This window comes from Ahaetulla prasina, chromosome 1 (assembly GCF_028640845.1).
Source record: "Ahaetulla prasina isolate Xishuangbanna chromosome 1, ASM2864084v1, whole genome shotgun sequence".
Taxonomy (NCBI): domain Eukaryota; kingdom Metazoa; phylum Chordata; class Lepidosauria; order Squamata; family Colubridae; genus Ahaetulla; species Ahaetulla prasina.
In genome coordinates, this window is record NC_080539.1 from 200,621,121 (window position 1) to 200,864,913 (window position 243,793).

Here is a 243,793-nt window from a genome sequence, read left to right on the forward strand (position 1 = left end):
GACCAATAAAAAATTATATTCTATTCTATTCAATGTATTAATCTCCCATGTCGACTAATCCGTCTTCCAAAGAGCAGCATCTGCTGGCAGTGTACAAGGTTGTATTATATCTGAGATTAGAGCTGCATCCAAGCAGTGATGGAGACTTTTTGTGCAGTCCAGGTAAGAAACAGCAACTGGCAGGTCTAAAGAGAAAGCTAGAGAAGGGCAGGAAATTGATAGATATAAGCACCAGAAGATGCAGGACCAACATTTTTCCAGTGATCTGATTTGGGATGGTAGATGTGGTTCCCATTTGTCCATTATTTTATTTATTTATTTATTTGATTTGATTTGATTTGATTTGATTTGTATAACGCCCTTCTCCTGAAGGACTCAGGGTGGTTCACAGCCGATAAAAATATATATAATACAAGATTAAAAACAATATAAAAAGATGATTCAGTTCATGGCCTAAAAACTAAAATAAGAATAAAAACCCCATTTAAAAACTGCATTTAAGCTAGCCCTGCACGATGGAACAAAAGCGTCTTCCGCTCGCGGCGAAAGGTCCGGAGGTCGGGGAGTTGACGAAGCCCCGGAGGCAGCTCATTCCAGAGGGCAGGAGCCCCCACTGAGAAGGCCCTCCCCCTGGGGGTCGCCAGCCGACATTGTTTGACTGAAGGCACCCGGAGGAGGCCCTCCCTGTGGGAGCCATTATGACGGTGATGACTACATAGACCACATAGATTTTTCTCCATGCTTTCTATTTTATACTAATATTCCCTATGTTGTTATCTTGAGCTGCAAGTCAAAGTTTCAGAGTGTGATTTTACAAGTACCTGCAGTCATGAAAGCACCTGGTAAGTGGTAAAAGAGGGCTTCTTTCATCACCTGGTGCCCTCCCAAAGGCCACAATTGTCTGCCCAAACTAGTCAAGAATCACTTCCAGAGGTAGAGGTTTTCTACTCCATTCCTCTGCCCAGCACAAGATCAAGCCAGACTAATGGCTTTCTACCCTTTGCTTCAAAACCTCCTGTGACCTTCTGTTGTACAGGATGCTGTATTGTCCAATAGCAATATAATCCTGGCATGTTCCCAATCACTTTTAGCATTTCAAAAAGGGATGTTCCTTGGAAGCAACCTTGGATGTGAGCTCAACACAGCAACATAGGGAATACTAATTTAATGTAATTTAAGCGGAATTGCAATTCAGCTGCACTTTCCAAGAGAAAAAGTTTCAAGAAAAACATACACTCTTAATGCAATTTCATTATCCTGGGATGTATCAATAGAAATATGTCAAGATCAAATTCAAACCTTTATTGTTAGTGCACAACATATGTACAGTGAGATTGGTTGAGCTCCCTGAGTGCACCCCCCCAACTCACAGTGAAGACAGAAAATCCCTACCGCAATAAATCATATTAACCAATAAATCATATTAACGAACACCCAGTCCTATTGCACCAGTGTGAACATGTTACATGCCCTGCAAGTCCATCATACTACGTAGTTATATGTTATTTCACATTAAGGAGTCTGACAGCCCACAGATAAAAACTGTTCTTCAGCCTGTTTATGCGGTTGGCTATGCTTCTATATCTCCTTCCCGATTGTAGGAGGGTAAAGAAGTGCTGACCAGGGGGTGAGTCGTCCCTGAGGATTTTCCTCACTCTTCTAGCGATCTCATTTAGTGGTATCAGGGGACAGCCCACGATGTTTCATGCTGTGCTCACACCCTCTGTAATGTTTTTCTATCCGTGGCTGTCAAACGGCTGTCACTCTGATGCAATAAGTGAGGACACTTTCTATTGTGGTAAAAGGAGGTCATCAGTTGTTGTTCCACTCTGTTTTTACGCAAGACCCTAAGAAAATGGAGTCTCTGTTGGGCCTTCCTGGACACCTGGATTGTGTTGTTTTTCCAGGTGAAGTCTTCACTGAGATGGACTCCAAGAAATTAAGAGATCTGTTAGCCAGCTCACACCAATATTATGCCCCGTTTGGGCTACTAATGTTTAACGATAGCAATAGCACTTAGATTTATATACTGCTTCATAGTGCTTTACAGCTCTCTCTAAGCAGTTTACAGAATCAGCATATTGCCCCCAACAATCTGGGTCCTCATTTTATCGACCTCGGAAGGATGGACGGCTGAGTCAACCTTGAGCTGGTGAGATTTGAACTGCCAAACGACTGGCACCAACAATCCACCAACAAATTAGAGCATGTCCACAGGAGAGCAACTAAAATGATAAGAGCTAGGAAAGAAAAAACTTATAAGAAAAAATTATTAATGTTGTTGGTGATGGATATTTTTAACCACCTGGAGACTGCAGAATACATGATAGCTGTTTTCAAGTAGCTGAAGGGTTGTCATGCAGAAGATAAGGTAGATTTGTTCTTAGTTACTCCAGGAGAAACAGTTGATTTAAATTACAAAGAGATTGTTTTCAGTGGGACATCGGGAAAAAATTTCTGATAGTAAAAGCTATTCAACAGTAAATCAACAGTGTCAGGAAGTAATGGATTTTCCTTCACCAGAAGTCTTTAAATAAAGGCTGGATATTCACCTGTCAGCGATACTGTAGTAGTCAGAGTACATTGGGCAAGAGGTTTGGGCTGGAATATGTTTTCTACGGTCACATCCAAACATTATATTCTGTAAATCCATTTTCTTTCATTGAATTCCCAAAGCTTCCTATCAGCCAGCATTCACCAAGGCATTTTATACAGTTTGAACCTGCTGCCTTCAATTTTGCAAAGCGATTGATTTAACATGATTCTGCTTAATAATATCTATGGGATAAATCAAAACTGTTGGCCCTCATTTATAATTCTGTAATTTGTATTCAGAAGTTGGAGAAAAATACTATCTCTTTTAAAAAAGAATTATGTAATGGAAAAGCTATATATCTTATAAATTAATGGTTCAGTGACAATTTGCCATCCTTTGAATACACCAGGAGTCAAGAAAGTGTCACCAAGAGGTCTTTGAATAGGACAGAAGCCTTCTAAATTATTCACTAGCTACCCCAGGCTTTGGATTTTCAGAAACCTATGCAGTAAATTAACTGTGCTGATCAGCAAATATGATGTTATCAGTCTTAGTTTCTAATGTTCCTCTTGCACATTGAAAATAGAAGATGCTTCCTTTATGTTATCGTTAACTATCAAGGTCCTTATTGTAATATTGGAATTTCCAATATGAGCACCAGTGTACCTCCAATCATTTCCCTCTGCATGTGCCCAGCTGAGTTATTTTTTGCTGAGATTATTTTTATCCACTTAAGGACCTAAGGCACCAAATTCTAGCCCTATTTTTATGTGCAAGATAGCCCTGGAGCCCTCTAAGGCATTTTTAAAAAATAAAATCAATGGGTGGCAGCATTTCAGTGTTTTGTTTAGAAATATGCCATCTCTACAAGAAAAAGAGATAAACTGAAAATGGTATAGAGCTTCCCATTTGCCTCAGTAAATGGAAGAGAATGAGAAATAAGCTCCTAAATTTGTTTTTAGGGTTTGTTTTGTCTGTTTGTTGATAAATGGATGTTTTACAACTAGCAACAATAAAAAATGGCAGCCATTTTGAGAAAGTAAGCCTTCTCTGCCCCCACTCATCATATTGGGAAAGTTTCTTCCAAATTTAAAATATGCCCAGGGGCCTCCAAAATTGAGATACTTGATTGGTTTTGTTAGGGGCACAGTTAACGGTCATGGCCATGAACCACCATATACACTGTGGAGGGCACGGTGAATGTTTCCTAGGCAAGGTCCTTGTTTCCTCATTTTTGGAATATGCACTTAAAACTTTGCTTGGGCAATCTGCATATTCATTAACTAATGTACATAATCTCCCAGAAACACAGTTCATAATGTAAAGTAAAGGGCTCACTGTATTTCTTTTGCCTTGTGTGAAGAGCGTATGGTATTGTCCCTTTTTTGCTGTTACTCAGCTAAATTAATATAACTGCAGCTAAATTAATATAGCGTGCAGATGGAGATGAATCACAAATGGGAGAAAGCATAACTTTTTCTTATCCTCTCATGGAAATATCAAAGGCCTATTGGCAGTGAACATTACTGCTCAGCAAAATGTTCAAAACACAGTCAAGAAATCCCATATTCTAAAGCCTGCTGGTAACCAATCTTGGAAAATGTACCAAACGTTAGCATGTATGAACATCTTTAAAACTGTTTTGGAAAATCTAGGAACTGATAAAGAGATATGTACATTTCTCTTTTCAATGCCAGATTATAATGCATATCCTGAATGGCCTTATGTTGAATCTATTAGTTCTTCAGTTGACATAATTCCTAAACTGAATCTGTAGATAAATTCATTCACTACTCACACACATAAACACATTCATAAAATTTCTACTACACAGTTTATGCAAAGTGGTATGTTTATATTGTATATAGAGCTAGGCCATTCTGAACATACAATCACAGTTGGAGGCAGAACTTCCATTGCTATGCGATGCAGGTGTAAAGTGAATCATAAGTGATTTTTGGACCTTTTCCTGTGGTCATTAAGCAAATCACATAGTTAAGTGAATCTATCTTCTCCCGTTGACTTTGCTTGTTAGAAGTCCTCTCGGAAGATTGCAAATGGTGACCATGTAATCTTGAGATGATGCATAAATACACACTGGTTGTCAAGCACATGACTGTGGAGATGGCTGTGACAGTACCAAGTGTGAAGATTGGTCATAAGTCACTGTTTTCAATATCCCTATAACTCTGAATATGATGGGTCCTTGGTGGTCTCTGAGCTTGGTTATTTTCTTGCAGATATTTCCTCACTCAAACTAGGTAACATCATCAGTACAAATATTATCCTTTATTGATAACTTTGAACAGTTGCTAAATGATTGGTTCTAAGTCAAGGACCTGCTATATTGTTTCATTTGATAGTGAAGGCTTAATTCTAAATGAATGTTATATCAGTGGACAGTAACCTTTTACTGTTTTTTAAACAATTTTTATTGTCTTGAAAACTGGCCAGAGTTGTGGTTACAGTATGGGTGGTTATATAAAGTCTTTGAAATAAAAATAATAATAAATAAACTCAGTTTTAAACATTGGTCATCCCCCCCCCCGCCAATCTTTACTGTTTCAGAAATGTGCAACATGAACATGTAGTGTTGTTAAGAAATAAAAAAAATAACTTAATGTATGTAATAGTTTTAGACAAACTTCCAACAATTGGCCTTTTGTTATATTGAGAAAAGTCAGCACATTTGCTAATCAAATTAATTAAAAGGCAGCTTTTCAAAATAAAAGCAATGCTTCAAATAAATACAGTGTCTTATATTCATAGAACTCTTGCTTCTAACTGAGGAAATGCAAATATATATTGAAGCTTTGAGAAATCTGAAATACACAACCATTGCTAAAGTATTTGAGCCAGGCCCTGTGAAGGATGATAACATGGAGGCATTTTCACTTGTCTTCCAGCTTAACGGGGAACAAAACAACAGCAGAACCCGGATGTCTTCTTCTCAACACTGAAATAATTTTTTTAATGGAACATGCTGAGAATTTATAACAATCATTGAATTTTTTAAACTCTTTGTTCTCCATGTTGCTTCACATTTCCAGCCTATCAAATCTGTGGTAAAATTCACACAATGAAATTGATGTGACAAAAGTAAGATTTGGGCAAACAGGAAAGAACAATGGGAATCATCACCATGTGCCTGACTCACTAGAAGCACAGCTAGCAATTCACTCCACTATGCCAGGGGTCTCCAACCAGCAAAGCTGGCTGAGGAATTCTGGGAGCTGAAGTCCACAAGTCTTAAAGTTATCAAGGTTGGAGATTCCTGCTCTATGCTGCATCACCCATGTGATTTATTTTTCGCTTTGTAATATAAATGTTAAATATTGTATAACAACATCAATGCACCTGGTGCTCTGCTTAGAAACAGGATAGATATGATCACGCAGTCAAATGGCAGCTTCAATTCACCTACTCGGTTTGAATCTGCTGATCCCATGTTAATCAGTTCGGTTTGGTTGCATTAATTTCTGCTGGAGTTGATAAAAGAAGACTATCACGTGCCTATCATAGCATTGTCTCTCATGATATATACTTCAAAGATGTGAAAGTATTCTCACAATAATGTAACCAAGGAAACATGGCGAATGTTGAAAAAACTACATACACCTAAGCATAAAGGCTCAACAACTGCATGATGGTGCTTAGAAAATCTGCAAGGTCTTGTAATTCACATGTCGTGCCTCACAAAGTGAACCAAGAGGCTGCCATTCCATATGCTCTACCTGGTATGCAAAGCTGGAGGAGGAACTTCTGTTAAATAAGTGGATGCTTTGGCATCAATCATGAGATGGACCTTTGCTTATGTGACCTGTGCAGATTTGTCTATATGAATGAAAAAAATCATAATTAAGGTATCTTTTACAAACATGAATTTTTTATATTACCTTTGTTCAGCTAATGGCAGTGAGAAATATTTCAGGATTACTAAGTTATCTTTGTATTTTCTGTTCCATTCTATAAACCTGCAATTCATAACCAAAGTCTGGAATCGTTTTGTCCAGACCTACAGCATGTTTTGTAGAGCTCAGCTACCTTTCCGACATAAAAAGTGACCAATTTCTTCCATTAATAGGTATTAGATTAATGCATTTCAAACCGTGATTAGCAAAAGTCAATGAAATGTACATCGGAAATCCTACTGACTTCCATTAAAAAAAGAGAAAATGTTTAATAATTTATTAACTTAATTTAATGAAAAAGTTAATAATTTATTCTTCTGTGTTAAGGAATCCATTATTAATTCACACTAATAAAAGACTGAGTTCTTTTTCTGTCCTTTGTTTGTTTTGCTGGTAAAACCTATATTACAGACTTGAAAAAGCACACAGCCAAAAGCTGGTAGAGCAAAGTATAAACTCAAAGCATGAGGTATTGCCTTTCCCTCTCCACATAGCTCTTCAGCATTACAAAATAATAAATAAGGAAAAGGGCAATAATGTAATTCATGGAAAAAAATGTTAAAGGATCTCCCCACACAAAGCTGGAAATTATTAGAATGTCACTACCAGAGAATTTAAATTTAGGCGGATGACAGCAGTAAAACACTGGCACTATGAGAATTTTAATACTTCTGATGCCCTGTAGAGGGTGCTACTGTGATCTTTCTCTTTTTTTTTAATGTGTTAAAAAAATAATTTTGGACTATTGAAATATATGACACCATTGCCTTTGTTCAGAGCCTGGCATTCTCACTGCTTGTCTCTTTTTTTTCGATTGGCTCAGGACCTCGCTTAGCCTTGGCATCCGAGTTCCCACTTCCACTTTTGCTCAGTCCACATGATAAACAAGCCAGCTGGATCTGCTTCATATTTTCTATGGCTTCATTTTTGGCGTTCCTCAGTAGATCCCGTTGTCCCTGAGAATACACAAGAAATACAGGGAAACAAAATAAAATACAAAGCCGTAAACAATGAAGGTTTCGTATCTGGCTTTCCTTCCCTTGTAGTGACAGTGTTTTGGACAGAGAACAAAGTGGCTCTGTAAGGCATCTGATCTGAGGCCTGCTTTGAGAGGCAGCTGCTTCATGATAGCAGTTCCTGCTGAACTGACACCAGGGTCTTCCCAGGCCAGGATGAATCTGGGCTGGCAATCTGATTTAGCACGTCAGTCACCCAGAACTTCTGGGAACCACTACTACAGGGATGACAACGGATCTCTACAGTCTTTGGAAACAGCACCACTACAGCCAGGATAACTTGGTTTAAGTGGAAAATCCTGCTGACAGCAGATTTTTTTATAAAATGTCTTGAACTAATCAAGAAATAGTTCAAGGTAGAGAATGGTTAATCATGGACCCATTGAGCTAGCAGCCCTGTTCTAGAAATGTTTTCACAGGTCAGTTAGAGAGATATCTGAACTGAAGCTGTTGACAGAAAAACAGCTTTGGTTTGCATTCCTTTTCTATTTATTTCGGCTCTAAGCTGCTGAATTTTTAAAATTAACTTGGGGAGACTGGCACATATACACCGTAGTTTGTTCTGATGGCATATACTGATGGATAGGTATCATGGCCTATGCTTGTCTAGTAAATCATAGTACAGAAAAGAAATCATGGTGCAATCGTACAATCACATGGGGAGCCTGGCAATATCCCTCCTTATTGCAAGGACACCAAGAGGTACAACGTTCATGAGGAAAACCTAAGTAGGACAGGGTTTCCACCATGTAGAGGCCCTTTGTGCATACCAATACACATGAAACCCATTGTCCATATAAGGCCTTGGGAAGGAGCAGAAATGTGGCATGTGCTTGGTATGGATATGCAGCCAACTGAGGGAACTCGACAAACACTTTAGGTAAGCTTGGACTGTTTGAGGGAAACCAGATACATCCTTTCATCCATATTCCTTTCTGTGCTATGATTTATTTAGAAGACGTACTCACTGGAGTACCAGTTAGAAAAAATAAATACTGAAAATAATGGTGAATCTTTACAGGTAGTCCTCAATTGGGTTAACCCTAACCCTAACCCTACAATTGGGTTGACACCCCTGCCTTACAGGCTCAGAAGATGAAACTAAAAAGGACTTTTAATAAGCCTTATTGAAGTGTAAAATGACGATTTTTTTAACATGAAATATTCACAAATATATATGTAAAATGACCGTTGGACATAAAATCTAAAACATTTCCCTCTACAAAACATTCCTCATATTCATAATGTGTGAACTGATAAATGTTTAAACACCTTAAAAATAAATGAAACATAATGTTGATATTTCCTCCAGTGCAAATTTCTGTTTTCTACTTTCCATTCATCCTCAATTGCCTCCCAATGCAATTTGACATGGGAAGATAACCTAAGATTTAATCTACTGACACATGGCAAGTAATTTTGCATTCACTATAGTATTGCACCCATCCTGGTAAACAATTTTAGAGAGACAATGGTAGCTGGCAAGGTGCAGCACCAGTCAACAATGTTTGGGAACAAAGCATCTGGGAACATCAGTGTCAATGAGAATTGCATCACAAATTGACAACATCTGGGATAATTCAACCATTCTGCTGGATGATTTAATGACACAATAGAGCCTTTGTTCAACTTGAGGTCTTGGTAGGATCACTACGTCAACTTTTTGCATCTGACTCTTAGAGTAGTTTTGCAATGTGAATGTCAAAATTGCTTCGTAAGTCCTATAGAAATAGGAGTACAGAAATGACACAAAACCTGCAAATACTTTCCAGATGGGTAATTGGATCAATCTCTTGCACTAAAAACAAGAGTACTGTGGAACACTGAAGATTAATCCATTTATCATTACATTGACTTTTGTGAATTTTATGCATTCAATAAACTAGGTTATGGTCTATGAAAGCTTATGCCAAGATAAACACTAATCTTTAAGAAACCATAAAACTAATTTCTTTAGTTATATTTTTTTTTAAAAAAAGCAACATAATCCTTAGATAATAGATGGAACATCATATAAAAAGTCATTACACATATGAACAATTGATTATAATAAGGTTTCTCTTCTTGTCAGAGTGACTCTCTAGAACAGGGGTGTCAAACTGGATTTCTTCAAGGGCCGGATCAGCATTGTAGTTGTCCTCCACTGGTCAGCAAAGGGGCGAGACGGGGCAGACGCCCCCTGCAGCACCCTGCTGGCCAAAATGGGGCACCGCGGACTGCTCCTTTGCTGTTTCCAGGCTGGCTTCACAGGCCAGGTTTAAGCACCCTGCAGGCCAGATCCGTCCTACGGGCCTTGAGTTTGATACCCCTGTTCTAGCATATCATCCTTGTCCAGTGTTGCCAACCACAGAGTGTGTCATAAAATAATCTGAGAAACATACATGAAACTAACTGACAACTATGTTTGCCAATCTTTCATACTTCCTGTTATGTATCTTTAAATGTTTTGGCGGGAAACAAGCACGTTGCTGATTGGTTGAAGCCGCCGGTTAAACAGTATATAAGGAGAGGTTTTTCCCCAGCCAGGTTGCTGGGTTCACCCTATATTAAAGAGCTGTTGTCACTACCCTGGTCTCCAGCCTCGTTACTTCCCGAACTTAACACTGGCGACGAGGATGGGATCTCGAGGCTAAGGAGCACCAGAACCGAGCTGAAGCACGGAAGAACCGAACCCAGCAAACCCAGGGCAGAAACGCGGAGATGGCCAGTTACACTCCGCCCGCGCCGTTTGACCCAGCCAGAGAGAAATGGGGAACGTACATGACCCGTTTCGAAAGCTTCCTAGAAGCAAACGAACTGCAAGGAGTTCCAGACAACCGCAAAAGGGCATATTTCTTGAGCCACTGCGGTCCCGAGGTCATTGACATCGCGGAAGCCCTGGCAGAGCCAACGCCGGTACAATCGGTATCGTGGCAAACTCTGCAAACCCTGCTAAAAAACCATTTCGCGCCAACGCCGTCCAAATACGTGCGGCGTTTTGAATTTGGAGAGCGCCGACAGCTAGAGGGCGAATCCATCAGCGACTACATGGCCGCCCTGCGGAAAGCCTCCAAAGACTGTGGGTACCGAGACCTGGACGAGGCGCTGCTAGAGCAACTCATCCGTGGGGTCAGAGACATGCGTTTGCGGAGGCGGCTGCTATCAAAAAGCAATCTAACGCTGGCAAACGCTCTGGACGAAGCCAGAGCGCATGAAATGTCCACCCAAGCGGCGGAGACCCTGCAAAAGCCACTCACACCGAAGGCGAGCACAAAATCAACCCCGGTGCACCAAGAAGAGATCCAGACCGAATCAGACGGCGAGGATGAGGAAGGGGTTTGTCGTACCGAGAAACGTGGCAAAGAAGACCGGGAGGAATGCGGAAGTTGCGGAGGACAACACCCGCGTCAACAATGCAAATTCAAGGACGCTACATGTCGGCGGTGCGAGAAGAAGGGGCACCTGGCTCAAGTCTGTCGAGCACCCCAACCTTCCCGCCGAAAATTCAAACCGACCAATCAGAGCGCGGGATCGGCCAGGCGACCCGTGATTGGCTCAAACAAAAAAGGCGCGAACTTGAATCGAACGACCGTGATCATAGGCCGCGCCGCAACCAAGGTGGAGAAGAAAATCTTCACCAAACCCAAAATAGAAGGAGTGCCGTGCCGACTAGAAGTGGACACCGGGTCAGCGATCACAATCATGTCCTGGGACACTCTTGCGAAAGCTTTGCCAACAGTAGCAAAACGACACCTGCAAACACAACGGCTACGAGTCCACGACTATCAAGGGAATCGCATCCCTGTTCGAGGGACCACCTCCGTCCGAGTCGAGTACGGACCACACAAGAAGACCCTGCCCATCACGATCGTCGAAGGGACCCTGCCAAGTTTGTTGGGACTAGACTGGTTCCGTGCATTGGGCATGGGAGTGACTGGCATCTACCGAAGTGACGTTAACCTTAAAGATGCACTCATGAGTGAATTCGAAGATGTGTTCAAGGACTGCCTGGGCAAGTACAAGGGGACCCCTATTTCTTTTAATCTAGACCCCCAGGTAGCCCCTATCCGGATAAAAGCAAGGAGGGTACCTTTTGCCCTTAAGCCCAAGATTGATAAGGAAATAGACAAGCTAATAAGGCAAGGGATACTGGTACCAGTCGACCATGCCAAATGGGAGACGCCAATCGTCACCCCGGTGAAACCAGATGGGTCAGTTAGAATCTGCGCTGATTACAAGGCAACGTTAAACAAAGCCTTGCAAAAGAGCGCTTACCCAGTTCCCGTAGTGCAACACTTGCTGCACTCATTGGGACAAGGGCAGATTTTTGCTAAATTAGATTTAGCACAAGCCTATCAACAACTACCCGTAGACGCAACCACCGCCGAAGCCCAAACGATCGTGACTCATAGGGGGGCTTTCAAGTGTACCCGGTTACAGTTTGGGGTGAGTGTGGCACCAGGTCTATTTCAAATCTTAATGGAGCGACTTTTGCAAGGGCTCCCCGGAGTAGTCCCCTACTTCGATGATGTTTTGGTATCGGCAGAAAATTTAGAGGAATTGGGGGAGCGATTGAGAAAAGTTTTGGGCATTTTCCGGTCAGCCGGTCTAAAGCTTAAAGTGAACAAATGCCAAATCGGGGTAGAATCCGTAGAATTCTTGGGCTACAGAATTGACAAAGAGGGAATTCACCCCACCGAGAGCAAGGTCAAGGCAATAAGAAAGGCTCCAGCGCCCAAAAACAAAACAGAGCTACAGGCTTTCCTGGGTTTAGTGAACTTTTATGCGGTTTTTTAAAAAAATAAGGCAACGATTGCCGAGCCGCTACATAAATTGTTGGGAAAGAATGCTGCATGGTCTTGGGGGAAGGCGGAAGCAAAGGCTTTCGAAGCAGTAAAAAACCTACTCTCGAGCAATAGCTTGCTAATCCAGTATCACAGCAATTTGCCATTGGTTCTAGTTTGTGACGCTTCCCCTTACGGAGTGGGGGCAGTGCTCAGCCACAGACTTCCAAATGGCACAGAAGCCCCAATAGCATTCTATTCAAGAACGATGTCCTCAACCGAGAGGAACTATAGCCAGTTGGACAAAGAAGCCCTAGCTATAGTGTCAGGGGTCAAGAAGTTTCACGAATACGTTTTTGGCAGAAACTTTGAAATTGTCACAGACCATAGACCCCTGTTAGGGTTATTGGCTGGCGACCGCCCAACGCCGGTGGCACTCTCACCCCGATTGACCAGATGGACCATCTTTATGGCCGCCTACTCCTACAAACTGCAGCATCGACCAGGAAAGGAGTTGGGGCATGCAGACGCATTAAGCAGATGCCCACTGCCAGGGGCAATCGAGGACCCCACTCCGGGGACGCCCGTACTATTAATTGACTCTCTGGACTCTGGCCCAGTCACATCTCAGGAAGTGGCTCGGGCATCTTACCGGGACGTTATCTTGAGAACTGTACTTGGTTGGGTACAAAGAGGGTGGCCCGCTGCGCCGGGCGAGCGTTTTAAGGAGTTTGTGAAGAAGCGTGGGGAACTATCGGCTCAAGGGGGGTGCCTGTTGTGGGGGGATCGAGTGGTGATCCCGGAGAAATTGAGGGCAAAGGTATTAGACCTTTTCCACGAGCGTCACCCAGGGATCGTAAGGATGAAGGGGTTAGCAAGAAGCTATGTGTGGTGGCCCCTAATGGACTCAGAAATTGCTGAGAAGGTAGGGAAATGCCTGGCCTGTCAGGAATCCAGACCACTACCCCCAACGGCCCCAGTCAGGGAATGGGAAAAGCCCCAAGGGCCCTGGTCGAGAATCCACATTGATTTTGCTGGCCCCTTCCACGGCCAAACCTTCCTAGTGGTAGTCGACGCCTTCTCTAAATGGCTGGAAATCATTCTCATGAGATCCATGACAGCCGAGGCTGTAATCGCAGCCCTACGGCACCTGTTTGCAACCCACGGGCTGCCCGACACGCTAGTATCCGATAACGGCCCGCAATTCACGGCAACACAGTTTGAGGAGTACCTGGCAGATGCGGGCATCCGGCATGCCCTCTCTGCGCCTTTCCACCCTGCGTCGAATGGCCTTGCAGAGCGTTCCGTCCGGAGCGCAAAAGAGGCATTGTCAAGACTCAAGCCAGGCGACTGGCAAACAAAGATAGATTTCTTCCTAGCGGTCCAGCATAGAACCCCCAGCACCGCAACAGGCAGAAGCCCAGCCGAATTATTGATGGGACGGAAGCTCCGGTGCCCACTAGACCGTTTAAATCCCCAGTACACACCAGAGGGTTACCAGGGGGAACTTGGAAAAACTAGGGGAATGGACATAGGCGATCGAGTGTGGGCACGCAACTATGGGGACGGCCCAAGTTGGCTGGCAGGGCAAATCATAAAAGCAACCGGTCCAAAATCATACTTAGTTGAGTTAAAAGACAACCGAGTATGGAGACGCCACATAGATCAAATAAGAAAACGAATAGCCGAACAATCCGAGCTAAATGAAACAGACCATGACCACACATTATTTGAACCCACAGCTGACTTTAACCCGGGAGAGGCGCAAGACTTAGCTGAGTCCCCGGAGGTCCAGCGACGCCATCAGGTTCCCTTTGGAAACAGCAGGGACGACTCTGCAAGTAATCCAAGGCCGGATGGCCTAGAAAAAGAGCCTGCAAGTAATCCAGGGCCGGATGGCCTAGAGAAAGAGCTGGGAGGAGCAAACAGCCCCTCCGACCAGCTCAACCCACTCCCAAGGACTGAACCGCGCAGGTCCGAAAGAATCAGGAGACGCCCAGGTTATTTGCGTGACTACGTCGAAAAATAACATGTAAATAATATGTAAATATAGGTAAAGTGTTTTCTGGGAGGGGAGGAGTGTTATGTATCTTTAAATGTTTTGGCGGGAAACAAGCACGTTGCTGATTGGTTGAAGCCGCCGGTTAAACAGTATATAAGGAGAGGTTTTTCCCCAGCCAGGTTGCTGGGTTCACCCTATATTAAAGAGCTGTTGTCACTACCCTGGTCTCCAGCCTCGTTACTTCCCGAACTTAACACTTCCCTATGTGGAACAAAGCAAAATAGCATGGCTAACAGATGGAATGGATTACATATGAAATATACTATTTATTTGTTTGTCTGTCTGTCTGTCAAGGACAACACTAACAAGAGGGAATGTTCCATCTTTGCTTTGAACACTATAAAATTAGTAGAGCTATACTTTTTGCAACAAATTTAAAATGTAGTACAATTTTTTACACTGGGACAAAAGGCATTTATTTTTCTGTAATCTGTAGTACTTAGAGTGATGTTTATAGTCAGGATCTGCGTCGGAGTCTGCTGAAACGTAAAACATTATGTAGAGCAGGGTAATACAGATTAATTTTTAATTTATTCTGTGCAAGGCAGACACATCTGAACTCTGTTCTAATTTTGTGTTTCCATGAAACTCTATTCCTGACTTCTTTTTTCAGAACTGCACTGCATTGCAAAGGGATATAGCAGTTGTTTTCATACAGAGAGAGAAAAGAGGAAAGAGCAAGCTCAGATAATGTGAAAAAAGGTGAGTATAGGATTCAGTAATATACAGATCTATCCTCAAGTCCTTACATTTGAGCCACCGTTGGTTGCATCAATCACAGCATTCTGGGGATTGAGGGATATCTTTTATTTAATGGTTCCCTTAAGCACACTGTTTTTCAGTTTCTACTCTTGAATAGTTGTGCAACAATATTTTGTAAGGTAGTTAACCCAGCCTAGTAACTAGTAACATCAACTTTTATATGCCTACCTCAACTTCCAACAATCAACTGCATTTAGGAACGACCAACATCATGTTTACAATCATCCTTTCCTTTGAATAAAATCTTCTCCAGATAATGGTTTGAACTTTTGTTAAGAATGCTCCCAGATCTAGGTTTATCATCCCATTTTGATTTATGAATACTTTTTTAAAAAAGCCAGTTTCTAAAGGATCACAATTTCCCCTACCTGCCCCATTTCTAAGAAATTAGGCATGCTTTTCCATAAGATAAAGCTCTGACCTGGGTATATACAATAGCATAATGGGATATTCTGGTGAAGAACAAAAGAAGGAACAGCTATTTCTGGACTTTTCGTCATACTATGTTATAGGAAAATTGAGTTCTATTTTTCTGACTCGTGTTCTAGTTCCAGACATCAAGACAAATTGGCCTATATCTTTTGAGTACTTCATACTTTACTGAGTCTCCCAATGAGATCAGATAGTGTGAGATTAGGCTGAAGCTGAAGCAGGCACATAAGTAGGGTGGACAAAGGCCAGGAAAGGGACCCTTAGGGGAAGTAGTTAAGAAGAAACCAACTCATTAAGGAAACAAAGAAAAAAAATGTCACCAAAACCAGACAAAAGTAATTGGGCCTGAGGGCATAGGAAATCCCTCGCTCAGTCCCATCAACAACTTTCAGACACAAGAATCAACAAAGGAAGGACTTTTGGGGGGAAAGGGAGTCCTGAAGCTTGCCCGCTCTTTGAATCATCCTTGGATCCAGACTTGGTGGCTTCTGTCCTTCTGACTAGTTCCTGCCAGCCTAGTTGAGAAGGATGTGGGCAAGTGTGTGTTTGTGTGTGTATCCATGTGTGCATATGAGAAAAAACAATAGATATGATGCAACCACTAAAGTTTTGCTGTTATGTTAAATGCAATGGATCTCTGTGTATTCTAATGCAAGGGTATCCAACCTTGGCAACTTTAAGATTTATGGACTTCAACTCCCAGAATTCCTCAGCCAGCTTTGCTGAGGAATTCTGGAAGTTGAAGTCCACAAGTCTTAAAGGTGCCAAGGTTGGACACCCCTGTTCTAAAGAATTGGTTGTGCTTCAGTGTTTGGTTGAAAATAATTTGTGTGTGGCTATTTTCCAGGACTGTGTGGGTGTGAATAAGTGACCATAAGCCGAACTTGGGAGCATGTGTAACAATAGTCTCAACACACTAATTTTTGAAGGGAATATTAGATAATATTCTAATTCTCAGATAAACCTTATTTTGGAATATGTATGTGCTTTATTATAGATTTGGCAGATAGTCACCCTGCCTTATGAAACTCTCCTGAGCGTCCTTTCCCCACAAATCACAAATACAAAAAAAAAATGTTCCTCAAACTCATGAAGGAAAGTCAAAAGGTTTGCAATGTTACCAGTCTCTCTTCACTGCCCTTGCCCATAAACAAGCAGTTCTAGGCACAAGTTAAGCCCTCAAACATTCCCATTCTCCTTTCCCTCTTTTTAGTAACAGTATGAGACCAACAAAAGAAACAGGGAAAAGATTCCCCTTTGCCTCTGTCTCCCTCTCCCACCTGCCCCAAATATGTAACAAGCCATGGTATCCTATGGTGAGGAGATAATGATGCAGGATATTCCTTCCCACGGGAAACTATGACTTGTTACCTTGTTAACGTCAATTTATTTATATTGTAGCTCATGTGCAAACTTTACCTTTTCCTTACTGTGCATTGGCTTTTAAAAAAAGAAAGAAAAAGAAACTCTCGCGGTTGCTTCATATGAACAAGATGAGACTGCAAAGAGAAGCACCACCCAGGAGAACGAATGGCAAACTAGGTCCCTTGTGACAAGACTGTCAGATTGCTAGAAAGAACCAGCAAGTAAACATTTCTGTGCCCATGCGGTTGTTCAGAAGCCATCTGCTGGCAATAAAAAAATAGGTTCTGAACAAAATCCACTTAAAAGAAAAATGCTGATGGAATTATATCGATGCCTTACACAAAAATAAACCTAGAAATAACGCACTGCCAAATCATTCTTGGAAAACCAGTCGGTTGCTGCAATAAGCTGAGAGCACAGAATCATTTTCCTGACCCACATGAACGAATAGGCTTTGGAACAAAGCTGGGGGGTGGGAAGCACATTTCTATCTTTTTGTCTTCTAACATTGCTGCTTATTTCCTTCTGTTACTACTGTTATCACTGACTCTAGAAATAAAATATCAAATCAACACAGGAAAGGTCAGGTCAGCTTTTGGTGGGAGGCCATGTAAGCCTGAAAGCTATTAATCAAGCCTTCCAGTAGAATATCAAAGAGCTTATCTGAAAGCAGAGCATATTCCATAAGCATCTTCACAAAATGCAAACTCTCTTACTTTCACAGGACTTTCTCTGGAACACACTGAGATAAAGGTACCTAGTAATGTAGAAAACCTTTGCACCATTTTTGTTGAGTAAATATGGGGTTTTTTATCTGACTACATGAAGGCTGTGCCAAGGTCTTAATTTGTAAGTACGATCAACATGTAGGAAAAAAAATAAAAGTGGGATGGGGAATCCTGCCATCTTGGAGCACACTCTATCAAAACTAAATATGGGTGTAGATGTGATTATTTCATTTCATCCATCCATCCATCCACCCATCCACCCACCCACCCATCCATCCATCCATCCATCCATCCATCCAATTTGTATAGCTGCCCATCTCAAACTAGTGACTCTGGATAGCAAACTAGTATAAAAACAATTGAAACAGTTAAGCAATACACAAAAATTAATTAAATATAATTAACAATCAAAAGCTATTATAATCCATTTGGAATTGACATAACTAAGAACACCCCAGACCTAAACACCTAGGCAGGTCTAAAAAGCCAGCAGGGTTGGGGTCACTTTAATCTCTGGAGAGAAAATGGTCCAGACTCCAGAGCAGAGAAGACACATCTCCTGGCTGGTGGATTGGATGGGTAAAAGCAACTGGAAGAAAAATGGTCTCTTAGGTAATTGAGTCCCAAACCATGAAGGGCTTTAAAGATGACAATCAACACCTTGACTTGTACATGGAAACACACTGGCAACCAAGGCAGCCTCTGAAGCAATATTGTTTCATGTGCCAAATACCTGATATCATTTACAGTTTGTACTGCTGCATTTTGTACCAGCTGAAGCTTCCAGATGTTCAAGGGCAGCCCATGTAGAGAGTATTGCAGTAGTCCAAATGGGAAGTCACAAATATTACATGACAACACCAACACAGAAAACTGATATTACTGGTCTTTCCAATTTTTGCAATATTGTTATTGTAATATTATCTCATATTGCAAAGGCTGCGATGTCAATAAAACATGGCTTATCCTGGCTGAAGTAAATATTGAAAGCAGCAGAACCAGGGAGGAGCACCAAGCACTGTACAACTTTTTCGGATGGTTGCACTTGAATCATAGTACATAGTACATATTTGATATTTTCTGCTGCCTGAGTTTTCTGCTACCTGCAGGCAATCTGGAAGATACACATGGGGAGAAGGAGAGAAATTACAATTCTGAAATTGGAAAAAGAAGATAATTGCTTACAATTCTAGGTTCATCTGTGTCATAAAAACCATCCCATCCAGAGATGCTGCTGAAACTCATGATCCCAAGTGTGCAGGGAGGGTGGGTGTTTACACTGCCCACCTTCAAACAAGGGGTGAACACTGAACTCTGGATTCTTTTCAATTTCAGAGCAAAATTTGTGGTAGAGAAAATTTATTGGCTCAATCGTCTCTCATTAATAAGGAAGCTTGCCAAATATCCTCAAGGGCATATTTTAATGACAAAAGACTACAAACAAACAGCACAGTAGGAGAACAAGTCAGGGAGTTCCTTTACCAACTTAAAAATTGGGTTCTCAACGTCATAACTCTGTATAACCTTCTTCTCCACTGGAAAACAATTCTAACCAGTTTTCAGACAAGTATTAGTAAGTCACTGCAATAAATACAAAGCTATAGGAAATTCAATGGCTAATGAGATGAATAAAGTTAGGAATGTTTCTCCTTCTACATACATATGAATTTACATGTCAGATATTATTTCCTCTGCACCGTATCTTAGAGCATATTTGGAACTGCACCGTGAACAGTGCTATCACACAATCACCCACTTGAAAGGTTGCTGCCTCAAAAATACACATCTCTTCATCTTTATATTGTTAAAAGTACTTTTCACTTATTTATGTAGGATTCATGATAAATGATGGCAGTAAGCTATTACTCTGCTCTGCAATCTTTAACATTATTTAATGTGTAAATCAGGATCTAGAACAAAAGAATTCCCTATTATTTCATTATAAGCCTTTATGCTTTTCTCAAATTTCTCAAAAACTCAGGAAAATAGTTTATGAATAAAAATGTCTGAGATTGGTTTAGCTAATTTTGTTACTAGCAAAACTTGTACTGCTGTCTGGATATTTTAAAAGGTGAGCAACTGAAGAGAAAGAAAAGTCCAGCTTCCTTGCTTGCTGTAGCACCTCTAGTTAGATCTAGGACAACTTGCCACAGCCATCTCGCCATGGCCATCTCACCACGGCCATCTTGCCGTGGCTAACCTGGCGTGGCCATCTCGCTGCAGCCAACTCTCCATGAGACAAGTCGCTGCAGGACAATCCACACGGGATAACTCGATGTGATAAATGTTATCCGCCACTGTTTGTTCTATGTTACCATTTTTGTTAATGGAAATAATGTTGAAGAAATAGTGGCATATAATATTTATCACATTAAATAATCCTGCATGGAGTTGTCCTGTGTGAAGTTGTCTGCAGCAAGTTGTCACATGGTGAGTTGGCTGCAGCGAGATGGCCATGGCAAAATGGCTATGATGAGTTGTCCCAATCTGCCTCCAGTTAAATAAAACATGGCATCCCATGGCTCCTCTTCCAGATTTTGTAAAAAGCCAAATCTAAAACCATCTGGATTAGACAGAGGAGCATGACCACTTCTAATATGGATAATCCCAATAGCACTTTAGAACTCATAAAGTAAACAGTAAAGATCTTTATCTTTATTTGAATGCATACAGTCAACATTTTCCATCGGTTTATTTATTCATTAGATTTATATCCTATCTCTCCTGCATGAGCTCAAGAAGTATGTGTAACATTCATCCTTCATATTTTCCCCCACAACACAACTCTATGAGATAAGCAGGGCTGAGAGGGAGTTGCCCAAAGCAGAGGTCTCCAACCTTGGTCCCTTTAAGACTTATGGACTTCAACTCCCAGAGTTCCTCAGCCAGCTTTGCTTTGTTGGCTGAGGGACTCTGGGAGTTGAAGTCCACAAGTCTTAAAGAGACCAAGGTTGGAGACCCCTGGCCCAAAGGCACCTAGTGAGAAGGCACCCAATGAGTTTAAACCTTAAAATAAACAAACAAAAATACAAGATTTTTTTTTAACTCTCCCTGGAAACATGTCCTACCAATATCCTTTCAAAGAGCTCCTCTGATGTTAAAGGACAGCTATGTAGAGCAACATTTTCTAATCTTCAGATATTCTGTACAGAATCCATTGGAACACATAGTAGCCATTTAAATTCTTTCATATCTTGTACCAGAAGAATAAGCAATAGCATTTTACTTTATCACCTGGCACTTTTTCTCAAGGTAATGTGTCAAATCTTAGATTGTAGGACTTGGCATTTAAAAGTCTGAGTATATTCTGTATACATAGTTATGTTATCAATCGGAAGCAGACTGAAAAGTTGGTTCTGGCTTTCTTTAAAATAAGACTGAATAAGCATGACAATTTCTATGCACCTGGATTACAGGCAGGAAATTCATCTTTTAAAATAAAGGATAGCCTTTCAAACTTTGTTATGTTTTTGACAACATGGAATGACTTTGATTCACAGATTCTTTTCAAGTATTCAAATCAAATCATATAAATCAACAGGTGTTAGATAGAAATTTTAAAAATGGAAAGTCTTCTTGACTTTGATGATTTCGGAGACGTATCTCGGTACTTTTCCTGACAACAGTATCGGGCTTCCGGTGGCGCTACCTTCTTCGCTGAGTGCCTAATTAATGCGCTCCTTACTGAACATCATAAAAGCCAGGAAAAAGCCGGCTTTAATTTCTCTCCCTGGATGAAAGGGAGAGATAAGAGCAGCGGGGGAGTGGTAGATCTCCCCAGGGGCTTTGTTTTCTTAAGCAGAGCCCTGGAGGGTCGAGTCCCATAAATAATCCTGCCAAGCTCCGATTTTCAGCGCGCTCCTGCAAAAGCAGGAAAAGAAGAAAGTGTCCACCTCTGCTAATTGCTTTTTCTTTGTGGATTTCTATAAGCAGATGGAACAAGCATGAGTGAACAACTACTGGATTGCAAGTATTTTTGATTTCCTGACTTCTACCTTTTAAAAAGAGAAACTTTTTTTTCTTTGTTTTAACTGACTGTTTAAGATGGCGTCTGAAAGGAAGTGAAAGTGAAGAAATGGAACTGTAAACAGGCTGTGTAACTAAGAAGCTAAGAAACGTTACTTGTATCAGACTAAGAGTTATCAGACTGCTTTTGAATGATTATGATGTATTATTCTTTATTGTTTTTGGGGGAAGTTAGGAACTGATGAGAATTGTAGGAGTATAATTAAGTTGGGACGAATTTTTTTTAGCATATGTTTGTTTTATTTTTAACTATACCTTGTGCTCGTTCCGGGAAGTCGGGAGTGGTGGGGGGTTGTGAAGGGAAGGGGGAGTGGAGGTGGGGGGAAAGAGGGGGAAAATTTTCTGTAAAACTTTTTGAATTAAAAAAAAACAGTATCAAAGTGGTTTGTCACTACCTTCTTTTTTTCCAATTTCTAACCCAGGAATCCCCAACCCTGGTCCATGGACTGGCACCGGGCTTCAGCATATCAGAAACCGTGCCACACAAAAAAGAAAAGCCCTATCCACGGGATGTAGGCAACATGCAAAACCACCTCCCCCCGGTCTGTGGAAAAAACTCTCTCCATGGAACTGGACTCTGGGGCCCAAAAGGTTGGGGGCCATTGTTATAGTCTATGGTCTTGGTACCTCCTGGGAATCTTCCATTCAACTGCTCACCAGAACCGATAGTGCTTAGCTTTGAAGGCAGGACATCAGCTGAGGTTTCTCTCTCATTCCTTAATTATTTATTTATGCATTTATTTAATCACATTTGTATAGCCACCCATCTCACATAGTGACTCTCTTCTTATATTTCTGTGTACGAACCTTCAAATCAAACTGGATTGTCAGTGACTCAGGAATATTTCTGTATGTAGAACCGTCTCCAAAATATTAGGAAAGCCTCAAAGAATTTAAACCTCATAATAAACTTTTTAACATAATTCTACCCTACCCCCTCTTTTGTATTACCACTATACAGAAACACTTATATTACTTATAATTAATACTTATTATTTATAAGATGAAGCAGTTAGAAAACTTAAATTAACATATCTTTTTAATCCGGTATATGCCACTCCTCCCTACCCCTCCCTGGCATATAAAGATAGCAATAATTTATAGTAGGAGTAGGAGTAAAATACATAACACTATAAATACCCACTTTTTCACAAAGACACCCTCCAGATGGATAACTACAACTGCCATCTTCCCCTTATTATCTGGATGACATCAAGCTGGGAAAATACAATCCCATTCCGATAGATTACAGTTTTCTCCTGTGGCAGGTTAAGGTTGGCATTTAGTTTTTATGTGAAACAAGTAGAAATTAAGTGAAATCCAGAGAGATTTTCTTCAATCTGATCATTTTGGAGAAAATAACATTGACTAAAAGCATCCATTATTCTGTTTCTGTGCTTTCTGGCTGCTACCTATCCATGGCTATCTTCTATTAAACGACAACATGGTGAACCTCAACATGAGAGGAAACTAGTGAGTAGGTTAGATCAGTCCTTCCTGAGAGCAAGGTTTCTAGGCCTGTTTTGTTTGATGTAAATGGTGTCAGCTTTACCTACCAAGAAACACCAATTAGAAAAGGGAATGAAGAGAGATTTCACTGCTCTGCACTCCTCCCTGTCTTCTCCATTGCACTTGGCCTAATTTAAAGGTAGCTTTAAGTTGTCAAGGATACAAGCTCAGTTCATTGGAGATTCATGCATTGTTTTTATTGCAAAGTCTAATTCATGTTGAGAGCGCTGTAATCCTTTGAGCAGTTCAGCTCTTCCGACAGCTCTGGTACAAATCCTCTTCAACACCTTAAGAGCTCAGTAAAGCAGCCTGCCTAGCTGTGCCTGTAGAAATAGCAGCTGCAAAACAAACAGCTCTTCTGTCTTGAGCCGCTTTGGTTTCACAATTCCTACCTACAGAAATAATTTGCTCTGCCCATTTTCAAATGGGGAATCCACAGCCATGGTCAGTCCCATAAGCCACAACAGTTGAACATCTCCGAGGGTCTGGTAATGATAATAAGCAATCTAAAATGAAGGGTTTATCCAGGATCAGAGATTAAAAATGAAAAATGTGGCAGGCTCTGGTTTAATTAAATCCAGTGATGATAGGTAGTATCTAGACAGGTTCCCTCGAGGAATGACTGATGAGATCTTGAGAGCGAGAGCAACGTAAAGCTAACAGAATTTGTCAATATCAGGAAAGGTAAATAAGGAGGGGACACTAACCCAAAACATTTTGCTGCATGAAACAAAATACACATCAAACCAAGAGTAATGTGTACAAAATCAGCCAAAGGATTTGAAATGTGAGGCTAAAAACCTTGTTACCAAAAAAAAAAAAAAAAGAGGACATGCTTCCCTTTAGAAGAGTGGGAAGCATGGTTACCATTGTAAAAAGTAAAATCTGCTTCTAATAAAGCATAGGTTATAGTGGATATAGTACACAGACACATCTTTGCAGTTTTCTTGGCAACAGGAAATCAGGAATTGCCATGGCCTTCTTTGGGGCCATATAGCCATATAGCCCTGAGATTTCTGGTGGCCCTCCATCTAAGCCAGAGGTATCAAACTCATAGTGTCACGTTGTCGTCACGTGACTTACCGTGACTTTTTCCCCTTCACTAAAATGGGGGTGGGCGTGGCCAGCACGTGATGCATCTGGCTCACAGGTCCAAGTTTGACACACCTGATCTAAGTACTTATCAACCCAACTCTGCTTAACTTCAAAACTCATACAAGGGTCAACAGGGGCTATCTGCAAAGGCTACATTTGTTGGCACATAAGAAAAAAAAGTAGCAGCTCTATAACACCCTTAAAATAGCAAAATAAATTTTTAAAAGAATAAATACAAAATTTGAAAGAAAAAAGTACGGAAAGTTAAAGAGAAGTAATAAGTGAAAAAAAAGTGAAACAGAGAAAGAGAAAGATAAACCAAGACAAAGCAGGACAAAAAAAATTAAAAATTGCATTCTTCAGCAAATGCAATCCACACTCTGATACTTAGCATATTCACTAGGAAATTATATCCTATTGATTTCAACATCTATTGCTTCCAGGCTCTCACATAGTACATCTTTCATTATGGTGGTTTACACATAATCAATCTATGGAAGGGGAGTAATAGAAGATACATATCATCCCAGAAATAAGATAAATCAGCAACAAATTTGAGGAAAAAAGGAGGAAAAAAGTCCACTACATCTCTCTGTCACTCAGCTCATTCCTCTCAGAGTTGATGTTGTGGGAAAAATAGGAGGAAAAACGTTTGCTTGATAAGTTTGCCACCTTCAGCTGTTATTAAAAATAATAAAGGTGGGATACAAATATATAAATACATTTCTAGCAGCAAATAATTTTATTTAATTATGAGAACAGAAGAAATGTCGCTGTTTCTTAAGCTTAAAATTTTTTAGTTTTAGCTGTAGGGAACCAAGGAATCTCCTTAATTTGGTTTCTTTAGTCCCCATAAAAACACAATCTCTATTCTTTTCCATCAGAGCTGTGCCAAAGCTTGTTTCTGATGTAATTTTTAGTGTGCCAGAAGTAGCAAATTGTTTAACGTGGAGTGAAGAAATATTTTAATATATACTTGGGTTGATTTAGTTTTAATGAAAATGAAATTATATTTATTTTTGCTGACCCCTCTTATAATTTATATGGTAGCCCCTGACAAAATTCTTGAAGGCAAAAAGGCTACAGACTCATGATATAATTTATCTGAAAATATACAACTGAGAAATTAAAAGATTTATTATTTTGAGGCATTAAAAGATTTATTATTTTGAGGAATTAAAAGATTTATTATTTTTCTTTTTCTGCCTTGTTTTACTTCAATGTTCAACTCAGGACGGCAGGTCTGTATGGATCAATCTCAATCCCATCTTTTGCAAAGTAATTGTGGATTCAAGGCTGCTCTGTCTATTGCAGCATGGATCTCTTCTCCTCCTCTTTCAGACGTTTGTTTTTCTCCAGACACCTTTCTGAGGCTAGATTCTTTTTAATTTCCTGTTTATTCTTAGACTCTTTTTCCTACACTTTCGCTCAAAAGAAAAAAATTCCCATAGTGGCTTATTCTCAGGCTTATAATCTAAAAGGAATGAGACAAGATAAAAATGATAGGAAGGGAAAAGAAAAACTGTTTATTTTTACTAAAACATTGACTTGACAAATTATCCTTTTAAAAGTTTTGAGGTCAAAGTTCTTTAAAAATTGTTGCAGCTAACAAGGTTGGTATAATCGCTTATAAAGACACATGCTGCTTCTTAAAGTATAGAACTCAATGTGACCTTTGATGTTGTGTGAGATAACGTAAGGTTATTTGCTACTATTGGTTTGCCTCTCTAAAATATGTAAAATGGAATTTATTGATGAAAAAAGAGATCAGCTCTAGCTAGAATAAAGTGTCTGAACATTTTTTTCTTTTCAAAACAATGGGAAAATAATAAGCAGCTGATGCAACTTCCTTTATTTTCTTCCTTGAGAGCAGAAAGGATTTGTTTTAGATCTGGCACACAGATAAAGGCTACATGCTGAATGAAGTAGATGAGCACAAAATTCACAAACTATAACATTAGACGAGCCTTGCTTGATTTATGACCATTCATTCAGTGACCATTTGATAGTAAAACAGCACCGAAAAAACAGACTTACAACCCATGACCAAAGTTAGGGCCATTGCAATACTCCCATAGTCCTCCCTATTCAAAAATAGGGCATTTGTCAGCCTACCAGTATTTATGACTACAAAGCTGCTGTAACTCTCCCCACCATGTTGTTTTGCCACCCTGCACATGAGTATGCGGTAGCGGCAGTGCCAGGGCTGGAGCTAAAGTAGGCGACTCAGGTTTCCAGCTGGCTGTCACTTCCCCCAGGCCTCTGCTTTAGCCCCTGTGCCACTTCTATCATTGAGAAACACTGCTTCCAATGGCAAAAAGTTCAGAAGGAGTTGATTGTTTGGAAAAAATTGCAATTATCTTTCCTGGGGAGAATTGCTGCTATTAAAATGAATGTTTTACCTAGATTTTTATTCCTCTTTCAGATGATACCAATAATTAAGAAAGATAAGAATCTTGAGGAATGGCAGAAGGGAATTAACAAATTCATATGGGAAGGTAAAAAAGCTAGGGTTAAAATGAAAATAATTCAAGATTCTCGGGAAAGGGGAGGTTTAAAAATGTCTAATTTTAAATTATATTATGAAGCAGCTGCTCTCTCTGCAATAAGTGATTGGTTTAATTTAACAGAGGACAGAATTTTGAATATAGAAGGTTATGATTTGCTATATGGATGGCATGCATATTTAATTTATGACAAAAAAGTGGATAAGGCCTTTAAAAATCATGTGCTAAGAAATGCCCTTCTGCGTGTTTGGAAAAAATACTCTTATAAACTAAATTATAAGGTTCCTATATGGGCAAGTCCTAGACATACAATAGAAAATATAAACATAGAACAGAATCAGGAAATGATTACATATAAAGATCTTTTGTATACTGAAAGAGGTAATTTGCAGTTAAAATCTCTGCAAGTATTAAGAGAGGAAGGAAAAATTATACTTGGTTTCAATATGAGCAACTACGTGCTAGATGGAAGGAGATCAGAAAATTGGTATAGAGCAGAACGAGGAAATTTGGTAAAGCAAATTAGAAATCAGTCTCAGGAGCATATAAAGAGATTTTATAATGTGTTACTTGAAATAGATTCTGAAAGGGACTTGGTAAAGGACTGTATGATAAAGTGGGCACAAAATTTTCAGGAGCCAATATTATTGGAAACTTGGGAAAAATTTGGGTTAGAAATGTTAAATTCACGCAGGCACAGAATCTGAGGAAAATTTTTATAAAATGTTTTATAGATGGCATCTAGATCCTAAAAATTATCGTGTATGTATCCAGATATGCAAGCAAAATGTTGGAGATGTAATTGTGATGACGCTACATATTTTCACATTTGGTGGACTTGTAAGGACATAAAGGCCTTTTGGATAAAAATTTGGTGGATTTTACAAAATGTTTTGAAAAGAAGATAAAGTTCCTGCAATTTTTCTTGTTGGGAATTATTACGGATTGTACAGTAATTGAGACTAAATTGATTTTAAATCTAATAACAGCAAGATTACTAATAGGACAATATTGGAAGAAAAAGAAGTACCTACAATAGAAGAATGGATATTGAAAGTTGCCAATTTGGCTGAGATGGCGAAGATATCAGCCTTTTGAAAGACAATACGCAAGAAAGATACTTAAAGGAATGGAAAAATGGATTGACTATATTCAACGTATATATCAGACTAAGAGTTATCAGACTGTTTTTGAATGATTATGATGTATTATTCTTGATTGTTTTGGGGGGAAGTTAGGAATTGATGATTGTAGGCGTATAATTAAGTTGGGATGAAAATTTTTTAGCATATGTTTGTTTTATTTTAACTATACCTTGTGCCGTTCCGGGAAGTCGGGGGAGGGGGTTGTGAAGGGAGGGGAGAGGATGGGGGGAAAGGGGGGAAAAATTTTGTAAAACTTTTTGAATAAAAAAAAAAAAAAAAGAGAAACACTGCTTCCAGCCTCATACCATGGCCAGCAATGCCACACCATTCTGCAAAGCCCCCAAATTGCCTCAACACCCTGAGCTTCACACGCTCTGCTCTGCCCTGCTCATCTTCACTGCCTAGCGCCATTCTCTAACCTAGTATCCCCATTCTTTCTGCAATCTGGTACCCCATTCTCACAATCCTTTGGAAACCTGGTCTTCCCTAGGTCTCGCAAGAATGGGATGTTGGCTTAGGGGTGGCAAAAATCCCATTCTTGTGATGCTTCAGAATCCGCATTATCCAAATCGTGCATGCCATTCCTTCTCCAAATTCAACTGTGATGGTGTGGCTGGCTAAGGTGTGAGCTTCAGGTGCCATTTTTCAGCAGCAGCAGTAGTGCTGGAACTGAAGTAGAGGCTTGGGGCTACTGGCTGAGGCTGCTAATGACCCTGGGCCTCTATTTTAGCCCAAGTGCCATTGTGCAGGGCTGCTGAAATGTCACAGAGCAGGCGGGAGATAGGCAGTGGCAGAGTTGTTGTGTTGTTCCTACAGGGGGACTTATCTGTTAGGGCAGATAAGTGACTGAGGCTTCTTGGGGCATGGCAGCTTTAAGAAGAACTGCTGGATCTACCTGGGGCTTCCAGCAGCAGTTGTGGCTTTGCATTGCAGTGCAGTAACCCCCAACTCACACAGGGCCTGTGCCAGGCCTCCCGGGGATGCCCCCATTCCCCTGTAGTACTCTCACAGTCCTTACTTGGGATTCAATCTGCTTAATGATCCATAATTCTACTTACAATGGCAACTGGGAGAGCTGTCACTAAACAAATCAGTCACATGACATCTTGCTTAACTATTGCTTTGCTTAGTGATCAAGATATCTGTCCCAATTGTGATCCTAAGTCAAGGACTACCCTTAAAGGCTTATCTGCTTTGCCATTCTTTTCCTATATTAGACAATCCCTGCCAATGGGAATCTTACAAGACATTATAAATTCAAATATGCTTAACTATAGACTAGAATATTCTTTTATTGGCCAAGTGTAATTGGACACACTAGGAATTTGTCTCCAGTGCATAAGCTCTCAGTGCACATACAAACAACGAAGGGTTAAATCATAAGATACAACAACAAAGTGATAAATGATAATATACCAATAGGAGAAGATAATAGGAAAGATGAGAAGGATATTTATTTTGAACCTAAGCAGCATCATGCAAAAAGTGAGCTGATATTATATGTTAGTAAATATGAAGGGGGCTATATTTTGATTTGTTGTTGTTAGTTACGAAGTCCTGTCCAACCCATTGTGACCCCATGGACAACGTTCCTCCATTTCTTCTGAGGGATTCTTGCCCACAGTAGTATACCTGATGGTCATCTGAATTAAATTCACACATTCCTGTCCATTTTAATTCGCTGATTCCTAAGATGTCAATGTTATGTCTTGTTTGACCATGTCCAGCTTGCCTTGATTCATGGATCTTACATTCCAGGTTCCTATGGAGAAAACATCTTTACAGCATCGGACTTTCCTTTTACCACCAGATGCATCCACAGGTGAGCGTCCTTTCGGCTTTGACCCAGTCGCTTCACTCTTTCTGGCGCTACTAGTACTAGCCCTCTGCTCTTCCCCAGTAGCATATTGAACACCTTCCGACATGAGGGGCTCATCTTCCGGCATCATATCTTTTTTCCCTTTTGGTACTTTCCATGGGGTTTTCATAGCAAATGGGGCTTATGTCCCTGGTTTTGAAGTTCTGATGTTCAGCCCTCCCCTGCTGCAGTCACATGACTACATTTGGGCGCTTGGCAACTGGCCTGTATTTAATGACCATTTGCAGTGTCCTGCGGTCATAACCATGATTTATGATTTTTTGCAGGAAAGCAATGTTTGTTTCCAGTTTCCAACAAAGACTGCCCTATAGTGAATATTGGGTTTGATCTCCATCCTCTGTTCATGTCAGAGGCACAGTTGAAGGAACTTCCAAGTTGAAACTATTAGCGGGTGATATCACCATTGCCCGGGGGATGCCCAGGGGGGGCTCCTTTCATGTCCCTGCCAAGGAGTTCGAGAGAATGAGGGGCGCTCACCCCACCATGCAGCAGCACTCATGTCTCAAATGCAGGCTTGCAAACCTTCAACCCAGCATTTTAACCATGTCAGCCACTGAGCTCCTCAATGACTTTGATTAATGACTGTGGATTCACATTACAATCACTGGATTTGCTTAACACAAAAAAATTCCAAAAATCCTTTCTAGTCATGTGATGACCTGCTTTACGATCGTCATGATTTATGACTGAAATTGTGGTCTCAATTACAGTCAGAATTGAAGAAATCTAATAATTTATTATCAGTGTTGCTGAAGAGCAAAAACCATCAAAAATCCTCTCCTGAAATACTTTGTCCGTGCTAGGATGGGAACACTGAATAATGGGATCCTTTCCTTTTGTACCAAGACGTGATCTACCTAACACCTTTAGCTCATTTGTAGTTTGGATAGAATTCCATATGCAACTTCTTTAGGCAGATAAAGATCCCAAGATAAATGTTGCAGTTGTACAGTCTGTATCTGTAGCTTCTAGAATCTGTACACTGTTGACAGCAAAATAGGCTGTGCACCACTACAGGACTTTTTCATTATGCAAGTTGCATTGTAATTTCTACTATGTTCATAAGTTTCTTTTGAAGCCTGGGTCAGTGATATGCAATAAAATTTGATGGACTGATGTTATTTGAAGCAGAAGTGACACCTGCTTTCTAATATAATAACGGGCACTGGCAGCCTGGATATTGTAGGGGGAGGGGAAGGGGGAATGACTCAGGTTTATTAACTACCGCCTTGAGGAAACCGATACTACCTTGAAATTATAGTGAGGAATTAATCCACAATTTCCCGCAGCTAGAAAATAATCAACTCAAAGACTGTTGAGAACACTGTCTTGCACATTAATAAAACCATGCAGGCATATGCTTATTTTTAGCCTTGTAAATGATAGTCTGGTGCTGTGAACAAATAAAATGAAGCACTCATGAAGATGTTTGTAAATCTGTCAACAAAAATGCCATGTAATATAATGTATTAACTATCTATGTTTGCAGCTTTTTAAAAGGTGCATGTCTAGGGCCATAGTTAAAATCTGTTCCACTGCAGGAATAGATTCTTTTGCTTTTTAACCCCTCGTGAAAAATGCCCCATTCTGGGGAGCTGCAGAGACATCGTGGCCACCACTTCAACATGCAAAATAAAACTAACATTTTAGCTTAATTTCCTGTAGCCTGCTCTGGAAGCCACCAAAAAGGTGATAGGATATAGCTTTGGATCATGGGATGGGGAATGGATGCTTGACAGCCTGTCTTTCCAACTCTATCCAATGGGGACAAACTGCTTGAATTCTGATCGTTCCTTTATAGTATAATAAGATTAAATCAGTTTACCTTTTAAACCAGTTTATTAAACAGTTTATTACTCTTGGACTCATCCCAGCTTTCCAAATTGAAGTAATATTTCTGTAAACAGTTGTAAATCAGCTCTTAGTGCAGTAGGGGGATCATCAACCCCCCCCCTTTTTTTGTACATATGCAATCAACTGTTTGTTAAGATGAACCTGGTTATTTTAAATAATTCAAAGTTCATTATCAGATGTGACCTTTTATTCTCGCAAGAAAAACTCTGCTAGAGGTTTGTGTTGAATATAAAATAAATGAAGTCAATGATTGTCTGAGGGTTTGAATTTTTTCTTTCTGAAGCAAAGAAAACGAATAGGTTTTACTTTATCTCCCCAAGGTAGATACATTATCTCAGCCAGCCTTCTTTATCATAAACAACATGGAAAATCAATATTAAGTTTGTAAATCTAAGGGAATATTCTGTTAGGTATACTTATGCTTACAATAAAACACAGTGTACTACTTTACACAGTGATAGCAACTGACTTGCTAATTCTTATATTAGGCAGTTGAAATCCAAGATACTTTTTTTTCCTGTGCCCAGTAAAAAGTTATCTCATGAATTATTGTGATTCACTAAAGGTCTATGTTACTAGTGTCCCCCACTCCTGTACCCCATTAATATCGTATGTGCTGGTTTTTTGCAAGGGTCAAGCCAAATGGGGAATTGAACCCTCTTCAATTTTTGGTGGTGGTTGCTGTTGGCATCAAAGCACAATGAGCTCCTTTTCTTTGAGACAAAATGTATCTGGATAGATATCTGAAAATGGATATTCTTCTCCTCCATGATAAGGGGGAAATGTGTTTCCTCTCTTATATTTGAGGTCTCTGAAATGAGGGAGCCCACTCTATCTCTTCATTAATTTAAAACTAGAAGGTTTTTTTTTTTCATGTATTGCCCTAGTTTATAATAAGAAAAGGAAGGACATATTCCATAATTTTTTATTTACAGACAGCTTGGACCCTATTTTTTGTTGAAGGCAACGTTCTGTCCAGGGAGCTAAAGTAACCATTAGCAAAAACTTGCTTTCTCTCACCTCTTACACTTTCCAGATCCCATTCTCTCTTTTTCTTACTCCTTCTCTCCATTCTCATTCTCATTCACCAGAGGAAGGGTTATTCTTAGCTTGGTCTGATCTTGAATATTTGCAGAATAGATTTGAACTTAGCCTCAGGACAGGATAAAACAAACCTCAGGCACAAGTTGGACCTTGTTCAAAGGGACACTATTAGACAATGTTGTTCAGGTGTGGCTTGAAATAGACCTCTGCCATTTTTTAAGAATAGATGTCTATTACAATAAATAAGCAGTTTGTTCTTTGCTGTGTCAATGATTCCCAGTGCTCAGTTGTAATCACAACTGAGATTCTGACATTTCTTATTGCTGAAAAGTTGTCAGGCTAATGAATACTTTACTAAACTGGATTTAAATTTGAATGAGAAGATATTGTCCACCAAATGCATATCATGACAACTGCCACATTAGGACTACTTCATTAGCTTCAGGGCTGCACTACAGATACTCCTTGATGTACAACTGTTCATTTAATGACCGCTCGAAGCTACAACAGCACTGAAAAATGTGGCTGGTGACCATTTTTCACACTTATGACTAACGCAGCATCCCCGTGGTCACGTGATTTACATTCAGATGCTTGGCAATTGGCTCATATTTATGACGGTTGCAGTGTCTTGGGGTCATGTGATCCCCTTTTGTGACCTTCTGACAAGCAAAGTCAATGGGGAAACCAGATTCACTTAACAACCGTGTTACTCACTTAACAACTGCAGTGATTCACTTACCACCTTTAAAGCGCTCCATGGCTTAGGACCCGGGTACTTACGAGACCGCCTGCTGCTACCCTATGCCTCCCACCGACCCGTACGCTCTCATAGAGAGGGTCTCCTCAGGGTGCCGTCCGCCAAACAATGTCGGCTGGCGGCCCCCAGGAGTAGGGCCTTCTCTGTGGGAGCATCAACGCTCTGGAATGAACTCCCCCCTGGTCTACGTCAAGTGCCTGATCTTCGGACCTTCCGTCGTGAGCTAAAAACATATTTATTCATCCAAGCGGGACTGGCATAAATGGATTGATTTTAAATTGGGTTTTAGTAGTATTTTAAATTTTAAATTCATTTTAATTCTGAGCCATTTAGTAATTTTATATTTTAAATCCGTTTTAATTGTATATATTTTGTATTTTACTCTGGCTGTACACCGCCCTGAGTCCTTCGGGAGAAGGGCGGTATAAAAATTTAATAAATAAAATAAACAAATGTGGCAAAAAAAGCCGTAAAATGGGGCAAAGCTCACTTACTAAATTTCTCACTTAGCAACATAAATTCTGGACTCAATTGTGGTTGTAACTCGAGGACCACCTGTACTGAAGTTTTATACACTGGTTCAAAAATATCTAGTAATTTGAAAATGAATAGCGTGGCAGGCCATGAAGTGTAAAGGCACTGAATGAAACAGCTACATGCAAAACACAGTTGTGAAAGAGCATTTTACTTTGATGTCTCAAGTGGAAGCATTTTTCATTAACATTTTCATTTCATTTCATTTCATCAATATTTGGTTTTATTACGGAGCTGATATGTAATATTTTTTCAAGATCATATCTAAGAGGATATAATCTAGGAATTTCAACCTATTGAGAGCTATGAAAATCTTGCTTTTCTATTTCTTATTTTTCTCAGCTGAGTAGAGAGATTTTTCTTTGTGTCTTTTTTGGCTTTCCTCTTTCTGCCTGGCACAATCTTTCTTGCCTTCACTCAGAAGAGATTTAACTTGCTCTCTTGTTGCCTTTGTCATCGAGAGACCCTTGCTTAGGCTGGCTACAGGTAGCCCTTCTATTAGTAAACCTGTTTTTCCCTGAGGCTGTACAACCTCCTGGACTGCCTTTCCTAGTAAGTCTCACCTTATGCCCAGAAAACTATGGAATATTCTTCTGTCCTGTTACTGGAAATGCGCAGTTTGAGCTGACACGAGTTTCAGTGCTGCTTCCACCATGATGCTTCTCTTCCCAGAACACCTTCTATGCCCTAAACCAGGGGTAGTCAACCTTTTTATACCTAATGCCCACTTTTGTATCTCTGTTAGTAGTAAAATTTTCTAATTGCCCACCAGTTCCACAGTAATGCGCCGTGTATCATCTCTGCGCATGCCTCTCGCGCATCGTGGATTGGGTTTGGGGGGGGCGCCGGCTACCAGCTCTGCTTGTCTGTTACAGCTGGGTGGTGTAGGGGGAGATGTGTGAGCTATTCTGGGATGAGGCTCTTTTGTTTGCAGTCACACTATAGCGCCATTTAGTTTCACTCACGTAACGTGAACTAAACTTATGCGCGGGAGATACAAATAGTATATTTTCAGAAATTTAAACTGTCACAGGGAATTTTATGAAAACCTAATGAAAATGTTTTTAAATAATGCTATGAATTTTTTTTAAAAAGTCAATTAAATTAAAAAAAAGGAAAGTGCTTCGGTATCGGACAAAACCCCTACTGCCCACCATGAAAGCTGGAACGCCCACTAGCGGGCAGTAGGGACCAGGTTGACTACCAGTGCCCTAAACTAAGGGTGTCAAACTTGTGGCCCACAGGCCGGATGCATCACATGCTGGCTACACCGACCCCTGGTTTAGCAAAGGGGAAAAAGTCACGATACGTCACGTGACGACAACATGACACTGTGAGTTTGACGCCTCTGCCCTAAACTGTTTGCCTATATGGGGCTTAGCAGCCTGGCCTTTTTACTCAGGGTGCTCAGCATCTACAAAGTATTTGTGGTAAGCCACAGAAAATGATTTGGAAGGCCACACTCAGCTCTGCTTAATCTGTTTTCATTGTGACACACAAATCCCTTTTGGTGGCATTTTTGCAGGGCAACCTAGACACTTCTTCTTCGACCCCCTGTAAGACTAGCATTTTATTACACATTTCTGGAAATAAAATGCCACTTTGTCACTGTTGCTTTTTTTAAAGGGAATGTTTCAAAGTCTTGACTCAATTCTTTTAACATGCTACAGAAATATTCTACTAAACATGTCATTCTACTTAGAGTGAGTAGGTTCATTGAATCATCTCTAAATATTTATTCTGATTCTGAGGAACCTCTGCCCAGTGTCTCCCAGATCACACTGCATCCTCCCACCCATCCGCACCTTCATCTCTTCAAAATCTACTTCACTGTTTTCGTCTTCATATTTGAAATCTATGTCCAAGAAATTAGGTTCTTCCTTTTTTTCAGGGATGAGAATATGGAGGCTATGTGGATGTGAAAAGATATTTATGAATAGGAAAACTATGGAGTATACAAGAGGAAAACTATGGAGTACACAGATGTACACAAGTGTGAAAGTGTGAATAGGACAATGGTGGAAAAGTGCACTGGCAGATACAATTGTGTTTGCAGAAATAATGAGGGAAAATATTGTATGATATTAAGAGATACATGCATGCATTTATCCCTCTTTTCCCAGTACAGGGCATCCCCAGAAGCTATCAAGATGAGCAAGTGGTTCTTTGAAAACAATTTCCCATCTGGAAGCATTCATACTGACTGTTGCATTCCCAAGAAAAGTCATTTCCTAATCTTTTTTTCCCTAGAAACTGTTTTGAATCCAGAAGATGAATGGGGAAAACAATAACTAATTATGGTGTAATCCTATGCATACTTACTCTGAAACAAATCTGATAATTTTTTTTCTCCTCAAAAAGCATATCACTCCACTGAGGTAACTGGACATTTAAAGGAGACAGTCTGTATACCATATGATCAAAAACAGAAATGTGTTTTCCTCATAAAATCTGACTCTCGCTTGGATATTAGAAAAACATATTACAATTTGGGGCTCCATTCTCTCTAATGAATGCTAGACAAAGCACACAAATCATCTACAATAGCAGATTTTTTTCCAACTTAATAGAGAGTAAAAACCACAAAACTGGTTAAATTTTAAAAACTGGATACTTTGACCTGTAATGAGTTACAGACTTGGGCAATAATAACTTACAGTCCAATCAAGTAATTTTGTCCACATTCAGCAAATTAATAATAGTAAGAACCAAATAGAAAAAGTGAGCTGTATAAACATTTTTGTCTTATCTGAAAGTGCTCCTCCCCTCCCTGGAGGGGAGTTCAGAAACATATGACAGGAATGTATTCCTTTTTCTACAGATAGTGGAGTGATGCAGAATGCAATTGCCTTGGCAATAAAGTTTCTTTTTCTCTCTCGCAATATTTTAGATTTGGTGAGTCCATCTGCATTCAGTGCTGTGATAATACTGTTACATCTGAAGGCTACATGGGTTTAAATAATATTTTTGCTGTGGTTCCCTATTGGTTGCACACCAAATGGAGGAGCCAAAATAAAAGGCTTCAAAGAGGCACGCTCTCCGTTATTTTCTAAGAGCAAAACTTTAGCAGGTTTTGTCACGTTACGTGTCCTAATAGTCCCAATCAAGCTTTCTTTTCTGGAAAGAACACCAAAGAGCAATGCTCACTCAGAAGCGCCTGACAGAAATAGAAAGGCAAAGCAAGAGAGAAACACACTGAATAACACATTCCTCAAAGAAGCTGCTTTCAACAATTACAAACAAGCAGTTTTTGTCTGCTTGTGTGAGCCATAGATAGATTGCTAGTGGTGGCATGAAAGCAGAGGCGCTATTTAGCCGGTTCGTACCGGTTCAGACGAAGCGGTAGCAGTGACTGTGGGACCCACCCTCCTGCCCCGGTGTAATGCCGTCCTATTTAGCCACATTTTCAAGGCCAGGTGCATGCGCAGAAGGTGAAAGAGAGAGCAAAGCACATGCACAGGGGGCTGGCTGTATGCACGGAAGACATGTGCGCACGAGGCAAACCGGTGGTAAGAATATTGGAAACCTACCGCTGCATGAAAGCACTATGGATGTCTTTAGCAACAAAGAAGTTCACTTCCTAGGTATTGCATGGTAGACCTCGGAGAGGAAGAGAGTCTCTCAAGTAATTTTGTTGCACAAAAAACAGAAGCCTATTCTTTGGTATTCATAGAAGCAAAACAACTGATTCTAGTCTGAACTGTACTATACCCAAGCCAATAAATTTTTATTTGGCTAAAAATTACTTTAGTAGGTTGTTATCTGTAAACATGTTCTTGTTATCCGCTCAATACTCCTGATTTATTTGCGGGGAGAAAAAAAATACTGTGTCAGTATCTCACATAGCCAAAACAGACTTTTTACAGAAGGAAAACAGTGCAGTTTACATTTACCTTCAGCACAGTGATATTCCACGCGAAACTCTCAATTGCTTTGCTGAGTTTTCTTCCTTTCAAGCCTTCCTTTGTTCCTAAGTTGTGTAGTTCTTCATGGAGCTCCATTCCTAACAACATATGGGGCACAGTAATTACAGGCAGTTATTGAAGGAAAGTAAATTTTTGAAAAATTGTAACTGTTTATTATGATCCAGATGTTTTACAGACAATAGGTAATCAATCTGGTGCTGACAAAACCTACATGCCTTCAAACGTCGCTGTTGATGATCAGCAGTTTTCCTGCATAAAAGCATGTTTTAATAAAACAATAATTAACTTATAACCACTATGCTACAAAATATCAAAAGAGTAGCACCATTTATTTGCAGCAATACTTTAGGTCACTGGTGAAATCTAAAAAATTTTGCTACCGGTTCTGTGGGCGTGGCTTAGTGAGCATGTGACCAGGTAGGCATGGCCAACTTGACGTCACTCACTGTTAGAGTCAGGAGCTGCACATTCTGAAGCACATTCTGCCCTTCTGAAGCCCCCAATGCTTGACTGCCCAAGCGAACCTCAGAGCCTTCTCTTGCCCTGCTCTCCATCCCAGAGGGCCACGCATCCCCCCCGCCAATCCTCCATACAAACCACCCACCCATTTCTGCAAAAGCAGAGCACCCCCCCCCTTGCAGGGTGATCCAAAGAGGGGAGGGGGATGCTGCAGAAAAAGCCGCCTTCCACCCAGGCCTCCTTCTGCAGCCAAACGCGCCCAGCCATGCGTGCTCTTTCCTCAAATGGGCTGTGCATGGGGCGCTTGGAGAGTGAGTGAGCAAGAGAGCTCTCCAACCTCTATTTTTGTGTGTGTGTGAGGGAGGGAGGGAGCAATCTGAAGCCAAGGCACCCAAACCTCTGGCAGCAGCAGGGGTGGCTTCTGAGTAGCCCTGAGTCAGCCAGCTCCACCTGACCTACTCCCTGTTCTCCTCGCCTCCCGCCCCCAAGCAGCGGCAAGCTCTGCGGGACAACAGGGCCTCTCATTTTTCTCACAGCATGGCACATGCTTGCTACCGCTGCTTGTCTGCTTGCAAGTGAGGATCTTCTCTGCTTCTCTTGAGACGCTGGTGCGGGCACCATGGATGCATTGCTTGTTGGGGATAAGCAGGGAAGTCGCTGTCACACCACTCCCCCTCGCTTCCCCGAGTGCAAAGCCAAGGCTTCCTCACCGGGCTGGTCACCAGCAAAGAGCCAATGGCCAACAGCCACTCAATGCCCTGTGCGCAACATCGCCCAGCCACCAGTGGGGACGGGGCAGCCAGTCCAGAGGCAGGAATGATTCCCGCAGACCCCGCCACTGCTTGAGCAGGGAGGATGATGCTGAGGAGGAGAAAAACCGTGTGGTTTTGCGCCAGGCAGCTGGCCCTGCACTGGCAGCTTGAATGGCCTAACTAAAGTTATGCATGCCGGGGAATGTTGGTGCGGGGGCCTTGGCTGCAGCACTGCTCCAGCCAGCCAGCCCAAGGCCAAGCTGGGCTGGCTGCTCCGTCCCCACCAGTGGCTGGGCGATGCTGCGCACAGTGCATTGAGCGGCTGACGGCCGTTTGACTCTTTGTCGGTAGCCAGCCTGGTGAGGAAGCACACAGCCTCAACTCTGCGCTCGGGGAAGTGACGTGACAGCAGCTTCCCTGCTCAACCGCTCAATGCCCCGCTCAATGCCCCTTCTAAGCGCAGCGCAGAGTCAGCAGGCAAGGTGACCCCAGCGTGCCTGTTGGGTGGGCAATTGGGCGGGAGGGGCGGCGCCACCAGGGTTGATTGCTACTTGCTTGTTTGGCAAACTGAGGGCAATTATCGCTACCAGTTCGGCCGAACCAATCCGAACTGATCACATTTCACCCCTACTTTAGGTCCTACAACCTTGTAAGTAAGCAAGCAACCTACAAAGGTTGAATGAAAAGTAATGGCTCTAGTTCCATAACTTTAGTTTAAATGGGAATACTTGAATAAATGAAACAAGAAAATAATACTTGGAACGAGCTTTTTTGTTGCCAGTATTTACAGTACTTCTCCACATAATCATCACCATTCTCTACGCGATTCTGCCAACAATGAACAATGTTCATAAAACCATAACAAAATAACTTTCTTCAACTAAGTCCTAATGGTCTTTTCCACCTCTTCATTTAAATCCAGCTGATGTTTGCAAAGGTATTCCTTCAATTTTGGGGAATGTAGAAGTTGTATAATGCCAAGTCTGAGCTATTTGGGGGATGGGATAACACAATGAGATCAACTTGGAAATTGAAATGGACTTTGGGTGATTTGTTAAAGTATGAGACCTAGCATTATCATATTGCAAAAGATTTTCCTCCTTATACTTCCAAATGTGAGTTCTTTTCAATCATACCAAAGTTTTATGTGTTGCAGTACAGCATTGAGTTAATAAGTGGTGCTAGGTTCAAGGAAATCCATGTGAATTATATATCTGTATCTCCAAAAGACTATGACCATGAATTTTCCTGGGTTTTAATTTTGCCACCTTCACCTCCAGGTAAAGCTTTGTGATTATATTCCATGGGTTGAAGCTTCATTTCTGGGTCATAATAATGAGCCTGTGTTATATGGCTGTCAGAATACTTTGAAGCAATTCTTCACCTTCCTTATCACAGCATGACAGTAATTGCTGGCAAATTTCAATTTTTGAAACTTTTATCTGTACTGTTGGCATACAAAGAACATATCTTGTTACTAACTTTCTACCACTGAAACACATCAATTTTGTGACCTCCACTTTCTTTTGAAATGTCAAGCTGGACTGTAATTTGCCTTCAAGTGATATCTTGAATATCCTTAATCAGACTTAGTTATATGAAATTTAATGGTTAATATCACAGGTTGGTTCCTTTTTTCTTAATCACATGAAACTGATCTTTTTTGGTTTACCTTCTTGCATTTTTTAGACCAGCAATACACAGTACAGTCAATGCAGTCATCATTATAAACAACATGCATTCAGTGACAAATTTCAGTTGGAGGAACTTTTTCAGCAGCCCTAAATTTAATTATGGAGTACTAAAGGTTCATTTCATGAATCGTGACCTTTTTTTAACAGTAGTTTCCCACCAACTGAAGCAAAGAAGCAGATTCTAAAGAACATGTCAGAGCTTTTAGTAGGGCCATGTGTTGGCAACTTAAAACACTGGAAACATTCCTTTCAATTCAAGCCACATATAGGTAGTTTGTTTTCTGTTAATGTGACTGATCATGCTTTCTGAATTGGAAGGGAAAAGGCTGATTTGAGGTTTGTATCTGTCATACCTTAAAGCAACAGCACTGATGTCTCTGGTTTAAAGATATTTCTAAGAAGTGCTATGCACATGTCTGCCATGCCTCAAATCATCTCGTTCCCTTCAACTGTTGATCCTTCTGCATCCCTAACTTCTATTTGGCTTATTGTTTTATCCTAATCAAACACTGAGTTTCACAAAAGACATGAGGATTATCCCAAAGCTTCATGAAGAGTCATAGTCTCCATTTGCAGGTCTGCCAGTCTCCCACATAATTATTGGTTCTTGTTTATTTCCTTCTGAAAAAAATTAAAAGCTTAATTGCTGAGAACAAAATGAAAACAAACAGTAGTTTTATCCAGTGTATGCAGGGGTATGCTAAATACTGGATTCACTAAAACCAATTCAAGCCATAGTTATACTGCATGACCTGGGTCTTTTTAAATTGTTACAGTGATATTAATCTGGTTGATAAAATGTAATTAAGTCCATTTAAGCATGTTTCTAACAAAGTAATCAAGCTTGTTACAGACACTTGTAAAGCTTAAATTAATGAAAATCTATTTAATTAAACACATGCTACTTTTTAATTAGAGTAATCGCTAACCCCGCTATGTGATTCAAAATGCACACACATACACACGTAGCTTTTGGGAAGGGAAAGGGCTTTTAACGTTTTTAAAAGGCAGTCATATGTTTTGAGTAGCACATTGCAGATAAAAATAAAACTGTTTAAAATGCTAATTCACTACAGACTAATTTTTCAGAATGACAATTGATGATTCCACAAATTACACTAAGCAAAAACTTAGTTTATTTGGGTTCCCTTAACATTTCAATCCCCAACCTAGCACCTTCCAGATGTGTTGGGACTACAATTCCCAGAATTCCCAAGTCTGGGAAGTCAAACTTAGTGTGCAGTAGTGAACAGAGCCACTATCATTTTAATTGTTTATGGTTTAACATGGTTTATGGATAAAGTATTTATAAAACATGGCTTAATGCAATCAGTTTTATTCTTATACTTCTTATTTTGCTGTATATTTTTATCCAAATAACATCAGGTGCTACTCCCGAAAGTTGTTTTATTTCTGCTTGTTTGATCAGAACAAGAGTGGACTATGTGAAAAATATAAACCATAGCCTAATTCCCTTCAAGATTTAGGAATTATGTCTCACTATTATTACACTTCACAATCTGGTTCTACCGCTGCACAATATCCTGCATGGGATCTTGTAATGAAATTTCACCACCTACAGTTATTTAGAAAGTTGTAAAGGGATGTTTAAACAACAGCTTTGTGTAGCACATTAAGCGCATGAGTACAGTACAGTATGTTTCAGCAAGCTATTAAAGATGTGCTCTATGTTCTTCTTTTTATTACCTGCATGGGCAGAACTAAGACTTCAGAAGCTTTACCATGTGTTGTAGTTAAATGGAGTAGGTTTGTTTGGTGCAATAAAAAAGGATTAATATTAACCACAAGCAATTTTGAAGAAACTCATTTTAAATATTAGTGCTAGCTACAATTCCAGATCACCCCATAACTGACTAAAACTGAAAGGGAAAGAATGTGATAATTTCCTTTTGATAATTGGAGAAGAGAAGAAGTAGTCTGCATGTCCAAGGTTTAATGTTGGTTTTTTTCCATCCAGGAGTAAATAATATGTACAGAACACCAGCCGATGATGTGGAACCCAACATTAAACAATCAGTCAAAATCACATGTGGGATCTTAAGAAGTAAGCAGCAATTATTTTTTTGAATTACTAATCTTTAAAAATGTTATGTTGAAGTATGACTTTAAATGGCAGATGAACATGGCCAGGGTAGTATCTTCTATTTAATATAGTTAGACACATTCATTTACCAATACAGGGATCATACTAATATGAAACACATCCTTAAGAAAAGGTTTAGCTTTATGTGAACTGTGCATTAATTGAAAAGCTCAGTACTGAATTTTCAATCAGTATTTATTGATTATTGTGCCTGTGCTGCAGAAAAACACAACATTTTGTCACACGGAATGTATAATTCCACTTTTCACTCACCTGACCTTAGATTTCAAATAGGAATCATTCCCACACATCAGTAATTGAACCTCAATCAGAATAGAGCTGGAAGGGACCTTGAAGGTCTTCTAGTCCTACCCCCTGCTCTAGCAGGAGAGCCTATACCATTTCAGACAAGTGACTGTCCAGTCTCTTCTTAAAAATCTCCAGTGATGAAGCACCCACAATTTCTGGAGGCAAGCTGTTCCACTGGTTAATTGTCCTCACTGTTAGGAAGTTTCTCCTTAATTCCAGGCTGCTTCTCTCCTTGATTAGCTTTCATCCATTGTTTCTTGTCCTGTCCTTTGGTGCTTTGGAAAATTGACCTCCTCCTCTTTGTAGCAACCTCTCAAATACTGGAATACTGCAATCATGTCACCCCAGTCCTTCTTTTCTCTAGACTAGACAAATCCAAATCCTGCAGCTCTTCTTCAGATGTTTCATATGTCTCCAGGTCTTTAATAATCTTAGTTGCTCTTCTTTGCACTTTTTCCAAAGTCTCAACATCTTTTTTGTAATGTGGTAACTAAAACTGGATGCAGTATTCCAGGTCTGGCCTTACTAAGGATTTATAAAGCTCTACTAATACGTCACGTCATTTTGATTCTATGCCTCTGTTTATACAACCAAGGACTGTACTAGCCTTTTTGGCGGTGGCTGCACACTGCTGGCTCATATTTAAGTGATCTTCTTAACTTCTGAATTTCTCAGGACAAATTATAAAAACACTCTTTTTGAGAAATTTTCAACCCCACCTCACTTCCAATTCTTTAGCTACTACCCTTGTAAGAAATAAAAAAATGTGCTAAGAAAACTGTGATATAGAAATCGAAAAAATAAATTCTCAAATCCAAGTTTTAAAAATGTAATGCCCCGTGGTAGTGCAAATCTATTATGAAATATTTGGGCTCCTTATGATATATACAGTTTCTTGGACGTTGATAAAACTTACTATAAGGTACGTTAATCAAAGAATGTTACCTGCTTTTTGACATTGAATGAGTTTGTCGTAAACAGTATCTGCTGTTTCTACAAGAAACTTGCTCTCTTGAATCATCTGTTAGAGGAAATCAAACAAGGAAATGTCAGTTTGATCATCTCTGTCACAACTATTTAATGTTCAACGTAACACAGCATGTCAAAAAGATTGTTTTTTCATTTCTGTAAAATGTTTGCTATTCAATAACCAATGCAAAGGGTGCTGATGAGGGAAATACAATGAACCTTTGTTTATGTCAAGTAGACATTATCCTGACAATTAGGAGGAAATGCAACAAGTAATAGCAGTAGGCTGGAGATAATTACAAAGCTATCTATCTTCTGCACAATTCTAAGCAAGTTGTACATCAAGCTACATGGGGAATGGAATCCTCCATGCATGATGAGCCCTCAGTATGGTCCCCATATTAATATTTTCCATATTAAATAATCATTCAGAGCAAATTTGGGAGCTGCTTCCTTGCTCTCCAGCAAGGAAGAGACAAGACCTATTCAGTAATAATCATCCACATGAAGATAAATGTAATACTTTGGGATTTGTTTCATCCAAATCCTTGGGACTTGAAAGTAAGCCTTTGTAATATTTAGCCAAAAAAAATGTGTATTAACCAGTGCTCATGTAATGTAACAAAGTCAGTATCACGTGAGGCTGTTTCTATCTTGCCCTCATTTCAAACAGGATGCACACACATGCACATGCGCACACACACAGAATTAGAATGTAATATTTTCAAGAAATTAAAGGCTACTAGACAATCATGCCCTGTTGGGTCATCATGTCAGAGATATTTTCTTACAGAAACAGAGAAACAGAATTACCAAGGGTGGGTAAAAAAGCAATGGGAGGGGCACTGATTTACTGCCAGCTTCCCCACTGAGTCTGTGTGAATCTGGCAGGATTGTGGGACTCCGGCGGAGAGCACTGGAAACCTCCCCTCCCCTCCTCTTCCAAGCAGGCAAGTAAGTGGCTGCTCTGAGTGAGTGAGAGAGAGAGAGAGGGATTACAAGACTGGATGGGAAACTGTGGTGGAATGTGGTCTGGAGGTCTGGATTCTCAGGAGGGAGGGGCTGCATTTCATCATCAAGGAGGCAATGAAGCTTAGACAGTGCGGTTGGGAGAAAGAGTTAGGGATCCTCCCTAGCAATTCTCAGTGTATATCTAAAGTGGTGCAAATAGTTGCTTTAGTTTGGGAAGGTTTCTGTCTATAGATGAGGAACAATAAATGGCTCAGAAGCAGTTCCATGTATGGTTCTTGGGACCTTACAGAAACTATTCTGGATGGTTGAAATGAAGATTGATTGACTGAAGCAGAAGCCAGTAGCACTGAAGCAGTCATCAGTTTTAAATTTCTATGCCTTGGGAATTAGGGGTCCCAGATTTTGGACACATTCTGTAAATGAGCCCGTTTGTACCTTGTACTTTGATTCAAAATTTATTGCCCAGTGAGGCACCATTTTGGCCAATTAAAGGTCATGACAACAAGAGTTTTAGTAAGAGAGAGGGGGGGAGGGGGAGGAGAGAGAGCAAGAGAGGGAGGGAGAGAGAGAGAGAGGGAGAGAGAACGAATGAATCTTCTTCCTTAGGAGAAAGCAGGGAATCTTATAACAGTTGTCACTTTTAAAAATGGTTCTGAATGGATGACAAAATATTGTTACTTAATAGGAGAGCATATGGCCTCCAATAATTGTTAACACTACATAAAAGACAGGAAGACAAAATAAAAGTGCAAAAATCAAGAGAGATAGCAGTGTCCTGGTGGAAGCATTAATAATAGGCACCGAGATTCTTGCTCAATTACATTCCATGCAACATTCTAGCAAGCACAAAAACAGTGTACGTTCCCTGGGAGTTTTTAAAAGGCATTTGTGTTACGATATTTTTAAAAAGTATACATTTGAGTAGTAGGAAAATGCAGTATTTTTACAACATAACTGCAGCTTCCATGGGAAAAATTTGCAGCTCCTGCTCTTTCGTGCATGTACAGGACAGCTGAAAAACAACGGGAAATAGCATTTATTTCTTGGCATTGAGCCCCTGAAATGTGAAAGCATAATTTTTGAGAGTTTGGGGAGCTATAAAAAAGGGTTTTCAGAGGCCAGTGGGCCCAGGCTACGTGCCTGTATTTTCACACAGCTCTGGTACAGAACAGTGTTGATCATGTTTATAACACAGTCCAATGATCTACGCAATACATAATGTTGCAATAAAGAGAGAAATATTGTATCGTGTCAACACATTTGTCTTTATATCAGGATGATGTGCCATTTATGCACAGTCCCCTACATCTGTGAAAGAAAGAGGAGATCATATAGAGCACTTCAGATTCCCTCTTTTGTAAAGCCCATTTTATAATTATTCATGGATGAATTTATTTAATTTAAAATAGATAGCATCATTCAGGAACTTTCACTTCAGAGTGTAACCATCACTTCACTGCTATAATACATTATTTCTGCTTTTAAAATGTACATGCTATACTTTAAAACAATGTTTTTCAAAAGCTGAATCCAAACACTATGTTAAGTTAAAAATAATGGCTAAAATATACAGCATACATGCAACATAAGTAGAGGAAGAAGATATAAATTAGTTAAGAAACTATATTCTGGTTTAAGCATTAATGAATTTAGAATAGAATAGAATAGAATAGAATAGAATAGAATAGAATAGAATAGAATAGAATAGAATAGAATAGAATAGAATAGAATAGAATAGAATAGAATTTTTATTGGCCAAGTGTGATTGGACACACAAGGAATTTGTCTTGGTGCATATTTTACCTATTAAATAAATATTATATATTAAATAAATAACAGATTAATAGAGTTGGAAGAGACCTTGGAGGTCTTCTAGTCCAGTGGTCACCAACCGGTGGTCCGTGAGAAAATTTTGGTGGTCTACAGAGAAATCTTTACATTTCTCTAGAGAAGCCCAGCCAAGGTTTCCTGTGCCACTCGCGCTTCAGCGCTTTGACTCCCAGAGAACCGATGGGGTCCTTCAGGCAGTTAGTTTGGCCACCTGTTAGCAGAGAGAAGCAGCCAGAGTCAACCCTAGCTTTGCTGTCCATTGCAGACGCTAGATCGGCCCCCTGCAAACTCTCGTCTCTCAAGGAGCACTTGCTGAAGCGGCATGGGAAACTTTGGCCAGGCTCCTCGAGAGACGAGAGTTTGCAGGGGGTCGATCTAGTGTCTGCAATGGACAGCAAAGCCAGGGTTGACTCTGGCTGTTTCTCTCTGCTGTAGTGCTTCCTGGATGCGGTTTACCACTCCAAGCCCCAAGCACTCCAAGACCCAAGTGCCCCCTCAATAGTCCCCCGCAGCAGCTCCCCTCCAGCCAGCAGGTCGAGCCCAGCGCTGGCTCTCGTATGCCAAGCCGAGCCTTCTGACCCCACAAAGCCCTTGCCACCCCTTCCATCCTTCTGCCCCCAGCCAGCCCTTTGGATGAGGTGGAAATACTGGATCTTTAGAGGTTGGTGGCTACAGCCGGGAACAAAAGAAAGAAGAGCAGCACCGGTTCCAAGAGGAGGAGGAGGAAACCTGGTAGTAGGGTATCTTTGCCCGACTTTTCCTCACAAAGGCTTGTCTCCCACTGGCTCTTTCCCCTTCTTTCCCTGAGGCGCTTTCTGAGGGGAAAAAAGGCCCTTCCTCTTTTTGTACCCAGCTGGCACTTTCCAAAGTTCACTTTTCCAGCGTTAGCTGCTCAAATCCCCTTTGATTGTGATTTTTAAAAATTATTATTTACATCAGCCATCCCTTTCTGACATCTCACTTTTTTTTTTTTACATTTATATCCCGCCCTTCTCCGAAGACTCAGAGCGGCTTACAGTTCTCATTGATTTTCCCCCCCAACCATTACTTTCCCAAGTCCTCCATTTGCTTCCAACCTGTTTTTTTTTTTTTTTTTTGCCTGTGTGATTTAAAAACAAAGATTTAGAAACACCAGACTTTAAAGACTTCTCTTTGTATTCGATTGGTGGATAAATCCCAGGTACGAATATGCCTATGCATTTAATATGGGAATGAGTATAAATTCTTAAAAGAAACTTAGCATGAAGTGGGGAAGCTGAGTTTCGTTAGCTTTGCTTTCTTTGCTGCATTGCCTTGGTTATGTTATGCAAAAAATAATAGTGGTGCACCGGTTAAAAGCAGCTGAGCCTCCGCCCCCCATCCCATCCCAGTTGTCTGCGGGATTTAAAATTATGAACCTGGTGGTCCCTGAGGTCCAAAAGCTTGGGGACACCCTGTTGTAATCCAAACCCCTGCTAGATAAGCAAATCTTAAAATAAAAAGGTTGCCCAGTCATTTCCAAATAGCCCCATATCTTCTACAATGATCTCAAAGAACAAAAAATAAATAAAAATGAAAAATAAGTATCTTGCCTACTAATAGAAGATAATTATCTTCTCTCCATTTTGGAATAAAGAGGAGGATAGGATTATGATACTGAGATTTTTAACTCCCCTATTATTTCTCTCTCTTTCTCTCTCTCTTTGTATATTTGTGTGTGTGTTTGTGTATGTGGTTAGTAGATCTAATACTCCTGCCACCTATTTTCCCCACAATAGCAACCCTGTGAGGTAGGATGACAAATAGTTCTACAGTTTTGAGAATATTCTCACTAATACAACTTGAATTACTATATTGGAATAGAAATAATTTTAGAAATTGCAATGAAATAATAACAGTTTTTTAAAAATACCCAACTCTAATAAAACAGTTCTGACCAATATAGGGAGAAACTAGAGGACAAGTGACAGAACAATTATGGTCCCGATATTGTCCTACTGGGACACAGACACCATAAATTCTTTGCTTTCCATAAAAAGAATGAAATTAATTATGGGTCCTTGCTGCCAGCCACTTCCTCACTGCATAGTCTGAGAAATTGGAATGCAAATGAATCCAGAATCATGTGAAGAACCTCAAATGAAAGCTAAAGGAAAGGAGATGATGTTAAAAGAATCCAAAGCATAAGATAACCAATATGTTAGAGTTCAATATCTATATATATATGTGTGTAGAGGTCCTAAAAGGAAAAAGAATATGTTCAATTTGAAACAAAGTATTTATTCTGAATCCAGCTTCTAAAATAATATTTTAAAAATAGATTGTTTATAATTCACTCTCTCTCCAGGCATATACACATATTTATTGGATGTTCATATTGCCCATGTAGCAAAATGCTGGACCGAAGTGTGCCAGGGTGAATCTCCAAATAGAACCATTAAAAAATATCCCCCCCCCCCAATGAAAAACTGGTCAAACAAACAAACCACCTGGTAACTGACCCATTCTGAATTGTAGGGTTGGTTACCTTTCCAGAATACTTTTAAAGCATGGAAAACAAATTGCCTCACAAGGTATTTTATATTATTTTTCGTAAGTATAATGTTTAAATGTAATAGGTCTATCAAGAACAGAAGTGTGGCTAAAGTCCTTATTTCATACATGTTTTCATTGATCTGTTATGATACTTTTTAAAATTCTGTATCTATTTTTATTTTGTCCCAGTACGTGCTGTGTTTACTGTAAACCATGAGAGTGCTATTCTCATTTTAACCCAGCAGTCTATCCCAAGGGTAGTCTGAGATAAAAGAGGGCAAGTGGCCTAAAATCCCCTAGCAAATTTCCATAGCTTGAAAGTAGAGCTGGGCCTCTGCCTAAATGACCTTAGCTCTGCAGCCCATTCACAACCTCAAACTGGCAAGGAGGAAATTTGCACCATAGTGCATGGAGAGGTGAGAGGATTTTTTTGGTTGATGTCCATTCTAAAATCATTTTCTCATCCCAGTGCTGAATAGGGTTTTGGAGGGAAGAATTTAAAAAAGTCTACCATATCAGCAACTAGATTCTTCATGCTAGCTATAGTGCAGACCCAAGAAAAGATTGAAGATAGAATGTTACTGGGATGGGAATAATGAAGCCCCTGCCTCTTATTCACTATGATCCAAGCATTTGACATTTACTTCCAACAGGAATAGGGGTTTTTTTCCCACCTTGTCATGTTTGCAATTTGTGAAATTTTATTAATCAACCATTCAGTTTTTTTAAAAAAAGTATGCACTAAAATTTTTCATGCAATATACAATGTATTTCTCAATACATATATGCATTTTATAAAGAACAGTCTCTAACAACATGGATTTTTTACATTCTGAGTACATGCATCCTTAAATTGTTGATAAACTGCCTCGTAAAATTCAGGGAAGTGTGAATTTTGAATATTAATTTTTACATTGTTGTTTTTAAAAGTAGATAGGGTCACCTTCAAATATGAATTAAATTGGTTTCTTTTTACCTTTTTAAAAAAACGTGTTATGTTTTCTTGAGAAATATGGAAGCTAAGATTTTAAAACCTACTTTACCAACATATTACGGGTAATTCTTCTCACTATACTGCACAATGAGATTTCAGTTATATGCAGCCATCAATAACAGATTTTTAACTGATGTTCTTGCTGTAACTCAAATCAGGCAAGACCTAGCAGCTATAATTTCACTGGCTGTCAAGTAAGCTTTAAAATAGCCTCTTGGCAGTTTTTGAAATAAATTTTGATTTATTTTGGTTTATTTCTGCAGTGTTTTATATTTTGAACTGATGTATTTCAGTCAGCTCCTAAATGACAGGTGATTATTAATCACATGCTTTCTCATTTCATTTATATTGAGATGTGCATTAAGGATGCATTTCTTTGCCTTTTATTTAAATTTGATTTTAGAATCCCCTGCCTATCTAATCTAAATTCTGGAAATATCAGAGGAATTACTAAGGGAGGCGGTGGGGGGAGTGGAGAACATGACATTTTATTATGTGCCAATATTTAGTTATAAATAAAGGAGATATATTTTTTTCTAATTCAATTAATATGTAACTGAATGGGATGCTGTCTATTACCTATACATCAGACTGGAGGTCACTGGTTTGGGAAAAAAATTAAGTTTTGGTGATTTAATTAATCTATCATATTTCTATCCTACTTGCTTCTGATCAAGTCTGTCTGTGACAATTTGGAGTATAAATTCAAGGCAACAATAAAATCAAAATCACTTCTACGTTCTAAAACATCAAATCTATCATAAATCTCTGCAAATAACAACAAAATGTCAATTACTGTATTAAAAAAACAACAATTCTATTCTAAAATATCCGAGCTACAATCTTAACATTATTTTTTAAGATGAGAGCTTGGATAAAATGATAGGAATAGTTGTAGAGTGATAATCTTATTATTAGTTTTTGAGATGACGGCTTGGATAAAACAATAGGAATAACTGTTTCTTGGATTAACCTCATCACTTGTGACATTGTCCCTATGCTTTTTTGTTCTGTTCTATTATTTTAGTTGTGTTTTCTTTCAGACTTCTAGAGTATTCTTCTAGACTTCTATATTATTCAGCTTTGTATTATCTGCAAACTTCCTAAATATTTCTGCTACCTCTTCATCCAAAAGCACTAATAAAAATACTAAAACATAAAAGGACCCAGGTCTGACTGATCCTTGCTGTAACATTTTCTGAATGTAGGCAGTCCTCAACTTACATGCATTCATTTAGTGACTATTCAAAGTTACAACAGCCCTGAAAAAAGTGACTTAAACTCAGTCCTTACAGTTACGACTGCCACAGTATCACCATAGTCATGTGATTAAAATTTGGCTTGGCAATCAGTATGTATTTACAATTATTGCAGCATCCCAGCGTCATGTCATGGTCAATGGTGACCTTCCTAGCCAGCTTCTGTCAAGCAAAGTGAATGGAGGAAGTCAGATTCACTTGACTGCATTTTTTTAAATTTACATTTATACCCCGCCCTTCTCCGAAGACTCAGGGCGGCTTACAGTGTATAAGGCAATAGTCTCATTCTATTTGTATATTTACAAAGTCAACTTATTGCCCCCCCAACAATCTGGGTCCTCATTTTACCTACCTTATAAAGGATGGAAGGCTGAGTCAACCTCGGGCCGGGCTTGAACCTGCAGTAATTGCAGGATACTGTGTTCTAATAACAGGCTACTAACAGCCTGAGCTATTACGGCCCTTGATTCACTTAACAACTGCAGTGGTTTGCTTTAACAACCATGGTAAAAAAAAATGGTTGTAAAATCTGGCACAGCTTACTTAACAACCATCTTGCTTAGCAGCATAAATTCTGGATCCAATTGTGGTTGTAAGGTGAGGACTATATGTACTTGTATAAGAGTCACTTCAGTAGTAAGAGGGCAGCATATAAATTTAATAAATATATATGGCATGGCTCCAGGGAATCTGAGGAGCTGCCTTGCTCCAAGGGTTTACCCTATCCCACTCCTTCCAGCAGAAGGGGCTATGGACTGTTAATTTCAGTGTCGAGGAGAAGAGTCTTTTTTGCTGTGGCCCCTCCCTGTGGAACATTATACTGTCAAATATGATATCTGCTCCCAGCCTTCTGGCCGTGTGTGTGTGTGTGTGTGTGTGTGTGTGTGTGTGTGTGAAAATCTAGTTTTGCCAGTTGGCTTGGGACACCAATGGAAGCCTTCCTTGTTGGATATGGTTGATAGCATAAGAAGATCTCACCCTCATGCAATCCGTCTGTTTGGTATTAGCTCTTATGTAATTTTTTAAAATTTTAATTGTTTCTATTTTCACCTTTTTATCGTAAGCCACCCAGAATCACCTTATCACTGAGATGAGCAGCATATAAATTTAATAAAGAAACATAATAATGATTGTCATGCTGTCTACCTCAGGGGTCTCCAACCTTGGCAACTTTAAGACTTGTGGACTTCAACTCCCAGAGTTCCTCAGCCAGTGCTGGCTGAGGAACTCTGGGAGTTGAAGTCCACAAGTCTTAAAGTTGCCAAGGTTGGAGACCCCTGGGCTAGCGCACAACTGATTTGCTAATAAGTATATTTATGAGGTAATGTGAAAGATATACATTACTGTGGAATAATCATCAAAGATGAGGCAATGCATACAAAATCTACATTACTGTGGAGTCCTGATTGCTCTCTGAACTCAGTTGTTTGGCTGCAGACATTTCATTACCAATTGGGTAACATCCTCTCTGTGAGTCAGTGTGGGGCCCTGCCATTGTGGGGAGTGGGGGAGATTTTCATCTTGGTAGTTCCTTGATTAGGGTTTCATTTTCTGATTGATTCTCTGTCTGGTGTTAATACCTGCTTATATGAGTGGTGGGTGATGGATAGGATGTGTTCTGGTCTTTTGGTTTTATTCTTAGCTTTTTTTTAATTGTCTCTTTTGAATGGTCTGTAAATGTGGTTTATTTCTATGTGTCTACCAATGTCTGATTTGTCTGAATGCCAAGCTTGATGGCATTTTTGAATTTAGCACATTCTAGGATTCTCATAATTTCCCAGCTGGAACTATGGTGTCAATGGGTTGTGAGATTTAAGTTTTCATTCTATTTTTGGAGAATTATCTTCTTTTCTTATCCATTCTCATCAAATCCTAAATAAATAAATAAAATAACTGCTACCTGGTGTTCATGGATCTCCTAGGCATATCTCTCTCTCTCTTCCATTGTCACAATTTCTCCACTGCTTTCTATTAGCCTTCCCCACCAAGTCCCAAAATTTCCCTTCTTACCAATAGGGGACGTGTTTTTTGTTAGAACTAATATCAATTCTTCTCTTAAATCTGCTGACAGTTCCATTTCTGTCCTAACGTCGTAATCTCAGTGACAATTTGAATTACAGAATCAAAAAAATTGGATATTGATGTCCAATTCTCATTCAGTGCAGAATATTAAAGCACCCAGACTTTGCTTAAATATTTCCAGAAAAAAGTGTCAGCATTTAAAATAGTTTACTCCACTGGGAGAAAAAACCTCATCATGTTAAAAACTATCTCTAAATGTTCTGTGAAAATATGCTTCCTGAAATCTCCATTTACTGGGTTTGATCTTGTTTAACCTTGTCTCTTTTCATATCTTCTGCACAACAGCACTTCCAATATTTAAACATGCCTATCAAGTCTTCTTTAACCTTCTCTTTGGTGAGCTAAATATATCTAGCTCTTTAAAACATTTGTTGACTGGTTGTTAAAACCCTTATTAAAATGTGCCTGAGAATTGGACTTCTTCTGCCAAAAAACTTATTTTTTGCCACACTAATAGAAAATCTAATAGAGCATACTCTTGTTCTGTACTGCGCATGGCAGATGGAATGGCCTGCTTCCTTCTTTTGAATTCAAATATTTTTTTCATAATACAAACACCCAAAAAACTAAAGGCAAGCTCAAACCTGGTCATAAGCGGCTAGAACCTTCTTCTGCACATCTGTCAGAGTTCCCAATGGTTCTAGATAAGGAAAGTTGTCCTTCATGCAGAGAACCACTGAAGGGACACTGTCGCTGTTCACAAGCCGTGAAACCAAGGTCAAAATGCATTGCTTCAGACTGGTAATTGGTGGGAGGCCACAAAGTTCTTTCACAGACAGAATGGAATTCTAATGAAAATAGAAAAAAAAGCCAGTTATTCTCACTGCAATCACCAATTTTTACAGATTGTTGAGACTCAGAATAAATATTATATTATTTATGAGTGTCTCCATGATTGGATAACAGTGGCATAGTAAACAGCAGCAGAGATGGATGTCACTGTTGGCTTCAGCTGCCTTAATTTCCACAGACTAGCATAATTTATAAATTAAGAAAATAGGTATAGCTACCACATTCAGTACTGATAGGACCTCTAGAGCAGGGGTCACCAACCTTTCGGACCTCAGGGACCACTAAATTCATAATTTTAAATCCCACGGACCACTAATATGATCTGCTTAATGACCGGTTGGGTGGACGTGGCTAGGTAGTCATGTGACTGGGTGGGCCTGGCCAACTCATGTCACTCACGTCAAAGGGCAGCCTCTACTCGCTCCTCCCCTCCCAGCCACTTCTCCCCTGCCCGCCTGGGCTCCTTAGGACTTTCCCAACAGGAAACAGTAGTTGAAGCTAAGCAGCTGCCATGAGAAAGAGTTGGCAAAATAGCTGGCTCAGTTCAAATTGGATCTGACCGAGAAGGAGGCCCAGCAGAAGCACCTCACTGAGGATTAGGAGCATAGGCTTTCCAAGCAGAGGGAAGACCTGTGGGAGTGCAAGGCCAGGCAGAGGCTCAGCGAGCTGAGATGGTCAGCCAGTTCCAGACCATGATGCAGTCCCACTGGAACAAGGCACTCCAGCCCTTTGCCACCAGCGGCCCTTTCTTCCAGCCTGCGCCAAGAGGCTGAAGCAGACCCCAAGTCAAAATTTCTCCCCCCCCCTCTCTGACCCATACAAAAAGAACCCAAGGTTTCTCTGCAGCAACACAAACGTTCATTGCATGTATCAATCCCAAGAGCCGTAGTTTGAGGACCCCTGATTTACTGCAATATAAAAAATGGAAATAATTTTTCTGCGGACCACCAAAATTTTCTCACAGACCACCAGTGATCCATGGACCACCAGTTGGTGACCGCTGCTCTAGAGGGACTTACCTCATATAGGACTCACAAACTGCAAGAACAAATTTTCACAGAGATGTACATGAGACCGATATCAATTCATTTTGTTTTTGACAGCTTTGAAAAGAACTATGTCTTACCATAAGTAACATATCCTTTTCTATAAAGCTCAAAATACTTCTGTGCATTTCTTTTCAAGCCAAAATAGCACACTTAAAAAGGCTTGAGTACTTTGAAGTACCCAAAATCAGAACTGCAGTGTATTCACTATCACGCTAAAGAGAAAGAAATGGTATGCACAGCTTTAAAGTTAGAGATTTGGGCTGCAGCACTGAAGGGACAAACACTGCATGGTTAGAGAGTAAGAGAAGGCAAATCACAAAATCATGAGTGAGAACATCAAGACACATGTCATGATTTGCATAAGTTGCGCAAGAAACTAGGATCAATGCAAGTATATAATAGTGGCATGTGTGTGACGACATCACCATGCATGTATCATCATGCTCATGTTACTGTGGTTTGTTGCAAATGCCACTGCCATCCTCCAGTGCAGAGGTGTCAAACTGGATTTCTTTGAGGGCCGGATCAGCATTGTAGTTCTCCTCTGCAGGAAGGCCGGGGAGGGGGGGAAGAGACAGGACGGATGCTTCTTGCAGCACCCTGCCAGCCAAAACGGGGCACGGGGCTGTGTGTGCTTGGCCCTCCCATGTCCCATTTTGGCTGCCAGGGGCATCACGAGCCGATCCTTTGCTATTTCCAGGCCGGCCACGTGGGCCAGATTTAAGCACCCCTGCTCTAGTGCATAGATAATATCCAATATTCATTCCCCAAAACGTTTTTATTTGCTTTCTTGCATATTTATTTCTTGAAAATGACAACGGTCCTAAACATACTTGGGCCTATCATTCATATTCAAAATGCTCATATATTATTCATCATCATCATTTTAGCCATTGTCTGTCTATTGCAGGATGAAGGCCTCTTCTGCATGTTTCCAACCTTCCGTACATTATTATTCCATACATTATTATTAAATTATTAAATTTATTGGTCCCTATCTCACAGCTCAAGGAGACTGAGCAGATTACAGTGTGATAAAATATGCAAATATCCAAACAATTATTAATATAAAATGAATTAACATTACAAAAATTAAAAGAAACTAAAAAACATGGAGCAGAGAGATGGGATGCCTTCGCTGTTACTTCACCAACTAATTTCCAGCAAAGAGCTTCTCCTTCAGGGCCCCATGACAGTTGGCATAGGCAGGTTTCAGAGCCTTTCCTGAAGGCTAAAGAGAGGAGCAGATCTTATATATTCAAGTACTGAAAATAAAAATTCAACCCAAAATTCTTGTTCCAAATTACATTTCAAACATGATGCCTTTAGCTACCATGATAGAGAATTATTGAAGCCAAGTCTTACCTAGGGAAACCTAACCTTACTCTAGTTCCAGGAATGGAGTAACAATGCTTTAAACCATGTGGGGGAAAAGTAAAAGTTAACGGTGGAGGTTACAGTACTTTGTCTTCAGGGGCTTTCCACTTCTGTTCCCACCCTTCCATTTCCACCCCTATTTTTGAAAAATAAGAATACAAGAAAAATCTCAATGGGTACATGGGAAACTCATGTACCTCTGAGTTTCAGTTTCAGTGGTGCTGTGCAGCTGTATAGGGTCCATTGACCTCTCCACTCTTGCTTTTGGGGAGGAAAAAGGCACTCAGTAAGTGGTGCACTTTTCTGATGTGGTATATCTAGTAAGTCAGAAGACAGGCTAGCCATTTCTCTCAGAGAAGCACTGCAGCACTCATGTAAATGAGTACCCAGCTGATTCTGAGCTTAGACTGACTTTGTTAACTCAGGGCAATTGTATTCAGTGTCATAATGAATGATTGATCACAAACTCAAACAAATGTGAATTGCATTTACGATTGGGCCTTAGTAATTAATCACATATTCACTTTTATCATATCCATTTGTAATTCAGACCCAGCATGCTGATTTCAGCCTACCAGCCAGTTCACAAGGACTTTGTTTTTAATTGTATGTCAGAGGATACAAATGCAGGGATGATCTCTAGTAGCTGGCTAATAGGCTTTTGCTGATGGATGATTTGCTTAACAGGTTGCACAGACCCTTCCAGATGCGGTCTACCAAAGAAAGAATTGAAAAGGTTTGAATAGAGCCATCATCTATTACAAGTTTTAACCCTTATCTAACCCTAACTCTGAGGAACACTTTTTCTTGCTTATCACAATTCAGCAGTAGGGAATTTGCAAGATGCAACATTCCTTTATAGACACAAGTCCTGAAAAAGCCACTTGAATTGTAGGCCAAGTTGGCTCTGAACCTACATTTGGCTGCTATAGCTGTAATCCAAATAGAACAGAAATTGAATGGAACATCTGTGTGTATGGAACTGATTACAGCCTATAACAGTAAAAGAGCCGACTTTCCGTTGTTTGGCAATATTAACATTTATTTTTAGTTACAATAGGCTTTCTTTGTATAAAGAAATCCAACAATTTCCCAATAAGAAGTTAAGCAAATCTCAACTTTATGGCTAAATAAAAAGAATGCTTACAAGCCATTATCTTCATTGACCTACAAATATTAACAGAACATTGCTGTTTAAATGCAAATTTCACAAGCTCATTCATTTTATGTTAATTACAACTGATGTTTTGCTGTACACAGCTTTCCCCAACTTGGGGCCTTGAAGAATTGTAACTCTCAGAATTTTGCAGGCCAGCCAGGAGACCCAATGCATTTGGAAAGCATCGGCTTGAGTTTCTTACCACTTCCTTACATACTGTAAAGACACATAGGGGATTTGAAACAGCTACAGAAAAAAAAATTTTTGACAATCAAAGCAATGCTATCCAGGTCCTAGGGCTGGGAATTTGTAGGGGACAAATACCCTTAGGCTCAACTCTACAAGACTGGTCATTTTGGAATTAAGAACCAACGTCCTCCAATGTCCATTTACAGAGATTCGCCACTTTTAGGGTATGGTGTGGTTATAGTCCCCCAGAGGAAATTTTGCATAATTTGAAGGTCCTCCATGGTTTTTGGTTCATGCTCAATGAATAAGTGGCAGTTGTGACCACGATGGCCTTTGTATGGCTCCATCTTATGTTCCAATAGTGAACATTGGATTCCAATTTCCTGGATTGGAAAGTCCTTCTTTCCACTTGTACTTCAGTTAACTCCTGTCTGGACTACTTCCGTACTATATATGGGACTAGCCTTGAAAATCATTCAGAAGTTACAGCTGGTCCAGAATGCAGCCATGAGAAGTTACAGGCACTCTCCATTTTGCCCAGGTTTACTTTGTGGGCTGCATTGGTGACCTTCAAGATGCATTTCAAGAAGTTGGTTGTCACTTACAAAGCCCTTCGTAACTTCAGACCTGTATGCCTATAGGATCAACCTTCTCCTGTTCTCCAATAATAACATTTGCCTGAGTTGAGATAGTCCAGGTGCAAACTGTAAATCAATGTCTCTTGTGAGGATCTAGGCCAGGGGTGTCAAACTCGATTTCATTGAGGGCTGCATCAGGGTTGTGTTTGAACTCGGAGAGCCAGGGGGCATGGCCAGCTCGATGTCACTCATCGAGGCTCCGTTTTTGGCTCTCATGACCTCCTGCAGACCTCTGCCAGAGAAAATGGAGCCTGGGAGGACTCCCCCAAGCTCTGTTTCCACTGGCAGAGGGTTACAGGAGGCCATCGTGGCTGAAAACGGAGCCCAAGCGAGCCACACACTGGCATCCTGAGCTTCGTTTTTGCTGGCAGAGGCACCAAGGGCTGGTCCCTCACTGTTTCCAGGATGGGCCCGCAGGCCAGATCCAAGCACCTCATGGGTTGGATTTGGCCCAACGGCCTTGAGTTTGACACCCCTGATCTAGGCAATAACCTCTCTCTCTCTGGGCTGTAAGATGCTATGAAATGGCACTTCCCCTCACGAGCATAGAAGCCTGACCCAGTTATGCTTTTCTAAAGATCTAAAATCCTGGCTCTTCCAGGGAGACTCTGTAGTAGAGTATGATCTGCTACTGGTATTGGATTTTTGTCTCATAGTTGTGACTGAATTTTGTTTGCAATCACCCTTCAATATATTACCACATATTATTATTTCTTTAGGTTGCTTATCTATTTTTGTTATTATTGTATTATTTAGTATTTTAATACTAAAGAGTAAGCTGCATAGAATTATTCCTATACATCTTTAATACACATTATAATATATCATATAAAAATTGTTCTCTTTATTCATATTGTAACAGCCATAGCTCTATCAAGATATATATTAAAACTGAAGGAATGCCACAAAAGAAAAAATGGCAAAAGTTTTTTTTTCCCCCAAGCAGAAATAAACATATCAAAAATCAGCTGAGCCAGCCAAACACCCTAAAAATATTGTCTCAGCCAATATTTAAGGTGGCAGATTCTTTTAATCCTATCCAAAGTATTGGAAATAAAACAAAGTAATTACAATAGAATCTTAATACATTTGAATTAAATTCTTTCAGAGCAAGAGAGGTCAGAATCAATGCAAAACTGAACACCAAAACCTCAAAACTTAGCATTACTTTGCAGCAGGAACTGAAGTATTCGCGCTGCATCTGGCAAATGTACTAATTGTGTTTGCAGCCTTTTGAACCAGGCTGTTGCCTCCTGAGTCCCATGTGTCCAGGAAAAAGGGCTGGAAGAAAATATTTGGGGACTGGAACACCTTTACTTGCTCAGTTTGAAAATCACCACTTTACTTTTTCTACTGCTGTTGTTTCTCAGTGAAAAGGAACACTTTCATTTTGTAACGATTTATTTCCAAATCCTCATCCAGATAGTATTTTATTAACAGTGCAGGGAACAAAAAAAGTCATCTTAGGTCCAAGAAAAATTTCTGCGTTATCAGTATAAAGAAGCACAGAAACATGCTTTAGTGGACATAGAGATTCATGTTTAGAAATGGTCCATATAACACCATTAACATAGAAATGAAATAAGAGGGGGCAGGGATATAGCCTTGCTTAACTCCTGCTTGCATGCAAATTAAGGGTGTGAGAGTGGCAGAGTATGACATTTGACTGGAATAAGGTATCTTCACAGAACATAATGATTAGCTGTCATTCATGATTGTCAATAGAGGAAGAAGCTGGCTTTGCTTCAGGAAAAATTGAATAGAAATCTGGGTTAGATGTCACCTTTTTTAATGATTGTGATGGTTACAGATCATTTCCAGTCTTTAAGCGTCTGGATCTGCAGAACAATACATTTTCTACCCAGAACAGTACTTTGTGCTTGCATGATTTAACCTTACCTTCCATATTGGTAATGAAAAGCTTTAAGTGCATCCATTTTTGTATTTGTTCGGATGTCATTATCACTACTAAGTCAGGAACATTTGTCATACTCCACTGTCTCCTCCTCTGTACTTGGTGTGCAGAGTTTATATTCTCACCTATGAATTGGTCAAATATGGAAATTACCTGCTTCTTACTTTCCAATCTCTCACCAAAAATTTTCAGAAAAGTAGCAATGTTACCACCAGGAGGTATGGGGCCTGGTCACCACTTAGCAGAGGGGCTGCCCAAAACAGTTTTAACTTTCTGTCACAAATCTGTCTTGCTGTTTGTTTTATATTGTGTGTCACGTTGCTATTTTTTATTTGGTCTCCGATCATCAATCACTAAAGTTTACATACTGTGGGAGAAAATATTATATATCGGTAACTGAACATATGACTAATATATTTGCTCCTGTGGTGGGAAACGTTCCCTGACTCTTCTACAAGTAAAGCCTTGTTTTCTAAATATCTTGAAATGAAAAATTAAGAGGAAACAGCTTATCTAAACAATTGAATTGATGCTTTAAAAAGACATTTATACATGCAATCCATGTATAACTGGGAACTAGCTTGAGAAGAAGATAAGAGCTCAGAAGAGTTTAATATTACAAACTTGATTATACAAAAGTAATCTCACTGTATTTAAGGGGATTTACTCTTAAAGTACAGGTTTATAATTGTTTTATGGATTTGTAAGTATAATAATATTCTCTGAATAACAGTGTTCTGCAATTATGGTAATATTATGTTCTAGTTTCTAGAATTCTGAATTCATGGGACAGCACCAAAAGTATGAATGTCCCTTTCTCCCTCCCTCTCCCTCTCCCTCCCCCTCTCCCTCCCCCCCTCTCTCATACACACAATTGTATTATCCAGTACTGTGCATGTGCATCCTCCCTTCCAGAAAAATGGGAAGGATATTATAAGAATTATATATAAAAGTGTATAAACAATGCCTCTCAAATAATAGTGCAGATACATTGTAATCCAATTTCTCGGCCATAGAGGAGCACTTAAAAAAATAAATTAGCTCATTGTTGCAGAAAAATTCAGGAGAGTAAGAATAACATGGAGAAACTGAAAGCCTCCAACTTCAAGGCAAGCAAAAAATCCGAAGTATCAATTCCACCATAAAGATAGAAATTGGAGACAGCAATTTCTTTGAACTTAACCAGTACAATCTTTACTAATGGTGACTGTAATCCTAGCTATTTTTTTAAAAAAACCTAATAACCAGGAATGGCAATAATATGTGTATTTCATATGTTACTTTGTTAAACCAAGCTTCAGTTATGAAAATAATAAAAAAAAACCACTCAGTTTTCCTTACCTGCATGTTCTCCCTCAGGTCAGTTGCTTCTCTCAATGGGTGTACTGCTAGCTTAAAGATATCATCTATAATCTTAAGGCTTGTGTTCCTCAGCATAGTATAGTCTCTAGTTTTCATTCCCATTCTAGCCGTCAGGCTACGCTTCTGGGGCTTCCCTCCACCACTCCGGTTAGTTATTGCAATGTGCACAAAAAGTGTAACATGCTCCATGATGTCCCCTACGAAGGAGCGCAGAGGTATGTGTCGATAGCCTGACTGTAAACATTCCAGGGGGATCGTATATTGGCCTATGAATTCATCACCGATATAATCATCATCCAAGACTACAAAACGGATCATGGCAAGCTCTGGCAAGTTGATTTCAAACTCAAAACTCTCGTCAAAAATAGGATTATCACTGTTCTGCTGAACAGTTTTAGTCCTCTGTTCTGTACAGTCTGCAGGTATGCCATGGATTTCTAGACACACATAAGGATCTATGACATCCCCTTTGGCACAGGCTCCTTTGGGTTTTGGAAAGTTTTGCCCACTGATGATTTTGACATGTAAAACTTGTGGGGAAGCCCCTGGGACGATGCCTTTTGTGTTTGCACTGAAGTAAGACACCTCTTCTCGCATAACAGAAGGTCGAAGGACATAACCACAACCCCCATTCTGTAGAAACCATCCAGTATGTAAATCCATCATTGGCCCAGGTGTTTGATAATTCATTGCCACTATCTGGCAACCACAGTTCCAAAAGTCTTGTGGGTTTACATTACTGGAATCTATTCTCATGGCACTTGGATATATTCGAGACAGAAATCTCTTATTATAATTGACAAAGTCTTCTGGGCATTCATTTGCAATTTTACTGGCTTCTCCTTCACTGAAGGAACACATTTCCCAATAATTCTGATTTTTCATTGAGTTCTCAAAATCCTTGAATTGGACTGATTTACATATAGTTACAAGATCAGAAAGCTCTTTGCATAACCAGGACATTTTTGAGTCCCCTAAATATTCTTCAGACTTTTTGCGAGATATTTCAGCTTCTTCATCTTCATCTGTGACTTCTCCTTCTAATAAATCCTTACCATAAGGCAGTTTCTTTCCTTTGACAATAATCTTCATTTTCAGCTTCTCTGGAGATGGCAGATACATTTCTGATGGTAGTGGTGCATCTGTGTAGAGTTTGGTCCCAAAAGTCTTCTTCATTTGTTCAGCCATAATTTTCTGCTGCTGTATGGAGCAGTGGTTTTGCAAGCAGAGAATAAGAGGATACTCTGAAGAAACAAAGGCTAATTTGTTGATTACTTCAATTACATATTTAAAGGACAAAGGTGATGCCCTATTATTACGGTTGCAAATGACGGGCTCGTTATCTGGCCCATCACAAACATCCAGTTCGATACTTCTACAGCTCATCTTCAGTGCCCTGATATAGCCATTGATATCTGCTGGTCCTCGGACCTGGTCTTCTATCAGATAGGTATTATGAGATGAGTTAATATAATAGTGTGATAAAGACTGGGTCATGTCTTGAACAACTTTTATATGTGTCGTATCAAAAATATCACATTCTGGAGACAACAAATATTGTGTAAATCCATCGATTGCAAGGAATCCTTTCAACTGCCCTTCCTGTGAAAATTCATATCTACGAATGATATCAAGGCAAATGTCCTCAGTGACACCTGCAACCCCTTGCTCAGCTTCTAAAAAAAGCATGAGGTCCTTGGCATCTACATACTCCTTGTTTTTAGATATTTGTACTAGCAAAAAATAAACTTCAGGTCTTGTACAAAGCTCCGTGTATGCTTCACAAAATTCTTCTGTTGTTACACGAGTTGTTAGTTTCTCTTTGCTCCTTTGAATCTCCTTAAATTTTAATCTGATTTTGGACTCTTTTAAGGCCGGGTTCAGCTGTTTTATTAATTCTACAACTGTGTCCTCCAACATAATCCCATTGCCTTCAACATCTGCAGCTTCAAATACAGATGTAAGCCAAGCAAACCGTGGAGTATTTTGGCTGCTCTCTATCAAATCCAAACATTGCTTAGTACGAGAAACCAGATATTGTAAACCTGACACCCAAATGTTGGCCACATCTGCTGAATTGGCAACTAAGTCTAGAGATTCATAATTTTCTCCATGAATTATGGAGAAGGCACAGTCTTCAGAAATCTGATCTGCAAGTCCATTGTTTCTGAATGTTTCTGTGTTCTTCCCTAATCTGATCTCTTTAATCGCAGAAATATCAAGTTTTGCCTTCTCTGAATCCTTTTTAGAGGGTTCCCAGCGAAGTGCCTGCAAATCAGGGTCAAGAGTAAAAAATCTATTATAAATACGAGAGTTTTGCCGGACTTTTTTCAGTTCACAACCAGCTTGCATGAAGCTAATGCAGTCACTTGCACTACTTATTTTCTTTTCTGAGGGCATGCTGCTGAAGGAGACTGTTTTTTTGCGTCCACATTTTGAAGGATCCTGTCAAGGAAAAGAAAAACAAAGTCAGTGCTTTCTGGTCACATGACAAACTATAAATAAAATACAAAATATAAAGGTGATAATTATAGTAAACAAAAAAAAAAATCATGGTGTAAACTGCAATCCCATTCAGTCCCGGCTATTTTATTAATCCCAAATCATTAAGTGAAAAGAGGCAGAAGCTCCAGGTAAAGTGACATGGAGGGGAAGGCCAGGGGTAGGGGAGGGCCTGGGAGAGCCAGCACATGCCTTGTGCAGATGGGAGGATGCTGTGGGAAGGAGAAGAAGCAGGAGAGTGGAAAAGACTGGGAGAGGGCCAACACAGGCTGCAAACCAGCAGGAGGCTGCTGTAGGTAGGAGGAAAAAGTAGGAGCAAATTTTCAGAGTAACTTGCAACCTTCCCCGTTGGCTTCCCAATTGACTTTGCTTATGGGAAGTTGGCTTTGGAGATCACTAATGGTGATCATGTGGTTCCCTGCAATGGCTTAATCATGAGCTGGTTACCCAAGCACCCAGATCATAATCAAGTGACCTTCGAGGTACTACAATAGCCAAACCTTCAAGAACCAGTGATACTTCCATTTTTTCAGCACCCTCAATGCTCACTGAGAATTAACATAAGCCAAGAACTATCTGTACTGAAATTAATGGGACCTACGGATTCAAACGGTATATATCAATTACACACAGGGCAAGAGTTACCACTGAAGCACAAATGAAATGACTGACAGATGGCACGTTTAGGAACTGAAGTGTCCCATCAAAACAACTGTAGTATACTCTGTGGTTATCTGTATTTCTAACACTAAGTATTCAGTGCAGTAATTTGTTAACCACCTATTCTGCTACCTACTAACCATATTATACATGCCAGATTATTTTGGCTTTATCTGTATTTTGGTGAATATATTATCCATAAGAAGAAAAGGCATCAAGTGATTTGGTATTTAGTTATGGTAGTGAGACAGACTCACTGGAGAAGTGCCTAATGCTGGGAAAGATTGAGGGCAAAAGAAGAATGGGACGACAGAGAACGAGGTGGCTGGATGGAGTCACTGAAGCAGTAGGCGTGAGCTTAAATGGACCCCAGAGGATGGTAGAGGATAGGAAGGCCTGGAGGAATGTTGTCCATGGGGTCGCGATGGGTCAGACACGACTTCGCAACTAACAACAATAACAACAACAAAAAGTGAGAGATAGAATTAGAGTGTGGTTTTTTTAAAAACTGTGTTCAACATTTTATATATGAATATTGACTCCCAATTTCTAATTCCTAATCAATGGAAACCTGGGTAGCATAAATAAATACTGCATTTTAAAAAAATACAGTTCAATGAATTTGAATTAGGACTCATTTTTTCTTTTTCTTTATTTGAGACCTTTCCAGCATTTCCCATGGAATAAAAGCTACTTAGCATCTACTTTAGGAAGGCATATGCAGTTCTTGAAAATGTAACATTTTGCTTTCCCTCATCCTATTGTCTTTCTTGTGTGCTTCCTGCTTTAAAATAAGATGCCAAGGAAATAGAGTGGCACCCATCTTTAAATTTTCTACATTTTGTTTTAGGGGATGTCAGCATCATAAAACTGCTTAAATTAAAAGGAAGAGAGAAAGAAAGAAACACCTCTGATAATCTTTCACAAAATATTAAGCCCCAGGAGATTGCAAAGAAATTCTTCAGATCTTTTGAGAGTGAGAAGAAAAATGACCTTGGGATATATCTGAGAAAAGGGGAACTTCAACTGTGGAGCGTTTCAGTAGGTAGGTGAGATTGTATGTTGAACATTAGAGGAATGCCATCTGTTCTGAAGCTTTTGGAAAGCAAGACACTGGCACAGCTCCTCTATGTAGTGCACCTGTAATGGTATAAGGCCTCCCACATAAGACTTGGAAGATAGGTGGAAGAGCAGAGACTACACAACAGTCAGACCAGGGACAGCTGAGCCTGCAAGAAAAAAAAATCCTAGCTACTTATGAATAAGATAATTCACCACATCTCTTGTAACACAGGGTGAAGCTGGAGAATCCATAAGATCATTCAGTATATAGCAGGATGAAACACTGTTTTTGAAATGGCTTTTGACAGTTCAAAGCATCATCTTTTTAAAGAAAAAGAAGTAACCGATAGGGAAAAGCAGAGGAACTTGATTGTAAGTTTCTCCTTGGGTGATAGTAGAATTCCTCATGAGGACAAAGAGAAAACTTTGCATAAGAATAGATGAAGATTTTAAAAAAATTGTTTCTTTGTGTTCCCTTTGTTAATCACTGTCTCAGTAGTGTAAGATTGACAATCCACTGTTCATTTTTAAAAAATAAACTGCCGAGGTATACACAAAAATGTTCTTTAAAGTTATTTATATTTCTGCCAGTTCAGTAAAAATGTGCCCAACAGAAAACAAAGAAAAGCTGAAGACATTTATATACGAAATGCAAATATGTGAACATCTACAAGACATCCATTTTCTCTTCCACAGAAAATACAGAATGTCAGTACTTTACATCTATCGTAAAGAACCAAGGGGAGAGGGAGGGGGGAATATAGAAGTGGTTGATATGTACATAGTAGTATTTTTATTTTGTTCATTGGAACATATAACCTATTTACATTCTCAATCCCTAGTGAAATTGATGAAATTTATTTTATACTTAAGCAAATTCTATACAGTACTTAAGTAAATTTAGGATTGGTGCTTTATATATTCCTGAAATGTTTTTTGGGATAGTCCAGATTATATAAGAGCTACCAGCCAAAAGGCATTGGATAGCTATCTGTCTTTACCTTTCTCATCTGATTTTTTAAAACATTGATAGGAAAAGTAGCCAACAAATTGTGAGGAAATCTGACATCCTGTAAAATGTAGCAAGTGAAGCAAGATGATTCAGATAATGCAATCAGATAATGAGTTGGTGACTCAGCACTGAAGAGGTTCTTAATTATTTGAATAACTACATTTTTGGCTGAAGTATAGCATAAACTCAATCAATGAAAACACAGTTAATATACATAGGTGAATAAGCATCATTCGTTACTTTGTGTCCACATCTAATATATCAATAATATTATTAGAAACTTTAGTCCTCTCTTCAAGAAAGCATTCCTTCTAACCAAACTACTGCTGCTACAGGAATGAATGTAAAGTCAATTTTCCTGAAACAAATTCATAAATTCACGCAAATGCAATCTGCAACCGTAATTCCAGGCCATTTTCATTACCATGCCGAAAGATGTCAGATTTTAATTAGAACATTTTAACTGAAAATTAAATGTCAACAGTGATACAGAGTTGCTGTTAAAGGGATATATCAAGTCAATAACAGTCATTTTGAAAGAAGCAGAAAATGCAGCCAGGCGCTAATGAAAATGGTGAATAGAGGAACACAGTATATAGAAGAACATATTTTAACTGAGAGTTGTAGACTTTGAACATAAAATAAGAAAGCATATTGGTCTGGACGTGCTGGCTTGTTATATCCCCACTTCCATCACCAGCAAAACTCATCCTTTAAAAAAACAGAGCAGCACCTAAATGAATGAAGGGATATCTTTTAAATAGATATATTTATGTGTATGGTTATGTGGTTATGTGTATACAAGGTAAGTTGCTCATGTGGATAGAATTACAGTGAGAGTTGGCGATAGCTCAGTGATATAGCATATGCTCTGGATAAAGGTAGTCTAAGATCAAACCTTGACATTACTAAATAAACAAGTCATCATGAGAAAAATTCGGTTAATAAAGCCCCCCTGATTTCAGATTTTATTCAGGAAGGGACCGTGGACGTTATGGGCATTACGGAGACCTGGTTGGGCACCGAAGGGGGGGTTCCCCTAGTGGAGATGTGCCCACTAGGTTTCCAAGCATTCCATCAGCCGAGGGCCCAAGGTAGGGGTGGCGGGGTGGCGGTTATTATTAAAGAGAGTCTTGAGCCGAGGGAGACCACTGTGCCTCAGATAGCTGGGTGTGAATCCCTCTACGTGAAGTGGGGTCGTAGGACTCAGGTGGGCTTGCTGATCACGTACCTGCGTGACAACAGCCCTGCCTGAGCTGTTGGAGCTGCTGGCCGGGTTGGCAGTTGAAACCCCTAGACTGTTGGTCATGGGGGATTTCAATTTGCCATCAACCGGCGTGGTATCCTCGGCGGCTCGGGAGTTCATGGCCTCCATGACGGCCATGGACCTGATTCAATTAATTGACGGCCCTACCCACGTCGGGGGAGGCACCCTAGACCTGATTTTTATCTCTGGTCAGTGGTTGAATGATCTGGTTTTAAATGATTTAGTTGTCGAACCTTTGTCATGGTCAGATCATTTTCTCCTTCGTCTAGACTTTCTGACCGCTACCCACCACCGCAGGGAGACGGAACCAATGCGCTGGTTCCATCCCAGGCGCCTGATGGACCCGGAGAGGTTCCTGACGGAGCTTGGGCCGTTTCCCGAGCACCTGGCCCACGACACGACTGAAGAACTAGTTGCGGCCTGGGAACAGGCCGCGGCTGGAGCTTTGGACCGTGTCATGCCTTTGCGGCCTCTGACCCGGCGTCGGTCTCAACCAGTTCCTTGGTTCTCCGAGGAGCTGAGGGAGATGAAACGCCGGAGAAGACGCCTAGAGAGTGTCTGGAGATCCAGCCGTTCTGAGGCTGACCGGACACTAGTTAGGTCCTATAGCAGGACCTACCTAGTGGCACTGAGGGATGCGAAACATTCCTATGTTTCCTCCCTCATTGCGTCGGCAGATAACCGCTCGGCCGCCCTGTTTCGGGTTACCCGCTCTCTCCTTCAACACGAGGGGCGGGAGGACCCCCTACAAGGGCGTGCCGAGGAGTTTAATGGTTATCTATACGATAAAATCGTTCAGCTTCGGGACGGATTGGATCAAAATTGGGTAGATCCAGGCGAGGGTTCCGAGACCCGTCTTGTTGAGGTGGTTTGGGATGACTTTGATCCTGTGACTCCCGAGGACATGGAAAAGGTTGCTGGGTAGGCTGAATGCCACTACATGTTTACTGGATCCGTGCCCCTCCTGGTTAGTACTGGCTACTCAGGAGGTGACACGAGGCTGGCTCCAGGGGATTACAAATGCTTCTTTGCGGGAGGGGGTCTTTCCCGCTGCCTTGAAAGAGGCGGTGGTGAGACCTCTCCTCAAGAAGCCTTCCCTGGACCCAGCTGTTTTAGGGAATTACCGGCCAGTCTCCAATCTTCGCTTCAAGGCAAATGTTGTAGAGAGTGCGGTGGCATGTCAGCTATCCCAGCACCTGGATGAAGTTGTCTATCTAGACCCGTTCCAGTCTGGCTTCCGGCCTGGATACAGTACGGAGACAGCTTTGGTCGCACTGGTGGATGATCTCTGGAGGGCCAGGGATAAGGGTTACTCCTCTGCCCTGGTCCTATTAGACCTCTCAGCGGCTTTTGATACCATCGACCATGGTATCCTGCTGCGCCGGTTGGAGGGGTTGGGAGTGGGAGGCACCGTTTATCGGTGGTTCTCCTCCTACCTCTCTGACCGGACGCAGACGGTGTTGACAGGGGGGCAGAGATCGACTCCAAGGTTCCTCATGTGTGGGGTGTTGCAGGGGTCGATTCTCTCACCCCTCCTGTTCAACATCTATATGAAGCCACTGGGTGAGATCATCAGTGGCTTTGGGGTGAGATACCAACTGTACGCTGATGATACTCAGCTGTACTTTTCCACCCTGGGCCACCCCAGTGAAGCTGTCGAAGTACTGTCCCGGTGTTTGGAAGCCGTACGGGTCTGGATGGGGAGGAACAGGCTCAAACTTAATCGCTCCAAGACGGAGTGGCTGTGGATGCCGGCACCTCGGTACAGTCAGCTGCAGATGCGGCTGTCTGTCGGGGGTGAGTCATTGGCCCCGATGGAGAAGGATGGCGTGCTCCTGGATGGTCGGTTGTCCTTTGAAGACCATTTGGCGACCGTCTCCAGGACAGCTTTTTATCAGGTTCGCCTGATTCGCCAGTTGCATCCCTTCCTGGACCGGGATGCCTTATGCACGGTCACTCATGCTCTCGTAACTTCTCGCCTGGACTACTGCAATGCTCTCTACATGGGGCTCCCCTTGAAGAGCACCCGGAGACTTCAGCTAGTCCAGAATGCGGCTGCGCGGGTTATTGAGGGAGCGGTTCGGAGGTCCCACGTAACACCTATCCTGCGCAGACTGCACTGCTACCTGTTGTTTTCCGGGTGCGCTTCAAGGTATTGGTTACCACCTTTAAAGCACTCCATGGCTTAGGACCGGGCTATTTACAGGACCGTCTACTGCCGGCCTCTATCTCCCATCGTCCGGTGCGTTCCCACAGAGAGGGACTCCTCAGGGTGCCGTCAGCCAAACAGTGTTGACTGGCGGCCCCCAGGGGGAGGGCTTCTCTGTGGGGGCTCCGACCCTGTGGAACGAACTTCCCCTCGGGCTTCGACAACTACCTGACCTTAGGACCTTTCGCCGCGAACTTAAAACCTATTTATTTCGTATGGCTGGACTAGCTTGATTTTACTTTTAAATTTTAATTGAATTTGATGGGTTTTTAAATTTTTGTAATTTTATGGGGGTGTATTGTTATTTTAAATTTAAATCAGTTTTTTAAGGGTTGTTTTAACTATTGTGTATGTTTGTATTTTATCTGCTTGTTCACCGCCCTGAATCCTTCGGGAGAAGGGCGGTATACAAATTAAAACATCATCATCATCATTATTATTATTATTATTATTATTATTATTATTATTATTATTATTATTATTATTATTATTATTATTATTATTATTATTATGACAAGAAGGAGAAATAATAGTGAGGATTTCTAGTCCTAAAAAACCCGGTGAACAAAAACCAAACACAGGGAAGAAAGACACATGATCATGACAGCATTAAAGAGTACCATTGTTACTTTTATGATGTAGAAATATTAAAGTAGAAATTGGAAGTAAACCTCACACTTAATAAATATTATGTATGGTGAATATCCTCTGAATTCAAGCCAAGTAAAAGACTATAGCACTTTTCTAACTATAGCACTTACGCTATAACCACACAGTCTTACGTGGGGAGCAACAGATCTGGCAACCAAAGAATGAATGCTAGGTACATTCCATTTTTCCAAGATTACCTTGAGGAAAAACCAAGTGCATCATGTTTAATAATAGAGGAACAACTCTATAACTTTTTCAAAAAGGCACTTTATTTAAGAAAGAAATCATTTGCCCATTTATTTTGGAACCAGGAAGAATTTTTACAAGGGTTTAGCTACATCTCCTGTTTCTTCCATAGATACATCCCAGGCGCCTGATGGACCCGGAGAGGTTCCTGACGGAGCTTGGGCCATTTCCCGAGCACCTGGCCCACGACACGACTGAAGAACTAGTTGCGGCCTGGGAACAGGCCGCGGCTGGAGCTTTGGACCGTGTCGTGCCTTTGCGGCCTCTGACCCGGCGTCGGTCTCAACCAGCTCCTTGGTTCTCCGAGGAGCTGAGGGAGATGAAACGCCGGAGAAGACGCCTAGAGAGTGTCTGGAGATCCAGCCGTTCTGAGGCTGACCGGACACTAGTTAGGTCCTATAGCAGGACCTACCTAGTGGCACTGAGGGATACGAAACGTTCCTATGTTTCCTCCCTCATTGCGTCGGCAGATAACCGCTCGGCCGCCCTGTTTCGGGTTACCCACTCTCTCCTTCAACAGGAGGGGCGGGAGGACCCCCTACAAGGGTGTGCCAAGGAGTTTAACGGTTATCTATACGATAAAATCGTTCAGCTTCGGGATGGATTGGATCAAAATTGGGTAGATCCAGGCGAGGGTTCCGAGACCCGTCTTGTTGAGGTGGTTTGGGATGACTTTGATCCTGTGACTCCCGAGGACATGGACAGGTTGCTGGGTAGGCTGAATGCCACTACATGTTTACTGGATCCGTGCCCCTCCTGGTTAGTACTGGCTACTCAGGAGGTGACACGAGGCTGGCTCCAGGGGATTACAAATGCTTCTTTGCGGGAGGGGGTCTTTCCTGCTGCCTTGAAAGAGGCGGTGGTGAGACCTCTCCTCAAGAAGCCTTCCCTGGACCCAGCTGTTTTAGGGAATTACCGGCCAGTCTCCAATCTTCGCTTCACGGCGAAGGTTGTAGAGAGTGCGGTGGCATGTCAGCTACCCCAGCACCTGGATGAAGTTGTCTATCTAGACCCGTTCCAGTCCGGCTTCCGGCCTGGATACAGTATGGAGACAGCTTTGGTCGCACTGGTGGATGATCTCTGGAGGGCCAGGGATAAGGGTTACTCCTCTGCCCTGGTCCTATTAGACCTCTCAGCGGCTTTTGATACCATCGACCATGGTATCCTGCTGCGCCGGTTGGAGGGGTTGGGAGTGGGAGGCACCGTTTATCGGTGGTTCTCCTCCTACCTCTCTGACCGGACGCAGACGGTGTTGACAGGGGGGCAGAGATCGACTCCAAGGTTCCTCATGTATGGGGTGTCGCAGGGGTCGATTCTCTCACCCCTCCTGTTCAACATCTATATGAAGCCACTGGGTGAGATCATCAGTGGCTTTGGGGTGAGATACCAACTGTACGCTGATGATACTCAGCTGTACTTTTCCACCCTGGGCCACCCCAGTGAAGCTGTCGAAGTACTGTCCCGGTGTTTGGAAGCCGTACGGGTCTGGATGGGGAGGAACAGGCTCAAACTTAATCGCTCCAAGACGGAGTGGCTGTGGATGCCGGCACCTCGGTACAGTCAGCTGCAGATGCGGCTGTCTGTCGGGGGTGAGTCATTGGCCCCGATGGAGAAGGATGGCGTGCTCCTGGATGGTCGGTTGTCCTTTGAAGACCATTTGGCGACCGTCTCCAGGAGAGCTTTTTATCAGGTTCGCCTGATTCGCCAGTTGCATCCCTTCCTGGACCGGGATGCCTTATGCACGGTCACTCATGCTCTCGTAACTTCTCGCCTGGACTACTGCAATGCTCTCTACATGGGGCTCCCCTTGAAGAGCACCCGGAGACTTCAGCTAGTCCAGAATGCGGCTGCGCGGGTTATTGAGGGAGTGGTTCGGAGCTCCCACGTAACACCTATCCTGCGCAGACTGCACTGGCTACCTGTTGTTTTCCGGGTGCGCTTCAAGGTATTGGTTACCACCTTTAAAGCACTCCATGGCTTAGGACTGGGCTATTTACGGGACCGTCTACTGCCGGCCTCTATCTCCCATCGTCCGGTGCGTTCCCACAGAGAGGGACTCCTCAGGGTGCCGTCAGCCAAACAGTGTTGACTGGCGGCCCCAGAGGGCTTCTCTGTGGGGGCTCACCCTGTGGAACGAACTTCCTCGGCTCGACAACTACCTGACCTTAGGACCTTCACGAACTTAAAACCTATTTATTTCGTATGGCTGGACTAGCTTGATTTTACTTTTAAATTTTAATTGAATTTGATGGGTTTTAAATTTTGTAATTTTATGGGGTGTATTGTTATTTTAAATTTTGTAATTTTATGGGGTGTATTGTTATTTTAAATTTTGTAATTTTATGGGGTGTATTGTTATTTTAAATTTTGTAATTTTATGGGGTGTATTGTTATTTTAAATTTTGTAATTTTATGGGGTGTATTGTTATTTTAAATTTTGTAATTTTATGGGGTGTATTGTTATTTTAAATTTTGTAATTTTATGGGGTGTATTGTTATTTTAAATTTTGTAATTTTATGGGGTGTATTGTTATTTTAAATTTTGTAATTTTATGGGGTGTATTGTTATTTTAAATTTTAATTGAATTTGATGGGTTTTAAATTTTAATTGAATTTGATGGGTTTTAAATTTTAATTGAATTTGATGGGTTTTAAATTTTAATTGAATTTGATGGGTTTTAAATTTTAATTGAATTTGATGGGTTTTAAATTTTGTAATTTTATGGGGTGTATTGTTATTTTAAATTTTAATTGAATTTGATGGGTTTTAAATTTTAATTGAATTTGATGGGTTTTAAATTTTAATTGAATTTGATGGGTTTTAAATTTTAATTGAATTTGATGGGTTTTAAATTTTAATTGAATTTGATGGGTTTTAAATTTTGTAATTTTATGGGGTGTATTGTTATTTTAAATTTTAATTGAATTTGATGGGTTTTAAATTTTAATTGAATTTGATGGGTTTTAAATTTTAATTGAATTTGATGGGTTTTAAATTTTAATTGAATTTGATGGGTTTTAAATTTTGTAATTTTATGGGGTGTATTGTTATTTTAAATTTTGTAATTTTATGGGGTGTATTGTTATTTTAAATTTTAATTGAATTTGATGGGTTTTAAATTTTGTAATTTTATGGGGTGTATTGTTATTTTAAATTTTGGGCAAATTTAAATCAGTTTTTAAGGGTTGTTTTAACTATTGTGTATGTTTGTATTTTATCTGCTTGTTCACCGCCCTGAATCCTTGGGAGAAGGCGGTATACAAATTAAAACATCATCATTATTATTATGACAAGAAGGAGAAATAATAGTGAGGATTTCTAGTCCTAAAAAACCCGGTGAACAAAAAGCAAACACAGGGAAGAAAGACACATGATCATGACAGCATTAAAGAGTACCATTGTTACTTTTATGATGTAGAAATATTAAAGTAGAAATTGGAAGTAAACCTCACACTTAATAAATATTATGTATGGTGAATATCCTCTGAATTCAAGCCAAGTAAAAGACTACAGCACTTTTCTAACTATAGCACTTATGCTATAACCACACAGTCTTACGTGGGGAGCAACAGATCTGGCAACCAAAGAATGAATGCTAGGTACATTCCATTTTTCCAAGATTACCTTGAGGAAAAACCAAGTGCATCATGTTTAATAATAGAGGAACAACTCTATAACTTTTTCAAAAAGGCACTTTATTTAAGAAAGAAATCATTTGCCCATTTATTTTGGAACCAGGAAGAATTTTTACAAGGGTTTAGCTACATCTCCTGTTTCTTCCATAGATACTGCTTCCTCCATCCACTTTATGTACACTGATGGATAATAAATATTATTAATGCATGCCTGCTCCTGGAATGTCTTTTGATGACAATCTAATCAACAGCTAATCAAAGAGTAAGTTCTAGAAATAATATCATCCCATTTCATGTTTATCCAGAGTACAGTAGCCAAACTTTTTTTAGAGGCTCAGCTGAAGCTGCTTTGTGCAGTATTATTATCATGATTCCTTTTATTATTATACAATTTTAATCTCCAAGAGACCACAAAATATATTTTGAGAACTCCACGTTTAACTTTTCAGGCAAATCTCAGCATTAAAATAGATGCAACAGGGATTTTCCAAAGCTTAGTCCTTGCTTTGTTCATGTCAAACTTTGCTGGCACCATCAGTAAATTGTTCCCAAAGGATAACCCTATACATTTACTGCAGTTCTTAGTACTGTATTTATTAGTGAATCAACTTTTCTTTCTTTTCATCACATCTAAGGATGAAGTAAATTTAAAAAAATCTAGACAGCTGCAATCCTATGCCCACTTTCATGGTGGGTCTGAATTCAAGCCAAGTAAAAGACTACAGCACTTTTCTAACTATAGCACTTATGCTATAACCACACAGTCTTACGTGGGGAGCAACAGATCTGGCAACCAAAGAATGAATGCTAGGTACATTCCATTTTTCCAAGATTACCTTGAGGAAAAACCAAGTGCATCATGTTTAATAATAGAGGAACAACTCTATAACTTTTTCAAAAAGGCACTTTATTTAAGAAAGAAATCATTTGCCCATTTATTTTGGAACCAGGAAGAATTTTTACAAGGGTTTAGCTACATCTCCTGTTTCTTCCATAGATACTGCTTCCTCCATCCACTTTATGTACACTGATGGATAATAAATATTATTAATGCATGCCTGCTCCTGGAATGTCTTTTGATGACAATCTAATCAACAGCTAATCAAAGAGTAAGTTCTAGAAATAATATCATCCCATTTCATGTTTATCCAGAGTACAGTAGCCAAACTTTTTTTAGAGGCTCAGCTGAAGCTGCTTTGTGCAGTATTATTATCATGATTCCTTTTATTATTATTATGACAAGAAGGAGAAATAATAGTGAGGATTTCTAGTCCTAAAAACCCGGTGAACAAAAAGCAAACACAGGGAAGAAAGACACATGATCATGACAGCATTAAAGAGTACCATTGTTACTTTTATGATGTAGAAATATTAAAGTAGAAATTGGAAGTAAACCTCACACTTAATAAATATTATGTATGGTGAATATCCTCTGAATTCAAGCCAAGTAAAAGACTACAGCACTTTTCTAACTATAGCACTTATGCTATAACCAAACATTTTTAAATGTGTTGATTAAATTATGGGAAATGACTTTGAGTGATCAATATACATCTCTAATCTCATTAAAGATTTCCTGCAGAAGAAATATATTTTGAGAACTCCACGTTTAACTTTTCAGGCAAATCTCAGCATTAAAATAGATGCAACAGGGATTTTCCAAAGCTTAGTCCTTGCTTTGTTCATGTCAAACTTTGCTGGCACCATCAGTAAATTGTTCCCAAAGGATAACCCTATACATTTACTGCAGTTCTTAGTACTGTATTTATTAGTGAATCAACTTTTCTTTCTTTTCATCACATCTAAGGATGAAGTAAATTTAAAAAAATCTAGACAGCTGCAATCCTATGCCCACTTTCATGGTGGGTCTGAATTCCAAACAAAGAATTGTGCTATTATTTTATTTATAAAGGAGTAATACACAGGGCAGGATCCACTCCAAAGACCTGTCTGGTGTATGTTTTCTAAATATAGTTGTTGCTCTGGGAACGTAGATTAATAAATATGTAACATAGTCCTGTCTGAGAAAACAATTCTATCTTGAAGCAGTAATGGAAGAAATTCAGAAGTTATTGGTGCTTCATCACTGGAGGCTTTTAAGATGAGATTGGACAACCACTTGTCTGAAATGATATAGGGTCTCCTGCCTGAGCAAGGGGCTGGACTAGAATTCCAAGGCCATCCCATTCCATTCTACAGAGAACTTTTTAGGTCTCTGTTTGTCAGCCACTGTAACCATTTTTATCTCATAAGTAACCAAAGAAGAAAACAAAACTATGAAGTATTTTCTCAAGCTATAGAAAATAAGACAGAAATTATATCTTGGAATAAAACTCATGAAATTCAAAGCACGCCATTCTGAATAGAGATGTGCAGGATTATGCCATAAGGCAAACTCTGGAATTCCATATTGTTTCAGGTCAGAATGTAACAATATAATTTCATCACTGGAGGCTTTTAAGATGAGATTGGACAACCACTTGTCTGAAATGATATAGGGTCTCCTGCCTGAGCAAGGGGCTGGACTAGAATTCCAAGGCCATCCCATTCCATTCTACAGAGAACTTTTTAGGTCTCTGTTTGTCAGCCACTGTAACCATTTTTATCTCATAAGTAACCAAAGAAGAAAACAAAACTATGAAGTATTTTCTCAAGCTATAGAAAATAAGACAGAAATTATATCTTGGAATAAAACTCATGAAATTCAAAGCACGCCATTCTGAATAGAGATGCGCAGGATTATGCCATAAGGCAAACTCTGGAATTCCATATTGTTTCAGGTCAGAATGTAACAATATAATTTCATCACTATGAGAATAATACTCTTCAACTGAAATACCCAAAACAGCAACAACAAAACAATCTGATCTTACAAAAACAGATAATTTTAGGTCAACTTCCATCCCACTAATTATTATACTATCTCTTAATCTTTCTTATCTTCATGAAAACAATAATGGCTATTCTAGCTTGTGCTAAAAATGTGGAATAACTGAAGTTTATTTAGCAAGAAATACTGACAAATTATGTAAGGCTATTAAGAGTTTTATAACAGAAAACATTTTTAAATGTGTTGATTAAATTATGGGAAATGACTTTGAGTGATCAATATACATCTCTAATCTCATTAAAGATTTCCTGCAGAAGAAATATATTTTGAGAACTCCACGTTTAACTTTTCAGGCAAATCTCAGCATTAAAATAGATGCAACAGGGATTTTCCAAAGCTTAGTCCTTGCTTTGTTCATGTCAAACTTTGCTGGCACCATCAGTAAATTGTTCCCAAAGGATAACCCTATACATTTACTGCAGTTCTTAGTACTGTATTTATTAGTGAATCAACTTTTCTTTCTTTTCATCACATCTAAGGATGAAGTAAATTTTAAAAAATCTAGACAGCTGCAATCCTATGCCCACTTTCATGGTGGGTCTGAATTCCAAACAAAGAATTGTGCTATTATTTTATTTATAAAGGAGTAATACACAGGGCAGGATCCACTCCAAAGACCTGTCTGGTGTATGTTTTCTAAATATAGTTGTTGCTCTGGGAACGTAGATTAACAAATATGTAACATAGTCCTGTCTGAGAAAACAATTCTATCTTGAAGCAGTAATGGAAGAAATTCAGAAGTTATTGGTGCTTCATCACTGGAGGCTTTTAAGATGAGATTGGACAACCACTTGTCTGAAATGATATAGGGTCTCCTGCCTGAGCAAGGGGCTGGACTAGAATTCCAAGGCCATCCCATTCCATTCTACAGAGAACTTTTTAGGTCTCTGTTTGTCAGCCACTGTAACCATTTTTATCTCATAAGTAACCAAAGAAGAAAACAAAACTATGAAGTATTTTCTCAAGCTATAGAAAATAAGACAGAAATTATATCTTGGAATAAAACTCATGAAATTCAAAGCACGCCATTCTGAATAGAGATGCGCAGGATTATGCCATAAGGCAAACTCTGGAATTCCATATTGTTTCAGGTCAGAATGTAACAATATAATTTCATCACTATGAGAATCTTGATGACATCACTTCCCTTCGGCTTCCTGGTTGACTAACTGTACTCTGGACTCGTTGCTCCTGTGAGTGCCCCCTGGTGGATCCGGAGGAAATTATAAGGATACTGTGCTTGCCTGAGGACTTTGAAAAATTTTTTTTTAAATGGCAAAAGGTCAGAGACCAACTGCTGGAGAAATGGAGAGAATTCTGGAAAAGTTATCTAATATGGACAAGAAACTGGATGAAATAAGAGCAGAAATTGTGACTATCCAAAAGGACTTAAAGGATACTCAACAAGTCTCAGCAGAAAATAAGCAGAAAGTGGAAGGTCTGGAGGGTGAGATGCGGGCAGTGCAGAAAAGAGGGGAGACGACAAGCAATGCTGTGCTTGGACTACAGATGGATAAAATGTCTTATTTCCTTAGGTTTCAAAATTTGGAAGAAGTGGACCAAGAAGACTTGAGAGATGTTGTGACTAAACTGTTGGGAGAATTTCTTGGGAGAGGTGTTGATTTTATGAATTGGGATGTGGATCGAGTTTATAGAGTTAATTCACAATATGCACGCATGCAGTTCCTAGAGAGGTTCATGTCAAATTTGTGAAAAGAGAGACGAGATGAAATTCTTAGAAAACATAGGAGTGGGGCACTGACTTATAGGGGCAGGGAGATAGCCATTCTGAGGCAGATTCCCAGACAGGTACGTGAAATGAGAAAGAAATATTACTTTTTATCAAGCAAATTGTACCAGAAGGGAGTGGGCTTCAGATGTCTGATGCCAGAGGGATTGATGATTTTCCGGGAGGGCATTACGAAAAAAATTAGTACAATTGCGGAGGCTGCGGCCTATGTGGAGGAACACAAAGCCCTCCTGGATTTAGATGACCCAGGAATTGAAGAAGGGGAGGTTATAGACCATGGGGCGGAGGCGGCTGCCGCCGTTGCGGCCCTGGAGTTGGGTCAGGCTGAACCCAGAGTTCTGAGATCCAAAACTAGGAAGTGACAAAGATATTTGGTATTGTGTTGGTTTCCCTTATTCTCTTTCGTATGATATTCTGATTATTCTTGACCCTTCCTTATTGTGTATGTAAGATTGAAACTTAGCTACTTCGTATCACCTGCTTGCCATATGGCTGTTGTATGTGTTTAAAATTTTGAGTAAAATTCTTATCATGTATAAGAAAAATGAAAATTTACCATACCTGATATGTATTTGCATAAATTTTTTTTTTGACCAATAAAAACTTTTTATATAAAAAAAAAAAACATTACAGGCAGATGAGTGTGTTCAAAACATGAAGATCTTTTTTTTTTGTTCTAGCCTTGGACAACAACATTAAAATATTTGCCATGCAATAATGGGGAACAACATATATATAGAGAGAGACAGTGTGTGATATATATGCATGTGCTCATTAACAGCAACAAAGAACATATTAAATATAATTTTCTAAACCTTTTCTTAACAACTGATGGTTAGAACATCAATCATGTTGCTGCTTAGCAGACATTGTTATACATCAAAAGGTTCCTAGTCTGCTCATTAAAAAATATTACTTGCTTTTAAAAAAAAACAATCAAACAAAGCAAGTAACATTGTTCACAATATAATGCATTATACTGACTGCAGCTATCCACCTTTTCTTACAAAACCATATAGCTCAACTTGGCACTGATTAGAAGCAAAGGTTAGTGATTTATACAGAATTAACATAGCTTCACTACAAATGCATTATTTGTATGTAATTAATCATCCCAAGTGAACTGACTAATAATGAGGGAATAAATGTTATTCAGCAAAGAAGTTTCTGTAGAGAAAAAAAGTTACATCTCTGAGATTCTAAATTGAATCTAGTTCCCTGTTCCTTGATGATGGTGGTGAAAAAATAAATTAAATACAACAATATCACGCACTATTTATTAGCAACACAGACTACCGGTATCTATTATTTAATAGTGTGGTTTGTTTAATAATTGCAAACTGCATTTAGCCCTCTTTTTGCTATGAAAACGTCAAGGCAATTTATATAAATCTGTGATACTTTCTTCTACTTTCTCCCATGTTAACCTTTGACAACCTTAGTTAACATGAAAACTATGAAGTGCTCCAAGGTCAACTAATGAGTTTCACAGTTGAATGAGAGGCGATCCAAGTACTTGCCTGTCCTGTCTACTCTGTTACACGGTCTCTGTTTCTTTGTGGTTTTAAATCAAAGGAGAAAAATTGTGTTGAGATTCTCATTCCTTTCCCAGGATGTTTTTGAGACTTAAATTGTGCCTTCTGGAGATCATCTGGTGCTGCTTTTCCTGGATTGCACCACTTCAGAAGAAGGTTATGGAAAATGTGAAAGCCTTCCTGCACATAGGCAAAGGGAAACAGCTTGTCCTCAAAAAATTACCACTCTAGGAAGTCTACCTTAATACTCACTAGATTGTTCCATAAATAATGTTGTTGTTTTTTTAAGTTCAAATATCCAGCTTCCTCCCTAGAAATGTAAGTGTACAGCATAACAGCAGCTATATCACATAACTAGCTGGATACTTCTCTGGTGCTTCACTAGGAAACTATGTGATCGGGCTTGATAAATAGACACTTACAGCTTGAAAATTAATGAGTAGTTATGATCGGCCTCTCCTCTCCCCTTCTCTCCCTCAGCTTTGCCCCACAGAATGCTATCCTATCCTATCCCCTTCTCTCCCTCGGGCTTGCCTCACAGAAGGCTCCCCTACCCTATCCCCTTCTCTCCCTCAGGCTTGCCACACAGAGGCCTCTCCTCTCCTATCCCCTTCCCCGCCTCAGGCTTGCCTCACAGAAGGCTCCCCTACCCTATTCCCTTCTCCCCCTCAGGCTTGCCCCACAGAAGCCTCCCCTATCCTATCCCTGTTGCTACTTTGAAAGTAAAACTGAAAGTGAAACTCCTGTCCTCTGCTTGTGTTTTGCATTTGGAACAGATTTCTTTTCAGGTTCTAGAGATTTTGTGATTACAGCGTGAGTTGTTTTTGCATTTATATATATAGATTTTCCATATTGTACTTTGCTAGTCAATGATAAGCTATTGCTTAAACTAAAGTATTGTATCTATTTATCCAAAGTAAAGTTAATACAGTATAATAAATCAAGGTCAATGGAGATCAGCACTCCAATACAATATCCCTAATGAGATAGAGAAAAGTAATCCCTAAACATATATAAAAATAACTTAAAATTGAAGAAGGTGAATAAGCATATTTAAGGTATCTTTTAACAACAGTTTTTGGGAGGGTCTAATAACCACATATATCTTCAATCCAGTAATGGGCTATCATTAGTTTGAGCCAATTAGCTAGGGTCCCACTCAAGTGCTTTCTAGAAGAGATGATCTGAATGTACTTTATTATAATAAAGCATTATAAATAATTTGATATCAACACACAAGAAACCCATTAGCGCAAATAAACTGCTAATTAAAACTATGCTTTGACATTTGAGCAATACCGTCTTCTTCAATGTTAGCTGCTTGAAATCACAAGAAATTTAAACTACAGCCAACACAATACTTATTAACCTATTATTTACAATAAATTTGACATAAACAAATAAACAAAAATAATATTTTGTTGTGCAAATCAGGAAGGAAGGAAGGAAGGAAGGAAGGAAGGAAGGAAGGAAGGAAGGAAGGAAGGAAGGAAGGAAGGAAGGAAGGAAGGAAATTCAGAGTATTTTTCTGCCAAATAATAAGCATATTGTCTACCAAATAAATTTACCTGAAATCCAAGTTAAAGGTATAAAAAACAAGTATGTATTAGGTACTTTAGCTTTTCTGTCCCTTTATCTTGGAAAATTATTATTTCTACATTAATATAAGCTCTGTGAGATTTTAAATAAATAAAATATGTGTATCTATTTAAAGGATGGGCAGCACACAGATTACATGGTCTCTAACACCTTTGTTATGAAGTCCAGAGACCAAAAGACCATACCATCGAATTCTCAAAATGACAGAGTAACTTTCTGCTAATGCTCAATGAGAAATAAAGAGAAATACATGCATTTAGTTCTGATGAGCTTAAATCTGCCCAATTCCAATACTATAAATATTACTCATCATTATGACTTCTCTAAACCTTGTTCACCAAGGTGTGAATATGTTTATTTCACACCTATGTTCAGTTAAACTGTTTACTTAAGTAATAATGTCTTCTATATAGTGTCCATATCTTGAAATAGCTTCCTGAACCACACAACTGAGTACCCTTTGAATTTTGTAAGATAAAAGATGTGGAAAGCTAGTCTCAATGCATACACAAATATTTAAGAAAAAGACAAAGGAACTAAATTTGATTTCTGTTTTTCACAATCCATACCATCTATATTCAAGCAGATTGCAACTATAGAGTGCATAAACTGTTATACTCCAGCTCAGAGGAAAGTGTGTGTGTGTGTTTGTGTGTGTATGTGTGTGTGTGTATGTATGTATGTATATATAAATACACATACATGTATGTATGTATGTATGTATGTATGTATGTATGTATATGTATACAAACTGCTTTATTTTATGCTGTGTTTTACTTTAGAGTAAAATATCATACAAATGACTTTTTAAAAAAGTAGAATGCAAACCTTTCCCAGGTAGAAGCCAGAAAAGTAAAAATGAAAAGATTGAGCAGAAAAAGTTATTTCAGATCATGGGATTGGGTGGGTGGGAGTGTCTTCCATTCAAAGTTCCTTCAATTAATAAAATATATGAGATAAACAACATACTCCTTATGGCACCAAGGATCACAGAATTATATTTATTTATTTACTTTTCAGAATTTATAATCTGACCCAACCTCAAAGGATTCTGAGTGGTGTTCAATACCAAAGAAAAACAGCAAATACAACTTAATAAACTAAATCCAAATGAGTATCAAAAATAAAAGTTAACTAAAAAGAAAAGCAAGGATGATACAAAATAAAACTTAAGATACCATGTTTCTCCGAAAATAGGACATGTCCTGTAAATAAGGCCAAGCCTGATTTTTGGGGTGGGTGTAAATATACGCCCTCCCCCGAAAATAAGCCCTAGTGATGGGATGGGCATGGCCAGCACAGGAGGCAGCCCTTCCCTTCCCCGGTCACCTCAGAGCTTCTCAACCCTTTAATCGGATCAGCTGAACTGCTCAGGCCGCCATTCACAGTTGATTTGTGGGTGCTGCTCAGGCCGCTGCCTCCAGCAAGTGTGGCCTCTTTTGCAGCCAATTGCGGCTGCAAAAGAAGCCAGAGGCTAAGCGATGCACCCCACACACCTTGCACCCTCTGGTCAGCTTGCCTTCTGGACTCTGGACCAGCTGCCGCAGAAGGTTAGCAGCCCAAACAAAGAGGCAGTAGTGGGGGAGGAAGCAGGGCTAGGGCCTGGGCCGCTAAAGGGGGGGAAACGGGGGTGACTGGCAAAGGGGATAGATAGGTGGAAATTCCAAAAATGTTCCTACCTTTTCCTGTGGACGTGGCTAGATCATGAGAATGAGTGGGCATGGGCGTGAGAGATGTCAAGTTGGCATGCTCACTCAATCACATTGCCCCCCCACCTAGCCACACCCACCGAACCAGTAGCGAAAATTTTTGAAACGCCCTACTAGGCAAAACTCAGTTAACAACTATCTTGCTTAGCAACTGAAATTTTGGGCTCAATTGTAGCAATAAGTCAAAGACTATCTGTAGTTCTATTGAGGACTACATGCCCCGTGCAGTTGGTCAGTGAACTGTGGATCCATCTGGTGGTGATACTGTTTATCCCATATTGTTCTATCTTATCAAGAAATAAGTTGTGGTCTACTTTGTCAAATGACTTACTAGCGTCCAAGTAAACTATATCCGTATCATTTTCCTCATCCACTAACTTAGTCACTTTATCAAATGGCAATAAGGTTTCTGTGGCAGTCTATTTTTAACAAACCCATGCGGGCTTCTAGTGATCGTTTTGTTCATTTAGATGCTCACAAATCTTCTGTTTTCATTATCTTTTCCAGAACTTCCATAGATATTGATGTCAAGCTGATTGATCTGTAGTTTCCTGAATCCAACTTTTCCCCCTTCTTGAAGATTTTAATCACATCATCTCTTTTCCAGTCCTCCAGCAGTTCCCCTGTGCTTCAGGAGCTCTGAAAGATTTTGTTTAGTGGTTTTGAGCAACTGAACACATCTTCTAGCTCTTTCAGTATCCTGAGATATAAACCATCTGGTCTTGGTGATTTGAACTTGGCTAAAGTGGATATGTGTTGTTTTACCGATTTCTTATCTATTTTGATTTGCATTCCTATTCTGTATGCCACTGTGTTGTTTGTGATAGGTCGGGCTATTCTTTGCTTTTCCATAAAGACAGATGCAAAAAAGGCATTTTAAGCAGTTCTGCTTTCTCCCTGCTGCCTGTTACTTTTTTGCCATCTCCTATTAGTGACTGACTATTTCCTCAACTTTTTTCTTGTTCTTTACACATTGAAAGAAACCCTTTTTGTTATTTGTGACATTTGTTGCAAGTCTTAGTTCATTCAGAGTCTTGGCCTTCCTGATACCATCCCTGCAGATTATGGATATTCTGTTTTAGTTATATGTCCCTGTTTCCAATTTTTGTACTTGTCTTTTTCCCGCAGTTTGTCAGAGAGTTCTTTGTGCAACATGTTGCTCTCCTCTGGTGTCTTTTGAGATGTATGAGATGTAGTTGCACTCAGATCATTCTGATGTAAAAAGTAAACATCTTTATTGGGTTTAGAATTCTATACAATATTATTTCAATATTCATCTCAGACGGAGTTACATTACAAAGGAGCAGTTTCTGAGAGCTGTGAGGGAGAAGCTTCTAGCATATTGAAATATACATGTTATTCTGGGAGGAACAGCAAGTCAATGGCTCCTCCCTTCCCTCAATAAATACGAACTAAGTATTAAACTATTTTCATTCCATTGTAACATTGATTCTCCTCTTAGAGTACAAACCTCATCAAAATTCCAGCTTAATAGGATGCTATCATATTGCTGATACTAAGGAAGTTCACGTATAGTGAAAACTCAAGTTTAAGCATAACAGATTTGTTTAAAATAAACTGAATGTTCTTTCTGCTCCTTCCACTCTTTGAAAGAACTAATAACTTTTTGTTTCCATATTTACTTCTGCCTCTCTTTCTTACATCCTCTAAACAAAAGGTTCAGAGTTCCTGTGCAAAAAGTAACAATCCCACTAGAAGTCAATGAGAGCACATCACACATTTTTCCCATGAACTATTTTTATTATTTCATACGTGCTGTCTTATGAACATTTTCTATGGGAGCTAAATATCCTTATAAGATTTCAATGAAATTTAGAAGTGCTGTCTTTCCGCAAGCGGTTTATTTGATGGGGAATATACTTATTAATTTTGTCATTCTTGGCAGTCTCTGTACACAGTGCTCAACATCTGGGCTGAAGTTCAGATCAGTCGCAGATTATCTAGAAACCTTTTGAAATGTCAACCACTATTTGCATTAATTTGAAAGCTAAAACAATACTATTTTCCCATAAAACTCTCACAAAATTTTGGAAGTGAATGCTAAAAAACCAACATAGAAGAGCTGGGAAGCCCCTTTCTAGACATGATCCATTTCCATAAAATTTAGCATAATATTGATTTCACTGGAAGGTGGCTAGTCTGTATGTCCACAGTTGCCAGTTTATCCAGGTCTCACGTACAGATAAAACAAAACAAAGATTTTACAAAATATGCATGTTTCAGGTGAGCCTTTTAAAATAATTACAACTCAAGTAGAACTATAATTACCACAGAAAAGAAAACCATGCCTAAATAACCAATGTGTTTGAAACTTCAGGTCGCAGCTCTCTATTCTTTCTGTCTTTATATAGCCACCCAGCTTACTAAACAGGATTCTGTACTGTGTAAAAGTCTACAAATCCCTGCAGTAAAGACCAAGAAATAGTGAACAAAATTTCAGAAGTTAATTGCTCTTTATAAAAACCGAATGTTCATAAATTGTGCCTATGCCATAAATATTGCTTCATTATGCTGTTACATTTCATGAGTACTAAAAACTTAACAAATTTGCTCTAACTTTTATTCTGGAGTCCTTGCTGTTCTCTGAGCTAAAATGTTTGCCTGCAGACATTTCATTACCCAGCTAGGTCACATCAGTGCTACTGAGAGTGAGGCTTGTTCCACAAGTGTTGGTGGGTGGCTGGTGGGTGGCTCTACAACAGCTTGCTCTGCCAAGCATTGGTGGGTCTATGATTTTTTCGTTGGTAGTTCCTTTTTTTTTTTTTTTTTTTAATTCAAAAAGTTTTACAAAATTTTTTTCCCCCTTTCCCCCCCTCCCCTCCTTAACCCTCCCCGACTTCCCGGAGCGAGCACAAGGTATAGTTAAAAGTAAAACAAACATATGCTAAAAGTTTTCGTCCCAACTTAATTATACCCCTACAATCATCAATTCCTAACTTCCCCAAAAGCAATCAAAATAATACATCATAATCATTCAAAACAGTCTGATAACTCTTAGTCTGATATCTCGTTGAACATAGTCAATCCATTTTTTCCATTCCTTTAAGTATCTTTCTTGCGTATTGTCTTTCAAAAAGGCTGATATCTTCGCCATCTCAGCCAAATTGGCAACTTTCAATATCCATTCTTGTATTGTTGGTACTTCTTTTTTCTTCCAATATTGTCCTATTAGTAATCTTGCTGCAGTTATTAGATTTAAAATCAATTTAGTCTCAATTACTGTACAATCCGTAATAATTCCCAACAAGAAAAATTGCGGCAGGAACTTTATCTTCTTTTTCAGAACATTTTGTAAAATCCACCAAATTTTTATCCAAAAGGCCTTTATGTCCTTACAAGTCCACCAAATATGAAAATATGTAGCGTCATCACAATTACATCTCCAACATTTTGCTTGCATTTCTGGATACATACACGATAATTTTTTAGGATCTAGATGCCATCTATAAAAGCACCTCCTCCTCCACCACCTCCAGTCTTTTTGCCAAACCTTGAAAAGCCATTAAGATATCTTCTCTTATTTTTTTATTATTCTCTTTTATTTCTTCTCTTATTTTCTCATTATTATCCATAATCTCCTTAAACCTTTCTTCAGACACTTTCCCTTGCTCTTTAATCAGATCTTCTAAAGCTGGTTCAGAACCCCTTCTGCCCCCAGTCTTAGGTGGTTTAGTAGCCATTTCAGTTTTAAAATTCACAAAATATAAGTCTAGAAACTTCTCTTCTCCCCTTTAAGTATAGGAGAGCTCAGTTCACTTCATTAAAATCCACACATAACATTTCTTATCTTCTTAGTTGCACAGACTGTTTAAAATTCCATTCGTCATTTTCACTCCCGTTCAGGCGCCATCTTTAAGAGTCAATTAGAACAAAGAAAAAAAAAATTCTCTTTTTTAGAAAGTAGAAGTCAGGAAATCAAAAATACTTGCAATCCAATAATCGTCCGCTTGCACTCATTCCGTCTGCTTAAAGAGATCCATAAAGATAAGACAATTAGCAGAGATGGACACCTTCTTCTTTTCCTGCTTTTGCAGAGACGCACTGAAGTCGGAGATGGCAGAAATATTTATGGGACCCCTCGACCCTTCGAAGCTCTGCTTAATTAAAACAAAGCCTCTGGGGAGGTCTACCAACATTCCTGCGCTCTTATCTTTTCTCTTTCATCCAGAGAAAAAGATTAAAGCCGGCTTTTCCTGGCTTTACGATGTTCAGTGCGGAGCCCCTTTAATTAGGGCTCAGCGAAGGGGTGGAGCCACCCGGAAGTCTCTCGTTGGTAGTTCCTTGATTGCTATTTGTTTTCTCCTGGATTATTTGTTTGATATTTTACATTTTATGTAAATAATAATACATAATAATATATTTTATGTATTCAATTCATGCTTATACGTATATATACTATCTAATATGTACTTGACAAACAAACAAACAAACAAACAAAATGTTAATCCTTGCTTCTCTGGATGTAAGCTAGAGAAGGTATGTTCTGGTCTTCTTGTTCCCTTCTTACCTTTTTTATTGCCTCTTTTGAATGGTGTGTAAATGTGTTTTACCTTTATGTGTCTACTAATGGAGGATTTATCTGAATGCCAAACTTCCAGGAATGCCCTAGTGTGTTGGATTTAGCTTGGTCTGGAATGCTCACAAATTCCCAGCTTCCCTTGAAACTATGATTGAGTCTGTCCATGAGACTGAATTTTTATCATATCTTCTGATTGGTAATTGGTGTTCATGGATGCATTCAACTAGTCTTCTGTCTGTCTGTCTTTTCCAGATGGGGCTATTACAGTCCTTACAGTACATCTTGTTGGTAATTCCTGATTTTTTTCTTCTTGAACTACTGGGTCTTTTGATTTATTTATGATATATTTAAGGGCTTTACTTGGTTTGTGTGCTACAGTGATGCGTGTAGTTATCAGTTTGTGACATCTGAGATTTTTTGATGTATTGTACTATTATTTTTTCCATGGTTTGTGTTGGTTATGCTGTAGTCAGAGACTTTTTGATAAAGTTTTATGGGTATTCATTTTGTTGAAAGATGTTGTATTGGCAGCATCTTTCCCAGTGTTAGCATTCTGGGAAAGAGGCTTACTTTTAACACCCAGCTTTCTCCCAGGTCAAGATAATGAAGGAATAGGATTATCATCTACTTTCTCCAAAGTAAACTAGCAACATCAATAACTTTGCAGTAGAAAAATGGCTGGTAGTAGCCTGCCTAGCCAGCTCTTCTCAGGAGTTGCAGGAAGGATGTAGTGAAGATGTGGGAGATGATTTAGGACCTTTCCTGAGGGGAAAGTGGGCAAGCCATCACATCCTATACCTGTTAATGTATATCACATTACATCTCTGAAACCAGGTAAGATCAGAAATGGGTGAAAAGCTTTTGGGAGAGAAGCCATAAGAACTCCTTCATACTCCCCACTGGCATCTCCCATGATGTAAAATAAATAATTCAGAACCTCCAGGTCTTCTGTCTAGGTGATATAGAGATGCAAAAGCAGTAACTTTAAATATTGGATACCCTTTTGAAAGTATAAGGGGGGAAAAACATTTTTACAGCTGTAGAATATCTCTGCACAGAATATTAGTCATCATGATGTTATAATTCCAAGAGACATATGTTTCCTCTATTTCAAAATGCTCCATAAATTCCCGTTCTACTGAAAATCATTGAGCCAATGTCCTTCTATTGTAAGAATATAATCTGCAACCTTAGTGAATGGTAACCATGGGAGTTCTCTTACAGCACAAATGCTAAAAATAGAAGGTAAGAGACTCACGGCTGAGCAAAACTTTCATACAAGATACTAAGGCTAGAAGTGATTTATACAGTAGCTGCTCCAATGATACAGAGAAAATAGGAATGCTGTCAGGTTAATCCAAAGAAGGCACAAGGAACTTCTAGCCTGCAGGTTGAATAAGATTTACAAGGACTCTTTATGTAGCTTTAAATGAAGTCTCTTGTTGAATGGGAGGGCTGGGAAGCTTTATGTCATCCTCCTCTGACTGTTCCACCTGTCCACGTGGTGTTTGTTTTTGATCAGCCTCATGCGATTCTTGGCTTGGTGTCTTCTGAGTCTGACATTCCACAGGTTCAGCTGGAGTAGCTTTTTCAGATTCAACATCTGAATCCTGAGTAACGACTGCCCAGCCTAAATGATCAGTCAGAATTGGCATGCTACTAAACACTGTCATCTGATGAGACCTAGGAAGGGTGGCTTGTCCTCTGGAACAACATTCCCCCACCCCCCAGAGATTGTTAAAGTCCTTGTTCAAATGAGCTCTTTAAACCTGGCTCATTCCCAAGCCTTTGCTAGAATGAGTGGTGGGCCTCTTATGTGTTATATATCTCTTTTTAGAGCTCGTGGATTTTTTCTGGAATGTTTTTTGTATTTTTAAATTAATATTTGATGTCCACAAAGTCATAGTGAAGTCAGGTGGCCTTACAAATTAAATTAAATAAACAACATGCTTAATTAAGTTAGCCTATTCCCATAACATGCTTAGCCAAGTCAACCACTTGGTCAGTCAAATCTTTTATAAATTATAACAATCAAGTTCATTGCTTGGAGAAAAGGGACACAATCTTGGGGCTACTGTTTGTATCTCCACTGAAGGTTCAACTAGGGCTGCATGTCCCTTATAGGGCTGCATGTCCCTTGGCAGGCTTGATACAGAATCTGGCACAAGTTCCTTTCCCTACACATGATTGGACCCAGACATTTGCTAAAATCTGAAAGAAGTGTTGATGCACACATGTGTGCAAATAACTGGGTTACCAAAGCTCTGGGAAATACAGCTAGTCCTTGACTTACAACCACAATCCAGCCCAAACTTTCTTTTGCTAAGTGAGACAGTTGTTAAGTGAATTTTGCCCCATTTTACGACCTTTCTTGCCAGAGGTGTTAAGTGAATCACTGTACTTGTCAAGTCAGTTGTTAAGTGAATCTGGCTTCCCCATGGACTTTCCTTGTTAGAAGGTCACAAAAGTGATCACTTGATTCTGGGACAATGCAACTGTCATAAATATGAGTTAGTTGCCAAGCATCAGAATTTTGATCACATGGCCATGGGGATGCTGTAGCGGTCATTAGTGTGAAAAACAGTCATAACTCACTTTTTTCAGTGCAGGACAATCTGTATGGCTATTTTAGCAGTTTGAGAACAAGTCTTTCGTCTAGTTTTTTCCCCTCAGTTCTAAAATGTTCAAACAAGTGATGCAATATTAAGTGTCTACGAGAAAAATCAGGTGCACTAAATACTTAACAAATTATTTCTTTGAAAATATACAAACTTACCCCCTTATGAGTTCTGTACAAATTTGTTATTGAAATTCATTCAACAGTACTTGCCTGGATTTTGTTTTGTTTTTAAGCTCACTATCTTAAAAATCAAAGAGGAAAGAATGATGGATTTTGGAAACTAGACAATTCATTCTTGATAACCTCATATAAAGTCATACCTGGAAGGAATGTACGAGCTAAAATGTGCTCTAAAAGAACCTATTTATAAAATGATGTTTTTCTGCTACCGGGTACTTGCAAGAGCCCAGTAATGATAGCAAAATCTAAGAAGTCATAAATCAAAACAGGAATAGCTTTCTTTAGCACAAAAATCTTCAGACATTCAAGCTTTTTGGGAGGATGAGTACAGTAATATCGATTGGATTGGATCCTTGGAGGAAGGCAGTAGCAAAAGGCCTCATCTCCACAACAACAGGGACCCTATTTGAGGTGGGTGGGGGAGGTTTGAAAAAACAGATGTCCCAGAAACACATGGAGAAAACTGTTATCCAGTAAAAAACCACCTTATGATACAATATATACAACTGGATGAAGACTATTGCTTGACATAGTGTAAGCTGCCCTGAGTCTTTGGAGAATGGCAGGATATAAATGCAAATAATAATAAAAAAATAATATGAAACAGTTCTGCTCCTTAATCATTATACCAGGTAAAACAGCTAAAAAGTTTCCTTTTGAAAGGGATTGCAAAATTGAGGATGGGATGGAGAAAATACAACCAGGATTATTGAGTGTCACACAGTTTAGACTAGTCAATAAAGGGGACAATGAAGACCCTTTAATCATGCACCTTTGCCTCCTGTCCAGATCTATTTAGAGATCAGGAGAGGAACAATTCTGTTAACATTGGGAAGTGCACCAGGCCTTGTTGAGCAAGTCAAGGGCAATACTCAAGGAGTGGATGGGACTGTAAAACCTGAAGGCCCCACTTTATTTCTTAACTTCTAATTACAGTATTTCAAAATATACCAAACCGGGGTCAAATGGCCAAGACCTGCCTCGGTAACAGCACAAGCCACTCTTTACTCTAGTTAGTACTGTACTTCAGGATGATGAAAAAATCTAGGGCTTTATTTCCCAGGACAGCTGAGAGAAGGATTACTTCTTCTTATTAATTTATTTTTCCAGTTTCTACATCAGCTTCCCCTGACCTAGTGCCCCCTGATGTGTGGGAATTAAATTTCCATTTCCTCTTAGCCAGCATGGCCTTTTCCCGCCATTTTGATACCTAAACGTCTTTTCCTTAATGTCAGTGGCCAAGTCACATGCCTTCTGTTGACTCCATGAGACAAAGAGAATCAAATTATGTTTTTCTTTATTCTGGTAATGTTTTAGGACTCTGTGACCTTTGTAAAAAAAAAATCCCTTGAGCCTGCATCACATCCTTTGGGTCAAAAGAGAAGGCATGAAAGAAAATTGAATTTTTTAATTAACTCTGTTAATTAATGGGGGAGGGCAGGAGAGTTCTACTCTGTACTACAATTTCTCCAATTTCCATTTGCAACGGTCTAAAGCAGGTAACCTGAAGCACAACTCTATGCTTTACTCGTATTCTTAGCTAGGCTGTTTTATGCAGTCACGTGGCAAATATATTTCTTTTCCAAACATTTCTAGTAATCTCAAAAACAGAGGAAATGAAAACAAACAAAAAGATAATATATTAGATATAGCCAACCGATAAATATCAACAAGTTGGATAGCTTCTTTTTCTCCAAACCTTTCCTTATGAGTCTTAGGCAAAATAATAATAATAATAATAATAATAATAATAATAATAATAATAATAGTAGTAGTAGTAGTAGTAGTAGTAGTAGTAGTAGTAGTAGTAGTAATAGTAATAATAATAATAAAAAAGATGATGATAATAATAATAATAATAATAATATTGTGAGGAGGAACTCTTTCAAGAGAATCTCTTGGGATCCCTTTTCCTAGTTTCCCATTGTCCTTAATAACCTTCAATCTCATGTTCAAAACATCTTTTTACATTACAAATTAGTGTTATTTAATTTATGCAGTCCTGGTAACTGCAAATACAGACAGAAGTAAAGAAATAATATCTCATCTGCAACTTTCTACCTACTGATTACTGACATCTCTGTAACCTCTTAGTTCTGGGAGTGGCTATTTATATCTTTATTTTTACACTTGCCTGCATTCTGTCATTAACATGATGCAAAACTAAGCTAAGCATTGCTTTTTATTGGAAGAGAAGGAAAATGGTCTTTGCTTACTGGGGTTATAATCTTTTCTCAAGAAAACAAGGACGGTGCTGTCTAATCTGGATTACCTAGATCTGTGATGGCGAACCTATGGCACGCGTGCCAGAGGTGCGCCGTCGTCCCAGCTCAGCCAGCTGGTGGTCAGGTTTCTGAGGCACGCATGCACCAGCCAGCTGGTCATTGGGTTTCCAGTACTCTGGGGTACATGCGCAGGCATGCATATGTATGCAGTCCTTCTGGTTTGGGCATTCTGTGCCTAAAAGGTTCACCATCACTGACCTAGATAATTGTCTGGTAAATTTCCCAGATTTCCCCCAGCTAACTCTGGGAATTGTGCATAAGACAGTACAAATACTATGTGGTGAAATAATATAAAGAGTGCTCTAAAGCAGAAAGGCAAATAGAAGGCAAATATATGGGAAAACTGTTCTAGGTTATCAGAAGTTTGTTGGCTCTCACAAGATTATTCATGCAAGGCCTTGCATGATTTCAGCTGACACTTTGTTAGATTAATAGACAAAAGGGCATGGTAAATCACAATTTGCACAAACTAGGCAGCAGAGGTGACGAGGGAAAGGAACAACCTGGAAGCAGGAAGCATAATTTTTCATATCCAGCAAAGCTGAACAAGCTTGGGTTTAAGCCCACATGGAATCCTGAACCTCTTTTCTCTGAACCATGATATGATCCTGATCATTATCATAACAGAATATTGAAACTGGGTTTTCCATCACTTGTGCCTGTCCTCCATACAAGTATCATCTGAGAGTATGTGTGCCCAAAATGTTGCCTTCATCTCATTTTCAACCCTTGCAATGGGCTGGTCCAGCTATGTTTCCTCCATATGCCAACAGCTACCAACTACAAGTACATAATATTTCACATGTTTCATTGCCAATGCTGATGACAGAACAATCAAGTAATTCATAGGAGATGTATCAGCCTGGGACCTACTAGGCATTACTGGCACTTCGGTCCTTTCATCCTGGACCTCCATTACAGTTTTGTTTTTCTCCCTGCTAAACTTTCTGGAGGTGATTTCATCTCTCTAGAACGCTATTTTTCAACCTTAGTAACTTTAATATGTGTGTACTTCAACTCCCAGAATTCCCCACACATTTTAAAGTTTGTAAGGTTGAGAAAAACTGTTTAAAGTTACTAAAGGAAAATAAAGATTTATGAGAGCTACCCTTCCAGTTCTAAGATGTTTCAAGAATGCTGCCTTACGGTTACAGACAGGTGTGGGTTTTGTGGCTGCCAAAGTTTGGTGATTAATTTTTAACAAGAACTATCAGCAAACTCAGTCTTTAGGTCCCTTTTTGGAGATCTTCTGCCCACTAGCCTCTAAAAATGCCAGGAGTCATCTTAAAAGCAGTTTATATGGGATACTGGTTTCCAAATCAGTCTAAGTATATTACCCAGTGCTGTGGATTTCTTTTCAAATGGGCATGTGCCTTCGTACCATCTCTTCTCTATTCTAACACTGAAATGAATTACATGAATTACATCATGGCCAAATTGGATGCAATGCCTTCTTCAGTCCTACAGGATTGTTATAAAAACATCCCTCACAGCAGCACATATTCCCATGGGAGAAAACAGCTCTGTAGTTTCTGACCCACCTGATCCTCTCTTGCTTTCTTTATAGGGATTCTCAAATGACATTTACCTGTGCTACTTTAAAGAAATACCCTGACAGAGATCAAGATGCTTATTTGTCATGTCTTCTATTTGAGCAGAACCCTGACAAATCTTTCCAAGCTGTCAGATTCTCTCTCTTCTATTTTATTCATTTCACCTTTCACTTAAGATTAATGCTAATTTTAGTGATTGCCGTTATTATTTGGATTCTATTAATATTGCTTTGTTATATTATGTGATTGTGTTCTATGCCTTTTTACTGATACTTAAATTTTTAGGTTCTTTCCCCCATTGAAAGCTATGAGGTTGTAAGTATATTCAGCTGATATATGAATGTAAAAGTAACTAGGTTCATATTCTTCTGAGATAAGGTTGTGGTATATCTGAACAGGCAAAGGAGGACACAGACAAACAACAAAGAGAACAAATAGAGGGGAGAGCATACGCTAACTGCTTAAATTTCTTGGTGTCCAAGACAAACATTATATTGAAAAACTACCCAAAAAACTACCAAAAAAAAGTAAGCCTCCCAGGAATGTCTCCTGTCAGTTGAAAGAATCCAGGAAGAGTATTGTTTGCTGAAATAATTTTGAAGATGCGATCTAATTCTGAAACTTCTATGAGATCGAGACACTGAGTCAAAAACTGGGGACCACAGACAAGGAAGGCATGTCCATGCAACTTTGACAGACTCAGTCTAATGAGCAACGAGACAGAATTAACCCATTCCTGGATTCTCTTGTCAGCACACTGGTGAACTACATGGATATGAAATTATCTTTTCCATCATTAGAAAATTGCACTACAGGTAATCCTCAATTTACAACAGTTCATTTTCTGAACATTCAAAGTTTCAATGGCACATTTTTCACACTTAAGATTGCTGCAGCATCCCCATGAACACATGATCAAAATTCAGACAATTGACTCATATTCATGATGGGTGCATTGTCCCGGGGTCATGTGATCACCTTTTGCCACTTTCTCACAAGCAAAGTCAATGGGGAAGCCAGATTCACATAACAACTATGTTACTAACTTAAGAACTGCAGTGATTCACTTAACAACTGTGGCAAGAAAGGTCATAAAATGGGGCAAAACTCACATAACCAATGTCTCACTTAGCAACATAAATTTTGGGCTCAATTATGGTTATATATTGAGGACTACCTCTATTTTTCAACAAATCATTATTTTTAAGAACATAGGCTAGCATGATAAATAATGTTATGGTGACCATAGACTTGAAGGTGCTAGATTGAAACTGATTGCAGGAATCAGGAAAAAATTAGGTAAATCTAGGCTGAGGTTTTTTGATGGACTTTCCACACACGAAAGTTTCATTTACTACTGTTGCAAATACAGCCCCTGCTCCTAGAGACTCAAAGAAGCAGACAATATTTGATCCTAAGACTATGCCTGCTGGACAGAAGACATGAGGACATAAAGGAGGAGATGTCTTTCTTTTACCGGACTCTGGTAATCTTACCAGAGAGTGCAGTAAATAGGATAGTGTGGGTGCAGCCATCTTTCTCAACTCACAAGTCCACTGAAAACAGTGTCACCACCAGATCAATTTTCAGGAAGCTGGGGCTTGCTAAAGCTTAACTTGACATCATATTTAATATTAAAGTCAATTATTAATGAAGGAAACCACACTTAAAAGATATGCAGAGTGCCTTTTCCTCATTGTTGGATACTGGGAGCCCCACATGCGATCATGACATGAGCTTGTATCCTATGTCCCATCATCTCAGCAGAAATGGGAGATGTTTTTATTTTTATGCAATGTATAAAAAGTAATTTCCCTTCTTGCAACCCCTATCATATATTAAAGATCAATTAATTATTTTTTTTCAACAACAGTCTTCCCCAACCTCAAAGGTATTTAAATTATAACTTCCATAGCTATGGATAAATTGGCTCCAAGTTCCAACATATCAGGGATATTCTGCTATAACCATCAGATTTCCTCTCATCCGGGACTTCTGGTTGGACTTCCAGTGATATCAGAAGCCTGGTTTGCGAGCTATGTGGCCGGTGCAGAACTCTCCCTGTCGGAAGGTCTGAATTGGGACCATAGCCACCCCAGAGGGGTGGCAAAGCAAAGGGGGACCACCTAGCAGGTAGAGGGGAGTCGCATCCCGCCTCCCTGACCTGGAAAGCCCCCTCAGCCATTAAAAATTGAACTGTCAAAGTGAAGACATGACATTGAAAAGTATTTTTTAAAAATACTGGAATTTGACCTGGAATTTGTTTTAATTTTATTACTATCAAATTTTATTACTCTTTGCTCATCCACCTATTGGATTTACAATCTAAAATAATTAAAATTGGATTATCAGCATTACACAGAGAGGCAAGACCAAGACCAAGACCAAGACCAAGAATCATGAGCGGCATCTGCTGTTAAGAGAACTGTGTACCTATGGGAATCTTTATCTTTGTTTGGATTATAAGGATCTACTTCAAACTTATTTTAAACTTCAAAATTACAAAACTGTTACACAAATAAAAGTGATTGGAAGGGATGTGGATAACCCCTGGATGTTTTTTTTTTTTTAAATTGGACTGACTGTAAAATGGAAATAAGTGAAGATAACGATATGGAGCTGACATACCAAGACATTAAGGATTTTATAAAAGAACAACGTAAGGAGATGATGGAAATATCTGGCTGTATGGATTGTATAGAGCAAAAACTGGAGAATATAATACAAGGAATAACAAGTAAAGACCAGGACAATGAGGAAAGAATGGAAATACCTGAAAGAGAGGAGGAGACTGCAGAATTGGGAAATCAAAAAGAAGATAACAAGAAGATATTAGTAAAATTGATGGTGAAAAAGGGATTAGAACAGAAGGAAAATATTTTAGAAGATGTGAAAAGGAAATGGGAGAATGGGAAGATAGCGGGAGAGAAGAATAAGTAATCATAGAATAAAACAACTGGGGGAAAAGATGAGGGGAGAGAAAGCTAGAGGTCATAGTCAAAATACAGACCTAAAAGTAGATGAAATAAATGATCTAAAAGAAATGTATGGGAAGCAAACCCGCCCCCCCCAAAAAGAAGATGATTAAAAATTTGGATGAGGGTGAAAGATGTGAGATAAAGGAGAATGGTGGGAAAAAGGAGTGTGAGGAAAATATTTTATGAAAGTACTTTAATATGGTGTATGAATATTAGAATCATATAATTTGGATAGTTGTTTATATGTGGTGTAAGAGTTAAAAATTATTTTTAATACATATTAAGAATGTAGTAATGTAATGAATATAAAAAATGAAGGACTGAAGATAATATTATATACATTAAAAATGTGACTATTAACAAAGAGTTAGAGAAAGATTATGATTGATATATTGGAATATTGAATAATAGAAAAAGGAAAGATCATGCCTTTGATTATTAGAATGATATGGGAAAGGGGAAAAAACAGGGCTAAAATAGAAGTAGAAATATGAGGGGGGGAAATAGTAAAAACAGATATTAAGATGATATGAAGTATGGTAGAATTATGAGAAGGTTTAGAGTTGAAAGAAAAGGGTAGAAACTATGTTAGTAAAATCAAAAAAGAAAATGGACTAATTATTAAGAATAATATTGTTATGATTATTTATATTGAAATGTATGAAATCCAGTAATCAAACCATTCACGAAATGAGATGTATAAAAATAAAAAAATGTATTAAAAAAAAGATTTCTTCTCATCCATACATAGCTATCGTAATTGGCAGATATTTTCCCACCAACTGATGACATGCAGGATAGGTGAACTAGGAAACAAAGTTAGGAGTGATCCACCAAGAGCTTTACCTAACAAGATGTGCACATGATAAAAAAAATTCTTGGAGGCAAGTCAGCACAGACAATACAACGCAGGCAGGATAGGAATTGACGCAGGGACAGCAAATGTTATGATGACGTACTTTTCCACTAACTCAAGGACAAGGGATAGCACTTTAATTCAGCTGCAAGAAACACTCATAAGCAGTGATGTGGATACAGAAAGAACAATGAAAATACTGAAAAAGACCACATGGAGGCAAAGAAAAGGAGGGATACCACAAACAAGCAAATAAAAGGATTTTAAGCTTGAAGATAACAGTCTATAATTTGAAAAATTTATTGAAATGTACCTAAGAAGGTACTGTCTCTTCCCCTGACCCAACAAACATTTACAAACTAGTTTACCCCTACTGAACTTGCACATTATTGGTTCCCCTCCCCTTCTCCCCCCACTCCCCTTTCCAGGGAATTATTTTTTACTCATAAGCAGACAGTCCATGCTACCTGAGATTGAATGCACTATGCAAATCATGGACTTAACCCCACAAAAGATATTTTCTTCCCAAATTTAATTCTAGCATTTCAGTGAACATACAATAATGGAGGCAATTTGTTTTCTGTTTAAACCTCATTTGAGGGAGGGAAGGAGGGAGAGGATTATCTTATGTCATTTTCTTTTGGGTAATAGACTGCTACAGTGTTTTAAAAATATAAAATAATTTATGTAGACATGCACAGTGAGTTTATGAACTTTTTCTTATTATGCTATGATTTCTCAAACCGAGAGGCTTGAGAGTCTGTGGCTCTATGAAAGAGTGATTTTCACCATCCAACACAGGAAGAAATGATACATAGTATTTAAGGCAAGACTAAAATCATTCAAGCTACTTGGAAGAAAGACCACTAGAAAATCCCAAGGGAAGTTGAAAAACCACCAGCGATCAATACAATGCCAAACCATTTTCATTATATGCTACGAAAATGAAGGAAATAAGAACCAAAGGTCTGGTTCAAATTAGAATCTTCACCTCTGTTTAAAAAGAAATAAGTGGTACTTATAGTGGCCTGTTTAGTGTCACAAGTAAAGTGTTGTCTTAATATCAACAGCAATGATTCAATTCAATTTTTGTTGGTAACTGAAATATCATTTAAATGTGTTTCATATTATAACTTAACTTAATACTAAGTTGTATTTTTGATAACTCCACAATTCAACATGTTTCCTTTTCTAAAATTTATATTCCTTTACTTTCCCTGACTTCATTCACAAACCACATAGAGAGTGTTTTAAAGAATTATGATACATGGGAAGTGTGATTTGATCTCTGAGTTGTTGATTAATATAACATAGTTCATTTTGAACAACTTCTAAACTGAAATTTGGGGCATATTTTGCAAATCAGGAAATCTTTGCTCTTACTTAGATATCCAGAATTGCACATACATGAGAATAAATCCTACTGAAAACTTACTTGAAAGAACACACATATAGAATTACTTTAGCCTAGATAATATTTGTTAATGGTTGTTTAAATGAAATAAACCATCAAAGCATTCTAGACATTGCAGAGCTTGGAATTCTTCAACTGAAGGTTATTGTGAAAACTAACATTTCCCTTTGCCTATTCCCAGAATCTGATAATAAAACTAGATAATAATTTGGCAGAGTTTTGACTAGCGCATTTAATGGGAGTCTGCAAGTCCCTCTTGATCAAATTAGACTAGTTAGTTTTTTAAAAAAATCAATAAAATTCAAATTATTTATTAATGCAGTGTCAAGACTGTTACTCATATAGTTGATTTGAATTATCAAATCAAATCAAATCAAACTCTCACCTACAATCTCAACCACAAATCTATATGTGCATATGTACAAACATCTATCCAATTGCAAAACCGATTCAACTCATCTGAATAATCTGAGGATTAAAAATTCCATTCTAAGGGATGTTTGATAAAATTGCCTTTGATCTGTAGCTTCACACAGACTACAACTAAAAGTAATTTTTTTGCTGAATCCTTCTTGAAGACATTTAAAATGAGCAACCATTACCACTTCTTCAGAAATGAGCTCATCAGGTTCTTTATACATATATACAGGCATGGGAATAATATAATGATGATGAGAATACACAGCAAGAGAATACATTGTCTTATTTGTTTATAATTTACTAGTAGCTCTTTTCCCTGGGTCATTTTTTACTTCATGAATTAGATTTATGGCATATAGGTCTCTACACTGGGGATTACTCTTTTAACATCATGGAACAAATAAATGTCATCTTGGCATCTTCAGTAAAAGGACTAGGAACATCCCACTAGTTAGAATAAGAGAAATTAACTGTAGGCAGGATGTACTGTATACTGTAGGCAGACAGTATGGTGCAATGGTTCAATATTTGATCAGGACCAGGAAGGCCAGTTTCAAATTTACTCCTAGACATGGAAGCTTATTGAATGACTTTAGGCCAGTCAGTTTTTCCAAGTTTTTCCAAGTTCTAACTTTAAAGGTGTCATGTTGTGGAGATAGAATGAAAGAAACTCCCCATATAAGCTATCTTGAGGTTCCGAGAAAAGGAAAGGATTTAAATCTAACAAGTAATTAAAAGTCATCTCTTCCCAAATTCAATTTGCTGGCAAAATGAAATTCCTTACGGCAAGCAGACTAAGAAAAGCATGCAACCATGGTTGAAATTCTAACACTTCTGCCTGCAGCTTTATTTTATTTTCTGTAATGTAATAATGTGTGTGCATACCCTCACATTTTCCTCAGGGACTAATCAAGTTAGCTACATATGTGCTGCCCTACATGTTTCATATGTGTGAGTCTAAGAAACTCTAATCAGAATGGGTTCACATATGTTATCTCTGTATGTGCTCGTATAATCAGTGTGCACCGGTGAGCTGCATATTGTTGTGACCTAGGCCCAAGTAGTTATTACCAGACACAATCAGTCGTAAACAAACATAGTTTATTAGAACAACTGAGAATTACTTCATTCTCAGCTTAGTCCAAATTAATTCCAGAACAAGTCCTTCAGAAAAAGTCCTTCGCCTTTATCATAAACCTTTATCTTCTTTGGCACCCTACCACAGGCTTTTCTTGGCAAACAAGAAAAAGAGACGCCGACAAGAAACAATTATAGCAACGTTGCTTTCCTACAAAAAGCCCAAGAGCTGTTGCTGGTCTTTTAAGCCTTATGGGAGGGTCTAATCATCTCCTGGCCTTACTCCCAAATCGTCCTTTTTGCTTTAGCTGCTCTTGCCTTTTGGCAGCTCTTCACATGTGTGCACTAGGAACAGGCTCCTTCTGTTCCTCTGCCTCTCTGCTGTCTGCCTCTGGAGGCGCCGGAGTCCGGGCATCGCTCTCAAATGGCCCTGGCCCCATCTCTGCCTCCGATGCAGAGCCCTCGTCTGGGCCTTCTCCTGACTCCGGGACTGGCCCATTTTCCTCCCCAGCCTCCTCACTGTCCAACTCAGCTGCCAGCTCCACAACACATATGCTCCATAATGAGTCACATGACCATAACATCAGAGAAGGGCTTACAATGGAATAATCAGTGATATTTTGAGTCACTGACTACCAGTTGCATAAGGATGCACTGAGGGAATTCTTTCTAGATATTTTTCTCAGTAGTCCCTAGTCAGATCTTGCTATTTTCAATCTTAATATCTCTTGAATCTCCTGTTTGGCTTCAGAGTTAATCCTACTAATAGATGGCATCCAACCCCTTTTACATAATTAATTTTCAAAATTCTGTTGATCTGGCAAGAATAAAAACAATATTTCTAGTTCTTAATTTCAACTGTTTTCAGAATATAATTCCTGTAGATGCTTCTCTACTGCGCATGTAAATCTTGCAAAATTCAAAAATATGTCAATTTTCGTTTATAACCAGAGATAGCCTACTAAAAAATTTATGGACTTCCTCCTCTACTGGATCTACTTACACAGTGTGATTAATAAAAGTAATCGAACTTCACTAGGTGACAACTTTATTGTACCAATAAATCATCCAAAGTGATTTCTCACTGACCAGAAACTGGTAATGAGCCCAGATTTCTGGAAATCATACAATAAATATGTTTATCTGGGGAAAGCTCAAATTCTAAATCAGGTCATGGAAACCAAGGACAAGTGCTAAATTATTCATCTATTTTAGCTGAATATTTACATTAAAAAGATCAAACATTTTCAAACCAGTCTTTTTCTAAAATATACAGGACTATGTTAAGTGTGTTAATCCAATACAATGCAAAGTCTAAAAGCCTGGCTCAACTTTCATGTCATTGTATCAACATAACCTTGTAGTTTTCTTGTTAACAATCTATATATATAAAAGTGAAAACCACTCACGCCGTAAGCACAAAATCTCCAGAACCGTAAAGCTTACAAACTTGAAATTTGCCACGTATGTTCCTCTTGGCTTCTAGGTGCTCACTAAGAAAGGATTTTTCAAAATGACCATCAGAGCATTATTATTTCCTATGTTATGATTAACTCACTCTAACCCTCCCCACCTGAAAAGAAATCTGTTCCAAATGCAAAACACAAGCAGCAGACAGGAGTTTCACTTTCAGTTTCACTTTCACAGCAGGAAGCAGCTTTAATACAGAACACTTGAGCTAAGCCAGGGCCAGACTCCTTACTGTCTCCTTCTTGCTCACACAGCAAATACTGTTTCACTGTTGTTATATTATATTACATTACATTACATTACATTACATTACATTACATTACAATATAATATTATTATATTATGTTATGTTATGTTATATTATATTATATTATATTATATTATATTATATTATATTATATTATATTATATTATATTATATTATATTATATTATATTATATTATATTATTTTATATTATAATATATTATATTATATTATATTATATTATATTTTATTATTATATTATATTATATTATATTATATTATATTATATTATATTATATTATATTATATTATATTATATTATATTATATTTTCCAAATAGCCCTCTGATGCTAAGGAGTTCTGCTGTCCCTCCCCACCTGAAAAGAAATATGTTCCACGCTCTGATGCTAAGGAGTTCTACTCCCCCTCCCCACCTGAAAAGAAATCTGTTCCAAATGCAAAACACAAGCAGAGGACAGAACAAAACACTTTCCGTTTTACTTTCACAGCAGCAACAGGGATAGGATAGGGGAGGCTTCTGTGGGGCAAGGCTGAGGGAGAAAAGGGGTTAGGATAGGAGACATTTCTGTGGGGCAGGGCTGTGGGAGAGAAGGGGATAGGATAGGATAGGATAGGATAGGATAGGATAGGATAGGATAGGATAGGATAGGATAGGATAGGATAGGATAGGATAGGATAGGATAGGATAGGATAAGGTTCTGTGAGGAAGGCTGAGGGAGAGAAGGGGACAGGAGAGGCCGATCATTACTACTCATTAATTTTCAAGCTATACAGTAAATGTCGATTTATCAAGCCTGATCACATCATTTTGTAGCGAAGCACGGGTATCCAGCTAGTATTGATATAATTCAACCACTGTCTTCTTGCAGGATGTTTTTTCTCAAATTGACACATGGTAGCAGTTATGAAATGATTGTGCTATCATTTACATTTGAAACCTCTTATACTTGTAAACATGATCACTGGCATTTTTCCCTAAGAATTGACTGGACAGAACAAAGTTTACTAAAGCTAAATAACAATATATTCCATTGCACTTTAGTTTTTTTCAAGTAATAATCATATGAGTATGAAAATAAAAATGGCCAAGTGGTAACAGTGGTATGACTGATGCCGGAATCAGTATTATGTCCCTTTTGCTACTGATGTCCCAGAGCCTGTCTGAACAATTAATACATAAATTGATACATAACATCCCCAGAAAGAGGACTTTCTGCAAAGAATAAAAGGCAACAAAACTGCAGTCCAAATAATTGGAATGTCAGAATGTTATTCTGCATCCAGAATAATAGAGTAAGCTTGAGATTTATTTAATGGCATCTTGAGAACATACTGACTTTTGTCTTCCTTTTGTCATCTGGAATTTTTTCAAATGTCTATTCAACAATTCAGTAATACATTTATCCAGAATATTACCTTGATAAGGGATGCTATCAAGCTGTAAGAGTACCAGTGTGATTCAATACTCTGCCACTCTCGAAGCAGAATGTCCTCAGAGCTTCAGCACTATACACAGTGTAAGACTTGGATAGATGGACAGCACTGAAGAGCCAAAAGTTTGCCTAAAGCAGGCGTGTCAAGCTCAAGGCCCGTGGGCCACATCCAGCCCATGTGGTGCTTAGATTACCTGTGGGGCCGCCCTAGAAACAGTGAAGGACCAGCCCACGCTGCCTCTGCCAGAAAAAATAGAGCTCGGTGGGTCATGTGCATCCCCCCCAGGCTCCATTTTCAGCTGCGACTGCCTCCTGCAGCTCTCTGCCAGCGAAAATGGAAAAGTATTAAGGAAAGTATGTTATTATTCATTTCTTGTGAAATACATGCAACCTAAACTGTGGCCACTTTTTCCAAGTCTCTGGATCATCATCATCTTTCATCCTTCTATAGTTATCAAACTGCATCAGTCCTAAAAGATGGACCAATTTTGTTATATGCAATTTGTTGTTGGGAAACTGAAACAAACATAGAGGTTTGCCTCCCATGAATCATTCTTTCTAAATTTCAATCAGCAACTATAGCTCCCATATGTTACTTAACTTTTAGTTGTTGTCCACATAGAATAGGGAATGTAGAGACAGTAACTTACAAAATATTGGGAGAATTTATTGCAAGAATTTAACTGATTTTTCTAACTCAGTTCTGTGACAGGTGATAGTTAATAATATTCTGCAATTAGCTTTCCTAAGGCTTTACATTTAATAATTTCTTGATTATTAATTTCTGGCCAAACAATCTATGCATTCAGGTAATATATTCTGAAAGAGTTTCATGTCCTCATAGGCAATTATTCCCCCCACCTCCCCTTCAGAAGAATAAGCAAGAAAGCTAGAAACACTTCAGTTTAAATTTCCCATTTCACATGAACCATAAAATTAGAGTTAAGAATACCTGAATCTGGCAGAATGTTAAGCAAAACTTAAACTGCTGGATATCTTAACTATACAGATAATTATAATACTATATAAATAGATATAATATATGAATAATTTTTCCTTTTTAAAAAAAATCCCCACTCATTTACATATAGGAATACCAAATGCTAGATATTGGAATTTATTCATAAAAGCTACAACAGTCTTGAACTATTAGCTATAGGATTGTAGCTGTCAAAAGGGGAAAAGAAGAATAGCCAGTTGGACAGCCAGAAAAAGAAGAAAAAATAAGGATAAGAGAAATAGGCAGAAATTAGATATTACTATTACACACATCAGCAATTGTGTGATATTAAAAAATTGTATGCTGGCTTAATGGCAGAGTATTTATGAGAATATATGAAAAAATAAGGACAACTAATGTATTCTAAGATGTATCTGCACAAAAATATTCAAATGCAATGGGATGATTAATAAAGCAGATGCAAAGGTTTTTTAACAGATCAGAAGAGGTATTCAGTCAAGAAAAGCTTGACAAAATGCTATAGCTTAGTCCTAGCTGCACATTCTAGTGTGATTAACATAATTAATTCTGAAGCTTACTTAAGCTCATAATTATTGTTTTATTGAGTGACAAAGTTCAGAATACATCTTCTCAAAAACCAATATGGAAGAGTTGATGGTCCATTCATCTGAGGCTTGCCTTTCAAAGAAACCAAAAAGGAAGATGTTTTGAAGAGTTTCAAAAAATAACAGAAATGCAGGGAAGTGGTAGGTAAGTTAAAACATTGGGCCTATCTTGATTGACAGAAGTTCTTCAAAATTTCAAATATAATTTTTAATGTTAACTGTTGTTGATTTCTCTTTTAAACGGATATTTTCAGGAATTGTATTTGACCTTTTCTGTACATGTATTCTACCCCTGAATATAAGTTCCTCCTTTCTTCCAAAATGAATTTGGGAGAGGTATTAATTTTGGCACTGGGTTGCTCCATAAGAATCAACCTACATTTGTTTTAAGCACTCCCTGGTCTCTCTGATAGTTGCAGAGTTTCAAGAGAGATGAAATGATTGGTAATTGCTCTGATCTTTTTTTGAATGTCTAATTTACTGTTTTCTTGTTTCAGTGATCTGTTCTTAGTTCAGTTTCACTCCCACCAAAACCTTTTTTTTTTAAAAATCCATATATATGATTAAGCTGTACATGCAGGAAGTTTGACCCTTTGCAGCACAACTGCAAAGTGAAGAGAAAGTTGTTTTTAGTTCTGGTCGAAAGAGGATGATAAGCTTTACATAAAACATAATAAGAATAGCCTCAGCATACAGTATCCCCTTTAATGTTATGATTTTTTCCAACTATTCTATTCTTTTCAGAGAAAGGTACATATTTAGAAGTCCAATATATTCTGTTATAGTACTGTACAACCTAATCAGCTAAACAACTTAACAAGCTGAAACCCTAAAATAAATTGACAGCTTATTATTTACTTATTCCTTTTAAGAAGTGTTCACCTTATACAGCACAAATCCCAATTCAGTTTCAATCAGGAATGTAAACCAAACCGTTCCATGAAATGATTTGCCAAATAGTTTCGCTGTGTCTGGCTAGCTCCATCCCCCAAAAAAGCTAATGACGTTTTGTTTTTCTGACCTTTTATTCATTAGTAACGACTCTAATGTGCAGGTTATGATTCTTACAGTCATAAGTATTCCACTTAAAGGGCAAAATAAAAAAGCCATTCTATAACCTTACTTGTGCAGTTTAGAAATTCCTGTGATTTCTGTTTATTCATACAGTGCTAGGCTTGAAGATAAAATTAAAGACTGTGTTCAACAAAACAACCAATTATTCAAAATTACAACCTGGAGTAAATAGGTGGTAACTTGTTATTGCCAGTGAAAAAAGCTGGAACACATTCAAGCGTTATTTCAGCTTTTATGGCTCCAGTTTAGGCCATATACTCTAAGGAAAAAATTATGGGATTTCCACATCCTGAGAGACTGAAAGTGTTACATATATACTTTCAGTAAAATAAATGGAAGCAGAGCAATTCATTTCATTGCAGTCCACCTCTTTTGACTGTGACAAGCAGGAAAGCAGAAGAACCAGGGCAGCTTCCACAAAGAGATATCCTCCAGACATCTTACATTTCAACTCCTATGATCTCCATGATTCTGAGGATGAACAGTTTTCAAAGTTTTCAAAATTTCTGTCAGATGGATACAGTTTCAAATGTGGAAAATATATATAAAAATTCTGAGCTATCTACTGAAACAGCTTTTCCACACTGAAATATACTACTTTATAAGTCTACCCCTCAAGCGTTTTTTTGAGAAATAATCATGCGAAAGAAAGGACTCATATTTATCTTTCCACTTAAGTATCTCCAGCACTGAGTTAGGAAATATGTTAACATACTGCATGTTAACTGTTCAGCCTTTTAGAGTTTCCATAAAACATTACATCTTTTTTTTAAAAAAATACAGATATATGCCAGCTCCCAATTTTCTGTCCTCTCTTGATGTTCCTGATCTGTATAGTAATAGCACTTAAGACTTATATATCGCTTCATAGTGCTTTTATAGCCCTCTCTAAGCGGTTTTACAAGTCAGCATATTGCCCCCAACAATTTGGGTCCTCATTTTACCAACCTCAGAAGGATGGAAGGCTGAGTCAACCTTGAGCTGGTGACATTTGAACTGCAGAACTGCAGCTAGCAGTCAGCTGAAGTAGTTTGTAGTACAGCTCTTTAACCCAGGGGTCAAATGTTCCCGGTTGGACCGGTTCAGTTGAACCGGTAGGGATGGCAGCCAATGGTTTGGACAACCGGTAGCGATGGCACCACCCACCCGGTCGTCATTACTTCCTGGTTTTAACCAGGAAATAAACTGTTTTTTCCCCTCTGCGCATGCGCAGAAGGGTTTGCACATGCGCAGAGGGTCCGTGGTGCGTGCATTTCCGAACCAATTGGGAAGGTAAGTAGATTTCACCCCTGCTCTTACCACTGTGCCACCTCGACTCTGTATTCTCCCTTTGACTAAAGACCAGATACATCAGGATGAAGAAGCTAAATAAAAAAGTTGGAATAAAGCAAGGTGGGGGGGAGAGCACATTGAGGAGGCTAAGAGAAAGAGGGAGACAAAAACTTTGTTGAGTCTTCTTTGAACCATTCATATTGGGTTTTAGCTAGACCTTTGAAGAACTAAGTAATCGATGCTTTTAAAAAGCAACTTATTTCTTGATATGATACTTTTTAATAAATCCCAATAGACTTCAGAGACCGTCTGTTATCTTGAAAAGTAAAGCTGTCCACTTTTTTAAAAAACTGGACTTCCACTGAGTCTCCTGTATGTGAATTTTTGACCCGGCATCCTCAGCAACAACCTAATGAGAACATATTGCACTGGCATACCAGAAAAGGGTATATTGTTCCCAGTCTCCTTCTCTCCAGCCAGCAGGAACCTCATATGACCGCAGAGAGGGACCATCTTTGGAGAGGCATTAGGTCTAAGTTAGGAGCAATACTGAGCAGCTGCCAAAGCAATAGAGTCTAGTTTTTTTCCCAATCCCTGCCAAATTACACAGGCCTCCAGTACCAGTAAGAAAAAGCAGGGAAGGTGGGTTAACAAATGCCCTTTTCTTCAAACATTTTTTGTGTAATTTCATTGTAAACATTATAGAATAGAATAGAATGTTATAGAATAGAATCCTTGTGTGTCCAATCACACTTGGCCAATAAAAATTCTATTCTATTCTATTCTATTGTAAACATTATCAGAGGATGGTCTAAATATTTCATATAGACTAGCATGGAATGTGGTTGGGTGCAATGGTGTCTGTCTGCATTCAGGCACAGATATAGAAAAAAATAACTTGGACCAGTTAAGTCACTTATAGAAAGTTAGGAAAAACAGAAGATAAAAGGAAAAGAATGGTAACAGTGGGACATTTGCTGTTTACAGTAACTGTACGGCGGGCCAAATTCTTAAACAAAACAATGGAGAACAGGATATTAACTATATAAGAAAGCATTTATAAATTAAGCAAGAGTCTTGGAGTACTTTGTTTATGGCTATGCAATTATTCATTCTTATTCAGGCTCAAAGAAACTTAACTGTTGTGCAGTAAAATCACTGACGTTTTATTCTTTAAAATCTAGCTGCAGTGATAAAATTGTACGAAGCTAAGATACATCAAGAACAAAAACCACAACTTCCAGTAATTTAATTATGTAATCAAACTTCTGATAGTTCACATCCACAAAACACCCTTTATGCTGTAGACATGACAATGTTAACCTTCTTGTCTACCATCCTTATATTTTGCTAAAGGGAGAACAGTAGTATCTAAGCAAGACACATAATGCCTGTTCTTGATTTCTGCCAACATTTTTTGAGTCCATCTAGAGAACCCACCTAAAGATTAAGTTGCAAATACCGTTTATATACACTTGTAAATAATTTCAGAAATGAACGTATTTATGTATACCACTTTGGTAGCAACACATTAATTCAAGCAATTCCATATTAAAAGACAACAGTATGTACCAAAAACTTAAAACAATTTTAAAGGTTTTATTATGACTATGTCCAATAAAATTCCCCTTTAAAAAGTCATATTTAAAAGCATAAAAGTGCCAAATTACAACAGAATATAAGGACTTTCAAATAAAATTTGACCAAAGTAATAGCAGCACAGGTTGACTCAATACCGATAGTGTGTACAAATTCTTCTTAAGTTGGCGCCAGCCACAATTAGGGTGCTTCTTTAGAGCATGCCTTCTTTCAATTTGTTGCATAGCAAATTGCTAGCTGATGCATTACTCCCAAAAGGGCACCCTCCACAAACTGTAGCTGGACAAATGAGCAGCAGATCCTCCATTAGACATCTAAATCCTAAACATTACATGTATATTGAATTCAATCCAATAGAAACTAACCACAATACTTTCAAAACAAATATTGTGGTTTAATGATTGTCTGTATCCTTGAGCCATCTACATTTTACAATAAGTTAAATACATTTTTGCATGAAGTACAGATTCCAGGGTGGAATTCCATACAAAACACCTTGCAGTAATCCAAGTTTAGATGGTGAATGTTTGGATCATAGTGGTCAGGTTATCTCTATCCAAGAATGGCTATACAGTAGTTGGCATACCAGATCAAATTAGGAAAAGGTTCTTGCTTCCATGGAGGCCAGTTGTGCTTCCAGTGCTAGTGATGGTTCTAGGACTACCACCAAATTATACCCCTGCTCCTTCAGAAGAGTACAACAGTCTTGAGATGATGTGGCCCTACTAATTCTTTGTCAAGAGAATTGCCTCTCCATAATGCCTCTGCTTTGTTGGGATTCAACATCAGCTTACTGGCCCCCCAACCAACCCACCATTGGTTCCAGATACTAGCTCAGAGCATCACCTGACTTACTTGATACAAATAAATAGAATAAAATAGTATTAGCATATTACTGATACTTCATTCCAAATCTGCTGATGACTGGTACCAGCCACTTCATATTCAGATCCCCAGTACTTTCTGAGGTTCAACAGAGACCTATGGAACTCCACAGCTATGAAGACAAAATGTAACCATCTAATGCTATTCTTTGAACGTGGGCTTGCAGTTACAAGCAGAATCACTTTAATACTGCTCTCCCAATTCTCAATTTATGGAATCTCTTTGGAATACTGAGTTCAGTGATACTGGACCTGCTGAGAAATCAAAAAGAATCAACAAGATCATTTACAGGTAAGTAAAGTGGTATTCTGGAATTGGCTTACACCAGCTCTTGAGCACCAATTGTTACATTTTCTGGAATACTGTGAGTCAGTTGACAGTAGAGATAAGCTTAGACCTCTTGGTCTAGTGCAATCAACTGTTCCACAGCTAAGGACAAGGCACAGCTGCAGCAATGGAACAGGCAGAGCCAATTGTTAAACATAAAGTAGCACATGACTGAATAACAATGATTCCTGGAACTGACCTCAGTAAGAAATTATTACCATCCTCTTCACTTTCAAATATCATCTTCACACCATAGTGCAAACATAAAATCAAGAGGATGCCCTGATTCATGGTCTGGCTCTTCACCCAGGCCTTCAGTTAGGGAGAGGGAGACCGCTCATTTCATCATGCTTGTCATTTTTTCCTTTAATCTTTATGTTTTACTGAAATTTATTTGCCTGATTGTTGTTGAGCTGCTAGAGTCGTTGCGAATCAGGCAGCATACACATTTATTATTTTTATACTAGGTCATACAGTCAGCCAGATGTTTAGGCTAGAATTCGCATTTTTATCACCCAATAATTCCTTCCCAAGGACCTGGGACAGGTAGATGTTATTTGATAGTGTTAAAGGTATCATCATATACACACACAAACTTATATATACACATACCATATACATATGATATATAACATGACATGACATTATATTTATTATTATTACAGCTCAAAGTTAATGCTCGCCAAGTTTCGAGAAGTTTGATTGAACTTGCGAGGTTTTCTTTTACAGTGTGTTTCCCTGGACACAACAGCGAGGAAAGCGATGGAGCTTGAAAGATAAGACTTTTGTCCCACTTCTTGCCTGCCCCACCTGCCACCCCCAAATTGCATCCCTAAAGGGGGCAGGTGGCTACGTGAGGGGCAGGAGCCCTGCCATGTCTGGCAAAGGGGGGGAGAAGAGACGGCAAGAGGAGCCACGTCTCGTTCCACGTGTCTTGCTTCTCCCCCACTCCACCTGCCACCCCTCGATAAAGAGATGGCGGGAAAAGGAAGCAGCCAGGCTGCTGTTGCCACTGAGGTGGGGTGGGGTGGGATGTGTTGGGCCGCTCGGCCAGCGCAAGGAACAGGTAGGGAAGGGCATGTCCCCCCCTTTTCCCCCTCCGACCTCGCCTCCTCAACTCCTTTTGGTTGCGTGGCAAGCAACCAGAGGAAATGGCGGGACCAACTGCACATGCATATAAGTGGTTGGTGGGGGGGCTTATTTTGCGGGGGTGGTTTATATTATTACATGCGCTGAAAAGCCCAACTGGGCTTATTATCCAGACATGTCTTATTTTTGGGAAAACACGGTATATTTGCACAAACTAGTGAATTTCAGTATATAGCTTGGATTTTTAAAAGTTCTTTCAGTTGTAAAAGAGCAGTTAAAAGGTGAAAAAGCATTCTAACCTACTTCAAAGAACCAGGGGATGTACTTTAATGTAGAGTATCATCTTGTTATAATTTCTAAAGAAATGTTTCAATGTTCTTTCTGAGAAAGGAAGTAATAAACCTACATCTTAATTTAATTTCTGCTGTTGCTGACGCAAATACACATTCAGGACAGCACCTGGAAGCTCATTAGATCAACCTTACTGATATTCTTAGTCATGTCTTAATCTAGTCAAGAGTGGTTTTCCCAGCTAATCAATTAAGGTTAAATATGAAAGATATTTAACTTTTATCGTAATGATATCCCCTTCCCCCAATGCCTTTCTTTTTGGGAGTTAAATCCAATCAATGTGAATCCCAGCACCCCATTTCTTCTTACTTTGCAGTATCTCAAGATCAATAACTTGACATTTATCCATTTACTGTATGCAACTATCCAACCTCTATCCTTTCCTGTCCCCATTCTTTCCCAAAAACCCTGAAAAAGTGTAAGACACTCCAAACCACTGCAGTGAGGCAGGTTTGATGCCCATAGAGAGATAAATATGTGTAAAACATGTATTTATTTTTCCCAAATAGAGTAATATGTTCGTCCTTCTCCAAAAGGTTAACTCTTTGTGTTTCTCCCTGTAGGAGTAGGCAGAACCAAAGAGAAGCTTCTTGAAATCTGTGGTGAAAAAACACATTAGGCAGTGAGGTCCCAACCAAGCAAGGAATGGAAAGATAATCTCAGAACTTTGCAGTGCTGCAGTCATTCCATTCTGAAGTCTTTCTTGTAACATTTTCAAGTTTTTCACCATTGCTCGCCAGTTATTTTCAAAATGATTCAGACGGTTCCTTAGGAAAAGTAATCTGTTGAATCTGTTCTTCAGTATTCAGGAAAAGTTCTAGCTCCATAGTGGAGCTTTGTCACACTTTTAACCCACTTCCTTTGAACTGAGTATGAATTGCTTACCTTTTTCTCTTTTTGAAACTGCACTGTTTAACAGTAAATAAAAGATCTAGGTCCCCTTTTTAACAGTTTAACAGCACAAACAAGTTCTATCCAAGGTCCCGCTTTTCCACAACACCAGTTTTTTTTTATTTCTTCTTTCATTATTACAGTATATACTAATTCTCAAACCTTTCTTGTCTATTGCCTAAATTTTGCTTAGTATCAAACACTGGTCCTCATTCTGAATAGTTTTAGGCAAATTAACCCAATGAAAAATTCTGAGAAGGTATTTCATGTATTAATGGCCCATTAAAGCTATATCTCAACAGGCAAAGTTTTTATACTGGAGTCATCTCATGCAGGAGTGAAATCCAGCAGGTTCTGACAGGTTCTGGAGAGCTGGTAGCGGAAATTTTGAGTAGTTTGGAGAACCAGCAAATACCACCTCTGGCTGGCCCCAGAATGGGGTGAGAATGGAGATTTTGCAATATCCTTCCCCCAGGAGTGGGGAGGGAATGGGAATTTTGCAAGGGAATGGAAATTTTGCAGGAACCTTCCCCTACTATGCCCACCAAGCCACACCACACTCACCAAGTCATGCTCACAGAAACAGTAATAAAAAAATTTGGATTTCACCACTGATCTGATGATCATTAATACCTCCCTCTCACCCAAAAAATGGGTTGGTTGATGCATCTGTCTATTTTTGGCCAATTTTCAGTCACCAAGAACCTCCAAAAAAACCCAGTGAAATGTTTTAACTGAACAAATCTTTTTGGTTCAAATCCACACTAAGCCTATAAAGGAACATGAGCATTCTACACTTACTAACCAAATGTTTCATTTCTGTTTTGGAGCAATAAACAAAAAAACATGATTCCAGTTTTGTAATGGTTTTCTCATAATACGTTCTTCCCAACATTCTTTTGTGTCACTCTCTGAAAAACAGCTATCAGGGGAAAGTCTTTTGCTTATTATTTTAAAGCTGCACTGGAGAAAGATCTATGACTTCTCCTTCTTGATTTTCTCCACAGACGACGTCCATGATGCTTTCAACTCACCTATGAAGGCAAACTCTTTTTTCTCTTATTTGAAAGTACAACATGGCATCGCTTTTGTCTTACAGCTTCTTGCTGTTCTGCCATTTTGAAACTTGCTACCGCATTTATGATAGATAACACTTTTAAAACCAAGGCTGATTTTTTCATATCCAAATACATGGCTGGACCATAATTTAATAATGAATAACAAAGGAACAGGAGCAGGAAAAGACCTATATGCTACTTCCAAATAATCAAAGTGTTACACATGACAATATTAACCCCTACTTTCAAAATGGAAATTAAAGATAAATTTAGGCAAGATTGTCTACTGAATTCACAGCAAAGGCAAGATTTAAACAAGTGGATTCAAAGTCTTATAGCCACTAAGCAACACTTGCTCATTTCTCCGGTGCCACAAATGAAAAGCTAGAAATGTTTGGCCAAGTAATTAAACCAAACCAACCTCACTCTCACAGAATCATTACAAATTTTTCTGTCTCTGAACATAAGGACATTTGAGGCATTCAATTATTTTTTGTTTTTCATTATGAATAGACCTGATTTACATTATGCAGGTTAAGAATAAAATACGTAGGAAAACAGTTCTTGCCCCCAGAACTATATCGAATATATTAAAATGAAAATGCTTTTGAAAGAAAAACTTAAAATATAAATGTTGAGGTTATAATGTCTCAAAATGTATGTTTACACAATTTAAATATGCGGATTAATGTGGAAACCAGGTAGCATAGATGTGTGTACAAGCATCTGTGAAGTAACACTGATTAGAAGCAAACCAATTATCTAACTCTGTCACTTGCTCTACCTACCTTCCCAAATCAGAGTCAACAGATTACCTCAGAGTACATACCACATCTTTATTAAGGACGTAGACATTCCATCCATGAACGATACCTGCACTTACACTCTTTAAATATTCCCTTGTGGTCCTTTGAGAATGTATACATATTATAAGTATTTTAAAGGCAATTTTTAGAAGACTTTTCATTTGATGAGTTATCTGAAGGGCACAGAAGAGAAAGAAAACTGCATTGGTGGTTTACAGGTCACATGCTACAAACCACCATCGTAGGAAATATATCCAAGGATATATTTTTCCTTGACACAATAAAATATCCTAGGCATGCTATAAATGTGACCCTCCAAAATAGCAATAGATTACAGGACCTGTTTCAACCTGACCCACATAACTGGTACTGGGCGTCTGAATGTTAGAGTGGGTTGCGGCCACCACAGCTGGGCTTTCAGATGTGAAGGAGATAATAAAGGAAGGTCAATTACAGGGCCGATTGCCATCCACCCTTTTTCCTTTTTCCTACAAAGGGAAAAGGTTTTTTCGTGCAAAATGATTTTTTCACTTACAGAGAATGCCTCACTCCTGGTGGCCAACAAGAGTTGGCACAGAATGCATGTGGTCAAAAAAATATTGAACGGTCTATTCAAAGCATACTTTATATGGCAAGACTTACAGTATGCCATCTAAAATATATGTTAATTAATGGCTCCAATTTATGGTCAGAGTCACTATTCCAGACTTATAATTAGGCTGGTTATTTCTGGCAAATAGAAGTTCTCCCCAAAAGGTCAGTAGAATTCAAGGCACAATGTTGCATGTAAAGCTGAGATGGTATACAGACACCTCCTTCCCTTCAACCTCACATCTAACTTAAAGAACTGTGAACCTCTTCATTTTTTGTAATTCTTCCCCCCAAAGTACTGTACAATGATTTCACTTCTTGGAGTCCTGGAGTCTACTTTTAAAAGTAGATTTTAAAAGAAATACAATCTGAGAAGATGGCTGAATTGGCTAGATCACACACAGTTGCTTTGGTCAGTTCAAATCTGCTACCTCATTTAATAATGATTACTGCCACAGGCATTTAACATTTACAGTAATTATATGGAATGTTTTTAGAATTTGCTTTCCCAGAGTAAATCCTCATTAAAGTACCTGCTCTAGTTCACTACTAATAAGATTATCATTATCTCTTGCAGAGATTGCCAACCTGTGGCCCCAAGGCCAAAACTGGCTGAAGCCTCTTTTTTGAAAATTGTTTCTGTCACTTCTGCTCCTGAAAATTAGAGTTTCTGATCATTTTGAGGCAAGAAACACACTGAACGATAACGCATGTCCTACAAAAAGCTTAACAGATCTTGTAAAAAACTAAAAATCTCCTGCCCCAACGCCACTCAAAAATCAGAAAAAAAAGTAGCCTCCCCGTCTTGTTGTATAATAGGGGGGTGCAACAGCTCAGTGATTAATAATGCTGAGCTCGTCAGCTGGAGCTGACAGCCCATGTTTGAGACTGTGTTTGAGTGCTGTGCAAAAGGGTGAGCTCCCTTCCTCATCCCAGCACCTGCCCATCTAGCAGTTCAAAACCATGAAAATGTGAGTAGATAAATAGGTACCACTTTGGTGGGAAGGTAACAGCATTCCATATGCTTATGTCGTATAGCCATGCTGGCCACATGACCACAGAAAAGTTTTCGAACAACACTGGCTCTCTCCAACAAGAAAAAGAGATAAGCACCATGCCCTAGAGTCAGATACAACTGGACAGGAATCTTTACTTTTTACCTTTTGTATACAGTATATGCCCTGCCCTGTGTGGCCCTCAGTTCCCTCAAAAAATTAGCTAATGGTACCACAATTGACAAAAATGGAACATAACCAGCCATTCTGCAAGGATTTGAAAAAAGGTGGTATTTGTGGTATAAAAAAGAGTTGAAAGAAAAACAATCTGAAACTTCCATATATTATATAATAAAAAAGTGATACTGGACTCTCTCCTTTACAGTAAAGTAAAAAGTAAAGTAAAGCTGCATATATTATTTTTGAAGAGCAAAAAAGTATATACTCCGTATCTGCTTCTTGTGCAGCCACACAGAGTCCAACACAGACAATTAGACACTTAGATGATCAACTGGAAAGAAGAAAAGTTCAAAGATTCTGCAAGAAATGCTACCTAGCCTGGATTTATTATGACTTAATGACTGTTGCTCCATCAGAATCACAATTCTTCATGTATGTTCATAAAAATGGGGAACAGGCTTGCTTTCCATATTAAACATTATTGGGCTGAAATTTTGCACACCACAAGTTTTCAAGCCATTCAGTATAATAACCTTTAATTAATTAACTCTGTTTTACTTTATTTCTTTTATTTAATTTATTTTGTTGTGAAAGTTGAACTTGTTGCTCTCTTCTAGGAAAAATCCTAGAAGACACAGTGAGGCCAGTGGAGGGATTCACCAGTTGTAACAACCAGTTCGCTTTGTGCACCCTCCGGAGGCTGGAAATGGCCCATTTCCGGACTTCCGGTACTTCCGGTAGGCCCATTTTTCTCCCTCCCCAGGCTCCAAAGGCTTTCCTGGAACTTCCAGGAGAGCGAAAATGGCCTCCTTCAGGTTCCGTCCGGAGGCTGGAAATGGATTGTTTCCAGACTCTCAGTACTTCCAGTAGACCCATTTTTCTCCCTCCCCAGGTTCTGGAAGCTTTCCTGGAGCCTCCAGGAGGGCGAAAATGGCCTCCCCTGGGCTCCAGAGGCCCTCCGGAGGCTGGAAATGGGCCCATTTCTGGACTTCCGGTAAGCCCATTTTTCACCCTCCCAGAATCTCCACATGCACGCTGCACTTACCTGGGATCCAAAATGGGCCGCGTGGAGACTCCTGAGAGGGGCAGGGTGGGATGGGTGGGGCAGGACAGGATGGGGTCAGGCAATCCTTGGAACAACTGGTTCTCCGAACCAGATTAAAATTAACATCCGGTTCGCCTGAACTGGTTCAAACCGGCTGAATCCCACCCCTGAGTGAGGCACATCACATTGCATTCACAGCAAAATTGGGGTGGGATAAGAGGGAAAAAACTATAGTGATACAGCTAAAGATGACTTAAGGCTTCTTCAAAATGGGTTGGGTATCAAATGAAGGGAAGTTTATAAAAATCCTATTAATCTTATTAGGATTAATCCTCCATATCTATGGATCAGAGACAATCACAGCCTCCTTTTCAAAATCTATACATATCTCTTTCCAGAAAAGAAATGGAAAAGAAGCCAAGAATGACAATCCCAAGTGCCACCGTCAAACAAAGTCAACTAGTAAATGTTTTGTAACATTCCACACAGCTCCTGACACTGACACTCCACAACTGTACTTTTTATCACCTTCTCCTTTTTCATCCTAAGAACTGTGCAAATCCCATTATTTTCATAATATCCAAAAGGCTAAGCATCTACTTAATTTTTATCTGATTAAAACTACTAAGGATTAGAATTAGAATTATCAGTAAAACTAGTACTACTACTACAATAGCAGCAAAAAAAAACCACAAAAAACCCAAACAATGAATAATTACATGAAGAATATATACGGATATATTAAAAGATATTTAAAAAGACATTTCGTGTGAGGAAATTAGAACTACCTTTCCTTTAAATCAATGGGGTTGGTACGTTACACCAATTATCTTATTTGCCACAGTTCAGGTTCACTAAAATGGTAATGCAGCATAAACATAATTTAAACATAAATTGTTTTTGTTATCTTGTATTATCTTCCCTTAACCTACTGTTCTTCAGTTGTATTATAAGTAGCCCTCAATTTATACCCATCCATTTAGTGATCATTCAAAGTTACAATTGCACTGAAAAAAGTGACTTATGACCATTTTTCACACTTACAATCACTGCAGCATCTCTGTGGTCACGTAATCCACCACCTTTTGCAACCTTCTGACAATCAAAGTCAATGAGCAAGCCAGAGTCACTTAACAGCCATGTAACTAACTTAACAATTGTAGTGATTAATTTAACAACAGTGGCAAGAAAGCTTGTAAAATGGCACAAAACTCACTTAACAATGGTCTCACTTAGCAACATAAATTTTGGGGTCAATTGTGGTCATAAATCGAAGACTGCCTGTATTTACACTTTGTTCCCCAGTATGCATTAGGGAAAGAGAGAAGTGCTGGGAATTAAGAGAACAACAACCTATTACCTCTGGAGGCCATCAGGTTTGAAAAGCTAATACTGTATAAAAAACTAGAATTAACATATAATCATTTAAAAATTCACTCACACTTCTTTCTGTAGTTTCTCAGGATTCAATACTCCCCCAAGCTAAGTGAAGGGGAAATGACACCAAACTGTGATTTGCCTCAATTTCTCCTACAGAAATAGTTACATTTTAAAGGCTTAACTATCCCAAAGGTACTTTTTTTCAAGATGCAACTGGACTTTCTGTTTTTTCTTTGAAGACGTTTCACTTCTCATCCAAGAAGTTTTGCTTCTCTTGGATGAGAAGCAAAACGTCTGGGTCATGTCCTTTGGTTATTTTGTTCCCTAGTTCAAAAGTGATAATGTACCAACATCTTTACAGCCTTCTAACTTTATTATTTTGTCTAGTAAGCTTGTGGGACTCAAAAACATAGCTGTGAGCCAAGAACTCCCCAGCTTATTGAGATTAGGGAGATAATAAACATACAGCAGTTTGAACACTTATGTTCCAATCTCCTGTACTCTTATGAAAATCATGGTGATTATTTAAAGCTGGCCAGCGTAGAGGTCAGCATGTTCTTTGATGAGTGCTGCCTTTGAAGTTCACTGTTGGGAGGAGGAAAAGAAAAAGGTGATAGAATAAAATGAACTTTTGCAGGTACACTGGGCTCCGTGATAGATTTTAGGGGCAGCTGCAGTAAATCTGCAAGGCTTTCTGACTGCTGCTGTCTTTTTTCTTTTTTTCGCTTTTAATAGCTTTAAATTAATCTGATGAAAGCAAAGAAAGCTGAGAGGAGAACACCAGAAGGGATTTTATATAAAAGGACTGGGAGATCATTACATTAAATTCAATTTCATGGGCTGAATATATGCAAAACGCTTAGTTTTCTAATTCTGAATGTAACCCTGTCCCAAGCATTGTTGCAATTTCTAGATAAAACCAAATAAATCTCATAACTCCATGTTTTTTTCTCATCCTTTCTGTCAGAAACTCTACTGCACAATGCACCCATTTTTTTCCTCTCATCTCAATTTTATCTGAAGCAGGTAAGGCTCAGCAGTTACAGAGCTAAAATTTCCTGAAATTATTTTCAAGGAATGGATTTTAGGTAATCCCGTATTATAACCTACAGAAATGTCATAAACAGTATGCAAATATTTCCATTCTTCAAAACACTTCATAAAAGCAGTAGATTAAAATATTCCACATGTTCTGGTTATTAGTTGGACCAAGAATGAAAATGACATTTGCATGTTTTGGGTTCCTTCCATCCTTCCATCCTGTTTTTCATCCTATCTAGACTGCTGAAGTATTCTACACACTATTTTGTAATACAGGTAGTCCTCGAGGTACGACAATTCATTTAGTGACTGTTCGAAGTTACAACAGCACTGAAAAAAGTGAGTTACCATCATTTTTCACACTTATGACCACTTCAGCATCCTCATCGTCATGTATTCAAAATTCAGACACTTGGCAACTGACTCACATTTATGATGGTTGCAGTTTCCCAAGACCTTATTATCACCTTTTGTGACCTTCTGACAGGAAAAGTCAATGGGGAAGCCAGATTCACTTAACAACCGTATTACTAACTTAATGACTGTAGTGGTTCACTTAATAACGGTGGTAAGAAAGGTCATAAAACTCAGTTAACAAATGTCTCACTTAGCAACATAAATTTTGGGCTCCATTGTGGTCATAAGTTTAGGACTACCTGTATTCTGTATTCTGACTTGTCCTAATGCCTATGGAGATTCTCAATCATCCAAGCCACGGCTGTCCCGAAGGTGCTTTTTCACAAGGGAACTAGTCCTTGTTTTTCCTTGAAGACGTTTCGCTTCTCATCCAAGAAGCTTTTTCAGTTCTTCATAGTCCTAATAATGATTTAGCCAATCTGTGAATTTTGCATTTTTATCATGGATCAGCATGACTATTTTTATTTTGTTTAATTTTCTGCATGATGTTGTTGTTGAGTTACAATATAAAGAGCCACCTCTTCTTTAAGGGCAAATTTCTAGCTGCTACACCACAGTTTCTCACTTGTATGTTTATGTAAAACGTTTTTTAAATCAAAGAATAGAATAGAATAGAATTTTTATTGGCCAAGTGTGATTGGACACACAAGGAATATGCTCTCAGTGTACATAAAAGAAAAGATACGTTCATCAAGGTACAAAGCAGATATTACTGTAATATGGATACGAAAAGGATGTACACAGAAGTGCTATGATTTCTGTATTAAAATCTTTTCCCTCTTCCAAATCTAATTCTAAAATGCTAATTAAGCCAACTTACTTGCCAAGAGTCACTATATCACTGAACCAAATACTATTTCAACATATCAGCACTAATACTAGTCCTTCCAGAGACTGTGGGACCCTGAGGCGGGGAAGAGTGTGGGAGTGTGTGTACATTTTTATAGCTTGTTACTACTGTAAATGTTCTGAGATTTTTGCCTCCAGCCTTCGGTATCTTCAAGAGGCAGTCTGATCTTTTCCAACTCTTCGACATTTTACTGCAGTTGGAGAGGGGCATGCTTGTTAACATTTCAAGTGAAAGGAAGGCTACAAAATGATAAACCCAAGGACAGCAGTAACATTTCTCACAGGGAAGTTCTAATTTGAACCTGAAATCCCCACTGAAACATCAAGGAACAAAAGATGTTTGATTGAAATGGAATTTTTATATGTTATTCAAATAAAGTAAATAACATGAAAAAAAGGATGTTCAAACTGTTCCAACTTACTGTAAATGGTTTTGAACTATACTGACAACTACAATTCTTAGGGCTGCAGTGTTTTTCAAAATATACAAGTCACCCCTGGAATTCTCATATTCAAAGATGTATTTATTTATTTTTATGTTTTGATTTCCATGCTGCCTTAAATTGGTCATTTTTTAATTGTTTGCTACTGGAAACAAATAATTTATTTGTCAATAATTTATCAAGATAGATTGTGCTAAACTAAACAGGTATTGAAGTGATCTATAATAGACAAAGTATGTAGTGATAAAATCAGGAGTATCTCAAAGTGGCATTCTGTACATTTGTCCCAACCATATATTCTAAATTACCCTTGTCATTGCTGTATGTCAAGTACAGTAGAATCATGGTTTAAAATCCTACAAGACATCTTGGAATTATTATTTTTTCTTTCCTTCCAGAGTAATATTCTCTCTATCACAAAGTAGAAAGAATCTGGAATGATCATGATTTGTATTATCTGGCAAAAAATCTAAACTCCCAGTCTTTAGTACATAAAGCACAGCTAGATACTTGTCTGCCTTTGCCTGCCATCTGTTCAGAATTAGGACACTAAGGTTTGTATATGATTTGTAAATTCCGAAATAACCACAAAGCTGTTAGAAAGGCGGCTGTAGCCACCTCTACACTGCGGTTTCAGAACTTGGTTTGTGGGAAGACAAGTCCAGACACAAAACAAACAAGCCCTATTCCTTAATACATCTGAATCCAACCATAGGCATCATGGGAAGAGGTGTTAGGATGATTTAACAGAATTGGATGGATTCCAGTGACTGTTCCTGATACCACTGCGGCATGAGTTTCCATCAACTCACCAGTCTGGAACTGAATCGTTGGAAGAGAGGAAAGATACTGCAAAAGCTTGGTTTTAAGCCAGCCTGACTCGTCTTTTCTAGTTCTCAGAAAAAAACAACCCTAGCCTTAAAATTCCATGAAAGCGGCAATGGAATGACTATATTAATTATACAAAGCTTGCATCAAAGGCACATCTTGAGTCTGGAAATCAACTGGTATAATGAACGATGGATACTTTAAAAAAAAAATCAGACTGATTGCTTTCATGCTTATTCATACCCTAAAGATTTATAAACTATTCAGAGCTTTAAAGCTAAAGTGCACATCAGCATGCAGGATACTTCTGCTGACTGCTGATTGCCAGCAGTTTAGCAGTTCGAATCTCACCAGGCTCAAGGTTGATTCAGCCTTCCATCCTTCCAAGGTCAGTAAAATGAGGACCTAGATTGTTGGGGGCAATACGCTGACTCTGTAAACTGCTTAGAGAGGGCTGTAAAAGCACTATGAAGCGGTATATAGGTCTAAGTGCCATTGCTATATACCCACCTACTCGTTATTTAGGACATCTCATTAAGGGAGTATACACAATACACTTACAATACACTTAGTGCGTCAATATAAAAAATATTGATGACAATTATAATGGTTTTTAAATAACATACTAGTTGTGCAGAAGGAAGAGTTTAAAAAGAAGCATGACCAAAATCAGAAGCCTAAATTAGCTACACAAATCTAAAGCATATTTTTAGCTTATCCCTTTTTGCAGCTTGCCGTTCCTCAGGTGCCATTTAGTCTGTTAAAACCAGTGACATGCCGAATTCTTTTCAAGGACTTTTTACCAAAGCTTTCCCTTTCTTTTCTCAGTGTAGCAAGGAGCAAGATTTCTCAGTTACAGTGTGCTTTTTATGTTCAAAGCTGTTAACAGATGTGGAGCCATAGGTTTTAAAAAAAAAAAAAACTCACCAAAAAAAAAAAACCAGTCGTGATAATCCAGCCTGAATTTTCTGTGTAAAACATTTTATTTCTTTTCTGAATAAGTTGCACTTCAAGTTTTATCATATCTAGTTCCAGTCTATTTACTGCTTTGTTTTTTGGGGTATATGTGGGAACCAGTGGTGAAATGTAAAATTTGTTGCTACCGGTTCTGTGGGAGTGGAGGGGGGGGGTGATAATGTGACTGGGTGGGCGTGGCCAACTTTTTTTTTTTACTTTTAGAAGCATTTTTTCTACAACCTCTTCAGCCAAAAAAATGCTTATAAAGACTCTGACAATCCCAGCTGAGCCACGCGATCATCAGAGCCTTTTTTTTTAACTTTTAAAAGCATTTTTTTCAGCCGAAGAAAAAATGCTTTTAAAAGTTAAAAAAAAAAACCTCTGATGATCATATGGCTCAGCTGGGCATGGGGGGTGTGCTGGGATTTTTGCTACCGATTCTCCGAACCACCCGCCACCATCGCTACCGGATCAGGCGATCTAGTCCAAACCAGGAGCATTTTACCCCTGGTGGGAACCAGAAATTATCAGATAGAACAATTATCTTACTATATAGTGGCACAGCTTTCTCATTCAATGAAATATGTGCATTTCCTATTGGTTTGATATTTTATATATATAATATGTTCTTTCCTATACGTTTTGTGAAAGGAACACTGTCCATCAGTCATTGCTCACCTAACCAGAGTTTCTGGTTGCAGCCTCCTTTCTCCACCTCCAGATATATAGGGACTATAATTCCCAAGTATGTGTCGCTAGTGTGGCTTGTTATCATAATGACTGGGAATTTTTAAAATTATTGTTCTGATTCTTCAGGAAGGCATCAATTTTGTACTTGTTGGTATCACAATTGAGGGTCTGCTCAATACTATGGATTGCCAAAATTAAAGTATACTAAGATCCTGCATTTGCTATTAGAAAATTGTAATTCAGATCCCACAGTGTTAATATCACATCTTCTTGCAAGAAATTTGCCTCAGAGCAATCTCCCAATAAGGTGTTGTAGGAATTTCTGTGTTGTTATGAGAAAGATAGAGAAGGAAGAGGATTATGTATGCGCGCTGCCTTGAGTTACTTATGCAGTAAAAACATGTGATAAAAATGTGATAGATAGATGATAGACAGACAGACAGCTATAGAAAACAATATAAAATTAATTGCATCCTTAAATTTATTTAATCTGGACTGCATAACAACTTAATGTGTCATATTTTCATTTCTACAGCACAGTTTGAATAAATAACAGAGCCATGTCCTGGATCCATTCCTTAAAACCATTTTACATAGCTATGTTCCTGCTATGTAAAATTATTCTCTTTGATGTATTCTAACCAGATACATCCAAAACTATTCATAAGCTGACAAATTCTATATTTTGGGAGTATAATTCAACATCAAATTGAGATCATTACATATATTTGTTCCCCAAATTATGTTAACATAAATATTAATTTGAAATTAAAACAAAACTGTAGCAGACCAAATCATGTGAGTTAAAAAAATTTAGATGTCTTAGATGATCAGTATGAAAAGTCTAATGTACATCCCTTTTTAAACATTCTGTGAAGTATCTAGCAGATCCAAAATAATACTTTCTGATGAACCGCTTTCATTTTTTAAACATTAATAGGGTAACAGAATTGGAAGGGACCTTGGAGGTCTTCTAGTCCAACTCCTTGCTCAAGCAATTTCTCTGCACCCTTTCTCGAGTCTCAGCATCTTTTTTATATTGTGGTGGCCAGAACTGAATGCCTGGGCCATCCATCAGCCTTCAGATGGAAAGTTAACAGCTCCCAGATCTGGAGGTGGCTGATGAGGAAGAGGAGGAACAGCTGTGTCCAGTGCCTGACGCACAGATATGCAGAAGGAAGAGGAGAGGAGAGCAGTGGAAATATGTGGGCCGATCCTTGGGATGGAAGAGCCACCACTGCTAGCAACGCCCCGCTCCACCTCTGGGGATAAAAGGCAGGGGACGGAGATGAATAGATGTGGCAGACAACTATTCATCTCCCTGCTGGACAGATTTGTTAGCCTGCTGTAAGAAAGAAACTTTTTGCCAGGGCTGCTGGCACTCCTAATAAAGGAATCATTGCTTCAACTACAGAGGGTTTGTCGTGTTTGGGGAGCTGGGTCAGAACACTTCCCTCCGATAATATAGCCTAGGACTGCATTGGCTTTTTTGGCTGCTGCAGCATACATATTTAAGTGATTAAGGAAGCCAAGATCCTTCTCATAGTTATTATTATTGAGCCAGGTAGCACCTATTCTATACCTGGTATATTAGAAATATATTTCACATTTTAATGCCTCTTTGAAATTTCAAAATTGGATATTCCATTTTTTTTATCAGAGAGCAAATATAAAGTTCACACTAACTTTCATTTCACTTTTTAATATTGTGTTGGTTTCTATTCAAGTTCAGCATGTCTTAAAGAAGCTAGAAGCAGATGTTCAGAAGCTGTTAAAGCATCCAGGAAATACTGTTTGTTTAATTAATACATGTTTCAGTTATATATATTGCCAAATATTGAGAGCAAATTAAATTCAAAACACAATATCTTCAAATATTTAAAGCAACCATGATTTAAAGTAGTGACCCCTTGTTTGATGAGGCATTCCAATAAAACATCTTCCGTGTCACTTTCAAGTCAGGGTTACTTCAAAAACGCCAATTTTTCTCATAATGCAGGATTAAAACATAAACCCTTGCCCACTACTAGATTCACAACATAAGAAAATATTGTTAATCCTCTTATTTGCACAGCATGCAAATATAGGAAGAGTAATCTTGAGAAAGATAAGGGGCGCATTTGGGGGGCACATACATACATGGGGCGCACACAGGGGCGGGGCACATGCTGAGGGCCGTGCATGCATTATATTTTGGGGGTTCAGGCGTGCTTTGGGCACTCAGTCTGGAAAAGATTAGCCATCTCTGCCATACAGTATTCTAGAAATCTCCCTCTGTGTGCTAGCATGTTCCAATGTTCTTGTAAAGTGCAGCTGCTCTACTGGAGAAGTATAGGCAACAGAAAAAAAAATACAAAAAGAGGCAAGCAGTATGTATCTGAAATGCTTCCTCTCAACATTTCCTTTACATGCATTGTATTGTCTGCTGTTTTTTAATAGCTATCCTCTTATTAAACATAATCTCTGGGAATAATTTTTCAGAACAAAAGGAAAACATATTTTAAAAATCTTAATAATTTCATGTTTTTGACTGTGCTTACATTAATTTAATAAAAAGTTTAAGATGTGTTGTGGATTGGGAATTCTTAATTCTGAGTAGCCTGTTAACTAGTTAAGGGACTTTTAAATATTCTCAAAATAAAAATGCTGCCCTCTCTAAGAAAGTTTGAAAGAGAGGGAATTTCTTTCTTTGTTCTCTTAAAGAGTCTTGGTTGGATGTCTTGCGGAAAGCAGGCATCCAAGAAAATAAATTTCATACAAGTGTACTGATAAATCAGACACAATTCCTAAAGAAAAAAAAAAGGAATAATAAGGAAAACAAACAAACATTATTGGTTTTTCTATAGTGGCTAATTTTCTATTTGTTGTTTACCTTGTAACTTCTAGGAACAAATTTAGCTTCAAATTTTCCAATAAAATGCCTGTCCAATCTCATTTTGCTCTTGTGGATGTGAGCAAGCCAAAACACAACAGATTTGTCATGTTTTACCAGAATGAACCAGGGAAAATTCATGGAAAGAGTTACTAGTTTTTGGCAGAATACCTCTCATTTTGTAAGAGTATGCAAACATTTGGCTACAGAATCATGCTTTAGAGGAAAATATTGTATAATTTACACTTGATTGCTATTAAGCAGAGAAAGAAGGAACAAAGCAACAAAGATTATATCTCTCAAGAAGCATATTATGATGTTCTAACTCTGAGGAATTTCTTACTTTTTGGAAATGAAGGTAAATCACCTGAAATGATAGGAAGGATGTTAATATTTTTCCAATGATATTTTAACATGTATAAATAGTGTTACCAGGCAATCTTTTAAGATATGAATGTTATGTTAAATTATGACATTTGGGTTTTGGCTATTTTTGAAGAATTATGGTTTGGGGGTAATTATTTTGAGAAAATGAAAAATTAGTGTTATTCCTGATATTAAGGACTAGATGCAAGAGAAATGTAATTTATTTGTTTTGAAAAGGCAATTCTATTTCTTAATCAAAAAGTGACACAATATGGGATAGATTTTACGATATTTTGTAACAATGGAGAATTATCTTTCTTTAAATATCATTTAGAAACTTTTAAGTAGTTTTTGATATTTGATGGATATCTGCTATATATATATTCCCCTTGTTTTAGTTTAGTTTAGGTTGTTTAGCTTTTTGAAGGGTTTTTTGACAAGTTTGCTATAATGTTTTATGTTTTCTTTCTTTTTACAGTTCTGTGTATTTCTATTTGCAAAACTTGCCAAGATAAATAACATTAATTTTAAAAATGAAATGGTGGGAACTGGAAGTCGTTGTTATCATTCCATTAGATGTGGTTTGGGAAAAAATCATTTGCATAATTAGAAATTAATAATAAGACATTCTCAGATGAGTTGCTTTTGGCCTAGTACATGAACAGATATTGTATTGTTGAATTCAGAAGACATATGTTACGGGAAAGAACAAAAGGCAGTTCAAAAGCATATCTCTTATAGAGTTATGTTATTCAAAAAAAGGTACTTGGAAGTGTTTTTTTTCCTGCTTGCTGATACAGCTATTTTTTTCATATGGACATTTTTATAGTTCACTAGTTGTTAAAACTTGGCACAACTGAGACCTAATCCTAACTGTAGTCTCTGGATGTCCTATTAAAATAATATCAACATTAATATAGTCTCTAACCCAAGAAGGAACAAACATTAGCTGATGTTCTAAATAATCCTAATGTTAAACATCTAACATCTTAATTACCATACTCTTTTTTTCAAGAACCTCTTTTTTCTGCATGAAACAGCATTGACCTATAGGTTACTCATTTTTATGCCATATCTACAGTGGTGGGTTGCTCCCGGTTCTGTCTGGTTCTATAGAACTGGTAGTAAAACTGGCGGGAGGCTCCGCCCACCCGCCCCGACATCATCAAGGGGCTTCTGCGCACTCCCGTTGCGAACTGGTAGTAAAGGTAAGTAGAACTGCATATCTATAGCGATATTTATATCTGTATCTACACACACACATACATATACAAATACATACATATAAACAGACAGATGGTAGATAAATAGAAATAGATATGTACATATGTATGTAATGAAAACACTTTTGGCTTAACTTTTGATGCTTGATATGACATAGAGAAAGTGCAGACTAGACTGGTCTACCATATGCAGAACTCCCAATTCAGGCATATTTTTGTTCCTATGTAAAAAATACAATTAAAGCCAAGTTTTTAGGCTGAGTTTAACCCCTAGTTGCTGGTTTGCTTCCAGGTTCAAATTCAAGGTGTTGGTTTTGTCCCTTAAAACCCCACATGACTTCGGATTTGAGAGATCGTCTCTCCTGGTTATATCTGCCACCCAGTCACATTCATGAGAAATGGGTGGCTATATAAATTTGATAAATAAATAAAAATGATGTAAATTAGATTTAACTATATATCATTTATTTTTTCCTATCACAGGCCTTTAATTACTTTGGTTTACTATTCCTTATTCTTTTTCTGTGCTCTGTTGGCAATCCCACACAGGAAAAGCATGTTGATTATATAATTAAAACGCATTATTTCACAGATTACTAGCTATCTAGAATTTGGGAGTATCTTTTTCGATGCTCCCATCTATATGCCCTGCTTGTTCAATCTGCACTGATCCGGAAGTATTTCTTTTCCCAACCCACATGTATGTGACCTATTTCATATGATCCCTTTTCTGTGAAGCCACCGTTCCAGGGGTGAAATCCAGCAGGTTCTGATGGGTTCTGGAGAACTGGTAGTGGAAATTTTGAGTAGTTCAGAGAACTGGCAAATACCACCTCTGCCTGGCCCCCAGAGTGGGTAGGGAATGGAGATTTTGCAGTATCTTTCCCCTGCCACGCCCACTAAACACACCATGCCCACCAAGCCACACCCACAGAACCGGTAGTAAAAAAAAATTGGATTTCACCACTGTTCCTTTCCATTTCAATTCCAATTGCAAATCTTGTAATTGCATTTATATTCATTTATTGAGCTATCCTCACTTTTATTTACTCTCCCTCCGTTAAAGTCTCCATTTATAACACAATTTGTCTTCTACTTGTGGCTTGGGTCTTTTCTATTTTGGTCCTGTACTCACTGATTCTATTGGGTAATAAATAAAAAAAGATATAGAAAGAGGCAACTGGAGCTACTGAATTGGGATTTATATTCTCTGCTGTCCTTTCACAAGCAGCTGCTTCCAGACTGAAAAGGAAAGATGCTTTGGCAACATTTTTCACCTGAAGAGTCAAATTCCCTGGGGGAATTATGACTATGCAGTAACTGACAGCAAGGGCATTTCTCTTTCACCCAACCAGGTGCACAAAAAAGGCAGATGAAGCATCACATTTCGCAGCAAATTTAAATCTTACGCAAATGTATTTGGGATTTATACCCCAAAACTTGTGGAGTAAAAATGACCAATCCCAAAATAGCCTCCACATTAGGAATAATTCTTATCTGACAATACCTTATTATATCATTATCTATAAAAACCAAGCATAGGGCTTGGTTACTTATGAGACTATCTGATCTAATCTTGCAGGTGTGTTATGCTCTGATGCCTTCAATTAAACAATGTCCTCTATTGCAGGGGTCCCCAAACCCTGGTCCGTGAACCGGCACCCGGCTGTGGCATGCCAGCAACTGGGCCGTGCAAAGAAGCAAAGTCCCATCCATAGGATTCAGGCAGCACTTGAAACCATGTGTGCTGCTCCACTCACTCACTCTCATACACACACATGTAAGTGTGGTTTATAGAGAGTTTATTGATGTTCCCCTGCAGCTCCTTTCACCCAGACTCAGAACTGTTCCAAATGAATCCAGCCACAAGCAGGCCAAGTTTAGTCCACAAAACAAATGGAAAGTTGCTCCAACAAATCCACTAAACAAACTTAATTCCATCAGGCAAACCTGAAAGTACATCGACAAGAGCTCACTTGGCAAGAGAAGTTCAGAGTCTCCAAGGCAGGAAGCACATGGAACAAACACATACAGCCATAAACCAAGCACGTTGTTCCCAGCAATACCTTCCTCTGCCTGCTGTGATAAACAGCTTTCCCGTGCAGCCCGTCAAGACAGGCAGGGCCTTTTTCCTGAGTAATCTGGCAGATCTCCATTGCAGTTGTCTTTTCTCTGCCTTGCATGCTCTCAGATGTACCATGGAAGGCAGCTCCTCACCCTCCTCTTCACTGATTTGCAAGCTTTCCCCAGCCAAAGCCTGTAAATTTCTGTCAGCTGGCAGTTCAGAGTCATTAACTAACCCAGTTCCTGATGTTTCAGGAATGAGCTCATCCTCCCTCGAACTGGCTTACAAAAAAGAGTTAGAAGAGTTATCCAAGGGAGACATCACAACTCGCCCCCTCCAGTCCGTGGAAAAACTCTTCTCCATGGAACTGATTCCTGGTGCCCAAAAGGTTGGGGCCCACTGCTCTATTGGGACTCCCAAAACATGTCTTTTCTATTGATACGATTACAATTTCTTCGTTCAATTGTTGTGAGCCACCTAGAAACATGGTGAGTTAGGTGGCATACATGCTTAATAAATTATTATTATTACTATTGTTGCTATTTACTGAAAGGAAAAGTCAGATATCTTAAGTTTTTTGTTTTTCTTTTCAACTTATTCAGAATATAGAATAAGGCTGTAAAAACTTCCCAAAAAAAATCAGAGCATGTCAAATAGATTCTGCAAATATTAAAATGAATTAAAAGCCTAAATTTCCAAAGCCAAAATATTATTTCTCCTCTTTCTGAAGCAGTTTGATTAGAGAGAGCTAATTTAGTAGTCAAGCAGAAGTTCTCATATGGAATTTTTTCATCAGCCTAAGCATTTATTATGCACTGCTAAGTTAGAAAATCATCAGTGCACATATTGAGTAATTTTCATCCAAACAAAAGAAAATTTCAGCAAAAATCAATTTTTGTTCTCTACAGTTCTACAAGCAGAGGAAAAAAATGTTCTTAGCTCTTAGAAACATTTCCTGTGGTGTTTTTTGTTTTGTTTTTTACTCAAAACACAAGCTATTTTTGTATTTCAACTAACGTAATTAAAACTACAAAATGCAGACCTCTTTGCACAGTTATTCTCATTACTCCAATTTGGAGACTGATCAAAATTTCCCTGGGAGGGTGGTGGTGGGTTTAAAATGGGAGCATCTGACTTGTCCCTTATTTCTGATCACAACATATTCCTCCTATTTTCAATCTCATACATGTGCATTCAAGAGAGGGGAAGTTTGATTTTAATTGCTCCACTGGAACCTGAAGAATCAACTGCAGAGAAAGTGAACCTCTCCCTCTCCAGGTGGGAGATCCAAAAGGCTATTCTGCAGTGCAATTACCCTGCAGCTACTTTGCAGGCCATTAGTATCCCACTATTGTCTGAGGAATGCTCTCAGCAATCAATGCAGAATTCTAATCCTGATTTCCCTTTTACTTATTACTCCTACAAGATTCTCAAAAGGGGGAAAGAGCCATTCTTAAATATGCAGGTGTTGTTTACTTTTAACAACTCTTTAGTCTCCCATGTGCTAGTTGAGATATACTTGCAACACTGTCATTAACAAAATGGCAATCAAGGTACTCCTACAGGCATCATTAATGTGCATCTGTTCCTTTCAACACACAGTGCCCTGTGCTTGTCATCTGCTCTGATGCCCACTTTTAGCACATTGTAAGGCAGCCATTCATATGCCAAAGAATATTGTTTCGTTTGGAGTTCTAGCTTAAAAAAAGATTTCTAGTGCCATTTCCAAAGTTCTCATATAACGATGGCTTCAGGAGGAAGGTTCTCCACATTCCACAGTGATGGAGCAATTATAGGAGCAATAATCATCTTTATGTTCAAAAAGACATTCTATGAGCCTGCTTTGAGACAATGCTACTCCTGTGCTGCCCAGAAAGTCAAGTCAAACCTGAAGGATAGCCATCTTCACTAGCTTGTATCTTGTTAGTTTTGCTGCCATTGGGTCCATGAGAAATAAAACAATACATAAAATGTTAGCATTGTTATTTTATTTGCTAAAAGGCTAGAGTCGTTTAAAGGGAAACTAAGTGAGGGACCAAGATTTGAACTCTTTCCATTCGTAACCAACTATCTCTTTGTAGCATTCCAGATACCAAACCTTTTCTCAGGAATTGGTTTACTGGCAGTAGCCATACATACATATTCTTCACTACAGACAGGATGGAAATCATACACACACAGAAAAACTGCCTACTGCAATATACAAGAATCAAAACCTTTGCATGGCTCTATGTTCCACGAGTTACATTTTGGACCTTTTCCTCCTCTCTTTCTGAGTCAAGGTCTACTCTCTTGCTGAGCATGAGATGCACCTAGTCTACATTTGCACAATAGTTCTCTCTACTGCTTAAATTAACCCTCCTTACGGAATGTGCTGGAACAATTGCATGATTTCTCTGGCATCTTTCTTCATAATTTGTACCTGTTAGCTGGTCTGTTTTTGAACATTTTTAGTGCGTCTCCAGAAGCAGGATCAGTGAGAGTTCTTCCTCAAATTTCATTCCACACACCCTTTCCAATGTCTATTGGAACATGACAACATGACAGGGGACTAAAACTATTCATCTGTACTCATCCAACCTTCTCCCCGCCTCAAACATTAAGGAGAATGGTGATTTTTCTAGCCAGCAGGTGACATTCAGCAGGAAAATAAATGACACAGGAGATTTCACCCATCACTTTCTTCAACTTGGCCTTCTTTAAATCAGTAAGGACTATTAATTGGCCTTGTTACTATGATAAAACAGGGATATCTCCTCTGGAGCACAACTCCCCCCACTGGCCTATCTATCCCCACCATCTCTCCCCATTTAGCCATCTTGCACCAGCACCTCTGCCTACCCCTGCACAGCGGAATGGAGCTGGCAAAGGAAGCAGGGAGGCAGGGTAGATGGCTACTGTGTGCCAGTTCTGACAGCCACCACCCTTGCCCAGGAAGCTACCACCTACACCGCCACCCTACCTACTCTGCTGGCTTCATCCTGTTGCCTCCTCCCTAGCAGGGTGTAGCCACCTCCCTTTACCACCCTGTTGTGCTCACTGCACGCATCCCAGGGTCCCCCCTTACCCAGCACCTGAGCCAGGAGCAAGGGGAAGAAAACAAAGTCAGCTGTTGGGGGGGGAACAGCAGGGGAGATGGTGGCAACAGAATGCAGGGCAGCCAAAAGGATGGAGATGGAGGGACAGATAGGCAGCTGAGGGCAGTTAACGCACACACTGCTGTCAGAAATGGAGTCCAACTGCCAAGTGCCTGAATTTTGACCATTTTACGTGGGTGCTACAATGGCCATAACTTTAAGGACTGTTGCTAACAATCATTTGTTCAGTGCCTTGTAACTTTGAATGATTGCTGAACGAATGATCGTTAAGCAAGGACTACTTGTATATTTTTCGTAAAATACATGAGTACAAGCAGCATTGACATGGACCAGACTGAACTGCCCACGTTACAAATTTTTTAGTCCATATCTCTGGTCTCAAGGTCAGATGGGCCATGTAAAATCCTGCTTACAACATTCCTGATAGATGAATGTCCAGCCATTGCTTAACCATTTCAAGTGAAAAATTCTGATATAGTCTGCTAAGAATTCCTGTTTACTCTTTTGCTAAAATAAGTTGCAATTTCTTATAAAGAATGTGTTTTGTATTCCATATATATGTATTAATAAGAGTATGTCTTATTGTTTGGCTGGAACATTCTAAAATAACAAAAATCACTATAAACTGACCAATGGTACAAGAAAAAAAATATTTTCATGAACTGCTGCCTACCCTTAATTATATTTTCTTTGATATGCTAGGGAATATAAAAATAGAGAAAAATCTAGGTTTCTCTGGTTTTGTAATCAGGGGAACTAAACTGTGATAAATTATCTCTCAGGACCCAATTCCTTTTAAGAAAGATTTGTATTAATACATCCCACTTAAAGTCTTAGTGTAAGAACTGAATATGGTCATTTCTTTTATAGAAACCTAGTTCCATGTTTGCCATAGCTCTCTATATGGAACTCCAAGCTTTTTAAGTGTCAATTTCTTTTAGGCTTTGGAAGCACACAAGTTGGTAATGCTCTGCGCATTAAACTGTAAATTTGCAAATATACAAATTAAATAGGTAGCAACAAGTAAATACACAGACAAGCTAAAATGGATTAGCCTTGGATGAAACAATTCCAATAACATCAACAGCACCTGTTCATTTAAAAAGGGATGCCTCCCTCCCTCCCTCCCTCTCTCTTCCTCTGGTTATCTGCAGCAATCTGTATATCCAGCTCTAATGCGCAAATACGTGTAGCTTCAAATATTTTTCTTGATGCTCTTTAATAAAATAATACTGTTGATCATCATACAGATTATAGAAAATCGTTGCAGGATCTCTCTCTCTCTCTCTCCTTTAGTCAAGGCAAGAAAAAAGCTTCCCTCACCGTAATCATCTGTTTAAAGATTATGAGAGCTGAAAAACACATCTGGCAAGCACTAGGTTGGGGAGATTATATATATATAAAAAATCACTTCATTAACAATATGTTATTGTTATTTCTTCAGAATTTTCAAACATTATCCTGACAATAGCGTATCTCTTGATGTAACTCTTGCAGATTTATCTCCCAAGCCACCTGGAGAATAGTCTGTTCTCATACTTCATGGCATCATTTGCACTGTAGTCTCCTTGAAAGATCAGACATTGGAAGCATGCAGCATAAATTGTTATCATGCTTTTGTCTGTAAACACATATAGCCAAGACATAATACACAATACTTTCCACAGACAGGAAGCAAGAGAGCAGACTTTTTTCCTTCTCAAAAACAACTTCAATGGGCTGCTCTAGCAAGTTTGGATGTGATAGCATTCGAATCACTGTAATAAATAAAATAAAGCTATTCACTCCGGGTCTGTACCCACAAACATAGGTGTAATTTATTCTCACTGTATGCATATATTCTTTCTGAACAAAGTTCATGCATATGCACCAAGTCCTTCTGAAATTCCTTCTTGAATCACAATTATTATTTATATTAATATTTTAAAGTTATTGTTCAACAAGCAAGTGGGTTTCTTATTTTCAATCATGGCAAGTAATTAAAGAAAGTGGGGGGAAATGAGAGGTGAGCTGAGCTTCTGACATAGTAAATACTAATGACAGCAGTTCATAGAACAAAGAATGGGAATCTTTCCATCTAAATAAAACAATTAGGGGAAGAGAGTTGCAAATTTAATTAATAAATAAAATGAAGTGTCTTGAGTCTTGACCAAATGGAAATTTCTACAGGACAGGATAAAGGCTTGCAGTAGCAGAGCATGTTGTGCTGCATCATCAGAGAAGGCAAAAGAAATCACAAAAATAGATGTAATAGGTAGATGAATAATCCACAGAGATTACCCTCAGTGTTTCTTTTCACTTTATTCACTAGTGAAGGAGAAAATCCATTTAGTCTTAACTGAGTAACCCCACAATGACTTTTCTTTAAATCTATCAAGGTAATGTAAGTGTGTTTATTCCATTAGCACACAGAAACAACACTGTTAAAACCTAATCAATATTGTTTTGCACTTCCGACTTTCCTAATAAGCAGGTGGCTCCTTGGGAGAAGAGAGTGCTGGAGACTTGCATAACAAACTTGTTTATTTATGAATGTACAGGTAGAACAGATGGGGGTTATACTAGCACTGATGCTGGAAATATGGTTTCGAAAGCAGCATTAATCTTCCCAAAGAAGTGGCATCCCAATTCTTCTTTCTAACAGAAGACTCTTTCCACTCAGTTCTAGATTGCTTTCCTCTGCTTGATTCAAATTCAAATAATCTCAGTAATGGGGGAAAATTGTGACCAACATTCAGCTTTTTGGTAATCGTGATGTCTCTACCATGCAGAGACACACACACACGCTTCTTCAACAACCTTCCAAATACGGAGAGCAACATGTCATGTGCACATCTAACAGTATGCAAGGATGTGGAGATCTCTGCTCCCCAATCAAACATCTGTGTGCCTGGAAAGGTCATTTAGTTATGCTCTAGGGAAATAATAATGAAAGGCAAGTAAGGAGGAAACAAAAAGTAGGACTTACAAAAATTATATAAGAAAGGCAGCCAAAAAGAAGCAACCATCTTTTTTTCCCAGCACTTTTTGGAAAAAATATTTTTATGGATATTTTATTATCAATAAGTAATAAAAATATACTTCAAAATAACATTAATGAGGCAAACTGTTTTATCACTAAAATATTTCTTTTTAAAGTTTCTTTTCCTTTTATGTCATCTTTCCCCACATAGCTATTTTGTTATCAGTTGACTTCACAGTGAACTTCACAAAGTTTGTATAACCCAGTGTTGGCAAACCTTTTCGGCACCGAGTGCTAAAATGGGAGCGCGCACGCACACACCAGAAACCACAAAAGCAGATGATCTTCCGATTTCCAGCATGTGCATGCGACCACCTGGTCTTCCAGTTTCTGGCACGCATGCATGCCCGAAGGCCAACTGTCCGGTGAGCATGCGGTGGCTCCACCTTGCCTTTCGGGGGTCCTCGTGCCTCCCTGTCTGCCCCCCTGCCTGACCCCTGGTCTCCATCGAGATGGCGGGACATCCCCACCAACGACCCGATTCCACAGCCCTGGACAGGGAGAGAACATTGGGCGGGGAATGCCACCTCCCTTCGCTGGAAAGCCGGAGCCCTTTCATGGCCTCGGAGGTAAGGCGTGAGTGGTTCCCAGAACTCGGCTTAGGGGGCCAGCAGGCAGGAGAGCTTTGCTCCAACTCTGGCCAGGAAGAAGTGGCCCCCCCAGCCCGCCACCAAGAACAAGCCAGTGCAGTCCCCCCTTCTTATATCTTGGTGGCGCCTTCCTGGTTCCTAGCCAGCCTGGTGCGCCTCTTACCCCTCGGTGGTGTCTCCATGCTGTGCTCTCTTCCTGGGGCAGCTCACCTCCCTGACAGCAGCTCCTCCTCCTTTCCTTGGTGGATGCTGCAGTATCCTGGGCAGAAACAGCAGGTGGGATGACCGGCTGCCTAGCCAGCAAACACTGCCCCGCTGCCCTTTGTGCCCGAGCCGGTCAGGCAGTCCATACCGTAGACACCCGTCATTGCCATGGGCTGGAAGGCTGGGGCTGCACAAGAAGCCCGCTCATGCAGGGAGAGAGGGAAGCCCCAGCCCACCCATCCTGGCTGGCAGCTCTGCTCCCCTTGCTCTTCCGGGTTCCGGCGCACTGGCCAGCTGGTCTTCACATGCACGGGAGCACCAGAAACTGAAAGAGAAGCCGCCCAGTGAGCAGGCATGCCAGAAACTGGAAGACCAGGTGGCCGGCTTGCATGTGCACGTAGGAAACTGGAAGTTTCACTTCCTGGCGAGTTCATGCACACCGGGTGGTTGCTCTTTCAATTTCTGGTACTCCCGCACGTGTGAAGACCAGCTGGCTGGCGCGCCGGAACCTGGAACAGCAACATGCCATAGGTTCACCATCACAGGTATAGCCTCTTACTCCACTACATTTCTAGAGTATTTTCCAGCTGAATATATTTTATTGATACTGGAATCAAAAAGGCTGTAACAAAATATAACACCTTTATAAACACCTGAACCTTTATTGTCCTTATTCTGTCCAAAAGAGAATAAATTAAATTAAAGCATTTATCCAATCTTTAATTTTCATTTCCAGTAATTATTTTAAAATAATGCTACTTATCTATTCATCAGTTCATGAACATCTCATGGATCTTTATTAAACACACAAAGGTCAAAAGGTCAACCACTTGTCCTTCAATTTCCATACTCAGTTCTGCATTTGATCCCAAAAACTGATTTAATGAAGCTTGTAAAGAGATAGTTCACCATTGTTGGATTCAAAACTCGAGCCAATTCTATAGCTTAAAGGAATGCTCAGGCAACTTGATTCATTATTTATTTCCCCCGGAAATGGCAAACAGACAGATCCAGTAATTCTCAGGATAGAATAATGATTCTCAGTGTCAATGAATTTCAGTGTGTCCTTTGACTGAGTTCCAACAGCACATGAACATATGAAGCTGCTACATAGCAAGCAAATAATCAGCAGCTTAATCTCCTGCTCAGCTTTGTTTTTGCACTTTCATCCTGGTGGCATTCAGAGGGCTTCCTTCCTTTGAGTGCTGGCAAACAGCCACTCCTGAAGCTATCGTTCAAAAGGTCCTGCCCAAGTAGTCTCTTATTATCTCCTAAATTAAGTTTCTTTTTATATTTCTGGTAAGAAAAAAAAACCACACACACACAAGCATAGTGGGGAAATCCAGGAGGATTATGAGGAGAAGCTGACATAGTTAAAAAGTTATATAATTCCATGAATTAGGTAAAGAAATGGAAAATGAAAAATCTGACTCCGGAAGCATGTGTTTTAAAAGTTGTGTTGAGTTAGCCCAGTGTTGTTAATTGAGGTTAGCAATATATCACATCACTCCTCCTTACAAGAATTCCACTTCAGAGCATTTTGACGCTAGGAAGCCTAGGGCTAACCAAGAGAACCCAGTATTCTCAAGAAAATGTCTTAGACCTGTGAGAAATTGGGTTTCCTCTCTTTACTTTGAGGAAGTAAGCTGAATCTCCACCCTAACTTCAGAGAGATGTCAGAAGGAAAGAGCTTTTGTGAGAAACAGTTGCAAGCTATCTGATAGCAAAACGTCTATCCTCCATAATTTGATCTTGTAACAACCCCATCATTGGGTACGTTTGTGAACTATGACTACTGGTTTTATGAGAAATCAAAAAGTGCCAGCCAAGTCCAGACCAGGTGCAATGGGTTTACAGAGTCTTATGCAGAAAATTTGCCAGTCTGCACATCAAGAAATGGCTCTTTATTAAGGATGGGGTGTCAGATGTCAGTGCAAGCAAGTCAGAGGTGGGTTTCAGCAGGTTCTGACCAGTTCTGGAGAACTGGTAGCAGAAATTTTGAGTAGTTTGGAGAACCGGTAGTAAAAATTCTGACTCCATCTATTCTCTGCCTCCCAAGTCCCAGCTGATCGGGATGAAATGGGGATTTTGCAGTATCTTTCCCCTGCCACAACCACCAAGCCATGCCCACCAAGCCACATCCACAGAACCAGTAGTAAAAAATTTTGAAACCGACCACTGAAGCAAGTGCCTTGTTACTGAACTATAATCCTGTCATCTAAATTATCAGAGTGCAGGTAGTGGTATTAAGAACAAATGGTGAGAATATACAGAAGCAACAACCACAGGAGCAAAGAGGACTAGCCTCCTCTGTTGGTGAGATTAAAGGGAAGCAGAAATATAACCAGTCATCTTTCAGGAAGAAATCGTGTTGGCAATCAGCTGGCTGCCAAACAACCAGGACCCAGATACCATTGATACCATTCCCGAAGAATTGCCAAAGTGCCATAGCCACTCATAACTATCACAGCCTTACACCCAAAAATTTGAGGAACAAACACATGCCCACAGGATTGAAAATGATTGTGTTCATTCCATTGCCAAAAAGTTGTGACTCAAAGAATTGTTCCAGTTACCATACACCCTTACCCCCTATGCTAGGAGGATTTTCTTTACAAATATATAAAGTCTGGCTCTGACTATTGAAAGGAAATGTTCTTTTCTACAAGCCTGTGTTAAAAAGGCTTGTTGTTATTCATATATGCTGTGATGACCTGAAGTTCTCAGATGCCATAATTACCAGTCAGTGTAAGGTTGAACTTTTTCCTCAGATGTCCCATGCAGGAGAATTACATAGCCTCTAAAGAGGGGTGAAATCTAAAAATTTTCCCTACCAGTTCTGTGGGTGTGGCTTAATTGGTGGGCGTGGCTTGGTGGTCAGATGGCTTGGTGGGCGTGGCCAATAATAATAAATAATAAAAATAATAAACAAAGTATAAAAAACAATAAGAGGTACCAAAAACCAACTTTCACACTTTGCACACACACAACACAACACAACTGACTCACACACAATGTAAAAGCAGCTGCACTTCACACTTCACACAGCCACAAAAAGCTCAAAAACCAACTTTCACATTTTAAAAACACACACAACTAACACACACACACACACACACACACACACACAATATGCCACATACAGCTTTCTGAGATTTTGTGTGTGTGTGTAGTTACAGTGAAATACTACAGAAACACACCAAATCTCAGAAAGTTGCACAAATATTTTATTTTATTATTTTATTTTATTTTATTGTGGACTTCAAATCCCAGAGTTCCTCAGCCAGCAAAGCCAGCCAGTTGATCCCCGAGGAAATAAATTAGCTGAGCGATTGATTCTGTCTGGCTGAAACTGAAACTGCTTTCGGGCTGTGGCCATGCGTTCATCAGTAATTAGGTAAGTGCCTTAGAATCTCTACTCTTACTTATAGAAAACATGTTTTCTACAAGTAAGAGTACAAGTAAGGTTCTGCTGATGAGGAACTCAAATGAGATCGCCAGAGGAGACTTTAATATTTTTTTTAAAAAGTTTAAAGTCTCTGCCGATCTCAGCTGAGGGGCAGGATCCTCATAGACTTTTTTTTTACTTTTAAAGGCCTGTTTCGGCTGAAGCAAAACCAGCTTTTAAAAGTAAAAAAAAAAAACCTCTGCAGATGGTGTGGCTCAGCAGAGGCAGGGCCAGGGATTTTTGCTACTGGTCCTCCGAACCAGCAGCCGCCATCGCTACCGGATCGCGCGAGCCGGTCCAATCCGGGAGCATTTCACCCCTGCCTCTAAATGACAAATGCAAATGCACCCAGTCAAGAGTACTAATATATGCTTTGTGTAATAAACTTGATTGGAGCAATTGTTCAGGGTCTGATATGCACTTATTAACTTGGAAAGAAAAAATGCTGCTTGTTCTAAAATGACTGCTTAGGGATAAGAATATTATTAAGCATCACACGATTGATTCTGCATTTGTCCATCATTAGATTCAGAACGGAATCAACTGGAGGGCTGTTGTTGTTTTCTATTGTTGAACTGCTCATAAACAAAGCAGTTGTTTAATTATACTTCAGGCAAGGTGCAAGTAATTCAGATTTATATCCGAAATAAAATGGCATGAATTAAAAAGGAAAAAAAACAAGTATCAAGAAGGAGAACATCAAAGGGTCAAACCAGATGAAATGCTAGGGGTATAGAATAGAATTAACATCCTTTGTAATTGCACCACAAATATCTGTTACAAGATCATAACAAGATACGGTTAACCCTTTCTCTAAATACTATCATCTGATGAAAATTACATGCCAAAAGATACTACTAGCTCCCTAAAGGAACTTCTGTTGGCAAAGGGGAAATTTCTTTAATCAAAATTCTAATAATCTGTAAGTATGTCTTCCTATTAGAAATCTACTGTCTATTTGAAGCAGATTGTTAAAACACTCTAAATAGAATCCTAAAAGCTTTGCAGTTCTTAGTGCTCTCTGAGCATGGAAATTTTCTTGCAGACATTTCATTACCAAACTAAGTAACAGCATCAGTGCATTGGTGATGTTACCTAGCTTGGTAATGAAATGTCTGCAAGAAAATCACCAAGCTCAGTGAGCACCAAGGACCCGACAGTTCAACCCTGAGCTACAAATATTCTCTTCTATCTTAAAAGCTTGTCCATCAACTTAGTTGCCAAAATCTTTGGTCCCCATCCAACATAATCAGCTCATTGTGGCACTGCATAGGTTTGCTTTATTCTTCCATCCTTCCCTTGATCTCCAGTTCTTTTAGCAACTCACAGCTCTCTATTGTGCTCAGGTTGCCAAATGGAATTCTTCTCATATCAGAATAAACAATGGGATCCCATAGTAAATCATGACCTAACCACTTTCTGAGACTAAACAACTTGTTCAGTCTTGATAAGAAACCCAGTAGGTAGTTCACATGAGCTCCCTTGGCTTTCCTAATGGGTAAAAAAGCCAGAAGAAAAATGATTTTTTTAAAAAATGGAACCAACTTTCTGCACTTTTTAAAATTCATCCCTTTTGAATCCAGTGAAAAAGGACTAGCTAAAACTAAATAAAAATACAAGAATATGCTGTGTTTTTCCAGAAATCAAGGATAGAATACATATTCCCCCACTCATTCTATGTTCAGCACTATTCCACCATGGTATGTGTTAGAAACAGAGGTATCTACTGAAAGGCTGTCAAAAAAACTCCAAAATAGTAGGTATGACATCAATCGCACAAGAGGGGCCGGGCTGGAATCACAATGTCAAAACCACCAGCTTCCAGGTTACCAGCCCCTTGAGGATGCCGCTAGTTAGGGAACAGAAAAAATGTGCTGAAACAATGAGATGCTGGATTAGTTTTATGGAATACATTCTGCTGAGAAAAAAGAAAAAGAGCTCTGCATGAGATTCAGCTATGATATAAATAATTGTGATAATTTAAATAGGTAAACCTAATGCATTTCATTAATATAGAGAAAAGTGACTGGATGATTTATATCTCTGCTTATATCCAACTGGGAAATTTGTATACTCTTCCTACAGGGAATCTTTGACTTACAACCATCCATTTAGCGATTGTTTGAAGTTACAGCAGCACTAAAAAAAAAAAAGTGATATACACCGTTCCCCCTCGCACTTACAATTGTCACAGCATCCCCGCAGACACAGAATCAAAATCTGGGTACTTGGCAATTGGCATGTAATTACAATGCTTCCAGCAGGGTCATGGGATTGCCCTTTGTGAGCCTCCCAGTCAGCTTCGGACAAGCCAAATCAACAGAAGAAGCCGGATTCACTTAAGGTTCACTTAACTGCAGTAGTATGCTTAGCAAACAGAGTCAAAAGAGATCATAAAAATGGGTGCAACTCACTTAACAACCACCTTACTTAGCAACAGAAATTCTGGTCTCAGTTGGTAATAAGTCAAGGACTACCGGTACTTACGTTTATTACCAGTTATAGTTAAATTGGACTTGAACTGGGAATTCCCCTAATAAGTAAGATTGATTTTTAGTGGCTATCCCTGGGTTTTCCATGGGAAACTATTATAGGCCTTAATGAAGGATGACTGAAGGGGATAGAGAAATGCACTGTTTGGACAAGCACTGGGAAGCTCATATTTTTGCTCTGCCATGCCCACCACACTTGACAATTATATAGTTACAAAAGAAATGTTCTCTGATGTTCCAAGGTGAGCCAGAGATCGAGAACAACAGCAAAAAACCTCAAAAATCCCTCCTTTTAAATAGACAGCCCAGGCACTAAAACTTTCACTAAATCACAAAGAAGAATCTGGAGGTAGCCAACAATATTTACAACAATTTATATAAACACAGCTTCTAAGCCGTTTTTATTTGTTTGGAATTGTTTATCTATTTGTAGACAGCTACTTGATGTGAACTACTATAAAATGTTTTTTATAAAATCAGCTAGCTAGCAATTGAACTATCATTCTGTGAAAATTGAAGGAGAAAGTGGATGAAAGGAGATGGAGAAAAATTAGAACAGCCGTCTAATACTAAGGAATACATTTGCATTCTTGGGGCATACCTGTGAATGGAAAACTCCTCTGACTTGACATTCTAGTGATCTAGTGTAACTATACTCGCATTTTTCTGATGGGGTGTAAAGAAAGTCACTGTCTTAAATTGAGATTTTAAAAAATCTTTCTTTTCTGTCATCTGTTACAAAGGGTTACAAAAGCAACAAGGAACATCCAGTCTACCACAATACCTCAGTGGTCCTTGGGGCCTAAGTCAACTTTCCTCTTTAAATGTTTCCTAGGTTAAGAAATCTATTTATTCAAGCACCATAAATTTAAATAGTTTAACTTACACTTCCTTGACCTTGTAATGCTCTACTGTATTAAGACTACAGTTCCCATCAAATAATGCTTAATGGCATCAAATCAGGTTGAAGAAAGTTGATTTAGAGCGAAGAATCCCAAGAATCAGCCATGATGCTAGCTCTTCCCAAATGTGTAAAGTTGTAATCTGCTACAATGCACTAATCCTTTGTACCAATCAATCAATCAGATCTTTAGTGCGGTAATACATCAGGGGAATCCACACTATCGATTTTCAGCAATCAGCTGGAGCAGGGCTGTCAAACTGCAGGCCAGATGCGTCACACGTTGGCCACGCCCACACCCGGTTTAGCGTCACACATGTGACCACGCTGTGATGACACAAGTTTGACAGCCCTGAGTTAGAGGGTCATAAAAAAGAAAATCAGAGATGTTTTTTTCTCCTGGACCTGCATGCTGCCTACTACACATGGGTTTTGTTTTGGGTTGGGTTTTTTTCTTTTCTTTTCTTTTCTTCTCTCTCCCTCTCTCTTTTTTTTTTATACAGCAGATAACCTTTCCCAGTTACTATCCTATTGGCAAAGCTCTTTAAGCTGCCACTGATAAATTCATCTGTCTTCAGAATAAAAGTAGAATGAGTCTCACAGTTTTGTTTTCCTCTGTATTTATTGAAGAAAAGTGTATGCCCTCTTAAGTCAGTGTGTGCTTTTCATCTTAGTGAATTTTTACCTAGGCATTATATTTGTATTTTTTGTTTACTCTGGTTCCTCCATTCCCTCCCTCCTTTTAGGTTTTTGTTACTGTTGTTTAAGCAACTTGTTTCAGAACACCAGTAATAGCTGATTATTTTAGATTACCTTAATATGTATTTTGTAAAAGAAACTGTTTATTTCAAAAGTCAGATTTAGCCAAACTAAGAAACAAGATAAAATAAATTGATCATCCCAATAGCAACTGAAAGAAAGTTTGCTGGCCCTTTCCCAGTTAACTAAGACATTTGGCCATACAATGTAAAAAAAAACCTTTCTAAAGATAGGTGCAACATAGTGTAAGCCGCCCTGAGTCTTCGGAGAAGGGCGGGATCTAAATGCAAATTTAAAAAAAAAAACATGAGTGAGTAAAAAATGAAGTCTTTTTTTTTTCATTTTCCTATCCATTTACAGCTTCTTTCAAAAACCACTTAATAATAATAATAATACTAATAATACTAATACTAATACTAATACTAATACTACTAATACTACTAATACTAATACTACTACTACTACTAATAATAATAATAATAATAATAATAATAATAATAATAATAATAATAATAATAATAATAATAATAATATAATTTTTATACCGCCCTTCTCCCGAAGGGCTCAGGGTGGTGAACAGGCAAATAAAATAATACAATATATTACAATAAAATACATTTTAACAAAATTATTCAAAATAGCCTAAATTTAAAATACCATACAAAATACAAAAAAAAATAAACCCCAATAAAATCCATATTTAAAACCCTATTTAAGCCAGTCCTGCTCGAAAGAATAGATATGTCTTCAGCTCGCGGTGAAAGGTCCGGAGGTCAGGAAGTTGTCGAAGTCATGGGGGAAGCTCGTTTCAGAGGGTAGGTGCGCCCACAGAGAAGGCTCTCCCCCTGGGGGTCGCCAGCCTACACTGTTTGGCTGACGGCACCCTGAGAAGATCCTCTCTATGGGAGCGTACCGGCCGGTGGGAGGCATGTGGTAACAGAAGGCGGTCCCGAAGATATCCCGGTCCTATGCCATGGAGCGCTTTAAAGGTGGTAACCAACACCTTGAAGTGCACTAGGAAAACCACAGGTAGCCAGTGCAGCCTGCGCAGGATCGGTGTTATATGGGAGCCACGAGTGGCTCCCTCTATCACCCGCGCGGCTGCATTCTGAACCAACTGTAGTCTCCGGGTGCACCTCAAGGGGAGCCCCATGTAGAGAGCATTGCAGTAGTCCAGGCGAGAAGTGACGAGGGCGTGAGTGACCGTGCATAAGGCATCCCGGTCTAGAAACTTCCCCTTTCACATAAATTCTTAGCTGAATACTTAAACATTTTATATCCATTTTATCCTAAACAATTACTGTCGTATGCATTTTATCCTAAAAAAGCAAAGAACTATATTGCAAACTTTGGAATAGTGCATAAGCTAAGAAGACTCCACATTCCGATCGATATTTTTCTGCAAAAAGTGTGAGTGCCATTGCTTTACTGAGAAAGAGAAGGAGCAAATATTAAGAGCAATCCTATTTCTAATGCAGAGATTTTGTTTGGAAATAAACCTCAATCTCTTCATACATCAATAGGAAAAAAAAGAAAAGCAGCATATGTGAACTTGTTTCTGACCTCAATACACAGAAAGGTAGGAACATTATATCATCTGAATTGTTCCAAGGTTTGGATTTTGACAGAGAATAATAAATATCCCATGTCCCAGACTACTTGCATACCAATTTCTGATAAGCTGTAAATAGGAACTGAAGTAGACATAACATTAAAGGCATAGTTGCATTTAGTAATATTTTTTTTAAATGCAAGTAAATATCACTTGTACAAATTGCAGGGGGACTTGAAGAGAAATGTAACTCTTTCTTTCCCTGCACAATCGTAAGAACATCTCCTCTGAATGTATTACTGTATCTGTTTAAGAAAGATTCCTTATTTATGAGAACTTTCTTCAGATTACAGCACGGTGACAAAATTTGCCTACCTACTGCATCTCTTCCAATCAATATTTTAGAAGAAAAAATGTAGAGAGTTATTGGCAAAGGGAGGGATCTAGTTCAGTTACATGTGAACCAGGGGTGAAATCCATCAGGTTCTGACAAGTTCTGGAGAACTAGTAGCGGAAATTTTGAGTAGTTTGGAGAACCGGCAAAAACCACCTCTGGCTGGCCCCAGAGTGGGGTGGGAATGGGGATTTTGCAGTATCCTTCCCCTGGAGTGGGGTGGGAATGGGGATTTTGCAGTATCCTTTCCCCTGTCACGCCCACCAAGCCACACCACGCCCACAGAACCGGTAGTAAAAAAAATGGAAACCCACCACTGATATGAATCGATCAACCTTACTTACTTCATCCATGCTAAAGAAGTGGCACCAAGGTATCCCAAATAATGTCTGCAAAAGCTCAGGATATGGCATTTGGGCTGTTACTGCCAGAAAGTTCCTGTTTGCTTACAAATCTAGGACAAGGCCCTGAGACAGCAGACCACCTCAAATCCTTTTTCATCCATTGCAAACCTCCATGATCAGGTTGCTAAAGTTAGTAGCAAAGTATTTGGTGATTAGCTTTCTTCCTCTTAGCCAAAAGCCCTTTCTTTTTGTAGCGTCACCTTATAGGGACATTTGGTGAAGTCTGAAACCCTGTTTCCCTTTCCTGTCCCTGCCTCATAGCTTGGGATTGTATGTATGTCAAACACTTGTTTCCAGAGAATAATGTAGCAATAGTGAAATTTGGTCCAGCAATATGTTTAGAGCTGACAATAAGGAGATTAATGAGATACGGTTAATTGGATTTAGCATATTACACTGATAATAGTTTACCATAAATATCATTGCTGGTGTGTAATTAAGTGATTTATTAATGGTTAGCAGGGTCATGGCATAAGTATTTTATTATTTCAGCAGTTTATCAAGCCAGTATTTTGGAGTTATGGGACTCAATGCACTAATACTTTGTTCGCACAGTAATTTAGCAGTTTTTTATTTTATTCCAAATAGTTTTAAGTGATTTAGTTTTGAGGATTTTTGTCAGTATTCTCATACTTGCATTAAGAATGCATTTTATTTTGCTCCCTTTTATTTCTCCTAATATATGTAGAAGTAGATATGTATATATTAATAATCTAACGTTAACTCTGTAAATCTTGTGACAAAGCTATATCATTTAAGTCAGAAATCCTAATAATGGTATTTAATTGAACTAGATTTCTTGTTCATTTTTCTAAATGAAACATGTATGCTAAGCCTTCCAGAAGAACACATGCTTTCATAAAATAATTCATGCTTTCATAAAAATCCAAACTCTCCCAATTGGGAGAAAGGGTTCTCCAAATCTTGCCCTGTTCCCTGTGATACAATTATATCACAATAATTTCCCCTGTAGGCCCTTGATCACCAAATTACCTGTACAATTATCACCCTCAGTCCCCAACTGAGAAAGATTTCCTGCTTTTGATCTGGGTAGTCTATTTAAGGAAGAAGTGAGATGTAAGGCAGTATTCTTAACATTATCTAGAGGGGCCTGGAGGGCATTTTTGAATCTTCTTCTTCTTTTTTTAAATGGAAAAAAAAATACAGCCAGCTCTACAAATTCATTTAAACAATTTGAATCTAATCATAGTGGGCAAATTGGCAGCAGAATCTAATCCGTTAATCAAAGAAATCGTCTTGCTCATAAAGGGTTCTTGTGGCTGAGAGCTGATAATGAGCATCTTTCTCCATGAGTCATTAAGCTACATGAAGTGGTACAGAGCTGCAGATGTTTGTTTTTCTCTAAAGCAGGATTCAGCAACCATTTCTGACAACAGGCATCATCACACATCATTGCAGGTACATTGTTAAAAAAAGATAGACATTACTTAGCTATTATAGCTAATTATTAGCTATTATGTAATAAACATTAGATAGATAAGATAGATAGATAGATAGATAGATAGATAGATAGATAGATAGATAGATAGATAGATAGATAGATAGTTATCTATATAGACGTTAGCTATTATGTAATAAACATTACCAAAAAACCAATGCAATCCTAGGGTGCATTAATAGAGGGATAGAACCAAGATCACATGAAGTATTAATACTGCTTTACAAAGCCTTGATAAGAACACACTTGGAATATTGCATCCAGTTTTGGTCACAATATAAAAAAGATGTTGAGACTCTTGAAAGAGTGCAAAGAAGAGCAACAAGAATTATTAAAGGGCTGGAAGCTACAACGTATGAAGAATGGTTGCAGGAATTGGGTATGCCTATCTAGTGAAAAGAAGGACTAGCAGTCTTCCAATATTTGAGGGGCTGCCACAAAGATGAGGGGGGTCAAAGTATTTTCCAAAGCACCAGAAGGCAACGAACAATGGATTGAAACTAATCAAGGAGAGAAGCAACCTAAGGAGAAATTTCCTAACGGTAAGAACAATCAACCAGTGGAATGGCTTGCCTTCAAATGTCGTGGGTGCCCCATCACTGGAGGCTTTCAAGAACAGACTAGACAGGTATTTGTCTGAAATGGTATATGGCAGGGGTAGTCAACCTTTTTATATCTACCGCCCACTTTTGTATCTCTGTTAGTGGTAAAAGTTTCTCATCACCCACCGGTTCCACAGTAATGGTGATTTATAAAGTAGGGAAGTAACTTTACTTTATAAAATTTATAAAGCAGAGTTACAGCAAGTTAAAGCATATAATAATAATTACTTACCAAATACTTTATGTTGGACTTTCACTAAATTTGGCAGAATAAATCTTTATAAAACAACTTACTGATTTATTTTGCCAAACTGTAGTTAAATCTTTTTATTTATACTTTGCATACATAGAAGCATAAATTATGAAAACCTAGTGAAAATGTTTTTAAATAATGCTATGAATTTTTTTTAAAAAGTCAATTAAATTAAAAAAAAGGAAAGTATGGGACAAAACCCCTACCGCCCACCATGAAAGCTAGAATGCCCACTAGTGGGCGGTAGGGACCAGATTGACTACTACTGGTATATGGTCTTTTCGAGCAGAGGGTTGGACTAGATGACCTCCAAGGTACTTCCCAATTCTATTATTCTATGTCTTCTAGTTTGGCAATTTCATCCCAGAGACCTCAGATAAAATCTCACAAAAACCAATACAAAAACAGTGACATCTCACAAAATTAGACAAACTTATATGATTTGTTTTTGTTTTTTACATTTAATGTTGAAGCTCTCTGAGTGCCATCTAAGATTATTGTGTGTTAATAAACTATCAGTGCCATAATGCCAATCAGGCTCTTTAATTTCTGGAATGTCCATTTATTTTAAAGCTTTCATGGTTATAATAGAGATAATTTTCTAAAATGGCAAATACTGCAATAGGCTGTGAAATAAAAAAAGAAAAAGAAATAAAAGGGAGAAGGAGAAGGAAAAGGAGGCGAATGGGACCAATGTTCAAAAATTTAATAATTTCAACACAGTTAAATATTAATTTGAGTGTGTGGTAGTTAATGTAAAACGCATTTAGGCTAGAACTATTTCAGAATATAAATAATGTTTTCCTACAAGGCTGTCTTTGGCAGCCTTTTCAGTCCAGTATTGTTTATTAACACACTCTTTCCAAAGTCACAAGCAGAGACTGTGCTTGAGATGAAGAGACAATGACCAGGCATAACCAAAACAGGACTTCTGCTCCAATCTTTTTTTTAAAAAAACTTTAAAAAAAAAGTTTATGCTGTCAGTCTGTGAAGCTTCATAGTCTCTCGGGATATAGAATCAAGATTAGCATGGGTATGCATAACATTTTAATGATTAATGAAAGAGACGGCGTTTGGCCTATGGCCTATGGCCATTATACAAACTGTACAGCATTAATGGTAGAACAAAATACCTTTAGAATCACAGTGAAAGTTAGATAATCATCACAAATAGAGAGGGTAACAGAAAACAAAGAGGTGAAAGGGAAAAAACTGTGACTTTAATTTCACATTGGATCAACAGGCTGCCTCCATTCTGAGGAAATTGTTCATATTAAGATATCAGAAGGGGGCAGAGGAACACTCCCTTCCTGTTATCACCAAATCTCATGAGAGCATCCTGGACTTGCAAACTATTTCCTTTTCAGCCGTGCCAGATTATGTTGATGGATCATAGACTTATTCAGAAGAGATAGACAGATACCTGTAGAATAACTTTTGATGCCACGTGTAATTGGATTTTTTTTTTTTTACAACCAGGAGGGAGATGTAAATTTGACCAGCGATGCAATGATACTGTTAGGGAAGGGGGAGAATTTTTAGACCTTTTCCTTCTTTTATAGGTTCAAAGGATTAAAGCATAAATAAGTGTGCTATGCTTCATCTTTTAGGAGACTAAAATAGCAGAAAAAGATCAACAAATATAATTTATGTCTATATGGAAGATGCTAACTGGAATGTTTAGCATGAAGAATAATTTCTTCAATTATTAACTGGCATCATAGGTAATTTCATCTCCACCACCATACCAAAAAAAGTCTTTTAAATATGTTTGCTTATAATATATTCTATTCAAAATATATCAGCCCATCTTAAATATGCTCGCACTTTAGAATTGGTTCGTGTAAGCCTGTACATCAATTGATTTTTATAGCCTTCATTTCTCACAGGCAAACTATACTGAAATGCACTGCCTCTAAAGCAATAAAAGAGTGATGATGTGGCAGTTTTATACCCATGACAATTCATTCACAAGTAGAAATTGTAATTGTTACTTCAGTCACTAAATTATAAACATGCATAAATAAAGCAAACCTTGAAAACCATGTTCATAAAATAAATCCCTTCAAGGCTTTCATTGCTCCGGTAGCCAAGCTATTCTTTGATTGTTTGGTGAACTGTTTACAAGTTTCCAAGACCACAATGCATCTCTTGGATATTGGGCTCAAACAAAGCAAGCTATATGAAAGGTTTGGAATATGGTACTTTTATACTCTCCCCCCCACCTTTTTTTTTTTTAGTCACGCTTTCGAGTATCTGCCAGAATGATCTATGCTTCAATAGAACACTTTGACAACAATGGCTAAACAGTGGTGCGTTTAGATTGTTAGAGCCAAAAATAATGTTCTAGTCATGAAAGGAACTAAACAAAAATATAGAAATATACAAGAGTCAGAACAATACAAAGAAAGTTCTTAAATAAACTGTTTAACTGAGGACCTACATACATCATGTGGATGTTGCTATTAAGAAGCCAAACCGTGTAAGAGAAGTACATATACTCCTATCTGTGTTTCTTTCAGCTGCTGAAAAACACATGGCAATTTAAAAACTCATGCCAAGTTTTATGCAGGAAATCCTCTACGTGCCCCTGACTGCTTGTCAGAAAGGACCTTTATTCAAGGACATCCCATTGGTAAACAATAATACAGGTAGTTCTCCACTTAGGACCACAATTGATCCCAACATTTATGCTGCTAACTGAGAAATTTGTTAAGTGAGTTTTGCCCCATTTTACAACTTTTCTTGCCACATTTGTTAAGCGAATCACTGAAGTTGTTAAACTAGTAACACGATTGTTAAGTGAATCTGGTTTCCCCATTGACTTTGCTTGTCAGAAGGTCGCAAAAGAGGATTACATGACCCTGGGAGACTGCAACTGTCATAAATGTGAGTCAGTTGTCAAGCATCCGAATGTAAATCACATGACCATGGGAATGCTGCAATGGTCATAGAAATGATCATAAATCACTTTTTCAGTGCCACTGTAACTTTGAATGGTTACTAAATGAACTGTTGTAAGTTGAGGACTACCTGTATATGTCTTTCTTGAATGCTACCACTCTAGATCACTCTAGAGGAAATATTTCTTCTAAAATAGATTTAAATAAGAATGATATTGAAAAATGTCGTATTCTTTCCAAATTGATCTTTTTCCCCTGATCTTTTGGAGGGCTAAGCAGGGCACAAGATAACTCAGCTCATCTTTGTTCGGTCCAAAGAACAATCAATCTCTGACATATTTTGAGCATCTTGGGAGAATTTCATTAACAGAACAATCTGTTTAAGAACATGAACCAACTGTTCACATATGTAGATAATTATGATCATCTATAAGTTACATGAACATCAGATCTGCAGTGCGATTGATGGATTTGTTCAGCTGAAGCTCAGTGCCCTTAGCAACTGTCTTCCATCCATACCCACACAAATTTAGATGCATTGCTGCATCTCTTATGGTAAAATCTGGCCCCTGACATTTCCTGCATGTCTTTAGGAAGAATCTAATGTATACATGGCATATGAACTTCACTGTTTAACTCTCCTCTGTTTCTTTTCCCTTCACTGGCACTGCAAATCTGTTCCTGGTATTTAAGATAGCTCTTCAAAATCTCCAGAATGGAATTGGTTAAAATGAGGACAGATTTAAAATTCATCTATACTAATGTACCGGTAATATGTACACTTTCAAATTACTAAATGTGTACTATAATTTGAATAGAAATATGCTTATCTCACATCAGGAAAAAACTATCATTGTGGGAGAGACACTCTTTGTTTGCCTGTTCTGATGAGACCTGTCCTGTATGGTTGAGTCCCTCATATAGCTCTTACCTTCTTAAGAGTGCAAAAATCTCATAACATGTCAAAGTAGTGCTTCTCAGAGAGGCAGGGGTGGGATTCAGCCTATTGGGTCCAGTTCAGGCAAGCCAGTTGCTCTGACAATCAGCTAAGAGCGAACCGGTTCTCTCCAACTGTCAGCTGGGCCTGCCCGCCCACCTCTGTGCTATACCTACTTATATTTCATTCATTTGAAGCCCAGCTAATTGGCACGGCAGAGTGGATTGCCATGCCTCAGTTGTTTCACTCACTGGGGCTAGTGGAAGTTAACTTTTAATGGTGTTTTGAAATGGATTGTGTGTGTGCGTGCACAGCAAACTGGTGGTTACATCAGTTGAATCCTACCACTGCTGTGAGACTATTATTATTGATGTTGTTGTTATTGTTGTTGTTATAATTATAGTAAGTGGAAGCCATCTAGTAGTGCAGTAGATATTCACTGTCTATTCTCAAACTAACACAAAATTGTTTTGTTTTTCCCTATCTGGATAAAGAAATCCTTTGAAGTATAGTACACGTTGCTTCCAGGCTTGATGCAATTATCAGCTGCATTCATGGAACTGAACAAAACAACTACCTCCAAATGATACCATATCTTAACTACTTTTTCCATCAGCTTTGCGTCTAGAGAAAAACCATCTAAAAGAAAAAGACAAAAGAGCTACACCATACCTAAAAAAAAGTTCATAAATCTTGCTACAGTGGATAAAAATTCCAAGGATCCTAGAAGGTGACCTATATTTAGACCTCCCACGCCTGTGCAAGAGTACACAGGAAATGAGAGTCAAAGCTGACCCTCGATACTTCTCTATATCATTCTCATCAATTACTAAGAGAAGACTGCCAGTAAAACATTTTGCATTATGTTAGTCTTTCTATCTTACAGCATGTCCTGCATTTAAATTGTATTGTTAAATAGAAACAGATAAGCAGCAAATTTTCCATCTGTTATTATTCCTCTCCTCCTTAAACGTTAAGCAAATGAGAAATGTCTTTGTTCCAAGAACAGTTCGGTATTAGAATGCTAGTAGGTTTTAGTCCAGGTTTTCACAGCCAATTTGCACAGGTGAACATCCAAGCAATTCCTTGGACTCATTCCAGGAAGAAACAGCAGGCAGAGAGAGCTCTGATAGCCAAAGTTCATTCTTAAACATCTTCTCATCTTTGGGATCACCATCAGTGTTGGTTTCAAAAATTTTTACTACCGGTTCTGTAGGCGTGGCTTGGTGGGCGTGGCTTGGTGGGTGTAACAGGAAGGATACTGTAAAATCCACATTTCCTCTTGATCAGCTGGAACTTGGGAGGCAGAGATGGGGGTGGGGCCAGTCAGAATTTTTACTACTGGTTTTACAAACTACTCAAAATGTCTACTACTGGTTCTCCAGAACTGGTCAGAACCTGCTGAAACCCACCTCTGATCAGTATATCTCAGTAACCATTTCATATGATAACTGTCTACATCTTACAGATGAAACGATTGTTGCTTAGGTCAGGGATAAGTTCTGTCTAACTCTTACTCTACAGTTTCTTGGAATTGCCTTCCATAGCCATTTTGGCTTGGGCTATAGAAATTGTCAGGAACACAGCCTATTCAGAAATAGAGATGGCCTAACTAACTTCCTTAATTTCCACACGATGGACCCATTTCAGATCTGGACATCTTTTTAAAAAAGAATAAATCTACATCAGCACTATGGGTTGATTAAAAAAGATATGGATAAGATGAAATCAAGAAAGTGATTGGAAAACAAGGCAATGCTTAGAACACTATATGTGTCCTAGCTTTGAGTCAAACTCTACAGAAATGACAACAACTTCCCTGAAACATCTATATACTTTTCTTGGCAACAATATGAAGTGTCACTGCTTCTTCTGAAATGTTCTTTTAATTTCCCAATCTAGTTTACAATCTTGAGATTTCCTGGCAGTCTCCTATCCAAATACTAATCAGGCCTGACTCTATTTAGTTTAGTTATTTGAAATCAGCCATGGAAATTAGTTGCATCCCACTAGCTATGTGCTATAGAACTGCATAAAGCTTCAAAAGAGTGCTTTCCTTCAAGCAAAGCACACTCAAAGCAACTTCATGGAGAAATAACCATCCTTCTCTTCTAGTATGAAATTTAACTTCACTAGGATATGTTTCAGAACAACGACCTAACACATATAGATTTCACTGAAGAAAATGTTGAAAAAGCTCTTCGCAAACTGAAAGCATCCCTATCTCTAGGACCTGATGGACTATGTGCATACTTCTTAAAAAAGCTTTCCACTAATATACAGAACCCCTAAGCATAATCTTTGGAAAAGCCTTCACGACCAGTTCCCTTCCCAAACTTTGGTCACTAGCCACGGTCATCCCAGTCTTCAAAAAAGGAGACCCCAGCTTAGTTGAAAATTACAGACCAATCTCTCTATGCTGTATCACCTGTAAAGTTATGGAATCTATCATCAACCAATCCATTATCCTCTACCTAGAAACAAACAATCTACTCTCTAATAAACAATTTGGATTCAGAAAAAAATTATCATGTAACTTACAACTTCTTCACTACAAAAACATATGGATTACAAATCTTGATCAAGGCAAAACAATAGATGCAATTTACATAGACTTCTGTAAAGCTTTTGACTCAGTGGTACATGACAAACTTCTCCTAAAACTAAAGTTTGCATTGCAGGAAAAAGCTGAAAACATCTTTTCTTCAGGAGATGCTGGAGAAAAAATGGAGAGGAACTTTCTGCAGTACTGGCCAAAAAGTCTCCTAGGCTGACCAGTTCTGGAGCAGAGTGATGAAAACCTTCCCCTAAAGTATTTGTCCATTTAAGAGAAGACATTGGTATGGAAAACCTCATTTTATACCGCTGGGCTTCTTATACCCACCAATGAATGAATGAGAGAGTCCAATGGTGGAAAAGGATGTGCCCTTTCACATAGCTTGTCTTCTTACTACCATTGCAGAGAATGAGAGGATGAAAAAGCTCCTCTTCCAATGATTGTCCAGCTAATGATGGAGGGAAATAAAATTTTAAAAAAGATCTTGGGAGAACAATGGGAGAGCAACTTTCTTTCTCAATACTTGCTAAGTATTGAAGCAATGTCTTAAGTTAATTCCATTATAAATAAATGTGGGTTATAATTTTTCTTGAATTAAGGGTTGCAGCAAGAACACTTCTAGAAGAGCATCTGCATCACTTAAATCAATAAACTTCAGTAATAAAATGTACAATGTGAAAAAAACAAAAATATATATTTTTCCTTTCCTGGATATCATCATCTAACAACTATAGCCAATTGCTACGGTTTACAAAAGCCAACCTACATTGATCAATAGCTCAATTACCAAAATTGGTCAATTACCTCAAATATCCAGAAAGGTGGCTGAGATAAGAAGAAGTATTAAGCTAAAAGGAAATACCATACATATTAAAATGGAAGATGAGGCATGGGAAAATAATAATACCAAAGAAGACTTCAGGAACAATCCCAAAAGGGAATGAAAAGTATCAAAAACCCAACATAATCAACAAACATAGTACAGCCACTACACCACTATTTGCCAAAATATCAAAATTCATTTGATCAGCACAAACCAAAATACAATACAAAAATGCCTGAAAAAGTACAGTAGCCCCAAGAGATGAAGAACTGAAACACTGTGCCATTTATTGGGTATACATTTCCAACTTGCAAAACAGATGCATAGGACATTTTCAGGACTGCTTTTCCAGTTATTTTTACCCATCCTACCATGTCCAATGAAAGGGGCATAGTCCAGGTCCCATATGTCAGGAAATGGCATCTGATGCAGAGGTGCTATTCAGCAGGTTCTGACCAGTTCTGGAGAACCAGTAGCAGAAATGTTGAGTAGTTCGGAGAACCGGTAAATATCCCCTCTAACTGGCCCTGCCCCCATCTATTCTCTGCCTCCTGAGTCCCAGCTGATCAGGAGGAAATGAAGATTTTGCAGTTATCTTCCCCGGGAGTGTGGTGGGAATGGAGATTTTACAATATCCTTCCCATGCCACGCTCATCAAGTCACGCCCACAGAAGCGGTAGTAAAAAAATTTGAATCCTACCACTGATCTGATGGGATCTGAGAAACAAACTTTCTGGTGGAACATCTGTCCTCTGAAATACCATATATCACAAAATCCACCCATTCCACCTCTGATGGTGTCTGGAAAGCCTTAAAAACATAGCTCTTTTCTTAGATATAAGACTTGGGGGTTACCAGGGCCCATAAGATGGGTACTACTGTTGGGACTGTTTCGAGCCTCCACTGTCATTATGTGTATGTTTATTATTGTTGTTCTTGGTTGTTTTATTCAATTTAGCTTTAATAAGGAATGGAAGAGTGTAATACAACCAAATAGTTTCCCTTTTTTTTCCTCTTTTTTTCTTGTATATCAATACATTACCCTTTCCTTTCCTCTTTTACCTTTTAACTATTTATATTTACTTTTCAAACAATTAAAATAAATAAATAAAAACTTTCTTTGGCACTCAGATCTACTGTTGTGAGATAGGCAGCAATATATTGTAAGTTTATTAAAATAATATGGGAATGTATTTTAAAAATAGTACTAAAAACTACTGAACTATGTATAAATTGTTGCAGCACATCACACTGGGAAAACACAAAAAAACAGCCTTTGAAGACAACAAAAAATCCAAGAATCACCATTATAATTATAACTACCAGGTAACCCTTATGCTTTGTTAATGAAATAAATTTCTTTTACAAAATTTTGGGGGATTATTGTTGCCCATTTAATTAAGGCAGTTTTAAACTTTCTTTTTTCATCAAGAGTGAAATTTTCAATATTAGTTTATAACTGCAAAGCTACTTATAATTTGAGACACAAAACTATATAATGTACACTAAAAAGAATGTCTTGTACTTTTGTATTTTCAGATTATATATCCACTCTTAAAAATAAAACAAGACTTTGTACAGTAGTTAAACTATCCTTTGACTTGGATAAAATTTCAAGAGAGAGGAGGAAGTATATTTCCTTGCCTATATTATTTCCAAGTTGCTTTTGCAAACAAGCCTACCATATGGATGCAATTTATTAAACCTGAGTCATTCTATTGTTATACAGTTCATCCAAATCTATCATTACTCATAAGGGACCAATTTTAAATAAATGTGGATTATTCCTTTGATCTGAAAAAAGTTAAGACATATAAATGCTGAGATAGTACTTCATAAATTTGGTCAAAAATAGTAGTTATTCTTTTTTTTGTTTCTGTTTAACGGTCTGTGCTTTTTCCTGACTAATGGAGCTTTTTGATTCTTACTCCATTACTTACTTTCACATTTCTTATGAAAGAAAAATCTATCCAGACTGCAATTTATAGGCTATGTACATATCAAACATACTGTGCTAAAACAAGAAGTTATCCGAACAAAGGAGGCACATTTTGAACCAAAATTTTGGGGAAATAAATATCATTTAATATTTTTTGGTACATCCTCCCCCTCCCCCCCCCCCCCAAAAAAAAGATGAGTATAATGTTAAAATATACTGGAGCCTGGAGGTAAGCATTTCCCTCCAATTTAGCAGATTATTTCAATTTTTAAGCAATACATAATATCAGAGGCCATTTACTGTCATCCAGTATGATGCCTCAATTTCTGCTACAAAAGGAGGAAGATTCAAAACAAAACAGGTTCATTACCCTTCAGTTGTGAACGTAGCAGGAAACATAATCTCCGTTCTATTGCATTGCAATTTTTATATTATAAAGACCTAAAGGCAGTTTTCCTTTTGTTCCTGGACAAAAAGAATAGAACGTTTATTATCCATTTACAATATTACTCTCATTCAAAAGTTATATAAGAGGCAGTTAAGCTTGGATCTGTTTTATTCTTTTACGTTTCTATCTGTATTGACAGTACTGGTGAATGACTGTAAATGAACTGAATTAATTTTTCATTGAGACAAGTAAAATGTGGGACAATTAATCAGCTTTAAGATAAAAAGATCTTGGCAGATGTTCATAGAAATGCTTGTTTCACTTGGGACAAAAACATAGAAATAAATATGTAAAAGCTGATGGATCATTTCTGTTATCTCATTTTCCCAACCTGCACTGCACTAAAATGCATCACCAAAATACACATGAGATTGATTTTACATCCTACAGGAGATAGGAACATAGTCACATTTGTGTCTCTGCAGAATTTCTTTTTCTTTTCTTTCACTTTTTCAACCTTAAAAATATAATCTTCCTTCACAGTTTGCCTACATTTCACTAAAAACATTGTCAAGCTGCATTCAGGTATGTGAATGAGATTATTAATGATGTCAACATAAACATGCTTTCCTGTTTGTTTTCGTTTTGTTCAAGAACCAGAGCAAAATCATTTCCCTTTGCACATATCATCCATCACTAAAGATCTAAAAAATAACCCTCACACTTAAATATATAAATATATCAATGACATTCTACCATTAAAAATATATTTTAAAAAACACAAAATTGTACTAGGTTTCTCTAATTTTCTCTCATGCATATGCAAATCTATGCTCTTTGTTGATATTCAGCAATGCTTTGGATTAGCAAGTGCATTAAACGGTAATATATTTTAAATAATATCATTCAGGGGTCATTTTGCTTATGACTGTGGGTTTTTTTAATTAAAATCTTTCCAAAAGGAGGAAAATCTCTGCACATGCCTAGAATAAACATCTTTTCCAGACAGTGAGAAAAGGATAATCCCTTTCTGGGAAAGGATATGCAGCTGGAGGTGCCAAGATTTTTTAAAATACAAAATTGCCATCTTTAGTAGCAACTGGAGACTAATCAGAGTATCTGTTTTACTATCAAAAACATAAAAGAGAAAAGAGAAATGTTTACAGTTAACTAAACATTAAGACTGAATACATAAAAAGATATATAATCTGTGAATAGAATAGTAATTTATACTATTGCAAGTTAAACAGTAGTTGAGAAAAAGTTTGCAACCTTTTTAAACTTCATAAATGGAAGAATATTCTGCTCTGAACTAGCATGACTGTAAATTACAAGGGGTATTCATTTAGTCTGTTTACCAAGGCAAAATAATAATAACAACAATAAAATGCATCATTAAAATACATGCGAGGTTGTTTTTATATGCTACAGTAGATAGGAATATAGTCACATTTGTATCTCTGAGACGCATACAAGTTTAATAAGTAAAAACAAATAAATCTGCACAGGGATATTGTTGAATCCAAAGAGACCCACCCCGTAAAAAGGGGGAAGTTTTTCATTTTTCTTGATGTCATCTTCAAGGATCAGCTGCTTCAGTTCTATCAAACTTCTCTTCTGCTCAAGGGAGGTCATGTTCTCAAATGCTAAGACATAGTATTTTAAGTCCTAATTTATATAGTAGGCACCCTTTATAATAATTTCAGATTGTTCTAAAAGCTCAGCTTTTAGAAACAGAAAATAGCTCATTCCGTGGACAAAGTGTCCTTCTGTACCAGATAAAAGGCCAGTACAGGAATTCCAAGAAGTTCTGTATACTTGTAATAAACGTCTTTTAATCTTTCTGAATAGTCTGAGAATACTCAGTAAAAATTCTCATCAAATAAATTTCAGTCCCACAGGCTTGTCATTGTTATGTCATTGTAGTGGCTACTGCTACTGTAAAGCCCCTTTTATCACTGGAGCTCAATTCCTGGTGATTCCCCCTGAGCACACCGATGCTGGTTGGTTATGGCAACAATACCACAGTAATTTCCTGTTATTTTCTTCCTGGGACTTTATACAACAAGCTTTCTCTGATTTGGCCCCATTTTACAGAATGTATTTCCAAAACTACAGCTTTCTTGTACACATCAACTAAAAAATTACAGATGACCCCCACCCTGTTAAAGACCTTTAAAGACCTTGGAGTTTTCATATCAAATGATCTAAGTGCCAAAGCCCACTGCAACTACATCGCAAAAAAGGCTTTAAGAGTTGTAAACCTAATCTTGCGTAGCTTTTTCTCCAAAAACCTTACACTACTAACCAGAGCATATAAAACATTTGCTAGACCAATTCTTGAATATAGCTCGACTGTCTGGAACCCATACCACATTTCTGACATCAATACGATTGCGCGTGTTCAGAAATATTTTACAAGTTGAGTTCTCCACTCCTCCAAATACAACAAAATACCCTATGCCACCAGACTTGAAACCTGGGTTTAGAAAATTTAGAACTACGCCGCCTTCGACATGACCTGAGTTTAACTCATAGAATCATCTATTACAATGTCCTTCCTGTCAAAGACTACTTCAGCTTCAATTGCAACAATACATGAGCACACAATAGATTTAAGCTTAATGTGAACCACTCCAATCTTGATTGCAGAAAATATCACTTCAGTAACAGAGTTGTTAAAACTTGGAATATACTATCTGACTCTGTGGTCTCTTCCCAAAATCCCCAAAGCTTCAACAAAAAACTATCTACTATTGGCCTCACCCCATTCCTAAGAGGTCTGTAAGGGGCGTGCATAAGAGCACAAGCGTGCCTACCGTTCCTGTCCTATTGTTTCCTTTCGTTATATCCAATTAATATAGTTATTACATACTCATACTCATATATGCTCATATATTGTATAGTTATTTCATGCTTATGCTTATATATACTGTGTGGCTAAATAAATAAATAAATAAATAAATAAATAAATAAATAAATAAATAAATAAATAAATAAATAAATAAAATGCCTGTTTATATCTAGCCATGCAGTTTGAAGATAGTAAGGGTTGCAGCTGAATATCTGAAGAGAGAGACTTACACCTCCATTCTGAGGCAGTATATCTCTATACTACAAACCTGACCCAAACTATGGATTAATTCCAAGTCCAAAGCCCAAAATTATTCTGCCAACAGTAATAGGTATTATTATAATTCATTTACTAAAAGGATAACGGCCTTGGGGAGTAGGGGAGAGACAGAGAAGCAAACAGCCTTCTTGAAATAAGGGAAGAATAATTCTCCATTAAGCATGTTAACAGTATTATAAATTGCTTTTTTGGCAATAACATCAGCATGTATGCACAGCACCTTTCCAACTAATGAAGAGCATCCAATTCTCAGACCCAATTTAGCACACTGTTTACGCTTCTTTATTCTTTTCTCTTTCCCCCTCTCTTTTCCTGATTAATGAGGTCAGGAAAAAATGCTTCATGCCAATAATAGTTTGTATTAACCACAGGAAGCACAACTCAGTACTTTTCCTCACAATGCCTGTTAGCAAGGAAAAAAAGAATAGGAGAAGTACCCGAACAACTAAGTTCATGCACAAACTGCCCAAGAAAGAGCACTCAGCCTGGCAAGAGCACTGCAGGAAGATTTATAAGTGAGAGCGTCATTTAAAACAAAATACTCATTTCAACATAAAGGAATCAAGACTTTTTTTACTGGCAACTTGGCATTCAGCCTATAAATAGCAATAATACTAATATTATCAACAACTACTCCTATTACTACCAGTATTATAAAATGAATAATTAGCAATTAGCAGTATTATAAAATGATGGCTGCTATTTATTTGCAACTCTGGGGGGAAAAAACCCCATCCACACAATTACAACAGATGCCAAAACTTGGAGGCAAAACTTGGATGGGATCCTTGTGACTCATATACTTCAAAAATAAAAACTACACATCACAGACATATTCAAATTATGGAGATTTGGGAAAGGGACGCTACAGCATGAGGTTTTACTTTATACGACCTCTGAACTCTAAATCATGAGAATATATCGCTTTCAGCCACAGAACAAGGAGAAGAAGCAGTATGTTTTTATTAAGTTCTAAAACTGAAGTGGCCCAAAAGTAATGGGCCAAAAGCCTAGCTCATGAGGCTTGCAACACAAGAAGGGTAGCTATCTATTTTTCTCTTCCAAATTTCAGCATTTTTTTCTTTGCCTGTGTCATTTCTGAAGTTAGAGAAGGGCATTGGTCTACCTGATACGCTCCTTCTCAGGGTTCAGAGAAGATCATCCAGGAATGGGTAGTACTTTGCTTTTCTGGTTGAAGACCGAGTCAATCTTTCTTGGCCACGCCTCCCTTGCCTGGATCCTCCCCAGTTCGATGAGGGCGTAGCAATGATAAGGCCCAAAAACCTGGGAAAACAGGAGCCCCTCCCGATTATGGACCAGATGGTCATCAGGGTGGGCTGGATGATCTTCCTCGAACCCTGAGAAGAAGCATATCAGGTAGGACCAACACCCCTTCTCCATTGTGCCAGAGAAGATCATCCAGGAATGGGACTTACGAAAGCCGGTCAATCGTACAGGAGGAAAGTAGTCTGGTCCCAAGTCCCAGGCTCTGCGCGAACCCACTTGAGGACTCACCTGCCCAAGGCCAACCCAGCTGAATGGGGAAGACCAAACAGTCCCACAGACCTCCCTGATGAAGAACCATTGTCCCTTGGTCCATGGTCACATGGCTGGTGACAATGCCAAGAAGCCAGGGACAGCGGAAGGACCTGAAGCTCATACGCAAGGCGTTGTCTGCCCAATTCCAACCTTCCACAGACAGTGGACCGACAGTGTTGCCACTGAAGGATATCTGGAACCAAGAAAGAATAATGCCGTCCCCCCCACAAAGGGAGGAAGACTCTGGCAGGGAATGCGGTGAGAATCCCCCCAACCTGCCCTGAGTAACCAGTCGGTTTTTGGAACAGAGCCGGCCACAGCCGAAGGGCAGCAAAAGTAGCCCCGGGCCCTTCCGGCTGGCCCTCTTGGAGATAAGGAGAGGGCCAGCTGGAACCAGCCCTGACAGAATGGCTTCCGCCCAGGTCCCCCCTGGAAAAAGAACCATCAGGCCGTAGATCCTCCTGTCTGAGTCGATACTCACTAGCCGTTCAGACCCCACCTGGTACCTGACGTGCTGCTCAAGTACCACAGGAGGCCACACGTTACATTTGCACCAGAGGTACCTGCACCAAGCGGATGCTGGAAACATAAGATCAAGCCCGTCCGGTAATTACCAGGGTGACCAGCATCCATCCCATGTACAGGACACAGCATAAAAACTCCAGAACCTGGAATCGAAACCCGTGGGCCGGCAAAGACTAAAGCTGGACTCCCAGGTGAAACTGCCCGGATGGCCATCCTTATCTGCTGGTGTGATGGCCTTCTAAAGGCAGTAAGTACCAGAAGTACTCCGAAGGGAAACATCTCTGCCCTGGGTACACAGGCTGCACTGGGCGGACAGCCTGAATCCCGTGGCCCCAAATGGACCACGAACCCAGATGGGCAGAAGGGGAAAACTAAAGGGCATCGCTGAAGTCCTGGAAAATGGAGTTCCCCTTAACTCTGGGGTGGTCTACCTGTGGACGAGCCCCAGTAGTCAACCCCAGTCCATGGCCCATAGGACCAGGACTGGGCCGCGGAACTAATCACCAGGCGCTGGAGGAGGGACTGAAGATTCTGACCGCCCACACACACACCCGTGCTCGGTAGCCAGACTATACAAGCGGTACAGTCCAATTCGACCTGGCCATCCCTGAGGGCCTAAAGGGACCCGGCCTCCTGCCCGAGTTTGAGATGAGGAAGATGTGTTGGTCCAACACAGAGCTTCAGAACTCCTGAAGCTCTAGGAACCTGGCACCCATCTCCTGTCCATTGTGAGGTGGCTCAAGCCAATAAATCCCCTGACATTAGCTAAAAGGACTCAAGATGTCCGCCTCCTCAGCTGCTGGCTGTCCTACAAGGGAAGTTGGGACCAGGGGAAGCCATGGAACAACATCCCTTGGATGGTTTGGACATGGGCCTTCGGAACCACAGTCGTATTTGTCAAGAAGTCCCAACATCAGGAGGGAAGTACCCTTTTCTGACTAAGGGAAGTCAGACAAGTTCTGGCAGCGGATTGGTCGGAAGTTGTTCTAGAATGGTTGTGAAGCCAGAGGCCAATACTGGGGAAGATACACCCTACACCTACACCCATAGAGGGGTCCCTAAATACTCCCAGTGAAAATCACGCTCAAGAACTTTGGCAACTGTCCATGCTCAGTGAGAAGGTCTGTGCCAGGAACCTGGCCACGGTATTGGTAACCCATGGCCTGCCAGAAGGCCCGTGGAGGACTGGGGGAAGTGAACTCCACAGGGCAGATATCATACAGGTCACACCGAAGGAGTCACCAACAACCATGCGGGAGGCTGGTGAGTCGACAAGATGCCGAATATCATGTTGTCGCATGAAAGTGACGGTGTCTAGAGGTCGACAGAATGCCTAAACCCTACATAGAGTTCCCGGCAGGTACTCTCCAGCACCCGAGATCTAGGGAACCCTGAATAGGAATGGGCAATTTATGCCCTTAACGGTCTCTAAGCCCTATGGCAGTGTCCTCCAGTTAGGCCAAGAGCCGAAGCATGTACCAATGGTTTCAGCAGATTGACAAGTATCATGTTCAATGAAGGACTGAGACCTCCAGTCCCAAAATGATCTCCAACCTTGAGAGAGATATCAATGCCAATCATTACACCTGCTCCCCAACTGACAGCTCAGGCTGGCAAGGTTACTTGAGACTAGCTGCAATCAAGCGCTAGCACTGGGGCCCAAAGGAACGACCCTCAAAGAAAGGAGGTAAGTGTGGACTGCAACGGTTGTACCCAGTCGGCATGGTCTCCCCCCTGCTCTTGTTGTCAAGCAGGGCTGGGCAAGCACTTCCCCAAAGGAGGGAGAAGCTCCCCAAGGGTTCCCAGGCCAACTTCCACTTACCCTGTAACTGGCACTGGCCAGTGTCAAGGTCAGTGCCAAAGTTCAATCCTCCCCAGAAGCTCGATTGAGATGGCCACAAGGTGAGCCGCATCGAGCATGGCCACAGGCTGCATTCAACATTGGACAAGGGCGATCAATATGCTGAAGAAATGCACATAATCCAGGGACTCCTCCCTTGACAGAGGTGTAGCCCACACAAGGAGATCCAAGTAAAAAAAAGGGAGGTGGATAGCGGTAGCTGAGGGCACCAGAGCCCTTAAGGCCAACTGGTGTGCCTCAGTTGAGCCCTTCTGCCGCTCCTGCAATGCCGCTGGACATGGCTGCCCCATTACCTGTATAGATGGGCAGACTGGCTCGCCAGAGCACTCCTGCCGCAGCCACAATGGCACTGAGCGCCGATACCACTGAAGTTAGCAGATAAAGGCAGACTGGCTTGAATAAAGCGCTCCTGCCATAACTGTGACTGCGCTGGGAGCTCCCCTGCTCACCAAGCTGTAAGGAGGCTTCCCATCATGGCTATATGGAGCTGAGCACTGTTGCTGCCTCTTTCTGTGGAAATAGGCAGACTGGCTCTCAAAGAGCTCTCCCGCCACGGCAATAATGGCGCCAAAGACTTCAGCCGCTTTCCACTTGTAAATCAGGCAGACTGGTTCATCATGAGCACTCCTGCCATGGCTCTTGAAGGCACCAACGCACTTGCAGCTATCAGTGTGCCTGGATGACACCAGGCAGGGATTGAGTCCCTCCCTGTGTTCACAGGCTAATGACAGGGGCAGCCCGCTAAAGGCCATGTCCCCTCCACTGATCACGGGACTGGCAGGGACCTCGGCTGATAACCAAGCCAGCAAGGAGGATTACCAGTGGACTGGTAAACCTCCCATATCGCTTTTCAGCTATCATCGACCCTCGCTCGGTAAGAATTTTCCAGTTGTTTCTCTTTTGATTGAAGTATCTGAGCCTCATTTTTCTCAGTCTCAACTCATTGGAAGACCGAGTCGAACTGGGAAGGGCCCAGGCTAGAGAGGCGTGGCCAAGAAAGATTGACTCGTCTCCAACCAGAGAAGCAGAGTACTACCCATTCCTAGATGATCTTCCCCAACACAATGGAGAAAGAGGCAATATTGTTTAAAAATGCCTCTAAGAATAAAGTTGAGAAAGCACCCAAAGCACAGCTTCTTTCCAACCACTTGCTAGTACAGCTACATGCATATTGTATGGGTGTGTTACGAAGTACAGGATGGATTGCATATGCTATACTTGTTCATGTTCAGGAAAACAGAGAGAGAAAGATGAGTTTAGAACTGTCATCAGTTTTCCAAGATGCTGCCCAATTGCCTCTTCTGAATAAAACTACCATGAGAATTCTTCATATTTTTTTCTCTTTTGGCAGTGGAGAATCTGATCCCAATTACATAATTCCCATCAAGGTATCAAGTTGGGTTGAAAAATAAAAGGAGATGGTAATGTCCACAGTTTTATTTTTACACATACACACACACACGCACAGACGTACACACAGAGCTATATAAAATCCATATTAAAAGATATCACATAAGTGTTGAGCACATCACAGCAGCAGGAAAATTTGACCTGAAAAACTAACAAAACCAAATGCATGTAATTTAATAAATTATAAACCTACTTTACTGGCATCAGCAGGACATGAGTATAGGGACCAGATAAGAAGGGAGGAAAGGTAGTCATAGATGAATCATTTTTGTTTCTCTTAGTTTATTATGTTTGTGAATCAGTCAAGTTAAGCTTTTTTCTATTCATTTTTTAAAGTTACCTTTGTAAATTCAGTTTAAAATAATCTATTTCAAGATTTTTCTCATGGTAATTATTTCGGTTTTTCTTGGTAGCCCATTTCTATAACCTACCAAGACTATCTTGAATTTTAATTTTGTCTTTAAAGTCTCCAGTCAATTTTGTGTTGTGCTCAGGTTTGATAAACAGTTCTTCATCAATTTATCTGGTCCATCAATAAAACTATTGAAGAATAAAGAACGTAAGTATAAACCATATTTAGATATTACTTAATACCTCACTGATACAATTGATGTTGAACATAGATTTGATAAAAGAATCAGGGAGTCCTCTGAGTCTGAGTATGAAAAAAAAAATATCCATTTATTAAAACACAGCCTATATTTATACCCTAACTTTCATATTATGTCACGGTGTATTTTATATAATGTTGGTTAATATTTAATCTAAAGGATTCCTACTAAATATGTCCAATCACAAAATACGAGCAGATTGATCTGACAAAACTTTTATTGTCAAATCTATGTTGGCTTTTAATACTTACTACCCTACTTTACAAATTGCTTTATTATCTACTCAAAAATCAAGATGTTGTTAGCCGTACAGGTTCTGGATATTCCTTTTCCACTCCAGAACTTTTGAAAACAGGGACAATGTTTGCCTTCTTCCAGTCACCTGGCACTCTGGGATTTTTCAAAGCTAATACATATAAAGGTTCACCTAGCTCAGTGGTAGTCAACCTGGTTCCTACCGCCCACTAGTGGGCGTTCCAGCTTTCATGGTGGGTGGTAGGGGTTTTGTCTGATACTGAAGCACTTTCCTTTTTTAAAAATTTAATTGACTTTTAAAAAAAAATTTGGCTGCTGCCCGAAAATGCTTTCCTTTGGAATCGGGATTTCCTCATCAGGAAATCAGGAAATCCTGATTCCAAAGGATTCCAAATCCGATTCCAAAGGAAAGCGTTTACGGACAGCAGCCCCACGATCCCCTTCCTGATTCCAAAAGTGGGGTGTGCAGAGGCAAAACAAGTACTTCGCATTTTAGGTGGCAGATCTGGCCAGGAGGAAAAAGGTGAGTCTGCTTAAAAGGAGGACGAGGGTGCGCGGCTCTGTAATGTGCAACGGGAAGAAGCACTTTCAGGCAACAGCGCTGCAATCCCCTCCTCGAATCCAAAACGGTTCCCGGTTCCCCACTGCACATTGCAGGGGAACTGTCCGCCGCCTCAAACGTGGCTCTGAAATTTGCCTTGGGGAGTCGGGCCAATGGGCAGTGGTGGCTGGAAAGGAGCGACGGTTTCTTTCACGGCTTTGGCTCGGCTCGGCTCAGCTTGGCTGCTGGGCATAGAGAGGGCTTAAGCGGTGGCAGCAGCAGTGGCTCCTCACATTACTGGGGAGTGAAGTCATCGCGACCATTGCCTGGCCTGAGCTGCCTGCTGGGCAGCCAGAGGGGTAACTGGCCGCAAACTGTGGGGCCTGCCTTCTTCACCGAAGCCATCGGGCAGATTTCCCCCCCCAAAAGTGTCCCGAAGAGGTTTGTTCCTCTTCAGGACAGGCTGTGCCCCGGCCCAGATCTCCGCAGCCTGGAACTGCCAGAAAATGTTCAAAGGGTGGGGGCTGGCTGGTGGGCAGGGCTACATTCGGCATATAAGACGCACCTAGATTTTCACCCTCTTTTTGGGGGTAAAAAGGTGTGTCTAATACACCGAAAAAAACGGTATATTATATGCCACCCAAGACAATCCCTCGTCACTCAAGTGTAGTCCAGGCCAGTCAAAAAATTGGACACCCATGCTCTAAATAATGTATTATCAGTCCCTAACTTTAAGCCCAGCTCTTAATTCTCAAATCCCTTAATTCAAATAACCTGATGAATACATGTACTCCTTGTGGGAGAAGACTAAGATAAAGAAGAGGTAAACACTCAGGCAAGTACTAAAATAAATCCAAAAATGAGCTTAGTCACAAAAAAGCAGGGAATTTGATTCATTTTCACGCTAACATCGCTTTCAGATCTGTCATACCTTATATTATCTTTCTGAATCTTCTCAAAATAGTTTGTTATATGTTTCATTCAAAATGCACTGTGCATAAATCTTCTAATGCACAAAACCAATAATACGGGTCTTTTTGGATCCTAGCCAATATTTATTATGTGCCTAACAAGTAGCAGCTGTTCCATTGATAATTTTTTCAATGATTTGTTTTTCAATCTTAAAGAGTCACATAACTTGGCTAATTTTGTTGTTTTCGGAGTATTTCACAGCACCACCTCCACTATATTATGCAGTCGTTTTACTAGCATAAATTTCTTCATGTTGTAGTTAAGTGTGCTATGGAAAGTAGCTTAATTTTAAAAATAATGAGAACAAGGCTAGGATTTAGAGATACACTTACCCAAAGAATACTTAGGGGAAAAAACAAGTACGTTTGAAGTTAACTACATAAGTTTATAAATGATTGTCTTGTTTAAATATCTCAGTAAACCTGAATTTTTACTTATTTCTCCCAGAGGAATTATTAGGTAAACAATGGAGATCCTTTAACTGATTTGCTTATCAACTAACCAGAGCTATAGTGGCGCAGTGATTAAAAAGCAGTACTGCAGGCTAATTCTGCTGACTGCCGGCTACCAGCAGTTTGTGTCTCACTGGCTCAAGGTTTACTCAGCTTTCCATCCTTCCAAGATCGGTAAAATGAGGATACAAATTGTTGGGGGCAGTAGGCTGACTCTGTAAACCGCTTAGAGAGGGCTGTAAAGCACTGTGAAGTCTAAGTGCTATTGCTATTGATATCCAGACTTTTTGTTTGTTTTCAAAATTAGACAGAAATTGGAAGCTAAGAACAAACCATGATCTCTGATATGTACTTTTAAAATAGGAACAAGTCATAGATCCAGATTTAAACTACGACTTTCAGAAACTCAACCCCAATACTTTAACCGTGCTAGTTGGTATTCTGGAAGATGCAGTTATCTGAATGACATCAGGTTGAGAAAGGTTAACTTATTGTCATGTACTCTTTTACTATCTCTTCTCAGATAAAGCCATGTCATGATTAATGCCACTTTCAAAACCTCAACTTGAAAGATAAATTAATGAGATCCCCAGTTCTTTTCAGAACAGCAGGATTGTTGAGAAATTTATCACTGGGGGAAAAACAAGGCAGACGTTTACTAAAGAAAAGAATTATGGGTAATGGCCATTCTACATGTTTATAGTTGCATTTTAGTTCTTTTTTCTGACAGAATGAAGAATTACACAGAGAGCAACAAAGTTCTATTAAGAATAAATCATGCTTACAGGAGAACTATAAGCAAAAAAAACCACCCCACTTTATTACACAGAGGAAGATAAATAATTATTTTCCACTAATCGTATAAAATCTACAATTTAAATGGCTGAATAGCCAAAATTGCCTCAGTGTTATAACTTAGAAGTAGCTTTTCTTTTTAGTGGTAATTTTCTTTTAGTCAGTTTTAGCCACTTCCTGATTGAACTACTGTAACATGCTGCAAATGCAATTACCATTAAAGAGTACCCTGATGTTACAACTGTTCCAGAATGTGGCAGCTTGTGCAGTATTGGGTACCTCTGATTTGTCATGGCTTCCAGTTTCTTTCAGGGTGGAATTCAAGGTTCCAATTATCACTTTTAAAGCTCAACATGTGGTGGTGCAGTGGATAGAATGCAGTACTGCAGGCTGTAAACCGCTTAGAGAGGGCTGTAAAAGCACTGTGAAGCGGTATATAAGTCTAAGTGCTATTGCTACTGTTAAACTTTAGTCGCCCAAACTGGGCATATTATTATTAGTGTGAGTAAAGAGTACCCTGAAGTTACAACTGTTCCAGAACTTGACACCTTGTGCAGTATTGGGTACCCCTGGTTTGTCACGGCTTCCAGTTTCTTTCAGAGTTGAATTCATGGTTCTAAATATCACTTTTGATAACTACACGAGCCTACAACATGGCACCGAGCTAGGTTATTTGCAAGCCATCTCTCCCTGAAGTGTCTTTCCATTCCACTTGATTGGATGGAGTGAGAATACTCCGGATCCTTTCTCTTAAATGCTGCCATCTAGTGCAGGGGGTCAAACTTGATTTCGTTGAAGGCCGCATCAGGGTTGTGGGGGACCATGTGGGCATGGTCAGGGTGGCCATGGCCCTCCTGAGCTCTGTTTTCGCTGGCAGAGGCACTGCGGGCCAGTCTTTCACTGTTTCCAGGGCAGCCCCAGGGGCCACATCCGGCCCCTGGGCCTTAAGTTTGACCCCTGATCTAGTGGGACCTAGGAAGTGTGCCTTTTCTACAAAAGCCCCTGCCTGTGGAATCTTCCCTTGAAATTCAACTAGCCCCCAACCCTCATAACTTTTGGGAAAGCAGTGAAGACTTGGCCTTTCCCCCAGGTTCTCGAAGAGTAAGGTTGGAGCTGAGGGACTCTATATAGGTAGTCCTCAATTTACATGGGACCAGAATTTCATTGCTAAGGAAGGTGGTTGTTTAAGTGAGTTGTGCCCTATTTTATGACATTTTTTGCCATGATTGTTAAGTAAATCACTGCACTTATTAAATGAATCATGAAGTAATTAAGAAAATCTGGCTTTCCCCATTAACTTTACTTGTAGCAAAGTGTATGTTTTCAAACTAAAAGACCCTACATGTACCCCAAATCTCAAGGAATTGTGCATTACTGGTACAGCTCATTCTGAAAGCTGATCTCAAGCAGATGCAAGGAGCCCCTTTGAAAAAACCAAAAACCTAGATGCTTTTTTTTTTTCTGGATTGTGGCCACTGCTTTAGAATGGAAACATCTGAATAATTGCCTTTTCCTTCATTAGATTATAAAGCATATGCTTTGAATAACAGACTTCAAGGTATGTTTCACATGACAAACTAGTTGGCCTTTCTATATGGCAAAACACCCCCTTCTACCATTACAAAAATGCAGATCTTGAAAGTCTGAACTAATATGATCCAGAACAAAGTTTACTTTAGATTTTTCCATCAAAAGTCTGTTGAGAATACTATCTGCAGGCAATGAAGACAGACGATTTCCCTCTTTTGAATAGGTAATTTTTCCCAATCTTCCTCCTGTAGCAATACATCAAAAAATTAGCTGCTTAGAACTGAAAATTTTATTCTTAAAATAGCTTTCTCTTAAGGTTGATTTTTTGTGGGGAGGGGAATTTTCACAAGTACAAATAAGCAGGTTCTCATACAGTATATGTGAATTTTCTTTCTGAGGGCAATGCCTCAACTGTCCTTCAACAACTAGAATTCCTCTCACTATTTAGAGGAAAACGGCATGTTCCTCTATAGGATTGTACAGATTTACAATATAATAGAACCTCCAGCAATTAATAACTGTTGCTTGAGCATTGTGGTAGAAAGGGAAGGTCTTGAGGGATTTTCTTCAAAAATTCTGTGGTTGAACAGGTTACATCGTTTATGCCAGGACAAATACAAAATATATATTCCAAAATAGATTTTCTGTCGCTTGATTGTTTATCATCCAGTTATTTTCTCTCCAGATATTCTGTTTAAAAAGGGATGGATTCATGAGACTAATAAAAGATGGCTCTCAGCCAACTGTTCAAGGATCGTTGAAGTATTTAATTGCTTCAGGATGTTTCAGATATTTAAAGGCAAATGCCCAAACTACTAACGAATCTACTGAACAAAGGCACAGGTGTTTAAATTCCACAGCTTTACTTCCTATGCTGTACTCATATTTCAAGCAGTCAATATTTATATTGCAACTGAATTTTCAATTAACTAGTCAACTAGTTAGTCAACCAACTATGATACCTTCAGTGGTGGGTTTCTACCAGTTCACTCCAGTTCGGATGAACTGGTTGTAGCAGTGACGGGAGGCCCACCCACCCGGATGTCATTACAGATGTTCTGTGCATGCGCAGAAGTGCCACACACGAGCAAAGCAAGCATGCACACACACGCTCACAGTTCTGAACCGGTAGCAAAGATAAGTGGAACCCACTACTGGTTACCTTCAAAATGAAAGCCACACATCAGTTATATGGTTAGGGATTATCACATCTACTAAATATTAGTATAAACTGCCAACTTTACACCCTCTAAATTTCAAATCCCAGCATTTTCAGCAAAGACCAAGGAATACTGGGAATTGACCCACATATTTGGTGGACACCCATTTGAGGAAGGCTTCTTTAACAGAAAGAAATTTAAGAAAGCGGCTAGCAATGAAATTAACACTGATAGGAAGGAAGGCTACTAAGATACTAAAATGAGATGTATTTTTGCTCCCATGGAAAAATTACAACAAAGATATTCAAGTCATTCCATTTTACTTACTGTAACTAGAAACATTTTAATAAGCAGACTTTATTTAAAGCATACCCCCCACTCCCAAAACTGAGCCACCAATAACCATTTCAGGTAGGGTGCCACTTAGAAAAATAAGCTCTAAGTCCCTATATAACAAGCCATAATGTTAAAAAAAAGCAGGGCTTTGCTTAACAGCGTAAAAAAAGGAAGCTGAAAATATATGTTTATTGATATTTCACATTTCTTAACTGCCTTAAAATACAAATACAAAGATATCACTTGATGTAATATTTAACAAGAGAACATTAATTTCACTTTGAATTAGGTCAGAAAATTTCAAAGCGATTTTTTTCTCCATTAATTTGTATCTTATAAATCCTCAGTTCATGAGAACTCTCAACAAGCACATATAATATTGTGAAACACTCTGAAAATGAACTTATAATAATATAGGTCTCTCTTCATTCAGATACTCAGTATTCAGTGTTATCTTCTCTGTTCCTTTTCCTGTCATGAATCTCATACCTTCTAGGTATTTTAGTGGCTGATGCTGGCAGCTCTGTCCTCCAATTTATAAATCTTCCAACTGTACAATTATATTATAGTTAAATGTTATACATTCCTATAACATGATTACAACTCTGGGTGGTACACATAAAAAGCAAATAAAAACCATAATGAAACTATATAACAATAATGGCAGTGGGGACAAACTCAACTGAGATAATGAAAAACATAAAACCACAAAATGAGGAATTTTCCAGATTTTCAGGAACCTACAAAATATTAGGAGGTTTAGGGCCCCATGAGTCTCAGAATTCCAGAAGATGCATGAGGGGGTGTGGGGTGGGATGACTCAAATATGTATGAATACACATTACTGGGAATAATATCATAAGATTGAAGAAAGGCTACACTGTGATATTGATAAATTGTAGAATAACGAATTTTATTAATAAAAAAAGGAAAATATATATTTTTCCCACTATAAATAAAGGTACGTTCTTATTGGGAGACAACAGCTTTATGTGTTCTTGTCCATAGCTAACTCATGTTTTTAAAGGAAACCCCGCTAACTATCTGCCAGATAATGCTCATGAGAAACACGAACAGAACCATAAACAAAATCTCCAGAACCGTAAAGCCTACAAACTTGAAATTTGCCACATATGTTCCTCTTGGCTTCTAGGTGCTCACTAAGAAAAGATTTTTTCGAAATGACCATCAGAGCATTAGTATTTCCTATATTATGATTAACACACTGTGATGCTAAGGAGCTCTATTCCCCCTTCCCACCTGAAAAGAAATCTGTTCCAAATGCAAAACACAAGCAGAGGAGAGGAGTTTCACTTTCCGTTTTACTTTCACAGCAGGAAGCAGCTTTAATACAGAACACTTGAGCTACGCCACAGCCAGGCTCCTTCTTGTCTTCTTCTTGCTCACACAGCAAATACTGTTTCACTTTCCAAATAGCCCTCTGATGCTAAGGAGTTCTACTCCCCCTCCCCAACAAAAAAGAAATCTGTTCCAAATGCAAAACACAAGCAGAGGAGAGGAGTTTCACTTTCCGTTTTACTTTCACAGCAGCAACCAGGGGATAGGATAGCAAAGGCTTCTGTGGGGCAAGCCTGAGGGAGAGAAGGGAATAGGATAGGGGAGCCTTCTGCGGGGCAAGGCTGAGGGAGAGAAGGGAATAGGATAGGAGACATGTCAGTGTTCCAGAAAAACCTCTGCTCCAATCAAAAACTCTGAGGCCAGCATTTTCTCAAAGTTCTATTTATTAGAGTAGGTATATCGGCACATCTTAGGAAAACCCGAATCTGGGAGTTCCGGGTTTTCCCTCAGTAAATCAAAAAACCCCAAATCATCCCCTCACTCCTCAGTTGATCACATGCTCCAATCACCATCCGTTCCATCGTGAGACAGCACTCCAACCACTCCTTCTCCAGATGCAGGCTCATCCTGACCTTGACCGATGGGAAGAATGCTATTTTGTCTAAATACAAAACTCTCAAATAAATCCCCCCTCCTACTTTCTTACACATGAGAAGGTGGCAGCTTGGAAGCGTCTGGCCTAATATGGCTTCCAAAGCTGACAAGACATTTCTGTGGGGCAAGGCTGAGGGAGAGAAGGGGAGAGGAAAGGCCAATCGTAACTACTCATTAATTTTCAAGCTGTAAGTGTCCATTTATCAAGTCCGATCACATAATTTCGTAACGAAGCATGGTTATCCAGCTAGTCCTGCAATATTGAAAGTAATATTGGATATAAATACATATGAACAATATGTTTGCTGCTTTCAGATGATATATTTTAAGTAAGCTACCTCTTTGTATATTTTGAGTAACCATGCAAGAAAGAATCTCAGGGGAACAATAAACAAGGAAAGCCTAGCCAGGTAATTGAAAAACAAATTTCAATAGCAGCAGGCAACCGTTTTGCAGCTGCAGATTGTGCATTTATTTCTAGGGGGAGAAAAAGCTTTTTTTCCCTTAATTTTTGGCCATGAGCTGCAGGTGATGTGGCCAATGACCTCATTCGGATAGGGGCTGAGGAAGAAAGCTTTACATTCCCAATTTTGTACTCTGTATGGAGAGGGGGCTTCTTGTTCTTTTCTTCCAACCTCTAATGGGCACATTAAGAGTAGGAGGCATTTAATATACCTATTTTATGCAATGATACCAAGTAAGGAAATAAATTATACTGGGTGGGGGGGAATCACTCAACTGAAAATCAGCATTTGCCATTACCATATTAACACTGCAATTTTGACAATTCTTTGGAGTTCTACTCCCAAAAGTGGGGAGGTGATCCAGAGTGCCATATAATTTTGCAGCCACAGACTATGAAGACTTTTTACAAAAAAAGTAAGACTTTCAAATAGTGATTTGAAATAATCAGTAGAAAATACAGTTGTAGGCCTTGCATGGACAGAATGGTTTCTATTAGCAGAAAGGTTTGTTTAGCTATGGCAATTCCATCAGTTCCAGTTGCCACCATTAAATGAGGGCTGCATGGGTCATTAAGTGAGGCCCTCACATGATGACCATGATTTCCAAGTTCCTGACACTTCCCCAATGACTGTACTTGTACAAAGCCAGCAGGTAATGTTGGAAATTGCTATCATGTGATCTGTAATCATTACTTCACTTACTGAGTTATTCTGTTAACTCACATCAGCATTGGAACTTGGTCTGAGCAACTATTTTCACCTTAAACCTAAAATGTCAAATATAGCATAAACAAGTAGTCTTTAACTTATGACCACAATTGAGCCCAAAATTTATGTTGCTAAGTGAGACAATTGTTAAGTGAGCTTTGCCCCATTTTACAACCTTTCTTGTCACAGTTATTAAGTGAACCACTGCGATTCTTAAGTTAGTAACATGGTTGCTAAGTGAATCTGGCTTCCCTATTGACTTTGCTTGTCAGAAGGTTGCAAAAGGTGATCACATGACCCTGGGACACTGCTACCATAATAAATATGAGTCAGTTGACAAGTGTCTGAACTTTGATCACGTGACCATGGGGATAGAGCAACAGGGTGAAAAATGGTTATAAGTCACTTTTTTCAATGCCATTGTAAAATGGGCTAACGTATGGAATGCCTTTTGGACCCAGGACTCTCAAAGGAATAAAACTTGGGAAATCTTTGCCGCTTTAATGCTACTGTGCTACAGCTATTCAACGCCACTGCTGAATGCAACAGTCAGGCAGCCATAGGATCCTCTTTTTCAGCATTTCTTGACTGGTTCTCACAAATCAATGAAAACCCCAGAAAAAACATATGATTTTTGATAGTGATACCTCAGTATTCATCATTAATTGATTCTAGGAGGTGCAATGAGCACCAAAAATGATGCATACCAAAAAAATCTTTCCCAGAAAGAACAATGTAGGAGTTACAAGGCAGTCGGCATCAACAAGTTCTAGTTTGTGTGTTGAGTACCAAATAAATGATTTTTGCATCAAAATGTACCATAGTAGCCATTCTATAACATTTGCACCTCTGTACAGTACAACCACATAAATATAAGAATTATTGGGCTACAACTTTCATTAAAATGAATAGTGTTTGACTCCTAGAACTTCAGTTAAATTGTTGGATTGTCAAGTGGTGATAATTATTAAATGGCATCTGCTCAAGCATTTTAACGTAACATAAATAATAACAATAATAATAATTTAATTTTTATACCGCCCTTCTCCCGAAGGACTCAGGGCGGTGAACAGGCAGATAAAACAATACAATACATCAATAAAAACACTATTTAAAAAACTTATTCCAAAAGCCTAAATTTAAAATACAATACAAAATATAAAATAAACCCCAATAAAATCCATGTTTAAAAACCCTATTAAGCCAGTCCTGCTCGGAAGAATAGATATGTTTTAAGCTCGCGGCGAAAGGTCCGGAGGTCAGGAAGTTGTCGAAAGCCCACTGGAGTTAGCTTTCTCAACTTTAACAACAGTTGATATCCCGAACTCCCTAAAAGTTATTGAATGGAGAAGAATATTTAATTAAAACATGAAAAGCAGAGTATTTTGACACAGCACTTTAAATGCACACACAATAACATGAAACGTACTACACATATGTCTCTATCTAAAACTGGTGTATCCAGTATAAAATGTATTCAACAAAAGTTTATATGTTTATTATAAAAGAAGAAACAAAGTCAGTCACCAAAATTCAAGAAGATTCCAGAAAAAAGGAATTCTGGTTTGATATCAAAAAAGGAGAGACTTAACGAAATTTTCCTGAAGGATGTAGCTTCAGTAACACTACATATCATCTTTTCCCTATCAATTTCCCTGATATTGATTGGCATGCTTAAAGCTGAGTCAGCTATATTTCATATATATTGTGTGAAACCAGAATTTAAAGTTGGATCGTTTCTATTTTTCTCTGCAGAGATAAGACTCATGGTCAGCCCATTTTTTTACTGGTGTTATACAGAACTCATCCCATTGCTTCTCCCAGCTCCTGGTTACAAGCCAGCCATTACGGCTAAGTCTGCCTGGAATACAGTCACACAACTTTGGCAACAGTTTTTAACTCTAGCTCTAGTAAGGTTAGACCCCTTTAACCTTGCTCCAATGCTGACAAGAACTAGGTTTCATCCTCCTAGCTCCCAGTAGGGCTTTACTACAAGAAGAGTGACAACATAACACCCAGGGTGAGAGGAGGGGAGGGAGATGCAAGCTTTCCCTCCACTTCATCTTTGACCTTGTTCAGTTCATCAGCTCAGGTCAATGAGACATTAAAACAGCAAGAATAACAATATTATATGCAAGCATTTAAATTACACCACATAAATGTAAACCTATTCCAAAACATGCATTCCTATTGCAATTGTAAATTTATTGTTAAATTTACTTACAGCATTGTGATGGTTTGACAGACAGATTATTATTATGGAAGACCTGCCGTCAGTTCAAGAGGCAGTGCTAAATTATGGGTGGAGGAGTGGTTTGCATTTCTCCGCTGGTCCTTTGAAGGAGAACACTGATTGGCATCTCTTCATGCCCACTGCATTTCCAAACTGGTAGGAGTCAAGATGACCATGCAGCAAACTTTAAAATGGCTTGGAGGGATTGGGGAATAGAGATGAATAGTGCAGTGAGACAGGATTGCTCAATTTTTTTAAAAAGAGAAACCTAATACCTGAGAGTTAATCACCTGTCATTTAAAGCATTAAAAAATCAGAATGTTCTAATACCTTCAGAAACCAGCTGGATGTTGTATTTCAGACAGGTTACCCAAATTAAAAAAAAAAATCATATTCACCTTCTGACCCTATTATAATTTCTGGATATTTTGCAAAAGCAGCTTGATATAGAACACATGTCTGAATAAAACTTAGACTGAAGACTGAAGAGCTTTCAGCTTAAGTGTAACAGTTCAGGATACGCGTGACAGAAATTCAATCATGCTGGTAACTAGGCCAGCGGTAAACAATACGGCCAGTGAAGGCACCCCAAATAACTGTTAGAATTTCTTTCAGCTCAGCCCCCTCTCCTCTAACACATAATCCAAAAAAGAAAAAAGCAGGAAAAATAAATCTAGACCAAGAACTTAACAATGTGCATGCCAGGTTCCCTGTTTTTTCTCTTCGTCATAAATTAATCTGTCAGCTGGATTCAGTTCCACAACTCTGCACAACTGATTGTTTTTTAAATAAAAATGACTATTGTTCAACTACACAAACTGCAGCATGATTAGTGCAGTGGCTCCCCATTTCTGTTGCTTTTAATAGAAATAATCAAGTGTATTCTAGAAGCAGAACTTAAAATAATAACTTATAAAAGCAATACATATCAGCCATGCTGGAAGAGGAAAAGCATGTTGCCTGTTCCTTTTACTTTTTGCGCATTTTACCCATTGTGAAAAATGAACAAACTATAACACTTTTTAAAATGCATGGCAATTTCAATATCCACTGGCACACTATAATTCAGTTGTAATGATAGTTTTTTTATAAGTAATAAATAGAAATTATAACAAAACTTGATACAGAAATGTTATTTCTATCCTGTTATGGGGAAAAAAAGTTAATGTTTTATTTTGGAGTAGATTTACAAAACTTGACAAATATTTATAAGTCCCTTATACCACACATGATGACATACATCTTGTCCTAACAGAAGCAGGAGTTCCTGAGTATAACATAAATTTTTGAATGGCTTTGGCAAGTAGGCGACAAGATTTTGACAGCTCCAGATATAACATTTGCTCCGACAAAATATTTCTTTCAAAGTAGTAACCCTTCCTTAAGAATACCGGTACTTAAAGAGTACAAAATTTATGACCTGAGCATAGCACTTGTCACCTCTCACTCAGCCTACTCCTTGAACACTGATGAATAGATGCTCAGCAAAAGAAACTACCTGGTATAAAAGGGGTGCCTTCCAAAAGAGAACCTAGCCCAGGATTAACGTTGCAAGAGTTCCCAGGGGAGGAGCAAGCTTAACTGACAGGTTTCCGCTGAAGCTTGGAGTTCAGCGATTCTGCTAAACGGTACAATTGGTTTACTTAATCCATTTGATTATTCCTACTCTAGATAACAAAACTGGCAGCTGATAAGAAACTTTAGAAAAGCACACATTCAGTAAAAGACTATAAATCCTACCTATCATTCTACCTAAAATGAATTACTTGAGTTAATAAATTAGCAAACTTTGAACAGCCAATAAACATTTGTCTTCTTTGCATTGAGTGGAGTCTTAAATAGCTTAGAGTTTTGCATTCCTTATGCTGTCCTAGGACTTATGTAATGAAATGCAGTATAAATTGAGAAGATGGAAGATGTCATTTGCAACTTGTTAATTATTGAATATTTTTATGTCAGCACTGTCTTTTCAAGCTGTTATTTATTACAGAAGATAAACCAGCGCTTGGCATTTGGCATACCAAGAGGTATTCAGCAGAATATTATGTATCATAACTAAAGCCAAGAAACACATTTAAAATTAGACTCAATTTGGGGAGATTTTAAACTTTAAAGTTTCTAAAATGCTCTGTTATGTGTTTTGATAAATTGTCCAGAGTTCAAAGCTTCATAACACTCAGCATCTCAAATCTCAAGAAGCTGACTGTAAACAATGTATGTTAATTTCTGAAAAGCACAGATTAGCCTACAGCCATGATGGCGAACCTATGGCACCAGTGCCAGAGGTGGCATACAGAGCCCTCTCTGTGGGCATGTGTGCCGTCACGAGCTGCTCTTCCGGGTTCCGTCAACGTATGCGTGCCAGCCAGCTGGTCCGGTGCTTATGTGCACTAGCCATCTGCTCTCTTCTGAGTTCACATGCGCATGCATGCACGTGCCAGAACCCGGAAGACAGCAGCTGGCCGGAACCCGGAAGACAGCAGCTGCGTGCCAAAACCCAGAAGAGCAGCTGGACACCGTGCGCATGTGCACCAGCCAGCTCCTCTCTTCCGGGTTCTGGTGCTCCAGCACTCAAGCACACACTCCAGTTTCGGCACTCAGTGTCGAAGCATTACTGCCCTATAGAGACATACTTAAAAGAGTAATAATATCCATGGATATTGGAAATAATAAAATAAATGGAAAAGATTAAAAATCAAAGATTGAACTGACAAGGGTCCACTGAAGTTAGTGTAATATACAAATGGAAGTTGAAGTGGTTTCCGAATACTTCCTTCTTTAATTATAATGTTGATTGTATACCTTCTTTAATACTGTTGTGATGTATTCTATTCACTAAAGCTTATTTTCCACATGTTACTATTTCTGTTAAAAAACAAAGGCATTCAGTCCTCTTTTTTATGACATGCAATATACTAAAATAAAGGTGCAGATCTAATTATTGTTATTTATTTATTTCAGGAACTAGAACTGTTCAGATAAACAAAACAAATATGGCAACAATATGAACATTATATACAAAATAAATAAAATGGAAATCTGCAGCAGGTTTATGCCTTAGATCCAAGGAAAATACAAAACTCACATAAACCATTATCTACATACATACTTACCAAGTTACTTGACAAACAGTTATTGCTTCACTCCAGAGAAACCAGTGAAACTGTGGTAGAATAATTGCAAACCTCAGAGCAAAATAGATATTATGCATGTCAGAAATAGGATTTTCTATTTAGCATATCATTCTAAAATACATTATACATCAACTACATTAACCTGGAAGCACAAGTAAAAAAAAAAACTCCCTATAATCTTATAACCAGATTTATTAACATTTATATTATTTTAAATGCTTGAAACCAAGAAGCAGTGAGGTGAATCTTATGTACTATTATAATGCTCCAAAGTTATCCTTTAAAGAAGAGATTCATTCTAAAAGAAAGCTGCACCACCTAACTTACTACACCACAGTGAAACAAAGCTCGCATTCCATTCACACAACTGCATTAACAAAGGAGAAGCAGTGCTTAATTTTAAGAAGGCTGTCTCTTAAAAAAATCACTGCTTAAATTTATTGCTATTGGATATATAACGAGAAACGCACAGAAAAATCTATTCAAAAGTAGAATGGTGAATTTGGATGCATTTTTAGTGCATTTGGAGCATTTATAGATAGAGGTTTATTTGCCCCCCCCCATCTGCTACGGACAGTATGTAACTCTGCTATTGTTGTGCATCGCCCGCCCTCCTCTCCGCAGCCAGGCCCCTCCCATCTCCTGCTATCTGAGCCAGAGTCTGATAATGAAGAAGAACGGCCAGGCATGCCTCCAGCCCCCAGACTTCGCACCATACCCGGACAGAATGAGCAAACAAACCTCCCTCCTACAGCGTGTGAGCACGAAGCCAGCCACGTGCTAGAATTGCCGGCAGCAGACCAGGAGGATGGAAAGACACAGTGGACGGATCCCCGCTTCTGGAGAATGGAGAGGCGATGTCAGCAAAAGGAAGGGAGGGGCAGGCCTGGATAAGTGCTGAGTCATGGAGCCACAGCCCATGGCCTATATAAAGGATCTGCTTTTTGGCATTCCTTGAGTCAAGCAAAGTCTCATCTGGTTGCTGAAGTCACACCTTGGATTCCTGCCTGCCCTGAGAACTCTGACAGGAATTTGGCAAAGCTGCAGAGGCTTTGTGGCCACGCTTGATACAGACTTCCCAGACCCGGCCGTCGGAGGAGGAGTGGGACATGACAGCTATCTACTTCACTATGAATACATAGGAAGTCCCTGGGTGAAGAGCTGAAAAAGGAAAGAGAGGGCAGGTGCTGTATTTTGTTTTTGTCTCTTACCTTTAAGATTATTTTTGCAGGCAAGTTCTGTAGAAGAACAACTATTTATTTATTTATTTGTCACAACAATATATATAGGTATCACACAAAAAGATTATACAGTATATAAACATATATATGAGGAAATATAAGGAAGTATAAGCATATATATATAAGAAGAAGAAAAAGAAAAACAATAGGACAGGAACGGTAGGCACGTTTGTGCTCTTATGCACACCCCTTATGGTCCTCTTAGGAATGGGGTGAGGTCAATAGTAGAAAGTTTTTGGTTAAAGCTTTTGGGATTATGGAGAGACCACAGAGTCAGGTAAAGTATTCCAAGCACTGATGATTCTGTTACAGAAGTCATATTTTCTGCAATCTAGATTAAAGCGGTTAACATTAAGTTTAAATCTATTGGTTGCTCTTGTATTATTGCAATTAAAGCTGAAGTAGTCTTTAACAGGAAGGACATTACAATAGATGATTCTATGAGTTAACCTTAGGTCTTGTCGAAGGCGACCAAGTTCCAAGTTTTCTAAGCCTAGGATTTCAAGTCTGGTGGGATAAGGTATTTTGTTGTTTTCAGAGGAATGAAGAACTCTTCTTGTAAAATATTTCTGGACACGTTCAATTGTATTGATTTCAGAAATGTGGTGTGGGTTCCAGACAGTTACTGACATAACTACTGATTATGTCAGTAGAAAAAGGAAGAAATGGTTAGTTAGTACTGTAACATGTTGACTGGGGGAGGAAAAGGATTCCTTGACTTTCACAGTACTTCTTTCTTTTCTCAAAAGGAAGCTGGGTTCAAATGGACCTGAGCAAAACTACTGATAAAAAAGGAAGTGGCAATCCAAGCCAAGTAAAGAAATGGCTAGGAAAGCATTGACTACTCTGAATAAGTCTCCAGGACCAACTTCTGAAAGACTATGGATCTCTAAATTCCTCTTTGTAAGAAATAATGGAGCAAGGGCATAGGCCAGAAGGGACTTTTTTTCCAAATAAAATTTCCACAGAATTAACTATATCTACTGTAATTAAAATAGTAATAGATACAAGAATTTCATCAAGTGAAATATTTTGCCATTTAGAACCAATATAATGTACTAATGTGATTAGGGAAGACAGAAGGATACTTCTTTCACAGATTCTCTATGAACTGACAATGAAATAACCAGGAAGCTTGTTCTTGAACCATTTTATCAATCTGGGAATCCACTCTTACAGAAGATTGGAAAAAGGGCAAATGCTGGCTCTATCTTTATAATTTAGAAAATAGTGCATTGTTTTGCAGTAACCAGCATTTCCTAAATAGATATTATGCCAAACCAAACTGATCTCCTAAAGTTAGTATGGTTGTCCATGTGGTAGACATAACGTACCTTGAATTTGAAAAACATTTTACAAAGTCTCCAATGTGATTATAGTACAGGAGATGGCAGAGCTGAACATGAGTTCTGGTCTAGACACTGTGCTATTGACATATTTATAAATAACCAACCAGATGGGTTGGTACATAAGATTATTAAATCTACAGAGAACACAAAGAGAAGGCAAATAGCAAACGCTTAAAGGATAGTATTAAAATTCAGGAGGATCATGTCAAGCTGGAACAATTGGCAGAAGCCAGCATGATGAATTTCAATATGAACAGATATAAATATGTATATTTAGATAAGAAAAATCAGAAGATTGAGTGTATGATGGGGAAATCGGGTGGACAATAGGACATGTGAAAAGAATCTAAACACTTTGGTTGGTCAAAAGCTGAACATGAGCCAATTCTGTGATGTAGCTGCCAAACCAAATTCCAAATACCCTGCTAGGTTGTATCAACAGAAGCATGGTGTCAAGATTAATTCTTTTCTATTCTGAATTCTATATGTTTGCTGTATCTTGAATAAGGCACCCAGTTTTGGTTATCACATTTTAGAAAGGACATTTTGTGTTCAGTGTGGCCAGAGGAAAGCAACTAAAATGATAAGGGATATGGAAAGAAAATTGTATGGCTGGAAATACTTGAGTATCTCTGGTTTGTAGAAAAGTTTTATAGGGAGATGTGATAACTGTTCAAGTCACTGAAGGGCTGTCATGTAGAAGATAGGGAAGAACTGAGCAAGTTGTTCCACAATGCAGGAGAAAACAATAGGTTTTCTTTACAAAGTCAGTTTTGTTGTACATCTTGAAAAATTTTCTACTGGTAAAAGATGTCCAACAATGAAACAGACTGGAGTAGACACTCCCTAATTGAAAGCATTTTAGCAGAGCCTTGATTGTCACCTCTCAGGGATGCTACAGTATTGGAAACCAATATTTGGGGTGGGGGGGAGGAGGAGGATTGGACTAGATCAGGGGTTTCAAACTCAATTTCATTGAGGGCCACATCAGGGTTGTGTTTGACCTTGGGAGGCTAGGATGGGCGTAGCCAGGGTGGGCGTGGCCAGCTCGACATCACTCATATTGGGAGCGCCTGTGGAGCCCCAAGCGCTCTGCCAGCAAAAATGGGCTCCCAACCTCCGTTTTCGGGTGAGATGGCCTCCTGCAACCCTCTGCCAGCGAAAATGGAGCTCGGGAGAGCAGCCTTCACGCAGCCTTCCCAAGCTCCGTTTTTGCTGGCTCAGGCACTGCGGGCCAGTCCTTCACTGTTTCCAGGACGGCCCTGCAGGCAGATCTGAGCACCCTGCAGGCTGGGATTGGGCCTCTGGGCCTTGAGTTTGACATCCCTGGACTAGATCATTTTGAAGAAGCTTGCATTCTATGATTAAATGTTTCTTATATTCAGTTATCTAATCATTGAAAATGAGAAACATGTGTACTACAATATCTAGATCATAATTCCTTAAATGATTTGTTTAAATGAATCACTACTGGTTTATAAAATCAAGTTGGAATGATCCCCAAATTGATGCTGTTGAGAAAGTCCCAACATCATTTTCAGGAATCTGGGCATTAATATCACAGTTTTTAAATTGTGACAAAACTACACACGCTAACATATTTCCCATATGCTCAGAGCTCTGTGGAGATCTGCTTTCAGCAGCAATCTAACAAATTGTGTTAGAATAGAACATGGAAAGCTCCTTAGACCAATTTCAGATGCTTCTCTCGGTCATAAAAGACAAAGTGTCATAACCAGATGGAATGAAGAGAGATATCTCATCCTTCCTCACCAAAGGCTTTGTGTGAAGAATCAGATCTTTATCATTCTTCTGAACAGCAGCAGAGAGGAGGTCATCCAGATCTCAGGGATAACTTCATTCCAGAGAGCAGGCACTGCTATAGAGAATGTGTGCTGTCACAATAGATAAGATTGTTTAAATAAAGAAATCCAGAGTATGCCAACCCTGCAAGATCAAAGTGGTCAGGCAGATACTATGAGAGATAAGCATTTTCTAAAGTAACCAAGGCCTGTGTCATGTAGGGCTTTATAGGTAACAATTAGCATATTCTGTTGCACCTGAAAATAAACTGCCAACCAATGCAGATCGAGGAGTAGAGGTGTTACATGGGCTTAACAAGCCATGCTCATCAGTGCTTGTTCCACTGCATTTGGGACCGGCTGACACTTCCAGGTGGTCTTCAAGGGCAGTTCTGTATATAGAATATGTTGCAGTAGTCAAGTCACAGGTGACTAGGGCATGAGTAGCTGTCTGAAGGGACTCCAATCTAGAAAAAGGCAAAACTAGTGCATTGTGCAGTGACCTTCCTGGCCACAGTTGCCACCTGGTCTTCAAGCAGGAGTCACAAGTCCAGGAAGACCCACAGATTGCATACCAACCTTGAACAGGGAAGTGCTATCCCATGCAAGGTCGAAGATGGAACATCCTCAGATCTGAGTTTATTATCAACTAACCTCATAAACTGAAGGAAGGATATACACACAACCTTGACCAATATTTTTTTTTCTTTTTACGAACCTGTAGTCCCTTAATTCTGGATAGAATCAGGGTGAACGGAGCTGATCATTTACTAACTAGATGCCCTTTCTGACACCTATCTGGAGTTCACAGCAGATATTTTCTCTTTGTGCCCTGAGAGAGAAATATCTGTCGTTGCCTATGATTGAACTCTCAACCTTCTGAAAAGGGGGCGAGCATCTTCATAACGATGCCCCCACACCATTCAACCTTGACTAATATAACTCTACATAATTATAAATCAGCCTTCCCCAATATGCAGATTGATAAATAACATGAGCTGTGGTCTAACTGCCTAACATATGTAGTCTAACATATCTGCCCCTTTGATGCCCCAAGTATCAAGATAGGTAAATCTGGAATATCAATAAATATAACTTACTTCAGTGATGCTTAGAATTTGTAAGGTAGATTTGAAAAGAAGAGCCCAACAACCTCTCACAATATTGTTGTGAGCCGCCCAGAGTTGTGCTCTAAGATAGGCATCCATACAAATATTTTAAATAAACAAACCTAATGCATTTGAGATCAATCTGAAATATGAGCCAGTGACTTGCAACATACAACCTTGCAATCAACAAGCACAAGAGGGAAAAGACAGGGCAATTCAGATGAGCCTGCTAAAATATGCACAACAGAATGAATATTATCAATCAGCATTTCATTTCCTTCACACTCCACCTGCAGAAAGAGATAAAACAGTAGGAGGCAAGAGAATAGTACATCTTCAAGGACAGGCACTGAACCAAAAAGCACTGTCATTCTCATATATGCCTGATGAACAGAAGCTCTGATGCCAGCTTATCGGCTTGCTGTTCCCACATATTGCAACCTTTATCAAGCTTTGCAGTCTGTGTTAAAATGTCAAGGCAAATAACTACCATCGTGAATACCTTGCAGTTTACAAGAAAAACCTTGTCTGTTTATGGCTGATTTTAAGCAACATCTTAACAAAAAGAAGGGGTGAGGGGAGAAGTGACCTTACTGAAAAATATTATGCTTTTAAAATGTATTAGATTCAATCTCTTACTGTTGGTTTTAAGAACACAACATGATTTCATATAAAAGACAGACACAGATTTAGATTTTTCCCTCCAGTTTATTTCCACAAAAGTAAATCCTTCTGAAATCATTTGTAAGATACGAACTATAATAAACTTAAGAGCCCATAGATTCATACCTTGCCTTGACTTAATTTGTTTAGCTATGGTCGACGTTACAACAGCACTGAAAAAAGTGACTTACAACTAATCCTCACACTTACCACCTTTGTAACACCCCGACAGTTACATGAACGAAATTTGGACACAAACTTGGCCAAAAATGTCATGATGGCATGATGCACATAACAACTGCCTTGCATAGCAATGGAAATTCTGGTCCCAGTTGTAGTCATAAAACAAGGAATATGTGTAGCATGTAAGCTATGAGGATGAGTTGGTTGCAGAAATTACCAAAAAACAATTTTACCAAAATCAAAACAACCTCTTTTCAGAAGATTAAAAGTCTCCAGATCTATATTTACCTACATCTAGTTTATCCTTTTACTGCATTAATGTATTAATTTGCGTAGAGGTGCGAGAATTTTGGGTTATTTTAGTCATTCAGTTGGGACATTTCCCCCATGAACTATATTAATTAAGAGGGGAGAGGGATGAATGAATGAAGAATCCAAATTTAGTCCCAAAATATTAGAAATTGTAAAATGTTTTTGGTACCATAAAATGATTATGGGTTATTTTTCACAGATTCCTAGATATATTTATAGAGTTCCCATTTACAATATTACAAAACAGACAAGAATACGCAACAGTGGCTGTAGTCCACCCATGAATATCAGAGCATTTGAACTGCAGGGGCCCGAGTATTAAAGCTTAAATATGCTTTTGATCATTGCTATTTTGTCAAGGACATTTCTTTATCCTTTATTCTTTAATAAACCTGTTGCAAAAAAAAATTTGGCCCAAACTGCAACCTTGAACAATTCTGTAACATTGTTCTTTCTACTTACAGCTAAAGAATAATAAGTTTCAGACATTATTTTTATTGCTTAAGAACATTGCTAACATTAATCTATTATTAAACTACTGCAAAGTAGCTAAATTCCAGATTCTACCCTCCAAAATAACATCTGCTCGTGTCCTGTTCAAAGCCAAGTAATTAGTTATCTGAACATACATTTTGCATGTTAAAAGCCATCATATGCAAACCAGTGGTGGATTGCTACCGGTTTGCCCCGGATCAGGCGAACCAGTAGCGGCGGGAGGCTCCGCCCACCCACCCAGATGCTTCTGCGCATATGCATAATATGCACATAAATTCATATGCATAAACTATACACCAAAGGAAAACCTCAAAGGCTTTCTTAAATCTTCCAGCAAAAGCTTTATGGTGGCTCAGGACTCATCTCATTCCCTAGCAAAGAATTATTTTTCGATGACTTAATTTCACACAAAGGACATCAATATTGCTGGGTTAACACTGGCTATTTAGTTCCTCTCTCTTATTCTTCCAATATTATAAATTAGTGACAATTATAGATAGAATCCAAATGGCTTTAATGGTAATACTATTTCTTAATTTTAGATTGAAATGAAGTATACTTTAAGAGAAAAACTGGCTGGCTCCTTGTCTAATGGTAAGGTCATCCCTGTATTTACTGTGACTATAATTAAAAACTCCCTTTTTACAACCTTGTAATCCTTTAATTCAGCATAGTCGGGGTGACTGGATGGAGCTGAGTGTTTATACTGGCCGGATGACTATAATTGATTAATCAAAAAAGAGTTACTACTACTACAGAACTAATTAAATTCAAAAAGTTTAAGACTTGCTCTAAATCAATATGGCCTTTTTGTTCTCCTGGATGTGTTAATTTGTTCAGTTTCTAATATTTTGTTCCTAATATTTTTTTCTAATATATTTTCTAATATTTGTTTCTAATATTTTGAATATATAAAATAATTAGTTTAAAAAACTATATCTGAATATGCAATTTATCTTAAATTTAGGCTGGACAATTCACCAAAAGCTGTTATCAGTTGATAAACATTATAGTCATCAAGGCATAAACACTTGTGGGATTAACACCAAATTGAGGACAAAACCCACAACTTCTCAGTTCAGAAATGTTCATGTATTGCCTCAGCAACTTCAACATTAGCAAGTTGAAACCTCAAGTATGAATGAGAAATCACCATTTACATTAACTGGATTTCCAAAGTTTGACAAAGACCATATGTATCTGTTACAAACCTCAGTAATGGAAACGTAATGTGCATCACAACTTCACAATGTAAACCTCAGCTCTCCATTTGCTTTCCAGTGTTTTGCAACATTCCCTTTGCCCATACTCAGATTTCTAAATTAAATGATGCAGAATTACCATATGAATATTTAGATTGTTAATAACACAAAAACAATATCAATGGTTTCCACATTTGAAACAGCTGTCTTATTTAACCATTCATTAATTATTCCACTACAGAGAATTTAACTCCATGTTTACTATTTGTTGCATCTAACTATGCACACAGAAGCAGCTACAATACACTAAGAAGGTATGTGCTAAGCGCCTGAGCACTTACACATACACACTCAGAGCAATGGTGGGATTCAAATAATTTAACAACCGGTTCTCTGCCCTAATGATTTCTTCTAACAACCAGTTCGCCAAACTGCTCAGAAAGTTAACAACCGGTTCTCCCGAAGTGGTGTGAACTGGCTGAATCCCACCACTGACTCAGAGACTTGGATTTTGTCTTTCTCAAGTAACGTAATTCAAAATCAATTATTAAAAACACAGGTCGATTCAAACAGCTATTTTATTTTATTTTTTAAAAAAAATAATGATTAGTTTTAAAACTAGAATTCAGCAAGGCCTACTCTATTTGAAATCAATAATAGTGGTTATTTTGGAATTTCAGAAGTTATCATCAGTAACACCAGGTTAAGAGTACAGTGATCAATCACATATTTCAGCTCCATGATGAATAGGAAAGAAATAGTGATGCTAAATAAATTAAAAAACAGGACAGAATTATTTTACAAATGCTTGTTAAAAAATGGAAAAACCCTTCCAGACTCAAATTTTGCTGTCTGATAAAGATATATTTTAAACTATTTGAATACAAGTTGTTTAGGAATAATATATAGACCTCCCAAAGAAAGACAGAAAAAGAAATCCTGAGAAAAATATTTTTTAGTTCAGATCACAATTGGCCAGACCAATCTTAAAATATATATTATTGCTGCTATTGTCACACATAATGTTTATAACTTTAACTTTTGTAATCTTGTGTGACTTCAGTGGTTTTATTGTTCCTGGCTTAGGAATTGTTTTTAATGAAAAAGCAGGTTAAGTGTTGTTAAAGATTCAATAGCGGTGAAACAGAAAAGCAAAATCTTTGGTTAGGACAATCATCCAGTTAATTCACTTATGCAAATTATTTCTCACCTCAGCATATTCACTCTATAAATATCAAATAGGACTATTGTGGTAAGAATAGAGTATTATCCATGCTAATTGCTTGGTATGTTAAGTATGAAATCTCCTGCACAGCCACATGGGGATAGTACAAATTCTCACTTATCATCAGTTCTTTATAAGACACCAGTTTCAGAGGGGAAAGACAACGTCTTTCAAAAATGAATTTGCCCCTAACAAAGGGAAAGTGTAGCATGAAAAGTAGGTTTTTAGTACATGTAGTCCTCCACTTATGACTGGTCACTTAGTAACTAATGAGAATTATGACGGATCCTGAAAAAGGGACTTACAATCCTTTTTAGAGGTTCCAACGTTTTTCCCTCTCCCCGCAGTCACATGACCATATTTTGGACATTTGCAGCATCCTACAATCACATGACCATGATTTGCAATATTTGTAACAGGAAATTGGAGTTTACTCCTGGTTTCCGGAGTTTCACTATTCCATAGTGAATAATAGGTTTGTTTTATGACCACAGCATTTGCTTTATGACTAATATATTTGCTTAAGCAAATCTATAAATTCAGATCACAAAGTTATATGACTCCGTGTGTGTGTGTGTGTGTGTGTGTGTGTGTGTGTGTGTGTGTGTGTAAGACTGCTGTCCTCTCATATTGTGTTTGTGTGTGTTTTTAGGTATATGCAGACTGAGAATGTAAGGTGAAGTACGTTACACTTCAGATATCAGAGGAAGAGATGGAGTGCTCAAAATGAGGATTTGGCAGCAGTCTGAGCCACTGCCTGAATACATCTCCCCTATGGGTGCACTGAGGAATTTGTTCTCTTTATTGAAGGAATTACATAAAAGCATGCAACATAATGATGCAGGATTGAAACCTTCTGTTCAAACTACTGTGTCCCAGGCTGTATTTTTCACACTCAAATGCAACTGGTGTCTGAATAGCACGTTAGGAAATGCAATCTGAAACATGGGACAAATAAATTAATTTTAACCATCTTTTGTCACACTGAAACTTTCAATTGGCCACCATCCCAATTTTCATTTTTTTACCTTAACTAGTCAGGTTTTTGTGCCAACAGAGGATAATCAATCCTTGTTAAGAAAGGGGAATGGGAGGTAGATTTTTCTGTCCATCTATCCCCCCATTCTCCATGAAGAGTTTGTATAGTTGCAGTGGTTGAGGATCTGATTTTCCCTCCTGTTATGTATCTTTAAATATTTTGGCGGGAAACAAGCACGTTGCTGATTGGTTGAAGCCGCCGGTGAAACAGTATATAAGGAGAGGTTTTTCCCCAGCCTGTTGCTGGGTTCACCCTATATTAAAGAGCTGTTGTCACTACCCTGGTCTCCAGCCTCGTTACTTCCCGAACTTAACACTGGCGACGAAGGTGGGATTTCGAGGCTAAGGAGCACCAGAACCGAGCTGAAGCACGGAAGAACCGAACCCAGCAAACACAGGGCAGAAACGCGGAGATGGCCAGTTACACTCCGCCCGCGCCGTTTGACCCAGCCAGAGAGAAATGGGGAACGTACATGACCCGCTTCAAAGCTTAGAAGCAAACGAACTGCAAGGAGTTCCAGACAACCGCAAAAGGGCATACTTCTTGAGCCACTGCGGTCCCGAGGTCATCGACATCGCGGAAGCCCTGGCAGAGCCAACGCCGCTACAATCGGTATCGTGGCAAACTCTGCAAACCCTGCTAAAAAACCACTTCGCGCCAACGCCGTCCAAATACGTGCGGCGTTTTGAATTTGGAGAGCGCCGACAGCGAGAGGGCGAAACCATCGGCGACTACATGGCCGCCCTGCGGAAAGCCTCCAAAGACTGTGGGTACCGAGACCTAGACGAGGCGCTGCTGGAGCAACTCATCTGTGGGGTCAGAGACATGCGTTTGCGGAGGCGACTGCTATCGAAAAGCAATCTAACGCTGGCAAATGCCCTGGACGAAGCCAGAGCGCATGAAATGTCCACCCAAGCGGCGGAGACCCTGCAACAGCCACTCACACCGAAGGCGAGCACAAAATCAACCCCGGTGCACCAAGAAGAGATCCAGACCGAATCCGACGGTGAGGATGAGGAAGGGGTTTGCCGAACTGAGAAACGCGGAAAAGAAGACCGGGACGAATGCGGAAGTTGCGGAGGTCAACACCAGCGCCAACACTGCAAGTTCAAGGACGCTACATGTCGGCGGTGCGAGAAGAAGGGGCACCTAGCTCAAGTCTGTCGAGCTCCCCAACCTTCCCGCCGAAAATTCAAATCGGCCAATCAGAGCGCGGGATCGGCAAGACGACCCGTGATTGGCTCAAACAAAAAAGGCGCGAACTCGAATCAAACGACGGTGATCATAGGTCACACAACCCGGGTGGAGAAGAAGATCTTCACCAAGCCAAAAATAGAAGGAGTGCCGTGCCGACTAGAAGTGGACACCGGGTCAGCGATCACCATCATGTCCTGGGACACTTTGGCGAAAGCGTTGCCATCAGTCGCAAGCGCCACCTGCAAACACAACGGCCACGAGTCCACGACTACCAAGGGAATCGCATCCCTGTTCGAGGGACCACCTCTGTCCGAGTCGAGCACGGACCACACAAGAAGACCCTGCCCATCACAATCGTCGAAGGGACCCTGCCTAGTTTGTTGGGACTAGACTGGTTCCGCGCATTGGGCATGGGAGTGACTGGCATGTACAGAAGTGACTGTAACCTGAAAGACATTGTCTTGAACGAGTTCGAAGATGTCTTCAAGGACTGCCTGGGCAAGTACAAGGGGACCCTGCCTAGTTTGTTGGGACTAGACTGGTTCCGTGCATTGGGCATGGGAGTGACTGGCATCTACAGAAGTGACTGTAACCTAAAAGACATACTCATGAACGAGTTCGAAGATGTCTTCAAGGACTGCCTGGGCAAGTACAAGGGGACCCCTATTTCCTTCAACTTAGACCCCCAGGTAGCCCCCATTAGGTTAAAGGCAAGGAGAGTCCCTTTTGCCCTTAAACCTAAGATTGACAAGGAGCTAGATAAGCTCATAAATCAGGGGATTCTGGTGCCAGTCGATCACGCAAAGTGGGAGACACCAATCGTCACCCCAGTAAAACCAGATGGGTCAATTAGAATCTGCGCTGACTACAAGGCGACGTTAAACAAAGCCTTACAGAAAAGCGCTTACCCGGTTCCCGTGGTGCAACACTTGCTGCACTCGTTGGGGCAAGGGCAAGTCTTTGCAAAGTTAGACTTGGCTCAAGCCTATCAACAACTGCCCGTAGACGCCAACACAGCCGAAGCCCAAACGATTGTAACTCACAGAGGTGCTTTCAAGTGTACCCGATTACAATTTGGGGTGAGTGTGGCACCGGGGCTGTTCCAAAATTTAATGGAACGACTTCTGCAAGGGCTCCCAGGGGTAGTCCCCTACTTCGATGATGTATTGATATCAGCGGAAAATTTAGAGGAATTGGGGGAGCGCTTGAGAAAAGTTCTGGGCATTTTCCGTCAGCCGGACTAAAGGTTAAAGTGAACAAATGCCAGATAGGGGTAGAATCACGAGTTCTTGGGCTACAGAATAGACAAGAAAGGAATTCACCCCACTGAGAGCAAGGTCAAGGCAATCAGAAAGGCTCCAGCGCCCAAAACAAAACAGAGCTACAGGCATTCCTGGGGCTAGTGAATTTTACGGTCTTTTAAAAACAAGGCGACCGTTGCTGAGCCGCTGCATAAGCTTCTGGGAAAGAATACTGTTTGGTCTTGGGGAAAGTCGGAAGCTAGGGCTTTCGAAGCAGTAAAAAACCTACTCTCGAGCGATAGCCTACTGATCCAGTATCATAGCTCATTGCCATTATTACTGGTTTGCGATGCCTCCCCTTACGGGGTGGGGGCTGTGCTCAGCCACAGACTTCCAAACGGCACAGAAGCCCCTATAGCCTTCTACTCCAGAACGATGTCCTCCACAGAGAGGAACTATAGCCAGTTGGATAAGGAAGCGCTAGCAATTGTGTCAGGGGTAAAAAAGTTTCACGAATACGTTTTTGGTAGAGACTTTGAAATTGTTACTGACCATAGACCGATGTTAGGATACTGGCTGGCGATCGCCCAACGCCTGTGGCACTTTCGCCACGATTGACCCGATGGACTATCTTCTTAGCCGCTTATTCCTACAAGCTGCAGCATCGACCAGGAAAAGAAGTGGGGCATGCGGACGCTTTAAGCAGATGCCCACTACCAGGGCGATCAAGACCCCACCCGGGACGCCCATCCTGCTAATTGACTCTTGACTCTGGCCCAGTCACATCTAAGGAGGTGGCTCGGCATCATACCGACATTACTTTGAGGACTGTACCGGTTGGGTACAAGAGGGTGGCCGCTGTGCCGGGCGAGCGTTTTAAGGAATTTGTAAAAAAACGTGGGGAACTCTCGGCTCAAGGGGGGTGCCTGCTATGGGGCGATCGAGTGGTGATCCCGGAGAAATTGAGGGAAAGGGTATTGGACCTCCTCCACGAGGGTCACCCAGGGATCGTAAGGATGAAGGGGCTAGCAAGAAGCTATGTTTGGTGGCCACTCATGGACTCAGAAATTGCTGAGAGGGTAGGAAAATGCCAGGCTTGCCAAGAGTCCAGACCTCTACCCCCAACGGCCCCAGTCAGAGAATGGGAAAACCCCAAGGACCCTGGTCGAGAATCCACATTGATTTTGCTGGCCCTTTCCACGGCCAAACCTTCCTAGTGGTAGTCGACGCTTTCTCTAAATGGTTGGAAATCATTCTCATGAGATCCATGACAGCCGAGGCAGTAATCGCAGCCCTGCGGCACCTATTCGCAACCCACGGGTTGCCTGACACGCTAGTATCCGACAACGGCCCGCACCACGGCAACCCAGTTTGAGGAATACTTGGCAGATGAGGGCATCCGACATGCCCTCTCTGCGCCTTTCCACCCCGCGCCGAATGGCCTTGCAGAGCGCTCCGTCCGGAGCGCTAAGGAGGCATTGTCCAGACTCAAGCCAGGCGACTGGCAAACAAAGATAGATTTCTTTCTGGCCGCTCAGCACAGAACCCCAGCACTGCTACAGGCAGAAGCCCAGCCGAATTATTGATGGGACGGAAGCCCGTGCCCACTTGACCGTTTAAATCCCCATTACACACCAGAGGGTTACAAGGGGGAACTGGAAAAAACTAGAGAAATGGGCATAGGCGACCGAGTGTGGGCCCGCAACTATGGGGACGGCCCAAGTTGGCTAGCAGGGCAAATCATAAAAGCAACCGGTCCAAAATCATACTTAGTTGAGTTAAAAGACAACCGAGTATGGAGGCGCCACATAGATCAGATAAGGAAACGAATAGCCGAACAACCCGAGCTAAATGAGACAGATCATGACCACTCATTATTTGAACCCACAGCTGACCATAACCCGGGGGAGGCGCAAGACTTAGCTGAGTTCCCGGAGGTCCAGCGACGCCATCAGGTTCCCGATGGAAACAGCAGGGAAAACTCTGCAAGTAATCCAAGGCCGGATGGCCTAGAAAAAGAGTCTGCAAGTAATCCAGGGCCGGATGGCCTAGAGAAAGAGCTGGGAGGAGCAAACAGCCCCTCCGACCAGCTCAACCCACTCCCAAGGACTGAACCGCGCAGGTCCGAAAGAATCAGGAGACGCCCAGGTTATTTGCGTGACTACGTCGAAAAATAACATGTAAATGATATGTAAATATAGGTAAAGTGTTTTCTGGGAGGGGAGGAGTGTTATGTATCTTTAAATATTTTGGCGGGAAACAAGCACGTTGCTGATTGGTTGAAGCCGCCGGTGAAACAGTATATAAGGAGAGGTTTTTCCCCAGCCTGTTGCTGGGTTCACCCTATATTAAAGAGCTGTTGTCACTACCCTGGTCTCCAGCCTCGTTACTTCCTGAATTTAACACCTCCCAATTGTGAATGGATCGATCAGAGATTATTTGAGAAAGGGGAATTTGATACTGAATTTGTTTGGAAACTATTAACACATTTTAGAAGTGGAAAATTTATTCTTTTTTTAACTTTAAGGTACAGTATATATACAATGCATAGGTGGAAGTGCAGATTAACCCTTACAAACAATAAACTAAAGAAATACTAGTCAAATCACATCTACACGAGGGAAGAATTATGTGTTATAGACATTTGCCTCTTTTTAAGAAACAGCCCCCCAAACTTTACCTTTTCCTTCCATAAACAGTTTTTCAAGCAATAAATGGATGGTTGAACAAAGGGTGTCCAAATACGCAATCTTGCACTGTCAGTTACTTATATGGATTTTTTTAAAGTGCATGTATTTATTTGTACATTTATTTTTCAAATTTATAAGCTGCTTCAGTCAAGAATGTATATTTTAGCCCACAATTTCTATTTATCTAGATTGCAAACATCTGGCATTTTTCCTCCTCTTCCCCTTGCTGAACTTGAGTGCTACGAGTTGTGGTGGCGCAGTGGTTAGAATCTTGTACTGCAGGACTAACTCACTGCTCACTCCAGGAGTTCAGTCCTGACTGGCTCAAGGTTGATTCAGTCGTCCATCCTTCCAAAGTCGGTAAAATGAGGACCCAGATTGTTGGGGGCAATAAACTGACTGTAAACCCCTTACAGAGGGCTGTAAAATACTGTGAAGCAATATATAAGTCTAAGTGCTAGCCTCTGCTATTGCTACCAGGAAAATCATACAAGCATATGGACAGTAGGGCAAAAACTAGGGATAAAGGGGGCGTTGGTTCCTACCTGAGATGACTTGTACAGACCTAGTCCTTCTATCAATTAAGAACAGAACAACTAACACCAAAGTTGTTAGCCCTCTCTGCTTCTTCTAGTGCTGCCATCATAACCAGCAGGGCTGAGGAAGCCCAATAGGGAGATGCATATGGACTGAGCCAATATGAATGGGTTAATTTAGTTCAAGTTATATAGACATATTCCTATATATTCAGACATGCAAATGTAATCCTAGCAAGCACTGATATATTATCAGCTTTTGAAAATGACCACTAGATTGTATAAATAGCTCCTTTCCTTCTGTTTGCAAAACACCTTCTGCTATTAATTAAAAAATGGTTACCTGGATTTTCTAGATGATCAGTACCAACAACAAGAAGGTATTAAGCATTGTCTCACTATCCAATGTATGGCAGATCCTATGGGCTACAAGTTATACCTGGGTATTTTGTGTGGTACTTAAAAGAGCAGTTCCTTAGGACCTTTCAACTGCCTCTGGAGTGTTTACTGCTGTAGTCATGCTTGAGCCATAAACATGCCCATTAATTTGTTTTCTTTTTCCCTGTGGCAAATTGAAAGAAACTTATGCATACACTTCCAGCACCCATATTCATTCATACACTCAGACATACTTGTAAAAAAAAGCAGTCTAACCTTGATGCGGAAGGAAATTTTCAACATTCTATACTGTAGTGACATTAAAATAAGGTGATATCATCCGGCTTTTTCACTTTGATCTAATAATCATTAGCTCTTTGAGGCTTTACTAAAAAAAAATCAGATTTATGGATAAAAGTACCATGCAAGGAGAGAATATATGAAGGACATAGAATTTATTCTAATACTTCCATTTCATGGTTTATGAATTCCCTTCATAAATGTTTGGCTCTGTTGCTATTTTATTCATTTTATGCAAAGTAAAAGCAACTTTGCTATTCCATGCCAAATTTCTAGTTTCAACAGATTGAAACCCATACCAGAGGGAGAGAGAGGAAGATTGCCAATAGATGACTGGAACCTGGTGCGAGAATCGATGCCATAGCTTAAGGTAAAGGACCGCTCAGAAATAACAATCCAATTATGTCATCTACTCTGCTTGTATAATCAGGGCTGCTTCAGAGCAACTTACCATGGAGCAATTCATTTCTGAATAGCAGGTTAGTAATTTGCTTTGAATTGCAGACAGCTATTGAGCAATGAATTTAGAACCTAATATCACGGATCAACTGTGCAGTGTAATTACAGTCTAATGAGTAAGACAGACATGGCACAGTGCCAACAAACTTGAGAACTGAAGAAGTGTTCTAGATACACAACAGATCAAATGTATGGCTGTTATATGTATGTGTCTGTGTGTACCGTATTTTTCGGAGTATAAGACGCACCTTTTTCCCCCAAAAAAGAGGGTGAAAATCTGTGTGCGTCTTATACTTCAAATGTAGCCCCACCCAGCTTTTCAAAGGGAGGTTTCAGAGGCTGAAAAAAGCCTCCAAACAGAGCTTCAGAAAAAAAGCCTCCAAACAGAAGTTCAGAAAAGAAGCCCCCAAACAGAGCTTCAGAGGCTTTTTTTCTGAAGCTCTGTTTTGGAGGCTTTCAGAGGCATTAAAAAAAAGTTTTTTCTGAAACAGAGTTTCAGAAGTTTCAGAGGCAGAAAAAAAAGCAAAAAAAAAAAAAAAAGCAAGGCACAGAGCACACAACCAAGGAACCTGTCGCTAAAATTCACCTCTGGAACAGATGACTCGGGGGGGGGGGAGGCCAATCCACCTGCCAATCAGCTTTTTTCTTATTTCCCCCCAAAAAACTAAGGTGCGTCTTATACTCCAAAAAATACGGTATCTACACACACACACACACACACACACACACACACACACACACACTTACATATTTATACACACACATATACATACAATACACACATACTTGTTTCCCAATATATACAATGAAACATTTTTCTTTCCTGGTTTTTGGCCATAAAGCAGCTACCTTATCTTGGCTAGCCAACAGTCCTATTTAACAAAGTAGTGTTTACAACAGGAATGAATAGTTTGTGATCCAGCAGCTGGCTGGACCACAACTCCTGTGTAGTACCCCCAAAATTGCAACCAAGCATATCATCAAATTCCAGCAGCTCAACTATTGAAAATTAATAGAACACATTCCTAAGATGGAAATGCTATAGAGCCAGGCATAAAATAAGTTAAAAACAGTGTTAAATAAAAACAAAAGGAAAAATCACATTACCCATTAAAGGGTGGGGTGGGGTGGAGAGAGTCGCAGTTTTGCCTGTGAGATACAGCCCTGCTCACTTTGTATTATACTATACTATACTATACTATACTATACTATACTATACTATACTATACTATACTATACTATACTATACTATACTATACTATACTATACTATACTAAATAGGCCCACCAAAAACAGACCTGGAATTTTCTAAATGCTATACAAAGATTAAGAAAAATATACCCCCGTTCTCAAGATTCACGCATATGGATAAAAAGGGAAAGGCTGAGAACAAATAAATCTAAGCTTTCTTTCTTTGTAACTAAATAAATAATTTGTTTCTGACAAGCTGGAATGGCAAATTCTAAAATATTTCGAAAGATCCATTTCCCCATCCATTTACTGCAGCCAAGGCAATGGACTAAGCCAGGCTGCCTCACTTTGCTACAATCATGTCAAAAAAATCTGCTAATTTTGCACGTTAGTATTTATACATTTGCTTAGGGCTTTGAAATGGGTAAATTCAAAGGGTAGCTTCCAAGCTTCACAGAGTTCAGTCCAGGGGTGAAATCTAAAAATTTTCCCTACCGGTTCTGTGGGCGTGACTTAATTGGTGGGTGTGGCTTGGTGGTCAGATGACTGGGTGGGCGTGGCCAATAACAATAAATAATAAAAATAATAAACAAAGTATACAAAACAATAAGAGGTACCAAAAACCAACTTTCATACTTTACACACACACAACACAACACAACTGACACACACAATGTAAAAGCAGCTGCACTTCACCCAAAATGGCCCCTGCAACAAGCAGGAACCTCACACAGCCACAAAAAGCTCAAAAATCAACTTTCACACTTTACACACACACAACACAACACAACACAACTGATTCACACACACACACAAACACAATGCCACATACAGCTTTGTGAGATTTTGTGTGTTTGTGTAGTTAGAGTGAAACACTACAGAAGCACACCAAATCTCAGAAAGCTGCACAAATATTTTATTTTATTATTTTATTTTATTTATATTTGTTAGATCAGGGCTCTCCAACCTTAGTAACTTTAAGGTTTGTGGACTTCAACTCCCAGAGTTCCTCAGCCAGGAAAGCTGGCTGAGGAACTCTGGGAGTTTAAGTCCACAAGCCTTAAAGTTACTAAAGTTGGAGAGCCCTGTTTTAGATAAAAGCAGCTAAATTTAAAACTTCCTAAACTTTAAATTGCTGTCTAAAAAAAACCCAATTAACTATTAATAGTTTACTTACCCAATTGCAGGCAGGCAGTCTGAGTTGCTCACCAAGGAGATGGATTGCAGGCAGGCAGATTCAGTTGCTAGCTGATGCAACTGATTGCAGCAGCCGAAGCAAAGCAAATAAGCAGCAATTAAGTAAGTGGGGACAGGGTGATTGGGTGGGCATGGGCGGGGGCTGTTGTTAAAAAATAATTTTAAAAGCCTGTGATGATCAGGAAACTCATCTGGGATCGCCACAGGAAAAAAAGATTTTAAAAGGCTCCTCTGATGATCCCAGCTGAAGTTGCCTGATCGCAGCCCAGAACCTCTTAAAAGGATTGTTTTAACAACCTCTTCGGCGGAAGAGCTTGTAGAAAACATGTTTTTTAAATGTTCTGGTGAGGCAACTCAGCTGGGATTGCCAGAGGAGCCTTTTAAAACCTTTTTTTTATAGCCTCTTCAGCCTAAGAGGTTGTTTTAAAAAAGAGTTTAAAGGGTTCTGACGATCCCAGCTGAGCCGCAGGATCATCAAAGGCTTTTTTTTTTACTTTTAAAGGCATTTTTTCGGCTGAAGAAAAGATGCTTTTAAAACTAAAAAAAAACAACTCTGAGGATGGCGCGGGCAGGGGGCGGGCCAGGGATTTTTGCTACCGGTTCTCCAAACTATCCACTGCCATCGCTACGTCCGAACCGGGAACATTTCACCCCTGGTTCAGTCTGTTCTGGATGGGGTCACATTTGCCCTTAAAGAAGGCAGCGATCCAGTTGAGAGAGATTGCAGCTACTGAGAGTCCTGCCTGCTTCCTCAGGATTCACAGACTCAAATTGATCCCAGGTTATTTCACAGTCTGAAGCCCTAGTTATCTTCATTGGCAGTGTCCAGTGAGCAGTTTTATCCATCAAATGCTGCAAACATTCTTCACAGTAGCCTTTCCTTAAAAGGGCAGCTGGATAGCACTCAGCACAAACAATAACAGCAGCAAAGTATTTTCCTTATGCCCTTGAATCAACAGCATAAGGGCTCAAATATTACTCGTGTAAGTCAGATGTGAGACAGTTTTCCTTCTAGGGATCTCTTTTGCCACCTCATGTCCTGAGCTCATCAGCAATGTTATCTTCTGGACAGCAGAGTGGAACTGGAGAATCCATGGCCCAAATCATGCCCCATGCTTTTTTTTTTTTTTTTTTCCTAACATTTATATCCCGCCCTTCTCCGAAGACTCAGGGCAGCTTACATTGTGCTGGCAACCCAACTTTGAACTCTTATTATCAACACACAACTTCATTAGTTTTTTTAAAATGTATTTTTTGTGTGTTTTGTTCCTTTAGGGTTTTTCTCTTTTTCTCTTATTGTTTTGTAGAAACTTAGCACCCACCCCTCCTAGAAGAATGAAGTATTTTGAGAAATATTTAAAAAGGGAGAATATTACATTTCCCTAAAGGAGAAATATGTTTCTAAAGACAGAAACTCAGAGCCTCAGCTCCCTGCCCCCAAGTAGATACTAAGCTGAGGCCAGCCTCTAGAAATGTAGATTTGGTAATCCATTACTCGCAGCAGCAAGGTCTGAACAAAGGTAGGATTAGCCCTCAGCCCCTTCATTGCATCAGTACACTTCAACCAAATTTGACTTCAAGAGAAACATGACCCCACATGGCCCATGGGAGTCTGACTACAGCCAATAGAATACATTTCTTGCACAGGAACAGGGTATAAATACCTCTCACTCTCCACTCCATGTGGTCAGCTGCCCAGGACCTCAAACCCATGTGGTCCTGTCCATCAATAAACCATCTTTCCAATCAGCCTCCATGTTTCCAGTGTCTTTCTCCCCACTTGGAATGAACCAGATGGATATTTCTTCCAACAGTTTTAAAAGCAGCAAAACAAACTTTCTTTAGAGGTTCTGTTGGCTTTCAGCCTCTATAGTTACGTAATAAGCTAGGGTATTAGAGACAAACATGGAGAAAGACAAAACCATGGCCACAAATCCAAAGTTATTTGGACATCCAGTGCTAACCATCTACTATAGTACCTGGAAAGATACCTCATGGTCTGAGGAGAATGCCCTAAATCTAGACTACAGATTTATTTTTGTACGTCCTTTAATATATATTTAGCTGACTTGATTTGTATTTTGTCTTGTATTTTAAAATGTCTTCATGAATGTTTTAATTTGTTTTAACCCATTGTTTTAAACTATAACTTGATGGTTAACCTCTCTGAAGGTTCTTTCAATGATAAGCAATATGGATATATTATTAATAAATTAATGAATTTAACTAAAGGTACACTAGATTTTCAATGCACAATTCAGAACTTCCTTAATTTGATATTGTATAGAAACATAGCTAGGAAATCCTGACCTGTCTTGTAGAAAATGTTTTTTTTAATCAATGGCAGTATAACCTCATTTGTTTTTATCTTCCTGTCTACATTGATTGGTGACTTGCTTCAGCTTCCTAAGAAAAGCCACAAAACCGAAAGATGACTATTTTTATCCTGTGAAGAGCCTTTTGCCTAGAATAATAAAATTAAATTTAAAGTCACAGAAGCAAAAAGAGGTTCTCTATAGCAAGATTTCTTAAGAAATGCTAAATGATTCCAAGTGGCCTTAACTTTATAATTTCAGAAAAAGTAAAATATTCCGTCAGTCCATTGGTAATTTGGAGGCCCAAGTTTATTGGTTTGCAGAGAAATGCTTTTGCATTTACAAATATCTCTTCAAGAAGAAAATGTTTCTTCCTAAGATAGGGCACAACATATCGAAACAAGTAAAAGAGAAACTCAGAAATAGCACAATTAAGAGTGGGAAAGAAGGAAGTGCTCATCTCACCAATTCAAATGAATGAGCCAAATTGCTTCCAAATTGCATTAAAACGGCTTGTCTTGTAGAAAATATTGTGTGGGGTTTTTTGATAATGCAAGTCTCCCTCCTAAAGAGTCATGTATAATTTGCCTGTATAAGAAGACATAAAAACAGTATAACTGCTGCCAAAATATGGGTTCTTACAGGTGCCAGGGCAATATCAGGTGTTAAATCAGGGGTGAAATGCTCCCGGTTCGGACCGGATCGGGCAGGCCAGTAGCGATGGTGGTGGGTGGTTCGGAGAACTGGTAGCAAAAATCTCTGCCCCCTCCCCACCCAAGCCCACCCAATGCCCAGTCTCCCGCTTCCCCACTTCTTTTAAAAAATGCTTTTAAAAGGTAAAAAAAAGAGGCTCTGACGATCCCAGCTGAGCCGCGTGATCATCAGCCTTTTTTTTTTTACTTTTAAAAGCATTTTTCTTACAACCTATTCGGCCATCAGGCAACTCAGCTGGGATCGTCAGAGCCTTTTTTTTAACGTTTAAATTTTTTTTACAACCTATTTGGCCGAATAGGTTGTTAAAAAAATGCTTTTAAACGGTAAAAAAAAAGGCTCTGACGATCAGGCAGCTCAGCTGGGATCATCAGAGCCTTTTTTTACCTTTTAAAAGCATTTTTTACAATCTATTCAGCTAAATAGGTTGTAAAAAAATGCTTTTAAAAGTAAAAAAAAAAAGGATCATGCGCCACAGCTGATCACCCCCCCACACGCGCTGTTCTACTTACCCCATGCCTCCTTTTGGTGTGCACTGCGTGTACATGCGCAGCCAGCAAACCGGTAATAAACCGGTTCAGATTTCACCAATGTGTTAAATAAGCCTTCTCTTATCAAGGGCCACCATACCAGTGTCACAACAGATTTCATATGAGAGCTTCTGTATGCAAGTACATCTGCATGATATCTCTGATATGGAAAGGAACTTCAGTATCAGGAGCACCATCTATATAACATAGAAAACCTGCTTTTTTTCTAGACTATCACTAGACACTGCACCCACATCATACTACAAAGTTAATGGTGTCAACCATGACTGGTTAAAGCAAAGATTTAGCTAAAGAGAAAAAAACACGTTTCTCAATTACACAGATACAGGGGTGGGCTCCTGGGGGTTTGGCAGGGTTCGGTCGATCCTCTAGCCAAGGATCGCCGGGGTTCAGCAAACCCCCAAATGCCACCCCTGGCTGGCCATGCCCATCCCATCCCTCCCAGAAATCTCCATGCGGCCCATTCATCATTCCAGGTAAGTGCAGGGGCAGTGCAGAAGGTCTGGGAGAAGCAAAAATGGGCCTACCGGAGGTTCCAGAAGTCCGGAAACAGGACTGTTTCCGGCCTCCAGAGGGCCTCCGGATCCTAGGGGAAGCTGTTTTCACCCTCCTGGAGACTCGAGGAAAGCCACTGGAGACTGGCTAGGGTGAAAAATGCCCCCACCCCCTGTGGTGCAGGCGGCCGACTAGGCCACGCCCACCATGGCCATGGCCACCAAGCAACGGGGCAGCAAACCCATTGCTAAATGATCTGAAGCCCACCCTAGCACATCTAAAAGATTTCAGATTTTCCTTATTCCTTAACCTGACCTTGCAGAAATGTAAATCTGGAATCCCACTATTCAGTCAGCATTAATTCATACCATTCCAGTATATTTTTAGAGACCAAAAATAAATTAGGAAATTTTATAGTTATAGGTAATTCAAGGTGAAGCAAAAAGCCTTTTAGTAAAATAGAAAAAGCCATTAGCTTTTGGTAAAATAGAAATGTAAAATAAAGTTCCCTTCAATTTGAAAGCAGGTTACAGAGAAAATTGAAGTGGGAAAGTGAATAAATTGTAAGAATGTACATAATGACAAGATAAAAAATTGATTTAGGTAACACAGACATTCACTCATCTGTCATGATCATATCTCTCAGTTATCACTGCCACAGCATCTGCCTCTAGAACACCATCCCCAAGTGATTCCCATTATGAAAATCTCTGAAGACCTGGCTTTTCTTCCTTCCTGGGGCTAGGATGGTTTCCAAGCCATTGTTGATCGCTTTCATTGTATTATATCTTTTCTGGATATGTATTGTTCTTTTTGTCTGGTTTTATCATTGTTATATGTTAAGTATAAGATGCATGGAGTCTTTAGAGTTGAATGGCCTCTAAAATAAATAAATATGTAACAGGATGTCTGGTACAATATTCTGGGATAATTTTGTGATCAGAACACATTCAAACTTAATTAAGAGGCTTTAAGGATTTAACAGCTAACAGCAAGGATTGGGGCTGTCTATGCTTGGCTGGGTAGTGTAAGGTGACACAAAAATAAACATACGTTTGGAAGTAGAACTTTCCTAATAATGAATTCCTTGAAAAGAAGATTACATGAATTGTTTACTCATGTATTTTGGAACAATAATCCTCTTACATTAGACTATAAAAAAACTGGTTTTGCTTTATGAGGAATGGCACTTATTAGAAGAAACAATGTTTCTGTATAACTTCTGATGACATACATGTTTGTGGATTTAGGGGAAAGAGGTGAATGATTATTGTCAGTTGTATGTTTTCAGGACAACATTTTCTCAAAAGCAGATTGATCCTCATTTTTACATTCTAAAAATACGGAACAAAAATCATTGCCATAGTTTGAACTGCATTCAGTGATACTTGAAAATTTATTTATTTATTTATTTGTCATATATAAGAGAACAGGTAAAAGTATAAACATAATTTGGATACATGAAAAGGCTAAGTAAAAATGGAATATTAGGACAGGGACGGTAGGCACATGGGTGCACTTATGCATGCCCCTTACAGACCTCTTAGTAATAGGGTGAGGTCAACAGTAGACAGTTTAAGCTTAAAGTTTTGGGGGTTTGGGGAAGAAACCACAGAGTCAGGTAGTGCATTCCAGGCATTGATCACTCTGTTACTGAAGTCATATTTTCTGCAATCAAGTTTGAAGCGTTTTACCTTGAGTTTGTATCTATTATTTGCTCATGTATTGTTGTGGTAGGGCCGCGGTGGCTCAGAGGCTAGGACGTTGAGCTTGTCGATCGAAAGGTCGGCAGCTCGGCGGTTCAAATCCCTAGTGCTGCCATGTAACGGCGTGAGCTCCCATTTCTTGTCCCAGCTTCTGCCAACCTAGCAGTTTCGAAAGCACGTAAAAATGCAAGTAGAAAAAATAGGGACCACCTTTGGTGGGAAGGTAACAGCGTTCCGTGCGCCTTTGGCGTTGAGTCATGCTGACCACATGACCACTATGCCATCTTCAGACAGCGCTGGCTCTTCGGCTTTGAAACGGAGATGAGCACCGCCCCCTAGAGTCAGCAACGACTATGTGCGAGGGGAACCTTTACCTTTACCTTATTGTTGTGGTTGAAGCTGAAGTAGTCATTGACAGGTAGGACATTGTGGTAGATCATTTTATGTCCTATGCTTAGGTCAAATTGAAGTCTGTGTAGTTCTAAGTTGTCTAAGCCCGAAATTTGGAGTCTGGTGGCATAAGGTATTTTATTGTGAGCAGAGGAGTGGAGGACTCTTCTTGTGAAATATCTCTGGACTTTCTCGATTATATTTACATACGATATGCAGTGCGGGTTCCAGACAGATGAGCTGCATTCAAGGATTGGTCTAGCAAATGTTATATATGCTCTAGTTAGTAGTACAATATTACCAGAGAAGAAGCTACACAATGTTTGAATCCTTTTGAATGTTCAATATTTCTGCATAAATATGGACTAAATGATCCATTCTCCACACAAGTCCTAAAATTAAATAAAGAATACCCAATTTAAACAAAAGAATCAAAACACTATATTTGTTCATTTATTCATTGAGGGATATGATCCAGGGGTGAAATCTAATTTCTTTTGCTACCAGTCCCGTGGGTTTGGCCTGGTGGGAGTGGCTTGGTGGTCATGTGACAGTGTGGGTGTGGCCAACTTGTAAAATGTGGTGAAACTTGCTTAGCAACCAAAATTTGGGGCACAATTGTGGTCATAAGCTTCCTTCCTTCCTTCCGTCTTTCTTTCTTCTTCCTCTTTCTTTCTTTCTTTCTTTCTCTCTCTTGTCTCTCTCTCTCTCTCCCTTCCTCTTCCTCTTTCTTTCTCTTTCTCTTTCTCTCTCTCCCTTCCTCTTTCCTTCTCTGTCTGTCTCTCACTCTCTCTCACCCACACAAACACACACACACACACACACACACAACCTGGTCTAAACCAAGCCCTTCCCAGGGAGTTTTCCTGCCGGGACACTCCTGGCAGTAGCAACAGTGGCAACGCGGCAGCAGCAGAGCTTGCCTGGGCTCCCCCCCCAATCCCAGAACTGCGCTGCGCTGGGGAGTCTCCCACGTGGATGCTCCCGGCAGCAGCAGCGGCAGAGCTTGCCTGGGCTCCCCCCACAATCCCAGAAGTGCACTGCACCAGGGAGTTCTCCCACGTGGATGCTCCCGGCAGCAGCACCAGCAACAGAGCTTGCCTGGGCTCCCCCGCCATCCCAGAAGTGCACTGCACCGTGGAGTTTTCCTGTGGGGCCATGGTAACAACAGTGGCGGCAGCGGCAGAGCACACCCTGCCCTTCAGGGACCCGAAGGTGGGTGGCTTGGCCCAGAAGCGGCGCGTTCTCCATCATGGGCTGGATGCGGGGTGGGGGGGGAAGGCAAGTGGACAGCAGTCAGCCAACGGCTCCGCAGAAGCCAAGCGCAAAAGTTGAGCACGACACACCCAAAAGGCAAGTGAGCCTTGCAGGTCCCCCCTGAGGCTGAGCACAGTGGGTCTCCCTCTCCCCACCACTGCCAGCATTGGCTTATTTTATAGATCCTCTCCCTGCATGGCAGGGCTGCCTTCCACGTGGCCTTCCACTTGCCTGCCTTCACTCATGGCTGCGGGCCGCCAAACCAGCCCCAATCTCCGCTACCTACTCGGACGATCCGGTCCGATCCGGTAGCATTTCACCCCGATATGATCCAAAACTACTTATTGGTATTGGACAAAAGTATTTACATATTATATTTTCAAAGCAAAACCAGTGTTTGGTTTGCTTTACCATTAAAAATACACTGATACTGTTTCACTGTAAAATTAAAATGGCAGAAAGCAGTATGCCAAGTTGTGCGTATTTTGATCATACAAATAAAGCTCGACTTCATGTATTTTTTAAAAAGTATTATAATAATCACTATTTTTAAAACTGATACAGATTTTTATGAGACCAATGTGGCTATAGTCAGATTTCTCATAATCTTAGTGAAGCTCCTTCAATAATTGAAGCCCAGACAGACATGGAAGTCTAAGGGGAAAAAATCCAAGTAATGTTCTGCAAAAATTGTGCTTTTAATATAGTTGGATTTGTAAAGAGTTGTGCTCTTGCCAAATATCATACCAATCCATATTCCAGTAGACTTTTGATGAAATGCCATTTGTAGATCCACAGTACTATGAAAATGCTATCAACCAAAGCAATATCATAAGAAAATCCAGCTGAAAGGACTAAGATGGATGTTTTCAAGGATGGTTAAGCAACCAATTTCTCTACATAAAAAAGTGCAATTGAATACAATAATTGAATAATCCACTCAAGAATCAGTGCCATGACAAACATAAACATATCTAGGCAAAGGCTTATACTAGATTGCAAGGTGGATTGCAACATTTGAGAAAACAAATTGAGATAGATGATCAATTCCTGTTATAAAATGTTTTAGCAGTGGCATAAATCCATAATATTTTGAAATCATACAACCAGACGTACTACTTAGTTAAAAATCCTTTAAAGTAAAGGTGGAAAGCCTGAAACTCATAACCTTGTAATCTTCATCCAGTGAGATGCCCCAAGTCTCAAACCATTCTACAATCTTGCTAAATTATACTAAAAATTATCTCCCAGTTCTTCAACAATATCTTCACTTAATCCACACCCACAAAAAAATTCATATATATGTGAGGGGAAACTATACAAAGGAAATTAATAGCCTACAGCAAGCCTACATCTCATCCACTATCAAATTCGGCTCTGCCCACTCATGAAATGCAATTGGGTTATGTATGACTGAAATTTATTCAGAAGAGGTGTTTCAGAGTATGTGGGAGGAATTCAGCACCTTCTTAAAACAGCCACATCTTTTTTTGTCAGGCTACCTTGAAAAACTCATAACTGAGATCCTGAACACTCTTAAGCAATTCTTCTGAATTATTTTCAAGGCACAGCCTTAGTATAAATGCCCCATGTAATTTCACCCCATTGCAGGATATATGCCTTTGAAGTATGCATTATGATTCCTAAATTAATGGTTTGTTATTTCATTCTGCTGTTTGAGATGCAGGTGTGTCTAACTAGCATAACATTAGATTCTGATATCTGCACAGAATGTGAGAAAATAGGAAACAGAAAATAGGAAATAGAAAATAGATCCTGATATCTGCACAGAATGTGAGAAAATAGGAAACAGAAAATAGGGTGTGCATAAGTACACTTGTGTGCCTACCGTCCCTGTCCTAATATCCCATTTTACTTACTCTTTTCATGTATCCAAATTATGTTTATACTTTTACCTGTTTATATATGATTGACAAAATAAATAAATAAAATGATCACATATCTTCTAATGCAAGTTTATAGTCATTAAATGCATGCTTTTTAAAGTGAGTGAGATGCTCCTTTCTCAGTTTGTGCTTGTAGAATTCCTGTGAATTGTTGGGCTTTGCCTCTTAAGGATAAAAGTCACCATTCAGAAAAACTCTTGGAGAGAAAAGTTACTTTGCTGAGAAGCTGATGGTTAGAAGCTGCGTGATATTTATCTTATCACCCTAAATAAGGTAAACTAAATAGACAAATGTATATAAATGGTTAACAGAAATAAATTAGAAAACAAAAAAAAAGTTTTATTTGTACTGTAAATTTCAAATTTTTTCTTTTCATTGTAGCTTGGTAGTTATGTTTTCTTTTATTTGAAACTCAACTGAACAATGCACAGGACAACCAGAGCTGCAACTTTTTTTTCTTTGTTCATGGGAGGGCTTTTGGTTTGAACTATCTAGATTACTTTAAATCACATGTGCCTAACTCTGGTTGCTGAGTTCTTATATATTGGAGTTGTGGCAAAAAAAAAAAAATGCCGGCAAAACCTTGGCAGTTTTTATTCAAACCACATATAGAGAAGTTACGTATGCATCTAGCACAAACCACAGTGAAAAAAATGACAGTGAAATGAGCATGGTTGCATAATTGTTTAATGGTGTTGAATAAAAATATCTAAGTGAAATGTCTTATGGTGGGACACAATTCATCATTTGATCTTCTTCGCAGATACGTATGACCATAAGGCACTAATGTCATAATCTACAAATGTGCTAAAAATATGTGCTAAAAAAGCAGCAAAAGAGTTGTAGGAGACTGAGAGTGATAGGATTAGAAAAGCAGAGAAAGGAGCAGGAACACAATAGGAAACAAGGGTAGAAAGACAGACTGTAAAGAATTTGAAACCTACACATAGAAAATATGTATAAATATTGGAGAACATCCTTTCCCAGTTGCAGAATCTTATTTTGGCTTGGATTTGATCTTAGCTAGTACCAAGATCATTACACTAATTTTCTTCCTGCATTTCACCTTAAGCATTAGTGTTCCAAAATGTATTTAATTGCTATGCTGTACAATAATATGGCTTCCAGACACATATTTGAAAAAACATTGCATTATGCAGCTGCTTTCTAGAGCCTTTTTTGTGCTTAGTGTTGGGTTCGCAATATAAAATAAAGAAGAAAAATGCATGGCTTAGCTAATATTATGTGAGGTGCTCATCTCCAACCCTCTCCATTTATTTCTAACCACAAAGTCTATTTCTACTTTTAACAGCCATTAGTACAACCAAATGGGAGCATCCATAAATTTCATCCAACTTCATTTATTGTTATGGTATCTACATATTGGTTGCCTTATCTGACTAAAACTGTTAGTTATGATTGCTCTCTGAGTGAATTTGTGCAGTTCAAGAGAGTGGCAAATACAGCTATATTCAATTTTCTACTATCTAAATATGGACATCTAACTGTTCAGGAAAATGAAATTTGCCTTGACCTATGTAACACATGAACAGATTGACAGAATCCTAATCAATGTCAAAACAGATTCCATCTAGACTGAGAAGATGCAAAAAACTTCTTTCAGAACAAGATTACATAATGCATAATCTTACGCTGATGATTTGGCCATAGCACTACAAGAAAAAAACACATGAGAGTGGTAGACAACCTGTTGTCCAAAAATCTTAAAATCTTGGGAAAATTCTTCACTGACTGGAGGCTCAGCCCTAGCACTAGCAACAATAAACTAGTATATAAAGCCTCAAAGGTCTCCTTAAACAACAACTTATTCCCCTATAGCCCCTATCCAAAAAACCTTGAAGTAACATTGGACCACACTCTCTCCTGTAAGATACACTAGAGAATACTGTCGCAAAAATCAATACTAGGAACAACATACCGGTATTCCAGAAATTATATGAAACAAAATGTGGAGCTTCAGCTACTACCCTTAGGTAATCAGCCCTAGGTTGGTCTATTCCACAACGGAACACTGTGCCCCTGTATGGCTTAAGGATAAGAATTGCCAGTTTCCTTTCTTTGAAGTTGGGTTTCTATTACATATTGTTGAGACAAATAAACATTATGAAATCTGTAATTTAAAGCCCATCTCTGTACTGGGTTCAGTGTTGAGTAGAAGAAGAGTGTTGCTTAGAGAATTGGAAGATATTTGGAGAGAAGAGAAAAAACAAATGGACACATTTGAGAATGTCACATTAATTTGAGAAGAAATTTTTAAACTATTCTTATATGAATTGGAGAGGAACATCACAGGGTACAAAAACAAAGCTCAAGTTACAGATTCAGTCATATCAACACAATTAAAGCAAGTTGGGATTCAACGATCACCTTCAACCTCTGATTTTAAAAAACTTGGTATCTGGTATCATAAATAAACTAGGGTTTCTTGATGGTACTGTTTCAAAAATTCAAAGCTAAAGTACACAAATTAATTAAAATACATACGTAGTAGCTTAACATTGTATGATAATGGAGCCAATAGGCAAGCTAGGTGACAAATCAGACTGCTACATCCAATATCCTGGCCGAGGAATTTTCAGAGAAAAATACCTAAGACTCCTCTGATTTAAAATAATCATCTCAGACACATTATGAGAAGAACTGAAAGTCTTTATAGCCTTCAACTTATTTCCCAAAATGGACAGAAATTGGCAGAGGACAGCATGACACTTCTCCAGTTATGACCTTATTAAGTGCACTGTGCAGTCTTCGTTACTGCAATTCGTACCTAAAGAGCCATATGCCTTGAAGTAAAAGCATAAAGTTGAGGCTAAATGATTCTTAGATCCTGTAGAGGCCACCAATCTGTTTGTGATAACTATGCCCCAATGTTATTTTGCTATTTTCATTGCTAAATTGTTAAATAATATAATCTACCTTTGGTACATTGAATAGTAGCTGAAAATGCAAGCTAATAATACAGGTACAATACACAGCTACCTTAATTATTGTACAAAGGGAAAGATATTTAAAAAGGAAGAAATAATCGGGTAGGCATGTACAAAATCAAATAAACTGAAATAACCTTTGCAACCTTTATGTATGTGATCTCTTATTTCTGTGTCCCAAAATGAGTAGAGTTAAATACTGTAGATAACTTTAGATCTGGAGATTTTTAAATACATTACATAGTAAGCTGAAAGAACTAGCCCACAGATCATCTGCAGCAAAAGATTAAACAATGTTCTTGACTAGTTGTTAAATGGCTTAAATTACTTTACTGCCCCGGACGGCACTACACAAAACCTAAGCGGAACTTGATCACCTATCAGAATTAACTAGATACTCATTAAACAGACACTTAACTAGCATCAAATTGCAGCACAAACCTGTTCCTTTTTTTCCCTGTTGCTTCCTTGGGACGTTGCTTTCCCCAGTTCTGCAATCCTTAGCTGAGGGAGCCTTTCGTCATCTTTAGTTACACTGATGTTAATGTAATGTTTCCTCACTTATCAAGAAACAAGCTTTGTCTTGGATACAACCTAATAGACTTCACCAACTGTTCTCTCATTGGTGCAATCCGATGACTTCTGGCATGGGGGTGCAAGCAACCTGGTACCCATTGGCCAGTTTAGGCTGCTTTGCACATGCCCCTCCCTTCTGGATCCCTAGGCATGGTACTGAGTCATTCTGTTTTGTGTGGTAGGGGAGTAGCAGGGGGCTGCAGGGGGAAAAGCAGGAAGCATCTGCTCCCTGTTCTCTTTCTGTTCCTTGCTCTCTATCATTCCACAATCCTCCCTCTGCCTGCCAGCTATTGTCCCAGCCCCAGGCTATATTAAGGAAGATGTTTTACCACTGGTTGGTGACATCTAATTAGGAGAGAAGGGGAACAAAGCTCCAAGGCATGCCAGGCATTGCAAGTGGAGGACAGGACAGTTATCTTCCAAATCAACGACCAGTGTATAGCCCTTTAGAATAGAATAGAATTGAATTTTTATTGGCCAAGTGTGATTGGACACACAAGGAATTTGTCTTGGTGCATATGCTCTCAGTGTACATAAAAGAAAAGATACGTTCATCAAGGTACAACATTTACAACACAATTGATGGTCAATATATCAATATAAATCATAAGGATTGCCAGCAACAAAGTTACAGTCATACAGTCATAAGTGGAAAGAGATTGGTGATGGGAACGATGAGAAGATTAATAGTAATGCAGATTTAGTAAATAGTTTGACAGTGTTGAGGGAATTATTTGTTTAGCAGAGTGATGGCCTTCGGGAAAAAACTGTTCTTGTGTCTAGTTGTTCTGGTGTGCAGTGCTCTATAGCGTCGTTTTGAGGGTAGGAGTTGAAACAGTTTATGTCCAGAATGTGAGGGATCTGTAAATATTTTCACGGCCCTCTTCTTGATTCGTGCAGTATACAGGTCCTCAATGGAAGGCAGGTTGGTAGCAATTATTTTTTCTGCAGTTCTAATTATCCTCTGAAGTCTGTGTCTTTCTTGTTGGGTTGCAGAACCGAACCAGACAGTTATAGAGGTGCAAATGACAGACTCAATAATTCCTCCGTAGAACTGAATCAGCAGCTCCTTGGGCAGTTTGAGCTTACTGAGTTGGCACGAAAGAACATTCTTTGTTGTCCTTTTTTGATGATGTTTTTGATGTTAGCTGTCCATTTTAGATCTTGCGATATGATAGAACCTAGAAATTTAAAGGTTTCTACTGTTGATACTGTGTTGTCAAGTATTGTGAGAGGTGGAAGTATGGAAGGGTTTCTCCTAAAGTCTACTACCATTTCTACGGTTTTGAGTGTGTTCAGTTCCAGATTGTTTTGGTTGCACGACAAGGCTAGTCGTTTGACCTTTCGCCTATATGCGGATTCGTCATTGTCTCGAATGAGACTGATCACTGTTGTGTCATCTGCGAACTTCAGTAGCTTAACAGATGGATCGTTGGAGATGCAGTCATTGGTATACAGAGAGAAGTGGGGAGAGCACACAGCCTTGGGGGGGCCCTGTGCTAATTGTACAGGTATTTGATATGATCTTGCTTAGCTTCACCTGCTGCTTCCTGTTTGTTAGGAAGCTTGTGATCCACTTACAAGTCTGTTCCGGTACCTGTAGCTGGTTTAGCTTAGTTAGAAGAATGTCTGGAATGATGGTGTTGAATGCTGAACTAAAGTCTACAAAAAGGACCCTTGCATAGGTCTTTGGAGACTCAAACTCAGCCATGAGAAAAAGCCCTTAGCAATAGTTGCCTAATTTGGCTATTCAAATTCTGGAAAACCTAATGCCCCCTTATTACAATCCCGAAGATAATTATACCAGTCAAAAAGAATGAAGTTTCTATAATTAGCATTTCAAAAGTGTAAATGTGCAATTAATAATTAATCATATCACTGATGAATGGATGATTTGAGCCATAAGCAACAAGTTTATGAGACTGGAGAAGCAACAACTAAGGCTTTAGAGCAGTGGTTCCCAACCGGTGTGCCGCGGCACTAAGGGGTGCCGTGAGATCTTTTGAGGGTGCCGCCAAAATTTCGGGGAAAAAATTGCATTCTCTCTTGGCGGGAGAGGGGGAGGGAGGGGACTACCGATGCACTCGGAGAAAGCATCGATCAAGGTTTGCTCTAACTCGCCCGGCTCTTTTTATTTTATTTTATTATTATTATTATTTTAAAAAAGAACCCCCTTCTTCAATTCACACTCGTCTTCGCGCGCTCGCTGTAGACCAGAGGATCTCGTTACAAGGGCTGTGAAGTGACGCTATCCGATCAACGCATGCGCAAAAGGCGTCTCGAGGCAAGACACCGCTCTCTGCGCATGCGCCAAGCACTGACCTCAGGAAAATTTTTGCTCCGAGAAATTGTGGGCGGGAGAAATAAGAACTGCGGCCAAAAAAGAACGCGTCGCCGCAGTTGCTGCATAACGTCTTTTTTTTTTCTTTTTTTTTTGCGCACCTCCGGCTTTTGGTTTCCTGGCAGCAGCGCGGGTTTGTGGAGAGCGAGGGCGAGGTCAGAGCAGGTAAGGGAGGGTGAGGGGGTCTCTCCTTTGCTATTCCTCCGCGAGGACCCTAACGGAAGGAATACCGCCCGTTTGCAAGGCGTGCTTGGGCAGGGTCCTTTATTCCAGTGGGAATAAAAGCCACAGGCTAAAAGCCACAGGCTTAACGTCAAAAGAGTGGGTGCTGTTTGCATGCCCTCCTGGGAGGCGATTTTTCATTTTCTAGCTTATTTTCATTTTTATTTTTCTTTTCCTACCAGCCTCGAGGGGTTGGCGTTGAGGTACCGTATCCGTATATACAGTACAGGTAGTCCTCGACTTACGACCCCAAAGGAGCCTTCCTCTCCCAATTGATGTTGCTAAGGGAAAAATGGATTAAGTGAGTTTTGCCTCACTTTGCAACCTTTCTGGTCCTGTTTGTTAAGTGGATCACTGCGGTTGTTAAGTTTGCGGTTGTTAGTAACGCAGGTTGTTAAGTGGATCTGGCTTTCCCCCATTGACTAGGTCACAAAAGGGGATCATGTGACCTCCAGGAAAACTGCAGCTGGCATAAATACAAACTGGTTGTTGTCAAGCATCCAAATGTAAAATCACGTCCTCGAAAGAGATGCTGCAATGGTTGTAAGTGTGGAAAATGGTTGGGAGTCACTTTTTTTCAATGCCGTCGTAACTTTGACTGGGGCCTGTGGCCTATTTCCTTATAAGGGTGCCGGGAACTTTTGAAAGGCTTTCCAAGGGTGCCTCAAACAAGAAAAGGTTGGGAACCACTGCTTTAGAGATATGGGCTCCAACTGAGTGTTCCAGTGAAAGGATCCAATCTTTTGCATCCTGCTCCCATTTAATGTAATCAACATTCATGTTCATTTAAACAAGGAATCCTCTCAAAGATGAGATATGCTATTTTGTATTTGTCTCAGAAGTCGTTCCTCTTGGGGAATCTTCTTTTATTAGAAAGAGAAATGACTGAAGGCAGCCAGGTGCATAATATTTTGTCATGTTATTTTCACAGAATCATAGCAAAACTATGGTGGAAAGATAATAACAGATTCAAGATGTTGAACCACACTTCTGCTTCTGCTTCTTAGACTTTGGCAAATGTTCATCAGTGACAGCCTTTCTACCCTGTAAGCAAACAAGATGTACATTGTACATCCCTAAATCTTGGGAGATGATCCACTTGCAAAAAAATAATAATACACCCTTTCTTTCTTTCTTTACACATTTTCGTGTGCATAAGCAAGGCTATTACTGAAGGAGGATACAAAGCCAGGCAGAGCTATATCTCAGTTTATATAATTCTGGGGAATAAATTCAGTTACTAAACTAAGTTTATGAAACCTTCAGATCATTTTATTTTATTTGTTATTGTACTAGGCAACAGAAGATCAGGCCATCTTATTTTCTGTCAATTTACATTATACAAGCAACAGAATTTGTAAGGGCATTGCTGAGGGCAGATTACATCACCGTGAGTGGACTTCATAAGTCAAGCATTTGTAGTTAGGTTATGTTAAACATACACTTGGCTTACATAAAGTGTCAGTAGCAGCATATAAAATACAATATAGAACAGAAGGAACTCAACAAAGCACTAACAGAGAGCCAGTTTGGTTTAATGGTTAAGCAACAGGCTAGAAACCAGACAACTGTGAGCTGTAGTCCTGTCATAGGCACGAAAGCTGGCCTGGTTAATTTGGGTCAGTCTCTCTCAGACAAACTCACCTCACAGGCTTGTTGCTATGGGAAAAATAAGAGTAGGAAGAAGTATTGGTGTATGTTCGCTGCCTTGAGTTATTTATTTAAAAAATGATATTTAAAAACTCTAACTTATCTTTATAGCCCTGGGTTTACAAAACTGAGCCATTTAATGTTGGTAGAATGGTGATGCATTTTGTATCAAAAAGAAAGAGTAGGCAGTACCAGGTGCTTCTTTTGTGCATATGCCCTTGGGGGGGGGGGTTCTACATCATTTTTGGAAGTGAGGATTTGTATATGCTAGCACTTCAGTAGGAACATTTTCTGATTTAAAATATTAAAAGCCAGTCAGTTATTGCTCACCAAGCAATGTTAATCATAGATAGCCAGTGTGGTGTAGTGGTTAAGGCATCAGGCTGGAAATCAGGAGATCATGAATTATAGTCCTGCCTTAGGCACAAAACCAAATGGGTGACTTTGGGCCAGTCAAATTCTTTCAGCCCTGAGAAGGAGCAAAGGCCTAATCACCTTGGCGAGAAAACTATAGGGACTAGTTCAGGCAATCACCAAGAGTAAAAGAAACTGGCTCAAAGGCACACAAATACAAAAATATTGTTCTGATAGTGTTTGCATGCCTATCAGTTGGTACAGAAAATAAGGCAATGTATACTGTATATTCTGCAAACCTAGGACTTAAATCTATAAGAGAAGGCAGCTGAATCATGAAATATTGAAGGCACAGAAAAGGACAACAAAGCGTTTGTGCAAAGAATAGAAGAGGGGCCTTTTAGAGCCATCAGGAATATTTGTCCCTATGTATACGAAGAAGGTCAGACTTCTTGTGGGTAAAGATGGCTCACTTGCTTGCTTGAAATTAGAGTTCAAAATTTATGTGTGCAATTTGAAAGTGTTCACCACTGCTTATTTTACACATATTTATATTATTCCACATTTCATCCAGAATCTTAAGATATACAGGACTCCCAATTTTTCTAGCAATAACAAACCTCTGAGTAAGATGGGCTAAAAGACAGCTATTAGTCCAATTTCATGCAGTGAGCTGAGGACTTTAACCCAGATCTCTTCGCCATGTGGCTGAGGACTATTATACCACATTGATTCTCTACAAGTGCAATATTGCTTAAATGTCCAGTAATAACTATAGTAATTGAAAATCATTGGGGGGAGGGGAATATTCTGGTTAACTTTCCATAGGTATATGTGATGAAGCCTAGTTGTTTCAGTAGAACTAGGCAGTCATGTTTGGGCACAGGAATCCATCTCAGATTTCTATTGCCAAGTAATACTGACTTCTTACAAAAAAATTCCTATCAGTGGGAATGTGTACATCTTACTTTCCCTTGTTTAATACCAGAAAACAATCAATTTAAGCTCAATGTATGATTTACTCCAGCTCTACTGAAACATATACAGTAATGATATTTGCAAAATGTACTCTGTCAACAGGCCTGTATTTTTAAAGCAATATTTCATGATTGAAGCCTTCTTTAGCATTCTTTTTAGGAATGTAGGAAGTTAGCACCCACCCCACTCCTAGAAAAATGAAATATTTTAAGAAATATTAAAAAGGGCAGAATATTTCCCAAAAAAGAGAGGCAGAAACTTGGTTAATGGGCCATTAAGGCCTGAGCCAGTCCATTCTACATAACAAAGATAGGATTAGCCCTCTATCCATCTAGCAATAGAATTCACCACATGGCACCTGGGAAGATTACATCAGCCAGCAAGGCTCAACCAAGCCTGGGAGACGGACAGCCTACAGAGTTAGCTAACACTCCCACCCCCTGGGAGTCTGACCACCTATCAGAGTGCATTTCTTACACAAGAACAGGAAGCTCTAGGGTGGGGCCCAGAGAGGGCATAAAACCAAGGCACTCTCAGCATCTGGCCCTTTTCTGTTTAGGAACTCAAGCCATGTGATTCTGCTCAGGAACTCAAGCCATGTGATCCTGTTCAGGAATTCAAGCCATGTGATTCTGTTCATCAAAAAACCTTTTTTCCAAGCAACTTCCATGAATCCACTGTCTTTTTCCCCATTTGGAGCTGAACCCAGAAAGATATTCCTTCCAACAATACCATGAGGATTCAAGACAGAAATGACTGAAGAATTTTACTGTCTGTATCATACTGGCAAAGATACTCCTTTTCTGCCCCTTGTTAAAATCATAATAGCTGGCTTCTCCAACCATGAAAACAAAAGTAAAGACATAGAGCAGCTTCTTTCACTTGTGTCCCATTTTAGGCATTTGTTAGAGATACATGACAAACAACTAAGCAGAAATAATAGTGGAATGGAGAAAACAAACACACCCAGAGGGAAACCAGGCATGCCATTCAAAAGCCACCAACCTGAACTTAGTCCAGACTACACCGAATTTAAGAGCAGGACCATTCTATGTCTGCTCCCCCTCTGTGCATGCAATACCCTGCTAAAACCAAATTCAGACATAGGCATTAATCCAGGCGCTAACATTTCCTCCAGGCCAACTATTTTCTCATTTCTTTTTTTTTCTTTTTTTTTTGCACCTAACTGTATGAATAGACCACTGATCACAGATCAAAATCCTGCATAGCAAAACTGCGTACAAAACTGAGAATTGCATTTACTCCAGTAGCATAAAGGAGCTATTTGAGTAGAGCACACACTGTCTTAGCCTGACAGAAAATCAGAGTGTGAAAACAAGTCTGTTAGTGGATAAAACTGGTTGGGGACTTTCTAGATAATAATACTGTTAACGTAAAAGATATGAATGCTCCTTGAAAAGTCTAGCAAATCTGTCATATAGGTATATGAGTATCCCAACTTTCTTTCTTTCAGTCAATTTAGTCTCATTTGTTAACTGTATATGTGCACCAATTATTCCTACTTATATATGCAGATTATATGTAAATTAGCAACAGGATCCTTATTCTTCAGCACTACTCCATGTCTCACTAGGTAATAGGATTGCCCTCAAATAGTCATGCATAATATTTTATTTATTTGTATCTCTTCTTTATTATTTTTACAAATAACTCAAAATGGTGAATGCAGCCAACATACCTTCTTCCCTCCTATTTCTCCCATAGCAACCTTGAGAGAGAATGACCAGCCCAAAGTCACACAGCTGACTAAGGCAGGACTATAAGTCATGATCTCTGGCTTTCTAGGCTGGTGCCTTCACCACTATTGTGCTGGACCACAGGACAATAATTAATATTATGCCAAATGTATGGTTTAATACAGTAATTCTGAAAAATAAACAGAACTATTGTATTTTCATGTGTTATGGGATAAAGAACATGTCAGCCATAGTTCATGGCTTTTCCTTGTTCTGCAAAAATCAAGGTTATTGGCATTGAACAAACTCATAGGGGAAAGTCATTGTATTCCATTAGCTGAACTGTCATTTTAATCAAGGGAACACGAAAGCACATATAACTGAATATAGTATAGACTGGCTGCAGAATGTTTTATTTAGAAACAGCAGGGGATATACCAGAATACTGCACCAAAATTAACATCAGAATCTATATAATTAAATTCACAGCATTACATTGTGCAAAATTACTCTCCCCCAACCTTTAACATTTTGTACAAACAAGGTGAACAAGTGTTTCCTTAATTCATATTAATACCCCTGATCTATTGGGTCATCCTTTCATAGATATTTACTTACCTATCAGTCGCACATCCCTATGTACAGTACCTACCCTGACACTTGCTGCACCTTCTTTGTACCATTGTGCAACCCTTTCCACCCTCCCCAACCCCAAAAAAAGTATTCAAAAATCATTGCACTATAATGCACCATTTTGGCTAATTGAAAGTTACAAACATACAGGACAATTTAGTGGCATATCAATAGACAGCTGCAATGCAAATCACAGCCAGTTATTACATTGGGTCTGATCCAGTTCTCATCAGCACCAACAGCCTAAGTTTCCATAGTATGTTGGCAGAAAAACCTAGAGGATGCAGCTGAAATTTGAGAGGGCTGTTAAAAAAAACCATTTTAAATTATAATCTTACACATTTCTATTTGGAATTAATCCCTGGAGCTCACATCCAGTTTAATGGGGATGGGACTGCAGCTTTAACCATCTGATCCCTATAATGCCAATCAAATAAACACATCTCTAGGCAGGAAACTACAAAATCTACAAAAACAGCAAAACATCAAATTTTAGTCAAATACTGAGATCAACATATTTTGTACATGTCGTTTAATGCAGCAAATACATAAGAAAAGAAAGATAAATTGGATAATCCAAATCAAGAGACAATGTACATATTAAAACATACATTAATATACTTAGTTTTGGAGCTATACATTCTCCCACCTTTGGCTTGTGAGAAGCCAGACTGTCCCAGATTACAGTTGAAGGATTCCAATTATTGATGAGATATAATCTCAACATTCTTTATCATGGGTCATATAGTGGATGATTCAAACACATCTAGAAGGTTGCAGATTCTTCAGGCTGCCCTGCATTATTAGAATCATGTATAGATTAGCTGCCTTAAAAACTACCTTTATTTCCATGCATGTCATATCCATTTCTAGGTTTGCTAGTATAAACCAGAGCTCAGCCTTGATGGCATTTGTAAGGCATTTGTTTTATCATAAATTCATCCACATGCTCAGTGACACTGCATCACTTAGTAGAAATTCATGCTTTGTAAGACTTTGTTACAGCAAATGAGTACAATAACTGTTAATCTTCCTAGCAAATTTTAAAAGGCTTTCCAGTTCCTTTATATAGTTAATAAATTCTGCGCTGAGAGAGAAAAAAAGACAAGTTTCTAAGAAAGATTTTGCGTTAGCAATAAATTAATTTGCAAGAGAAAAATGAAATCTGCAAAAAATAATTGCTGGATATAGAAAGAGCTTATGGGAAAGCAAGTTATAATGGAACCCCCCCAAAAAAAGGCACCCACGACCTGATTGTGGGCACATGCGCATGCGCATTCCTGGAGGATTGTGGGCACGTGCGCATGCGCATTCCTGGAGGAAATTGTCTATCTGGACCCGTTCCAGTCCGGTTTCAGACCCGGGTACAGCACCAAGACGGCTTTGGTCACGTTGGTGGATGACCTCTGGAGGGCTTGGGACAGAGGATGTTCCTCTGTCCTGGTCCTGTTAAATCTCTCGGCGGCTTTTGATACCATCGACCATGGTATCCTGCTGCGGCGGTTGGAGGGACTGGAGGTGGGAGGCACCGTTTATCGGTGGTTCTCCTCCTATCTCTCTGACCATTCGCAGACGGTGTTGGCAGGGGGGCAGAGGTCGACCCCGAGGCGCCTCACTTGTGGGGTGCCTCAGGGGTCTGTTCTCTCGCCTCTCCTGTTCAACATCTACATGAACCCGCTGGGCGAGGTTATCCGTGGTTTCGGGGTGGATTATCATCTGTACGCTGATGATACGCAGCTGTACATTTCCACCCCGAACCACCCCAACAAAGCCGTCGAGGTGATGGGTCGGTGTCTTGAGGCCGTGCGGGTCTGGATGGGGAGGAACAGGCTCCAGCTCAACCCTTCCAAGACTGAGTGGCTGTGGGTTCCGGCGTCCCGGTACAGTCAGCTTACGCCATCGCTGACTGTTGGGGGGGAAGTACTGACCCCCAGGGGAAGAGTGCGCAACTTAGGTGTTCTCCTGGATGATCGGCTGTCTTTAGAAGAACATTTGACAGCCGTCGCCAGGGAAGCATTTTATCAGGTTCACCTGATTCGCCAGTTGCGCCCCTTCCTTGATCGGGACTCCTTACGCACGGTCACTCATGCCCTTGTCACTTCCCGCCTGGACTATTGCAATGCTCTCTACATGGGGCTCCCCTTGAAGAGCACCAGGAGGCTCCAGCTAGTCCAGAATGCGCCCGCGCGGGTGATAGAGGGAGCACTGCATTGCTCCCATATAACACCCATCCTGCGCGGCCTGCACTGGCTGCCGGTAGCCTTCCGGGTGCAATTCAAGGTGCTGGTTACCACCTTTAAAGTGCTCCATGACTTAGGACCGGGGTATTTGCAAGACCGCCTTCTGCCACCGATTGCCTCCCAACGACCTGTGCGCTCCCACAGAACGGGCCTCCTCAGGGTGCCGTCGACCAAACAATGTAGGTTGGTGGCCCCCAGGGGGAGGGCCTTCTCTGTGGCGGCACCAGCCCTATGGAACGAGCTTCCTCTGGGGTTACGCCAACTCCCCGACCTCCGGGCCTTCAAACGTGAACTGAAAACCTTATTATTTCACCGAGCGGGACTAGCCCAAGACATATTTTAGCGAAATTTTAATGCGTTTTAATCGGTCTCCGACCGTTTTAGTGATTTGGCCAGTAAATATTTGTTTTTAATTGTTTTTAAATATTGTTATTTATTATATTTATATTGTATTGGTGTGGGTATTTTAATTTTGGCTGTAAACCGCCCTGAGTCCTCCGGGAGATGGTGCGGTATAGAAATGTAATTATAAATAAAAAAATAAAAAAACATACAAACATGGTCATATGACTTCATTTCAGGTGCTTGGCAAACAGCTCACTTTTATGACCAGTTGCAGCATTCCACAGCCACATGACCGCAATTTGTGATGTTTCAGCTGGTTTTCAGGAAAAAACACCCATAGGAATGCATTGACTTGCTTTATGATTGGTGTGTTTGCTTTAAGACCACCACAAAAAAAGATAATAAAATTGGGTGCCTTACAACCATCACAGACAGTCCAGGCTTCATTATTGTTGTAAGCTGAGGAATACCTGAGCTGATAACCCTTTCCTGATCTGCTTTATAACTTAACTGATTGTAGACTCCACACTGAAGTTAGTTTGTCATCAACTGAAATAAAATGGGATAATAGCATCCAAAAACAAAACATGGATTTTTCTTCATAAATCAGAACTTCATTCCCTCTCTTCTTCTGTTCTCCCCTCCTTGATACTATTTCCTACATCTACTTCAGATTATTGGTAAATACTCCAAAGTAAATCAGAGGCGGATATAAGGGGGGGAGGGGGGAAGGGAAATTTATTTTTTCAGCAGAGCCCCTTCTACTTACTGGAAGGTTACAACTGGATTTCAGCCTCAGCATTCTTATTCCATTATAAAAAAAGATATGAAAAACTTACTAAGACCAGAGAAGTGTTTAATACTATTTATGGGGAGCAGAAATCTTGCTCATTCAAAATCTGTGCATGCCTTCCATGAATCCCATAGATACTCTAAAATAAAAATCCTTGTACACTAGCATACATGCTATTTTAGTGTGATTTCAAATATTTGAATTAAATGTATATAAAGCAAGCAATAAGTTACGACTGTGATTGCAGGTCATAACAACATAGTAGGGCATAAAAAGAAAAGGAAGAATAGTAATAAAAATAAATGTGACATGCATAAAAAGAATGCAAAATAGAAAGAAATTTAGTTGAACTAAACCAGTACTACAATTTAACCTAAAAATAATTTCTGAGTTCAAAGAGAGCATACCAAAAACAGTGACTGTTAATAAATGGAGTCAGGTCCACAAGAGGACCATTCAATATGCCTGTACAGGTAGTCTTCAACTTACCACCACAACTGAGCCTAAATTTTTTGTTGCTAAGCAAGACAGTTGTTGAGTTAGTTTTGCCCATTTTACGACCTTTCCTGCCATAGTTGTTACATTAATAAAACTGTTGTTGAGTGAATCTCACTTCACCATTGACTTTGTCAGAATGTCTCAAAAAGTGACCACATGACCCTGGGACACTGCAGCCATCAAAACTATGAGTCAGTTGCCAAGCATCTTAATTTTGATCACATGACCATTAGAATTCTGCAATGGTTGTGTGAAAAACAGTCATAAATCACTTTTTTTCTGTGGTGTTGTAACTTTGAAAAGTCACTAAACAGTTATAAGTTGAGATCTACCTGAATTGACCTCTCAAGTTTGTCAATCACCAATGTGTTCATCCCAATTTCATCATAGATAAGGCACTAATGAACAATGTTCTTTCCACACAGAGGCAACAGCTCTATTTCATTGGACATTTGCAAAATCTCCTCTGAGATATGCTAAAATTTAAATATATAGCATAGAAGTAAAAAGATGTAAAATTCTTCTTCAATGGAGTATGGTGATATTAAACAAATACTGGAGGCAGTTCTGTTTCTTATAATGACATATTTGATTACTGTACCATAGTGATGTCTCTACAGGCATCCAACTGAAGAAGACAATCTCAAATGTTTTCTTGTGAAGAAATGGGGAATACAGTTGTAGGACATGAGACAAATATCTGGGCCATGTATTCCCATACTTCACATAACAAAATTTAACTAGGTGAGGTATAGTACCTTGGAAATGAAAAATGGACCTTAGCAGAGAAGGAAAGTAACCCTAACTTCATCCTTAAATGAACAGCAGGACACCCAAACGATGGCCAACAATCTTCCTTAGGAAATTGTTCTGGGCTAATTTCAGTTGCCTGGGATCTAGGATATTTTCATCTTTAGTAAAGCTGTTTTTAAAAAATGACAATTTTTGGAGATTGGTGTTCTTGCATTTAGTGTTATAATTTTAATTGCAAGATTAATTTTAATCTATTGAATTTAGGAGATTGTATCACATCTTAATTTCTTATGCTTAATTTGGACAATCGGTAAGTACCAGAGATAAATATAAATACAAAACTGATTTATACTAAGTCAGACCAATGGTGTGTTTAATTCAGTATTGTCCATGCTGAATTCAGACAGGAGTTCCTGACTATTCTTGGAGATTCCAGGGATTGAAAGTAGAGTTTTCTGCATTGAAAGCACATTTTCTGTCACTGAGCTACAATCCTCTGAAAATAGACGATACATGTACACTTCGCACAACAGTTCTCACAGCAGCTTTTAAACAAAACATAGTTTAAGGTACTCTGTATATCCAATTCTCTGTACCTCAAAACTTCAGAATTAGTTTGCCATAATCATTCTATTTCAAAACAACATTCAAAACAAAAAGTGAAATAGGACAGGGATCCTGAATAATGTCCAAGAACACATCTGTGAGATGGTGGGACCCAGGGGCATCATTTTTTGGACTTCTGCAGTGATGAATATGTATCAGATTTATACATAAATTGCTGGAATCCTTCAGTGGATAGAACTAACGTTATATGATATGAGTTTAAAGTCATATACAGTACGTTACCATCTGTGTTTATAGTGCAACTGTATAGTATTACACAAACCATCTCAGTAGCATTGCACCTGCAGAAAAGGGAGATCTTACTGTTTAAGCTTATTGTTTTAAAGGAAAGGTTAACAACTTACATGTGTGCCTATGCAGATGTGCAGTAATACTGTGTGGATTTAAGAATAAATCATGCTGCTTATAGAAGTGTAATTCCCAATGAAAAATACTTACTCAAAATAGTATTTTATTTATTATACTTGTAAACTGCCCATCTCCCCTAGAGGTATAGGCAGCATATAATGTAGTACTGAAGGTGTTGGTCCAGCATCAGGGAGATCCAAGGTCAAGTGTATTTTCAGCCACAGAAGCTCACTGAGTAGCTTTGGAACAGCCCTTCTCTTTCAGTTCAACAAACCTGACAAATTTGTTGTGGGAAAACCAAAGGAGAAGAGAATGCAATATGGAGTACTTCAAGTTGCTAAAGTGATGACAATATATAAATCTAACTAATACACACAGATACATTTCTTGCCCATCCATCTATTCGCCCTTAGTAAGCTTAAAATATTACCTGGTCTTCCTGAAATTCTGATCCTTCTTTCTAAGTGTAACATTTTGGGATCTCTGATATGTTGCTGGATAAAGAGTACTGCTGGATCTCCTTATTATATTTAAATCCTGGTTTTCTGAATAAAATACAGTGGCTGAGTTCATACATAGAATTAAGCTATAAACAAAAATGGTTGAATTAATCTGACATATCAAGCCAAAAGTAAACAAACCACATTTCAGTTTAATGAGGCATGAGAATTCAATCATAAGGGGAGAGGGCGGGTGCCTTTCCTTTTTTTATGTCCTACTCTTTTTTGGGGGACAAAGAATTATTAAGCAAACATCCTGCTCTTCTGCATCAACTGAAGTCAATATACCGATTCCATACCCATGTCAGTGTAGTAATAATTGCAGGACAAAACAATCAGAACAATTGCTTGGAAAAATGTAAGATATTGAAATAAAAAAATCACTTCAGGTAAATGGGCTGTGATATGTATTACGTTCCACATTTGTGAACCAGATGTTACAGTATTAGGATAAAGATTTAGAGTGGATTTAGTCTTCTTTTTTTAAATCGTTGATATTTTATCTCTTTCCATCACTGATGCAGCTCTAACCTTTGTTTTGTTTTATTCTTTTCTTAGGGGAAAATGAGCATTTTATATCTTCTATTCCAATTTTTCTTCCGCATAGCCAGTGAGCTCAGTAATTAGAGATGCATATATTGGAGATAAAACCTTGCACTCTAAGTGAGGATTGTTCCTGTTTTAATATACCAGCATATATCACAAATTCCTGAATTTTATACAAAAACATATGGCAACCAGCTAAGAAATGAACGAAAGAAAAGGGAAAGAGAATGCCTGGACTCTTTGCTTCTTTTGGCAAATTTTAATTTCCTTCATCTTTGAATTTGCAGCAAAGGTGCCAAGAAAGATGAAAACTATAGGAGAATTTAGTACTGTAATTTGGGTGGTATATACAAACTATCCATTTGAAAACCATAGGAAAGATGGTGATGATGATTGGTGATGATGATTGGTGATGATGATTGGTGAAGTAGCTGAGGGTAGAACAAGAAGCAATGGGTGGAAACTAATCAAGGAGAGAAGCAACTTAGAACTAAGGAGAAATTTCCTGACAGAACAATCAATAAATGGAACAACTTGGCTGCAGAAGTTGTGAATGCTCCAACACTGGAAATTTTTAAGAAAATGTTGGATAGCCATTTGTCTGAAATGGTGCAGGGGGTTGGACTAGAAGACCTTCAAGGTCCCTTCCAACTCTGTTATTATGTTATGTTATTTGGACTGGAAGTGATGACAATGATTTATAAACTACAGCATTTGTAGATAAAAGTAGACATCCACTTTTCTGTGGAAAATTCCTAACTAATGAATTGAAAGATGTATTTTGTGACATTCCTTCCCAATGGTATCCTGAGAGGCCTGGGATTTTTTCCTATGCCTTTTTTTTTTTTTTTTTGCTCTGAAATTTCAATTAAGGATTATCCCAATATAATTTAATTGAAGATTGAAGTAAATGAACAGCTCTATATTAAAATAAGTCTAAAATTATAATAATTTATTAATTTTCTCTTTACAAAGGTGAAATCAGTTCTACAGAGGAATTATTGAGTCTGTCATCTGCACCTCTATAACTGTCTGGTTTGGTTCTGCAACCCAGCAAGAAAGACACAGACTTCAGAGGATAATTAGAACTGCAGAAAAAATAATTGCTACCAACCTGCCTTCAATTGAGGACCTGTATACTGCACGAATCAAGAAGACGGCCGTGAAAATATTTACAGATCCCTCACATCCTGGACATAAACTGTTTCAACTCCTACCCTCAAAATGACGCTATAGAGCACTGCACAACAGAACAACTAGACACAAGAACAGTTTTTCCCCGAAGGCCATCACTCTGCTAAACAAATAATTCCCTCAACACTGTCAAACTATTTACTAAATCTGCACTACTATTAATCTTCTCATCGTTCCCATCACCAATCTCTTTCCACTTATGACTGTATGACTGTAACTTTGTTGCTGGCAATCCTTATGATTTATATTGATATCATTCGTGTTGTAAATGTTGTACCGTGATGAAGGTATCTTTTCTTTTATGTACACTGAGAGCATATGCACCAAGACAAATTCCTTGTGTGCCCAATCACACTTTGCCAATAAAAAAATTCTATTCTATTCTATTCTATTCTATTCTATTCTATTCTATTCTAAATATTGCTGACACAGGCCATTTTTTTTAGAAACATTGAATTCAGCAGAAACCCTTGTCACCTTGTATGTGATGAGTGGCCATATAAATTTCATAAAAAAATAAATCTACTATGGAGCAAACAATATTCAAAGAAAAAAAAGGAAACTCTTGCATGTAGAAAGATGGCAAATCAATGAAAAAAACAGACCAGATGAGGGCAGACCTATTCCTTGACATATTTAGAATTCATGAATAGAGTTTCTCCTTCAGGGAATGTATTCAACTCTTTCCTGCAGTGCACTTTCGTATAGCCCCAAAATGGCATCTTATAGTATTTTCTTATATACATACATACATACATACATACATACATACATACATACATACATACATACATACATATATATATATATATATATATCTCAATCATCAATATGTCATTTGGCCAGGCACTATTTCAGTGAAGATTCAAATGAATCTAACAGAACAAGCATAAATCAGGATTAAAAATAGAAGAAATTTAGATTACAGTAGTCTTTCTCGACCCCAGGCTAGATATTTCAGAGTTTGATACATCTGGAAAACAGTTTGGAAAAGGTTAGTTATACTTGGTTTCAACATCAGGTTAGAAACCAAAATAAGATCAGATCCACAAGACCACGTGAATAAAGTACAAGATAAGAAAATGCATGCACTTATTTCTAAATCAAACTCAAAGTAGCCCATAGATTTGTCTTCCAAATGAAATCAGCATGACTATTAATCGTGCACTGAATGTTACAGAGAAAAAGCATTGTTCTGCTAGGATAGGGGTCAGCAACCCGCAGTTCTGGAGCCGCATGTGGTTCTTTCATCCCTCTGTTGCAGCTCCCTGTTGCTGGTTGGTACCAACATTTTGAGAGGAGCTTCTGGTTGGGTGGGGGGTGAAGCATGGCATGCCAGGAGAAGACTTTATAGCAAGGGGCAGGATTTCTGGTTGGTTCCACAATTGATAGGGCTTTTGGTTAGGACAGGTAGAGGAAAACGGACACCGCACTAGGAGGCGACTCTATGGTAGAGGAAAAAGGAAAACAGGTAGAGGAAAAAGGACACCGCACTAGGAGGCGACTCTATGGTAGGGGAACCAGACTTCTAGTCGGCTCCAGAATTGAATCGGGGGCTTCTGGTTAGGACCTTTGTGGCTCTTTGAGGGTTTAAAGGTGCCTACCCCTATGCTAGGACATGCAGACATGCAGTGATTTTGTTTAGTTTAGAAAGGATTTTCCTATATTGGATTTTAAAAAGCAGTTTAAAATGAAGCAAAAACAAAACAAAAAAAGCCCTTCACTGATGCTTTCATCCTTTTTTTCCCCCACATGGATATAATGCATGTGAATTTTATAGTGTTAAATCTCCAATGTTTTGATAGATTAGGATGAAATTATACCTTTTTAGAACTTCAGTATATAGGACTCAGAATATTTTCATATATAAAGGCCCACTTGAGCACTCTCAAATAAGTATGAAAAGTTTTGTAATTTAATAAGAATTTCATATAGGAAATACTCCATTATACTTTTGTCAATTAGTGGAAAGCATAAGGAATCATAAAATCAAAATTTAAAAGAAAAACAGTGATTTTATCTTGTGCAGTTATTCATTTTGGTACTTATTGGGAGTTCTTTCATATTCAATTTTTTTTCCCCTGTAATATACTGTTATTCATATTCAACAGTATATTTCGAGGGGGAAACTATGTGGAATAAGCAAAAAAAATCCAGACATACATAATAACATTGCATACTGTATAACAATATTTATGTAGCATATTTATACAATCTTTATACTACAACTAGATTTCACTAACCTCGTGCCCTCCACCTTTGTTTGACTTTAATTTCCTAAGTTACCCAGCCATCATTATGAGGACTCCTAGGCTGAAAAAGATAGATTGCACACAACCATCTTGTGAAGGATCTTAACTGAGAAATCAAGCTCATTCAGTAAAGTACATCACTATATTGTACTTCAATCCAAATTTGAAGATCCTCTGGTTGTAGCCTTAGTCAATTATCTACATTGTTTCCCAAACGTCATAAATGCAGACATGCTGTACCACAAATGTTCTCTTCCTTGATGCTGTGTAAATTTTCTGACATGACCAGGACTTTCTCCAGTTCACTAATGGGACTGTATAAATATAATATTTCAGTCTGTGCTTTGCTCCCATCTATTCTTGTTTTTTCCTCACCTTTTTTTTTTCACACACGGGAGAGGGAGAATATGTGCAGAGGCAAAACACCTTTCCCTCAAACTGACTGGGAAGGATACTCCTGAGGTGTGAACCTTAGGAGTGAGAAGGAAATTCTGATGTGGTGCGATTGTTTGCCCTATATCTTCAAAAGAAATAATGCAAAACTCTATTTGGACTGCTCCTTTTCAAACAAGACAGAAGCTAATTGCTTCATTTTGAAAAATTCTCACCATTGCATCATGGGTGAAATAAACTTTAGTCTCAAATTGGCAGTTTTTGCATTTGGAACAGGCTGACACTGTGACAACTAAGCCATATTGATTATCTGATATACAATCTATTATATCCTGGCACATGATTGTGCCACTCTATTAAGTTTATAATGTCAACACTAAATTAGGAGTAATAGCATATTAAATTCAGAAATGTACAACCTCTTTCTTTCTCTCAAAACTTGGAGCCAGAGAGACCTCATGCTTTATATTCCCAGAACACAACCTCAGAGCTGGAACCTATTTTTAATTCTATAAATATGTGAAGAGAACATGAAGGCAAACTAGAGAACAGGAAACTGTCTTGGGTTAAAAAAATACTACAAGCATGTCTAGTCACAAACATTTCTGTCACGCTAAATGTATTATTTTTTTGAAGAGCTATAACGATGCCTTAAACTTAATAGTGCTGAACTGTTTCAAGCAAATTTGAGGTTTAAATGTTGTGAAGATAGAAGAAGAAAGAGAGGAAAAGACAGCATGTAGGTGAACAACTGAAGTTACGAATACTACCAAGTAACTCATAAGTGCACTGTATCTCTACTTTTTAATACAGTACGCCTTAATTGTTTTGCAAGCATGATATGAGCTAAGTCTTCATTTTATTTGGAACTACATTGGAAAGAAAAGGGGTTTGAAGAAAGGGGTTCAAAATACATTCAGGAAAAACAGATTTAAAGTGTGCTGGATTGTTGGTTTACCGGAAGAATTAAAAAGCTCTTAGAATGAAAAAAAAAGCTATTGAAACCATGCAAAACTGATTAGTCATGAAGATCAGAATGAATTAATTCTAAAAATTTAAATTGGACTAAGCAATTCATTTAAACTTTGACTACATCACCATTTCAACCCACATCAAAGGCAGATAGCTAGTTTCCAAAAAGAATGTAAATTGCACTGAAGTAGGAAATGAATGGGTATCCAAAAGCCATAACTATTCCACCTATAGCATTAGCTTCACCAGCATCTTTTAGCTCAGATATGGAATAATAGATTGAAAAACTCCTAATATCATATAGGAATATTTTCTTAACATTATTTATTGGATAGATTTTTATGTCACTCATCTCACTTCTTCTTTCATGTCTAGATCAAATTTTAAATTGCCAGAATGCAACTGCCTTCTTGACAAGTTGTTGGCCAAAATAAGTCATTATCAGTACATGTTTTTGGTAGTAGCTTACATACCAGCAGATGGGCCAGGTTCTACATCTCTCCACATTCACACAGAGTATTGTTATCTACCAAGAGCCTCCGTTTCAGCATATTGGTTTTACACTTCAGCATTCCAACTCTCAAGTAGTATGCTTGTTCTTGTCATAATGTTTGTTCTTACTGTTCCTAGATCTGAGTCTGTGGGCTTGGGTTTATGTCTCTTCAGTGGATGCTAAGGATCATTCTCTTCCTTAGTTCTCTTGGCATCTGCTGTTACTTTTCTGCAGATCTTAGGTGGGGCAATGCCAGTGAGAGGATATATTTTCTCAGTTGGTGTAGGTTTGAGACATCCTGTCACTTAGTGTGCTACTTCATTGACGGCAATACCAACTTGTTTCACGTGTGCAGATGCACCCCACACTGGAACAGCATACTCTGCTGCAGAGATGCTCAAGGCCAACGCTGATGTGAGCAACATAGATAGATTGTTGAGCTCCCTGTGTGTAGTTTATCAATTTCCTGATGATATTGTTCCTTGAGCTGACTTTAGCCCTAGTGTTCAGACAACACTGTTTAAAAGAGAGTGTCCTATCGAGTGTCATGCTGAGATTACACGCAGCTGTTGGACAATGCTGTTCCCCTGGAACATAACATCCAATTCTTCTCTACTCATCTCACTGATACAGAGACTTTGGACACCTTACAACAGGGGTCCCCAACCCTGGGTCGTAGCCTATCTCCAGGCTTGAGCCCTTTGGAACTAGGCCACAGAAGTGGCAATCGAGCACATGTGTGCACACTCATCCCCCCTTGTGCAAACAGTGAGTGTGCACGTACATTCATGTTCCATTTGCAGGAGTGGCAGGCCCATGATTAAGGAGCTAGACTAATTTATACTATATTGCACCTATTCTGTACAGAGTATTTAGATTATGCTGCAGAATTTAAATTCAACTCAAGGCACTGGGTTTGGCCTTTAACTTCTAAATTGGCTTGATCCATGCTTCCTGAAGGACTGCTTACATATGTAAGAGTCAAATAGAACAGTAAGATCAATATTTGACTGATCAATAACAGCTATTACACTAGTTGGTAGGGGAATATTGGGCTATCTCAATCAAAATTCAATGATTTTAGAAATGCATCAATCATTACTGGTTCTCAAGGAACACTTTTAGGAGATATGATTAATAATGTGTTTTAGAACCAGGCCTCATGGCAATTGTGAAATCTTTACTATGCTAAATTCTCCATGTCCTCTTAACCACTTCAGGGCTGACAGGATTCTAAATTATAGCAAAATCAAATCACTCTAACTTAATGCTAGGTACAAATATAGGGAAACAAATGAGTAGATGTCTCAAGCAAGCAAACTACACAATAAAGAAGTGATACTTTCCTAAATAATTTTGTGAAATCTTCTTCCCCAGTGATTCTGCCAGCTTTCTCCAAACCAGTATTCTCCAGATGTATTTAAACTACAGCTCTCAACCTTCTTAAGCAATACTGTATGGCTGTTGGAGAAGATCAGCACCTTATTCTTCAGCGCAATCTAATGCATTATGCTCAGAATTAATGAAGAATCACTCTTGCTCTCAAGTTACTGTACATAGGACTGCAACTTTGACCATCCTTCGGGAGATAGGGCGGTATATAAATTTGAATAAATAAATAAATAAATAAATAAATTTAGATTCTCCCTAATATTTCATTCATTATTCAAATTATTTTTCAGAAAAAAGGCAAGGAGGTACAAACATCAACCCTTCTAAAATCCTTATGAAACTATCACCCTATTTTTATACAGCAGAGAGACTGGCTGGCTGGATATATACACAAATTGAATTCAATCTTTTAAAAGATTAGCTTTTAAAATCTTCTGCTGTAAATGATTAAAAGAAACTTCCCAGCATTTCTAAACTTGTCTTAAAAATAATTTATATGTATATATATTTTAACATTTTGTATTTGTAACTGCATTTGTAACAGCTAATTTCCCCCTTTTTAAATGGTGTCATTTTCTATCAACACTAACCTCTCCAGTGATTCTAGTAAAACAAATATTTCAATATATTTCAATCAATAAAGCCTTTAACACATAATTTTAAAAATAACATATATATTAACCCTAGCTGATTCAGAATGTGTGAGATAATTGATTTCACTAAAGAGTTGGTGATTGATTGCATATGAATACTATTGAAAAATGGGTGAATTTTGAGTGTGTTTACAGATTATTGCATAGGACACAAATGGTTTCACTTCTGCCTGTTTCTGCTTCATTACCTACAATCCTTCACACATGTGTATCTATTTTGTTTTTTTAACTACTGTGGTTCTCTATATTTAACTAGGATTATTGTGCTTGATCATCCCCATACTGGTCCCCATTTAGTTTTTCTGCAACACCAGTAATGATTATAGATGTATCTACTACTGGTAGAGCATCTCTGATATGAGTCTACTTGCTTCTGTAATGATAAATTAAGCTTAAATATACTGTTAGGTTTAAAAAAAGATTTTAAAGAAAGTTGCACCAGAAGTTCCTAATATTTTAAGACATCATACAAATGGATGAATGCAGGATTTGGAGTAACTGAGGTTTCCTTAGACAGAATAGCTTAATGTGATCTGTAGTACCCTCCAGATGTTTAAAGCACTAATAAAGAGCACAACATGCCACCGAGAAATAAAGGCAAGAAATTAAAGCAAACTTAAAACTTTTACTCCACAGAACTCTCCTCTCACTCACCCATTTACTCTTTCAGACTTATGAAAAGCAGTTAAAAAGCCATCAACACACACACTGTCATAGCTAGAGAGTAATCATCTCACGTTCAAGATCTGATCTAGGAAGTCAAAAAAAAAAAAAAAAAACTACCGTCCCCATTATTCTGATGAAGGCCATGCGGGATTGCAACCCCAGAATGCCAGCCGTGTGCTCATCGGAAATGCTGGAAATTAAAAGCATTTGGATGATATTTATTTGGAGAAGGCGGTCCTAACGGTGAAATCCTGGAAAGAAAACAGACCCGTTGTACTGAAAAGGATGGACTGTTTCATGGGCAGATTCCTTTTTTTTTTTTTAATAATCCGATATAATTTTATTGAAAGCAAAGCGAACGTGCTCGTGCTCCTCTCGCTCGCTCTCCTTCTATAAGAAGCCATCGTAGAAGAAGTGAAGAGGTTCACCTCGGATAGTTTCTCCCTCCCCACCCCCCTCAAAAAAATCCTCTCTCTTTGAAATGAAATTACCGCCGATTCTCCTTCCCCTAAACAGGCATCTCCTAAACCGGGCTGAATATCAAATGCAAACTTAAAGAGCCGCTGCCGCCCCGGGGGCTTCTAGTCACAGTCGTTTCAACCTCCATTCCTCAAATCTCCCACCTAGGGCTTGAAATGAACTCCTAGCTTGACCTTCTCGATGAGCGACCGCACCGCTCCCGCAGAACAACCCGCAGCCTCGCCTTCGCCGTTTGATGCCCCTTCCTTCCTCCTCCCCCCCCACACCCACCCACCGCCCTCCTGCACTCCCCGGGCGCTTGTTTCCAAGGCGAAGACACCCTGCGGGGCTCCACGACCCGATCTGCTACCCACTGCGGTCGAGGAAAGCGCCCAGCGGGCATCTCCTGGCTGCCCGATCGCCAGCTGCTACCTTTGCCCAGGTCGGGGCAGCACTGGGCGCGTCCCCGGATCCCGGCACCTCAATGCAAGGCAAAGCCATCTGTGAACGTACCTTGATAATACTGCTCCTCCGAGGGGTCGCCCGGGCCGCTTCCAGGAGCCCCGAGTCCGAGTCGGTTGCCAGGGTGCTGGCAAAGCGCTCCGCGGCGCCGGTGCCGGTCCCGGCTAGCAATACTCCGCTCCTCCGTTCCCTTCTCTTCCCCAGAGGCGCCGCGGACATCTCAAAAGCTCCGGGCTCCGTAGACATCTCCGCGTCTTCCTCGCCCTTGGGAGCGATCACGGACGGAGGTTCTCGATACCCGGAGCCTTGGGCCATGGCGGGTCCCGCTCCCCCAAGCGGAATCTCAACTTGGCGGAGGCCACTTCGACCAAAAGAGCGCGAGTCAGACCCCCTTTCACTGCAGTGCAGCGGACCCACCAAGTTTCTCCGGGAGAATCATTGGGGTGGCGTGGTTCAAAATCCCCGGCTGGCTTGGTGAGCCCCAAGGCTAGTAGTTGTCCATGCGCGGCTGTATGAGTGCGGCGGTGGCAGGGGAGGGGCAGGAAGGCGCTAAACTTGGACAATGAGGGAGTTTTCCAGCCGCGGAGAATTACAAAGCAACAGCCATCCTCCTCACACGCCCATCCAAACGGAGACTCTCTTTCTTGCCCTCTGAGATTAATACGCGCATCTCATACATATATATGTACACGTATACACGAGACAGCTATATCTAGACAAAGAGGCTATATATAGATATAGATATGTAGGTAGGTAAGTAGGTAAATAGAGAAAGAGATAGACGCGCTGATCTCAAGTACGCGCCAAGGAAGACGCTCGGAGCCAGGCGAAGCCCGCCAACCAGCAGGAAGTGCAGCCGTTCTCACTCTTCTTGCCTGTGACAGAGCCTGACTGCTTTTGACAGACGAGACTGATAGACGTCAGCCAGGGCCAGTAATCGTGGGAGAAGCGTTTTGACCGGAGCCGGCGCGGCCTATCGTTCTCTCGCAGGGCGTGGCCAAGGCATAGTGTGCGCGCGTTTGTGCGCGCGCGCACGGAGTCTGATGTACATTGAAAGAGAAAGAGGAACGTGTTCTTCGTTGAGAGCGGGTCTCAGTAATTGAATGCGCGTTTACAATGACTTTATTTTTTTTATTTCTATTGCTTGCAAGCTCCTTTGGCACTTGTTATACCGAAAGGCACTATAGAATAACAGCAATAAATAAATGTGACATGCAATGAAAAGTCTTAGACAGGTAGCCTACTGGTAACTGAGTAGATGGCAGATAAACCTCTTTGGCAAGGGCATTCTACACATAGAGTAACCTCGTGGAAAAGGTGTTCTTGTACTTACCCGCTGCATCTTACTGTCATTTGATTGTGAAGGATACAGATCCTTCCAAAATGGTTTAAAATATAATCAAATTTTAATAATTAAAAGTTGTCAACAGGTGATTCTCCCACACCCTTTTCAACCTGTTATATTCCAGCAAAGTTAAACAGCACCTCCCTTTGCCTTCTGTAAACATGACATTCATCTATCTGGTAGAAGGACCACCACCCAAACCCTTGGCAAAGCTGAACTGATCAGCAAAACTGATAGGCCTGGACTTTTTCTTTCTTAAAGGCATTTTTTTTCCAGGATGAAATGCTGCTTGGTGCAAACATTACCAGAAGTATCAGAATGGAACTACAGTATAAAAATAGCCTTTTTAGGGCCTTATGGATTGCTATAGCACCAATTCATATGATTAAGGATAGTAAAATACTCAGTCTGGCAAGATTTTGTCTAATGGAGTGGAACAATAAAGAACTTCACTTGGAAGAATCACTAGGTGTCATTTTTGGTCGGGGCCTGACAAGCACATCAGTTGCTTAAAGGAAAGGTTAAAATACTTTTGCCACACACAAATATGTAACTTTGGATCATTTTACTCAAAAAAAAACCAGTGAAGAAGTATAATGGTTTGGATTCATTTCTTTAATATGTAATTTTAGGACTTGAGTGGGGAACATGTTTATGAATAAATATTGAAAATTCGAAAGGTTTCACAAATTTTTAAGGACTACTGTATAACATGCTTTCATGTACCAGTATGCAGGCATCTGCCTTCTGCCTTCAGAGCAATCTTCCAAGATACCTCATTTACAGTATGCTGCACAAATCTACCCTGTTAGCAATATGGCTGGAACCAGCATACCAGTTGGAGGCCCATCTGACCACAATCTCTACCTACCAGGGAGCAATACCTGCCTTTGAGAAAATGATTAATGATAGACAATTCTTGGGTAACATCTTTGCCTTTTTTAAATTATCTTTGTAGCATACAAACTTTCTGGAGAAATGAAATTGATTTTTCCTGCAGATGTAGAAAGTTTTCAAGCCAATGATCAGGAA

The 243,793-nt window shown here is 39.3% G+C and overlaps 1 protein-coding gene across 6 annotated transcripts; it reads right to left on the reverse strand.

Annotated features, from left to right (window-relative positions):
- Positions 1 to 5,022: 5,022 nt before the first annotated feature.
- Positions 5,023 to 242,267, reverse strand: PLCL1 (phospholipase C like 1 (inactive)). 6 transcript variants are annotated; one of them, XM_058187892.1, is made up of 7 exons: positions 241,468 to 241,571; positions 231,865 to 231,979; positions 62,253 to 64,718; positions 54,377 to 54,580; positions 44,118 to 44,193; positions 37,822 to 37,931; positions 5,023 to 7,403 (listed from the first exon to the last, which is right to left on the reverse strand). In XM_058187892.1, exons 3-7 carry the CDS (start codon positions 64,671 to 64,673, stop codon positions 7,221 to 7,223), a joined length of 2,994 nt encoding a protein of 997 aa, XP_058043875.1. In that variant the 5' UTR covers positions 64,674 to 64,718; positions 231,865 to 231,979; positions 241,468 to 241,571; the 3' UTR covers positions 5,023 to 7,220. The 6 variants fall into 6 exon arrangements, with proteins under 6 accessions (XP_058043875.1, XP_058043857.1, XP_058043866.1 ...); XM_058187874.1 differs by lacking the exon at positions 231,865 to 231,979 and having other exon boundaries at positions 241,468 to 242,267; XM_058187883.1 differs by lacking the exons at positions 231,865 to 231,979; positions 241,468 to 241,571 and adding an exon at positions 217,821 to 217,956.
- Positions 242,268 to 243,793: the final 1,526 nt, after the last annotated feature.

What these genes read in the sequence shown, in the direction of transcription:
- PLCL1 (XM_058187874.1), bottom strand. Translation starts at nt 241,731, where the DNA reads ATGGCCCAAGGCTCCGGGTATCGAGAACCTCCGTCCGTGATCGCTCCC. An exon ending in GGAGGAGCAGTATTATCAAG is followed by an intron (nt 64,719 to 241,467) that starts GTACGTTCACAG and finishes TTTCCTTGACAG; the next exon opens with GATCCTTCAAAATGTGGACG. An exon ending in ACCTGAGGGAGAACATGCAG is followed by an intron (nt 54,581 to 62,252) that starts GTAAGGAAAACT and finishes TATTTTCATTAG; the next exon opens with AATTCCATTCTGTCTGTGAA.